The 269,948-nt window shown below is 44.5% G+C and overlaps 2 protein-coding genes and 1 pseudogene across 6 annotated transcripts; 1 reads left to right on the top strand and 2 right to left on the bottom strand.

Annotated features, from left to right (window-relative positions):
- The first annotated feature begins 24,672 nt into the window (after positions 1–24,672).
- TMEM268 (transmembrane protein 268) lies at positions 24,673–131,252 on the top strand. 2 transcript variants are annotated; one of them, XM_077283709.1, is made up of 9 exons: positions 24,673–24,811; positions 42,524–42,657; positions 45,631–45,728; positions 46,346–46,453; positions 47,876–48,025; positions 48,114–48,224; positions 72,097–72,168; positions 123,251–123,436; positions 130,498–130,808. In XM_077283709.1, exons 2-9 carry the CDS (start codon positions 42,588–42,590, stop codon positions 130,663–130,665), a joined length of 963 nt encoding a protein of 320 aa, XP_077139824.1. In that variant the 5' UTR covers positions 24,673–24,811; positions 42,524–42,587; the 3' UTR covers positions 130,666–130,808. The 2 variants fall into 2 exon arrangements, with proteins under 2 accessions (XP_077139824.1, XP_077139823.1); XM_077283708.1 differs by lacking the exon at positions 24,673–24,811 and adding an exon at positions 30,046–30,444 and having other exon boundaries at positions 130,498–131,252.
- On the bottom strand, positions 104,707–105,408 carry LOC143808927 (polymerase delta-interacting protein 3 pseudogene; annotated as a pseudogene).
- A 3,443-nt stretch (positions 131,253–134,695) lies between the features above and the next one.
- FLNA (filamin A) lies at positions 134,696–259,597 on the bottom strand. 4 transcript variants are annotated; one of them, XM_077283703.1, is made up of 48 exons: positions 259,482–259,596; positions 194,211–194,632; positions 166,239–166,487; positions 165,097–165,194; positions 163,955–164,102; positions 163,756–163,874; positions 163,001–163,078; positions 162,741–162,903; positions 162,027–162,227; positions 159,878–160,015; positions 158,548–158,674; positions 158,316–158,452; positions 157,623–157,816; positions 157,393–157,506; positions 157,169–157,312; positions 156,965–157,088; positions 156,434–156,594; positions 155,644–155,734; positions 155,379–155,548; positions 155,169–155,286; positions 154,712–154,974; positions 153,320–153,917; positions 153,068–153,241; positions 152,822–152,984; positions 152,574–152,734; positions 151,717–151,887; positions 151,491–151,614; positions 151,235–151,391; positions 148,710–148,899; positions 148,272–148,295; positions 145,868–146,115; positions 145,054–145,143; positions 143,762–143,864; positions 143,523–143,663; positions 142,608–142,736; positions 142,342–142,515; positions 141,975–142,136; positions 141,682–141,885; positions 141,414–141,566; positions 141,046–141,168; positions 140,033–140,299; positions 139,733–139,870; positions 138,984–139,099; positions 137,640–137,772; positions 137,227–137,403; positions 136,893–137,111; positions 136,507–136,710; positions 134,696–135,874 (listed from the first exon to the last, which is right to left on the bottom strand). In XM_077283703.1, the coding sequence occupies exons 2-48, from the start codon at positions 194,578–194,580 to the stop codon at positions 135,687–135,689; spliced, it is 7,938 nt and encodes a 2,645-aa protein (XP_077139818.1). In that variant the 5' UTR covers positions 194,581–194,632; positions 259,482–259,596; the 3' UTR covers positions 134,696–135,686. The 4 variants fall into 4 exon arrangements, with proteins under 4 accessions (XP_077139818.1, XP_077139820.1, XP_077139821.1 ...); XM_077283705.1 differs by lacking the exon at positions 148,272–148,295 and having other exon boundaries at positions 259,482–259,597; XM_077283706.1 differs by lacking the exon at positions 145,054–145,143.
- Between the last annotated feature and the right edge of the window lie 10,351 nt (positions 259,598–269,948).

Genomic DNA, 269,948 nt, shown 5'->3' with positions numbered 1-269,948 from the left:
TTGTGTGAGAACAAAAAGATTAATTGCATTTTTACACCTACTTGTTCCCATTTTAGCACTGAACACTGAGATTTTATCAGTAATATTGTGCAATTATTTCTCAATTTTTACCTATAAAGGAAAAGAATATGAAGGAGCTGTTGTGGGGTGCTCTGTTGTTTAACAGCATTTCTTTAGATTTCATAATTCCCTCTGATTTTTGTAGCTGGAAATATATGTATACAAGGATGTAATAAGCAGGGTGCGAACCACATGGACAAAAAGTACAGTTGCATGCAAACTTGCCACCATAGACCTGAATATCAGTCATGTGCAACATGCGACCTGTCTGCAATCTTTGCTTTCTGTTTGACAGCCAAATTGCAGTTGTAAAGCGGTCACACCATAGCAGGCTGCACACAGGTACACTCATAACTTTGGTGGTGTGACACATGTTGTCATGCAAATCTAGGCTAAAGAAAGAATGATATTTCTTTATCTTTTTGGTATCCATTTCTGTGCTTGTGGTTACAGGCAGAGGTGGCATACAAATTGCGTATGGTTATTTCATAGACACCCATGGGCGTACAATTAACAGCACATGTACGTGGCCTAAAGCCACATGCTGTCTTAAAACATTTGTCTTATCTGCATATAACTATGCGGAGATATTCTCTGTGCGGCTGTCAGAGACAGACTTCCAATAGAGAAGGCAGTGATGGTAATAAAGCGTTAATGTACGTAGTTTAGGAAGTGGCCATGACGCTAATGGTGGCTGCCCCAGCAATCAGATGATGTCTGGGGCCTCGGCTGTGTCTTAGCAGACCCATGATATCATTGCAGTAAAGGTGAGCAAAGTGATTCACAGGACTGTGATCCATCAGCTAGGTGAATAGTCTCTGGCCGTTGGATGAGAGGCTCACGAATCTATCACCTTCTGGGATATCTGGCGTGACTTTTGATTAAACAGGCTGGCGCGATGCACAGGTGACATTGTATAATGTAGAAAAAAAAGCACCACTGTAATAATGCACACCACGTCATATGTACACAAAATACAAAAGAGGCTTTTATTGATACAACACACATGGGTTAAAACATAACTAAAAATGCAACACAGCAGAGAACCTGCAGAGAACCTGGTCCATTAGAAATGAAATCAACATAACAATTCAAAAATACCTTAACATGGCCTATACAACTACTGGCTCATGGGACTGCTAATCTGAACTTTATATCCCGTCGCACAAGTATGACTGTAAATATAATTTGGCCTGCACTCTAAATTTAGATCGGGGTGCTGGTGAGACAGACCGTAAGGTCTAGTATCAGTATTATTGAAATCCACCGCACATCAAATAGTAGGCAGTATAAGCGACTGAGTGATCACTCAGTCGCTTATACTGCCTACTATTTGATCTGTCACATTTGATTTTCTGTTTTTCACTTGAATAAATTAGCAAATTTCAAAAAATCCTTTTGTTTCTAAGATATTCCACACAGGGAGTGCGGTGGATTTCAATAATACTGCACAAGTATGACTAACAGAGAAATATATATATCCTACAAAAGGAGGAATAGAGCACAAACATTCCCAGGGCTGAAAAGCCCCTGGCCGGGAAACGTCTGTGAATTAACACAAAGGCCCATACAGCAGAAACCCTAGAGATCAGAAAAGAGTATAGATTACCCGTTTGTAGATATTGGCAGGGGCAGGTCACCCCATACACAAAGTGGACGGACCCAGGAACAAGGCCCAGGTGACATTGCTCTAAATCAGCAAATCGAAAGATTCACAAGCCTTGCAGCCAGAGACTACTGACCTGGCCAATTGCCAAACGGTTTGCCCATCTTTAGTCTGCAGTCTTTAAGAAGTGGTATTTCCCCTGTAACTGGGGCTTATGTATGTGCCCCAGTTACAGGGAAAATCAGCATTAGGCTGAGGCTATACTGAAACTTTTTATAGCGCTACTAATTGGTTTTAACAATTGAGCTACTGCTGTAATCCGATGCATTATTGAGCTGTTTGCAAGTGTGTGGATTGCAGCTGCCACTCAATAGTTAAAATTAATCAGTAGCGCTATGCAACAGTCTCAGGGCAGCCTAGGTGTTAAAGGGCGTCTGTCCAGGTAAAAGAACTGTTCAAACCAAGCACTCTGTGCACCCTTGGCTTGGCCTAAACAGTGCAATGCACCTTCCCATTAATTTCCATCTATCCATGCCCTCCTCTTCTTTGATTGACAAGCTCTGGCTTTACAGGGGTCAGAGGAGGGCAAAGATAGATGTAAAAAATGTCATTTAAAAGGATAAATGAACCATGCAAAGTTAGGCTAAAGGTGTCTTATGGGCGGTGACAGTGTGCATAAAGTAAATATCCAAATAAATATAAAACAAACTTAAATTCATACAAAGAAGAAAGAATGCCACTATTACTACAGCTATTGTCCCGACTTGACTACCCATCCCTTATATCACAACCACAGCCAAAGAATGGGGGACAGAACTTAAGGCCAAATTCAGACGTCTATGCATAAAGGTCCGAGTACAGACCATAATGCACGGACTGACTACGGGTCTCCTTTGCCCTAACACGTTGTCTCTCTTTATTTTCTAATAGTAGTTGACTTCCTTTTGAAGGCTGCCTAAAAATAGGTGGGCATGGCCGCTAAATATGTCTGCCTGAGCACACAGTGACTCCATCTGCAACATTACAGTCAATGCCTTCATCAGCGCAAGCATCCAAGTTGAATTTTTCAGGGCTTCAGACATAACCCCTGACTGAGCCACTGACCGTTGTCTAAAACGCAATGTGAACCCGGCCTAACTGAAAGAGAGAAAATCTGCTACAGAAGTATCTAGCCATGCTGGGTTATTAAGAATGCCGACGCTTCAGGACACGTCTTTTTTGCATCTTTTTGATCATTGTTCACTGCCGGCATTTTTATTTATTATTTTTTTTTTTTTTTATACCTGATGTTTTCCAGTCCTTTCTTTTCTCAATTCAACAATGAAGAAACTGGTAGCGATTTTCAAAGCGAAAACACCCAAAGATAACATCCGGAGGACTATTGACTCACATTCACTTGTATTGTAACGTATGAGTGAAAAATACTTGATTAATAGTTTGCTCACTTCTTTTAGATCCTTGTCATTTCTTTAAGAAAGAATCAATTAAAAGCCTGAATATATGAACAGCAGGTCTTTGCTACATGTTCTTTTGAGTTGCGGGTTTTGCAGCGGAATCCCCTTAAAAAGACATTGTGCGCGCATACTCTAAAGGGGTTTAACCAGTTTTGGAAAACTTCTGTCCCCGGCTGCAGTTTGCTTTAATAAAACAAATTTATCTTTACTCGTCCTCATCAGGTCCAGCTCTGAGGTTCCACTGCTGCTCCCTGTGTCGGCTATTGACTTCAGCTCTGACATCACATCCACAGCCAGGGCCGTATTTAGAGTTTCTGCTGCCCTAGGCACTTTTAGTGCTGCCTCCCCCTTTGGTGAGTATGACACTATCGGCAGTGACTTTGGCAAGAATCGCTGATGTGAATGTCGCCTTTTGCAGCAGATCCGGCGGTTTTTCTGCATGTGCCGCGTAACGGATCACTTACGGCAACACTGCGTTCAGCCTCATTCATTCCCTATGGGATTTGCTTCACTTGCCATGATCTGGCAAATGCGGTACCATACCTCCCAACTTTTGAAGAAGGGAAGGAGGTATAAAGTTTGCATAGTGCGCTGCGGCAAATTTTAGGCCACGCCTCTGACCACACCCATTTCACAACTAGTCACACCCATATCCACGTCCCAACCACAGCCATTTAGCGCTGCTGATCACACTGTTATATACAATAATTATAAACAAAAAACAATATGGCCACAGTGCTCCATACTGTATAATGGCCACACATGATGCTCCATACTGTATAACAGCCACACATGATGCTCCATACTGTATAACGGCCACACATGATGCTCCATACTGTATAATGGCCACACATGATGCTCCATACTGTATAACGGCCACACATGATGCTCAATACTGTATAATGGCCACACAGTTCTCCATACTGTACAATGACCCCCCCCCGTATGCATGGCTCATATTCCCCCCCTGTATGCATGGCTCATATTCCCCCCTCCTGTATGCATGGCTCATATTCCCCCTCCTGTATGCATGGCTCATATTTCACCCCCCCTGTATGCATGGCTCATATTCCCCCTCCTGTATACACGGCTCATATTCCCCCCCTGTATGCATGGCTCATATTTCCCCCCCCTGTATGCATGGCTCATATTCCCCTCTTCCCCTCCTGTATGCATGGCTCATATCCCCCCTGTATGCATGGCTCATATTCCCCCCCTGTATGCATGGCTCATATTCCCCCGCCTGTATGCATGGCTCATATTCCCCCCCTGTATGCATGGCTCATATTCCCCCCCCCCCTGTATGCATGGCTCATATTCACCCCCCTCCTGTATGCATGGCTCATCTCTCCGCCCCACCCCCCGCTCCCATCTTGAATTGCGCAGCTTACCGTCCTTCATCCCCCGTCCCCCCGTTCCTCATACTCACCTGTCACTCACCGCGTGGCCGTGCCGACATCCCTCTGGCTCTGTCCCGACTCCCGGCGCAGCACCTCCTTCCTGCGTGAGCGGTCATGTGATACCGCTCATTAAGGTCATGAATTTGCGCATATTCATGACCTTAATGAGCGGTAACACGTGACCCAGCTTTAAAAAAAAAAAAACAACAACAACAAACCTTGCTCAGGTGCCGCCCCCTGCATTGTCCCCGCCCTAGGCACGTGCCCTCACGTGCCTAGTGGCAAATACGGCCCTGTACCACAGCGCCGCAGGCGATCAGTGGCTCTGAGCTCAGTTATCGGCTGCAGCATTTGGGTACAGGTGAAAACAAAATCACTTGAGGGGTCAAAAAATTCCTTTCATATAAATGAAAGCTGAATTTACAATTTTGCCGGCTTCAGAGCTGCAATCTCCTTACATTCTGCATAGGTTTAATGTTCTCTGTATAGATATTCTTTGTGGACTAATTAAACACTAATAGTTGGAGATATGGGTTAATTTTGCACTGGCAATGTTCTAGCTGTCAGTTACTTTTTCTTCCTGACATTTACAAGTCTATATTCAATGATCTCTTACTTATTTTTTTTGCTCTGCTATGTCACAGGTCAGTTATATTTTTCACGCTGACATGATATTTGCAGAATCATTCCTCTTCAGCCTAGCAAGATCTTAAAGGGGTTTTCTCATGAACATATATAAGTAAAAAATTGTAAAGTGCTTGTGAAAACAGAAACTTTTCAGTCCACCTCGTATTTAAAATACATAGTAAACTGCTCGTTGCTCTGGATACCACCATTGATGCAGGCTTAGGCCGGCGTCACACTTGGCGTAAGACAATACGCCACGTATTATACGTCCGTACTACGACCGTAATACGGAGAAATGTTCCCAAAATATTGATCCGTAGTCAGGGTGTGTCAGCGTATTTTGCGCATGGCATCCTCCGTATGTAATCCGTATGGTATCCGTACTGCGAGATTTTCGCGCAGGCTTGCAAAACCGACATCTAATGGATTTATGTGCTCAAATGTTCGGGAAAACATATATACAGTATATACAGTGGGGCAAAAAAGTATTTAGTCGGTCAGCAATAGTGCAAGTTCCACCACTTAAAAAGATGAGAGGCGTCTGTAATTTACATCATAGGTAGACCTCAACTATGGGAGACAAACTGAGAAAAAAAAATCCAGAAAATCACATTGTCTGTTTTTTTATCATTTTATTTGCATATTATGGTGGAAAATAAGTATTTGGTCAGAAACAAACAATCAAGATTTCTGGCTCTCACAGACCTGTAACTTTTTCTTTAAGAGTCTCCTCTTTCCTCCACTCATTACCTGTAGTAATGGCACCTGTTTAAACTTGTTATCAGTATAAAAAGACACCTGTGCACACCCTCAAACAGTCTGACTCCAAACTCCACTATGGTGAAGACCAAAGAGCTGTCAAAGGACACCAGAAACAAAATTGTAGCCCTGCACCAGGCTGGTAAGATTGAATCTGCAATAGCCAACCAGCTTGGAGTGAAGAAATCAACAGTGGGAGCAATAATTAGAAAATGGAAGACATTCAAGACCACTGATAATCTCCCTCGATCTGGGGCTCCACGCAAAATCCCACCCCGTGGGGTCAGAATGATCACAAGAACGGTGAGCAAAAATCCCAGAACCACGCGGGGGGACCTAGTGAATGAACTGCAGAGAGCTGGGACCAATGTAACAAGGCCTACCATAAGTAACACACTACGCCACCATGGACTCAGATCCTGCAGTGCCAGACGTGTCCCACTGCTTAAGCCAGTACATGTCCGGGCCCGTCTGAAGTTTGCTAGAGAGCATTTGGATGATCCAGAGGAGTTTTGGGAGAATGTCCTATGGTCTGATGAAACCAAACTGGAACTGTTTGGTAGAAACACAACTTGTCGTGTTTGGAGGAAAAAGAATACTGAGTTGCATCCATCAAACACCATACCTACTGTAAAGCATGGTGGTGGAAACATCATGCTTTGGGGCTGTTTCTCTGCAAAGGGGCCAGGACGACTGATCCAGGTACATGAAAGAATGAATGGGGCCATGTATCGTGAGATTTTGAGTGCAAACCTCCTTCCATCAGCAAGGGCATTGAAGATGAAACGTGGCTGGGTCTTTCAACATTACAATGATCCAAAGCAGACCGCCAGGGCAACGAAGGAGTGGCTTCGTAAGAAGCATTTCAAGGTCCTGGAGTGGCCTAGCCAGTCTCCTGATCTCAACCCTATAGAAAACCTTTGGAGGGAGTTGAAAGTCCGTGTTGCCAAGCGAAAAGCCAAAAACATCACTGCTCTAGAGGAGATCTGCATGGAGGAATGGGCCAACATACCAACAACAGTGTGTGGCAACCTTGTGAAGACTTACAGAAAAAGTTTGACCTCTGTCATTGCCAACAAAGGATATATTACAAAGTATTGAGATGAAATTTTGTTTCTGACCAAATACTTATTTTCCACCATAATATGCAAATAAAATGATAAAAAAACAGACAATGTGATTTTCTGGATTTTTTTTCTCAGTTTGTCTCCCATAGTTGAGGTCTACCTATGATGTAAATTACAGACGCCTCTCATCTTTTTAAGTGGTGGAACTTGCACTATTGCTGACTGACTAAATACTTTTTTGCCCCACTGTATATATATATATGTCATTGAGACACATATATATATATATTCTGTATTTAGATTTCATTCAGCGCGATATCTGTGAGCAGCCGGTAATTCAATTGCCGGCTTTTCATTTCTCCTGCACAAACCCGACAGGATATGAGACATGGTTTACATACAGTAAACCATCTCATATCCCCTTTTTTTTTGCATATTCCACACTACTAATGTTAGTAGTGTGTATGTGCAAAATTTCAGCGCTGTAGCTGCTAAAATAAAGGGTTAAATGGCGGAAAAAAATGGCGTGGGCTCCCGTGCAATTATCTCCGCCAGAATGGTAAAGCCAGTGACTGAGGGCAGATATTAATAGCCAGGAGAGGGTCCATGGTTATTGGCCCCCCCCCTGGCTACAAACATCTGCCCCCAGCCACCCCAGAAAAGGCACATCTGGAAGATGCGCCTATTCTGGCACTTGGCCACTCTCTTCCCACTCCCGTGTAGCGGTGGGAAATTGGGTAATGAAGGGTTAATGTCACCTTGCTATTGTAAGGTGACATTAAGCCAGATTAATAATGGAGAAGCGTCAATTATGACACCTATCCATTATTAATCCAATTGTTTGAAAGGGTTAAAAAACACACACACACATGATTTAAAAGTATTTTAATGAAATAAACACAGCGGTTGTTTTAATAATTAATTGCTCTCTCAATCCATTTGCAGGCCCTCGCTTGGCAAAATAATAAACGCACAAGATACATACCCTCAGCTGAACCGTCACTTCCCACGAGGTAATCCATCTGAAGGGGTTAAAATATTTTACAGGCAGGAGCCCTGCTAATGCAGCTGTGTGCTCGTGCTTGTAATTCCCCGGCGAATGAATGAAATGTAGGTCATTGACCTACATTTCCTTCAGTCGCGGTGATGCGCCCCCTGGTGGATGTCCTCATATGACCTGGAGCGTGGGAAAAAGTTCCCAGGCTGCAGTTCATGAGAACATCCAGCAGGGGCGCATCACCGCGACTCAATGTAAGTACAGATCACTCTGCTTTCCTTTCAGCACCCGGGGATTACAGGCACGAGCGAGTGGTTTATCGCAGCTCGTGCCTGTAATATTAGTTAACCCCTTCAGATGGATTACCTCGTTGGACGTGATAGGACATCAGAAGGTATGTATCTTGTGCGTTTATTATTTTGCCAAGCGAGGGCCTGCAAATGGATTGAGAGAGCAATAAATTATTAAAACAACCGCTGTGTTTATTTCATTAAAATACTTTTAAATCATGTGTGTGTGTGTGTGTGTGTGTGTTTTAACCCTTTCAAACAATTGAATTAATAATGGATAGGTGTCATAATTGAGGCTTCTCCATTATTAATCTGGCTTAATGTCACCTTACAATAGCAAGGTGGCATTAACCCTTCATTACCCCATATCCCACCGCTACAGGGAGTGGGAAGAGAGTGGCCAAGTGCCAGAATAGGCGCATCTTCCAGATGTGCCTTTTCTGGGGTGGCTGGGGGCAGATGTTTGTAGCCGGGGGGGCCAATAACCATGGACCCTCTCCTGGCTATTAATATCTGCCGTCAGTCACTGGCTTTACCACTCTGGCGGAGAAAATTGCGCGGGAGCCCACGCCAATTTTTTCCGCCATTTAACCCTTTATTTTAGCAGCTACAGCGCTGAAATTTTGCACATACACAATACTAACATTAGTAGTGTGGAATATGCAAAAAAAATGGGGATATGAGATGGTTTACTATATGTAAACCATGTCTCATATCCTGTCGGGTTTGTGCAGGAGAAATGAAAAGCCGGCAATTGAATTACCGACTTTTCACTAACACCGCTGCGTATTTCTCGCAAGTCACACTGCTGGTCCGTGTGGAATCCGTATTTTTCTCGCCCCCATAGACTTTCATTGGCGATTTTTTTGCGCAATATGCTGACAAACGCAGCATGCTGCGATTTTGTACGGCCGTAGAAAGCCGTATATTACGGATCCGTAATATACGGCTGATAGGAGCAGCCCCATTGAGAATAATTGTGCCGTATGTTATGCGAGTTTTACGGACGTAGTTTCTGCGCTCTTACGTCCGTAAAACTCGCATGTGTGACGCCGGCCTTAGAGTAGCGGGACACCTAGGCAAAGAACTCCTGCATGGCCTAAACATGCTGCCATGGTCTTCAGCCTCTCCGGACTTGTCTCCCATCGAGCACATCCGAGACGTCTTTGGTCGGTGATTACACAGGAGCTGCCAGCAGCGGATCTTGATGATTTGCTCAAGTGCCTTCAGCGACAGAACCTTCCTCAGACGACCATTAATAACCTCAGTGATAGCAGCCAGGGCTGTAAGTACTGGGATTTCTGCATGTGGCGATCATAATCCAGACCGAATTAATTAGGAGGGCTTAAATTATGCTTCCATTTTTTCACCATTTGCGGATCATTAACATATAGACCATAATTTCCTTTGTGTTGCAATTTCATTCAAGTGTGTATGTGTGTGCATAGAATTAGTAAATTTCACCCAACATACTGTAACCTGCATATCTCTAAAATCTGCATAGTTGTAGCATGTGTGTTGTACTTTTTTTTTTAAATGCTGTAATTTCCTGTTTTCACCAGCCCAAGCAAATCAATACAAAGCCATAACGTACCCTAAGGCCTCGTAAAGATAGCAAAGATGAATAATGTGCATGGGTAAATAACAAAATAAAATCAGATAAAATAAACGTTAGTTATGTAATGAAAAGTCGCATTTTTTGGGGGGCAAGTGCTGACCGTGAAAAAAACTGGCCCCACACGGACCGATGTTATTCAGTAGGGCTTCGCACACACTTTGGACATTAAGGCTATGTGCACACGTTGCAGAATTGCCGCGAAAATTTCCACGGCAATTCCGCAACTCCTGCCGTGGGTATATCGCATGCGGAATCGGCATGCGTATTCCCACTAAACACTAGCGTTTTTAGCTTGCAGAATGCTAACGTTTTCCAAGTGATCTGTAGCATCGCTTGGAAAACTGATTGACAGGTTGGTCACACTTGTCAAACAGTGTTTGACAAGTGTGACCAACTTTTTACTATTGATGCTGCCTATGCAGCATCAATAGTAAAAAGATAGAACGTTAAAAATAATAAAAAGTCATGATATTCTCACCTTCCGGCGTCCCCAGCAGTCTTCCCGCTCCTCGCGATGCTCCGGTCCTAATATTCATTGTGGCAATGACCTCAGATGACGTAACAGTTATATGGTTCCCAGGGCCTGGAGGAGAGTCTCCTCTCCTCCACCCTGGGTACCAACCGCACATAGCCACATGCGGAAAGTAAGTGGATCAATGCATTCCTATGTGTGCGGAATCCCCGCGATTCCGCACAAAGAATGTTGCGTTTTTTTCCGGATTGTGATTCCGCCATGGAAAAAGATGCAACATGTGCACAAAAATTGCAGATTGCATTCTAATAATAGGATGCTTAATGTATGCGTTTTTTTCGCGGTTTTATTGCGTTTTTATTTCGAAAAACTGCGAAGAATCCTGAACGTGTGCACACAGCCTAATATAGGGCTTCTGCCTTACTGCTGAGTTTTTTTCTTTCTATGTTGAATGTCTGTGTATGGAGCTCATCTCCGTAACTCCAACATCAAGCAGAACACGGAGGAAACTGTGTCGCCTCAATGCAGGCTTTGTGCTCTCCACTCTGCCTTGTACATTTGACTTGTTTTTTCTATAAAACCTTAAAAAAGGATAGTACATGCATTGCATATGGATGGCATCTGTGCGGTTTGTGACTTTTACCAACTCATAGACTTGTATGGGTGACTTTCATCCGTGACTCAGAGCAAAAAAAGAACATCTATCTGGGTCTTGCTTGTGGACTGATCTGTCGGCAAGCAAAAAAAAAAAAAAAGTGGAATTGTGATCATCCTTATAGACTATAATGGGACCTGCACTGAAATTCCCCAAAAGCGAACAGCACAATGTTAGTGAATGGGGTTTGAACAAATCCTATTCCTTCACTGTATAAAAAAGAATGGAACATGAGTATATGAAAAGGCACAAAGACTATTAAGAGTAAATGTGCTATCCAAAAGAAAAAAAAAAACAACCTGTAGATGATACTGATGAGCGAATGTGTACGGATAAGGTATTATCTGAGCATGCTTGTGTGCTAACAGAGTTTCTTCGTCATGTTCGAAAAATGAGTCCCCGCGGATTGCCTGTTTGTTAGGTAATCCCTGCATGTGTGAGCAGTGAGACATGGAGCCACGGGGGACTCAGAACATATTTTTCGAGCACATCGAAGTCTCTCAGCACCCGAGCATGCTCGCTCATCACTAGTAGACGATAATCGGACGTGTGAATAAGGCCTAAGTTCTGCACCAAAATCAATGAATTCTTCATGTTCTGTGCAGGTTTTGGGACTGTTTTCTAGGTCTGTACTCCTGCTTCATTTTTATGCTGCTGTGATCACATGAAGAATGAATCCCCTTTATACAAAGCTCGGCAATGAAATAATAACACATGACACATAACACATGAATAAGAGCTGGTTAGAAGTGTTGTCAGTAAACATTTATTGTATCTCCGTTAAATCATGTTTCCTCCGGGATATGAATTTTTTCTAATTGCAGAGAAGGACGTCAGTCTGCGCACATTTCGGTAAAGAGCACAGAGCTCTGTGGGGTGAGTCACTGGGGAACATTTGCTGGAAGATAAGTTGCTTTCTCTTTGTGTCACAGCCCAGGGGAACATTCTGTGATTTACACGTCACATTTTAGGTGGCGGATAATGATTTTTGCTGGGGAGGTCGTAATAAAATGAAATATATTGCTAAGATAAAATAGACGATTTTTGTAAAAGGATGTACTTACTATTAGGTGAGCTCTGCTGCTGCAAGGATGTGTATGGATATGGTGAGCAGGCACAGTATGACCGGGCCAGAAATACTATGTGCATGAAAGGACTCTCCTGTTGTCATTTTCTTTCTTGCATGTTCATGTTCAATAACAATGTCTTTTAGACACATCATTATTGAAGCAGAAGACACTTCAGGAAAACACTGGCGATATTTTTCTTTTCTGACTATTTTTCTTTTCTGACATCTTTTTTGGACGTTTTTGTTTTTTATCAATTCTATATACAGTTGAAACCGAAGGTTTACATCCACTCTATAAAAAGACTCATCTTTATGTTTTCCTCAATATCTGACATGAAATCAGAATAAACCTTTCCCATTTTAGGTCAATTTGGATTACCATAATTATTAATATTTGTCAAATGCCAGAATAGTGAGAGAGAGAATGTTTTAAGGCATTTTTCTTACTGCAAAGTCAAAAGTTTACATACACTAAGATTACTATGTCTTTAAACCATTCTGGACTGCCCATATGATGTCATGTGTTTGTCAGCTTCTGTTTTTTGGCAACATCTGAGTTAATTAGAGACACACCTGTGGATGTATTTTAATGCACACCGGTAACACACTGCTTCTTTGTGTAGCATCATGGGAAAGTCTCAAGAAATCAACTAAGATATCAGGAAGAGAATTGTGGACTTGCATAAATCTGGGTCATCCTTGGGTACAATTTCAAGATACTTGAAGGTGCCTCGTTCATCTGTACAAACAATTATACGCAAGTACAAACAAGATGGGAATGTCCAGCCATCATACCGCTCAGGAAAGAGACAGGTTCTGTGTCCCAGAGATGAATGTGCTTTGGTCAGACATATGCCTATCAACCCAAGGACAAAAGCATAAGACCTTGTGAAGATGATGGTGGAAGCTGGTAACATTGTATCTATATCCACAGTGAAACGAGTGCTGTATTAACATGGGCTGAGAGGTCACTCTGCCAGGAAGAAGCCATTACTCCAAAAGAAACACAAAACGCTAGATTAATGTTTGCAAATGCACACAGGAAAAAAGACCTTCATTTTTGGAGACATGTCCTGTGGTCTGATGAAACTAAAATTGAACTTTTTGGGCATAATGACCATCGTTACATTTGGAGGAAAAAGGTGGAAGCTTGGAAACCTGAGAACACCATCCCAACTGTGAAACACCGTGTTATGGAACTGCAACACAGATCTAGGATAGAAGGGGGAAAACGGACCCTGCACTGAGATGAGACTAAGCTGATACCCTAAGATGGAGTGGGCAACCCATACCTTGCGAATAGACCCACCGACGATCCTAGGTTAATCTCAGGGAAGACCTATAGATAGGGGGAAGGAGGTCCCTGAAAGATCTAAGTACTGGGTATAAAAACAGGTCACCTCCTAATAGAAAACACAGAGAGAAGGCTGCAGAAACCAACTGAAAAACAGAAACTAAAGATAGCAGAACCAGAGATCCCAGAACGGCACAATATCAAACACAAAGCTATCAAAGCACCTAGCCAGAACTCTAGCGGATTAACACTGTTGTCCAGCAAGGATTGGGAGGCAGGTGCTGGGTAATAAAGGGTGATACAATCACCTGACCTAAGGCAACCCAGCACCAGGGGAAAAAGACCAGCAGACACAATTCTACAACAAGATGGTGGATGGTCATAAACAAAACCAATTCTAACAGTACCTCCCCTTTTACGAGGTTCCTCCGGATCCTCTTGGCCGAGCCTTATTTGGAAATCTCGTGTGAAAAGCCTTAATCAGCCTTGAGGCCGAGACGTCCTCATCTTTCACCCAGGAATTATCCTCGGGACCGAAACCCTTCCAGGACACGAGATACTGCAACCTTCCTCTGCCACCTGGAATCTAAAATGCGTGAAGTCTCAAACTCGCCGTCCTCATCAACTGGGGGAACAGTCGGCATTGCTTCCTTATCTGGTGTGTCAACTTTCTTCAGTAAAGATACATGAAAAACTGAATTATCTAGGACGAGGGGATGTCTAATCTTACCGCTGCCGAGTTGTCAACCTGAACCACTTTGAAGGGTCCTACAAACTTAGGCCTCAGTTTTTTAGAAGGGATCTTCAAACGCAGATTCCTAGAGGACAACCAGACCATGTCTCCATCTGCAAACAACGCCTCCCTTCTTTTCTTGTCAAAATATTTATTGACCTCCTATTTGCCTCCTTCAGTTTATGGCGCACATTGGTCCAAACCCTATCCAAATTTCCAGAAAAACTCTCCTCCTCAGGCACCGCTGCCCCAATCTTTGAAAATGGACTGAAAGATGGATGCCTCCCTATACAGCAAAAAAAAAGGAGAACACCCAGCTGAGGAAGACGTATGATTATTAAGAGCAAACTCAGCTAGTGGTAGATATTCCAACCACATCTCCTGATTGTCTGCTACAAGACATCTCAAAAACTGCTCGACGTCCTGGTTTTTCTTTTCGGTCTGTCCATTGGACTCCGGAAGATAACCTGACGAAAATTATAAATGAACCTATAATCGGTCAAAAAAAGCATGCCTAAAGCGAGCCACAAACTGTGGTCCTCTATCCTAAACAATGTCCGTGGGAACCCCATGGAGCATGACAATCTTTCATAAATGCTTTAGCTAGAGTCTTGGCACAGGGTAATTTATTGAATGGGACCAGATTCAGCAAACAAAGCTCTCCGCAAGGCTCTAGGCACAAATAATTTACCATACGGAGTGTTAGTAGGTGCAGCATTCTGGGCCTACCTACTACCACCCCTCTCTGCAAAATACATTCCTCCAGAAATCCTGAATGGCTTCAGGTAGCTCCTTCTTCACAACAGCAGCAATGTGAAAATTACAACAATTACCATAACACCCCTGACCCCCAGGACTTTATAGTACTAGATGACCAGTCCAGCAAAGGATTGTGCATTTTTAACCAGGGTAAACCCAGGACGACTGGGCAAGGTAATTTAGCAAGGACAAACAAGTCTATACACTCCTGATGTTCCATATTCACAGTAAGTGGGAACCCGGTAACCTTTCGAGAAATACACCCATGTTCCAGACGAGTGTTATCAATAGCCAAAACAGGAATAGGAGATGACAATGGTTCAGAATCAAACTTATATTCGTCTAGGAATTGTTGATCAATCAAATTAAGTGCAGAACCACAATCCACCATTACCTGAAAATCAATGGAATGACCATGATATGTGGTATTACCAGAAAAAAACTCCTGCGAGTCGTAAAAACGAAATACGAACTGAAGTGTTACTCCTACTGACCTTTTTTTTTTTTTCTTTCCTTATGCGAACCTCACATTGCTTAATAAAATGGTCAGCCTTACCACAATACAAGCATAGCCCTTCAGAAAACCTTTTCTCCCTCTCCTGGGAACGAGAGGACATCGCCCCAAGTTGCATCGGTTCCCACTGTCGACGGGGCTATCCTGAGAGACTGGGTTCAGCATTATAAGAGCCTTCTCTTCATTCTGTCTCTCAATCTTCTATCCACACCGATAGCTAACTGCATACCAGTTTCCAAAGTATCAGGTGCAGGATATGCAATGAGCAAATCTTTAACTCTTTCACTCAAACCTGCTAAAAACTGACTTGAGCGCTGGGTCATTTCACCTGACCTCTGCGAACCATCGTCTGAACTGGGTGCAATACCTCTCAGCATCAACAAAACCCTGTTTAAGCCGTCTGAGCTCTGCCTCAGCTGATGTGACCCGATCAGGATCATCATATAACACCCCCATAGCAGAAATAAAATGTTTCTACTGAAGTCAAACAAGGATCATCAGGATGTAATGAAAATGCCCAGATTTGGGGTTCATTTCGCAATAAAGACATAATAATCCCCACACGCTGTAATTCACTCCCTGAGGATGCATTTTTAAATGTAAAAAATTCCTGCCGTTTACCAGAAAAAAACTCAGGTAATCCTACCTTAGGTTCTTCAGAGCGTGCTCCAGAGTAATTACTCACGTGCTGTTGCAGGTTGGCTACTTCCAACGTTAACCCTTGCAAGCGTTGAGCAAGTTCTTGGACGCTGCACATATTGAAGGAATCCGGGAGAGATTTTTTTTTTTTTTGTATGGCTGGACAAACTGTTACGGAACTGCAACACAGAACTAGGATAGAAGGGGGAAAACTGACCCTGCACTGAGACTAGGCTTATACCCTACGATGGAGTGGGCAACCCATACCTTGCAAATAGACCCACCAATGATCCTAGGTTAATCTCAGCAAAGACCTATAGATAGGGGGAAGAAGGTCCCTGAAAGATCTAAGGACTGGGTTAAAAAACAGGTCACCTCCTAATAGAAAACACAGAGAAGGCTGCAGAAACCAACTGAAAAACAGAAACTAAAGATAGCAGAACCAGAGATGCCAGAACTACACAATATCAACCACAGAAAGCTTCAAAGCACCTAGCCAGAACTCTAACGGATTAACACTGTTGTCCAGCAAGGAATGGGAGGCATGTGCTGGGTAATAAAGGGTGATACAATCACCTGACCTAAGGCAACCCAGCACCAGGGGAAAAAGACCAGCAGATACAAATCTACAACAAGATGGCGGATGGTCAAAAACATAACAGATTCTATACCGGAACCTCAGGCAGAGTGTTTAATACTTGGTCTCCTTGGATTGCTTTCAGAGAGACTGAGGAATTGAATGCTTGGCTGCATTGATTGACCCTGTTGGACCACCTGGGGCCCATATCCATCACTTCTATAGTATGCGAACATCAATATAACGTCCATACCTTCGTATAAAGAACCATAGATTCAAATCAGTTGGGACAGAGGACCAGATCCCCCCTCCCCCCCCCTTTTTTTTTTTTTTCTCTCTTCTTCTTCTTTCTCTTTTCTCTTTCCCTACCTCTCTTCTCCACTTAATTCTCTGTTCTTTACATGGTCTAAAGGTACCGTTAGACTAAACAACTTACCAACGATCACGACCAGCGATACGGCCTGGCCGTGATCGTTGGTAAGTCGTTGTGTGGTCGCTGGGGAGCTGTCACACAGACAGCTCTCTCCAGCGACCAACGATCAGGGTAACGACTTCGGCATCGTTGAAACTGTCTTCAACGATGCCGAAGTCCCCCGGTAACCAGGGTAAACATCGGGTTACTAAGTGCAGGGCCGCGCTTAGTAACCCGATATTTACCCTGGTTACCATTGTAAAAGTAAAAAAAAAAAAAAACACTACATACTCACATTCCGATGTCTGTCACGTCCCCCACCGTCAGCTTCCCGCACTGACTGTGTCAGCGCCGGCCGTAAAGCAGAGCACAGCGGTGACATCACCGCTGTGCTCTTCTACAAGTGAACACATCGCTGGATCGGCGTCACACACGCCAATCCAGCGATGACAGCGGGTGATCAGCGACCAAAAAAAGGTCCTGATCATTCCCTACGACCAACGATCTCCCAGCAGGGGTCTGATCGTTGGTCGCTGTCACACATAACGAGATCGTTAGCGGGATCGTTGCTACGTCACAAAAAAGCGTGACGTTGCAACGATATCGTTAACGAAATCGTTATGTGTGAAGGTACCTTAAGCCTTTTCCAGATTCTCCAGCTGACATTAAGAGTTGTGGTGGGTTTGGGCACTCTTGCTTTCGTCTGACAATTTAGTCTTACTTCAGGCTATTTGTCGGTTGAATAGTGGGAACATCTGATACACACTATAAGCGACTATTATCAAAATTAATAGACCTTTAACTTAGTTAGAGGCAATTTGCTCTCAAAACCGCAATTATACCAACTTGTTGATTAATGCAAAAGTGATAAAGTATTTTATTATAAAGTTTTCCATATATTGTATTACTCCTACATTCTTGTATGCGCCTATAATTGCATACGAACATTTGATTTCAACTATGTTTTCATTTGCAACTTAATAAACTTGATTTACACAAAAAAACATAACAGATTCTAACACACGGGGGTGGCAGCATCATGTTGTGGGGTTGATGTGCTGCAGGAGGGACTGGTGCACTTCACAAAATAGATGGCATCATGAGAAAGGAAGATTATTATGTGGCAATACTGAAGCAACATTTCAAGACATCAGCCAGGAATTAACAGTTTAGGCAGAAATGGGTTTCTAAATGGACAATGACCCGAAGCATACTGCCAAAACGGTAACAAAGTGGCTTAAGGATAAGAAAGCCAATGTCTTGGAGTGGCCATCATAAAGCCCCGATCTCAGTCTTATTGAAAATGTTATGGGCAAAGGTGAAAAGGCCGGTGCGAGCAAGGCGACCTACCAAACCTGGATCAGTTACAGCAGTTTTTTCAGGAGGAATGGACCAAAATTCCGACCAACTATTGTGAGAAGTTTGTGGAAGGATATCCCAAATGTTTGACCCAAGTCATTCAGTTTAAGTGCAATGATACCAAGTACTAATGAAATGTATTGTAGCGCTGCGGTATCCACGCTATGCAGTGATGAAGCAGTGACCCAGCAAAGTTCAAAGCAAAAGTCTCTTTAATGTTCAACTGACAGCCCTACACAGTACATGATATCCTCCGGATCGCAGCCGGGAACCAATCCTCCAGTTTGTAACCAATAAGCACGCCAGTCCACCTCCTGAGACCAGTTGCCGTGGGCGACTGTACCGCTGTGTACGCTGTGGGTGTCAGGCCTTCAGCTCCCTTGGCTGTTTGGCTCTGCTTGCCTGTGTTGCTTCACACCAGGTGGAGCTCTGCAGAGCCTCTGGCTCTGCACTCCTGCAAACAGCAGACTGACACTGACACTGAACCTGACTCACCCAAACCCTATACTGCAGGGCAGGGTTTTTAACTGGAATCTGTGGCCTTCAGCCACATGGAAAACCCGGCCTGAATGAAACGGACTGCACCACTACCGTTCCTGTAGTCCGTTTCAAAACACAGAAGCTCAGAGCAGGGTTTTTTTAAATTAGCATGGAACAAATAGTTTGTACAAATAATTTGTCCAAGACTTATACTCACTTGAGGGTCTGGATTAGTGACAGGACCAATATAAAGACAATCTGTGAAGCCTAAAAACCTGTGAAGCAGGTAATCCAGACCGTGGGGAATTGTGTGCACTGACGGGTGTCAGGATACGTTTCTGCAACATGAGCAGATGTATCTATTAAAGAGAATGGACTGTATGTTGGTTATGTGAAGTTTACATGGCCTACCGTGGTTTATGGTTGTGTAATAAACCAGAAATGGACATATTTAAATGAAGAAACTTGCTGTATGTTCAAATATTGCTGCCAAGTGAGTGTACCCCTACCCGCTTAGTGATCGCTACGTCACATGTGGTCGGAGAATGCGGGTACTCTTGTGGCCTTGTTGCTAGGGGCAATGGACTGGTCCTACAAGCTCGGTTGCTGGGGGCAACGGAAGAGGTGCATGTTTCTGGATCCTGCAGCAGTGCAGCCTGGTTGATGGGGGCAACGAGATAACTGCAACAGCACACGCGGAAGCGAGCACCTGGCTGAGGCTTGAAGGAGCCACGAAGCATAAAGCATCTGGCTGTAACTCGGCGGGGTTACGAAGTTTATCAGCACACTCAGCCGAGGTTTGCTCTGGCTCAGGGGAGCGTCTCAATACCAAGAGCGACCGCAGCAGGAGCTGTGCAGAATGCCCAGCGTGAGGTCCAGCGACAGCTGTGGGAAGCGAAGAAGAGAAGTTCTATCACTCCGTGATCCGTGTGCATCTGCAGGAGCTGGTGGGGTGTCCACGGAAGGTATCCCAATAGGGGGTAGTTGCCCAGAAGGGGGTGGTATCCCAAGAGGAGGTAGTTGCCCAAACGGGGGCAGTTGCCCGAAAGGGGCCGAAGTCCCAAAAGGGGGTAGCTATGCAAAATGGGGCAGTATCCCAAAAGTTGGTAGTTGCTCAAAAGGGGATGGTGGCCCTAAAGGGGGAAATGGCCAAAAAAGGGTGCGGAGCAGCCCAGAAAGTGGTAGTTGCCCAAAAGAGGCCGGAGCATCCCGAAGTCAAAGGGGTGGCGCAGACTGACTTTTACCGGGAACAAATGTACTGTGTGTCCAGTCTGCCATATGAATTACCCACCGGAGACGGGGGACATGCAGGGACCGCGTCAGGAGCGCAGGGAGCAGGTGAGTATGTCATATTCACCTTTCCGCGTTCCACCGCTGCTCCGTCTTCCGCGTCCTCTGCAGTGACTGTGCAGGTCAGAGGGCGCCATGACGTATTAGTGTGCGCGCCGCCCTCTGCCTGAACAGTCAGTGCGGAGAAACGGGACGCTGAGGAGCAGCGACGAGAGGTGAGAATGTCATTTTTTTTAGTGCAGTAGCAGCAGCAGCATTACATGTGGCACAATGCTATATGGAGCGTCTATGGGGCCATAAAGAACTGCATGGAGCATTATATGGGGCATCTATGGGGCCATAACTGCATGGAGCATTATATGGGGCATCTATGGGGCCATAAAGAACTGCATGGAGCATTATATGGAACATCTATGGGGCCATAAAGAACTGCTTGGAGCATTATATGGGGCATCTATGGGGCCATAACTGCATGGAGCATTATATGGGGCATCTATGGGGCCATAAAGAACTGCATGGAGCATTATATGGAGCATCTATGGGGCCATAAAGAACTGCATGGAGCGTTATATGGGGCATTTATGGGGCCATAAAGAACTGAATGGAGCATTATATGGGGCATCTTATGGGGCCATAAAGAACTGCATGGAGCATTATATGGGGCATATTTGTATATGGAGCATCTTATAGGGCCATAATGAACTGTATGGAGCATTACAGTCATGGCCAAAAGTATTGACACCCCTGCAATTCTGTCAGATAATACTCATTTTCTTTCTGAAAATGATTGCAAACACAAATTATTTGGTATTATTATCTTCATTTAATTTGTCTTAAATGAAAAAACACAAAAAGAATTGTCCTAAAGCCAAATTGGATATAATTCCACACCAAACATAAAAAAGGGGGTGGACAAAAGTATTGGCACTGGCAAATCATGTGATGCTTCTCTAATTTGTGTATTTAACAGCCCCTGTAACTTACCTGTGGCACCTAACAGGTGTTGGCAATAACTAAATCACACTTGCAGCCAGTTGACATGGATTAAAGTTGACTCAACCTCTGTCCTGTGTCCTTGTGTGTGCCACATTGAGCATGGAGAAAGGAAAGAAGACCAAAGAACTGAGGACTTGAGAAACCAAATTGTGAGGAAGCATGAGCAATCTCAAGGCTACAAGTCCATCTCCAAAGACCTGAATGTTCCTGTGTCTACCGTGCGCAGTGTCATCAAGAAGTTTAAAGCCCATGGCATTGTGGCTAACCTCCCTAGATGTGGACGGAAAAGAAAAATTGACAAGAGATTTCAACGCAAGATTGTGCGGATGTTGGATAAAGAACCTCGACTAACATCCAAACAAGTTCAAGCTGCCCTGCAGTCCGAGGGTACAACAGTGTCAACCCGTACTATCCGTCGGCGTCTGAATGAAAAGGGACTGTATGGTAGAAGACCCAGGAAGACCCCATTTCTTACCCCGAGACATAAAAAAGCCAGGCTGGAGTTTGCCAAAACTTACCTGAAAAAGCCTAAAATGTTTTGGAAGAATGCTCTCTGGTCAGATGAGACAAAAGTAGAGCTTTTTGGGCAAAGGCATCAGCATAGAGTTTACAGGAGAAAAAAAGAGGCATTCAAAGAAAAGAACACGGTCCCTACAGTCAAACATGGCTGAGGTTCCCTGATGTTTTGGGGTTGCTTTTCTGCCTCTGGCACTGGACTGCTTGACCGTGTGCATGGCATTATGAAGTCTGAAGACTACCAACAAATTTTGCAGCATAATGTAGGGCCCAGTGTGAGAAAGTTGGGTCTCCCTCAGAGGTCATGGGTCTTCCAGCAGGACAATGACCCAAAAGACACTTCAAAAAACACTAGCAAATGGTTTGAGAGAAAGCACTGGAGACTTCTAAGGTGGCCAGCAATGAGTCCAGACCTCAATCCCATAGAACACCTGTGGAGAGATCTAAAAATGGCAGTTTGGAGAAGGCACCCTTCAAATATCAGGGACCTGGAGCAGTTTGCCAAAGAAGAATGGTCTAAAAATCCAGCAGAGCATTGTAAGAAGCTCATTGATGGTTACCGGAAGCGGTTGGTCGCAGTTATTTTGGCTAAAGGTTGTGCAACCAAGTATTAGGCTGAGGGTGCCAATACTTTTGTCTGGCCCATTTTTGGAGTTTTGTGTGAAATGATCAATGTTTTGCTTTTTGCTTCATTCTCTTTTGTGTTTTTTTTATTTAAGACAAATTAAATGAAGATAATAATACCAAAGAATTTGTGATTGCAATCATTTTCAGGAAGAAAATGAGTATTATCTGACAGAATTGCAGGGGTGTCAATACTTTTGGCCATGACTGTATATGGGGTCTATTTTGTATGGAGCATCTTATGGGGCCATAATGAACTGTATAGAGCATTATATGGGGCTCCTGATTCAATATGGATATTCAAAAACACTTAACCTACTGATGTCTCAATTAATTTTACTTTTATTGGTATCTACGGTATTTTTATTTTTGACATTTACCGGTAGCTGCTGCATTTTCCACTCTAGGCTTATACTCGAGTCAATAATTTTTCCCAGATTTTTGTTGCAAAATTTTGGGGGTTCGGCTTATACTCGGGTCGGCTTATACTTGAGTATATACGGTAAGTGGTAAAAAAAAATTCCAAACTTTGCTAAAAAGAAAAAAAAATTGCGCAATTTTCCGATATCCGTAGCGTCTCCATTTTTTGTGATCTGGGGTTGGGTGGGGGCTTGTTTTTTGCGTGCCGAGCTGACTTTTTTAATGATACCCTTTTGGTGCGGATACGTCCTTTTTAATTGCATTTTAATGCAATGTCTCAGCCAACAAAAAAAATGTAATTCTGCCGTTTCCAATTTTTTTCTAGCTGCGCCGTTTAGCATGATAGAGGTTCTCTGCTATCCCTGTTTTGTTTTTGTGTTTTGTTTACTTTACATTTCTGTCCTATGCCTCATGGGGTCGGGGAGGGGACAGATTAGGGTTTAACAGAAGCATAATAAGGTTGGAGTCTCAGGCCTCTGTACCTTCAAGAGTACCCCCGAGGCAGGGATAATTAGGGTCTCAGTTCCAGGGATAGTTTGAGACCCCCCCATACTTACCGAAGACAATCACATCGTGACACTGCTCCAGTGATCCTGTAATGTAAGAGATTCGCGATCCTCCCATCCAGCCAGAGACTACTGACTTGGCAAATGGACTGGAGTCATGCAAATTGATCTGCCCATCTCTACTGAAGCAGTCCATAATTAATGGTGGCCCCCATTTCCCAGGATTATCGCTGTGATTCATCAATATTTTTGTTTCTCTTTTTTTGGAGTATAAAAGGTTCCAATATTGACTTTTACATTTGCTTATTATTCATTATTAAATTTGCATCTTTCCAGAATTTTTTACTTTAGTTTTTTTTTTTTTTTTTTTAAATTGCTCGGCATTATGGCCGCTGTGGTTTTTCTTATCCATATGTGTTAACCTAATTGACCATTTGCGACTTTTTGAAAAGGCACAAATTTGGGGTGTAATTATACCCTAATGAAGTCCAAAATGTCATTTTCTTTTGCATACTTGAAGACTAAAATGCAACATTATAAAGGATTCTGCAACTTTTTGCTCTAAAAGGTGCAAAAATAAGTAAAAGGCAAAAGAGCATCTTTTGGTTCTTGCACAAAAATCATCAACCCATGTGCACCTTTTTGAAGAATATGCCTATGGTGTGGCCAATAAAGATGTGGCATCACCATTGTGAACTGGAGTTTCCAAATGCAATGGAGAGTCGCTAGGAATTAAATAGTTGCGTAGTTAGTGGAGTTGTCCGTCCTTGAGACGGGAAGGGAGATTAGGACCCTTTTTACAGAAGCAGCTGAGATTCTGGCTATTCTCTTTATCCAATTGTAGGTTTGCTTTATTTCTCCACCAAGAATTTAAGAATCATAGCCTCAAACTTGCAGTTTTCTTACTACGTGCAAAACAAGTATGGTGTTTCCATTATGCCGCCACCAGAGATTACTGGTTTGCATTGAAAAGGTGCCACGTATACCTAGTAACCCCCAGAGATTAGTGGCCGACATTGTATAGTTACTAGATACGTGTTGGATAGTTTTTAAAGTGGACACCAGGGAAGTGGAATCTGCCAAATAATCCCAAAAATACAATGCTGCCGCAGTAAAATGTTACTGTGTAGCACAATTGGGAAATCCAAGGAGTTTAGTGACTGCACGTCCTGGCAATCGCTTCGTAATGTAATGCACTGTACACTGGAAGAAATTCTCCACCCTTGGATACGTTGAATATTTTTCCGCTGGCAGGATTTTGATGAAATTAATCCTTTCCTAATGGGGATTTCATTGAAAGAGTGATCTTTTAAGGGTCTACAAACATGAAAACAAACTTACCCACCCTTCCAAAACTTGTCGCTGACCTTGGGGCACAATAATCCTTGTTTTTTTTTTCTACATTTTACCAAGTAACTCTGACTCAATTAACACTGAACAGTCAGATAGGAAGGAGGAGACACAGTGCCGTGTGAGAACGCAAAGGAATCTTTATGAGCAGATTAGTCAGGAAGACGACAGAGTAAGCCTGAAGTTTACCGAAAGTCAGCAAAAGGCACACAGGGGATAGCACCCATCTAGAAGAGCCAAGAAGAGAGCGGGCGCAGACGACTTTCAGGTAGGGGCATTATTAAATCGAATATTAGACTGACTACATCAGACCGTCCTTATAGTACAAGGGCCTTCCTCTGCTTACAGGTGGAAGCTCTGCCAGTCTCCAGGCTCTTGCCAAACCCTCATTACCAACCTGCCTTCACTGCTTGAGAATCTAAAAGTTGGCAGAGACTCCTCTTTACACAATAACACTTCTAGATACACATTATAAAGGATTTATCCAAATAATGGGCAGCACGCTGGCTCAGTGGTTAAAGACAATATCTCCAAATTGATAGAAAATTTAGATTGTGAGCCCCAATGGGGACAGCGATGCTGATGCCTGCAAAGCACTGTGGAATTAATGGCGCCATATAAGTAAAATATTGAAGCTACCGCAGCAACAAATGTTCCCAATGTGAAGGCCGAAAATGGAAACTTGGCATTGATTTGGCAGAGAGTGATGCCGTGGACCTTCACCTTCCCAGTGTCCAGCCTATGCCTCTGGTTTATCAAGACTGATGTTTTGCACTCCAGTCGTGATGGGCAATGCACTGGAGTAAGATGCTTCAAAGTTTTTAAGAGGTGTCTCCATTCGTATTACTCCTCACCCCTACTTTCTGCTCTAACACCCAACCCGGTAGATATCTGTAGACGTGACACCACCAACCTTCACCTCCTGATGCGGAAGAGAGCCCCTTTTTAAGACATATGTCTGCACATAAGGAGCCTTTGGGTGGCTTACAGTATATGTCTGACATAGTATGAACAGACCCAAAGATAGAAGGGGTCACTGTATTTAATTCGGGTAACTTTGATTGCATCAGTCCATATGACAAACTGCACTCCTTCCCCTTCAAAGAATCGGGATGAGAAAAGGATTGAAAATCAATATCCGGATCAGCGACATATGGCCAATCCTAGTCGTCGTCTGTTCATCCATGGTCTACTCTGTATTATTCTGTAAGTTGCTTCATTTTTCAAACTATGTTCTGATAATATGACATGCGGTGGAAATGACAGGTTAAGCCTTACAAAGAGGGGGCTTTGTTATAAATCTGGTTATTAATCCGCACGACGAGGACTCGTTTCTATATGCGTGACCAGAACAAATGGCGTTTCTAATGTCATGATACACCGAATACTTTCCGCTTATGTGTGTGACTGGTGATTTTGATCAGCGGGTGTATTCATAGCAGAGAATGCATATTAAATGTAAAATATTCCAAATTCCTAGAAAGTATCGTTCCATCCAGTATGTCCAATCCACATGCATATAGATATATGCCGCCTTGACCTACTTTCATCAATAGGATTTATGGTTGTGACTTTTATGGTAGTAATAGCTCTAGTGACTTATTTGGCCGTGACTTAAAGGGGATGATTTAAATATTTTCTCTTTACATTGGGGCCCTCACAATCTCTTGCCTGCAGTGAGGAATATGAATGAAAGTGGCAGTGGAGCAAGCGGCTCCATTCAAACCTATTGGGATGTACAGAACAACTAGACATGTTACAGTGACAAAGAACTGTTGCTTTTTGAGTTAACTAGCATCCAAGAAAAGATGCAAGGTTTCTGGCTTAGCTTAGACCAGGTCGCATCAGCGAAAATCAGTAGATTCAATGTTAAAACAAAACTTAAAGGGTGGATATTACACGCATAAAGTTCAATTTAATCAATAGATCTTGGAATAATAATAATTTCCACAATTCGGTGTGTGAAAAAAAATGTTCCTGTGCTGAGATAATCTTATAAATGTGCCCCTGCTGTGTAATGGTCGTGTGTGACTGTTCAGGGAGTCAAAAGAGAGCATACAGACACTACAGCATGGGATCGCTGCACCTGGTTCTGTAAGGAATAAACATTTCCCTGCGTGGTTAAAAGCTTGTTTTACATCACAGAAAGGATCATCTGTAATCCCGTGCTGTCCTGTCTGTTTACTCTTTTGCGTCCTCCACTGCCCAGGAGCTGTGGTATGATCAGACCATGTTCCTGTACGGTCAGACACAGCCATTACACAGTACACAGCAGGGGCACATTTATAAGATTATCTCGGGAAAATAATATATTTTTTTAACACATCCAATTGTGGAACTTATTTTATTCTAAGATCTTTCAATTAAAATGTACTTTGTGGAACAAGACCTTTAAGATTGTTTCCATATGAAAAGGTACATTGTTATATTTCATAAGGGAAATTTTCCTCAATTGTAGACATTGTGTTAATATCAAGGCTGGCCTGCAACGTTGTCCGAGTTTTTAATTTTGGCCCTGTGTGTATTTCAGTTTGACATCCCTGGTCTAATGGGAGAGTTTGTAACTTTCATCTGTCTTTTTCTGAGCTCCTCTCAGCTAATTTATGACCACAGACCACATCAAAGTTGAATGTCCCGGAAAAAAAAGGCCTGTAAAACTGTAAAAGCTAAACGGTGCTAACTTGTTCATGAAACCCAACTGCAAAAAAGATTTTTAGACCCAAATACATGCATTTATGAAAGAAAAAAAAAGTCTCCATAGGTGGACATTCCCTTTCGGCGTCCAAGTTCTCTGACGTGTTGACATGGTGAGATGCTCCCCTCACTATACTGATGGACATCAGCAAAGTGTACGTGAAAGGAGAAGGCACAGCTGGTGATGTCACTTACCAGCTAGGCCTCTTTCACACTTCCGTCTTTCTTTTTCTGTCACAATCCGTCGTTTTGCGAAGAAACGGATCCAGCAAATGGTGCTGCTGGGTCCGTTTTTTTTCTCATAGACTTGTATTAGCGACGGATTTTGACAGATGGCCACACGTTTCATCCATCGTGCGCTGGATCTGTCGTAAAATTGCTGTCCATCGGGCGGAGAAAACGTACAGAGGAACGCTTTTTCTGCACGTCGGAAAATCGCTCAGTGACGGGTCCTGCGCTGCCCATCGTTGGCTATAATGGAAGCCGATGGACGCAGGATCCGTCGCTGTGTGTCAAAAGCAGGAATCCAGCGACGGGTTCCGTCTTTTGAAACTGAGCATGCGAGGAAGAATTTCCCGTCAGGGAAATTCTTTTTACTTTTGATGCTGCCTATGCAGCATCAATAGTAAAAAGATATAATGTTAAAAATTACAATAAAAAAATTAAAAATCATGATATTCTTACCTTCGGCGTTGTGTGCGGCCCCCCCGATGCTTGCGATGCTGCCAGCAGCTCCAGTTCCCAGTGATGCATAGCGAAATGACCCGATGACGTAGCTGTCTCGCGAGACTGCTACGTCATCACAGGTCATTGTCTCACTATGCATCACTGGGAATCGGAGCTGCCGGCAGCATTGTGAGCATCGGGAAGGCTGCAGGGGCTGTGCGGGATGCTGGAATGTAAGAATATCACAATTTTTTTTATTTTTTTAAATTATTTTTATCATGGGTTGTGCTGTGTATGCGTTTTCACAGCGAAAAACCGCAGCGAAGACGCATACACAACGTGTGCACATAGCCTTCTAGGATGCACTGGAACCATCAAAAAAAACGGCTCCAGTGCATCCCTTTTTACAATCAGCACGGGATCGGTCTTTTCAACATTTTGACGGATCCTGTGCAGATTGTAAAAATGGAAGTGTGAAAGAGGCCTTACAGGTAGAAAGAACTGCCATAAAGGCACAGAAAAGAGGTCTAGACTGAATGGCAAGTTGAGCAAAAAAGATTTGCACTGCCCTGGTCCAGCGTACAGTTTGGTCCTCCATGTCAGCTGGACCAGGGTAGAGTTCACTTTTGTGTTCGACATCCTGGGAGCCTCTTGCACTTACTAAGTCTCATGCTCCGCCGTGATGTCTTAACAATTCAGGGCATAGTAAATACATAAGGTGCCCAGGACGCCGGCCACAGAAGTGAAGCCTGCCCTGGTCTAGCTGCCACTGGGGACCAGGGCTGGACCTTGGATGAAAGTCTTTTTTGCCTATTTATTTTAATACCCCTTCCATTGCCTAATACATTCCACATACACCCCAGACATCCCCTAAACTCTGCCATAGATTGGAGATTAATGCCCCTATAGAAATTTGAGAAAAGTCTTCAAAACATGCTAATTTGGGTGGAGCCTCCCGAATCCCTTCTCCAACATATGATCAAAAAGGGGTTGGTGAGGAATGATCAGGCTTACCTCCCTTTTGTTTCAAGAGGAGCTAAACCACTACTTTCTTCTCCCCATACTGAAGATATGCACACTCTTCTGAACTGAGCATGCATATAAATGGGGTGAGAAGGACAGAAGAGAAGGCTGTCTAGGCAATCTAATGTATTACTAGAGATGAGCAATTTGATTTGCCCGTAGTTTTGTGTCCAGTCTGGTCCGATGTGGCAACCGGTGTCAATTTCAGCCCCTGACATCCTCTGGCGCCTAGTAGACCCCAAGATTTCATGACGTGGTGGCACGGCGCATGTCATCGCACAAAAGAAGCCAAGGAAGCTGGATGCAGAAGTACAAACCGACTGCCATGGAGGAACAGACTGGATGCTAACGCAGGGTGGCGGGTATTACATTTCCCATCTCTTATGGCTACCTATGCACCATGGGATCTGAAGTGGACCACAGATGCCCAGGGAATGGGCTGTCAGGGGGTTGTTTTAGTCTTATGGGTACATTTAGGAAGTTATTGTATCGGTGTGGTAACCCAAAACGGCAGTAGTCGAAATGAATCTATAGGATCAATGCTATAGACGTATTATAAAACTGCTTTGATCTGTCCTCCTGGAGCTCAATCCATAACTAGGATGCTTGTGACTTCAATTTTTATTTGTTTTAATGGGGGGGGGGTGTTTTCTCCATTTATGAGTTGATGAAGCTGCTGGAGCCGTACAATTTGTGTAAAAAAAAAAAAAAAAATATATATATATATATATATATATATATATTTATATATATATATATATATATATATATATATATATATATATATATATATATATATAGAGAGAGATGAAAAAAGAGGCAGCACTCCATTAGTACAGTGAAAAAAATGTGGAAGGTTTAATCGACCCACATAGCCGGGCGACGTTTCAGCTCAAACTGAGCCTTTATCAAGCCTATATATATATATAATGTGTGTGTTCCAATTCTAAATTTGCATAATTGCAAAATATATTTTGCAGTGCAGAAATCTGCGAGCTGGCGGTGTGACTATTTACGGCATAGTTTATTTTGAAAGTGTCAGACGAACTATTTTAATTTTTTATATAGTCAGGACAGCTGGTGCTGAATTACCAGCATGGACCATAATGAGCCACCTGCAGAATTTACCAAGTCTCAGCACTTTTACTTCTCTCCTGTTGTCTCTCCCAGACTCCTTTGCTGACTGGGTAGTTGCCAAGTCATATGCCACTTCTATGTTTCTGTGTTGGTTGGGTAAGGCTGGTATCTGGAGGATTGCTGTCTGAACAGGGCCACCTCTGATGACAGCAGCGGAGGGGAGGGTGACAGAAGAGGAGGAGACCTGCATGACAGCAATAGAAAGTAAAAGCAGGAAGGCTCCTGCAGAAATGAGGATTTCCACCGACTGTACATACAGAAAGGCAGGACAAGTGCACTTCCTGTCTTGTGACCGCTCACTTGCACAATGCATCCACTAATGGGTCAGGCTGCTCCGTCCCCTCCTAATTACAGGTTGGATGAAGGCGCAGAAGGCAAGATGTAAGTGCACTGTCACACAAGCGCTAAGCAAACTTTCTTGTTTGAAGTTTTCGCTTACTTTTTAGCTGTCGAGCTGATTTGTGAAACTACAACTCCCAGCATGCAGGCCACTGATGTAGAGTTGCATAAATGGCGCTTTACATTTAGCCCTATCTTTCTCCATAGGTTGACTCTGCTTACAGGAGTTGTATAGACTTTTACAACTTTTTTTTTTACCAACCTCAGAGTGGATGTGTATGTATATATTCTATGTATGTGCGTCTGTGTGCATATACAGTGTATATATATATATATATATACACATATCATATATATAGATTTTTGTTAGCAAACACATACGTATGTTAATAACATTGTTTTACTTTCTTTTATACATACACATGCAATTGAAACATTTAATATAGATGTATGTGTAGCTATATATATTTATTTATTGTGTGTGTGCTAATAAAATAAATATGCACATATATATTATGTCTTACTATTTAACCCCTTAGTGACAGAGCCAATTTGGTACTTAATGACCAGGCCAATTTTTACAATTCTGACCACTGTCACTTTATGAGGTTATAAGTCTGGAACGCTTTAACGGATCCCGCTGATTCTGAGATCGTTTTTTCGTGAAATATTGTACTTCATGTTAGGCCGGCGTCACACTGGCGAGTTTTACGGACGTATGAGCGCAGAAAATACATCCGTAAAATACGCATAACACACGGCACAATGATTCCCTATGTCCCAGCTCCTATCAGCCATATTTTACTGATCCGTATTATACGGTCCTCTACGGCCGTACAAAATCGCAGCATGCTGCGTTTGTCACCGTATTGCGCAAATAAATCGCCAATGAAAGTCTATGGGGGGAGAAAAATACGGATTCCACACGGACCAGCAGTGTGACTTGCGAGAAATACGCAGCGCTGTTATTGAAAAGCCGGTGATTCAATTGCCGGCTTTTCATTTCTCCTGCCTAAACCCGACATGATATGAGACATGGTTTACATACAGTAAACCATCTCATATCCCCATTTTTTTTGCATATTCCACACTAATAATGTTAGTAGTGTGTATGTGCAAAATTTGTGCGCTGTAGCTGCTAAAATAAAGGGTTAAATCGCAGAAAAAATTGGCGTGGGCTCCCGCGCAATTTTCTCTGCCAGAGTGGTAAAGCCAGTGACTGAGGGCAGATATTAATAGCCAGGAGAGGGTCCATGGTTATTGGCCCCCCCTGGCTAAAAACATCTGCCCCCAGCCACCCCAGAAAAGGCACATCTGGAAGATGCGCCTATTCTGGCACTTGGCCACTCTCTTCCCACTCCCGTGTAGCGGTGGGATATGGGGTAATGAAGGGTTAATGCCACCTTGCTATTGTAAGGTGACATTAAGCCAGATTAATAATGGCGAGGTGTCAATTATGACACCTATCCATTATTAATCCAATTGTCTGAAAGGGTTAAAAAACACACACACACGTTATTAAAAAGTATTTTAATGAAATAAACAAACAGGTTGTTTTAGTATTTTATTGCTCTCTCAATCCATCCGGAACACCCTCGCTTGGCAAAATAATAAGCCCACAATATACATACCCTCTGATGAACTTTCAGGTCCCACGATGTAATCCATCTGAAGGGGTTAATTATTTTACAGGCAGGAGCTGCGCTAAAGCACTCGCTCGTGTCTGTAATCCCCGGGTGATGAAATGAAAGCTGGGTGATCTGTACTTACATTGAGTTGCGGTGAGGCGCCCTCTGGTGGATGAACTCATATGAACTGGAGCGTGGGAACTTTTCCAAGGCTGCAGTTCATGAGTTTATAATGCAGAGTCGTGAAAATAAAAAATATTTTTTTTTCCACAAAAAAGATTTTTTAGCCCCCAAGTTTTTATTTTCACAAGGGTAACAGGAGAAATTGGATGCCAAAAGTTTTTGTCCAATTTGTCCTGAGTATGCTGGTACCTCATATGTGGGGGTAAACCACTGTTTGGGCGCACGGCAGAGCTCGGAAGGGAAGGAGCGCCGTTTTGGAATGCAGACTTTGATAGAATGGTCTGCGGGCGTTATGTTGCGTTTGCAGAGCCCCTGATGTACCTAAACAGTAGAAACCCCCCACAAGTGACCCCATTTTGCAAACTAGACCCCACAAGGAACTTATCTAGATATGTGGTGAGAACTTTGAATGCCCAAGAGCTTCACAGAAGTTTATAATGCAGAGTCGTGAAAATAAAAACATTTTTTTTTTCTACAAAAAAGATTTTTTAGCCCCCAAGTTTTTATTTTCACAAGGGTAACAGGAGAAATTGGACCCCAAAAGTTTTTGTCCAATTTATCCCGAGTACGCTGATGCCCCATATGTGGGGGTAAACCACTGTTTGGGCGCACGGCAGAGCTCAGAAGGGAGGGAGCACCATTTGACTTTTTGAGCGCAAAATTGGCTGTCGTGTTTGGAGACCCCCTGATGTACCTAAACAGTGGAAACCTCCCAATTCTAACTCCAACCCTAACCCCAACACACCCCTAACCCTAATCCCAACCCGATCCATAATCCTAATCACAACCCTAACGATAATCACAACCATAACCCCAAAACAACTCTAATCTCAACCCTAACCATAACCCTAATCAAAACCCTAAATCCAACACACCCCTAATCCTAATCTCAACCCTAACCTCAAACCTAACCCTAATCCCAATACACCCCTAACCCTAATCCCAACCCTAACCTTAACCCTAATCCCAAAGATGGAATCAGAGAGCGGGCGCACTGCACATGCGCCCGCCATTTTCTTTCCATAGGAAGAAGCCGGCGGGCAGGAGGGGACGCAGGAGGACCCAGGGACACCGGTAAGTATAGCAGGGTCCCCGAATCCCCCTATTTCTCTGTCCTCTGATGTGCGATCACATCAGAGGACAGAGAATGACCGATCGCTTTTTCTTTTTTTTTTGCGACCGCCGGTAAACAGTTAATTACCGGCGATCGCAAAACAGGGGTCGGCAAGAACCGACCCCGATCATGTTCTTTGGGATCTCGGCTACCCCCGGCAGCCGAGACCCCAAAGATCCTCCGGATACCGGCCGGCGGGCGCACTGCGCATGCGCCCGCCATTTTTTTGCCGGAAGAAGATGGCGGCGCCCATCGGGAGCCACGAGGAGCACCGGGGGAGACAGGTGAGTATCAGGGGGCTATCGTGGACCCCATTTCTCTGTCCTCTGATGTGCGATCACATCAGAGGACAGAGAAATTAAAAGGGAGATCGCGTTTTTGGTTTTTTTGCGATCGCCGGTAAACGGTTAATTACCGGCGATCGCAACTCGGGGGTCGGTTAAAAACCCCCGAATCATGTTCTCTGGGGTCTCGGCTACCCCCGGCAACCGAGACCCCCAGAGAAAATCCGACTCTGGGGGGCGCTATTCACTTTTTCCACAGTGCCGTTAATTAACGGCGCTGTGGTTTAAGTACCCTTAACTGCCGCCGTTAAAAGGCGTATCGGCGGTCGTTAAGGGGTTAATTATATATACACGCACGCACACACACACACACACTGGTGTGCATATACATACAGCTCTTTCCAAAATTAAGAGACCACTGCAAAATTTTCAGTTTGTCTGATTTTTCTCTTTATAGGTATATTTTTGCGTAAAATGTAAATTGCTCTTTTATTCTATAAACGTCTGACATGTCTAGAAAACAGGTGGAAATTATTGGCAATTATCAAGACACACTCAATAAAGGAGTGGTTCTGCAGGTGGGGACCACAGACCACATCTCAGTACCAATGCTTTCTGGCTGATGTTTTGGTCACTTTTGAATGTTGGTTGTGCTTTCACACTCTTAACCCACACAAGTCGCTCGGGTAGTGCAGCTCATCCAGGATGGCACAGCAATGCGATCTGTGGCAAGAAGGTTTTCTGTGAGGGCCACACTAAAATATTGAGTTGGAATATGAGAGGCCTTGCGGATGGGACCCGGCGAGCAGCGAGTCTACAGTATGTCCGAGAGCAGAAAGCCTCAATGATATGTCTGCTGGAAACGCATTTGGTGCATGAAAAGGTGGATATATTAAAGAGACGCTGGATACAGAAGGCATACCACTCTACCTTTTCTGCGTATTCTAGGGGGGTGCCGGTATTGGTACCCGTGGGAGTACAATATGAAGAGGTGACTGTCCAGGTAGATGTGGATGGTCAGTATGTGATGGTGCAATGTAAAATAAATGGAGTATTGATGTGTATAGTGGCAATGTACATTCCGCCCCCGTACTCAATTAAGAAAATCAGGGAGGTGTTGGAATGGGTGGAACGCTGGGGCCCGATGCCTTTTCTAATAATAGGAGATCTTAATAACATATTTGATGACTTTTGGGATAAAAATAAAAATTCCCAGAATAGGACAGTGGGACATATTACTACGTTTGGGACTTATATTCGCGAAGTGGGTTTGACTGACCTATGGAGAGTTAGACATACTGGGGAAAAGGGGTATTCATGTTATACACCGGCTCACGGTACTCTATCCAGAATTGATCTGGCACTGGGCAATCGTCTGCTGGACATTATGGTGATGGATGTTCGATATTTACCCAGGGCTCTCTGGGACCATAATCCAATTGAGGTGGAGTTTCGACTGGTGGGGGCACGGGCTGTGGGTCGGAGAGAGTGGAGGTTTCACCCTAACTGGCTGCATAGTATAGATTTAGATAAGATAAAACAGGAGTTGGCAGAATTTTTTGTGTTGAATGATGGGAGTGCAGATGTTCTTACCATATGGGAAACTATGAAGGCGTACTTAAGAGGACTACTATTTAGAGATATTAGTAGATGTAAGCGGCGGTCGGGAGAGGCAGTGAAGGCGGCGGTTGATGGGCTAAGGGTAGCGAGGATGAGATGGTTATGATGGGTACCCCTGAAGCTGAGAACAGACTTAAGGCAGCTCAGAGTCACCTGGAAAAAACTTTGCTGGAAAAGGCAGAAAGGAAGCGGGAGTTTCAGAAACTGACTTATTATCAGGAGGGTGAGACTGTCGGGCACATGCTGTCGCTGGTGGCTTCTGCTCAGAGGAATACCTCGTTTGTTCACTCTCTGACTTCCGAGAATGGTGGGATTGTCCTCGAAAATTCAGAGATTTTGGGGGTCTTTGCGGACTTTTACGCTGACCTATATTCCTCTAGGGTAGATGAGTCAGCAGGAGACACAGTGGCGTTTCTTAAAGGACTGGCGCTTTCGAGGTTGAGTGATGTGGATAGAGAGAGTTTGGAGGCTCCCATCACGGAGGAGGAACTGGGTCGGGCATTACAGTCTATGGCTAATGGGAAGGCACCTGGAGTGGATGGGTTTCCTGCTGAAATCTACAAAAATATGGGGGAGATCCTAATTCCCAGACTAAAGATGGTCCTGGATGAGGCTAAAAGTAGAGGGTGTTTGCCAGCATCCATGAGAGAAGCCATAATAACGGTAATTCCTAAGGAAGGGAAAGACTTGGGGCAGCCTGAATCATACCGGCCGATTTCCTTACTCACTATTGATGTCAAGCTTCTGGCCAAGGTGTTGGCGACTAGGTTGACGAGTGTCATCTCCGGTCTGGAACATCCGGACCAATCTGGCTTTATGCCTGATAGATCCACGGCGGTCAATATACGGAGATTATTTATGAATCTGCAGCTTAGGTCCGACAATTGTGGCCAGAGAGTCATTGCATCCTTAGATGCTCATAAGGCATCGACAGTGTGGAGTGGGGATATCTTTGGCAGGTATTGCAGTGCATGGGGTTTGGCTCGCAGTTTGTGTCCTGGATTCGACTGCTGTACTCGCGGCCAGTGGCTAGAGTCAGGGTGAATGGGGAGTTATCAAGGACTATACATTTAGCGAGAGGAACGAGGCAGGGGTGTCCACTCTTTCCTCTTTTGTTTGCCCTGGCTGTGGAACCTTTGGCCGCTAAGCTTCGACAGTCGGATGAGGTGTCAGGGTTTAAATATGAGATGATTGAAGAAAAGGTGGCGCTGTACGTGGACGACATCCTACTGTTTCTGGCAGACCCAGCCGATTCTTTGAGGGGAGCAATTGGGCTTATTGAAAGATTTGGGGCATTGTCGGGGTTGATGATAAATTGGAGTAAGTCTATTTTGTTCAAGGTAGATGATGTGGAAGATGGGGGGAGTGAGCCGCTGGAGGAGGGGCGATTGAGGGTGGTAAGTCACTTTAAGTACCTTGGGATATGGATCTTCACGCCTGTGGCAGAATACATACATAAGAATCTGACTCCGATCTTAAGTATTCTTAAGGCAAAAGTGGATGCTTGGATTAAGTTGCATTTATCTGTGGTAGGCAGGGTGAATCTTATCAAAATGATTCTGATGCCGAAAATCCTATATGTTCATCATAATGCGCCAGTTTGGATACCACGGGAAAAACAGGCAGATTAACTCCCTGTTTAGAAAATTGATATGGGGGAGGCATCACCCACGGATCAAGTTGGAGACGCTTCAGCGGCCCAAGGATGAGGGGGGCTTGGCGTTGCCTAATCCTGAAGTATATTTTCTGGCATCCCAGAGTCAGCACTTGAAGGGCTGGGCGTATGAGGGATCGTCCAGCGCGGTACAGCAATTGATGGAAAAAGTGACAAACAGAAGACCGATAGTGCAGTGTCTAGAGGATGGGTCACTGGGGGCACTGGGGAAGTGGTATCCCACTTTATTTTTGATATGTAAATTGTGGGGTAGATTGAAACATATACGTGGGGTTGGGGGTCTTACTAGGTTCTCCCCGATATGGCATAATACTAACTTGTCGGAATTTGTGGCACTGGGGGTGTTACCTGAGTGGCAGGCAGTGGGAATTCAATATGTGTATCAGATAATTGAGCAGGGGGAGTTGAAATCTTTTTCTCGATTGCAGGCAGAGTTTGGTCTCGGGCCTAAGGGGGAATATCAGTATTTGCGGATGAGGCACGCATTTGGAGCTCAGAACAGAGACGGAAATACCAGTATTCAAAGGGATATAGTGTTGGAATATATCTGTGGTGAGGGGAGTTATTTCTGCTCTTTATAAAGACTTGTTGCATACATACCTTCTGGGGTATCCGATCACGGCAAGAGCTAGGTGGCAAAGAGATGTGGACCCAATGGAGAATTAAACTTGGGAATCGGTGCTGGAATGGTTACCAAGGCTGTCGCTGAGCGAACCGTATAGGCTTTCACAACTCTATGTGATACACAGAGTCTATAAATCTCCAGAAGTATTGTTCAAGGCAGGTTTGCGTGATGACTCTGAGTGCCCGAGGTGCAAGTCCGCAGGTGCTGACATATTTCATATGATGTGGACCTGTCCAAAACTGGCTGCTTTTTGGTTGGTGGTTTTGAGTCGAATGGGAGGTGCGTACAAATGCACTGTGCCAAGGGACCCGATAGTGTGCTTGTTGGGATGCGTGGATGAGATTGGAGTGGATAACAATCTGAAGACAGCCATTGCCAGACTACTGTATATGGCTCGAAAGGTGATAGCGCAAAATTGGATTAGGGATGAGCTGCCTACGAGAAGGGAATTCCTTCAGTATGTAAAACAGGGCCTGATATTAGAAAAGGTGTCTATAAGAAAAGAGGAAAAATAGCAACCTTCGATAAATTGTGGTCTTCGTGGCTCGCCATGGGATAGGTTCATTTTAAAAGAAGGGTGTATAGTATGAGGCATACAGATCTACATGAGATGATAGTAACTCTATAATCCTGATGGTTAAGTTATTAAAAGAGGTGGGCTGTCTGTTTTGGGAGGGGGTGGATTAAGTTGGGAATGGGGGGGTCTGTTTTGGGGTGAAAACTCTGTATTGAAATATAAGAATGTAACAAGTTAATTGCCATGTGATCCTAAATAAAAAATGTATTTGAGTTAAAAAAAAAAAAAGGTTTTCTGTGTCTGTCAGCGTAGTGTCCATAGGCTGGAGGTGCTATCAGGAGACAGGCCAGTATGCCAGGAGACGTGGAGGGGGCCGTAGGAGGGCAACAACCCCTCAGCAGGACCGCTGCCTCAGCCTTTGTGCAAGGAGGAACACTGCCAGAGCCCTGCAAAATGACATCCAGCAGGCCAAAAATGTGCATGTGTCTGCACAAATGGTTAGAATCCGACTCCATGAGGATGGTCTGAGTGCCCGCCGTTCACAGATGGGGGTTGTGCTCACAGCCCAACACCGTGCAGGACGCTTGGAATTTGCCACAGAACACCAGGATTGGCAAATTCGCCACTGGCGCCCTGTGCTCTTCACAGATGAAAGCAGGTTTATACTGAGCACATGTGACAGACGTGACAAGAGTCTGGAGACGCCGTGGAGAGCGATCTGCTGCCTGCAACATCCTTCAGCATGACAGGTTTGGCAGTGGGTCAGTAATGGTGTGGGATGGCATTTCTTTGGAGGGCCGCACAGCCCTCCATGTGCTCGCCAGAGGTAGCCTGACAGCCATTAGGTACCGAGATGAGATCCTCAGACCCCTTGTGAGACCATATGCTGGTGCGGTTGGCCCTGAGTTCCTCCTAATGCAGGACAATGCCAGACCTCATGTGGCTGAAGTGTCAGCAGTTCCTGCAAGATGAAGGCATTGAAGCTATGGACTGGCCCACCGGTTCCCCAGACCTGAATCCGATTGAACACATCTGGAACATCATGTCTCGCACCATCCACCAACGTCACGTTGTACCACAGACTGTCCAGGAGTTGGCGGATGCTTTAGTCCAGGTCTGGGAGGAGATCCCTTGGGAGACCATCCGCCACTTCATCAGGAGCACGCCCAGGCGTTGTAGGGAGATCATACAGGCACGTGGAGGCCACACACACTACTGCGCATCATTTCCATGTCTTGAGGCATTTCCACTGAAGTTGGATCAGCCTGTAACTTCATTTTCCACTTTGATTTTGAGCATCATTCCAACTCCAGACCTCCGTGGGATATTAGTTGTTATTTACATTGATAATTTTTAGGTTTTATTGTTCTCAACACATTCCACTATGTGATGAATAAAGACTTACAACTGGAATATTTAATTCAGTGATATCTAGTATGTGGGATTTTATTGTTCTCTTTATTATTTTGAGCAGTGTATATGTGTATGTGTGTATATATATATATATATATATATATATATATATATATATATATATATATATTTACACATATAAATATATGAAACACTATCTAAAAAACCTGTGTGTGAACATGACCTTAATGATTTCTCCTTATTTGAAAGACATTGCTACATTGAATTCTATTTTTTTCAGAATTTCTCGGAACATCTTGTAATTTGTCATGTTAGCAGCATAGTGAAATATTTAGCTGAGCTTTTGTGCATGTAGAATACCAGTGCACAATTTAGATAAAAAATGAAATCGAACTCACTAATAGAAAATTCTATCATCAACAGTATCCCAATATTACGATATCTGTGTGGTCCTGGCAGATCCACTTTCAGTGTATTCTCAGCAGAGAGCATTTCCTGTGTGGGCACATCATTGGTACAGAGTGTGCAGGGGCATTTCAGTAGCTAAGCCATCACCCTTCTTTGTCACAGTTGATTTATAGACAGAGAATGGGGCTGGCTTAGCTAATAAAATAAGCAGTTAACCAGCATCTTTACTGAAGATGTGCTGACTAGTCGAACACAAGCCAGAATTGCAGCTTCTGGAAGTGGAACAGCACTAATATTCTGAAGATTAGGACACCTTTAATAATACAACTACGTTCGTAAGTTCTATTTTTTTTATTTTTATTAGGAACACATCAAAAAATCTCCTGCGGATAATCTAAATGCAGCAAAAGACTTCTGTTCATCTTGATAGATTTTGACACATGAATGTTTTTTATAGGACTAAGTTCTGTTCGTTTGTTCGTTGGAGGCTCCATCACAGAATCTGTCATGCTTAATAGGAAAAAATAGGTCCTCACTCTGGACAATTTTTATTTCATTTAAATTTTTCCCACTAAAATGACGGCTACTATGACAGGAAGTCGATGGACACACATGATAGGATTAAATACACAATTGACAATTATTGACAATCGAATCATGATTATACACAAAAACATGAAAAAATGCTTATAAATAAATCATAAAAAACCGCACAATGCATAAGAATTTTATTAGAAATAAATTAAAAACAATTTATGTATATATAAAATTATACATATATGGAAAATCCACATATGTATAAAAATGGGAAAAGATGTGTCACACAGGGGACAGGGAGCAACAGACCCTGTGGCAGTAGATATATAATTTACTATATTTTATCCAAAAAAACATTGCTTAGAAATATATATATATATATATATATATATATATATATATATATATATATATATATATATATATATATATATAAAGTGAAAGGTGAAATTATAATAAGGAAGTGAATAAATATTCAATTTATAAACAATTGGTGAAAAAAACAAACATGCGCCAAAAATAATTTTTATATCAAGTGATCAATACAAGTGCATGATATATGGATAAAAAACTTGCCAAAAATTAAATAATAATAAATAGAGGCTAATAATAATAAAAAATGCCTCAATTGTGATCAAGTGATCACAAAAGCAATGGTCCTGGAAAATAATCAGAAAAAGTCACATAATGCCAAAATGCTGACCAGTCTGGAGCTAATACCGTCCCCTGCACACACCACTCCAACGTACGTTTCGCTGCTGCTTCGTCAGGGAGTGTGCCTGTTCACAGCTTTTAGGACCACAGTATAGGAGATAGGGAAGGACACCCTTGGCATTCTCCTAAGGCATGGAGTTGCTGCATCACTGTGTATAAGGCCAGGGTCACACTTGCGTGTGTAATGCGAGAAACTCGCGCATCAATACCCGGCACTGCCGCTGGCGCTCGGGACCGGAGTGTGCAGCTGCATAGAAATACATGCACACTCTGAGCCCGAGTGCCGGCGGCAGTGCCGGGTATTAATGCACAAGACTCGCGCGAGTTTCTCGCATTTCACACGCAAGTGTGACCCCGGCCTAACTGTTGTGGTCTGACACTTGCACACCAGCAAATAAAAATGACAGCCCCCAGCAGGTCAGTTAAAAAGTAAAAAAAAAAAGCATTACATCATTTAGTTTTATACACTTCTTAATAAGCTTTTTTTAACATAAAGTACAAAATAAAGAAAAAAAGATCGTGTCACTGTCCCTTTGAGCTAAAGGAATCCATTGTACTACATGGCGTCCTATGGTGAAATAGGAGTACAGAATTCAGAAAACGTGAAATTAGCCTAAAATTTTAGAGAAGAGGTTATGTGCTGTACAGGTTAGATAGTAAAGAAGGATGTGGCAAATATTTAACCAAATGTCGACACTTCCATAGCAGGAGCTTGGTCGGTGAGGGAACGTCCATTGATGCCTGTTGGGAAATGCACATAATCTCCAGGTATCGGTGGACTTCACGTATCAGGCTTCGTTCACCTCTTGATATGGTGCTGGAATATCTGTGAAGCAACATGGATTATTTTATTAATAATGCGATGACTTCTACTCCTAATGTCCACCATGGATCTATGATGAGTGGTTGGTTGGTCTTTATCCCCCCAATAAAGGGATTTGTCCTAATGCTAAAATTGATCCTGAGATATCAATGAGGGTAAAATATGATGGGTAGTAGAGTAAAGATCTTGGACCTGCGTGATAGCTTGTCGTTATCATCATAATACCCAAAAATATCTAGGGGACATCTCACCAAGGGAGAGTCCCCGCGCTTGATGTGAGGCTACGGCAATCTGTCATGGAAGCTTGGTCCTAGAATTAGGTTATAACCTGGTGGAAGGGTAGCCATAAGTATAGCACTTGTGGGCCTCGTGCACATGGTAGCTGTGTGCAGGAAGATATAAGGAGGCATACCTTGTCCTTGTATGAAGGAGCAGTAGGCAATATTCTACACTACAAAAAATGTATCTGGAAGGAATAGCGCCATCAAAAACCATTCAATGAACAATAGTGTGATGAAGCCAACAAGCAAAAAAATCTGTATGTTGGTTGACTTGTGAATGACTGCAACATAAATCTATCTCCTGGAAATGCTAAGGTATAACCTCCATGTCCTCACAGATTCCCAAGCAGGAATGACCCTGAAAGCATTTGAGCTCTACTGAGACCAGCAACTAATGGTACAATGACTGGAACTGACGGGGGCGAAGGTCCTAGAATTGACGACCTGGAGCCGGTGGTCACTTTGCATTCAGGTGAGAGATGTGATGTGTGTAGGATGGCAGAATGGGGCCCGCTGTCATTCTTCATAACATAACTAACTGCCGGAGAGCAAGAAAATCAATACTTCCCACAACATAAATTCCCGCTTTTGTCAGTCATTTATGTCACTAGTCGCAGAGAATTAAACTGCTTGGTTGGCAGGAGACCTTGCTAAACCACTATTTACACACATATCGGCCTCGTTATACTTCATTTTCTTGATAATCATTACTCCTTTAGTGGCCAAGTAACCAAGTCATCCAGACGTGTGGAAGATGGTTCAGTAATATTGTTATTGAGTAAAGTGATCAGCAGATCAGATGTGAAGTCATCTAAAAGTAAAGGGACCATGATAGAAAAAACTCCCTTAGGGTATGTTCATGTAGCGCCCCCACTGTCGCAGGGCCGAGGGGTACCCGGTACCGGGCCTCTGAGTCTCTGTTCTGGGGTTGTCACGGTGGCTAGACCCGGTCCGTGACCCTGCTGAGGGGCGTACAATGATAGGAGTGCGTGATGGTGATGATGTTGTGGGGGTGCGGTGCAGGTTGCAGTAAATAACGAGGACACCAGGTTGCAGTCTCTTTACCTCTTTACTGAAGGCTTCAGGATCCTCAATCCGGAATACGATTAACCGGGCTGCGCAAGCCTGGCCGGTCCGATGGCACCTCCAGAGCTCCCTTTGCAGGTGGAAATCTGTGCCTACCTTCTAGCGCTTGTGTGTTGTGGTCCTTCCCTGCTAAGCACCACGGGATAGTCCTCACAACTGTTGTGTCTGTTTCTCGTGTTCCCTCACAACTCAATTCTGATGTTCTTCCACGTCCCCCAGATCTTATGGTTAGGACGCACCCGTATGACGGGGAGGCTCGGAGCTCTTCCGGGACTCTAGCGTCGCCCCACTCCTGTTGTTACCCCCCTGTGTCTTCCTAGGTCAATTGGGTGAGACAGCCCGCCTATAACTGACTGTCCTGCCGTAGGTTTGAAGTTTGGCCTGGAGCTCTATACTTCCTCGGCGTTCCGGCCACCGGTTACGCGCCTCAGTAGGATGTTGCCTCGTCTTACAGCACGACTCCTACTGGTATTCTCCTTGTTGCGTTGATCTCGTTTCTCACTCAGCACAATAAACCTCGCTTCTTGTCCTTTCTTGGGGTACTGCCGCTATATCGTGCAGGCGTGGTCCCGTAACGCTCTCTCTGGTTGCTAGGCCTCTGTCAGGATCCCACCCCTGACAGGGACCCCTCTGAATCTTCCCCTACAACACCCTCTGCCACAAGGTGTTGCCTGGTTCCAACCCAGTCAGCTTTCTGATCTAACTTCCTGCCTAACCCCCAGTTTTACCAGATTGTGAGGAGTGGCCTAATACATAGTACCCTTAGCTCCCCCTGGAGGCCAGACTGTGAAGTGTATTGGTGTCTGTGATACCTGGTCAGATGAGCTCCTTCAGTGCCATCAGACGTACCATAGCCCCCCTTAGCGGCGGAGCACCAGTACTGCAACGACCAGGACTCTGGGGCGCTGCATTCACACAGGGGGTTTTTCAGCATTTTTTGCTGCGTTTTTTTATGCTTATTTTCAGCTGCTTTTTCCATTACCAGCAAAGCCTAGGAGATTTCAGAAATCTCATACACGCATTGGTTTTATTTTGGCATCAGGATTTTGTGCTTTGCAGCGTTTTTTGGACATAGAGCATGTCACTTCTTTCAGCGTTTTTGCAGCGTTTTTCACCCATTGACTTGAATGGATGGTATCTATTCTATTTATCTATCTATCTATCTATCTATCTATCTATCTATCTATCTATCTATCTATCTATCTATCTATCTCTGTGTATATATCTATTCTATATAGCCATTCTATCTATTCATTCTATCTATCTATCTATTATCTATCTATTTATCTATCTGTCTATTATCTATCTATCTCTGTGTATATATCTATTCTATCTAGTCATTCTATCTATTCATTCTATCTATCTATCATCTATCATCTATCTATCTATCTATCTATCTATCTATCTATCTATCTATCTATCTATCTATCTATATCTCTGTGTATTTATCTATTCTATCTATTCTTTTCTAACCTGTCAGTGTGATTTTACTGTAGTGGCACTTGAATTGCCGGCTTTTTAACACTAGAACTACCGATGGAGTCATTTTGACTCCTCGCAATTTTTATTTCTCTTCTGTGACTACATTTTTCCGAATTCCGGCTTGAGACTCAGTGACTTTTACTCATTTAGGATGCAAAAAAATTTTTTGGGACAATAAATAATTTTGGAAAAAAAAGAGTACCTTTTTTTTCAAAATTTACCTTTAATTACCAATAGGAGTCATTTTGACTCCCTACTATATTATGCAAGTCTTTGTCGCTGAATGTTATTATTTCTTTTAGTTTTCATTTACTTGCATGTTAATAATAAATGTTGGCCATGACTTAGAATAATTAGCATTTTTGCAAATATACTTGACATACACAGGACATACACAGGACATACACAGGACATACACAGGACATACACAGGACATACACAGGACATACACAGGACATACACAGGTCATCCGTCAGTGAACCAGTGAACTCTCGAGTGGACTACATCATTTCTGTAGAATACGGCCTGCAGTATTTCTAATTGCTCATATGCCTAGAAGAACTGTGCTAAAGCCTGATGATATTCTTGCTATTTTGCATGCTATACATTCTATATAAATTCTATACATTCTATAAATTAAAGTTACAACAATACCAGGAGCAAGAAACTCTAAAAATAAACAAAAACAAGCCAGGAGTCAAAATAACTCAATTCGGTAGTTCTAGAGGGGTCACCAGTCCTGTAGTCCTAGTGTTAAAGGATAGCCGGTTCTACAGGAAGTTTTTTTTTTCCTCTGGGGACACTCAACTTTATTAGAATTGCAGAATTAGGGATATTTTTTTGTGCGACTCAACTGTAACAATCCATTTCTTTGCAGGTCTTTACAATGGCAGATTATTGACCGTTCTGCCCTATACGTCCCGAGCTGAGCAAGCTGAACAATGTCTCCGGAGGCTGCAGGATTGCGGGGTCCAGGTACTGCGGAGAAGGAGCATTTATTGCATTCTGTGCCGTGGTTACATGCTCACTAGTCCCAGCCCAGGTCTTGCTGTCGCTGTGCAGTTTGCTCCACGTGTCTGCACTGCGCACATCTAGCAGATATGATGGCAACGTACTATGTTTTATCTTTATATTCTATGGTTTTGAGGGTCTTTTTGGTACCACCTTAATTAAATATCTTATGTTTGACAACTTAGGGAATATTGCCCTGTGCATGAAGCCATAATAGAAATGTAAATTGTGCTGCTGCTTAGCTTTTTCCCTTTATGGGAGGCTTAGTTTTCCTCCTTTGGTGGACTTTTTTTTTCTTAAATGCATGTTCTTGACCCCAAAAAATCTTTTTTTTACAGTTATCTTTCATTTCAAATTTTGCAAAGTTTGCCTTCTACCGCCACCATATTGCCGTCTCCAGAATGAGTCAACTGAGAATCCGTCATTGAGCTCGCAACAGGGTTTTTGTAACTCTTTTATCTGTCTTTTCTGAGCTCCTCCTTCAGGCCATACTTGAATCTGGAAAATGCGATGTGAAGTGACGTAATAGAAATTTGCCGATCTCAGTCCGTGTTATCATGTTTCCATATTTTTCACTCCAGGTCCCAGTGGAGCAGTGTAAAGGCTCCTTACAGATCCCCGCTCTCATCCCAGAGGTTCACAGATACATCTTCTTCAACTCTAGAGGCTTTATCATGATCCTGGCAATGGTAAGCGTCTCGTCTCAGGGCCTGCAGCGGAATACAGCAATTTTGTCGTACAGCGAGAAACTAGGAAAAAGATATTCCAGAAAATCAGAATTAATGCGCAAGGGAAATTCTGGACTCAAAGATCAAAACATTTTTTTGTAGCTGAATATTTATTGTCTCATGTTTACATTCATTGTGGATTAAATCTGTATTTTCATTGATTTCCGGCAAAACTGCTGTCACTTTTCGTGATGAAAGGAAGGCGACGGCGTAAAAACCATCAGGCTCCATTTTATCAATTGAGTTTGTTTGTTTTTTTTAAATCAGAAAGACAAGGCAGGAAAAAGGTTTTTTTGCTGGTGGATTTTTCGCTACATTTATTAGATTTGAAGAATTTTATTTAAATTAACATTTCTTTGTGTTTATTTCTTTTTTTTTTTTACACAGTAAACATAAAAGTAAGATTTTGTGCTCTACTAGGTACCATCACACAATAATTTAGGGATATTTTTAAAAGGAGTAAAATATGAATTAGCTGCAAACATCTGGATAATAATAATAAAATACATGTCCACAGTTTTGTATCTTCCCCCAGCCGCCTAAAAAAAATTATGCAAAAACAATGATGAATCTGCACGTTTCTTGCTTTTCAACATTGTGGCCCAAAGTGTTGTAATCCAATGTCCTCACATTTAAGGGGAAGCTGTCAGTTATAAAATGACTGTTCATACCATCAAAGGCTCTCGGTGCCCCCTTGGGATGGCTGCGTGGTTCCCTGCTACTTGCTTGCTTTCTATCTCCGTCCTCCTCCTTCTCATGGGCTTTCAATATAGGGTTAAGGAGGCGGAGATAGAAAACAAGAAGGTGAGAAGGTGCATTGAATTCCTTGGCCTAGGGTGCGCAGAATGGCTGTGCTCGGTTTGGACAGTCACTTTGTGCTCACAGACTCACTTTGAACCGTGTGACCAGATTGATGGATCTTACTACTGGATCAGCTGTATTCAGCTTGGCATTAAAAGATATCGACGCTTTTCGCAATTTAAAAAAAAAAAATATATATATATATATATTTTATACTATAAAAGAGTTCCAAATTCTCTTTCAAAACAAGCTCACTTACGAATTCTCAGTTAACTCATTCTACAGCCAGCAACGTAATAGGGAAATAAAGAGCACATAAAAGCCAAACAATGCAAACTTTTGTTAGGAAACCAAATTGTAAAAAATGTTTTAGCTCCAAAAGCATGCATTGGAGAAAAAGCTTGCCCCTGAAGGTGTCCAGATCCTTTTCAGAGACACAAAGGGATTACTTAAAGAAGTACCTCCTATATATATTTGCCAATTGCCTCCACTTAGCAAATGAAATCTAATAGGTGTGCAGGTTGGTAGCTACAGGACAGAATGAAGACTAGAACCTGTTGCTGACGCCTTGTTGCCTTCTAGGTCCTGTATGCCTCCATTTGGATCAATCTCTACTCCACAGCACAGATGTTTTCTAATGGCCAAAACTGGGTAACCGGTATACCCGTCACCATAACTGCTGTGATTGTCACCGTTGTGGTCATCTTTGCCATCACCAGACATCAAAAAAAGGTAAGGAGACCATCTGGAATAAAGGCAGGGGGCTACTATGATAATTTACACTATCTTTAAACTGAAGGCAATAATCTGTCCGTCATAGATAAACGTCAACACAGACATAAGACTGGCAGCCGCCAATGAGATCTTCATGGAGTACAACGTCCTGCTGGGGATCAGCGATCGATCAAATAATTGTCAGAGTGTTCCCTCAGTATCCTTTTGTCTAAGATAATGATTTACTAAATGTTTCAGGTAAATGTAGATAATGTTCTAGCCGCACTTACAGAACATGAGTTGATGATGAGATATGTTGGCTACTTGATGTCTGTGCATCATTTATGGGGGCTGCTTTCTGAGGTACGGTCAATTTAAGGTTTCTTAAGCTGGAAACTCTGATGAACGTATCCTCTGCAGCATAGGTAATTCTTGGTCTTCTTTTCCTTGAGTGGCCAGTTTAATCATAGCGATTGATGATTTTCACGACTGCACTTGAGGATACCTTCAAGGTTCTAGCAGTTTTCCAGAGTGGTTGACCTTCATGTCTTAAATTAATGATGGACCATTGTTTCTCTTTACTCAGTATTCTAGCTTATAATAGTTGTGGAATAGGGCTCAGCACTGTATGGATCTGTGTACCAAGTACTTGTCTGTGCATGGCTTCCTTTGTAATTTTGCTGCCTTCAGACTGAATCTGCAATGCACAAATTACAATAACAAAAAGAAAAAAATATACACACACAACATTATATATACACACACCAGGTGAAATAAGTATTGAACACGTCACCAATTGTCTAAATAAATCTATTTCTAAAGCTGCTATTGAGATGAAATGAAATTCTCACCGAATGTTGGTAGCAACCCATCCAATCCGCACAGGCAAAGAAATCAAACCATATATGTCTATAAATTAAGATTCAGTGGCATGTAAAAGTCTGGGCACCCCTGGTCAAAATTACTGCTATTGTCAACAGTTAAGCAAGTTGAAGATGAAATGATCTCTGAAAGGCCTAAACTTAAAGATGACACATTTCCTTTGTATTTGTAATTTTTAAAATGTAAAAGATGAAAATATATATTTAACTTTAGGCTTTTTAGAGATGATTTAATTTTCAACTTGCTTAAAGGGAATCTGTCATCTCAAAAATGGCCTATAAACTAAGGCCACCGGCATCAGGGGCTTATCTACAGCATTCTGTAATGTTGAATATAAACCCCCGATGTATCCTGAAAGATGAGAAAAACAGGTTATATTATACTCACCCAGGGGCGGTCTCGCTGCGGTCTGGTCCGATGGGCGTCACGGTCTGATGGGTGTCAAGGTCCGGGTCCGGCGCCTCCCATCTTCATCTGATCACGTCCTCTTCTTGTCTTCTTGCCGCGGCTCCTGGGCAGGCGCCTGAACTCTCTGACCTTTCCCGTCGCCTGCGCACCGCAGTACTTTGCTCTGCCCTCAGCAGGAGCCGCAGCAAGAAGAAAAGAAGAGGACGACATTGTATGAAGATGGGAGGCGCCGGATTCAGACCGCATTGGACCGGACCACAGCGGGACCGCCCCTGGGTGAGTATAATCTAACCTTTATTTCTCATCTTTCAGGATACATCGGGGGCTTATCTTCTGCATTACAGAATGCTGTAGATAAGCCCCTGATGCCGGTGGCCGCAGTTTATAGGACATTTTTGGGGTGACAGATTCCCTTTAAGCACGTTGAAAATTAAATGATCTCTAAAAAGCCTAAAGTTAAAAAGACCTATTTACTTTGTATTTTAGGCAAAAAAATGTATATGTTTTCATCTTTTACATTTTAAAAATTACAAATACAAAGGAAATGTGTCATCTTTAAGTTTAGGCCTTTCAGAGATCATTTCATCTTCAACTTGCTTAACTGTTGACAATAGCAGTAATTTTTACCAGGGGTGCCCAGACTTTTACATGCCACTGAATCTTAATTTATAGACATATATGGTTTGATTTCTTTGCCTGTGTGGATTGGATGGGTTGCTACCAACATCCGGTGAGAATTTCATTTCATGTCAATAGCAGCTTTAGAAAGTATAATATAACCTGTTTTTCTTATCTTTCAGGATACATCAGGGAAGGGGGGGGGGGGGGGATTATCTACAGCATTACAGAATTCTGTAGATAAGCCCCTGATGCCGGTGGCCTTAGTTTATAGGCCATTTTTGGGGTGACAGAGTCCCTTTAACTGTTCACAATAACAGTAATTTTGACCAGGGGTGCCCAAACTTTTTCATGCCACTGTATGTGTAATAATGAGAAATGGCACAGGGAAAAAGTATTGAACACATAAAGAAAGAGAGGTGCAAAATGCCATGGAATATCCCAAGCTGAAATCTATCAGTAATTAGAAAGCAATCCTGCCTCTTAGCGAAAAATAATATCAGCTGGTTCTTCTGATGGCCTAAAAAATGGTGTCTCATTACCAAGATGCCACACAAGAAACATCTAATGATGGGTAAAACCAGTGAGTTGTTTCAAGACCTTCGCAACCTTATTGTTGCAAAATATGCTGATGGCATTGGTTACAGAATAATTTTTGACCTTCTGAAGGCTCCATTGAGCATTGTTGGGGCCATAAACCGGTCACGACCAGAAGATTTTACCTAGAGGAGTGTAAAGAAATATCAGAAGCGTTGTCCAAGAGCCAAGGACCATCTGTGGAGAGCTACAGCTATTTTGCACTTGTGCTGACCCTACCTGTATCATGGGGTCTGCTGCATCCTGCTAGTGCCATGGTAATCTGACCTGTTGTTGGTAAGGATGTTTCTTTTTCTGTGAGGTTTTTTTTCCTGCTAGTGCCATAGTAATCTGACCTGTTGTGTGTAAGGATGATTCGTTTACTGTGAGTTTTTTGTTGTTTTTTTTGTCCTTTTTTAAGCCATTTTTTAATTTAGTGTAGAGCGTAGAGCTACAGAAAGACCTGGAATCAGCAAATACAATTGTTTCAAAGAAAATGCACTCAAGCTCCATGTCATGTATGAACGCTCACCACGCAAGACTCCATTGCTGAGCAAAAAGTATGTTCAAGGGCGTTTTAAGTTTGCTGAACAACATTTCAACAAGCGTGTGAAATACTGGGAGAATATAGTCTGGTCTGATGAGACCAAAATGTAACTCTTTGATCCACAATACACACCATGTTTGGATGCCAAAATGCACTGCATTTCACCCCAAAAGGCCATACCAAGAGTGAAATTTGGAGGTAAGAACAACATAACGTGGGTCTGTTTTCCAGCATACAGCATTGGAAAACTTCATATAATTGAAGGAAAAATGGATAAATGTACCAAAACGTTCTTGATAAAAATCTGCTGCCATCAAGAGGATTATGAAGATGAAACGAGGGTGGACATTTCATCAGGACAATAATCCTAAACACACAGACAAGGAAACTCAATTGATTTCAGAGAAAACATTTTTTTTAAAAGCTTCTAGAATGGCCGAGCCAATCACCGGACCTAAATCCAACTGAAAATGTATGGACGAAAGTAAAGCTCAGATTTCATAGAAGTAGCCCATGGGAGCTTCAGGATGTGAAAGAGTGTTTGTGTGGAAGAATGGGACAAAATCACACCTGAGCAATGCCTTCGACTAGTTTCTCCATACAGGAGGCGTCTTGAGGCTTCATCACCAACAATGGCTTTTGTGTGAAGTATTAATTAAGTTTCACGATAGGACTTGGCGAGTAAACTGGGACCAGGGGCACCTTTCCTGGCACTATCACTAGGGGGCGCCTTAACTCACCCTGTTCCCCGGGATATCTCAGATGGCGAGGATACCGGGGACTCCACCCTTGCCCTGTCTCCTAGCTGGAGCCCTGCGATAAACCCTTTCCCCCACCCGGGGAAGAGAGGTGCTACCGTGTACTGCAGTACACCAACCCAACAAACAGGGGAACAAAGACAAGGGTAAAAGAAAACTCCACTCACACAAAAAATTACTCTCACAAATAACAGAGGTATTCACCAGGGTGTGTAGGAAGGGGGAAGAAAATAAGGCAGGTAAGGATGAGGAATTTCCAAGCGAACAAACCAAGCAACAGTCGGACATTAAACTCCTCCAGCTCTCCAAACACCAGCTTCTCCCTTTCCAGATCTTTGTAGCAAGTGCTAACTCAGACAAGGACCTGCCCAGCAGGCCTAGCTTTTATAGGAGAGATGAGTGGTTCACCGAAGACAGCTGAATGCAGGGATTTCCACATGGCTGATTAAACCCTGTCCTCCTGAAAGAAAACAAACACCTTTAATACACCGGAGAAGTGCTTCTTCTCAGCGACGAATCATTAGCTATCAGATGTTGCGGTCTTCTGGCTCTGCTCTGTCGTGCTAACCCCGTGACAGTACCCCCCTTTTACGAGGGACCTCCGGAACCTCAGGACCTGGTTTGTCCAGGTGTGCCAAATGAGAGGCCCAAACCAGTCTGGCCGCATGGACGTCAGAAGCTGGAACCCACATTCTCTTCTCAGGACTGTACCCCTTCCAATGTACCATGTATTGAAGTGACCGACGAACAAGACGAGAGTCTAAAATCTTTGCTATCTGGAACTCCAGATTACCATTGACAATGACAAGAAGAGGTGGCAGAGGTGAAGGTCCTGCAGATGCAAGGACCTGCCCAGCAGGCCTAGCTTTTATAGGAGAGATGAGTGGTTAACCGAGCATCAACGTTTATGGAGCAGCATGCGGGGCATATTATGCTATGGAGCATCTTATTTGGGCCATCAATGTTTATGGAGCAGCATGTGGGGCATATTATGCTATCTAGCATCTTATGGGGTCATCAACCTTTATGGAGCAGCATATGGGGCATATTATGCTATGGAGCATCTTATGGGGCCATCAACCTTTATGGAGCAGCATATGGGGCATATTATGCTATGGAGCATTTTATGGGGCCATCAACCTTTATGGAGCAGCATATGGGGCTTGTTATGCTATGGAGCATCTTATAGGGCCATCAACCTTTATGGAGCAGCATATGGGGCATATTATGCTATGGAGCATCTTATGGGGCCATCAACCTTTATGGAGCAGCATGTGGGGCATATTATGCTATGGAGCATCTTATAGGGCCATCAGCCTTTATGGAGCAGCATGTGGGGCATCTTATAGGGCCATCAACCTTTATGGAGCAGCATATGGGGCATATTATTCTATGGAGCATCTTATGGGGCCATTATTAACCTTTGTGCAGCATTATATTGGGCAGATTTTTGTATGGAGCATCTTATTGGGCCCATCATGAACTATATGGAGCATTATATGGGGCGTATTTTGTATGGAGCATCTTATGGGGCCCATCATGAACTTTATGGAGCATTATATGGGGCGTATTTTGTATGGAGCAACTTATGCGGCTCCTGATTCAATATGGATATTCAAAACCATTTAACCTACTGATGTCTCAATCAATTTCACTTTTATTGGTATCTATATTATTTTTTAAATTACCAGTATCTGCTGCATTTCCCACCCTAGGCTTATACTCGAGTCAATAAGTTTTCCCAGTTTTTTGTGGCAAAATTAGGGGTCTTGGCTTATACTTGGGTCGGCTTATACTCAAGTATATACGGTACCTATCCGGTATTGCCACAAGGTCTCTTCTTTGGGCCCGAAGGCCGGGACATGAATCCTCTGTTGGAAATGGCGCATGCGTATAGCGCACTTTAGGTGCCATTTTGTAAGTTACGCATCCGAGGAAGAGGATTGTGGCCCAGGAGGGTTGTGGCGCCAAAATCGGCGCGAGCGCAGTCCGCGCTTTCCGCGCCATTTTTATATACTGAATCGATATACAGTACAGACCAAAAGATTTGAGATACCTTCTCATTTAAAGATTTTTTCTGTATTTTCATGACTATGACAATTGTACATTCACACTGAAGGCATCAAAACTATGAATTAACACATGTGGAATTATATACTTAATTTCAGTTGTTATGTCTTATATTCTAGGTTCATCAAAGTAGCCACCTTTTGCTTTGATGACTGCTTTGCACACTCTTGGCATTCTCTTGATGAGCTTCAAGAGGTAGTCACCGGGAATGGTTTTCACTTCACAGGTGTGCCCTGTCAGGTTTAATAAGTGGGATTTCTTGCCTTATAAATGGGGTTGGGACCATCAGTTGTGTTGTGCAGAAGTCTGGTGGATACACAGCTGATAGTCCTACTGAATAGACTGTTAGAATTTGTATTATGGCAAGAAAAAAGCAGCAAAGTTTAGAAAAACGAGTGGACATCATTACTTTAAGAAATGAAGGTCAGTCAGTCCAAATAATTGGGAACACTTTGAAAGTGTCCCCAAGTGCAGTGGCAAAAACCATCAAGCGCTAGAAAGAAACTGGCTCACATGAGGATCACCCCAGGAAAGGTAGACCAAGAGTCACCTCTGCTTCTGAGGATAAGTTTATCCGAGTCACCAGCCTCAGAAATCGCAGGTTAACAGCAGCTCAGATTAGAGACCAGGTCAATGCCACACAGAGTTCTAGCAGCAGACACATCTCTACAACAACTGTTCAGAGGAGACTTTGTGCAGTAGGCGTTCATGGTAAAATAGCTGCTAGGAAACCACTGCTAAGGACAGGCACCAAGCAGAAGAGAATTGTTTGGGCTAAAGAACACAAGGAATGGACATTAGACCAGTGGAAATCTGTGCTTTGGTCTGATGAGTCCAAATTTGAGATCTTTGGTTCCAACCACCGTGTCTTTGTGCGACACAGAAAAGGTGAACGGATGGACTCTTCATGCCAGGTTCCCACTATCAAACATGGAGGAGGAGGTGTGATGGTGTGGGGGTGCTTTATTAAAAATTGAAGGCATACTGATCCAGCATGGCTACCACATCATCTTGCAGCGGCATGCTATTCCATCCGGTTTGCGTTTAGTTGGACCATCACTTATTTTTCAATAGGACAATGACCCCAAACACACCTCCAGGCTGTGTAAGGGCTATTAGACCAAGAATGAGAGTGATGCACCCCATTACTCTCCTTCTTCCAGATGACCTGGCCTCCACAGTCACCAGACCTGAACCCAATTGAGACGGTTTGGGGTGAACTGGACCACAGAGTGAAGGCAAAAGGGCCAACAAGTGCTAAGCATCTCTGGGAACTCCTTCAAGAATGTTGGAAGACCATTCCCGGTGACTACCTCTTGAAGCTCATCAAGAGAATGCCCAGAGTGTGCAAATCAGTCATCAAAGCAAAAGGTGGCTACTTTGAAGAACCTAGAATGTGACATAATTTCAGTTGTTTCACACTTCTTTGTTAAGTATATAATTCCACATGTGTTAATTCATAGTTTTGATACCTTCAGTGTGAATGTAGAATTTTCGTAGTCATGAAAATACAGAGAAATCTTTAAATGAGAAGGTGTGTCCAAACTTTTGGTCTGTACTGTATGTGTGTGTATGTATATATATATATATATATATATATATATATATATATATATATATATATATATATATATTGTGTGTATGTGAATTTATATATATATATATATATATATATATATATATATATATATATATATATATATATATATATATATATATATATAGTTAGGTCCATATATATTTGGACAGAGACAACATTTTTCCAATTTTGGTTATAAACATTACCACAATGAATTTTAAACAAAACAATTCAGATGCAGTTAAAGTTCAGACTTTCAGCTTTCATTTGAGGGTATCCACATTAAAATTGGATGAAGAGTTTAGGAGTTTCAACTCCTTAACATGTGCCACCCTGTTTTTAAAGGGACCAAAAGTAATTGGACAGATTCAATAATTTTAAATAAAATGTTCATTTCTAGTACTTGGTTGAAAACCCTCTGTTGGCAATGACTGCCTGAAGTCTTGAACTCATGGACATCACCAGACGCTGTGTTTCCTCCTTTTTGATGCTCTGTCAGGCCTTCACTGCAGTGGTTTTCAGTTGCTGTTTGTTTGTGGGCCTTTCTGTCTGAAGTTTACTCTTTAACAAGTGAAATGCATGCTCAATTGGGTTGAGGTCAGGTGACTGACTTGGCCATTCAAGAATATTCCACTTCTTTGATTTAATAAACTCCTGGGTTGCTTTGGCTTTATGTTTTGGGTCATTGTCCATCTGTAGTATGAAACGACGACCAATCAGTTTGGCTGCATTTGGCTGGATCTGAGCACACAGTATGTCTCGGAATACCTCAGAATTCATTCGGCTGCTTCTGTCCTGTGTCACATCATCAATAAACACTAGTGACCCAGTGCCACTGGCAGCCATGCATGCCCAAGCCATCACACTGCCTCCGCTGTGTTTTACAGATGATGTGGTATGCTTTGGGTCATGAGCTGTACCACGCCTTTGCCATGCTTTTCTCTTTCCATCATTCTGGTAGAGGTTGATCTTGGTTTCATCTGTCCAAAGAATGTTCTTCCAGAACTGTGCTGGCTTTTTTAGATGTTTTTTAGCAAAGTTCAGTCTAGCCTTTTTATTCTTGATGCTTATGAGTGGCTTGTGTAGCGCCCCCACTGCCGCAGGGCCGAGGGGTACCCGGTACCGGGCCTCTGAGTCTCTGCTCTGGGGTTGTCACGGTGGCTAGGCCCGGTCCGTGACCCTGCTGAGGGGCGTACAGTGATAGATATGATGTGATGGATGTGGATAGTGGTGGTGGTGCGGTGCAGTAAATAACGAGGACACCAGGTTGCAGTCTCTTTACCTCTTTACTGAAGATCTCTGGGTCCTCAATCCGGAATACGGTTAACCAGGCTGCGCAAGTCCGGCCGGTCCAATGGCACCTCCAGAGTTCTCTTTGCAGGTGGAAATCTGTGCCTTCCTGCTAGCGCTATGTGTTGTGGTCCTTCCCTGCTGTGCTTACGGAAAGTCCCCACAACTGTTGTGTCTGTTTCTTAAGTTCCCTCACAACTCGATTAGATGATGTTCTGCTAATCTTCCATCCCTCCCTGATGTTGCGGTTAGGACGGCACCCGTATGACGGGTAGGCTCGGAGCTCTTCCGGGACCCTAGAGTCGCCCCTCTCCACAAGTTGCCCCCTATGTCTTCGTAGGTGATTTAGGTGAGACAGCCCGCCTATGACTGACTGTCCTGCCGTTGGTTTGAAGTATTGCTTGAAGCTAGATGTATGAATACTTCCTCGGCGTTCCGGCCGCCGGTTGTGCGCCTCAGTAGAATGTTGCCTCGGTCTCACAGCACGACTCCTACTGGTATTCTCCTTGTTGCTTTGATCTCGTTTCTCACTCAGCACAATCTATCTCGCTTCTAATCCTTCCTTGGGCACCGCCGCTATGCTGAGCAGGCACGGTCCCGTGACGTTCTCTCAAGTTGCCAGGCCTCTGTCAGCATCCCACCCCCGACAGGGGCCCTACCGAATCTTCCCCCACAACACCCTCTGCCACAAGGTGTTGCCTGGTTCCAACCCAGTCAGCTTTCTCCCTAACTTCCTGCCTGACCCCCAGTTTTACCAGTATGTGAGGAGTGGCCTAATGAATAGAACCCTTAGCTCCCCCTGGAGGCCCGACTGTGAAATGTATTGGTGTCTGTGATACCTGGTCAGATGAACTCCTTCAGTGCCATCAGACGTACCATAGCTCCCCTTAGTGGCGGAGCCATAGTACTGCAACGTCCAGGACTCTGGGGCGCTGCACTCCCCCCCGGTTAAATCCAGTACTCCTGGACTGGGAAGAAAACAACAATACAGGTTAGCAAAAAGACATACAATTTTGAAAATGCAATAACAATAAGTAAGCTTGAACAGAGCTTCCCTTTATGGGAGGTGAGGACACTTGAATGTTACAAACATGGTTAAACATTATAAATTACAGGCTGTAAACAACTACTGTTACCCAACCGGGTATTCTACTCAGTGCAAACTTTGGAATAATAAGTTAACATTGTCCTTAAGGACATACACTTCCTATCCACTAAAGACGTTACTTATAAAACATTATGAAACTGACTTCTTCTTCAAGGGCGTACAGACTAAACCCACTAAAGAATTATTCTGAACTCTTTCTCTTTCATTCTCCTTCATTAAATCTGCAGGACCTCCTGTCCTAACTGCTCCAGGCCTACTGCCTCTCCTTTCTTTACAGGACCGCCCCTTTCAGCCCGGGCCTACTGCCTTTTCAACTACTATACAGAGTATAGAACATAACATTTACTTTCGGTTTGAAATCACTGAGCCATCCTTACATGGCTCCTAAGAGGACTCGCTGACTAACCCCGTACGGGTTCACTTTCTGTCCTCATTCTTCTATCAACATTATCAAACATTTCTCACAATTAACTAGTTAGTTACATTTAACGTTTACATATCAGCATTATTACTTTCTTTCAAGACATCATTATCACTTTACTGTTTTAAGACAGTACTACTCATAAGTGCACAGGTAAACATCCCCTTTAAGAGGGGACCAAGTCTTTATGAGGTAGCGCAGCTTCTTCAGCTACCAGTCCGTACACCGTAAGGACTCCGGTGCGGGTTCCAAGAACCGTATCTTCGCAAAGAGACTCTGCCCTCTCCTAGTGTATCATCACCCATCCCCTGCAGATTGTGAGCCCTCGCGGGCAGGGTCCTCCCTCCTTATGTACCCGTGTGCCTTGTTTTTTTTTTTTTTGCTCATGTCTAATGTATTTGTCTATATTTGCCCCGTATTTCACATGTACAGCGCCATGGAATAAATGGCGCTATAAAAATGAATAATAATAATAATAATAATAATAAAGAGTCCTTCTTGTATGTAAAACCAGTAAGAAGCCCCTTTAAGAAGGTGCAAACTATTTACAAGCAGTTTGTATCATGCACTGTTCATGATTCAGCAGTTCTTTTCAACAATGAGGAAACAGGAAACAAAAGCAAAAGCAGAGGAAGGGATCCCGGGTAAACAAAGGGATCCCTTTAAGAGTTAACCCTAGTCGGGTTTAAAGCAGCAAAAAGCAGGGAAACAAACAGTTAACTATGTACAGTTTCAGGTTTCCGAGGTTTAGTGGGACGGCTTTCAGGGCTGCACCTGGCACTTAACCCTTCTTGGCCTGGGAAGAGTGAGGTCCAGGGTTACACCCAGTGCTGGACAAACGCCGTTAATCCGTCTTGCATGTACTGTTAAATCGGGCGCAGCGATGGAGGTCTGCGCAGCTTGAGTAGGGGCATTTGCTGCAGCAGAGGTAGCGGCTGCTGCAAGATCAGTCACTGGGATGGAGTCAGCAGTTGCGGCACTAGCAGTCACTGGAGTGGTGTCGGTCGTCAGGGCAGGGTCGTCCTTCATACCTGCTTCAGATGCGGTCCCTCCGGTGCCGATCTGCTCCGTCTCCGCTGGGGTCTGGAACGCTGGTTGCGGGGCCTTGTGCTGCGACGTTGTCATCTCTGCTCGCAGCATCTCGCTTTCCGGCAGGGCCTTGCTTTCCAGCTTTGGAGCGCTGGGACTTCTTTCCTGCTCCGGACCAGATGAGGCTGCCGACAGATGTCTGGTGAGGCTCCTGATGATGGCCTTCTTCCACCCGGCCTCAGTGCTCAGCTGCGTCCGCCGGGGTCGGTCGCTGAGCTCGTCCACTCCGGCCTGCAGGAATTCAGCATCAGCGGTGGAGGCCTGGTTGCGGTGCCCCTCCGGGTGGCTGGGGGAGTCCTCTGCTCCGACCCCACGCTCCGGCTCCAGGCGGCTCGCCATGGCGTCCTCCATGTCGCTCACTTCTTCTTCCTGGTCCTTTTTCCGCTCTCTCCTTTGTGGGCGGTTTCGTTTTCTTTGTCTCTGCCCACCATTGAGGATCAGGAGGTGGACCTCGGCTGCTGACGGACACGTCCTCAAGGGGCAGAAATACTTAGACTGGGCGGCCATTGTCTTTCGCGCTCTTCAGCTTGTTTACGCCCACTTCCACGCCCTTCTTCTCCTGCGCTCTCCTTAGCGCTATAATGGCGGCGGTTTTGGCGGGAACTTCTGGCGGCAAGTGGCAACACACAGTCTTTGCAATAAGTCACAGTCCAAGCATAATAAATCACAGTTCCAAGGCACACATGACCCGATTCCTCAGGCTTAAGTAGATCCTGTTCCTGACGCCAAGTTGTAGCGCCCCCACTGCCGCAGGGCCGAGGGGTACCCGGTACCGGGCCTCTGAGTCTCTGCTCTGGGGTTGTCACGGTGGCTAGACCCGGTCCGTGACCCTGCTGAGGGGCGTACAGTGATAGATATGATGGATGTGGATAGTGGTGGTGGTGCGGTGCAGTAAATAACGAGGACACCAGGTTGCAGTCTCTTTACCTCTTTACTGAAGATCTCTGGGTCCTAAATCCGGAATACGGTTAACCAGGCTGCGCAAGTCCGGCCGGTCCAATGGCACCTCCAGAGTTCTCTTTGCAGGTGGAAATCTGTGCCTTCCTGCTAGCGCTATGTGTTGTGGTCCTTCCCTGCTGTGCTTACGGAAAGTCCCCACAACTGTTGTGTCTGTTTCTTAAGTTCCCTCACAACTCGATTAGATGATGTTCTGCTAATCTTCCGTCCCTCCCTGATGTTGCGGTTAGGACGGCACCCGTATGACGGGTAGGCTCGGAGCTCTTCCGGGACCCTAGAGTCGCCCCTCTCCACAAGTTGCCCCCTATGTCTTCGTAGGTGATTTAGGTGAGACAGCCCACCTATGACTGTCTGTCCTGGATACCCTCAAATGAAAGCTGAAAGTCTGAACTTCAACTGCATCTGAATTGTTTTGTTTAAAATTCATTGTGGTAATGTCTGTAACCAAAATTAGAAAAATGTTGTCTCTGTCCAAATATACAGTGGGGCAAAAAAGTATTTAGTCAGTCAGCAATAGTGCAAGTTCCACCACTTAAAAAGATGAGAGGCGTCTGTAATTTACATCATAGGTAGACCTCAACTATGGGAGACAAACTGCGAAAAAAAAATCCAGAAAATCACATTGTCTGTTTTTTTTATCATTTTATTTGCATATTATGGTGGAAAATAAGTATTTGGTCAGAAACAAAATTTCATCTCAATACTTTGTAATATATCCTTTGTTGGCAATGACAGAGGTCAAACGTTTTCTGTAAGTCTTCACAAGGTTGCCACACACTGTTGTTGGTATGTCGGCCCACTCCTCCATGCAGATCTCCTCTAGAGCAGTGATGTTTTTGGCTTTTCGCTTGGCAACACGGACTTTCAACTCCCTCCAAAGGTTTTCTATAGGGTTGAGATCTGGAGACTGGCTAGGCCACTCCAGGACCTTGAAATGCTTCTTACGAAGCCACTCCTTCGTTGCCCTGGCGGTGTGCTTTGGATCATTGTCATGTTGAAAGACCCAGCCACGTTTCATCTTCAATGCCCTTGCTGATGGAAGGAGGTTTGCACTCAAAATCTCACGATACATGGCCCCATTCATTCTTTCATGTACCCGGATCAGTCGTCCTGGCCCCTTTGCAGAGAAACAGCCCCAAAGCATGATGTTTCCACCACCATGCTTTACAGTAGGTATGGTGTTTGATGGATGCAACTCAGTATTCTTTTTCCTCCAAACACGACAAGTTGTGTTTCTACCAAACAGTTCCAGTTTGGTTTCATCAGACCATAGGACATTCTCCCAAAACTCCTCTGGATCATCCAAATGCTCTCTAGCAAACTTCAGACGGGCCCGGACATGTACTAGCTTAAGCAGTGGGACACGTCTGGCACTGCAGGATCTGAGTCCATGGTGGCGTAGTGTGTTACTTATGGTAGGCCTTGTTACATTGGTCCCAGCTCTCTGCAGTTCATTCACTAGGTCCCCCCGCGTGGTTCTGGGATTTTTGCTCACCGTTCTTGTGATCATTCTGACCCCACGGGGTGGGATTTTGCGTGGAGCCCCAGATCGAGGGAGATTATCAGTGGTCTTGAATGTCTTCCATTTTCTAATTATTGCTCCCACTGTTGATTTCTTCACTCTAAGCTGGTTGGCTATTGCAGATTCAGTCTTCCCAGCCTGGTGCAGGGCTACAATTTTGTTTCTGGTGTCCTTTGACAGCTCTTTGGTCTTCACCATAGTGGAGTTTGGAGTCAGACTGTTTGAGGGTGTGCACAGGTGTCTTTTTATACTGATAACAAGTTTAAACAGGTGCCATTACTACAGGTAATGAGTGGAGGAAAGAGGAGCCTCTTAAAGAAGAAGTTACAGGTCTGTGAGAGCCAGAAATCTTGATTGTTTGTTTCTGACCAAATACTTATTTTCCACCATAATATGCAAATAAAATGATAAAAAAACAGACAATGTGATTTTCTGGATTTTTTTTTCTCAGTTTGTCTCCCATAGTTGAGGTCTACCTATGATGTAAATTACAGACGCCTCTCATCTTTTTAAGTGGTGGAACTTGCACTATTGCTGACTGACTAAATACTTTTTTGCCCCACTGTATATGGACCTAACTGTATATATATATATATATATATATATATATATATATATATATATATATATATATATATATATATATATATATATATATATATAAAGTTTAGACACCCCTTGTTATTATTGTGGTCTATTACTGTTGTTGTGAACAGTTAAGCAAGTTGAAGATGAAATGATCTCTGAAAGGACTAAATTTAAAGATGACACATTTACTTTTTATTTCAGGCAAATAGGCAAAACATATATGTAAATATGTATTGTCATTTTTTACATTTTTACATTTACAAAAAAGGAAAAAGTTTGGGCACCCTTGGAGATTTGTGTGCTCAGAAAACTTTGACCAAGGTTTCAGACCTTAATTAGCCTGTTAGGTTTATTGCTTGTTCGCCATCATCATTAGGAAAGGCCAAGTGATGCAAATTTCCCAGCTTTATAAAAACCCAGCCTCCTCTAGCCTTGTGCCAAAAAATAGCAGCCATGGGTTCTTCTAAGCAGCTGCCTAGCACTCTGAAAATGAAAATGATGGAGGCCCAAAAAGCAGAAGAAGCAGAGGCGTAGCTAGGGTTTTGGTTCGGGGGGGAAGGCGAAACTTCTGAGTGGGCCTGTCATGATCTGCTTAGTTTGTGGGATTAGGTAGTTCAGAGGTTAATCTGGACAGCCTCACTATGGGATTCTGGGAGGCTTCTTATAGCCTCACTGTGGGGTCATTCCTCGTCACTAATACTCTGACCCTTGGCCGAGTGTGTGTGACCCTGTTGTGCCTGTGTCTGTGCTTTGTGACTGTGCTATTTTATGCTTGTCTGGTTCTGATCTGGTTCTGTCCCCATTAAGAGTTCTGCCTGTCCCTCCTGTACTGCGCTGCTATCTCCATGTATGACTCCTTGCTTACTTTCTGACTATTCTCTGATCGCCCCTCCAGTACCGCGCCGCCCGCTCGGTGTATGACCCCCGCTTGTCCGACCTGAGTTCCCATCTCCTTTACTTCAGGGTCCCTGTAGAATCCTGCACTCATCTCCAGCAGCAGGACACTAAGCCCCGCCCCCTGTGGTCACATGATCGCATGTCCTTCTGTTTTCTGCCATCCTCAGCACGCTGCTCAGGTCCCGTCTGCCTGAGCTTTCCCTGCGGTATCGGACCACAGGCTCTCCCGCAGTGTGGGTGAGTCGCCCTGCTCAGCCGTGGCAGTGCGCCAGTGCTGACAGGATCCTGATAGGGCCGCTAACCAGGTAACCTTGATTACAACTGGGTGATGCACCCTAATAGTGGAGGAGAACCTCAGCAGATGTCCGCACTGTTACTGAAGATAATCTCTATATAAAGACCAACATGGATATTACCGCCATATGGTCAGTGGTAGATGCCAGTCCTACAGAACATATAAGAGATCACAGCACAGATAATGACTAGTGATGAGTGAGTATACTCGTTGCTCGGGTTTTCCTGAGCACGCTCAGGTGGCCTCCGAGTATTTATAAATGCTCAGAGATTTAGTTTTCATCGAGGCAGCTGAATGATTTACAGCTGTTAGCCAGGCTAAGTACATGTGGGGATTGCCTAGTTGCTATGGAATCCCCACATGTAATCAAGCTGGCTAGTAGCTGTAAATCATTCAGCTGCCGCGATGAAAACTAAATCTCCGATCACTAAAAAATACTCGGAGGTCACTTGAGCGTGCTCGGGAAAACCCAAGCAACGAGTATACTCGCTCATCACTAATAATGACTTACCGCTGACTTCCTTTCTGATGGAATCGTTCACTTTTCCCGACTTTTCCATCTGGCCCAGACCGACATGAAAACTTCTTCCAGCAATGACTCACCTGCAGAGAATACAACAAAGACACATTTCACTTCTCACATTCCAGCCCCATCACCATCTATTCCCAACCTGCACAAACTCCTCATCCTGCTGATATCCTAATGCTGAGCCACTGCTGCCGTATGTGTCCCTATTACTGCCCGTTACCCCAATACTGAGCCGCTGCTGCCGTACGTGTCCCTATTACTGCCCCTGTTACCCCAATACTGAGCCGCTGCTGCCGTATGTGTCCCTATTACTGCCCCTGATACCCCAATACTGAGCCGCTGCTGCCGTATGTGTCCCTATTACTGCCCGTTACCCCAATACTGAGCCTCTGCTGCCGTATGTGTCCCTATTACTGCACCTGATACCCCAATACTGAGCCGCTGCTGCCGTATGTGTCCCTATTACTGCCCGTTACCCCAATACTGAGCCGCTACTGCCGTATGTGTCCCTATTACTGCACCTGATACCCCAATACTGAGCCACTGCTGCCGTATGTGTTTCTATTACTGCACTTGATACCCCGATACTGAGCCGCTGCTGCCGTATGTGTCCCTATTACTGCCCCTGATACCCCAATACTGAGCCGCTGCTGCCGTATCTGTCCCTATTACTGCACTTGATACCCCAATACTGAGCCTCTGCTGCCATATGTGTCCCTATTACTGCACCTGATACCCCAATACTGAGCCGCTGCCGCCATGTGTGACCCTATTACTCCACCTGCTACCCCAATACTGAGCCACTGCTGCCGTATGTGACCCTATTACTGCACCTGATACCCCAATACTGAGCCGCTGCTGCCATATGTGTCCCTATTACTGCACCTGATACCCCAATACTGAGCTGCTGCTGCCGTATGTGTCCCTATTACTGCCCGTTACCCCAATACTGAGCCGCTGCTGCCGTATGTGTTTCTATTACTGCACCTGATACCCCGATACTGAGCCGCTGCTGCCGTATGTGTCCCTATTACTGCCCCTGATACCCCAATACTGAGCCGCTGCTGCCGTATCTGTCCCTATTACTGCACTTGATACCCCAATACTGAGCCTCTGCTGCCATATGTGTCCCTATTACTGCACCTGATACCCCAATACTGAGCCGCTGCCGCCGTGTGTGACCCTATTACTCCACCTGCTACCCCAATACTGAGCCACTGCTGCCGTATGTGACCCTATTACTGCACCTGATACCCCAATACTGAGCCGCTGCTGCCATATGTGTCCCTATTACTGCACCTGCTGTGTGATTCTCTGTGCCTTCTAAATTCTAAAGCACCCCTCTATAATATAGTAATGCCGCGTGCAAGTGCCCTAGAAATCAGTTCTCATATTTTGCCCCCTAGAAAGTAATATTGCCCTGTGTGCCCCTTTGATAGTCACAGTAACCTAAGTTCCCCTATAACAATAAGTGCCCACTTTACATTTAATAATGTCCCGAGTCTCCCCCCCTGTACAGCTCCCCAATACACAGTATGATGCTCTCTCATACACAGTATAATGCCCCCTCACTGTATAGTACCACCCACACACTATACTGACTCCTTAGTAGCCCCCAAACTGTTTGAAGGCTCCAACAATGTATAATGACCCCCACACTGTAATCTCCATACAGTATGATGGCCCCCTAGATAGCCTCCATATACAGTAGCATAATGCACCGAATAGTCCACAATATAGTATAATGTACTCCCCATAGGCAGACTCTATAGCATAAGGCAGCCCCCATAGGCAGACTCTATTGCATAAGGCAGCCCCCATAGGCAGACTCTATAGCATAAGGCAGCCCCCATTGGCAGACACTGTAATAAGGCAGCACCCCTATAGGCATACCCTGTAATAAGGCAGCCCCCATAGTCAGACCCTGTAATAAGGTAGCCCCCATAGTCAGACCCTGTAATAAGGAAGCCCCCATAGTCAGACTCTGTAATAAGGCGGCAGACCCTGTAATAAGGCGGCACCCCCATAGGTAGACCCTGTAATAAGACAGCACCCATAAAAAAATAGATAAATACTCACTTCTCTTCTTCCTGGTTCCTGCGCTGCAGTGCTCCCGCTGATCTCCGGACCGCGGGCGCCGGGCAGTGACGTCATCGCGCCCGCTGTCAGTGTCGGCGACGTATATATATATATATATATGTGTGTGTGTATATACACAGGTGCTACTCACAAAATTAGAATATCATCAAAAACCTAATTTATTTCAGTTCTTCAATACAAAAAGTAAAACTCATATTATATAGAGTCAATACAAACAGAGTGATCTATTTCAAGTGTTTATTTCTGTTAATGTTGATGATTATGGCGTACAGCCATTTCACTTTTTGTACTGAAGAACTGAAATAAATTAACTTTTTGATGATATTCTAATTTTGTGAGAAGCACCTGTGTATACACACACACACACACACACACACACACACACACACACACACACACACACACACACACACACACACACACACATATATATATATACTAGATGGTAGTCCGATTCTAACGCATCGGGTATTCTAGAATATGTATGTAGTTTATTTATGAAGATTTTAGAATAATACATTGAATACACAGGATTCGGCCGGCCACGTAGTATATAGCACAGCCACGTAGTATATAACAGCCCACGTAGTAAATAGCATAGCCACGTAGTATATTGCACAGCCACGTAGTATATAGCACAGCCACGTAGTATATAGCACAGCCCACGGAGTATATAGCACAGCCCACGGAGTATATAGCACAGCCCACGGAGTATATAGCACAGCCACGTAGTATATAACACAGCCCACGGAGTATATAGCACAGCCACTTAGTATATAGCACAGCCCACATAGCATATAACACAGCCACGTAGTTTATAACAGCCCATATAGCATATAACACTGCTCACGTGGTATATAACAGCCCACACACGCAGTATATAACAGCCCACGTAGTGTATAACACAGCCCATGTAGTGTATAACACAGGCCACGTAGTGTATAACACAGGCCACGTAGTGTATAACACAGGCCACGTAGTGTATAACACAGCCCACGTTGTGTATTACACAGGCCACGTAGTGTATAACACAGGCCACGTAGTGTATAACACAGCCCACGTAGTATATTGCACAGCCCACGTAGTATATTGCACAGCCCACGCAGTATATTGCACAGCCCACGTAGTACATTGCACAGCCCACGTAGTACATTGCACAGCCGACGTAGTATATTGCACAGCCCACGCAGTATATAGCGCAGCCCACATAGTATATTGCACAGCCCATGCAGTACATTGCACAGCCCACGTAGTACATTGCACAGCCCACGTAGTATATTGCACAGCCCACGTAGTATATTGCACAGCCGACGTAGTATATTGCACAGCCCACGCAGTATATAGCAATGTGGGCATCATATCCCTGTTAAAAAAAAGAATTAAAATAAAAAATAGTTTTTTTTTAACTCAAATAAATTTTTATTAAGAATAACATTACAATTGACATGTTACATTCTTGTTTTCAGTACAAAGATTTCCCCCCAAACGAACCCCGCAATCCCAACTTATCCCGCCCCCCCAATAAGACAGCCCACCTTGTTTAATAGCTCCACACTCAAATCTATAGGATGACTATCCCCTCAGTTAGGACCATAGGCCACGTGTTATGTTTTCACCAATTCAAGGTCTTGATTCACCCGTTCTCTATAATGAACCTATCCCATGGCAAGCCACGGAGACCACAGCTTATCGAACATTTAAATTTTCCATCTTTTCTGATAAAACCCCTTTTCCAGTGTCAGGCCCTGCTTCACATATTGGAGGAATTCTCTTCTTGAAGGCGGCTCGTCCTTAATCCAATTTTGCGCTATTACCTTCCGGGCCATATACAGCAATCTGGCAATAGCTGTCTTCAGGTTGTTATCCACTCCAATCTCATCCACGCACCCCAACAAGCACACCATCGGGTCCCTTGGCACCATGCATCTGTATGCTCCTTCCACACGACTCAAAACTACCAACCAAAAAGCAGCCAGTCTCGGACACGTCCACATCATATGATATATATCAGCATCTGTAGATTTACACCTCGGGCAACTCAGAATCATCACGCAAGCCTGCCTTATATAACACCTTCGGAGATTTGTAAACTCTGTGTATTACATAAAGCTGTGACAGCCTATACGGTTCGCTCAGAGACAGCCGTGGAACCCACTCCAGCACCCACTCCCAAGTTTCATTCTCCATTGGGCCCAGGTCCCTCTCCCACTTAGCTCTCGCCAGTATTGGAAACCTTAGCAGGAAAGTGTGCAGCAAGTCTTTATAAAGAGTGGAAATAACCCCCCCAGTAGTCCCTTCACCACACACATACTCTAACACTATATCCCTTTGAATTCTGATGCCTCCGTCCCTATTCTGAGCTCCAAATGCATGTCTCATCCGCAAATATTGATTTTCCCCCGCAGGCCCGAGATCAAATTCCACCTGCAATTGGGAAAAGGATTTCAACTCCCTCTGCTCAATTATCTGATAGACATATTGAATCCCCTTGGCCTGCCATTCTGGTATTACCCCCATTGCCACAAACTCCTTTAAATTATTATTATGCCATAACGGGGAGAATCTGGTCAGACCCGTAATCCCACGAATATGTTTTATTCTACCCCACAGCTTACATATCAATAACATAGTCGGATACAATTTCCCCAAAGCCCCCAGGGATCCATCCTCCAGACATTGTATTGCTGGCCTTCTTTTTGTCACCTTTTCCATTAATTGCTGTACCGCCCCGGACTACCCTTCATGCGCCCAGCCCTTTAAGTGCTGACTCTGGGCTGCAAGAAAATATACTTCAGGGTTAGGCAATGCCAAGCCCCCATCTTCTTTGGGTCGCTGAAGTGTCGCCAGTCTGATACGTGGATGTTGTCTCCCCCATACCAGATTCCTGAACAGGGAGTTAATCTGCCGAAATTTCCCGCGCGGTATCCAAACTGGCGCATTATGAAGAACATACAGAATCTTCGGCATCAAAATCATTTTGATAAGATTCACCCTGCCCACCACAGATAAATGCGGCTTAATCCAAGCATCCACTTTTGCCTTAAGAACACCTAAGATCGGAGTCAGATTCCTATGTGTGTAATCCGTAAACGGCATAGAAACCCATATCCCAACATATTTAAATTGACTTACCACCTTCAGTCGCCCATCCTTCAGCAGCTCACTCCCCTCCTCCCCTACGTCATCCACTTTAAACAAAATAGACTTACTCCAGTTTATCGTCAAAATAAAAAATAGTTATATACTCACCTTCCATTGGCCCCGGATCCAGGCGAAGCGGTTACCGACGCTCCTCGCGCGCTCCAGTCCCAAGAGTGCATTGCGGTCTCGCGAGATGATGACGTAGCGGTCTCGCGAGACCGCTACGTCATCATCTCGCGAGACCGCAATGCATGGAGCGGTCACTGGAGCGTCGCGAGGAGCGGGAAAGGCCGGTTCTGGATCCGAGGGGCCAACGGACGGTGAGTATATAACGATTTTTTATTTTTTTTATTATTTTTAACATTAGATCTTTTAACTATTGATGCCGCATAGGCAGCATCAATAGTAAAAAGTTGGTCACACAGGGTTAATAGCGGTAACGGAGTGCGTTACCCGCGGCATAACGCGGTCCGTTACCGCTGCCATTAACCCTGTGTGAGCGCTGACTGGAGGGGATTATGGAGCGGGCACTGACTGCGGGGAGGAAGGAGCGGCCATTTTGCCGCCGGACTGTGCCCGTCGCTGATTGGTCGTGGCCGTTTTGCCGCGACCAATCAGCGACTTGAATTTCCATGACAGACAGGCTGCGACCAATGAATATCCGTGACAGACAGACAGACAGACGGAAGGACAGACAGAAAGACGGAAGTGACCCTTAAACAATTATATAGTAGATATATATATATATATATATATCTCCAATAATTACTTCCTTCGCTGTATATATATCTATTCCTCTGGCAAACAAGGCTTAATACTCGGTGGCAAAACCCTTGTTGGCAAGCACAGCAGTCAGTGTTTTGTAGTTGATGATGAGGTTTGCGCACATGTCAGGAGGAATTTTGGCCACTCCTCTTTGCAGATCATCTCTAAATCATTAAGATTTTGATTCTCAATAAGTTTTCTATGGGATTAAGGTCTGGAGGCTGGCTAGGCCACTCCATGACCTTAATGTGCTTCTTTTTGAGCCACTCCTTTGTTGCCTTGGCTGCATGTTTTGGGTCATTGTCTTGCTGGAAGATCCAGGAACGACCCATTTTTAATGTCCTAGCGGAGGGAAGGAGGTTGTCATTCAGGATTTTGTGGTACCCATCCATTCTCCCATTGATGCGGTGAAGTAGTCCTGTGTCCTTAGCAGAAAAACACTTCCGAAACATAATGCTTCCACCTCCATGCTTGACAGTGGGGACAGTGTTTTTTGGGTCATAGGCAGCATTTCTCTTCCTCCAAACACAGCGAGGTGAGTTAATGCCAAAGATTTCAATTTTTTTTTTTCACCTGACCACAGCACCTTCTCCCAATCACTCACAGAATCATCCAGGTGTTCATTGGCAAACTTCAGACAGGCCTGCACATGTGCCTTCTTCAGCAGGGGGACCTTGCGGGCACTGCAGGATTTTAAACCTTTACGTTGTAATGTGTTACCAATGATTTTCTTGGTGACTGTGGTCCCAGCTGCCTTGAGATCATTAACAAGTTCCCCCTGTGTAGTTTTAGGCTGATCTCTCACCTTCCTCATGATCAAGGATACCCCACGAGGTGAGATTTTGCATGGTGCACCAGATTGATGTTGATTGACAGTCATTTTGTATTTCTTCCATTTACTTACTATTGTACCAACAGTTGTATCCTCACCCAGCGTCTTACTTATGGTTTTGTAGCCCATCCCAGCTTTGTGCAAGTCTATGATCTTGTCCCTGACATCCTTATAAAACTTTTTGGTCTTGCCCATGTTGTAGAGGTTAGAGTCTGACTAATTAATTGAGTCTTTAATGCAGGTAACGAGTTGATTAGGAGCGTCTGACTGGTCTGTAGGAGCCAGAACTCTTAATGGTTGGTAGGGGATCAAATACTTATTTCTCACTGCAAAATGCAAATAAATATATATAATTTATACAGTGTGATTTTCTGGATTTTATTTTATATATTCTATCTCTCAATGTTAACATTATCCTACCATTAAAATTATAGACTGTTCATGTCTTTGTCAGTGGGCAAACTTACAAAATCAGCAAGGGATCAAATACTTATTTCCTTCACTGTATATATACAGTACATATCTATATAGACATAGATAAATGTATATAAATATATACACACACAGAAACAATACGTACATATATATATATTTATATATATATATATATCTATATATATAATTGTCTAAGGGTTTTTCCGTCTGTCTGTCTGTCTGTCTGTCTTTCTGTCTGTCTGTCTGTCTGTCTGTCTGTCTGTCCTGGAAATCCCGCGTCTCTGATTGGTCGAGGCCGCCAGACCGAATTCTGGAAACATCATTGTTCATATACTACGGGGACATGAATATTCTAGAATACCCGATGCGTTAGAATCGGGCCACAGTCTAGTATATATATAATGTATATACACAAATTAATTCAGTTCGATTAGAATAAAGAATGCAAGATGTGCAGTATATACATATTTATTAATGATATGCACTAGTCTGGAGGATATGTTTGCTTTTCACAATCGCTAAACAACACTTGGCAAAATAAATTACTTTTGTAGGATTTGTAGCCTGCTCATATCATAAAGTAAATGGCATGAGCTGAGATCCTGGTTTTCAATTCATGCATGAATTATTCCATTCATTTAACTGACATGAAATAAAATATTTCCTTTACGTTGCTGCCCAGCTCTGCTTCATATACTTCCATCTGTGGGGCTGTCACCGGAAACTCTCCCAGCACTTGGCCAACATGAGTGGGGTAAGAAGGGGAATGAATCATCCTAAAATGACCAATTATTTATTTATTTATTGTGGTTTATGGTAAATTGAAGTTTTATTCAGTTTTTACAAAGTAAAACCAATCCAGCAACATAGTAAAACTGAAATACACTGCTCAAAAAAATAAAGGGAACACTAAAATACCACATCCTAGATATCACTGAATAAAATATTCCTGTTGTAAATCTTTATTCATTACATAGTGGAAAGGGTTGAGAACAATAAAACATAAAAATTATCAATGTATATCAAAATTAATATCTCGCGGAGGCCTGGATTTGGAACGATACTTAAAATCAAAGTGGAAAATCAAATTACAGGCTGATCCAACTTCAGTGGAAATGCCTCAAAACAAGGAAATTATACTCAGTAGTGTGAATGAACCTGCTTTCATCTGTGAAGAGCAAAGGGCGCCAGTGGCGAATTTGCCAATCCTGGTGTTCTGTGGCAAATTCCAAGCGTCCTGCACGGTGTTGTGCTGTGAGCACAACCCCCATCTGTGAACGTCGGGCACTCAGACCATCCTCATGGAGTCGGATTCTAACCATTTGTGCAGACACATGCACATTTTTGGCCTGCTGGACGTCATTTTGCAGGGCTCTGGCAGTGTTCCTCCTTGCACAAAGTCTGAGGCAGCGGTCCTGCTGCTGGGTTGTTGCCCTCCTAGGGCTCCCTCCACGTCTCCTGGCGTACTGGCCTGTCTCCTGATAGCGCCACCAGCCTCTGGACACTACGCTGACAGACACAGCAAACCTTCTTGCCACAGCTCGTATTGATGTGCCATCCTAGATGAGCTGCACTACCTGAGCCACTTGTGTGGGTTGTAGAGTCCGTCTCATGCTACCATGAGTGTGAAAGCACAACCAACATTCAAAAGTGACCAAAACATCATCCAGAAAGCATTGGTACTGAGATGTGGTCTGTGGTCCCCACCTGCAGAACCACTCCTTTATTCAGTGTGTCTTGATAATTGCCAATAATTTCCACCTCTTGTCTATTCCATTTGCAGAGCAGCATGTGAAATTGATTGTCAATCAGTGTTACTTCCTAAGTGGACAGTTTGATTTACTTGGATTTATATTCTGTTGTTTAAGTGTTCCCTTTATTTTTTTGAGCAGTGTACATTATACATGAAACAGTCATGCAGGTATTCGGTATCACAGTTGTATGCATTCAGTAACGTGAAGGTTTTTTTGTGGTGTATTGTATTATGTAAAAAGTTATAATTTTTTTATATCACAATCTGTATTTAAATGATAAATGTGCACATATTATTATAAGAAATAGATATATATACACAATATTATATTCATCAATCCTGCACTGTCCACCATTTTGGACTCTCAATGTTTTTTACAGGATAATTAGAAGTCTCATTATCATCAAAGACGGGGTTACAATGGCAGGTCACAATGTGACAGTTGACCCTGCCCCTCCTCTCTTCATGATGGTCTTAGCGCACACTCATTAGATGCGTCAATACAAAAGATCGGGTCTGACTCCTCTGTTGCTCCTAATGTACATGTGTCATGTCGGACGCTGTTCAGACTAGGTCATCCGACAGACAGCGGTATATTACCTCTTCACTGGGTGGAGAGCGAAGGTATCAGCCTAGGGTTATTACAGGAGTTAGGGTGAGGTTCGAGGCCTGGACATGCACACAATCAGTGTAAACTCCAGGTAGAGGGTCAGTCAGGATTTCCCTAGTCTGAGGGAAACTGCAGGGGCCCGGGTATTTAGCTTTCGCTCACCTAGTTTCCCCGTAACATTATAATCGGCCCAAAAAAAAAAAAAAGGGGTTTCTTTTTTTTTGTCTTGTCATGGATCCCATGACTTCCATAACCCGCCAGTTGGAGGCGCTGTCCCTACAGGTCACTGAGTTGAGGGGGGCAGTGCAGCAACAGGGACTAGCAGTAGCTAATGTGCAGGCTGGAGCGACAGGAAGAGTTGCTGAGCCTAAATTTCCTTTGCCTGAAAGATTTACTGGGGAACGCAGTAAATTTGTTTCTTTTCGTGAAGCTTGCAAACTATATTTCCGCATGCGCCCGATCTCCTCGGGTAATGAGGCTCAGCAGGTGGGTCTGGTGTTGTCTTTGTTAAGCGGGGATCCCCAAGCGTGGGCGTTTTCTTTGCCATCTGATTCTGTTGCATTTGACTCTGTGGAGAGTTTTTTTTCTTCTCTTGGGACAGTCTACAATGAACCTGACAGAATGGCTCTAGCAGAATCTAAGATACGCACTATTCGCCAGGGGGAGCGAGTTGCAGAGGATTACTGTTCTGAATTTCGTCGCTGGGCGATCGATACACAGTGGAATGATCCAGCATTGCGGAGTCAGTTTATACAGGGGATTTCTGGAAGGGTTAAAAAAGCCCTTCTGATGTACGAGACTCGTGCGTCTCTAGATTCCGCCATGAGTCTGGTTGTCCGCATAGATCGTCGTTTGCGTCAGGGGGAGCATGAGACGCCGCCTGTGGGAGAAGGTTTAGGTTCACGTGAGGTTGCTGCAGGTGAGCCCACGGAACCTATGCAAATCACAGGGGTGTCACATGTCAAGCGTCAAGCCCCTGAGCTCAGGAAGCAGGGAGCCTGTTTTTACTGTGGTAAAACTGGTCATTTTATTAACATCTGTCCTCTGCTGTCTAAGAAAAACGCAACGGCGGAAAACTGCTAGGCTCAGAGGGTGTGGAGGAGTCCAATCTGAGCTTATGTATATCCTCCATGGTGGTTTCTCAATGCATGCTCCCTGCTAAGGTTTTTATCGCTGGCAGTGAGCTGCCAATTACTGTTTTTGTGGATAGTGGTTCAGCCACAAATCTGATTGATGAGGAGTTTGCGCGCACAGCAGGTTTTAGGATTGAAAAACTGTCTCATCCTATCCACGTGGTCACCATCAATGCTGCTCCTCTCTCTCAACTGAATTTGTGGCTGAGGTGAAACTCCACATAGGAGTTCTACATTCCGAGCGGGTTACATGTAAGGTGCTCAGGAATCTTCCTGCTCAGGTGGTTTTGGGTTTTCCTTGGTTGTCTATGCACAACCCGGTAATTAACTGGAAAACTCAGGACATAATTCAGGGGAGCGAGTTCTGCCAGGAGAATTGCCTGGCCACATGTGTGGCTGCGGTGACTTCAAGCGTTCCGGAGTCACTTCTGGATTTTGTGGATGTGTTCTCTAAGAAGGGTTGTTCAGAGTTGCCGCCACATCGTTCTTATGACTGTTCTATCAGGTTTAAACCAGGGGCCAAATTGCCTAAAGCAAGGATGTTTAACATCTCCGGTCCGGAGAGACAAGCGTTAAAAAATTACATTGCTGAAAGCTTGAGCAAAGGGCACATGAGGCCGTCATCCTCGCCGGTGGCAGCAGGGTTCTTCTTCGTGAAGAAGAAAGATGGCGGATTACGCCCGTGTTTGGATTTCAGGGAGTTGAACCAGATTACGGTTCGTGATCCATACCCTATGCCTCTGATACCAGATTTGTTCAACCAGGTGGCAGGTGCTAAGTGGTTTACCAAGCTTGACCTCAGAGGGGCGTACAACCTCATAAGAGTCCGTCAGGGTGATGAGTGGAAGACAGCTTTTAATACCCCTGAGGGTCATTTTGAAAATTTGGTGATGCCGTTTGGGTTGACTAACGCACCTGCAGTGTTCCAACATTTCATCAATGATGCGTTCTCGCATGTTTTGGGGAAATTCGTTATCGTGTATCTAGATGACATTCTCATATATTCTTGCGACCGTGATGCTCATTTAGATCATGTCAGGCAGGTGTTACAGCTTCTCAGAGAGAATAAGCTGTATGCTAAACTTGAGAAATGTGTATTTTCTGTTCAAGAGTTGCCTTTCTTGGGTTATATTGTGTCTGCTTCTGGGTTTAAAATGGACGCCGCTAAGGTGCGGGCGGTGCTGCATTGGGAACGTCCTGATAACCTGAAAGCACTTCAGCGGTTCCTTGGGTTTTCTAATTACTATAGAAAATTTATCAAGGATTTTTCCATCATTGCTAAACCGCTAACTGACATGACTAAAAAGGGTACCAATTTCTCCGTTTGGCCTGAGGCTGCTGTGCGCGCATTTGAATTTCTTAAGAACAGTTTTGTTTCAGCCCCCATTCTTGTGCAGCCAGACGTATCTAAACCCTTTGTTGTGGAAGTCGATGCGTCTGAGGTTGGTGTGGGGGCAGTACTATCTCAAGGCTCATCTTTGAGTGGTTTACGTCCGTGCGCCTATTTCTCCAAGAAACTGTCGTCCGCCGAACGTACCTACGATATCGGCAACAGGGAGTTGTTGGCAATTAAGTTGGCCTTTGAGGAATGGCGACACTTCTTGGAGGGTCGGTACATCAGGTTACTGTTATTACCGATCATAAGAATTTGCTGTATTTGGAGTCAGCCAAGCGTCTGTCCCCCAGGCAGGCTCGCTGGGCATTGTTTTTCACGCGGTTCAATTTTGTGGTCACCTACAGACCGGGGTCTAAAAACACTAAGACTTATGCTCTGTCCAGGTGTTTTCCGGGGGGAGAACCTCGGGAGGATCCAGTACCCATCCTCGAAAAGGGTGTTGGGGTTTCGGCTCTCACTACCGAGGTTGAGGCTGAGATTGCCGAGGCTCAGGAGGAGGTACCATCTGAGCTTCCCGTCAACAAATCTTTTGTACCGCTTCATCTCCGCCTGAAGGTTTTGGCGGAGCATCATGATGCTGTCCTGGCTGGCCACCCAGGGGTTAGAGGTACCTTGGAGTTGGTGTCACGTCGGTTTTGGTGGCCCAAGATCCGACAGGACGTGGTCTCATACGTGTCAGCTTGTACCACGTGCGCTAGGGCTAAGACGCCTCGCTCCCATCCTGTTGGCACACTACTTCCTCTTGAGGTACCTAGTAAGCCTTGGACGGAAATCTCCATGGATTTCATCACTGATTTGCCCTCATCAGCTGGGAACACGGTCATCTTGGTGATTGTTGATCGTTTTTCTAAAATGTCACACTTTGTGTCTTTGCCTTCGTTGCCTAACGCTAAGACTCTGGCTCAGGTATTTGTGCAGGAGGTGGTCAGACTTCATGGGGTTCCATCTGACATCGTGTCTGATAGGGGGTCTCAGTTTGTGGCAAAATTTTGGAGAGCATTTTGCGCACGTCTGGGGATCAAGGTATCTCATTCTTCGGCGTTTCATCCTCAGTCAAATGGTCAGACTGAACGTATGAACCAAAATTTGGAACAGTACTTAACGCTGTTTTGTCTCTGATAACCAGGAGGAGTGGTCTACCTTTCTTCCTTTGGCTGACTTTGCCATCAATAATCACCGCCAGGAGTCGTCTGGGGAGTCTCCGTTTTTTTGTGTTTACGGGCTACATCCTCAATTTTGTACCTTGAGTCAGAGGGGCTCTTCCGGCGTTCTGGAGGAGGACCAGTTGGGGACACAATTGTCATCAGTCTGGAGGAGAGTTAAGCAGCGCCTGTTGAGTGTGGGTGCTAGGTACAAGCGTGTGGCTGACAGTAGGCGTGTGCCAGGTCCGGACCTGAGTGTGGATGACTGGGTGTGGTTATCCACAAAAAACATAAGACTCAAAATACTGTCCCTTAAATTGGGTCCACGGTTTATTGGTCTATTTAGGGTCACTGCCGTCATTAACCCAGTAGCGTACCGATTGGAGCTCCCTACGGTGTATAAGATACACAACGTGTTCCACAGGTCTCTTCTAAAGAAGGTGGTGGGTTCTGTGGACGCGGCGCCTATGCCACCTCCAGTCTTGGTGGATGGTAATTTGGAGTTTGAAGTCTCCAAGGTGGTTGACTCTCATGTAGTGCGTCGCACTTTACACTACTTGGTACACTGGCGTGGTTATGGGCCTGAGGAGACCTCGGACATTCATGCGGATCGGCGGTTCAGGTTTTTTCATCGTCGGCATCCAGACAAGCCGGGTCTTATAAGCCGTGAGGGCCCTGGGGTCCCTCGTAGAAGGCGGGGTACTGTCATGTCGGACGCTGTTCAGACTAGGTCGTCCGACAGACAGCGGTAATTCCGCTGTTGACCACTATTTGCTCATTGGCGTCTGCTAGATTTTGTCTAGCTGTTCCGGGGTTAATTTACCTGATCCTCGGATTGGAAGCTGGGCCATTCCCATGGCCTTTAAATAGTTCTCCTGTTCATTGGGCGTCGCCGATTATAGCTTCTGTCTTGTGCGTTGTTATCTCGGTCTGGAGTGGAGAGCTGGTTTGGAGATTCGTTGCTGGTGGTGTATTTTCCTCTGTCTTATTTACTCCTTCCTATATTTGTATTTATTTTGCCCTGCACATTTATAGTGTATTCCTGAGTGACTGCGGCGTGGTGTATATTTTCCTTTATCCTTGTCTGTTCTATCTGTGGGTATTGGAATATTACCTCTTCACTGGGTGGAGGGCGGAGGTATCAGCCTAGGGTTATTACAGGAGTTAGGGTGAGGTTCGAGGCCTGGACATGCACACCATCAGTGTAAACTCCAGGTAGAGGGTCAGTCAGGATTTCCCTAGTCTGAGGGAAACTGCAGGGGCCCGGGTATTTAGCTCTCGCTCATCTAGTTTCCCCGTGACAACATGTTGGTTTCTTGGATAAAATAACAGTGACCAGTGTGAAAAGTGTGAGATTACAATTTTTTTTTTCTTTTAAATACATATTCCAATATGAAAAACATTTTTTTAACATAACTATTTAATTAATAAGTCATTTCTCCATCTCTTCATTGGGGACACATGTAACATGGGTGTGTACTGCTGTCTCTAGGAGACTGACACTAGGCAAAAAAGTTAGCTCCTCCTCAGCAGGATGCACCCACCGACTGGCATGGAGCTAATCAGTTTTAGCTTAGTATTAGTAGGAGGCAGACACAGGTCTTTTCCCAGACCTGTTTTTTCCTAAGGGCCTTGTTGTGTTTTATTACTTTTTTCCTTTATTTCAGGCTGAGATTGTGACTACAAGCAGCAGAGTGTAACAGCTCACTCTGATTTCCCACCTAGAGACCGAGAGAACAGTGTGGTCTGATCCACATCGTACTTTCTTGTCTCTACGCAGTAGGACCATACCATCAGGAGTGTCTTGGGGAGGCCAGGAGGAGAAGGTCCCTGCCACCCAACCCAGTCATCCACCATAGCGATATGGTGCCAGGGGGAAACGGAACGATTCCAGTGACCCTTCGTACCTGGGCTCCTGGAGACCGTCTTCCACTCTGTGAAGAAGTCCGGACCACATCTGGACAGCGACCCTCTCCCCTTCCTCTTCCATGCCACTGTTGATATGGCACCTATGCATAGGGTACAATTCTCTGCAAGCTCCCTATGGACTTTTCTCAAAGGAATCCTCCTTCCTTCCCCTCCTATCTCACTTTGGGCTCTCTGCCTTTCATCCAATTGGACAGTTTCTGGGCTGAGGACAGGATGAGGACTCACCAGCCCGACTTTACAATCTCCCCGCCAGCCGGACACTCAAATCTAGGCCCCAGCTTTTTCCTGAAGCTTACTCTGTATTTTCCAGGCCCCCCGTCTTCCTCCTTGATCGCGTGAGCTTCTCCGCGCTCTTTTTCCTGTGGCTCTGCCCTGCAGCCAATCCTCTTCTTTCTCCTTGGATGGTCCCGTCCTTGGCACGCAAGCCCCGCCCGTTTTTCCGTACTCCGCCCGCTTACTCGGCAGCCATGACGCTCCTACTGCTTTCTCACTCACTAGCTTTGTGCCACTCGGTCGGGTGTATACTGCTGGGGAGGAGCTGACTTTTTTGCTTTTTGTCAGCCTCCTAGTGGCAGCAGCATACACCCATGGTCTTCTGTGTCCTCCAGTGAAGGCTCTGAGAAATAGATTTTACGGTGAGCACCCAAAATCCTCTTTCTGATTGATGACACATTCCCTTCAAGTGGTTTTTCTGAGGTTCTAAAATATGTGATATATCTTACCAGTATTGGATCTGTGGGTGGGGACCGATTCCCAGCACCTCCAAGATCAGCTCATTAAAGACAATGTGTCAGTAAGTTTTTGCTATGTACGGTAATCTGACAACTGGTATCAGGGTCTCTGCACCTATAACTTGCTGCTGTGCATGGTCATATATGCCACTACGCCAGGGGCGGCGCCGCCATGAAGGAAAAAAAGTTTGTTTTTTTATATTTCAATTTCTTCTTACATCCGCTGGACTAAGTATGAAAACTGCCATCTTTAGTTTTAAAACATCTTTTTATTGAATTTTTTGATGCAAACAAGCAAATTAACAATATGGAATGTATGAACTATTACATTTAAGTGTTAGAAAATGATTCTTCTGTTATTCATAACTCAGTTAAATGACACAGGTGTTTATCACATCATAATTCGTTACAAACTTCTCCGTGTTAAAAATCACAAATTCAGACTTTGAAAAACGTATGTCTCTGCCCTCCACGAAACCATTGTCTGAAAGGCTTACATTTCTGTACATATGTAGCGCCCCCACTGCCGCAGGGCCGAGGGGTACCCGGTACCGGGCCTCTGAGTCTCTGTTCTGGGGTTGTCACGGTGGCTAGACCCGGTCCGTGACCCTGCTGAGGGGCGTACAATGATAGGGTGTGGATGGTGGTGTCGTTATGGTGTGGTGAAGTGCCGGTCACGGTAAATAACGAGGACACCAGGTTGCAGTCTCTTTACCTCTTTACTGAAGGCTTCAGGGTCCTCAATCCAGAATACGGTTAACCGGGCTGCGCAAGTCCGGCCGGTCTGATGGCACCTCCAGAGTTCCCTTTGCAGGTGGAAATCTGTGCCTACCTTCTAGCGCTTGTGTGTTGTAGTCCTTCCCTGCTAAGCACCACAGGATAGTCCTCACAACTGTTGTGTCTGTTTCTCGTGTTCCCTCACAACTCGATTCTGATGTTCTTCCACGTCCCCCATATCTTATGGTTAGGACGCACCCGTATGACGGGGAGGCTCGGAGCTCTTCCGGGACTCTAGCGTCGCCCCACTCCTGTTGTTACCCCCCTTGTGTCTTCCTAGGTCAATTGGGTGAGACAGCCCGCCTATAACTGACTGTCCTGCCGTAGGTTTGAAGTTTGGCCTGGAGCTCTATACTTCCTCGGCGTTCCGGCCACCGGTTATGCGCCTCAGTAGGATGTTGCCTCGTCTTACAGCACGACTCCTACTGGTATTCTCCTTGTTGCGTTGATCTCGTTTCTCACTCAGCACAATAAACCTCGCTTCTTGTCCTTTCTTGGGGTACCGCCGCTATATCGTGCAGGCGCGGTCCCGTAACGTTCTCTCTGGTTGCTAGGCCTCTGTCAGGATCCCACCCCTGACAGGGACCCCTCTGAATCTTCCCCTACAACACCCTCTGCCACAAGGTGTTGCCTGGTTCCAACCCAGTCAGCTTTCTTCCTAACTTCCTGCCTAACCCCCAGTTTTACCAGATTGTGAGGAGTGGCCTAATAAATAGAACCCTGAGCTCTCCCTGGAGGCCAGACTGTGAAATGTATTGGTGTCTGTGATACCTGGTCAGATGAACTCCTTCAGTGCCATCAGACGTACCATAGCCCCCCTTAGCGGCGGAGCAACAGTACTGCAACGACCAGGACTCTGGGGTGCTGCACTCCCCCCCGGTTAAATCCAGTACTCCTGGACTGGGAAGAAAACAACAATACATGTCAGCAAAAAGACATACAATTTTGAAAATGCAAGTACAAGTAAACTTTTTAACAGAGCTTCCCTTTATGGGAGGTGAGGACACTTGAACGTTTCAAACATAGTTAAATACTTTAAATAACTTTCCTTACCCAACCGGGTATTCTACTAAGTGCAAAATCTTTGAACAATAATTTAACATTGCCTTTAAGGATGTACTCGCTGGATCCACTAAAGACCTTCTTATAAAACATTGTAAGGCTAATCAACTTTTATGCATTCTCCTTCTTTAGATCGGCAGGACCGCCTGTCCTAACTGCTCCAGACCTACTGCCTCTCCTTTCTGTTACAGGACCGCCCCTTTCTGCCCAGGCCTACTGTCTTTCTACTACTATACACAGTATAGAACATATCATCCATCTTTCAGTTCGGATTACTGAGCCATCTCTGTATGGCTCCTAAGAGGACTCACCACTAACCCCTACGGGTTCACTTCCTGTCCTCATTTTGTAGCACATTATTAAACATTTTCTATTAAATAAAACAATAAACTTCCTTCATTACTTTCTTACTGACATGTATGCAGGACGCTATGTGTACCCCTACGGGTCTGCTGCATCTTTCTTCTAGCTTTCACCTTTACAGGACTTTATTTCAGAGCACATTACCAACATTTCTTACAATCAACTAGTTAGTTACATTTAACTTCTTCTTTCAAGACATTATTGCCATTTAACCATCTTAAGGCAACACTGTTCATAAGTGCAATATGTGAACATTCCCTTTAAGAGGGAACCAAGTCTCTATGAGGTAGTGCAACTTCTCAAGCTGCAAGTCTGTTCGCAGTAAGGACTCCGATGCTGGTTCCTAGACCAGTGTCTTCGCAAAGAGTCCTTTCCTTGTGTAAAACCAGTAGAGAGCACCTTTTAGAAGGTGCAAACTATTTACAAGAAGTTTGTAATCATGCATTGTTCATGATTCAGCAGTTCTTTCAATGATGAATAAACAGGAAACAAAAACAAAAAGCAGAAGAAGGGATCCCGGGTAAACAAAGGGATCCCTTTAAGAGTTAACCCAAGTCGGGTTGTAGCAGCAGAAACAAGCAAGAAGACAAACAGTTAAATGAACTATATACATATCCATGGCATCGAGGTTTACTCTCGCTCTGGCGGCCGTAGCTCCGCATAGACCTCGCTCGGCAAGGTGATCGGCAAGATCGGGGCCTTTAAGAAGTGCTCCATACCCGTGGCCCGATCCCAGGGTGTAAGGCGCCGGAGTCTATAGGTGCCAGGGAGAGGGGGTACCGCGACGGGGCCTATCAGCAAGTCCTCTGCTGGCGAGGCAGGGTCGTTCTTCATACCTGCTTCAGATGCGGTCCGTCCGGTGCCGATCTGCTCCGTCTCCGCTGGGGTCTGGAACGCTAGTTGCAGGGCCTTGCGCTGCGGCGTTGTCATCTCCGTTTGCAGCATCTCGCTTTCCGGCAGGGCCTTGCTTTCTGGCTTCGGAGCGCTGGAACTTCTTTCTTGCTCCGGACCAGACGAGGCTGCCGACAGACGTCTGATGAGGCTCCCGATGAAGGTCTTCTTCCACCCGGCCTCAGTGCTCAGCTGCGTCCGCCGGAGTTGGTCGCCGAGCTCATCCGCTCCGGCCTGCAGGAAGTCAATATCAGCGGTGGAGGCCTGGTTGTGGTGCCCCTCCGGGTAGCTGGGGGAGTCCTCTGCTCCTACCCCACGCTCCGGCTCCGGGTGGCTCGCCATGGCGTCCTCCATGTCGCTCACTTCTTCTTCCTGGTCCTTTTCCCGCTCTCTCCTTCGTGGGCAGTTTCGCTTTCGTTGTCTCCGCCCCCCATTGAGGATCAGTAGGCGGATCTCGGCTGCTGACGGACACGTCCTCAAGGGGCAGAAATATTTAGACTGGGCGGCCATTGTCTTTCGCGCTCTCCAGCTTGTCTACGCCCACTCCACGCCCTTCTTCTCCTGCGCTCTCCTTAGCGCTGTAATGGCGGCGGTTTTGGCGGGAACTTCTGGCGGCAAGTGGCAATACACAGTCTTTGCAATAAGTCACAGTCCAAGCACAATAAATCACAGTTCCAAGGCACACATGACCTGATTCTTCAGGCTTAAGTAGATCCTGTTCGTGACGCCAAGTTGTAGCGCCCCCACTGCCGCAGGGCCGAGGGGTACCCGATACCGGGCCTCTGAGTCTCTGTTCTGGGGTTGTCACGGTGGCTAGACCCGGTCCGTGACCCTGCTGAGGGGCGTACAATGATAAGGTGTGGATGGTGGTGTCGTTATGGTGTGGTGAAGTGCCGGTCACGGTAAATAACGAGGACACCAGGTTGCAGTCTCTTTACCTCTTTACTGAAGGCTTCAGGGTCCTCAATCCGGAATACGGTTAACCGGGCTGCGCAAGTCCGGCCGGTCCGATGGCACCTCCAGAGTTCCCTTTGCAGGTGGAAATCTGTGCCTACCTTCTAGCGCTTGTGTTTTGTAGTCCTTCCCTGCTAAGCACCACGGGATAGTCCTCACAACTGTTGTGTCTGTTTCTCGTGTTCCCTCACAACTCCATTCTGATGTTCTTCCACGTCCCCCAGATCTTATGGTTAGGACGCACCCGTATGACGGGGAGGCTCGGAGCTCTTCCGGGACTCTAGCGTCGCCCCACTCCTGTTGTTACCCCCATTGTGTCTTCCTAGGTCAATTGGGTGAGACAGCCCGCCTATAACTGACTGTCCTGCCGTAGGTTTGAAGTTTGGCCTGGAGCTCTATACTTCCTCGGCGTTCCGGCCACCGGTTATGCGCCTCAGTAGGATGTTGCCTCGTCTTACAGCACGACTCCTACTGGTATTCTCCTTGTTGCGTTGATCTCGTTTCTCACTCAGCACAATAAACCTCGCTTCTTGTCCTTTCTTGGGGTACCGCCGCTATATCGTGCAGGCGCGGTCCCGTAACATTCTCTCTGGTTGCTAGGCCTCTGTCAGGATCCCACCCCTGACAGGGACCCCTCTGAATCTTCCCCTACAACACCCTCTGCCACAAGGTGTTGCCTGGTTCCAACCCAGTCAGCTTTCTTCCTAACTTCCTGCCTAACCCCCAGTTTTACCAGATTGTGAGGAGTGGCCTAATAAATAGAACCCTTAGCTCCCCCTGGAGGCCAGACTGTGAAATGTATTGGTGTCTGTGATACCTGGTCAGATGAACTCCTTCAGTGCCATCAGACGTACTATAGCCCCCCTTAGCGGCAGAGGAACAGTACTGCAACGACCAGGACTCTGGGGCGCTGCACATACATTTCTATATATTTTACAATAATAACAGGCAAGTAGAGAGGTTTAGGAAGAGAGAAAGCGCTGAGGTGATAGAAGAGTCCTCTAACTACAGGAAGGAAAGTAGAGTTGGCGACTTATTTCTAACGGCATCAAGAGATCGTCAGGAAAAGTGTTAGTTATTATTACATTGTAGTATGACTTATTCTTTATACAAATTACTAGACCATTTTCTAGAACACAATAATAACACATCTATGTGGAAGTCTGGTGTCCCATTAACTTCAAATATTCTTCGGTTTCCCTATATAACAACCATGGAGCCCGGGTTTCCCTAAATTTATCATGAGAGAGAGGTGTGTACGCCACTATCTCTCTATATAATAAAGCTGGTCAACTTTATGCATTCAGTCTGAAATGCTCGGGCAGCTCTTTGAGCGCCATTTTGGGTGAATTAGTAACTTGGCCGCTGCTATTAAAAATAACAGAAGGGATTTGTGCCGGGTCTGTGAAATATCGCTAGACCAATTCAGGAAGATAATGTTTGGTTGCAGGGGTCTCGGAAGCCTGCACATCTTAGCAATAACTTTTCAGGGTGTTCCTCCAAAACGGTTTGATCTTTTCACAAGACCACCATATGTGTAAGAACTTCACTTTGTCTATATCACATCTCCAACAGGTTGGGGGGATATTGGGGTACCATAAATGTGTTGCAACTGGGGTAGTGTACCATCTATATATATAATTGTCTAAGGTCCATTTCCGTCTGTTTGTCTGTAACGGAAATCCCGTGTCGCTGATTGGTCACGCCCGGCCTGATGCCTATGCAGCATCAATAGTAAAAAGATATAATAAATAATAATAAAAATTAAAAAAATCGTGCTATTCTCACCTTCCAGCGGCCCCCGAAGCCTTCCTCATCGCCATGCTCTCGGCAGCTCCGTTCCCATTAATGCTTTGCGAAATCACCCCAGATGACGTAGGATCACACGAGACCGCTACGTCATCACTGGTTATTGCTGCAAAGGATCACTGGGAACGGACCTGGTGAGAGCATTGCTAACTCATGGGCTGGATCCGGGGGCTGCCGGAAGGTGAGTATAAACAATTTTTTATTTTAATCATTTTTTTTAACAGGAATATGGTGCCCACACTGCTATATACTACGTGGGCTGTGTTATATACGCCGTGGCTGTGCTATATACTATGTGGCTGCTATATGCTACGTGGGCTGTGTTATATACTACGTGGCTGCGTTATGTACTACGTGGCTGTGCTATATACTACGTGGGCTGTTATATGCTACATGGCTGGGCTATACGCTATGTGGTTGTGTTATATGCTATGTGGCTGTGCTATATACTACGTGGCTGTGTTATATACTACTTGGCTGTGCTATATGCTATGTGGGCTGTGCTATATACTACGTGGCTTTGCTATATACTACGTGGCTGTTCTATATGCTACATGGCTGTGCTATATGCTACGTGGGCTGTTATATACTACGTGCCTGTGCTATATGCTACGTGGCTGTGCTATATACTACGTGGCTGTGCTATATACTACGTGGCTGTGTCATATACTACATGGCTGTGTTATATACTACGTGGGCTGTTTTATGCTATGTGGCTGGTCTATATGCTATGTGGTTGTGTTATATGCTACGTGGCTGTGTTATATACTACGTGGCTGTGCTATATGCTACGTGGCTGTTTTATATACTACGTGGCTGTGCTATATGCTACGTCATCACGGGTTATTGCCGCAAAGCATCACTGGGAGTGGACCTGGTGAGAACATCGCTAACTCCTGGGTTGGATCCAGAGGCCGCCGGAAGGTGAGTATATTAACTATTTTTTATTTTAATAATTTTTTTTAACAGGGATATGGTGCCCCCACTGCTATATACTACGTGGGCTGTGCTATATACTACGTGGGCTGTGTTATATACTCTGTGGCTGTGCTATATACTACGTGGCTGCTATATGCTATGTGGGCTGTGTTATATACTACGTGGCTGTGCTATATACTACGTGGGCTGTTATGTGCTACGTGGCTGTGCTATATACTACGTGGCTGTGCTATATGCTATGTGGGCTGTTTTATATGCTATGTGGCTGTGCTATATACTACGTGGGCTGTTATATGCTATGTGGCTGGGCTATATGCTATGTTGTGTTATATGCTACATGGCTGTGCTATATGCTATATGGGCTGTGTTATATGCTAAGTGGCTGTGCTATATACTACGTGGGCTGTTATGTGCTACGTGGCTGTGCTATATACTACGTGGCTGTGCTATATGCTATGTGGGCTGTGTTATATGCTACGTGGCTGTGCTATATACTACGTGGGCTATTATATGCTACGTGGCTGGGCTATATGCTATGTGGTTGTGTTAAATGCTACGTGGCTGTGCTATATACTACGTGGCTGTGCTATATACTACGTGGGCTGTTATATGCTATGTGGCTGTGCTGTATGCTACATGGGCTGTGCTATATGCTACGTGGGCTGTTATATGCTACGTTTACTGAACAAGTTCTGTCATACATATTCTAGAATACCCGATGCGTTAAAATCGGGCCACCATCTAGTCTTGTAATAATCTTGTATGAGTTTTCTTGGACTCTCACGCATTTGGATGGGCCAAATGAGTTTTGATATATACGTTCGACCTCCCAATCCTTCAGCTTAATATCCAATTCTTTCTCCCATGCTAATATATAAGCCCGCCTTCCAGGGATTGAGTCAGTCAGAAGTAGCTGATATAATTTTGCCAGGATTCCCCTCGGTTGTTTAATCTGGGTTAGTAATGATTCAAAGACCGTCAGTTGTCTGACTGGGAATCCAGTCTGCAAATACGCCCCCATAGCTTTTTTGAGCCTGGTATAGTGGAGGAAAATAATGTGACAATCAGGGAATTTGTTTTGTAAATCTGGTAGCGAGAGCAGTGTACCATCTATAAGAAGAGTTTCTATTTCAGCTCTAAACGAATGTAAAGAGTCTACGGACTTAGTTTTGGTCTGATTTAAATAGAGTCCTGGTAGGTCCATAACTCTGGCTAAAGGCGATGGGAGTGGCATTAATGTGATGGCTGCCATCTTTATTTGCGGGAGGAGGTGTGTGCATGGTGTAAGATTGTAGTAGCATCGTACTTAGTGAAGCGGCAGTGACCCATAAAGTTCAAACACAAAAGTCTCTTTTAATGTGTTTCTTCACAGCATTAAAGTCCAATTCACATAAATGCATATACTTCAGTGTATATTATCAGTGTACAGTTCACACCAGTTCATAGCAATACAAATCATATGGCTTTAGATTTGCGGTCCCTAAACTGGCCAGACTTCCCTTGTCCAGTTTCCCTGGGCGACTGCACGCCATATTGCTGTCTCCATACACACAGCCTCATATGTTGCAAACACTACACACGCCAGCCCTCCTCTGACTAGTTCTCGTGGGTGTCCTGCTTCGCTGTATCACAGTCTCTTTACTCACACAGTCGTAGTTTTTGCAGTCGTTACACATGCTAGTCCTCTTTCGGGCACAGGACATCCACCTCCGGGCACAGGACTGTCCACATCCGAGACCAGTACCATGGACGACTTGCATCACTGTATATGCTGCGAGTGCCAGGCTATTCAGCAGCCCTGGGTGCTGGCTCTGCTGGCCTGTGCCTCCATGCACTCAGCCAGCGCTCTGCAGGCCTCTGCTCTGCACACCAGCACACGCTAGACTGACACTGACGTGCACCTCACACACCTGACACACCCATACCCCTTACTGCAGGGCTTTTAAACACACACAAACCTGTTGCCTTCAGCCACATGGAAAACTCGGACCGGAAATCTGTGACTCTCATGCACACCTATGGACTTCATCCGTCTGCATGCACATTCTGGGGAGCACAAACAGCGCCCCCTAGCTGTAACAGAAGCCACAGCCTCACATATCCTCCCCCCGTTCATACCGTTGGGGTTGAACAGTTGTTACCCCGTATGGGCGTGAGATAGGGCATCCGTATGATCCTGTGACATCCCCACCCAAAACAACATTTTCAGTTTCTCCTGCCAATACATCTAGGGGGAGCCTATCGGGATTACACTCTGACCCTAACTTGGCAACCCCTATGGCAGGTAGCTCAACATTTTCGGGTTCTGCGCCCAACACAGTACATAAACACATTCTCTGCTGCAACTGCAGCGCCTCTTGCTGCTGCTGCCAGAACTGCAGCTCCTGCTGCGCAGACTTCGTGGACCCGCCGATCCACAGCAAATCTTCGTAACCCCACCGAGTTACCGCCAGAAGCCTTCAATCTTCATTGCCCCTCCGAGCCACAGCAAGCTGTGTTGAACAAACAATTTCCAGCAGATTTTGCACAATGCTATGCAGCACGCTTTGGGGTATGCCTCGGTTCACACTGCCCGCATTCTTTCCACCATATGTAAGATTGTAGTAGCATTGTACATAGTGAAGAGGCAGTGACCCACAAAGTTCAAACACAAACGTCTCTTTTAATGTGTTTCTTCACAGCATTAAAGTCCAATTCACATAAATGCATATAACTTCAGTGTATATTATAAGTATTCAGTTTACACCAGTTCATAGCAATACAAATCATATGTCTTTAGATTTGCAGTCCCTAAACAGGCCAGCCTTCCCTTGTCCAGTTTCCCTGGGCGACCGCACGCCATATTACTGTCTCCATACACACAGCCTCATATGTTGCAGACACTACACACGCCAGCCCTCCTCTGACTAGTTCTCGTGGGTGTCCTGCATCGCTGTATCACAGTCTCTTTACTCACACAGCCGTACACAGTCCAGGATATCCTCCGGATAGAAGCCGGGCACCATATCCACCTGTTTGCAATCGTTACACATGCAAGTCCTCTTTCGCGCACAGGACATCCACATCCGGTCAGAGGACTGTCCACATCCAAGACCAGTACCATGGACGACTTGCATCACTGTATACGCTGCGGGTGCCAGGCTATTCAGCTGCCCTAGGTGCTGGCTCTGCTGGCCTATGCCTCCATGCACTCTGCAGGCCTCTGCTCTGCACACCAGACTGACACTGACGTGCATCTCACACACCTGACACACCCATACCCCTTACTGCAGGGCTTTTAAACACACTCAAACCTGTGGCCTTCAGCCATATGGAAAACCCGGCCCAGAAATCCGTGACGCTCATGCACACCTATGAACTTCATCCGTCTACTTGCACATTCTGGGGAGCACAAACAGCGCCACTAGCTGTAACAGAAGCCACAGCCTCACAATGGACAGAAGAGCACCACTTCACATTGCAAGTGAGATGTTTTCCCAGGCAGGAAACAGCAGAAGAGACACTGGTGGCAGGTGATTAGGGAACAGGGTACATGTGGGGGTGCAAGCTATATGTGGGGATACATGTGGGGGTGCAGGCTACATGTGGGAATACAATTGGACGTGCAAGCTACATGTGGAGATACAAATGGGGGTGTAAGCTAAATGTGGTGAGATGCAGTGACCCATGTAACAGCCTGGGGGCGCTGTGTGTGCGCTTCAGGATGGTCTTGGAGGCATAATTATGATGGTGAATAAGGGACTGGCATTATTGTAAATGGCCGGTTTGTGTCGCAGAGGTTCTCTGCACTGTAAGCCAAAAAGGATATGGTTATGCTGGGACTTATAGTTCCACAAGTGTTTGTTGTGTTTACTTATAAGGGGGCTTATAGGGTTAGTCAAAGAGCTGGGAGGGAATTGGCTAACCACACATGCACCGCTCATCCATGGGGGGTGGTTACAACCATATAATGTGATTGAGGTCTGGTCATATGATGAGTGTTTGGACCTGAATGGTCTGTGTTGTAGGTCCTGAAAGAGGATGGTCGGTGTTGGAAGCTCCTGTGAGTGGAGACTTCCTGGAAGCACCTGTGAGACCATGTACCTGCAGAGCCTGGGATGGCTTCTGTGTTGGCGAAGCCAGGACTGACAAGGAGTCAGCCTATGGAGCAGGAGCTCCTGAGAGGTAACCCCGGGTATGTGTGGGGGTTACATATGGGGGATGCAGGCTACATGTGGGGGTACAGATGGGTGCAGACTGTGTGGGGGTTCAAGCTAGGGGGTGCAGACTACATGTGGGGGTACATATGGGGGTGTAGGCTACATGTGTGGGTACAGATAGGTGCAGGTTGTGTGTGGGGGTGCAAGCTATGTGTGGGCATACAGGCTACGTGTGAGGGTATATAAGGTGGGTGCAGGCTACATATAGGGGTGCAGGCTCTGTATGGGAGTGGAGGCTTTGTGTGGGGGTGCAGGCTACATGTGGGGGTACATACGGGGGTGCAGGCTATGTGTGGGGTTTGCAGGCTATGTGTTAGGGTACATATGGGTGTGAAGGCTAAATGTGGGGGTGCAGGTTACTTGTGGGGGAGCATATGGGGGTTCAAGCTCCATGTGGGGGCGGAGGCTTTGTGTGGGGGTACATATGGGGGTGCATGCTACATGTGGGAATCCAGATGGGGGGTGCAGGCTACATGTCGGGGTACTGATGGGGCATGCAGGCTGTGTGTGGTGGTGCAGGCTATGTGTGGGGTTACATATGGGGGTGTAGGCTTCGTGTGGGGGTGGAGGCTATGTGTTGGGATACATATGGGGGTGCTGGCTACGTGTGTGGGTACCTATGGGGGGTGCAGGCTACATGTGGATGTAAAGATGGGGGGTGCAGGCTTCTTGTGGGGTTGCAGGCTACATGTGATGTACAGATGGGGGTGCAGGCTGTGTGTGGGGGTGCAGACTACTTGTGAGGGTACATATGGGGATGCAGGCTACATGTGGGGGTACCCATGAGGCATACAGTCTTCATGTGGAGGTACAGATGGAGGGTGCAGGCTTTTTGTGAGGGTACAGGCTGTGTGTGGGTGCAGACTACTTGTGAGGGTGCATATGGGGATTCAGGCTACATGTGGGGGTACGGGGGTGCTGGCTCCGTGTGGGGGTGCAGGCTCTGTGTTGGGATACATATGGGGGTGTAGGCTACATGTGGGGGTACATATGGAGGGTGCAGGCTACATGTGGTGGTACAGATGGGTGCAGGCTGTGGTATTACAGGTTATGTGTGGGGTACAAATGGGGATGCAGGTTACGTGTGGGGGTGCAGGCTACTTGTGAGGGTGCAGGCTATGTGTGGGGGGTGCAGGATATGTGTGTGGGGGGTGCAGGATACGTGTGGGGTACATGGGTGTGCAGTCTACTTGTGAGGGTGCATGTGGGAATGCAGGTTACGTGTGGGGTGCAGGCTACTTGTGGGGGTACAGGCTCTGTGTGGGGGTGGAGGCTCTGTGTTGGGGTACATATGGTGGTTCCCCCCCTCCTTCCCTTTCTTGTTCCCTCCTTCCCTTTCTTGTTCCCACCTTCTCTTTCTTGTTCCCTCCCTCTTTCCTGTTCCCCCCTCCTTCCCTTTCTTGTTCCCCCCTCCTTCCCTTTCTTGTTCCCCCTCCTTCCCTTTCTTGTTCCCCCCTTCTTCCCTTTCTTGTTCCCTCCCTCTTCTCTTTCTTGTTACCCCCTCTGTCATGGTTCCCAATGGCAAGGGAACGTAAAAAACACATAAGTAACGAACGAGCTCTCGGGTGATGGAAACTCGAGTTGACCGTGAGCTAAATCTACCACACAACTAACAGTAGCCAGGGAGCATACCTACGGCTTCCTATATGCCACGCGCCAGCCGGAGGACTAACTACGCCTGGTAGAGGAAGAAACAGACCTGGCTTACCTCTAGGGAAATACCCCAAAAGATGATAGCAGCCCCCCACATGTAATAACGGTGAATTAAGAGGAAAAGACATACACAGTATGAAAGTAGATTTAGCAAAGAGAGGTCCACTTACTAGATAGCAGAAGGATACAAAAGAGGACTTCACGGTCAACTGAAAACCCTTTCAAAAACCATCCTGAAATTACTTTAAGACTCCTGTGTCAACTCATGACACAGGAGTGGCAATTTCAGCCCGCAAGAGCTTCCAGCTACAGAGAATTACAAAAACTGCAAACTGGACAAAAGGTACAAAACAAAAGGACAAAGTCCACTTAGCTGATCAGCAGACTAGTAGCAGGAACATGCAACCGAAGGCTCTGGTTACAATGATGACCGGCAAGGAAATGACTGGAGAGCAAGGCTAAATAGGAAACTCCCAAACACTGATGGAAGCAGGTGAACAGAAGAAGCAAAGTGCAAACAAGTCACCAGTACCACCAGCAACCACCAGGGGAGCCCAAAAAGCGGATACACAACAGTACCCTCCCCTTAAGGAGGGGGCACCGAACCCTCACAAGAACCGCCAGGGCGATCTGGATGAGCCCTATGAAAGGCACGAACCAAATCCGAGGCATGAACATCAGAGGCAGTTACCCAAGAATTATCTTCCTGACCATAGCCTTTCCATTTAACCAGATATTGAAGTCTCCGTCTGGAAATACGGGAGTCCAAGATCTTCTCCACGACGTACTCCAATTCACCCTCCACCAGCACAGGAGCAGGAGGTTCAGTAGAAGGAACCACCGGTACCTCATATCTCCGCAACAACGACCGATGGATCACATTATGGATAGCGAAAGATGCCGGGAGGTCCAAACGAAAGGAAACAGGGTTAAGAATCTCCAAAATCCTATAAGGACCGATGAACCGAGGCTTAAATTTGGGAGAAGAAACTCTCAAAGGGACAAAACGGGAAGACAACCACACCAAGTCCCCAACGCGAAGGTGGGGACCAACACGACGACGACGGTTAGCAAACTGCTGAGTCCTCTCCTGGGACAATTCCAAATTATCCACCACTTGTCCCCAAATCCGATGCAACCGATCCACCACCGCATCCACTCCAGGACAATCCGAAGATTCAACCTGACCAGATGAAAAACGCGGATGAAACCCTGAATTGCAAAAGAAAGGAGAAACCAAAGTGGCAGAACTAGCCCGATTATTAAGAGCAAACTCCGCCAACGGCAGAAAGGCAACCCAATCATCCTGATCCGCAGACACAAAACACCTCAAATAAGTCTCCAAAGTTTGATTAGTTCGCTCCGTCTGGCCATTGGTCTGAGGATGGAATGCAGACGAAAAGGACAATTCAATGCCCAACCTGGCACAGACTGCCCGCCAAAATCTAGACACGAACTGGGTACCCCTGTCAGAAACGATGTTTTCCGGAATACCATGCAAGCGAACCACATTTTGAAAAAACAGAGGGACCAACTCAGATGAGGAAGGCAACTTAGGCAATGGCACCAAATGAACCATTTTAGAAAAACGGTCACACACCACCCAGATGACAGACATCTTCTGAGAAACAGGGAGATCCGAGATAAAGTCCATAGAGATGTGCGTCCAAGGCCTCTTCGGAATAGGCAAGGGCAACAACAACCCACTAGCCCTAGAACAACAAGGCTTGGCCCGAGCACACACATCGCAAGACTGCACAAAAACACGCACATCTCGAGACAGGGAAGGCCACCAGAAGGATGTAGCCACCAAATCTCTGGTGCCAAAAATTCCCGGATGACCTGCCAGAGTAGAAGAATGAACTTCCGAGATGACTCTAGTGGTCCACTCGTCAGGAACAAACAGTCTACCAGACGGACAACGATCAGGTCTATCCGCCTGAAATTCTTGCAAAGCACGTCGCAAATCTGGAGAGACAGCAGACAAAACCACTCCATCCTTAAGGACACCAGCAGGTTCAGAATTCCCAGGAGAGTCAGGCTCAAAACTCCTAGAAAGAGCATCTGCTTTCACATTCCTAGAACCCGGTAAGTACGAGACCACAAAATTAAACCGGGAAAAGAACAACGACCAACGTGCCTGTCTAGGATTCAGGCGCCTGGCAGACTCCAAATAAATTAAATTCTTGTGATCAGTCAAAACTACCACCTGATGTCTGGCACCCTCAAGCCAATGACGCCACTCCTCAAATGCCCACTTCATGGCCAAAAGCTCCCGATTACCAACATCATAGTTTCGCTCGGCGGCCGAAAATTTTCGCGAAAAGAACGCACAAGGTCTCATCACTGAGCAGTCGGAACTTTTCTGCGACAAAACCGCCCCCGCTCCGATCTCGGAAGCATCGACCTCAACCTGAAAGGGAAGAGAAACATCAGGCTGGCGCAACACAGGGGCAGACAAAAAGCGGCACTTAAGCTCCCGAAAGGCCTCCACGGCAGCAGGGGACCAATTGGCAACATCAGCACCCTTTTTAGTCAAATCCGTCAGAGGTTTAGCAACGCCAGAAAAACCAGCTATAAATCGACGATAAAAATTAGCAAAGCCCAAGAATTTCTGGAGACTCTTCAGAGAAGTAGGCTGCGTCCAGTCGTAAATAGCCCGAACCTTGACAGGGTCCATCTCAATAGAAGAAGGGGAAAAAATATACCCCAAAAATGAAATTTTTTGAACCCCAAAAACACACTTTGAACCCTTTACACACAAAGAATTCTCCCGCAAAACCTGAAAAACCCTCCTGACCTGCTGAACATGAGACTCCCAGTCATCAGAAAAAATCAAAATATCATCCAAGTACACAATCATAAATTTATCCAAATATTCCCGGAAAATATCATGCATTAAGGACTGAAAGACAGAAGGTGCATTAGAAAGGCCGAAAGGCATTACTAAATACTCAAAATGGCCCTCAGGCGTATTAAATGCGGTCTTCCACTCATCCCCCTGCTTAATTCGCACCAAATTATACGCCCCACAAAGATCAATCTTAGAGAACCACTTAGCCCCCCTTATGCGAGCGAACAAATCAGTCAGCAAAGGCAACGGATACTGATATTTGACTGTAATTTTATTCAGGAGACGATAATCAATACAAGGCCTCAAAGAGCCATCCTTTTTAGAGACAAAGAAAAAAACGGCTCCTAAAGGTGATGAAGAAGGACGAATATGTCCCTTTTCCAGGGACTCCTTAATATACTCGCGCATAGCAGCATGTTCAGGTACAGATAGGTTAAACAAACGACCCTTTGGAAATTTACTGCCAGGAATCAGATCTATGGCGCAATCACAATCCCTGTGAGGAGGGAGTGAACCAATCTTAGGCTCTTCAAAAATATCACGATAATCAGACAAAAATGCCGGAATCTCAGATGGAATAGATGACGAAATGGACACCATAGGAGTGTCCCCATGAGCCCCCCGACATCCCCAGCTTAACACAGACATAGCCTTCCAGTCAAGGACTGGGTTATGAGACTGTAACCATGGTAATCCAAGCACCAAAACATCATGTAAATTGTACAACACAAGGAAGCGAATCACCTCCTGATGGTCTGGAGTCATACGCATAGTCACTTGCGTCCAGAACTGTGGTTTATTACAAGCCAAAGGTGTAGAATCAATACCCTTCAGAGGTATAGGGACTTCCAGAGGCTCTAAATCAAACCCACAGCGCCTGGCAAAGGACCAGTCCATAAGACTCAGAGCGGCGCCCGAGTCCACATAGGCATCCACGGTAATAACTGATAATGAACAAATCAAGGTTACAGACAAAATAAATTTGGACTGTAAAGTGCCAATTGAAATGGACTTGTCAACCTTCCTAGTACGCTTAGAGCATGCCGATATAACATGAGCAGAATCACCACAATAGAAGCATAACCCATTTTTACGCCTATAATTCTGCCGCTCGCTTCTGGACATAACTCTGTCACATTGCATTTTCTCTGGCGTCTCTTCAGAAGATACCGCCAAATGGTGCACGGGTTTGCGCTCCCGCAAACGCCGATCAATCTGAATTGCCATTGTCATGGACTCATTCAGACCTGTAGGCGCAGGGAACCCGACCATAACATCTTTAACGGCATCAGAAAGGCCCTCTCTGAAATTTGCCGCTAAGGCGCACTCATTCCACTGAGTAAGCACAGACCACCTACGAAATTTTTGGCAGTATATCTCCGCTTCATCTTGCCCTTGAGATAGGGCTATCAAAGCTTTTTCAGCTTGAATCTCCAAATTAGGTTCCTCATAAAGCAACCCTAAAGCCAGGAAAAATGCATCCACATTGAGCAACGCAGGATCCCCTGGTGCCAATGAAAATGCCCAATTTTGAGGGTCACCTCGCAGCAAAGAGATTACAATCTTAACCTGCTGGACAGGATCTCCTGAGGAGTGAGGTCTGAGAGAAAGGAATAATTTACAATTATATTTGAAATTCAAAAACCGAGATCTATCTCCGGAAAACACCTCTGGTGTAGGGATTTTAGGTTCAGAAATAGGAGCATGTATAACAAAATCTTGTAAATTTTGAACCTTCGTAGCAAGATTATTTAAACCTGCAGCCAAACTCTGGACATCCATGTTAAACAGCTAAGGTCAGAGCCATTCAAAGGTTAAGAGGAGGTAAGAAGCAGCTAGACAGCAATTAAGGGCTAGGCAGCAAAACTCTGAGGGAAAGAAAAAAAAAAAATTTCCCTTCAACCCTTCTTTTTCTCCTGCTTCAGCCCAAACAATTAACACTTTGTTGGCCGGTCATACTGTCATGGTTCCCAATGGCAAGGGAACGTAAAAAACACATAAGTAACGAACGAGCTCTCGGGTGATGGAAACTCGAGTTGACCGTGAGCTAAATCTACCACACAACTAACAGTAGCCAGGGAGCATACCTACGGCTTCCTATATGCCACGCGCCAGCCGGAGGACTAACTACGCCTGGTAGAGGAAGAAACAGACCTGGCTTACCTCTAGGGAAATACCCCAAAAGATGATAGCAGCCCCCCACATGTAATAACGGTGAATTAAGAGGAAAAGACATACACAGTATGAAAGTAGATTTAGCAAAGAGAGGTCCACTTACTAGATAGCAGAAGGATACAAAAGAGGACTTCACGGTCAACTGAAAACCCTTTCAAAAACCATCCTGAAATTACTTTAAGACTCCTGTGTCAACTCATGACACAGGAGTGGCAATTTCAGCCCGCAAGAGCTTCCAGCTACAGAGAATTACAAAAACTGCAAACTGGACAAAAGGTACAAAACAAAAGGACAAAGTCCACTTAGCTGATCAGCAGACTAGTAGCAGGAACATGCAACCAAAGGCTCTGGTTACAATGATGACCGGCAAGGAAATGACTGGAGAGCAAGGCTAAATAGGAAACTCCCAAACACTGATGGAAGCAGGTGAACAGAAGAAGCAAAGTGCAAACAAGTCACCAGTACCACCAGCAACCACCAGGGGAGCCCAAAAAGCGGATACACAACACCCCTCCTTCCCTTTCTTGTTCCCTCCCTCTTCTCTTTCTTTTTCCCCCCTCCTTCCCTTTCTTGTTCCCTCCCTCTTATTTTTCTTGTCCCCCCCTCCTTCCCTTTCTTGTCCCCCCCTTCCCTTTCTTGTTTCCTCCCTCTTCTCTTTCTTGTCCCCCCTCCTTCTCTTTCTTGTTCCCCCTCCTTCTCTTTCTTGTTCCCCCCCTCCTTCCCTTTCTTGTCCCCCCTTCCCTTTCTTGTTCCCTCCCTCTTCTCTTTCTTGTTCCCAATTCCTTCTCTTTCTTGTTCCCCCCCTTCCCTTTCTTGTTCCCCCCTCCTTCCCTTTTTTGTTCCCCCAATCCCTTTCCCGTTTCCCTCCCTCCTTCCCTTTCTTGTTCCCCATCGTGGACGGGTACCAGGCAGCCTCTCATTGCTACATTCTACATGCAGGGTTCACTTCAGTAGGTCCGGCCAACGCCGTTGTCGTGTTTCTATGAGGGTTTCTGTCTTGCTTTGACTGCTGCTGTTCAGGACTGCGGAGACCCGTGTGTCGTAAACAGTGCCATTCCCCCCTCCCACCAATCCCGTAAAGACAACACAAACAGGCTGAGATGGGTTAAACAGGTCGGTCACAGTTTATTAATTTAGCAAGCAGAGAGGGACAATTACATTTTGCAACGGGCTCACAGCCGAAGGCCCAGTCTGCGACCGACAGGCCGGCAGCCAATGAGCGGTTACGAGCCTTTGCCCCTCTCTACACTTCCGCTGTGACTTATAAAATTAATGATAATAATCCTGTTTTTATTATTTCAAATATTATAAATTTCACCTTTATACTAACAGCACAAAGCATCAATGAATATGTAAGGGAGGGAGGGTGGGACCACAGCTTCCAGGGGTCACCCGGGGAGAAAGAGGAAGGTACTGACTCGGGCACTGCACAGTGTTTCCTACTAGCTTCCCCATAGGGGCTCCGCAGTCAGAGGCATGTTCCTTGATCAGTACAGTATCTGCCATTCTACAGCTACATAGATTCTTCTATTTATAAGATCGCTGAATTTACGGTATCTAGTCTAGGTTGCCTCTAATTGTTCCCTCTGTCACTACTTTTTCTTATTCTCTGCATGGGCATTCAGGTCATCAGTGGGACTGGGTTGTTCCTCATATCTTTTCATGAGATATTGTTTTGCCCAACATTTGAGTGTGTTGCCAAGATAATTACATGATTTTGCTATGTACATTTAAAAGGGATTTGTACTGTATTTGCCTATTTACCTGGTATTTTGACCACTATATTGATTGGATTTTGTTGTTGTGTTCGCCTATGATTTTTGATCTACTAGGGGATTGTGTCCTTGTGGCATTATATATTTCATGGGGGGATCGAGATGGTTTTATTCATCTTTTTAACTTACTCATGTGTGTTAATAAAGTTTTCCTTTTTATTATTATATTGGTAGTGTACATATCATACAGTGGTTCTTTTTCTTATGAACATATGGGGGTGCAGGCTACGTGTGGGGGTACATATGGGGGTGCAGGCTACGTGTGGGGGTACATATGGGGTTGCAGGCTACGTGTGAGGATACATATGAGGGGTGCAGGGTACATGTAGGGGTACAGATGGGGGATGCAGGCTATTTTCTGTGGTGGTACATATAGGGGGCAGGGTACGTGTGGGGGTGTAGGCCATGTGTGTGGGTACATATGGAGGCTGGAGGCTACGTGTTGGGATACATATAGGGGTGCAGGCTATGCGTTGGGGTACATATGGGGTGCAGGCTACTTGTGGGGGTATATATTGGGGTGAAGGCTACGTGTGGGGGTGCAGGCTGTGTGGGGGTTCATATGGTGGGGTGCAGGCTTCAGGCTATGTGTGGGGTACATTTAGAGGTGCAGGCTATGTATGGGGGTACATGTGAGGGTGCAGTCTACGTGTGAGGGTACATATGGGGAGTGCACATTTAGAGGTGCAGGCTACATATGGGGGTACATAGGGAGGGTGCAGGATACATGTGGGGGTACAGATGGGTGCAGTCTATCTGTGGTGGTACATATAAGGGGTGCAGGCCATGTGTGGGGGTATAGATGGGGGATGCAGGCTATGTGTTGGGGTACATACGGGTGCAGGCTACTTGTGGGGGTCTAGGCTACTTGTGGGGGTACATATGGGGTGAAGGCTACATGTGGGGATACAACTGGGGATGCAGGTTAAGTGGGGGTGCTGGCTACTTGAGGGGGTCCATAAGGGGGTGCAGGCTCTGTGTTGGGGTACCTATGGGGGTGCAGGATACATGTGGGGGTACAGATGGCTGCAGTCTACGTGTGGGGGTACATATGTGGGGTGCAGGATAAATGTGGGCTACAGATGGGGGTGCAGGCTATGTGTTCGGGTATATATGGGGGTGCAGGCTACATGTGGGTGTACATATGGGGGGTGCAGGTTATGTGTGAGGATACATATGGGTTGCAGGCTACGTGTGGGGGTACATATGTGGGGAAAGGCTATACGTGCGGGTACATATAGGGGTGCAGGCTATAGGTATGCCCTTCTATGAGTACAGGCATCAAGTGCCTTTTATGCAGCTTTCTTCACCCACATCATTGCTCCTTTGAAGCCGGGTGTATGTTTCCTGGCACACTGCGCATATCCGGAAGTGTGGAAGACATCTTTTTCACTTTCTGACATGCGCAGTGCACCTCTGAAGCCGGGAGCAGACACCCGGCTTCAAAGGAGCAATAATGTGGGTGAAGAAAGCCGCATGTGTGGGGGAGTTTTGCAGAGTGCTGGCGATGATGCCAGCTCTTGCAAATTATTATTATTATTTAATATTATAGCACTATTTATTCCATGGCACTTTACATGTGAAAAGGGGTGTACATAGGAAAAAACAAGTACAATAATCTTGAATGGGGATGGATGAACCTGAATTGTAAAATTTTGGCCCCCCATACCTATGTGTTCGGTCACAAGGTCCCGAACACGGGTTTCCATGGGAAACCCGTGTTGCAGCTCGGGTCCAGTTGCGGTCCAGGGCCTGTAAAAGGATAAAATTAAAAGTAAACATTATTATTATACTTACCTGTCCAGCGACATGTCCTCCCGTCCCTCGGATACTCATTAACTTCCTGCGGTATTCACTGCACTCGGCAGTCTTCGGCTTTTTCCGGCAGTGTTCGTGCCGGAAAAAGCCGAAGACTGCCGAGTGCAGTGAATACCGCCGGAAGTTATTGAGCGGTAAGTCTCTGGCCACGAACTTGAACTTTACAAAAAAAAAACTCTGGCGAACCTCCCGATCATCGGGGGGTTCGCCCATCACTAATATTGAACAATACAAGTCACCAAATGGTACAGGAAGAGAGAAGACCCTGCTCAGGAAGGCTGGCAATCTACAAGATTATGTTATCACACCCACGGGGGCGTGATAACATGCTGAGGGACCACTAGTTTGGGGAAACAAGCACCACATCCATTAGTCAACGGGCTAATTAGCATTTAAAATGCAAAGTTTATGGAGACTTTTTTCCCCATAGTTTTTATAGAATTTTTAATAATATAACAAATAATATTTCAAGGGAAAAAGATAAAGACAAAGGAAGGGTGGGAAATATGCAGACTTTTTTTAAACATGTACTTAGGTGTTAGGTCGGCGTCACACTACCGTAGAATACGGCCGAGCACTATGCAAGAAAATATTGGATAACACTCAGCTCAGTGTTAATCTATGGGGCAGCTTACATCACCATTTATTTTCTAAGCCATATTCGGCGTTCTTGTAAAATCGCAACATGCTGCGTTTGGCACCGAACCTCAACCGAGACTCGCCAATGCAAGCCTATGGTTGCGAGAAAACAAATTGCACTCGGACCATGCTAGTGCTGTCTGGTTTTTACACACTGCTGTCCTTTGAAAAGCTGGCAATTCATCTGCCACATACAGTAAAATCACAGAGTGACAGGTTAGAATAGATATATATATACATGCAATACATATATAGATGTCAGTGACACAAACATGCATATATGTATATATTACATATATAGATAGAAGAAAAAACGGCAATTCAACGCCATTTCTTTCAGAAAAATAATTTTTTATTAACCCCTTTCTGACCTCGGATGGGATAGTACGTCCGAGGTCAAATCCCCCTCTTTGATGCAGGGCTCCGGCGCTGAGCCCGCATCAAAGGCGGTAAATGTCAGCTGTTTTGAACAGCTGACATGTGCCCGCAATAGCGGTGGGTGAAATCGCGATTCACCCGCCACTATTAACTAGTTAAATGCCGCTGTCAAACGCAGACAGCGGCATTTAACCAGCGCTTCCGGCCAGGTGGCCGGAAATGAGCGCATCGCCGACCCCCGTCACATGATCGGGGATCAGCGATGCTTCTCTATAGTAACCATAGAGGTCCTTGAGACCTCTATAGTTACTGATCCCCGGTAGCTATGAGCGCCACCCTGTGGTCGGCGCTCATAGCACACCTGCATTTCTGCTGCATAGCAGTGATCTGATGATCGCTGCTATGTAGCAGAGGCGATCGAGTTGTGCCAGCTTCTAGCCTCCTATGGAGGCTATTGAAGCATGGCAAAAGTAAAAAAAAATGTGAAAAAAATAAAAAAAAATAAAAAAGTTTAAATCACCCCCCTTTTGCCCCATTCAAAATAAATCAATAAAAAAAATCAAACCTACACATATTTGGTATTGCCGCGTTCAGAATCGCCCAATCTATCAAAGAAAAAAAGCATTAACCTGATTGCTAAACAGCGTAGCGAGAAACAAATTCGAAACACCAGAATTATGTTTTTTTGGTCGCCGCGACATTGCATTAAAATGCAATAACGGGCGATCAAAAGAACGTATCTGCACCAAAATGGTATCATTAAAAACGCCAGCTTGGCACACAAAAAATAAGCCCTCAACCGACCCCAGATCATGAAAAATGGAGACGCTACGGGTTTCGGAAAATGGTGCAATTTTTTTTAGCAAAGTTTTGAATTTTTTTTCACCACTTAGATAAAAAATAACCTAGACATGTTTGGTGTCTATGAACTCATAATGACCTGGAGAATCATAATGGCAGGTCAGTTTTAGCATTTAGTGAACCTAGCAAAAAAGCCAAGCAAAAAACAAGTGTGGGACTGCATTTTTTTTGCAATTTCGCCACACTTGGAATTTTTTTCCCGTTTTCTAGTACACGACATGCTAAAACCAATGATGTCGTTCAAAAGTACAACTTGTTTCGCAAAAAATAAGCCCTCACATGGCCATATTGACGGAAAAATAAAAAAGTTATGGCTCTGTGAAGGAGGGGAGCGAAAAACGAACATGGAAAAACGGAAAATCCCAAGGTCATGAAGGGGTTAAATACATGTACAGTAAGCTGCACACCCACTGAACTACTTGTATTTGTCACAGACATCTGTATATCTATCTATTCTATTTTAATATGTAATCCATCTCTTCTATCCTGTTGGCTCCTGCTGTGATTTTACAGTACACGGCTGTTGATCATCAGCGCTAAACAAAAACCAAATAGAAAACTGAAGGTTTTTTTATATAAAGTTGTCTCTGGACCCAAATGTCAATTGGGAATCTCTCTTATTACAGTCTCCAAGTTGTGTTGGTGTCATCAGAGCTTAATCTGAAATGCAGGTGGTTGGATGACTGATGATTACCCTGAGGATTTAAAGAGTGCTTTTAAGATAGTATCAAGATCAACCTCAGCTGTAGGATTTTAAGTAAAGGTACCATCACACTAGGCGATATCGCCAGCGATCCGTGACGTTGCAGCGACCTGGATAGCGATATCGCTGTATTTGACACGCAGCAGCGATCTGGATCCCGCTGTGAAATTGCTGGTCGCTGCTAGAAGGTCTGCACTTTATTTGGTCGCTAGGTCGCCGTGTATCGCCGTGTTTGACAGCAAAAGCAAGGATACCAGCGATATTTTACACTGGTAACCAGGGTAAACATCGGGTTACTAAGCGCAGGGCCGCGCTTAGTAACCCGATGTTTACCCTGGTTACCAGCGTAAACGTTAAAAAAACAAACAGTACATACTCACCAGCGCGTCCCCCCAGCCTCTGCTTCCTGACGCTGACTGAGCGCCGGCCCTAAACTGAAAGTGAAAGCACAGCGGTGACGTCACCGCTGTGCTGTTAGGGCCGGAGCTCAGTCAGTGTCAGGAAGCAGAGGCTGGGGGACGCGCTGGTGAGTATGTGCTGTTTGTTTTTTTAACTTTTACGCTGGTAACCAGGGTAAACATCGGGTTACTAAGCGCGGCCCTGCGCTTAGCAACCCGATGCTTACCCTGGTTACCCGGGGACCTCGGCATCGTTGGTCGCTGGAGAGCGGTCTGTGTGACAGCTCTCCAGCGACCAAACAGCGACGCTGCAGCGATCGGCATCGCTGTCGCTATCGCTGCAGCGTCGCTTAATGTGACGGTACCTTAACACTGAAGGAGGAGGAGGTTGTGTTTCTTCTAGATTCACCTTCCTTCTTTGATGGGGTGTCACTTAATATTACAAGTATGGGCTGTTCTGATGTTATCACACTACCATTTACAGGAAGATTGCATTTCATTGGTTGTCTATATAGGTATCGGTTGTTGTATTTTTTGTAGACACCAACTGCATCTTCCTTTCTTACAAACACAACCTCTGCAACTCAGGAACTCAACAACAAGGCACCACATACACAGAAAATCTCCATGCTATCTTCCTCTGTGACTCTTTGATGCAAATTAGAAATGGTAATTTTTTGGCCTTCTAAAGGGCTAAAGACAGACTCTTTTGGAGTGGGCCCTACTGATGAACTGGCCTCCTTTGTGACAAGTGTCCGTGGCACATTGGTTAGAGCCTTTGTGTGCAATAAAGGTGTCTCGTGCTGAGTAGACATGGGATCTGTGTATGCATCATTCTGTACCACTTTAGTAAGAGGTAAAGTTTGCACAAGAGAAAAAGATTTTCAAGACATTCACAGCCTTTTTTGCACATTGTTTGAAGCTGTGATCTTTATCTTCTTGGTGAGGACGTTGGAAAGTTCAAAGTTGTCATCAATACCACCATCATCCCTATCTTGTCAATAGTAAATCTGTTGTTTCCCAGGGTCGTGGTTAACTATGTTTATTGCCATTCTTTTAACAGTGTTTGCAAATTGTCTCTTCAGAGAGGAAGAGGACTAGAACTCTATTGTCAGCTATAGGAAGTAGCAATCCTAACAGTCAATGTCGACCCTTTAACGAGCCTTGTCACATGACTTGGGAGATTCTGGTTTGGCTATTATCCTAAGTCATGTGACAAGGCTCGTTAAAGGGTCGACATTGACTGTTAGGATTGCTACTTCCTATAGCTGACAATAGAGTTCTAGTCCTCTTCCTCTCTGAAGAAACAATTTGCATATTTCCCAGAGGAGCATTGCGGCTTTTAGGCTACTTTCACACTAGCGTCGTTTGGCCTCCGTCGCAATGCGTCGTTTTGGAGAAAAAACGCATCCTGCAAAAGTGCTTGCAGGATGCGTTTTTTCTCCATTGACTTGCATTAGCGACGCATTGCGACACGTCGCATCCGTCGTGCGGCGGTTGCGTCGGACCGTCGGCACAAAAAAACGTTGCATGTAACATTTTTTTGTGCGTCGATAGCGTCTTTTCCAACCGCACATGCGCGGCCGGAACTCCGCCCCCGCCTCCCCGCACATCACAATGGGGCAGCGGATGCGATGTAAAACAGCATCCGCTGCCCCCGTTGTGCGGCGCTTCCACACTATGCGTCGGTGCGCTGCAACGTCGCATAGCGAAGTGCAGTGCACGACGCTAGTGTGAAAGTAGCATAAGTCTCCTCACCTCGACATGCTTATCATGTCACTCTCCGCAAGGAGAAACGATACTTCTTGGATCCCTTTAATAGTGTTTGTAACACTGGAAACATTCTTTTTAGGATGTCACATTTGGATATTCTTGGTAAGATGTATGGGTGAAGATGAAGAAGCTTGTGCCATGGGTGTGATGATAAAAAACGGCCGATGCACTCCGCTTGAAAATTAGTTTTAAACGAGCATCCATCACTTTGTTTAGTTTTCCTCCAAAACTGATCTGCTGCTTCCTAGAATTAAGCATCTCACCAGCATCTTGAACTTTTACCCTTTTTTAGACACCTGCGTCTTTGGCAACCTATTTATCACAGGCATCTTTTATGCCAAGCTTCCGACGCGCATCTGTTACACTGATCTTCTGACGGGCATCAAACACATTCTGTTAATTGTGGGTGGGTAAACGACTAATCATTGTAGGCGGGATCCTGAATCTCATACCTCCCATAGCCCCAGCTGTTATTAATCCTGTACGTTCCCAATCCTGCCGTCACCATGCCCTTTTCCTGATCACTTCATCCAATGACTCGTCCGCCATATTTCTGCAAAATATAACTTCTAAAATTTCTGCTCGTTTAAACTGGGAAAACATTTTTCGGAGGCCATCCTCCACATTTCTTCCTTGGGTGATTGGAGTGCGTGCAAATTTGGGGCAGGCCTTGTATTCACTTCATGGGCAATTTTTATGTGACTTCAAAAAATTATAATAATGGAAACTTTGCTTTTATGTGGCCATCCAGGGTGTCTGGGGTTCATGTAACTTTGCGGCAGGGCAGTCCTTGCATTCAATGCATAGGCAAACAGTATGGCAGTACCATATTAATAATGTGAACTTGGTTTTCCTGTGGCCATCCACTACGTCGTTTCAAAGGGTTATTAGGGTGCCTGTCACTTTGGGGCAGGGCAGGCCTTGCATTCAATGCATAAGCAAACAGTATGGGAGTAGCAAATGAATAATGTGAACTTAATTCTCCTGTGGCCATCCACTACATTGTTTCAAAGGGTTATTGGGGTGCCTGTCACTTTGGGGCAGGGCAGGCCTTGCATTCAATGCTTAGGCAAACACTGGAAGACCCACTTTCTTATAATGGGAACATTTTTTCAGGAGGCCCTACTGTACATGTCTTGAAAAGGGTATTATGGTGTGTCCTTATTTTCGGAAGCCCAGCTACTCACTGCATAGGGAATAACAGTATAGGAGACCCACTGCTTAATAATGGCCCTTTAAGAATATTAATGCCTCTTGATGCCCCTCCAAAAATAGGCTCTGTGACTTTAACCCCTTTCTGACATCTGACGTACTATCCCGTCGAGGTGGGGTGGGCCCGTATGACCACCGACGGGATAGTACGTCATACGCGATCGGCCGCGCTCACGGGGGGAGCACGGCCGAGTGTCAGCTGCATATCGCAGCTGACATCCGGCACTATGTGCCAGGAGCGGTCACGGACCGCCCCCGGCACATTAACCCCCGGCACACCGCGATCAAACATGATCGCGGTGTACCGGCGGTATAGGGAAGCATCGCACAGGGAGTGGGCTTCCCTGAGACCCCCGCAGCAACTCGATGTGATCGCGTTGCTCCGAGGGTCTCCTACCTCCCTCCTCGCCGCAGGTCCCGGATCCAAGATGGCCTCGGCATCCGGGTCCTGCAGGGAGGGAGGTGGCTTACCGAGTGCCTGCTCAGAGCAGGCGCTGGTAAGCCTGCAGCCCTGCACAGCAGATCGACGATCTGATAGAGTGCTGTGCACACTGTCAGATCACCGATCTGTAATGTCCCCCCCTGGGACAAAGTAAAAAAGTAAAAAAAATAATTTTCCACATGTGTAAAAAAATAAATAAAAAATAAATTCCTAAATAAAGAAAAAAAAAAAAATATTATTCCCATAAATACATTTCTTTATCTAAATAAAAAAACAAACAATAAAAGTACACATATTTAGTATCGCCGCGTCCGTAACGACCCAACCTATAAAACTGTCCCACTAGTTAACCCCTTCAGTAAACACCGTAAGAAAAAAAAAAAAAAAACGAGGCAAAAAACAACGCTTTATTATCATACCGCCGAACAAAAAGTGGAATAACACGCGATCAAAAAGACGCATATAAATAACCATGGTACCGCTGAAAACGTCATCTTGTCCCGCAAAAAATGAGCTGCAATACAGCATCATCAGCAAAAAAATAAAAAAGTTATAGTCCTGAGAATAAAGCGATACCAAAATAATTATTTTTTCTATAAAATAGCTTTTATCGTATAAAAGCGCCAAAACATAAAAAAATGATATAAATGAGGTATCGCTGTAATCGTACTGACCCGAAGAATAAAACTGCTTTATCAATTTTACCAAACGCGGAACGGTGTAAACGCCTCCCCCAAAAGAAATTCATGAATAGCTGGTTTTTGATCATTCTGCCTCACAAAAATCGGAATAAAAAGCGATCAAAAAATGTCATGTGCCCGAAAATGTTACCAATAAAAACGTCAACTCGTCCCGCAAAAAACAAGACCTCACATGACTCTGTGGATTCAAATATGGAAAAATTATAGCTTTCAAAATGTGGTAACGCAAAAAATATTTTTTGCAATAAAAAGCGTCTTTCAGTGTGTGACGGCTGCCAATCATAAAAATCCGCTAAATAACCCGCTATAAAAGTAAATCAAACCCCCCTTCATCACCCCCTTAGTTAAGGAAAAATAAAAAAAATTTATTTATTTCCATTTTCCCATTAGGGTTAGGGCTAGGGTTAGGGCTAGGGTTATTGCTAGGGTTAGGGTTAGGGCTAGGGTTATTGCTAGGGTTAGGGCTTGGGCTAGGGTTAGGGCTAGGGTTATTGCTAGGGTTAGGGCTAGGGTTACGGTTAGGGCTAGGGTTATTGCTAGGGTTAGGGCTACAGTTAGGGTTGGGGCTAAAGTTAGGGTTAGGGTTTGGATTACATTTACGGTTGGGAATAGGGTTGGGATTAGGGTTAGGGGTGTGTCAGGGTTAGGGGTGTGGTTAGGGTTACCGTTTGGATTAGGGTAAGGGGTGTGTTTGGATTAGGGTTTCAGTTATAATAGGGGGGTTTCCACTGTTTAGGCACATCAGGGGCTCTCCAAACGGGACATGGCATCCGATCTAAATTCCAGACAATTCTGCGTTGAAAAAGTAAAACAGTGCTCCTTCCCTGCAGAGCTCTCCCGTGTACCCAACAGGGGTTTACCCCAACATATGGGGTATCGTCGTACTCAGGACAAATTGGACAACATCTTTTGGGGTCCAATTTCTCCTGTTACCCTTGGGAAAATACAAAACTGGGGGCTAAAAAATAAGTTTTGTGGGAAAAAAAAGATTTTTTATTTTCACGGTTCTGTGTTGTAAACTGTAGTGAAACACTTGGGGGTTCAAAGTTTTCACAACACATCTACATAAGTTCCTTGGGGGGTCTAATTTCCAATATGGGGTCACTTGTGGGGGGTTTCTACTGTTTAGGTACATCAGGGGCTCTGCAAATGCAACGTGACACCTGCAGACCAATCCATTTAAGTCTGCATTCCAAATGGCACTCCTTCCCTTCTGAGCTCTGTCATGCGCCCAAACAGTGGATCCCCCCCACATATGGGGTATCGGCGTACTCAGGACAAATTGGACAACAACTCTTGGGGTCCAATTTATTATGTTACTCTTGTAAAAATACAAAGCTGGGGGCTAAAAAATCATTTCTGTGAAACAAAAGAATTTTTATTTTCACGGCTCTGCGTTATAAACTGTAGTGAAACACTTGGGGGTTCAAAGCTCTCAAAACACATCTAGATAAGTTCCTTAGGGGGTCTACTTTCCGAAATGGTGTCACTTGTGGGGGGTTTTTAATGTTTAGGCACATCAGGGGCTCTCCAAACGCAACATGGCGTCCCATCTTTATTCCAGTCAATTTTGCATTGAAAAGTATAATAGCGCTCCTTCCCTTCCGAGCTCTGCCCTGCGCCCAAACAATGGTTCCCCCCCACATATGGGGTATCAGCGTACTCAGGACAAATTGGACAACAACTCTTGGGGTCCAATTTATTATGTTACCCTTGTAAAAATACAAAGCTGGGGGCTAAAAAATCATTTCTGTGAAAAAAAAGAGGAATTTTTATTTTCACGGCTCTGCGTTATAAACTGTAGTGAAACACTTGGGGGTTTAAAGTTCTCACAACACATCTAGATAAGTTCCTTGGGAGGTCTAGTTTCCAATTTGGGGTCACTTGTGGGGGGTTTCTACTGTTTGGGTACATCAGGGGCTCTGCAAATGCAACGTGACGCCTGCAGACCAATCCATTTAAGTCTGCATTCCAAATGGCGCTCCTTCCCTTCTGAGCTCTGTCATGCGCCCAAACAGTGGTTCCCCCCCACATATGGGGTATCAGCGTACTCAGGACAAATTGGACAACAACTTTTGGGGTCCAATTTATTATGTTACCCTTGTAAAAATCCAAAGCTGGGGGCTAAAAAATCATTTCTGTGAAACAAAAGAGGAATTTTTATTTTCACGGCTCTGCATTATAAACTGTAGTGAAACACTTGGGGGTTCAAAGCTCTCAAAACACATCTAGATAAGTTCCTTAGGGGGTCTACTTTCCAAAATGGTGTCACTTGTGGGGGGTTTTAATGTTTAGGCACATCAGGGGCTCTCCAAACGCAACATGGCGTCCCATCTTAATTCCAGTCAATTTTGCATTGAAAAGTAAAATAGCGCTCCTTCCCTTCCGAGCTCTGCTATGCGCCCAAACGGTGGTTTACCCCCACATATGGGGTATCGTCGTACTCAGGACAAATTGCACAACAACTTTTGTGGTCTAATTTCTTTTCTTACCCTTGGGAAAATAAAAAATGGGGGCGAAAAGATCATTTTTGTGAACAAATATGATTTTTTATTTTTACGGCTCTGCATTATAAACTTCTGTGAAGCATTTGTTGGGTCAAAGTGCTCAACACACATCTAGATAAGTTCCTTAAGGGGTCTACTTTCCAAAATGGTGTCACTTGTGGGGGGTTTCAATGTTTCGGCACATCAGGGGCTCTCCAAACGCAACATGGCGTCCCATCTCAATTCCAGTCAATTTTGCATTGAAAAGTCAAGTGGCGCTCCTTCCCTTCCGAGCTCTGCCCTGCGCCCAAACAATGGTTTACACCCACATATGGGGTATCGTTGTACTCAGGACAAATTGCACAACAACTTTTGGGGTCCATTTTCTCCTGTTACCCTTGGTAAAATAAAACAAATTGGAGCTGAAATAAATTTTGTGTAAATAAAAATGAACATTTAACTTTTTTTCAAACATTCCAAAAATTCCTGTGAAACACCTGAAGGGTTAATAAATTTATTGAATGTGGTTTTGAGCACCTTGAGGGGTGCAGTTTTTAGAATGGTGTCACACTTGGGTATTTTCTGTCATATAGACCCCTCAAAATGACTTCAAATGAGATGTGGTCCCTGAAAAAAAATGGTGTTGTAAAAATGAGAAATTGCTGGTCAATTTTTAACCCTTATAACTCAATAACAAAAAAAAAATTTGGTTCCAAAATTGTGCTGATGTAAAGTAGACATGTGGGAAATGTTACTTATTAAGTATTTTGCGTGACATATGTCTGTGATTTAAGGGCATAAAAATTCAAAGTTTGAAAATTGCGAAATTTTCAAAATTTTCGCCAAATATCCGTTTTTTTTAACAAATAAACGCAAGTTATATCGAATAAATTTTACCACTATCATGAAGTACAATATGTCACGAGAAAACAATGTCAGAATCGCCAAGATCCGTTGAAGCGTTCCAGAGTTATAACCTCATAAAGGGACAGTGGTCAGAATTGTAAAAATTGGCCTGGTCATTAACGTGCAAACCACCCTTGGGGGTGAAGGGGTTAAGAGTCCCTCCTTTGTACATGAAACAAGATGGGTCTGCTTATGTGTCACACACCACATGGCCAGCTAGGGGTGTTAAATGACTACAATGACATTTCCCAGTGAACGCATTTGTAGTGGTTGAAAACAATGTTAAAGTTGAAAAACGCATCAAAAACGCTATGTGTGAACATAGCCCAAGTGGTGGAGGTACATTTTTTGAGGGGGAGGTTCTTTATTTTGCCTTATATAACAATTATTACTCTGGAAAGGATGTTCCTTAACATATTTCCTTTTTGTATGTTTTAGTGTGTGCCTGTAAAAGTAGCATCACACTCTGACAACATTGGTCGCATTGTCAGAATGTGGTCTTCCCCATGATCTTCCCGTATCATTTCAGCACTGGTCCCATCAATTTCTGATGTTTTTAGACCCTAAAAGGAACCCTGGGGGGTAGGGGTTTGGGGGGAAATCACAGCAAAACTGCTCGGGTTTCCCATAGCGCTCGCCCATCACTAGACTTTATAAATGAAGTCTTCGCAAAACTAAGTAACAGGAAGCTCCAAAACAAAGTACCGGTAGTTTTCTTTTTTAACATGACATACTAAAAGGATACAAAAACCGCTGCTGAAAAAAACGCTTTGCTGTAGTGAGATCCCTGATATTTGTTTCCATTTTGCATCACAGACTTGTTTCTTAGTGATAATCTTGAGTAGAAACGTGTTGTTTTTTTTTTGTTTTTTTTATTGGCTTGGAAGCAAGTGCCACACACACAAAAGCAAATAGGACACAACTAGGATGACATCAGAGAAAAAAAATGGTCTGTTCATCTTTGATTTTAACACTCGTATGGTTGTGTGAATGTAGCATTAAAGGGGGTTAATCATTAGATCTTGGAATAATAATAATTTCCACAATTGGATGTGTTAAGAAAAAATGTCCCTGTGCTGAGATAATCTTATAAATGTGCCCCTGCTGTGTACTGTGTTATGGCTGTGTCTGACTGTGCAGACATCACTAAGGGGCAGGGGAGGAAGCAAAAGAGTATACAGACTGCCTATTTTGAAGCAATGTTTTACCTCAAAGAAAGCACAGGATCACAAATGATTCTATCTGTACGCTCTTTAGCTTCCTCCCCCGCTCAGGAGATGTGGTATGATCAGATCATGTTCCAGCACGGTCAGACACAGCCATTGCACAGTACACAGCAGGGGCATATTTATAAGATTATCTCAGCACAGGAACATTTTATTTAAAACACATCCAATTATGGAAGTTATTATTCAAAGATCTATTGATTAAAATGTTGATTACAATTAACTTTGTTCTTGGGAAAATCCCTTTAAGGCTTATGCAGATGAGCGTTTAAATCGTCCATGTGCTGTCTGATTTTTTTATCAGATTGTACACTGACAGCACACTGATCAATGTCATTCAATAGGGCAGTTCCTATGAAAAAAAATGTTCTCAGTTCGACTGTCAATGAGAAAAAAATGGCAACATGCGCTACCGAGTCTTGGATGAGACTCACACATTCAAGTCTATGGGTGCGAAAAAAAACTGATCCTGCACGGAATATCTATGTGGCATCCAATTTTTCCAGATAGATTTCTATTAAAGACAGAGGAAACTGTATGTGATCATGTACATGTTTTAAAATAGTTGTGTGAAACGGATCGTACACGGACGTCACACGGATGTAAGAAATGTATACATAGATGAAAATCTGATGAAAATTAGAAAACAATCGTCCAAGTTTTCTGGATGAAACAGTCGATTTCTCATACACCTGCAGGCACCCTTAGACTGTCATCTGAAATTGGTCATATGGGCGAGTTTGGCCGACCTTAGTCTGTTGTGTATGGGGAAGTTAACTACTATCTAAAGGGTATCGGCACTTTTAGGGTATGTGTCCACGTTCAGGATTGCATCAGGATTTGGTCAGGATTTTATGCAGGTAAAATCCTGACCAAATCTGCACCTGAGGTCACTGGCAGGTCACCTGCGTTGTCCTTGCGTTTTTTCTGCAATGTAAGGACATGCTGCGTTCTTAAAAGACGCGCCGCATGTCCGTTTCCGCGGGTGTGCCGCATGCGTCTTTTACAGCATAGTGGAGACAGGATTTCATGAAATCCCCTCCACTATGCTGTAACATCTGGACGCTGCGTTTTTGATGCTGCGGCTCAATGCTGCGTCAAAAACGCAGCGTTTCCTGAACGTGGAAACATACCCTTAGGGTTCGCTTGCACTGGTGAGTAGCCAGCATGTAACTTGGCACTCGCTGCAATGTTATACTATGGGGCAGTGCCAACTAGCGTTTTTTTTCTCATGCGGAGTTGGCATGAGAACAAAAAACTGCTGCATGATGCAATTGGCAGCATAGATCAGATGGCAGGCACCCATACAAGAGCATGCCAAACCTCGGACTCTACTCGGATATCATTGGAGTGCAGTCTTGTATACGCCGACTGAAACAATAGAAAATGTGGAGAGATTAAGTTCATATAGCATCCGATTCTCTCACATGGATCAGTGGATGCTACTCGCCAGTGTGAGCGGACCCTCCGTCTGACTTACCAGTATGGGGCATCACCACTTAGAGTGCCTAGGGCAGCATGAACACCAAATATGGCCCTGCTACCATGTGTCAATTGCTGGTCTGCATGCTGCCATTTTGATAGAATCACAGTTTTCCCATAATTCTGAGCCCTTTGTAACCTCGCCCACACCACTGATTGGCAGCTCGTTGTGTACCAGTTTTTGTAACTATAACATGTAATCAGTGGTGAGGACGGGGTTAGACCAGGAGGCACGAGACAACTATTCCTCTAGTGATAATCTCCTGATAATAAAACATTGACTGCATTGAAACAAAACACGGTCTAGTAAGTGCCACATCGCTGAAATCAGGGTCTCTGCACCCACAGTTTACATAGCAAAAACTTAATGATACTCTTTAAAGGTGCTGCAGAGTACCAGCAGCGACACAGCTCTGAACATTGCGCATAGGACTTGCATGGGGCTGCAGCTTTTCCTTTTGGAAAGTAAATATGTAAGAGGGTGGTGCTGTTATGCATAATAAGAAACACGCTGTCACTTTAAGAGGCTGCACCCCCTTGTCTATGTGATGGTATGCTCTGCTGTTCTCCCCTGCTCTTGTTTTGCTATGGACTGCTCAGGGCTGAGTGAAGGGGTGGAGCTGAAGCAGCGTAGAGAGAGAAGTTTCCAGAGAGAGAAGTTTCCAGAGGGAACTGAGAGAACTTTGGGTGCTTTGCTATCTGCAAGGAAGAGACTTTTGCTGCAGGAAAGATTACACAGCTTAAGACGAACTTCGTTTGCTAAATAGACTTTCCCGGTTACAGCAAAGAGTGGCTGTGCTGCGCTGGTCTGTGAAGCCACGAAGATACTTGAAAGGGGACTTACAGTTTCCAGGGGCAAGGAGAAGACCATGCTTTACAGAGCCGATAGGAATCCGTGCGCACCACCGTTTTGGACATTCTGGGGCCCCCCGGGACTGGACCTGTGTCCCCAACATCACCGTGAGTCTGTTCCTGCTTGGTGCACCAGTTAGGGCCTAGTGCAGGTTCCAGTAGGTAGAGCACGGTAGCCGTGTGGCCTGAGTAGTAAAGGCCAGGGAGGCTATGTGCAGAGTAGCATCGATATATGTTTCATTGTGTACAGTTGCTTGTGAGATAGATTTTGAGTTTGTAATTGTTGAAGTACCATGCTGTTATACAGACAAGTTGACTCATGTGCATTATCTTTTGCTATTGTAAATTCCTGTTTGCACCTTCCTTATCCCTTTCATCCCCTGTCTCCCAATAAATCTATCCTTTGTTGTTTGCACCTCGTCTTGTGTACAGTAGTCTTCCTGCACTGTGGTGGTCCCCGGGCCATCGCTTCAAGTGGCGCTGCGAGCAGGGTACTGTCACCAAGATGGAGGCAGCAGACAGCAATGGCGGGAATGCTAATGTTAATGGAGATGCTGTGGGCATTGGTGGAACCCCTGCAAGGACACTCCCTATGGGCACCATATTTAGTGTGCTCCCAAAATTTGACGGCAAGAATATGCCACTGTCCGACTGGGTGTCCCGGCTGCAATGCACCCTGAAGATTTATAACATAAGCCCAGTCCTTGAAGTGGACATTGCTTTAACTGCCCTAGAGGGGGAAGCCCGCAGAAACGTCTGCCTACAACCAGAACTCACCCGCAGTACCCTGAAGGAGCTAGTGAAGTTCCTGGAAGAGATCTACGGTGAGACCGCTAGCGCGGGACATCTTCGCGCCAAATTTTTCTCTAGGCTGCAGCGGGAAGAGGAAGGAATTTCTCAGTATGCAACAGTACTGCAGGAAGTGTTTGAAGAGGTGCAGAGAAAGGAGGCAGATGGACTTGGCGGCATGGGCTCTAAAGACTGGATACTCCGGGAGCAATTCATTCTGGGACTACACAGCACATCCTTGAGGCAGGCACTGTCAGAACGGGTCCGGGCAGATCCAGCCCTTACGTTTCGTCAAGTCCTGGCAGAAACAGTGGCCCGAAGTAAAGAAGAAAGCTACGCGTCTGGAGTGATGCGTGTCCAGGACGCCAATTCCAGAGGGGAAACAGTGGCCCGAAGTAAAGAAAAAAGCTACGCGTCTGGAGTGATGCATGTCCAGGACGCCAATTCCAGGGGGGACCCAAACCATCAAGAAGTGCTGGTCCAGGTAGTGCAAGATTTGCAGCGGTCCCTTGTTAACGTGCAAGAGAAACTGACCCAGATGGAGCGGAGAGTGGGGGAACTACAAGAAACTGTCCCACCATACTCCTACAACCATTCTTCGGCCCGATCGACAAGGGAGCAGTGGGAACAAGCCCCCTCCCGTCAGGCATCGGTGGCACGAGGACAGGCTCGAAGTACCCCTCGGCGAGGAGGAGGTGTTCAATGCTGGGAGTGTAGAGGACGGGGGCACCTTGCCAGAGACTGTCGGAACTATACGCAAGGCCAGTGGAAGCCGTCGTTAAACTACCAACCCCCGCAGTAGTGCGGCACTCTGCGGGGGAGGCGAGAAGAGAGGCCGCTCCATATCATAACGAACACTTGATCGCTGGGAGCCCCATCCTATGTGCTGAATTTGAAGGAGTTCTGGTGGATTGCCTGGTAGATACCGGGTCACAAGTGACAACGATGTCCGAAGCGTTCTTCAAGCAGCATTTCCAGAACCTGGCCAAGCCAGAGAAAGAGACATTGATTCGCTTGTTTGCTGCCAACCAACAACCGATTCCGGTCACAGGGGTCGTGTGGATGAATATTCGAATCTGTGGACAAGTAGTTGGAAGAAAAGGGATCCTGCTAGTCCCTGAGCCTGTCAAGAAAGATGTGCCTGTAGTACTGGGAATGAATATCCTACGAGAACTCGATCAGATTATGTTTACCAAACGGGGACCTGGATATTGGAAGAAGGCTACTCCACATAAGCCTACTCAGGAGGCCCTTCAACGACTGATCCGCGTCTGTGGGACGCAGAAGAGTGTGCCATCTTATCAGACGGTGGGGGTCATCCGGGCTCCTGGGAAAGAACCTGTAATCCTACCTCCCGAGCGAGAAACTTTAGTGTACCTTCCAGTGGGGACTCACCGCAACCTTGATGGGTTGGAAGTGGTTGTTCAGCCGGTGGTAGGCGGCGGAGGGGATCAAGAAGTCATGATAGCTCGCACGATAGCTGTGGTCCAGCGAGGACATGTCCCCATAAGAGCTTTGAATGTGAGCCCCAGGGAGGTCGCCTTGCCACGAGGGACAGATCTAGCCCTGGTGTACCTACATAAGGGTGAAGTGGTGAGTCAGAAGGAGATGCCTTTATCACCGAAAGAAGGCGTGGGGTGGACCCTAGCAGTTGCCGTGGGAGGCGAAGAGACACCATCCCCGGAGTGGAGTGGACGGGTCATCCTTGAACAAATGGAAGTGGATGTGAAGGCTATGGGCCCTGAGCACGTGCAAGCAATAGAAACTATGCTGTGGGAAAATCAGGCCGCATTCGCCCGTCACGCCGAAGATTTCGGCTGTACTGATGCCATCACGCATGAGATCCCAACAGGGGAAGCTCGTCCAATTCGAGAACGATACCGGCAGATCCCACCCAAGATGTACCAAGAGGTGAAAACATTACTGCGGCAGATGCTGGATTCAGGAGTGGTGCAGAGTAGTCAGAGCCCTTGGGCAGCCCCGGTGGTGCTCGTCAAGAAAAAGGATGGGACCATCCGGTTCTGTGTAGACTACAGGAAACTCAATGCCTGCACTGTTCGAGACTCGTATCCGTTGCCCCGCATCGAGGAATCCTTGACAGCGTTGGGGAAAGCCAAGTACTTCTCCACCCTGGACCTAGCAAGCGGGTATTGGCAAGTAGCCGTGGCAGAGAAAGACAGAGAGAAAACCGCCTTCATCCTCCCTATGGGACTGTACGAGTTTAACCGGATGCCCTTTGGGCTCTCCAATGCCCCAGGCACCTTTCAACGGCTGATGGAGAAGTGTTTGGGAGATCTAAATTTTGAGGCTACCCTGATCTATCTGGATGACATCATTGTGTTTTCATCCTCTTTCGAAGATCACCTTGCCCGGCTTGGACAGGTACTCGGAAGATTGCGTGCTCATAACCTGAAGTTGAAGCCAAAGAAATGCCACCTCTTCAAGAGGGAGATCGAGTACCTAGGTCACATAGTGTCACAAGATGGAGTCCTACCCTCGCCAGAAAAAGTGGCTGCTATCCAGAAGTGGCCAGTCCCTCAAACAGTGAGAGAACTCCAGGCCTTCCTGGGACTAGCGGGGTACTACCGCCGGTTTGTTAAAGACTTCGCGAAGTTGGCCGGTCCCCTCAACGAGTTGCTGAGGGGGACCGCTGGAGTGCCGAAGACCCAGCGCATCCCCTGGGCACAGGGACAACACGAGGCCTTCCAGGCTATAAAGGATGCCCTTACTTCGGCCCCGATTTTGGCCTACGCAGACTTCAATCAACCGTTCCTGTTGTACACCGATGGTAGCCTACATGGACTCGGTGCAGTACTTTCTCAGATACAGGATGGACATGAGAGAGTCATCGGGTATGCTAGCAGGTCCCTGCGAGGCAGCGAAAGAAACCCTCACAATTACAGCTCCTTCCGGTTAGAGCTCCTGGCTCTGGTATGGGCCATGACAGAAAAGTTTGCAGGCTTCCTGACAGGTACAAAAATCCAAGTTCGAACAGACAATAATCCCCTGGCCCACCTTGAGAATGCTAAACTGGGGGCCTTAGAACCACAGTGGATGGCTCGCTTGGCCAAGTTCGACTTTACTATTCGCTATCGCTCTGCTACCGAAAACGCAAATGCGGATGGGCTGTCCAGAGTGCCTGTGGAGACTCCAGTGGGGGATCTTGATGAACAACTTGAAGAGGAGGAAACCCCAGACTTTAATAAGTTCAAGCCCCCGATGGTTGTGGCCCAGTCAAGAAGGGAGGCCTGCGCATTACCTCGGTCCCTGGGAAGAACCAATGAAGAATGGGGACACGTTCAGGATGAAGACGAAGGGCTGAGACAGATGAAATGGTGGGTAACGCAAAAGCGGAAGCCTGGCAAACAAGAAAGAAAGAGATGATCTGGACTCTGAAATGAGGAGTGTGTTGCACCAGTGGGATAGACTGGAAGTGAGAGAGTCAGTACTATATCGTAAGAAGCAACAGCCGAAAGATGTGGAAGTAAGGTGGCAAGTGGTCATCCCAGGAAGAATGGCTCAAGAAATAGCTAAAGAAGCCCATGAATTCGGAGCGCACTTTGGCTCCACAAAGACCTACCAATGGTTGCAGCGGCATGTCTATTGTCCTCGGTTGGAGCTTGTGGTGGAAGAGGTTTGCCGGCAGTGTCGAGTATGTGACCTCATTAAGAGTACTGAACAGAGGGCACCCATCCAGACCATACAAACTAAGGAGCCATTGGAAGTCTTGATGATCGACTATCTCCTCGTGGGACACTCGGCCCGGGGGCTGCAATATTGTTTGGTGATGACCGATCATTTTTCTAAGTTCGCAGTAGTAACCCCGACTAGAGACCAGACTGCGGAATCGGCGGCGCGAGCCATCTGCCAAGACTTCATCCGGGTGTATGGGTGCCCAAAGCGCATCCACTCCGACCAAGGCGCGTGTTTCCAAGGCAAGGTGATGGAAGAATTGTATCGCATGTATGGCATCGAGCGGTCCCGGACCACCCCTTATCATCCTCAAGGCAATGGAGCTTGCGAACGCTTTAACAGAACCTTGCTTCAGATGCTGAGAACATTGGAAGAGGATAAGAAGGTGTGTTGGCCAGACTATCTGCCGGAATTGGTCTGGACCTACAACAATCGGGTCCACTCCACCACGGGTTACACCCCCTATCTACTGTTGTTTGGAAGAGCTGGACGAGAGATCATTGAGCTGAATCTGGAACAGCCAGAGGAGCTGATGGAGCGAAATGTCACCTCATGAGTGAAAGAGCATCGACAACGTTTGCAAACGATACGGCGGTTGGCGGGTCAGCAACTGCAAGAAAAAGAACATACGGCCTGCAAACCGACTCAAGAGTTACCGCTCCAACCTGGAGACCGAGTGTTGGTCAGAGAGAAACGCCCCAAGGGAAAACTAAGTGAGAGATGGGAAGTACAGCCGTACAAGGTTATCGAGAGAGTGTATGCTAACGGCCCTGTCTACAAGGTACAGATTGAGAATGGGGCATCCGCCCCTAGAGTACTTCACAGAAATATGCTGCGGCCTTGCCGGTCTGAGGTCTGTTCTACGCCATTGTCGCCTGAAGGCGCCACTCCACCTCCTGAATCTGTCATGCCTGATGGCCAAATCGATGGGGAGTGGTGGACTGACCGTCCCTGACACAGTAGGGGGTCCTCAGCCGCCCAGAAACGGTAATCCCATGGATGTACCAGTACCGCCATGTGAGGATGAGACCAGACAAGAGCTCACAGTGTCCCCTGCAACAAGTGTTCCTCTGGAAGATAGTCAAGCCTTGCCTGACAGCCAAGAGCTTCGGAGATCCCAGAGGTCTAATGCAGGGGTTCCACCAGTCCGATATGTAGAACAGTGTGCTCTGTCTGTTTGTATACCTTTGTTGTCTCCTCCATTATACTTTTACCCTGAAGCTGTGATGGCCGAGGACGACCATCATTAATAAGGGAGGCATGTAAGAGGGTGGTGCTGTTATGCATAATAAGAAACACGCTGTCACTTTAAGAGGCTGCACCCCCTTGTCTATGTGATGGTATGTTCTGCTGTTCTCCCCTGCTCTTGTTTTGCTATGGACTGCTCAGGGCTGAGTGAAGGGGTGGAGCTGAAGCAGCGTAGAGAGAGAAGTTTCCAGAGGGAACAGAGAGAACTTTGGGTGCTTTGCTATCTGCAAGGAAGAGACTTTTGCTGCAGGAAAGATTACACAGCTTAAGACGAACTTCGTTTGCTAAATAGACTTTCCCGGTTACAGCAAAGAGTGGCTGTGCTGCGCTGGTTTGTGAAGCCACGAAGATACTTGAAAGGGGACTTACAGTTTCCAGGGGCAAGGAGAAGACCACGCTTTACAGAGCCGATAGGAATCCGTGCGCACCACCGTTTTGGACATTCTGGGGCCCCCCGGGACTGGACCTGTGTCCCCAACATCACCGTGAGTCTGTTCCTGCTTGGTGCACCAGTTAGGGCCTAGTGCAGGTTCCAGTAGGTAGAGCACGGTAGCCGTGTGGCCTGAGTAGTAAAGGCCAGGGAGGCTATGTGCAGAGTAGCATCGATATGTTTCATTGTGTACAGTTGCTTGTGAGATAGATTTTGAGTTTGTAATTGTTGAAGTACCGTGCTGTTATACAGACAAGTTGACTCATGTGCATTATCTTTTGCTATTGTAAATTCCTGTTTGCACCTTCCTTATCCCTTTCATCCCCTGTCTCCCAATAAATCTATCCTTTGTTGTTTGCACCTCGTCTTGTGTACAGTAGTCTTCCTGCACTGTGGTGGTCCCCGGGCCATCGCTTCAAATAGAGGAGGCAATCTGCAGCACCATTCAGGGCAACTACACAATCTATAGAAACTTGTGTCAGTCCTGACTCTTCAAGGCCCCTTTAGGCCGGTTTCACACGTCAGTGGCTCCGGTACGTGAGGTGACAGTTTCCTCACGTACCGGAGACACTGACACACGTAGACCCATAAAAATCAATGCATCTGTTCAGATGTCATTGATTTTTTTGCGGACCGTGTCTCCGTGTGCCAAACACGGAGACATGTCAGTGTTCGTGGGAGCGCACGTATTACACGGACCCAATAGAGTCAATGGGTCCGCGTAAAACACGGACCTCACACGGACATTCTCCGTCTGGGGTCCGTGTGCGTGCAGGAGACAGCGCTACAGTAAGCGCTGTCCCCCCACATGGTGCTGAAGCCGGTATTCATATCTTCCATGTAGCAGCGTTTGCTATAGAGAAAATATGAAGAATAGTGTTAAAAATAAAGATCCATGTGTCCGCCGCCCCCCCACCCCCTGTGCGGCCCCCCGCTGGTCAGAAAATACTTACCCGCTCCCTCGCTCCTTCCTGGTCTGGCCGCGCCTCCTACTGTATGCGGTCACGTGGGGCCGATCATTTACAATCATGAATAGTCGGCTCCGCCCCTATGGGAGGTGGAGCCACATATTCATGACTGTAAATGATCGGCCCCACGTGACCGCATGCAGGAGAAGCCGCGGCCAGACCAGGAAGGAGCGACAGCCGACGGGGGACCCGGGTAAGTATTTTCTGACCAGCGGGGGGGCGCACAGGGGGTGGGGGGGCGGCGGACACCTAAATCTTTATTTTTAACACTATTCTTCATATTTTCTCTGCAGCAAACGCTACTGCAGAGAGGATATGAATCGCAGCTTCAGCACCATGCAGAGTGGGTACCACACGCTCCGTGTGGTACCCACTCGCCATACGGGCGGCACACGTGTGCCGCACGTATGGCCTCCGTGAGTTCCCAGGCACACGGACACGGATAACTCCGGTACCGATTTATTCCGGTACCGGAATTATCTGGACGTGTGGGACAGCCCTTAGTCAGCTAATAGATGCGGGTGTGGAGTGTCAGACCCTCACAGGTTTGATATTGATGACCTATCCAAGGTATGAACGTCCATGAAAATCCCTTTAACCATAGGTGGTGATAACAAGGCTCTACATACTACTCGCTATTGCAATGGATGGTGAAAACTCATGTATTATGTCATTGATATATGCAGGGCGACCTGAGAAAGCTCCTGGACCAGCTGTTTATCTTCATAGAAACTCCTGCTGATCCTGCACTGGCAGAGGCTGGTCCTGAGGACAATACAACAGAAGAGAGCCCCCTGCTGGCCAGTGGTTCCAGGCACAAACCTGTTCTGTGTAACAAAAAGATTCCACTCATTCTACAGAGTCACCCAGAAGTAAGTAACAGGCTAAACTAATCCAGTGTTGCTTTTTTTTTTTTTTTTAAGGGGTTAACTGTTTAAGTTCTCCACATAAATTATAAAAAGCAAACAAACAAGACAAAACTTGCTTAACTCCAGGACTGGCATCTCTACAACGATGTTGGTGATGTGTCTCCTAGAAGTCACGCATGACCCAACAATCAGTGGCTGTAGCCTTCACTAGTCTGTCAAAGCGGATGTCTGCTTTGATGGAATACTGATAGTCTGAAGCGGTCACGTGTGAAAAAAAAAAAAACATTGTCACATGATCACTTGGAGGGCAAGCTAAGCATATATTGTTGTTTTATTATTATTTTATGTGGGGATTTTAGCAGTTACGGGCTTGTTGTAGACAACCCTTTCAAAGACGATGATTGATGTAAAGCTATTTAGGCAGATCTGTTACTGTACTGTGCGGCCCAGTTTAATTTTAGTCCATAGTGCTATAGAAAACAACAACATAGTGGACTGGTGGTTAGGAGTCCTCAGCATTCATAATTGGGGCTAGTCCCATGAGCAATGTGTAATTACATACATACACTTCTACAATTAGTCATCGTCTAGGCACGACTTAAATATGGCAGTCTCAGAACAACCTGCTGTTTTGGGGCCAGAATGCCAACTTCTGTAATATATTGCACCATATGGTGACATCTGCTGTGCCACTTCAGGCAAAACTAATTTGTAATTATATATGTATATATATATGTTCTGACTTTTGTAAAGACCACAGAGGGGGATCATCATTTTGGTGCTCACTGAATTCATTCCCCAGACTCACACCCCACCCTTCTCACAGCACAATGTATACTTTGGAGTGTTCCTTTTAATTAGGGATGTGTTACCTCTGCTAAAGGCAGCATGGGCGTGAAGTCACAAACATAATTTCCTTGCAGCTTCATGGTCCGGAGGTCAAATCTGAGGCTCATTAGCGAATGGTGACTGCAGTGTGCTGCTGCATATGTTGGCACTGAGTATGTGTATATGCATACATGCAGTAGTGTGCAAAAGTTTTAGACAGATGCAGGGCCAGACTGGGACTAAAATTCAGCCCTGGCATTTGAAGGTACACAGGCCCACTTGTCACATGGTGACTGTATAATATCTTTGTACACTTGTAGGTTACAAGGAGTGAGGGGAGTGTAACACGACTATATAACATATAATCACAGCTGTATCCAGCATTACAGCTCAGTCCTATTTATTGCTTTTAGTTGCAGTACCAAGAAAAGCCGCTACTTTACCTACATAACTGGATCTCGTAGGTAGTGAAGGGATGAGACGACCAAAGGCTATGGAACCTCATTCTGATGCTCTACTGTATATACTTTGCCTACAGCCACTTTTGGTTCCGCTGCGCAGCACGAGACCCGGTGACTCTGAAGAGCGGTGACATCAGTAACGTCACCGCTCTAAAGATATTCCGGGTCTTGCGCTGAGCTCGGCGACTGTGAAGAGCAGTATTGTTACTACCGTCACCACTCTTCAGAGTCACTGGGTCTCGCCAGGTCTGGGCTAGTAGTGGGGGTGTCTGATGACACCTCTCCATTATTTACACCAGGGATTGATAGCAGCTGACATTACGCAGCTGACATCAACACTAACAATCATTACACATACCAGAATTAAATGCTTTGGTGGCTGGGAAAAGCAGTAGAGTTAGCACCCGACCGCAAGGGAATAGTGCTAACTACAACTGTCATCATCCTTGCCTGGTCTCCCTGCGAAGCATTTCTTCTGTATTTACATGCACTGATCTCAGACCACTAAAGGAGTGTGATCGGCAATACTGAAGTCGTTCGCTTGTTTCCTGGCCTCTTTACACCAACTGAGAAAGAATGAAGGGAACAGAACAATCAGAATTAGATCAATCTGTCCCCATACAGTATCATGTTATCAGCAGAACAACTATAGTTTACACCGGCGATGTGCTGCTGAGAACAGAAGGATTTCTGTTCCCTCATAAACAATCCAATTACTCGATGAATAGGCAGCATTTTGCTTGTTTAGTATAATACACCCCAATAGTCCTCCATATATTATAATGTGCACCTCAGTCCTCCATATAGTATAATACACTCCTCATAGTCCTCCATATAGTATAATACACTCCTCAGTCATCCATATAGTATAATACACTCCTCATAGTCCTCTATATATTAAAATACACTGCTCAGTCCTCCATATAGTATAATACACTCCTCATAGTGCTCCATATAGTATAATGCACCACCATTGTCATCCATGTAGTATAATTCACTTCCCATAGTATAATGCACCCCATAGTTCTTCATATAGTATAATGTATTCACCATAGTCCTCGATACAGTATAATGCAGCCCCCATATAGTATAATGATGCCACCCTAGAGTATAATGCAGCCACCCCACAGAATATATTGTAGCCCCCTGAGAATAATGCAGCCCCCTCATATAGTATAATGCTGCCCCTGCATATATAATGTATGGTAGCCCCTCCATAGAATACAATGCAGCCCTCCTCATATGGTATAATAGAGTATGATGAAATCACCCCTCATAGAATATAATAAATTTAATACATAGAATACATTTAATATAGAAAATAATACAGCCTACCTCCCCATAGAATATAATGTAGCCCCATAAAAGAGTATGATGCCATCCTCCCTCATAGAATGTAATACAGCCCCCCATAGAATATAATACAACCCCCCCTAGAATGTAATACAGCCTCCCATAGAATGTAATACAGCCTCCAGAGTATAATACAACCCCTCATAGAATGTAATACAGCCTCCATAGAATACAATGCAGTCCTCCTTATATAGTATAATGTAGCCCCCTCATAGAGTATGATGAAATCACCCCTCATAGAATATAATAAATTCAATGCACAGAATACATTTAATATAGAATATAATACAGCCTACCTCCCCATAGAATTTAATGTAGCCCCATAAGAGTATGATACAATCCTCCCTCGTAGAATGTAATATAGCCCCCCATAAAATGTAATACAGCCCCCCCATAGAATGTAATACAGCCCCCCCATAGAATGTAATACAGCTCCCCATAGAATATAATACAACCCCTCATAGAATGTAATACAGCCCCCCATAGAATGTAATACAGCTCCCCATAGAATATAATACAACCTCTCATAGAATATAATACAGCCCCCCATAGAATGTAATACAGCTCCCCATAGAATATAATACAACCTCTCATAGACTGTAATACAGCCCCCCATAGAATGTAATACAGCTCCCCATAGAATATAATACAACCCCTCATAGAATGTAATACAGCCCCCCCCTAGAGTGTAATACAGCCCCCATAGAATGTAATACAGCTCCCCCATAGAATGTAATACAACCTCCCTAGAATGTAATACAGCCCCCCAAAGAATGTAATACAGCCTCCCATAGAATGTAATACAACCCCTCATAGAATGTAATACAGCCCCCATAGAATGTAATACAGCTCCCCATAGAATATAATACAACCCCTCATAGACTGTAATACAGCCCCCCATAGAATGTAATACAGCCCCCCATAGAATGTAATACAGCTCCCCATAGAATATAATACAACCCCTCATAGAATATAATACAGCCCCCCCTAGAGTGTAATACAGCCCCCATAGAATAATACAGCTCCCCATAGAATATAATACAGCCCCCCATGGAATGTAATACAGCTCCCCATAGAATATAATACAACCCCTCATAGAATGTAATACAGCCCCCCTAGAATGTAATACAGCCCCCCATAGAATGTAATACAGCTCCCCATAGAATGTAATACAGCTCCCCATAGAATGTAATACAGCTCCCCATAGAATATAATACAACCCCTCATAGAATATAATACAGCACCCCATAGAATGTAATACAGCTCCCTATAGAATATAATACACCCCCCACAGACTGTAATACAGCCCCCCTAGAGTGTAATACAGCCCCCATAGAATGTAATACAGCCCCCATAGAATGTAATACAGCCCCCCATAGAATGTAATACAGCTCCCCATAAAATATAATACAACCCCTCATAGAATGTAATACAGCCCCCCAGAATGTAATACTGCCCCCCATAGAATGTAATACAACCCCTCATAGAATGTAATACAGCCCCCCCTAGAATGTAATACAGCCCCCATAGAATGTAATACAGCTCCCCATAGAATATAATACAACCCCTCATAGAATGTAATACAGCCCCCCCTAGAGTGTAATACAGCCCCCATAGAATGTAATACAACCCCTCATAGAATGTAATACAGCCCCCCATAGAATGTAATACAGCTCCCCATAAAATGTAATACAACCCCTCATAGAATGTAATACAGCCCCCCATAGAATGTAATACAGCTCCCCATAGAATATAATACAACCCCTCATAGAATGTAATACAGCCCCCCATAGAATGTAATACAGCTCCCCATAAAATGTAATACAGCCCCCCCAGAATGTAATACTGCCCCCCATAGAATGTAATACAGCTCCCAAAGAATGTAATACAGCCTCCATAGAATACAATGCAGCCCTCCTTATATAGTATAATGCAGCTCCCCATAGAATATAATGTAGCCCCCTCATAGAGTATGATGAAATCACCCCTCATAGAATATAATAAATTCAATGCACAGAATACATTTAATATAGACTATAATACAGCCTACCTCCCCATAGAATTTAATGTAGCCCCATAAGAGTATGATACAATCCTCCCTCATAGAATGTAATACAGCCCCCCATAGAATAAAATATAGCCCCCCATAGAATGTAATACAGCCCCCCATAGAATGTAATGTAGCGCCCCACAATCCAGTTATCACTCATTGATATATTTAAAAAAAAACAAAAAAACCCCACATACAATCCTCACTTCATGCCCCGTGCTGCTCCTGGCTCCGGTCTCAGCGGCCGCAGTCTGCCCGACACACAGCAGGTACTCGATGATATGACGTCATCACGCACCCGCCGTGTCAGAGGCAGAGCGGGGAATGATGGGAGAGGGAGCGTCAGGAGACGCTCTCTCCTCCATCATTGCATTCATCTGTAAAGGCGTCATAGAAGCCGGTATAGTTGAATGCGGCGGCGCTGGAGGGGGGGTGAATCTGCACTCGCGCCGCTGACAGAGGCACAGCGTGCACGGATCGAGCGGCCCACTACTGGCACTGGCCCTTCTGGCATTTGCCAGAAGTGCCCAATGGCCAGTCCGGCCCTGGACAGGTGTGGGAAAGAATGCTGCACTGGAAGAAGCTTTCATATTATAGACGTTTTTGCATTTTGTTAAATTTATAAAAATAAAGTGAATGAACAAAAAAGAAAGGTTAATCAAATCCATTATTGAACACTATTTCTTCAAAAACAGCATCACTTCTTCTAGGTACGGTACTTTTACTTTCTCACAGTTTTTTAAGGAACTCGGCAGCAGGTTGTTCCTAACATCTTGGGGCACTGATCACAGATCTTCTGTGGATGTCGCTTATGCAAATCCTCTCTCTCTCCATGGCCCTTCCATGGAAGTCTTCAAACAGAGGCTGTACAGACATCGGTCTGGGATGATTTAGTGAATCCTGCTTTTTGAGCAAGGGGGTTGGATCAGATGACCCAGGAGGTCCCTTCCAATGCTACCATGCTATGATTCCATGTGATCCCAGACAGGCTGGATGATGTGAAATCAAAGCTCTGTGGGAGCCGGATAATCACTTCCAGGACTCCTTGTTCTTCTCTACGCTTAACATAGTTCTTGGCTGGATGTTTGGGGTCTGTGCTGCTGCACAATAAATTTGGAGCCAATCAGATGCCTCCCTGCCGATACTGCATGTATTTCTGCCTGTATTCTCAGCATAGAGACATACATGAATACACGCTTGTATGTAGATGACTACAGTATGTAATTATATATACGGTACTCTTCAAACTCACATGTACATTATACACAGATACATATTGATCATACATTCACTCAGACACGCATAGATTGTGAGCACGTTTTTGTGAATATATGTAATGTATTCACACAAACCCAAACAGATGTATATGTTACATATTCACACATCTGTATGTATGATAGATATATAAAAAGATTACTTTTTTTGTCACAGTCTATTTCTGATCAGTAAGGAAACCCACACACACACAGGGAGAACCTCCTTGCAGATGTTGTTCGTGGTGGGATTTAAACCAAGCACTCCAGCGCTGCAAAGCAACAATGCTAACGACTGAGCTACCTTATTGCGCACAGTGTTCATTAATTTCTCTTTAAATATAGTTTGGGAAAGCACAAGGATGGGTGGAGGAACTATGACTGCAATAACAACCAGGCACAAAGTGTCTTTCACAATACAAATTCCATATATCTCAGGCCTGTTCAGACTGGTGTGCTTACTTTGAAAATCTATGCAAAAATGGCTAGTCATATAACCTACTCAGGAAATAGTTTAAAATTGCATTTTCAGAATGCATAAATCCTTGTGGAAATAATAAGTACATCAGCAGCGTTAAGACCCATTTTACAATGCATGGTTACTGTGAAATAGTGAAGCAAGCCAAGAATAAAACTATAGCAAAGCATTGCAAAACTGGAGAGTGACATAGTAGCGCTGAAATTATTCTTTACAAGTTTGGGCTGTGCGTAATAGATGCCAGCAGCAGCCTCATGTAAAACCCAGACATGTCATTAGTACTGTGCTTGGCTTTACCTGGCCCATATTAGCCACTGCTCTGTAAATAACGACATGTGGCTAGAAATGCGAGGAACTGATGTTATTTTGCAGGATCTCTACCGGTGCTTAATGGCAGCACTATAACCAGGGTTTGTTGCGCCCAGGAATGCTGCTGTACGGAGGGTAAAATTGAGCTCAGGGTCCAGTGACCGTTACGTAAACTTGCTATAGTATAGACCGCGCTAAATCCATATTCCGGTAGTTTGTTTCTCATTGTAATTGGAGTTAGAAACCAGCCCCAGTTGGGGCAGCACAGCTGGAGGCGTATCTTGTGGCACCATGCATTTTCCTTTGTACTTATAGATTTTTCTCTGTCTCAGGTGATGGCTCGTCAGCTACTGATTCTAACAAGCGCCTGCTATGTGCGTCTCCTCACCTCCGGCCAGCTGCCACGGGCCCGTGCTGCAGGTCATACTGGTGTCCTGGATGTACCGTGTCCTTGTCAGTTCATCGAGAGCAACATATTCACACCTGTCCATTGTATGTAAGAGTGTGGTAATACAGGTACAGTCAGGCACCTCCCAGGGAGCACAGTACAGCCATAGTGGCGGTCATATTCAGCCCATTAGGGCTCAGCATACAATCATTTGCTCTCCCTGCAGGGAACAGTTACTGACTTATGTAAAAAGAAATATATCTATGAGTTGAGTGACAGCTACTTCTACACCATGCTCCCTCCTAAGTTTCCAAATGAGCAGCTAACGGATCAAAATCTGAACAGTCACGTTTGCTGGACAAATACTTTATCCTGTGGATGATGAATATATCAGAAGAGGATACCCCCTTTAGAAATCCCGGCCTGAGGTTGAGCTTACTTGATTGCTGGATTGCACAGAAGCACAGCACCTTCCACTGGAGGGTGGAAACAGATATGGATATTGTAACCACACATTTACCCATCCCCCTACCCTAACCAGGCTACAACTCCTGATTCTGGGACTGCTTGATAAATACTGTACTTAATCACTATGAATATGGTCAGTGTAAGGAGATTTATATTGTATTACACTTCTGATTTACATAAAGTACCTCATTGTGCCACACAGGGAGCAAGTGGAGAAAACCACTTGTAGCAGACTGGTGATAAGGTATATTGATGAAACCTCACCAACGGTCCTATTCCTCGGTAAGGCGTATTCAGAAATCCACACACCCGCTGTGCAAAAGCAATGATCAGATTTTCAGAAACAAGTTTGCCACATCAGCCTTGTTGTCTTAAATTTTTGCCCTCATTCATTTCTGTAACTTATGAGTCTTTGCCCAGCTGGTTTTCAGGGCTCAATGTTGGGTAACTTCCCACTATTGTTAGGTTATGTGTCCTGTGTATAGTGACGTCCTCATTGGAGGCACAGCTGGAACTCTGTTCACTATATAGATAGTTGTTAGCAAACTTGAACCATCCCCAGGAGATACAGACACAGCCGGGAACAGAGTGGTGATTGGCCACAGAACAGGTGAAATGCAGCAGACGCAGGAGAAGAAGTCCTCTGCATTTATTAATCATAGGGCAACTCAGTGAGCTCATTAGTGACGAAGAATGGTACCAGTCATAAGGAGCTGTAGGATCAGCCTTGCCTAGAAAAGGAAAGTTTGGCCAAATACATAGATGCAAGTCTCATTCCATGCATGCTCCTTTTTGGAATCAGTTTACTTTGAGACTATTACAGCTTCATATAGAGCAGTATCAGTGTAAACAGAGCTTATAACTAGTGATGAGCGAGTGTACTCGTTGCTCGGGTGACTTCGAGTATTTGTTAGTGTTCAGAGATTAAGTTTTCATCCCGGCAGCTGAATGATTTACAGCTATTAGACAGCTTGATTTCATGTGAGGATTCCCTAGCAACCCCCACATGTACTCAGCCTGGCTAATAGCTGTAAATCATGCTGCTGAGAACTAAATCTCCAAGCACTAACAAATATTCAGAAAAACCCAAGCAACGAGTACACTCCCTCATCACTACTTATAACTAGCCAAATAAGAAATCCTTGGTCAGTGCATGTCATGTACAGAAAAGCCAAGAATAGTACTGAGCATCAACAGAAAATCCATGGAAGAGGGCTACTGTATCTGGGGAAGGGTCATACAGTAGTGTTCAAAATAGCAGTCCAATATGACTAACCAGATCACTGTTTGGTAAAAACTGTTTGACATGTGGTAACTTAATTTATACCAATTAGTGCAGTAGAGTCTAGAAAGCCACCAGACTCAGCATTCATGATCTGCATGTTTGAGTCATTGTGCATTAGAATTAATTGAAGGGGGGGGGGTTTCAAAATAATAGCAGTGTGGAGTTTAATTAGTGAGGTCAATCGTTCTGTGAATCAGGTGGCCCTTATTAAAATGGTGGTCAGGACTTGCTGTACATGCATTTCTCCTTGAAAGCCTGAGAAATACGAGTCATTCGAGACACTGATCAGAACAGCGTACTTTAATTAAAAAGTTGAGGGTAAAATTTATAAAGCAGTGCAGACAATCATAGGCTGTTCAGCTTGGATGATCTCCAATACTTTGGTTTGGCTTTCCATTTTAGAGAGATGTGGAAGAAAAGGGAAGACAACCATTTGAATGGATGGAAGAACAGCCAGAATGGCAAAGGTGCAGCCAATGATCAGCTCCAGGATAATCAAAGATAGTCTCAAGTAACCTGTGAGGACTGCGACAGTTACAGTACAAGAGGCCTGTGTAAAGCTAAGCTCTTAGAAAAGCGGGACTTCTTGCTAAGGAAAAAGAAAAAACTCCCCCCACAACCACAAGACATGTATGAAGTGGATACATTTTGCCAAAAAACACAAAATGGCCTAAAGAGAAATGGAGAAACATTTTATAGACTGATGACAGTAAAGTTGCTTTTTTTGGGTCCAAGGGCCGCAGACAGTCAGTTGACCCCCAAACTGCATTCAAGCCACATTACATGCTGAAAACAGTCAAGCATGCTGGTGCAAGCTTCTTGATTATGGGCAGGTTTCTCTTACTAAGGTGCCAAACCTATTTACCGCATACCAGGGATCATGGACCAGTTTGCATATATTAAATACTCAAAGAGATCATGCTGCCAAATGTTGACGAGGATATGACCTTGAAATGGGAATGGGTGTCTCAACAGGACAATGATCCTAAACACACCAGTAAACAAGCAAGATCTGGATTCCAGCCCAACAAAACTGAAGTTATGGCGTTGCCAGCGACAATCCCCAGAGCTTAGTCTTATTGAACACCTGGGGAGGGGGGAGCGAGGTGACATTAAAAATGCCATTTGAGGCAAAAGCCAACGAATGGCAAAAAAAATTTGGCATGTAGTCCAAGCATCCTGGGCTGTAATAAGTTGACAGAAGTCGGTTGACTATGCTAGAGATGAAGCAGTTCTAAAAAAAAACAAAAAAAAACAAAACTGGGTATACAACTAAATATTAGGTTAATGATTCACAGAAATGCTAAATAGTCAAAAAAATAGTACATATTTTGAGTTTGTAAAGACAAATGCAGACATGCTGGAAATAAAAAAAACTAGTATAAAGATTTGATTAACTCTTTTTTTTACATTGTTACTGATAGGTTGTTTAATTTCCACAAAAGTGTGCAAACAGGAACACCTATCCCCCCTACGTTTAGGTCAGACCTATTTTTGTTAAAAATTACTACTATTTAGGAACAGATATACAAATGCCATTTTTACAGCACTATATAGTATTGCATCTGGTTAAGGCCACACAGCTGGCTGTATATGTATATGTATGTATATAGAGTTTGTAAGTGAATTCAAATTGTAAAGGGGTTGTCCAGTATTTTAATTTTTTTAATTTTATTTATTTTTTTTAAACTATGGTCCTAATAGATTACAGGCAGGTAGTTATTTTTTCTGTTAGCAACTACCTGCCTGTTCTACTTAGCACTGGGTCAGACTGCTCCGGATGGAGAATCAGCCATTCCTCTGCACTGCTGGGTCTATATGGTGTGAATGCCCAAGTCAAGCCGACTAACAGCCGGCTCTCCAGTTAGGCAGCTGGCTATCAATCATGAGGTCAGCAGTCACTCCATAAAGCAGAGCAAGTGTATGTCCTTGATAAACCCTTTAATAAGGTAAATCTGAAATTTTTAAAGGGACTCTGAAAATTGTTCCCTCCAAATTCAGGTGACAGTCATATGGGCGGGGTTTTCGGGTGTTTGATTCACCCTTTCCTTACCCGCTGGCTGCAATATTGGATTGAAGTTCATTCTCTGTCCTCCGTAGTACATGCCTGCACAAGGCAATCTTGCCTTACGCAGGCGTGTACTATGGAGGACAGAGAATGAACTTCAATATTGCAGCCAGCATGCAGCCAGCGGGTAAGGAAAGGGTGAATCAAACACCCGAAAACCCCGCCTCTATGGCTGGAAATTGTTCCCTCCAAATTCAGGTGACAGAGTCCCTTTAAGTATTTCTACCCCATCACTGACAGTGACCCAAGTAGAGCACATCATCAAATGCACAAGGCTTTGTGTAAACCAAAGCTCGAAACAAAACCCATAGAAGTCCAAAAGAGGATTAAAAAGCAGAATTTTATTGTTATCGGTAAGAGCAAAGTACTGTAGTCGTGCACAAAAACCCCACATAACTATTTAGAAAAAAAAATAAAAATTTAGACAGATTTGGTTAACTTAAAACAATCCAATTGGAACGGCCTTTGGAACCCAATGGAATATCTAAGTAGTAACCTAATCTCAGGACGACATGAAAGACAAACACATAATATAACACTAAGGGGAGGAAGAGCAAGTAATGACCCCACCTAAAGGGACCTAAATACTCTACGGTAACAGGGTGGATTATTGGGGCCAGCACAAATTTGTATGTGGATTCTTAAAGGTAGTGGTTGCTTTAAAAGTTTATGGTGTCAATTGTATTGTGTTTAATCACTTTTGGCGCTTGTTTCATCATAGAGTCACTCCACAGGTAGAGAAAATACAGAATATCCAAGTGATCGATCTTTAAGGGATGGACAAGGTGATTATTATATCTGGCTGTTCCATTAGGTCTCCTGCCCTCCCACAAACACTTACTGCCCTCTCAGATTCCTTATGCTTTACAACAAATTAAGGATTAACAGACAAATGTAAACAAATACAGGGGGCAAGACAGTATACGGGAGCATGTGGCATATAAAAGCGGTCCTCGGAGGGAGAGGGATGGACCTAGACCAACTTTATTTTTTAGCAGCCATCTCGAATTATAGGATAAAAAGTGTCAAGTTCACTAAAGGGCTGCACTCATGTCTGATCATCCCTCCTCTATAGAGTATAACCAAATGCACCCGTCAACACTTTGCCCCTTCAGTGCCACAGGAGTTAATATGGCCATTGCATAAACTTGAACCAGCTAAGCAAAAAAAAAAAACTACCCCAAACCCAAGTCAACCTCTCACCCCCCAAGTCACATGGGGGTTTGTTGGGAATAGGGCAACTGTACATTAGACACGCACACAGAGGGTAAGGAGGTCTGGAAACCTGGACAAGGGGATAAAGGGTGGCAGTTTAAGGCACAGACACATGGTAAGGGCTGCCTGGAATGTGCTCGTCGCCCCACTTGACGACCAAGATGTAATCCCCCTTGTCCTTCAAGAGGTAAGTAACATTGTACAACCGGTTTCCAAGATGCTTCACTACAATTTCTTCACATGGGGTTTTTGGTCCATGAACCCCAACAAGCAGCATATTGTTACCTATTGAAAACAAAGAACAATTGCTTTATTATTAGGAGTAAAGTTTATTTGGTGCATTTAGATTCATGGAAATGAACAGACATCTCACAGCTGAGGGGTTGTTACAATTTGCAGACTAGGAAATGCTCTGAAATGAACAACCTGAACTCTAGCAAAGCAAACCTGGCAACTCCTCAACCACTAGAATGGGGGCCAGATACGCCAAATCTTTCAGCAATGAATGGAGCGACTGTTTTGCATGCATGTTACTCCATCTATTGGTGTAAGAACGGGGGAAGGGGTGGGCAGCACAGACTCAAGCTTTTAGGTGAAGTTCTCATGTTGCTAATCTTTTTGCTGACGTTTCAGATGTTTGACCTGTGGTGCAGATTCTATTTTGGTGCAGAACTCTTCAGTAACTTGTAGACGAAATTCCCAAGAAATCTCATCAGCTTAGCTGTAATTATGCTGTGGATTTTCTACATGCAAGTGTGGAAAATCCACACCACTTGTGAACCTATACTTGGATGGTTAATCCCAAAAAGGGGTGTGTATTTTCACACTTTGAAAATGCATAAAAAACTACCCGTAGAGGAAAAAAAAAAAAATATAATAAATGCGTCGTCCAGGTCACTGGACTGTAAGGAACTCACCAGCTTTGCTGCAATCTACTGTGAATGAATTCTTCTGGCCGACAAAGGCTTTGTTCAAACCAAGACCTTTGGCGACTACTTTGCTTGCATCTGATGACACCCTTGGAAGGGCTCCTTGCTGTGTAAAGGCCTCACTTTTTGTTAAAGAATCTACAAAGACTGAAGACGACTCATGGAGACTGTGGCTTGTCACCAAGCGCTGCCCTAGAAAAATAAGTACAGACGTTGAGCCAAAAAACGTAATCCATATCTTATGGCTGCGGCAACATCCAAGTCACCATTCATACACGTGCTTCACACCAAATATAGCCAGTCTACACATGCCCAAATCCTTAGGTCTAAAGGAATTATATCCATTTAGGGAGGAAGAGAAGGAGCAGACATACCAGTAACTTTGGCTTTGAAGGGACTTCCAACAATATGATAAGGACCACCGTATTTTATAGAGATCAGATAGCTACCAGGAGCCATTGGTGTGTAGGTGACTTTGTAACCCTCTGCACACTCCTGGCAATCCATTTTGACCTTGGATGGTCCATCGATTGTCACAGTCAGCGCTCCAGCACCTGCATTTGTGGTGTTCACAATGAACTCTGCAGCATTTCCTGGAAAAGTAAAAAAATAAAATCAAGCTGAACTGTTGTACTGCATTGCTGAAGTATGGGTAAAGTACAATATCTACTCCATATTGGTAATGAAACTAACAAGCCTTGGCCTTACCAGTGGTGCCACCTTCTAATCCAGGGCCATAGGCTGACACCATCCCCGGGTCTCCTGCTTGCCCTGGGTCTCCCACCCGAATTTTAAATGGACTGCCAGGAATATGGGAACCATTGAACTTAACGTCAACAAGGTACAAGCCGTTCTCACGTGGAATGAAGCGTACAGCGTATTTATCTGCAAGAAAACTGAGTATTATACATCTCTTATGTAAAATATACGTGTGAACACATGCTAGTGGCAGAATTTCTCAAATAGAAAAAAAAAAAAAGTGTTGAAATACAGAATTGATAACTGCATGAAGATGTTTATGCTTCAACACCCCCACTCCTTACAGCAATGGGTTAGACACCAACACCCCACTTCCCAGATTCTTGAGTACTTAAAGAACCCTACCATTTCATCTTGCTCACCTTCATCAATCTCCGTCACATAGCACTCCTCCAGTGCCCCTGAAGGACTGTGCACTTTGGCATCTAAAACTCCTTTGGCACCATTAAGACTTACTGCAAAAGATGCTGGCTGGTTGACCTTTAACCCTGACTCCTAAAAGCACATCAAATGGTTTAGAAACATTGCAAGCAGACTTCATCCCAAATGTCAATCTCCACACTGATCAGTCACAGGCTTTTAATACCTACCTGTCCTGCTCCGGTTTAATGAGGGAGAGGAGGCTCATGAAGGAGAACCTGGCAGTGGTATACTGTTGTGTAAAGGAAGCACACAGGACTAGGAAACATGATTGATTGATTGAATCAGGTCACACAGACATCAGTGCCTTCTTTATGGCTGGTGGAAAGCCGCAATAAAGAGGAGGTTTCTGACAGCAGGTACTTAAGTGTGACAAATTTCCTTCTACCATGAATGGGTCAACCATGCGGATACACTCCAGGTAACCGATTGAATGGATTGGAGAAACAAGGTGCAAAGAAGTGGAAAAGGGGAGAGGGGAAAAAAAAACAAAACAGCAAACTGAAGAGAATCAGGACCCTAAATGGAGCCTCCAGGCATGACACAGTAAACCAGAGCCATAATTCAGCTTCACTTTCCTCTCCCTCTTTTAACACTGGCAGGTTTGGGTTATGATTCGCATCCTGTTAGAAGCCTTTAAGAAAGACACGAGAAAAACACATGAGAGCCTCCTGAGTCAGCTGGGAACCTGTGCAGGAAGGGGTGTACTGGGAGAGTTAGAATTAGAACCGATTGGGGGGGGGGAATGCAAAACCTTGCCATGTCCATGCAACACTTGTGCAATTAAGTGACTGGAGTACAGTGTGATCTGTAGACTGGGCAGAAATGGAGCAGGAACAGTTAAGGCCATGTGTGCACGTTGAGTAAATGGATGCAGAAATCTCTGCATCTCTTGGCAGGAAATACGAAGCTGCAAAAAGGCTTGTTTTTGCCCTGCAGCTTGGTTTTATTGCCCTGCATTTTTTGACTAATTTGAGTGAGGTCAATGGTGAAAATGCAAAGAATTGACACGCTGCAGATTTTCAGCACCAAATCTGAAAGTCAAAACACTCAGCGTGTGCATGACAAGTCAGGTTTCTCATTCACTTTGCTGGCATCAGGATGGCTTCAGCTTTTGCTAGCAAATGTGAATAAGCCCTTATAAGTAACCAAGTCAGTGTCGGAGCCAACGTCTGTGTTCTCTTCAGCACTCAGCTGGTCAGGGAATATGAGGGATCTTGGCAGCTGCTCAGGAGACAGATTCTCTGCCCAACCAGTACGGGCTCAGGTTTTTCCCAGTGCCTCACCTGAAGACTAGAAACAGTGAGTCTGCGAGCATCGTCAGATGGAGAACCCACTGGGACAACGAACGGACTGTCCGGGATGTGCTCGTCGTTGAACTTGACAGAGACTTCATAATCGCCTACAACAAAGACAAAAAAAATAAATAAATAGCTATTTAGTAGGACATTAAATTAACCAATTCCAATAAAAAAACAACTTGAACTTTTTTTGGACTTAAAGTGAAATGTGTATAATGGAATTATATATTATAGTTTGTAGAGCTGACAAATGGGAAGGTTTATGTACAGCCCTGCCAGGACCTACAGGCCTCACCCTAGAATAGCAGCTTTATAGTGAACCCTCATCCTTGTGAATAGCCAGCGACTGGCTTTGGAGGAAAACCATCTGAGCTTTGAAGCAGTGGTGTGGGTGACTAACACCCAAAGGCAGTGATGTATTTTGTGCCCCTTAACCAGTGGACAGTTCACACTCCCAAGTCCTTTCCAGTATAAGACCGTTCTTCCCTTAAGACTGATGTAATTATAGCCTGGCCTTTGGCCTCTAGTTTTATCTGCTGAAATCATGCTGATCATTTTAAAAATAAAGCATTTTTTTCCACTTAGTACTAGGGTTGGTTATAGGATCATTTAAAAATTACACTAAGGGATAGATTTTGCGGCCACCTGTGGCTCTCCCAACACTACGCCTTGGCTTTGAAGAGTCTGCACACTTACAGCATTCAGAACACACTGATCTCTACGATCTAACCTACCTGGCTCCTGGGCAATGTAGGAAACGCCACAAGATCCATCTTTTCTATCTTCAAAAGCTATTTCTGCTTTGCTTGGCCCCTCTACTGCAATAGACAGACCCCCAGCACCAGCTTCTCTTGTCCAAATACTAAACTCAGCTGAAATAAACATTACAAAATGTTAGTTAAATCCGTTCATTTAGAAAAATCAATTCTAAAGAACATTGATACAATAAATATACAGATGAAGAAAAAGCCAGTTGCCAAGAACAGACAATCTTTCTGCAGATGCCTACACCTGAAGTTGTCAGCGCTCCGTACCTGGAGTTCCAACCTCTGCCTTCTCCAAGCCTGGTCCACCAGCCCGAACTTTATGTGCACCACCTTCACCCAAGGGGCCCACAGTAAACTGGAATGGACTTCCAGGAACATGCTGCCCCTTGTACTTGACGCTGACTGTGTGAACACCCATTTCAGTAGGGACAAATCTGATGCAATAAGTGTTGTCATCTCCTTCCATTATTTCTGCATCGTGAATCTTGCCAGATGGACTTGTGACCTGAGCAGTCATGTCGAGAATGCTGATTTCTGTAAATTAGACAGCATACTGTAACAATTATAGTGAAAGATCATAAACTCCACATCTTAGACCTGCACCCAACTCCAGAATGAAGATAAGTGAAGGTAGAGACTGTAGCACATGGTCAGCCATCTCATCTCCTCTATACAGAACAGCAGAGCCTGACCCAAAAGGTAGGACCAACATCTAGACCTTTATGGCATATCCTGTGGATAAACTATAAATACTTATGCTGCAAATACCCCTTTACGTAGGAGATTTCACTTTTACAATATTTCAACATCTTAAAACATGGATCATTTTACGGGAATCAGTCATGTTGAAAATGGTATTGATATTCAGGCGGCAAGAGGAGATGATCAGGCCCATTTTGTGGGGAAACTTTCAGTAAAACTTACACATTTTATTCATTGATATCCCTGATATTTATATGCACGAGTCCACTTGCCGAGGCTATTCAGTGATTGACACTCTGCTGTATGACTGTCTGCAAATTAGGACCACCCACTGGACGTTAAGGCATACAAACAGCAGGGATACGAGTCCAGTGGGTGGTCCAACTCCGTGACTGCTGCCATCTCTGCAAGCCGTCACAGAACATTGTCAATTAGTGAAAAGCCCCGCCTACTGGACTCATGCATAAAAATACAAGGGATGGCAATGAATAAATTACAAGCTATACTAAACCTTTTCCAACAAACAGATATCATGCTGCTCAGCTTTTCAGATCAGAGAGGATGCAAGATGGACTTACCAGGTATTTTCAGGGTAAGATCACACTGGCTTCCAATATTTGCCACAGATGGCGCTGTTCTTCTACGTGTGATACTCTCCTTTAACCTTCCTTCACCTGTGACTTTGACAGAGAATGGACTGCCTAAAGAAAATAGAAAAAAAAACATTACACCAAGCCTCAGTTGAACCGGTCTGCTTCATTAGGGGGTTGAGCAGAAAGTGAAGAGAATTCAATAGTTTAAAGTCCCAGGGGACTGTTGGATATAATCACAGGGTATATCAGTGTAACACGTCAAATAATTCAAGCAGATTGCAGCATCAGGAAGTGACAGGAGGTCACTCCTGGTGAGGGCAAAAAGTTTTATACTTTTCTATTGCTGGAGATACCTGGCACATGCTGGTCAGAAAACTTTATGTTGATGATATAATTTCCAGGCTCTGTTGGACAGTACGTCACTTTGCACGTTCCATCTTCTAAGTCTTCTGTGTTGATATCTACTTTACTGGGACCTTCAATGGAGAGGCTAAGACCTCCGTAACCTTAAGTCAGCAAGAAAACACATTTTGACCGATTTAAAGCAGTTTTTACATTTTAAGGTTTAGATAAAGTGGGTACCCCACCTATTTAGCATCTAGGTATAAAGACCTGTCTTACCCGCTTCTCTAGTGTCAATAATGAACTCTGCAGGCTCAAATGTTCTTCCTTCAGTCAGGCCTTGGCCAGAGACAATCACACGACTTGCATCACCAATCTCTGACTGGCTGATCATTACAGTGATTGGACTGTTAGGAATGTGTTGGCCATTTTTTTTTATGCTAACAATATGTTCTCCAGTCTCTTTTGGCACGAAAGATATACCTTTAAATAAAGGAAAGCTGCGATTACAAACCATAACCATCAAATTAATCCTAAAGTTAAAAAAATATATACACAAGTCAAAAACTTGCCTATATGTCCATTGCGGAGCCTCTTGAGAAGACATGGTTCTTCCCTTCCAGAAGGAGAGGTCACTGTGGCTGTCAACTGGGTTAGATCAGTCTCTGTGATATTGAGTGGGATATCCGCAGAAGAACCAACTTTAAGTTGGGACATGCGCATAGTGTCGTCACCTATAGGATAAATTACAAGGTTTATTGAAGAACCAAGATTTTACAATGGTTAAACTGCAAATTGTAAACACAGCCTGGCAAGATGATTTATATATATATATATATATATATATATATATATATATATATATATATATATATATATATATATATATATATATATATATATATATATATATTTTTTTTTATAAAAATAAATACCAACCTGTGATTTTGGCAACAAAAGGACTGCCAGGGATGTGTTTGTTGTTGTACTTAACCAGGATGTTATAGTCTCCAGGAAGGACGGGAAGGTAAGATACTGAGCATGTGCCATCCTGGTTGTCAGTGCAGGTAATCTCTGCTTTGGACGGACCTTCAATGGCCAGCGACAAACCACCTATGTGCAAATTCAAAGTTTTAATTTTGTCTTCATATCAAGCCTTCAGTAAAAAAAAATAATATTTTACATAATTGCCCCTTGGTACTTGCCTTCACCAGCATCTTTGGTGTTCACGGTGAACGCTGCAGGCTTATTTACTGTGCCATGAATCAATCCTGGACCATAGGCTGTAACATGGCCACTGTTCACATAATCCACATAGAACTGCAGGGGGCTTCCTGAAAATTTAAGGATTTAAAGAAGATAAAGACGAAGATATAAATTATGAAATGCTACAATTAAACACTAATCAGATTTTATCGTTTCCTCCCACACTCCAAAGATATACAGATGGGGAATTTAGATTGTGAGCCTCAATGGAGACTGAGTGTAAAGCCAAATATGACAGTGATATACAAGTTTAAAATCTTTAAACAGTTCACAGGCAATGTACAGCTTTGAAACATGGCTGCCTCTTCCATGAACACCACACTTGTCTACAGGTTATGCCGGATATTGCAGCACAGCGAGATAGAAGGGAATAGAGCAAAACTGCAATATCACATACAGCATGTAGACAAGCATCTAATGCTGAGTCTTTGGAAGGCAGTATTTTCAATCCTGGATGAACCCTTCCAGGGAAAAAAAAAAAAAAAAAAGTCAGTTTAGTAACTGAAATCAGATATTCAATTGTAAGCAAACTCTGATCAATGGTCCAGAGGTTTAAGTGATTTGGAGAGCAGCAAGTGGAAACGGATTACCTAAAACCCTAAATATTGCATGCAATTTCTTTAAAAAAACAAAACAAAAAAAACACACCCAACAAACCTTGTTTACAAAAGCGAACACATCTAAGAAGAAGCTTATAAAGAACTTATGGGATATGGTAGACTGACAATTTTCCTTTAAGATCACACTATGCAATGTTGTAGTAGGTAGACAAAGTGCATTGTGCATATGGCGATTAGCTCTGGAGACCTTCCATCATCAAGTTTGGGTTGTTGTGTCCAGCAATGATCACCTACCAGGAATGTGGATGCCATCATATTTGATGTCCATCTCATGAAGTCCGGCTTCTGTAGGAGCGTATCTGACAGTGACGGTTCCATCTTTGTTATCAGTGATGTCGGGTTTGGCCACTTTCCCAGAAGGCATACGCACCTCTCCTATATTAGGAAGGAACAGGATTAAAAAGGACAAACTCATAGGAGACAAAAAAAAAAAAAAAAAAAAAAGGAGAAACAAAACAATAACAAGTGTTTACCTGTGATCTCTCCCTTCTTGATAGTGAAGGGAATAACCAAATCAAACGGTCTCAAGCCTGCAACATCCAGTCCATTCACTCCCATCACAGGGCGATCTGTAGCCTAAACAGAAGGATACATACTTGAGAGAATATTTAAAGAAATAAGAGCATGAAAAACAGGAAGAAAAAAAAAAAAAAAAAAAAAAGATTGAGGACATTTTTCAATAAGATGAAAACAAGCAAAAAACCCAAAACTCCAATGCAAGTTCATCAAGGCAGGGAGAAAAAAAAATAAATAAATAAGAACTCCAAGTTGAAAATTGTCAATTTATCATCGCGGTCTTTATTGTTGTTACCACTCATAAGTAGTCAATCCCCAATTACAAGATGTAGGACCCATCACATCACCCATGGCAGATTAAGCCTCTGTCTACCCCTTAGGGGTAGAATATAGCACTTTGGAATTTTTCTGGAACAGGAAAAAAAAAAATTTGATGAACGAACAATGGAATTTAGGATTAGAAATAAATGTAACATGGATGAAACAAAAATCCACAATTTGCATGATGAAGTCTTTGCAGTAAGTTTATCCAAAAACTTGGCAAACCTGGAAACATGAATTCTGCAAGAGACCATTACATATTTCTGAACACAAAATAAAAAAAAGATGGATGAGACGGACGGATGGATATAAAGTGTTAGCGCCCTCCTACCACCCAACGTTTGGTGGCTGGTTGGAAATCTGACAGACTAAGACTTAATGAGATGTTGGTAGTAAGAAGAATGGGAAGAGGTGGCAGACAACTGCAATTTATAAAGCGGAGAGGTATGAGCCCAGCCATACGACCCCCACAACCCCCGTCCCTCCCAAAATTTTGTTCCAGATGAGACTGAGGAAAAGACCATATCTGGAACAATATACACAGGGAAGGAACTTTCCTTGGAATTCGTTTTGTGTTGTCACAGCAGAAGCAGAGACGGTATTCACACTAGTGACCCTATACCAGAGCACTGCAGAAGCCAATGTGAGTACTGATGGCACATGCAAAAACCCTCGCATGCAAGCAAAGCGCCAAATCTACAAGGACATACAAGTTAGGTCTATGCAACCCCATTTAACCCACTATTCGCAAATAAACGTCAGCCTCCAAAAAAACAGAATTGTGTTACATTTAAAAGACTGGGTGCTTTAGCTACGAGCAAGATTTGGAGAGAGGTTTGAATTCCAAAATTTCTTCCCTGTCCCATAGCGTTTCAGGATGTTTTTTCCCCTCCCTGAATAATACAGTTACTGTTAAAAGGCAGGGTACCCAGGGTTGCTGCATGCCCGGGTACGCGTAAGGTGGGGCTAACTGCTGCTGAGCCATCTGCTGAGGCATCATTTGCTCGCCGTCCAGAGCCTGCGTTGGAGGTGTAAGAACACATTAGTCACATACTACAACTAAATACATCAAGACATGTGGAGGAAACAAAAAAAAATATAAAAAAATAAACACACTGTGGGACAATTTAGAATAATGATTGAGGACTATTTTGTGTATTAATTTTACAATCTGCATTATATTCTAATGCTTTAAAGTCTGATCCATTATGCTTGAAATTCAGATACCAACTCCAATATGCCCCAATAAGGCGTTTAGATATCAGACGGCGTGCTTCTGATCTGTAGCTCACGTAATAGAAAGTATTGTGTTATAGACTTACCGTAAAGAGCTATTCTCATCTTAATGGCAACAAATGCAAAATTAAAAAAAAAACAAACAAAACAAAGCAGCTTGGCAATTTATCCCTTTAAATATTGGATAGTTTAAGCTATGTTTTGTTCATTGCCTAGGTAACTGGCCACCTCGGCAGTTTATCAGCTGTGACCTCGCTTACAAGCTTTTTGCTACACAGCTTGTAAGTGCTGCTCTGAAGCTGCAGAGGTAGCGATGTCCCCGCTTGGAGAATCAGATAACGTAGGGGCCAACTGTTAATCAGCAGCGGATCTCTCCACAGGAAGACTGAAGACTGGAGATTGGAATGCTACTGAATTATGAAAAACTATTTCAGTTTTACATAATATACATTTCCAAAAAAAATGTATAGCTAAAAATTCAAGAATTGCGTCTACTCCATACTTACTGTAACTTGGAAGGGGCTGTTCGGGATGTGCTCCCCACCAAAGCGCACACAAATAACATATTTGCCAGGCTGGGGGGCAGTGTAGAAGATATCAAAAGTACCATCTTCATTTTCGACAACATCTACATCCACTTCTGTGCCATCTGGTGTGCACACTGTACACGTCACTTTACCCTTGCCGGCTGCCTTGGCATCAACTGTTATTACAGTCTCTTCACCAATCTGGATAGTGGGTCCGATGCCAGCACCTGTGCAGAACCAGGATGTGGGAAGGTACAGCGAGCATGAGAAACTAGTTTTACAGATTTTTTTCTCCAGCTACTTCCATGCGCCACCACTAAATTGTGGATATAAAAAAATACTAAACACTAACATTCACAGCCAGATACCCTTGTGTTCTACAAGAAGCTCAGTTCTCAGGAAATTTTAAAGCACAAGATTAAAATTGTGAAGTATTCAAGCTTTTCACAAAATGCATGATCTTATGCTAAACATATATCATGTCCAGCACTTATCAGGGAAAGTTTATCAAGTTTGGATTTTTTTTTTTAATTCATACTAGTTACCTTTACCACTAAGTGGACACCTTTAAGGTGGACACATCTGTTAGAAGAGGCCCTACTAACATGAACACAAACCAAATGGTTTGTGATCTCAAAATTAAAAACTTTTACACCAGGTCAGCAATGAAAATATTAGTGGAGCAAAAACCTTTGCAGGACCTGATCAAGTAGTCCATGGCCACTGACCCAAAGCCATGCGGACCTCCTACCTGCAGCATCCCCGGGACCTCCAATTAGTGTTTAGCACAAGTGTTTGCTGCAATGGCAACTTTGTGCCAGGCCAAAGAGTTAGAAGGTGTCAGATCCTGCAGTTCGGAAGGTGGTCATATGCTCTGGTGGCCATGGACTACACGCATGGCTGCTGGAACCGGGGTCCGGTGAAGCTTTGTTCATCTCTGGTTGGAAGGCTGTGTCCTCATGGGTTTGTTACACTAAAATTTGCCCATGAAAAAAAACTTGCTATGCATAAAGTTACCGGCAATGTAAAGGAGATTTTAAGAAAGGCCTTTAGACAGGCTGCAGATGTAAAGTCCGCAGTACGTATATTGATACCACTTTGCTTTTTTTGCCCCGAATCAGTCCCATGTGGCTGTTCTTCATGTACATGGGACACCAAACTGGCCAAAATGAGATTTCGTTTCCCCAGTGTAAAAATAACACTTTTTAAAAGCAGAGTTTTGTGCAACTTTAATATACAGTTCATTGTGAGTTTCTATGGGAAAGTGACAGGATCTTCATTCCCTGCAGAATTGATGATCTGTGGATTTGTGCACTTGAACAGTTAAAATTTCCTGAGTGAACGATTTCCAGAAGAACATCCTGAAGAGAAGACCAGGAGAGGGTGAAAGAGGGTGTAGAGCAAAGTGAGATTAGAGCTACGGTTATACAGTTAAGGATTGAGGAGCCACACAAAGCGGGCATGCAAGTAGCAAATCAGAAGCATGCAGTAAGGAACTCCAGGCCAAAATAAAGTCCTATCCTTCAGTGTTAGGGAGTGTGGTCTGTGCCGAGTGGCTTTTTAGGGTACATAACCCCCATTCATTGGCCTTTACAGAATCAGGGCTGTTATTTCCATCCTAAAACCATGGCCTCCACTCATTTATGGCGAAGGTTTTAGTTCTGTAGTAATTAAAGGCACAGGCTTGAGGCCAATATGGAAACTTGCCAGAATATTAAAAATTGTTAAGGTCTTACTTGAGCAAATTGTTTAAAAATCTATTGTCAGGCTGCATTTGTCTAATTCTTCATGCCACACTCCACAACCCTGCAAATCCAAAACGACAAAGACCAAGGTCCAGACATCCCACCACTGAAAAGCAGTTATACCAGGGGTTTATTTAGGACATTACTAAAAACGATGTCAGAAGGACAAACCAACAGTCTAAATTAGGGCACGTTGGTAGGCAATGGCCATTGCAGTTACCGCATACATCATGCCTACAAGAAAAGCCAACTGCTAACACAACCCATGTGGCCAGTCGTATGGATGTTTGGGCTATTCACAGCTGTTACACTTAAAGCCAAGAGAAGACAACCTTCATAGACAATCTACAAGATTTAGGTTGGTGCATTGTATATGGAAATTAACAGAAAATGCTGCACGACCACCCACTGGACTATCTGGTGAGCTGCTCGTGACCATGTTGCCACAGAAAGGCAAGATTACAAAGTGATCAATCCAAGAGATCCATAGAAACAAGAGCCATAAGATTTGGCATGCTGAGCTATACCCAGAATAACCCCTTTATAACAGCTGTGAATGTCCAGACTGCCATAAGGATCAGCAAGTTAATTTCATCTCGACGGAGTAAAATTTTAGTCAAGACAAGCAAGCGGCTTACCTAGCCCGTGACCTCCGATTGACACTGAGGTGAAAGGGCAAAGAGCAAGGAAAGGTAACGTGAGACAAGGTGACAATGTGAGGGTAAAGTGCATAACAAAAATACACATCAGCAGGGATACATTACACATCTTGACATGTTACGCCATAAACCGTGCGCAGCGCTGAGAAATGTGTACGTAAGAAGCAGTGAGGAGAGCAACGGGACAAGTCCTAGGCATTCCACGCTCTACACTGCACTACGCCGAGATCTGTACACAAGTCTGTCCTACATCGATAGCACCGCCACGTCCTGTGACAACTGCATTATTTAATTTGGTGCAATGTAATCTATACATGTGGCTTTATTCCGGGCTGAAATGGTTTACAAGGATGGAAACAAAGTAAAGGAATGCGCCTGTGGAATACCGCCTCCAACCGAGCAACCCACGAGTCTCACCTGTCACACTGCATTTACTGGCATCGCCTGTAGGTACAGCACGGATGCGGTAAGGTGAATATGGGATCTCATCACCGCCATATTTGATGAGAATAGTGTAGCGCCCAGTCATATCAGGCACGTAGGACACAGTATAGGTTCCATCTTGGTTGTCACGGATAGTGGCTTTCTTGGGTTTGCCTTCAGGATCCTGGAATTAGGGATTTAGCATGCTTTAATGATAAACAGTTACATTATATTCGCTACCAGAGACCCAGATTTGAGTGATTTGTCATTTTTTGGACCGCTTGGTGCAGTTTTGCTAGAACCCCGTTTTCTCTGCTGGAAATGTAGCAGTGGTCAGAATGCTGAGCTTTGTATAACCCTGCCCACGCCCCTGGTGTCCTGAACACACAAGTGGAAACATTTCACACCTTCTGACTTTTGAACAGATATGCTAATCGCAGCATGACACTATTTACTATGAGAAAGGTCACAAATAGGTTCAAAGAGAAATAATGTATTCATTGGTAAAATAGCCAGGATCCAGTCACAAACCAAGGATTAGAATATTAACCCGAGGCGCTGGTCTAGAAATCTGACCTCCAAGTTAACTCTATAAATTAGGCCTTTACACTTAGATCCAAGAAGTATCGTTTCTCCTTGTGGAGAGTGATATGTTAAGCATGTCGAGGAGACTTAAAGCTGCAATGCTTCTCTGGGAAATATGTAAATTGTCTCTTCAGAGAGGAAGAGGACTAGAACTCAAGTGCCACCTATTGGAAGTAGCAATCCTAAGGGTACTGTCACACAGTACCATTTTGATCGCTACGACGGTACGATTCGTGACGTTCTAGCGATATCGTTACGATATCGCAGTGTCTGACACGCAGCAGCGATCAGGGATCCTGCTGAGAATCGTACGTCGTAGCAGATCGTGTGGAACTTTCTTTCGTCGCTTGATCACCCGCTGACATCGCTGGATCGTTGTGTGTGACAGCGATCCAGCGATGTGTTCGCTTGTAACCAGGGTAAACATCGGGTAACTAAGCGCAGGGCCGCGCTTAGTAACCCGATGTTTACCGTGGTTACCAGCGTAAACGTAAAAAAACAAACAGTACATACTTACATTCCGGTGTCTGTCCTCCAGCGTCTCAGCTTCTCTCCACTGTGTGAGCGTCTGCCAGCCGGAAAGCGAGCACAGCGGTGACGTCTGACGTCACCGCTGTGCTTGCCGGCTATGGCGCTTACACAGTGGAGAGAAGCAGAACGCCAGGGGACAGACACCGGAATGTAAGTATGTACTGTTTGTTTTTTTATTACTTTTACGCTGGTAACCACTGTAAACATCGGGTTACTAAGCACGGCCCTGCGCTTAGTTACCCGATGTTTACCCTGGTTACCGGGGACTTCGGCATCGCTCCAGCGCCGTGATTGCAACGTGTGACCGCAGTCTACGACGCTGGAGCGATATTCATACGATCGCTGCGACGTCACGGATCGTGCCGTCGTAGCGATCAAAATGGTACTGTGTGACAGTACCCTAACAGTCAAGGTCGACCCTTTAATGAGCCTTGTAACACGACTTAGGATAAAAAGCAAACCAGAATCTCAATTTGCAGACACTGTTTCGGGGTACTGCCCCTCGTCAGTAGTAGAAGTAGAGATCTGGTTTGGCTGAGTGAGAGGCGTCTGACCAGGATCCAAGAAGTATCGTTTCTCCTAGCAGAGAGTGACATGTTAAGCATGTCGAGATGAGGATACTTAAAGCCACAATGCTCCTCTGGGAAATATGCAAATTGTCTCTTAAGAGGAAAATGACTGACTTTGCACTTACGAGGGGCAGTACCCCAAAACACTGTCTGAAAATTGAGATTCTGGCTTGGTTTTTATCCTAAATCATGTGACAAGGCTCGTTAAAGAGTCGACATTGACTGTTCGGATTGCTACCAGCAATAGGTGGCACTAGAGTACTAGTCCTCTTCCTCTGAAGAGACAATTTGCCTTTACACTTAACCTGTTCACAGATTGAGGGGCAGCCAAGCTGAGGTGAGCCATTCCATATTCATGCCCCCCTCAGGGAGCAGAATGACAGACTACAAAGTTTAGATATTTCTGTAAGTTATTTCTGTAAGATCTACCCTTTTTTTTATTACCGTTTTCCATATTTGTATGTCACTTTATTTCCATATTTTTATATCTTTTATTGTAAGCTCTGTACCTTTTCTATTAAAGCTTAGAACGTTACTAAGTTTGAACCTTGTATGCTCTAAAGAATCCATAGCCTTAGAGTGTGTGACCCTGCTGATTGGCAGACCGAGTAGTATTTCCGGGACTCATCGCCCGTGTGTTCGGTGAGTGGTGGCAGCGTGTATGAGTGAGGTGCATTGTCTGTGTCAGGGTGCGAGTTCTGCTCTTCTGACACCGATATGTAATCCATAGACTTCCTGCTTTAGGTGCATATGATGTGGCACATACGCACCAATGCGAGGACATGCTTGTTATTTTACCATGTAGTGAATGTCTCTACAAGTTATGACACTTACTGTTATCTGAACAGCAAGAAGACCCTCTCCAGCATCCTTGGCATCAATCGTGAACTCCACAGGTAGGCTGGCAGGGACGCCTGTTGTGTTCAATCCTGGGCCACTAGCTTTTACCTTACTGGCATCATGAGTGGGCAGAACCTTTACTTTGAATGGACTGCAGAGAAATATAGGGATATTAAATATTCTTCCAGCATAAACTGACTAAAACACATAGTATACCAATCTGTAATAAGGAGTCACCGCGATAACCAACCTGCGTGGCACTTCTTCATCTCCATACAGAACTGCAATGTTGTATGGTCCTTCACGGCTAGGAACATATTTAACGGTCTGAACTCCATCTCCATTGTCAACAATCTCCACTGGTTCGATAACTCCTAATAACAAAAACATACAAAAATTAAAATTCCAAACTGAAAGAATGAAGCAGATTATTTAACACATAGCAGCGTTTACATGTACATTATCCAGCGCTTCACCTTTTGGGCCTTGGACCTTCACTTGCAGTGGGGCAACACCAGCTTTGCTTGTGTCTACACTGAAGGATTGGGGAACATTTGCCCTTACAAGTCCTGGGCTCAGTCCTGGACCCGAACACTTCACCTTACTGCTGTCAATGACATCAGTAACAGGAACCTTGAAGGGACTGCCTGCAGTGTCAGAAGGAATTGGGTTAGTGTTTTAGTCTCACCGGTCTTTTTTCAATTTTAAACTTCAAGACTTTAAAAAATTTCTGCAAGACAATCTTAGACAAACAGGACTGAAAATGGTTAACCTGTCATATGCAATCCATTTTACCTAATAGAGCAATTAAAAGGGGTATTCCAGGCACTGTAACAGCAAAGATATGCCATTTTTTGTATCTCCCCTCCCACACTGACTGCTAGGAGATAACAGCTGGAGGTGTTTGTAACCACAGTCTGCTCTGCTGTACTATACACAGCTGCAAAGAGCAGGGCTTATAACAACTCCAGAAAAGGCAGGGATTTGTTTTTGTTACCTGCCCTTTTACTGCATGTCCTTTTATTCCCCTTACAGGACACCTTCTGCTTAAGATTGGGCAACATAATGAAGGGGAAAGTTACACCCCCAGAGACAAGTCTCCAGTAGCCCTGTTGGGCTTATAAATTATAATTAAATTTTTACAAACCATTATCTATGCAACAGATGACAAACCATGTTGGGTTCATCACTGCAGCACTTCATGAAGTGACAAGTTTGATATGCTATTACTGGTTTGTAAAAAAATAAAAAAATAGATAAAGTATATGGTAACAATATACCAAGTTAATAATGCCTTACACAAAGGTCTTACACAATAACAGTAAAATCTCACCTGGAACCTGGTGTCCACCATATGTGACATTAAGGCTGTAAGTGCCAGGCTCATATGGGATATATTCCACAGAGCAGCTGCCATCTTTATTATCTGTGCAAGACATCTTTGCCTCTGATGGGCCTTCAACAGCCAATCCCAGACCCCCTGTACCAGCACCCCTACAGAAGATAAAATTTTAAGTCTTCACTCGAGTACAAAACTAAGCCTAGTCTGACCATATAGTGAACATGTGATGCAGAAATTACCTTGTTTCCACTGTAAACTTATTGGGCATGTTTGTTGTTCCGCTCTGGATACCAGGACCATGGACTCGGACTCTGCTTGGGTCACAGCCTTCTGTCACGGGAACCCTAAATGGACTCTTGGGTACAGGACTTCCATTGTAGGACACATCTACAGAGTGAACACCTGTGAAGACATAACACCATAATAAATAAGACCATTTATATTAAGCAATTGCCATACATTATAGTCTCAAAATGATGCCTCACCTTGCTCATATGGAGTATACTCCACTTTGTATGTGCCATCTCCATTATCCTGTACAAAGGCTTCAGTGAAGTTGCCAGAAGGATTGGACACCCTGGTCTTAACATATGGTCCTCCACTTTTGGACAGAGCCCTGGCATCCACATTGAAGTCTGTTGTTGCTTCTCTAAAAACTCCTGCAAGCAAAATATTAAGGCATTTGTAAAATTCACATACTAATCAGATTTTAAACTAAATAATGCTCACTACTGCACCTTTTCCTTCCACTCCAGGTCCAAACACCTTCACACCAGATGTATCAACTGCTGGAGTCACTTGCAGTTTGCTGGGGAAGTTGGGCACCATTTGGCCGCCATATTTGATAGTTATGGTATAGATTCCAGGGTAAAGTGGAATGTATGTAATTGTATAGGTTCCATCCCCATTGTCTTGGATATGTACCTCAGCCTGCATGCCAGTGTCCGATATAATTTCGATAGTCAACTCTGCATTGCCAGCGTTCGAACAGTCTACATTGAACTTGCCAGCTTCTCCAACCTGGGCATGTTCCAAGCCAGGGCCGGAACAAGTCACCTTGGTTGGGTCAAAGGAAGGCTCAATCTTCGACTTGAATGGAGAACCAGGTATATGGGTGTCAGCAAAAAGAATATTGATGTTGTAGTCACCAGGTTCTGTGGGCAAGTAGGATACAGAGCAGGTTCCATCGCCATTGTCCAGACACTCGATCTTTGCTTCACATGGACCTTCAACAGTCAAGCCAAGGCCTCCCTGGCCAGCACCTTTAGTATCAATGGTGAAAGGGGCAGAAGAACCGACACTGCCTCCTTTAAGTCCAGGCCCATAAGCCTTAACCTACAGAACAAATCATGATTAGTTAAGCCAAGTAGAACAATTCCTTTTAAAGAGAAGCTTTCCACTTTCAGCAAGTTTGACCCCAAACACTCTTACACCATGTATAAATTAACAGTCATGCTTAAGGGGTAGAACAAAATATGTTTCATACCAACATTAGTATAGATTTCCCTTTGTTGAGTGACAAACTATATTCCAAAAAAAAAAAAAATCAGATTGCCGCACCAGCTGCTAGTGGATACTTCCACACATCTGTGGGTCAGATAGCCAGCGTATATGTCATATGCAGAGATCGGGTGCCACCACAGAAAATAAAGTCCAAGTAATTGCAAAATAGTAGAATAAGAGTGGGCACTCACCATCTGCTAATATTCAGTCTTTATTACGACCACATGTCAATTGCAGGAACAGCAGGGAGAAACGTGATAACACAAGACGGCCGTTTTGCGCTGCCGTGCTTCCATGGGTCAAAACCCATGGAAGCACGGCAGCGCGAAACAGCAGTCTTGTGTTATCACGGTTCACCCTGCTGTTCCTGCAATTGACATGTGGTCGTAATAAAGACTGAATATTAGCAGATGGTGAGTGCCCACTCTTTCTACGATTTTGCAAACAAACTATATAGTTAGTCACCAGGCATTGTGTCAGCACAAATGGCAGGATGCAAATTGGCAGTAATCATGCACACCTGTTTTTATTAAGGTAGGACATTCGTACACATCACGACAAGTATATGCTGCTGCACTAATCAGTGACGCGCAATGATACAGAAGACAACTGCTTCAGGTACTCACCTTTGAAGGATTAGTTGGTGGAACAGCTTCAACAGGGAAAGGACTACCAGGAACTGGGACTCCATCATACGTAACCTCCACTTCATAAGGTCCTTCTTCCCGAGGTATGAACTTAACAGTACTATTATCTGGACTCAAACCTGGTTCTACTTTGCAAGGAACAGATTTGTTGGACGGGCCTGTAATTTTTGAAGCCACTTTGCCTTGTCCTCCAGCACCTTTAGATTTCACCGTGAATTCCTGGTCTTTTCCAACTTCCACCTCTGAAGACACAAACCACGTAAAAAATAAAATGCCCAGTACATGCAATGCATAAACCAGCTAAACAAATTATGTAAAAATAAATTGGCTTTCTGTAACGCAAGAAATAAGATACCTGTGACCTCACTTTTTGGATAAATTAAATGAGTACATTTAGAACAGTAATTGACATATGGGCAACGTCTACAATACATACTGTCACCAAGTCCAGCAACTTTAATCTTGCTGAGGTCCAGAGTTTGACCAATATTAACAGGGAACGGACTCTTGGGAATATGGTCTCCTCCATAGGTCACATTTACACCAATGTTACCCTGAGAAAGCAAAAAAAAAAAATGTATATAATTATAATTACCTAGCAATAAAATGGTCAACCTATACCTCCATAATGTCCTGATGTTTTTACCTGCTGCACTGGAGTATATTTGACAGTATAGGAGTTGTCAGAGTTATCAATTACTTCAAAGTCCTTCACAGCATCTCCTTTGGCCGGACCTGTAAAATTTACATCTAGTTTTGCCTTTCCAGCTGCTTTGGTGTTTACTGTGAAATGGGTGGGTTTGCCAATTTCTACACCTAAAAAAAATTAAATTTAAAAATAAAAGTTAATTAAAAAAACTTTGCAAAAGCCTCTCTAGGACCGACTACACAAGCTTACTACTAGGCCTTACCACTCTTGTTCAGTCCTGGCCCTTCAGCCTTCACTTTACTGGCATCGTGAGACGGATCAACCTTGATACGGACGGGGCTCATTGGTGTGGCCTTAAAGAATGAAAAAGGTAAGGCATGAAAAGTAATTCTGGTGTTAAAATAATCTTGGCTATGGTAGACAGAGGGAGGTTAGCAAATGCAGATATTTTACAAGTGATTGCCCGTGTTCTATAGGTATACTAGATTACCCACCTCTGGCACAATCCTGGGAGAAGTCATGATGATTGTTTACCAAGTGTGTTTTCTGGGCATATATTATTGATGAACTATCCATAAGATGAATCCCCATTGTCAGTGGGCATCGGACACCCCTGCTCATGTGCTAAAGCTTTGGCCAGATGTAAACATTAAGATGAGCTGAACTGTACAGCTACGCTCAATGTGTAGTAGCCGCTGCTGACAACTACAGTGTCTTCTCTCTAATTAATGGTACACAATAAATAGAGCACTGCCGATTGGTAGGGTTGTCATCCCTACCCTCACCAGTTACTACTAGACAAGCCCTTTAACAGCTTAAATGTACTGGGACTCAGTTTCTTGACCTGTATCAGCTCATCATTATCTTTTTTGGAGATTTAAAAAAAAAAATTAAAAAAAATTGTTACACAGACCTAATGCAGTATCTTTCAAGAAACAAGTCTGGCTTGTGTCTGAAAACTCCATTTTTATCAATACGTTAAAAAAGCATGATTCAGTCCAGAATCTGATGCCTGACAGTAATGTACAGTTGACAGCATGTCTGACATGTACCTGGCCAGCAAACAGAACCATGATTGTGTAGCTTCCAGCCCCCGGTGGGGTGTATTTCACTGTGAATGTGTCGTTATCATTGCGGATTATGTCAAAGTCGATGTCTGCTTCAGCTGGACCCACAACTCCAGGAGCACATTTGATTCCAATGCTCACATCCCCTAAGGAAAGATTAGTACAGGACAGTCAATCACTAGCTCCATTCTTGGCAGAACATTGTAGATGACATAGCTGGAGAAGGAAACAGTCAAAGACTGACATTTTTTAACTGAGTGAATTTTCACCACTTGTCATAAGACCCCCTTATCAGTATCACTGAGGCTGCGTAGAAGCATTACATGGCAGGCCACCAAATATACTGGGCACAATGTAGGACATTGTCCCTGCGGGGCAAATAAGGACAAGGCAGATTCCATTTTCTAGATCTTTTGGTACTAAATGTACAGCCTGAATTGCATTTTTACCTATGTAAATACAGTTGTGTTTAATGAGGGAAAACTAGAAAAAAAAAAAAAAAAGTTAATTACTCACCTTGCCCAGCTTCTGTACAGTCTACAGTAAAATATGTAGGTTCATGAGCTTTCAAGCCGGTTTTGGCAACACCGGGTCCATATACTTTAACCTTGTTGGGGTGGCTGCCAGCTCCAATGGTCATCTAAAGAAAGAATTCATTTTGTCATCTGAAATGCTACATCACTTCAGTTTCCCATTAGATGGGATGGATACTACACTTACCCTGAAAGGACTATTAGGAATGTTCACGCCACCCCAGGATATCATGGCTGTGTGCTTCAATGGCTTCTTTGGTAAATAGCTGCAGCTGTAGGTGCCATTGCCATTATCCTTAGTGGTAACATCCACAGGGTTTCCTTCTGAATCCTAAAACAGAAGAAAAAAAAAAAAATGATAAAAAGATTTGCAGGTGGGTGAAAGCTTTCAAATTCAGGAAAACTTCTTACCTGCACAAACACTTTAAGGGGAGCCTTCCCTCCTTGCTTGGCATCCACTGTGAACTCTGCCGGTTTATTTATGGACAGTCCAGACTTCTCCAGACCAGGGCCATACGCCTTCACCTTCAGGGGGAAAAAAAAACAAAAAAATAATGACATTTACACTACGACGTCACAGCCATTCCTTCAAATGGGATGGACTTTGTAACCAGTTTTAATTGACATGGCAATGTTCTTACCTTCTCTGGATAGAAATCTTTGGGGGCCGCTTTGATCTCTGCCATGAATGGACTCAGCTTTATATCTTCATTGTTACATAACACATGTACAGCGTATGCTCCAGCTTCCAGGGGCCAGTATCGCACATCACAAGACCCATCGCCTTTATCATCACACTCAATCTTGGCTTGTGAGGGCCCTTCTACAGAAAACCCTGCAGAAAAGAGTTTAGACATAAGAGCATTTGGGAGGTAATAAATGCGATGTATTGAGAGTCATTGCTGGAAGCTTGTGTTTGAAAGGATTGTTTATATGGGAGAAAAAAAAAGAAAAAAAGTGATAAACTACCGGTCTGTAGTAGGTCAACACTATGGGCAGGGACCACCAGGGAGACTGAGCAGCGAGGCATTCAGGAGTGTCAGTTAAATAGTGGCAAATATTTGATTTTTTATTTAATAAATGTTGTAATACATCATATCAGAGAAGTCTGCTTCTTTCTCCTCCTGAACTGTCACAAATAAAATATTTACTGATGACAGATTTTCCCATTACGGACAGTGTATTAAGAATAAATGATCAGGCCAGGTAGAGAATGCAGATTTCTCTGATTTTACAAAGTTTATTCGCACGTCTATATTGATTTTTTTAATGGAAAAAATTACAGTAAACCTTTTCATGCAAGTGTATAGATTCCTCAAATTAAATAAACTTACCTAGAGTGCCCACATCATCCCCAATCGCTTCCACTACAAAGTCAGCTGACTTTCCAACAACGCCTCCTTCTAAGCCGGGTCCCCATGCTCGTACTTTCTGCTGGCCACATTCGGTGCCGACCTTAACCTCAAATGGACTAAGGATAAAGAAAATTATTTAAATCCAAATAAAAATTTGCTCCAAGTAGTACAGATCTGCAGAAGAGACATGTGAACCACCTCCATTACTAACCTCCTTGGGATGTTCTGTCCTCCCCATGTAATGGTGACTATGTAGTTTCCAGGTGTGGTTGGACAGTATTCAAAATAATAGACGCCATCTCCCAAGTCCTTCTGCTTAACACGTTCCTCAGCTCCCTCTGTAAATAACATTAAGACATTTGCAAAGTTAGTTGGTGCTAAATAGTTGTAAACCATAAAAAAGGAGGATTGGAAAGCAGAAGACTCAGTAATTCATGAAATTAACTGCAAGGGTCAATTAGGATAGTCCGAATTTATAGAGTGCCCATGCTATGACTGGCACAAGCACCAAGCGCTCACATGTGGGCAGCTTATAGTAATAAGTGTAGAATAACCAATATTGTGCCACATAATGGCAGTGTGCCCCTGTGAAGCCTCTTGAAAATGCTTTTGACATGAAACCTGGAAGTGCACTTTAGTTCGAAAGCTTAAGAAAGATTGTGCCAGCTTTCAACTTTCACAGCACACCATAAAGTAGGGGCAGATTCCAGCAGTGTCACCTATTTTTCTCTTTCCTGTAGTTTTGATAATTTGCTGTAGCTCTGCTAGTACTCTCAATGACCATTCTTTTAAACCCCACCCCCGATTGGATACTTTCTTCCTATACAGTGTAGCAAGAGTTGTCGGTGGGAATATAAAGCGGAGCAGTCATCAAAACTACAGCTAGGAGCCTAGTAAGAGCAAGTACTAGAGCCAAGATATCTGTCATTGTATGGTGCTCACTGATAAGAAAACAAACCTGGTGACAGATTCATGTTGAATAAATAAAAAAAAAAAAAAAAAAAATTGGTTTTAAGGTTAACCTATTTTGTGGAAATCTGTAGCATCAAATGTCATTGCAGTCAGTAAACCCTCCTACCATAAGCCGTCAGACAGGTCAAGTCATGGAAATGTCACTAAGGGGCATTTCCATTTAATAGAGGTGGCTCACAATAAAAATGTTCCCATCAGAAGCCCTAAGAAAGAGGCCAGTAAAGGAATGGGAAGGGTTCCTCTCATGGGAGCCCTTAGGCAGCAGCCAACAAAACAAAAAACCTTAGCATTTAGCTGTGACCCTTCATAAATTCCATGGGCTGTTAAGACCAAGGAATTCTTGACATGACAACTACTAGAAGCTCACGTGGAGTTGCCTCCCATAAAAGACTGTAGAACCAAGCGATTAAAGGACTGCATGTTATTACAGCATCAAGCCAGGAGAGGACATCTTACCAGATGTGAACCTCATTTCTACACAGTCCCCAGAGACATTGTTTTACACGTGCAGATCAGGAACTTCAACATAGGAGGAAACCGGCAGGCATGTGTCCCAACATCTTACTCACTTGGTCCCTTGATTACAACTTTGAGTTCTCCACTTCCGGCTCCTTTAGTGTAGACCTTGAAGTCTGCAGTCTCCTTCACACGCACCCCCTTTGGCTGCAAGCCGCGGCCCACAGCGTGGCAGGCGCTAGGATTTGAAGCTAGAACATCAGAAGGGACATTTAAATTTTAGAAAAAAACACATTACAATTAAAAAAAAAAAAAAAAAAGTACACACACTGAACATACGTTCCTACTTGCATGAAATCTGTACGCCACAATAAATAAGGGTTACAATTGTACAGGATGTGGCTACAACTTATTAAAAAGTGTAAATCCGTAAAGAAAATCTAAGATCCATATACCACACAACCCCAGCACACTGCATGCAGATATACCGTAAATCTTTCATGTCCCCCAAACTAGCAGAGGACGATGTAGCAAGAGACAGGAGAGATCCAGCAGTCTGACCACCTTCCCCAGATGAAGGCATGAGGGAAAGAGAAGGAAAGAAAATGAAGTGTGAAGTCAGAAGTAACCAGGCTCAGGGTAAAGGAGGCGCCGAACCAGGACCAAGAAAAGGTTTGCAACAGCTTTAAATGCAAGGTGCTTGCCGGTGAATGGACTACAACTTGGGGCGCATTCAGATGTCAGTTTTTCATACAGGTTCTATTTTTATGGATAGAATGTGTATTTGTTGTAGTCAATGGGGCTGCTCACATGGATATTGTCGCTGACAAAGTGGTACGCATAAAATTACCAGTCTCAGCTCAAACTCGCCAATACAAGTCTATGGGTCCATAAAAAAATGGAAATAAAAAAGGAACTTCATTGCCATTTGTGTGCGGCGATTTTCACAAACTGTTTGGAAGTTTCTCAAGCTTCTATCAGTTAATTTTTATTGTCACCCAAGAAAAAACAGGCCATGACCAAACTGATAATAGGATCACAAACACCAATGAAACGCAAACAGGTTTCGGTGTTTGAGAAAAATCACTTAACGTCTGAATGAGGCCCAAGATGCAGGAGGACACGATAGAGACAGTTTTACACCATCGATTATGTTCGATCTGTTAAGTACAAGGTCACAATACTGAATGCACATTTGTTTTACACTTCTAGAAAGAAATGTGGAAGATACCAGCACAAAACTGTAGCAGGAAGACCATAAGAGAAACCATAAATGTATTTTTAGGCCAGTTTAATAAGCCACAATCCAATCACAGAATCAAGCTGGGACTCGCCCTGGATCTTCTGACCTGAACGTTGCCTCGTTTGCCCACGCAGATATTGATTTCAGGTCAGGAGACCAGCAGCCAGGCATCACGGTGGGTATTAGGACTGGCATATGTCAGACGCATGAATTTGGCCTTACAAAACAGAATTACCTCTTAATAGGAGAAAATGGTCTTATCTGGCAGATTTCATTCAGAGATTTGTGCAACGAAAAGGTTAATGTATCGGATTGCAGAAACTGCAGGCTGCAGAAACAAATATCAAGTTTTGCAGTGGATGCACTTTCTGCTCATGAAGATGTACCACGAATGAGAAGACACATTAAGTGGCCATTGTACATCGTTGAAAATACGCCTTAGGACTGGATTCACATACAGTTTATGGTTTTTCATAGTTATATGAATAATCCTAGAAGGGACATTAAGTATGATATCTGGAGAATATAAAGGACTTCTACAATCCAGCTGGTCCCATTTCTGGTCCAGGCTCAAACATCTGGATGTGAGATTCCAGTAGTCGGGCTGTCCGAGATTAGATGAGCAGCAATTTCTGCATGTGTGACATAACCAGGCAGACCCTGGACTCTTCACGCCTAAAGCTCATTTACACAATAGAGTTTCTGGATCTTTATGTAGATTACATTGGTCTACTAGGGCCTATGATTTTCAGGAGTGTTCCCCGATTTCAGATTACCAGCCTTTGCCTACTCTAAAAGCTTTTTTTGCCTAGGGTACCAGGAGCACAACCCAGGGGAATAAGCTGATCACCTTAATCCTAAAATAGTTGTAATGGTGGATTCTCCTGAAAAGAAACTAAACCAAAATGCTTGACTTCAGGGTTTAATATAGGAAGTCAGTACAAAGGAGCCACCAGGCTTGTGTGTAGAGGGCATGAAATGGCTAGCTGCAGAGTTCTGACCTGCAGAAAGTTTCTCACCTTCACCAATTGTGACTGTGTAGGGGCTTTTTGGAATCTGCACTCCCCCAAATGTGATATAAATTGTATAGATTCCTTCCAAGGTGGGTTTATAGGTGCAACGGTACGTGCTGCTGCCCTTATCCTCTAGCTGCACCTCTGCGGTATCTGCCTTTCCATTTGGGTCCTGAATGATCACTTCTACCTCTCCAAGACCAGCACCTAGAATAAAGCAACCGAGAGTTAATGCGACTAACACTTACCATGGTTGGGGTGGGTGTGTGCATGTAAATATATATATCTATATATCTATATATCTATATATCTATATATCTATATACACACACATACATATACACACACATATACATATATACACACACACACAAATAAAATACATATAAAAAAAATATTACATGCAAATGCCATCGAGTCCTAACTGTTCTACTTCATGCTGCAGAATAAACAGTCCACTTATTCCATGTCCAGACTTCTTGAAAATGCAGGCCTTAATCAAGAAGCGATTGTGGAGGGCTCAGATGGATTATTAGAGCAGACAGGTGGTTTAAATAAGATGCCCTAGATTAGGCCGCATAATAGATTGGCTGCAATAGACTTCAGAATTAACAGCTCAGTCATATGCAGCAGGTCAGAGCGAAGGCTACAGCTGCTTCAATGGACACAAGTTGCAGGAAAATAAATACCGGTAAATAAAAGATTAACTAGGCTTTTTACCTGCAGTGAAGATCTCAAAGTAGGTGGATTTGTTTGCAATGTTTCCGCTGGCCTCCAGACCAGGTCCTTGTGCAGTGACTTTACTTGGATCCCCATGAGACTTGTCCACAGTCACCTCAAACGGGCTCTTCGCAATATGCTGGCCAGCAAAAAGGACAGTAACCTGAAAAAGGAGACCGGCATTAAAACCATTCACTATAGTGGACTAATATATCTATCAATATCAGAGCTGAGGATGCAGAGTCCCCGCAACATCTCACCTTGTGTAAACCAGTCACTTTAGGAATATAGTAGACTGAGAAGGTTCTGTTCTTGTCATTGTTGGCAGTCACTTTAGCCTAAAAAAAAAAAAAATTAATTATCTTCATGACTGGACGTGAAGGTTTCCCGATTGTCAGCAGAATCTATTTTGATAGATTCACAGGACTGATTCATTGACCAGGTCAGTAGTCACAGGAGGCTCATTTATCTTAGCTTCCGGGATCCCCAGTGCAGTTTGTGGCTCGCTGAGCTGGTGCGACGCCATGTTTGCAGCATGGTGCTCAGATGACATCGCGCCAGCCCAAACGCACATGTCAGGGTAGAGACTCACGAGCTTCCTGATCAGTAGCTGGTAACCAATTATCTAGCCAGTGGACTAGAGTCCCATGAATTGATCAGCCCATCTCTAGTTGTAGGTGATTGATTGTTCACATCACTTTAGAGAAAAAGGGAATCCTGTCTACACATTCATGGCGCTTACACCATGAACAGCAAGAAATAAAGGCCGCTTCCTGCATTACAGACAACAGCTTTGCTCTAAAACGCTGCAGCAGCACTTTACAGAAAACGGTTTGGAGAACCAGGTAGTGGGAGAAGAGTAATGAGGCCTCCTCTGGCTTCTCACCACCCAACAGTTAAGTTGTGCTAGGTAGGAAGACAAGAGGGAGACACTGAGCACTTTCCTCAGTGAACCACTAAACACAGATCTGGGCAGACCGTATACATCTGCTGACCGGCTCCTTTAGTTTCTTACCTCTTCTCTGTGACCTGCAGGATCCTCCACGTAAACAATGACCTCTCCAAGTCCAGCACTGATGGTCTCTACAGTGAACTCCGCACGCTTTTTCACCATGTTGCCAGTTGGCTCAATACCTGCATGAAGTTATGGATTTTACACCAAATGTGCTATTCAGATATTGATTGTTTTTATTTTTATTGTAAAAAGGACATACCTGGCCCGTAGGCTCTGGCTTTCTTGGGGTTCAGCTTGGGTCTGAGTGGAGCTCCAGGCTTCAGCTTGGCTTTTGGGAACTGAGACAGGTAGGTCATGACTGAGTGCTCGTCTACATTTGGATCTACTATTTCCTCAGGGGTGATGACCTGTAGAAGAAACAGTCATTTATAAGTCAGTCTAGAGGACTCGGAGAAAAAGGTGACAGGTTAGACTTTAGTGACAATTCAATTTACATTTTCATCTTACACTATACATATAGGTTGTGGCTTTACGGCTTTTTTTTTAGAGTAGTATAGAAAAGTCAGTCAAGTGACTAGAGGATTCTAGAACATGGGATACTTGACCATTATGCATTTTAGGACTTAAAACTGAAGCAGAGAAGATCTACTTTAGGCATGTGTCAGAGCAGCAGAGTTAATGAAGTCTGTCAGCAGGTGGTTTTTGCCATTTAATTTAAGCAGAATAGAGTAAGAGCCCCCGATTCGAGGGATGTGTCACTTATTAGGTTATGTGCTGTAGTTTCAATATGATTAGTGTTTTTCAGCAGATTATCACTGCTGGACTAGTCATCATGTGCAGGCCAGTCAGGCTAATCTGCATAACCCACCCCTACCACTGATTGGCAGCTTGCTGATAATATACACAGGAAGCAGACAATCAGGGTGTAGGTTATATAAATGTCAGTACTCTGACCACTGCTACATCTACAGCATAGAAAACTGGGATTTTATCAGAACTACAAGCAGCCCAGTAAGTGACACATTGATGGAATCAGGGTCTCCGCCCCTACATCAAGCTGCACCCAGATTACATTGAAAAAACTGCTGACCATTCCTCTTAAACATGGCGTTTGGAGTAGTTGGCATATATTGTTAAAGTGTTCAACTGGACTACTGTAACCTATATGCCATTGTCAAAAATAAAGAGACAAAACTTCGCATACATCTTATTTATGGCATCCCCTTTACTGTATGAGCTTCAGACACTTTTCTATGGACAAATGTAGTGCCGACATTATGCACCGGCCCAACCAAAGAACACATTTGGTGCTTCTGCTGGGTGATTTCCTGGCTTATATGCCAAAAAAATGGTTAAGATTTTATCAGAGCCCAGTGTGTCATATAAACAATTCCCATTTACCTGAGGAATTCCTAACCAGTCATCGGCCTGCTGCATGGCTTCACGTGCGTTGTCCACAGGCTTGCTGGTGTCCCAAGAGTCCCAATCAGGGCACAGACCTGGAAGGCAGAGGGAGCATAAGGAAATGGGGCAAAAAAAAATGTTCAAGATGTCAGTTCCAAGAATTATACTTTTTGCTTGAAGTGGTATTCCCATCTCAGATTCTACTCCAATATGTAGTAGATCATCAAATATTTTCAATTAGAAATATAGTATAGTTCTTTTGATTTGTTATGTCACTTACCCCCATGTGCAGGGCATTGTAATAGCTTAGGCATCTGCATGGTTACTACCACCAACAGCTGACTTACTGTCACTATATGAGTGGTCTTATCCATGGATACCCAAGCTACTGTAACGCCCTGCACATGGGATGGTCTTATCCATGGATACCCCAAGCTGCTGTAATGCCCTGCACATGGGATGGTCTTATTCATGGATACCCCAAGCTGCTGTAATGCCCTGCACATGGGATGGTCTTATCCATGGATACCACAAGCTACTGTAATGCCCTGCACATGGGATGGTCTTATCCATGGATACCCCAAGCTACTGTAATGCCCTGCACATGGGATGGTCTTATCCATGGATACCCCAAGCTACTGTAATGCCCTGCACATGGGATGGTCTTATCCATGGATACCCCAAGCTACTGTAATGCCCTGCACATGGGATGGTCTTATCCATGGATACCCCAAGCTACTGTAATGCCCTGCACATGGGATGGTCTTATCCATGGATACCCAAGCTGCTGTAATGCCCTGCACATGGGATGGTCTTATTCATGGATACCCCAAGCTGCTGTAATGCCCTGCACATGGGATGGTCTTATCCATGGATACCCCAAGCTGCTGTAATGCCCTGCACATGGGGTAAGCAACATGGCAAGTGAGAAGAGCTACACTAAACTGAAGGTATTGGATGATATTTACTACTACACCTACTACATAGTGATCGGATTTTGAGATGGGAATACCCCTTTTAAAAGGCTAGAACTGGGTGTACACATTGCCACGATATGTCAGACTTCTTGTAGACTGCGCACAATCGGGCAATACCCCATGGAAGGAGAGTTCATCCTATAAGCAATCCATGGCACCTACCAGGAGCGCAGCTGTCAACAAGGGCACCCAGAGCTTTCCCGCTTTGCCAATCCCTGCTGAAGTTTGTGACCGGCAGCTGGGGCAGTTTGTTCTGGATCCATCCCAAGAGCCTCTGTTTTGGTGTCTGTTTCTTGGTTTCTTCATCCTCTTCTTCATCCCACATTGGCATAGAGATGGAATAATGTAGAATAAGGGTCCAGATAAGACCCAGGATGAGCTTGAGGTTTCCATCAACAATGGCTTTGCTGTCTAAGAAAAAACAAAAGCAGCGTCATTTATATATTTTTTTTAATATTTATTTTTTCATTTAAATAAAGCCATAGTCCAATATGTAATTTTCTCTGTAGCCACGAGATAAAACTCCCAGACCTAGTATTCAGTCTGCAAATGCATGTGCTGAAACTGCAAATATTTCTATAGTTGTGAATGGCAATCTGTCTCCTCAAGGCTGTATGCCTGGATCAGACAATGTTTAGTCTCCATCAGTTTCCTTAAAGTGATCAATCACAGGATTTAGACCAGTGAGAACACAACATGTAGGAGTCTCTAACACAGTGTAAACCATGCTTGACCTTCACTGTAGGCTCATCGCAATTAACCACTTAAATCGTCAGGCCGGAAAGTGTCAGTGGAATGACTTTTTGGAAGACTCAACAAAATGACAAGGAGAGAAAAATAAATTAAAATGGTGGAAGACATTCTAATATTCAGCCACCAAGTTCACAACCTATAGGAGTCATTAATCAAATATGGGACACTCCACAAAATATTGCTGACCGATTACAAAAAGCATTTAAGGGAATCAGATGCATGGTGTAGGGGCAGAGAGCCCAATTCCTGCATTGTGCAAGTCACTGGGCTGCTTAGTGCAGTTTTTCTGTAGCTCTAGCAGAGCTCAGAATGCTGATCTGTGTATAAAACTCCATTCACACCAGTATTGGGCAGCAAGCAGCCAGTCAGTGGGGGGGCAGAGCTGCAGAGATTATATGGATGGCCTTGCACAGGACACCTAGTCCTGCAGTGATAATATCCTGCTGATAAAACACTGATTGTATTGAAACCACAGCAAAGTGCTGAGCAAGTGACACATGACTGGAGTCAGGCTCTGCTCCAAGTACCAAGAGTCTGACAGATTCCCTTAAAAGAGGTTGTCTCATACACACGCTTTAATATAAGCCGTGGCAGAGGACTGCACCATTCAAGCTCATGATACCCTGAAACCAAGTAATTTTGCAGCAGGCCATTTCCCAGGCCAGAGGCCACTAGAGAGGCAATATGACTATTTAAACAAATGGTCAATAGGTGAAAGAGGGACCAAGAACTGACACCCACTGGTTTATAATGGGGGCTCATTGATAGGGATTGTGAACATGAAAAAGAAAGAGCCCCTTACACATGTAGAGGGATACTATTAAAAGAAAAAACAAACAAACAAAAAAAAAAAAAAAAAACACCCTCATCCTGTCGGACAGACTAGTTAAACACGAGCTTACATGTACAACCCCAGAAAACCATGTGCTCCCACTGAGCTTTCAATACCCAGCCAGGCACAGCGTAGGAGGAGGAGAGGATGCAGTTGTCCAACATCCACATTTAGGCCTACTAATTGTTTCCAGCTCTGCTAGGAAGGGGCTTTCCTCTGCAGCCAGCCTGCAACATCGAAAGACAGATCATCGCTATAACAAAGGATGGCTAATGCATCCAGCACATGCATCTCTCCCAGCCAGTAATATATGTCTGAGTTTACAATAAGAAAGGGGAAAAGGAGGTTGAGAAGAGGCGTCATGTCTTCTAGAAGTTCGCTGCTTACAGTCACAACTGGGATCCTTACCAAGTTCTCCAAAACACACCTGGTTATAGAGAATAGGCTGGAAAGAGCCAAAATATGGATCCACGCAACTATGTACAAGATTTCACCGTGGCCCTAGAGCACACAACATCCAGAATACAAGAGGATGAGGTTATAGCAGGCAAAACCCAAAAAGTTCAATTTCCTGCTAGGACCTATGCAACATTTCAGTTAAAAGCACATACCCATTTTTTATTTTTACAGTGAATCTGCCATTTAGTGAGAAGCATAATGAGGGGCGTAGTGCCCGATTCTGGAGAGGTCACTTATTAAATTGTATGTTTTAGTTTGATGCAATCAGTGTTTTATCAGCAGGAGATTATCACTAAGAATAGTTCTCATTTGCAGGCAAGTGGAGCCAATGTGTAACCCCATCCCCGGTTGGCAGCAAGCATACGTATACATACATATATATGTGCTGGCTGTAGAACTGTAGCATTCAGATTCTTCACTTTACATTGCTCAATGCAAGGGCCAGACCTTAGCAGATTCTTGTTTTCTTACATTCTATCAGGACAAAGCTAAACTGACTGGGGCGATACAGAGGGAATGGGGAGCACACCAAGATGCCCAATGGCTTAGTGAGAGTGGCTAGATGGGGAGAGGAAACCACGGTCTAAGGCTATGCGCACACATCCGGATTTCTTGCAGAAATTTCCTGAACAAAACCAGACATTTTCTGCAAGAAATCCGCATGCGGATTTTTCGTGCTTTTTTTTGCGGATTTTTCTGGAGGTTCTGGGATGCAATAATATAGTGGGAAATCTGCAAAATAATGAACATGCTGCGTTTTTTTCGTGGAAAAAAAAACAACATATGCACAAAAATTGCAGAATGCATTCTAAATGATAGGATGCATATGTATGCGGATTTTAAGCATTTTTATAGCAAAAAAACACATGCATACCCTTAGGGTTCATACCCACTTGCTAGAAAAAAAACAAACAAAAAAAGTCCGTAAACTGGACCGAAAAAATTGGATGCAAAGTACACGATTGTCATGAGAGTTCAATGCGATTTTTAATTGCACCATCCGTTTTACATCCGTATGCATTACGTTTTTTTTCTCTGCAACTATTTTTTACAATCATTTGTATTATGTGTGTTTTTTTCTCGCACCCATTGACGAGACTCGCAGCATGCTGCGTTTCTCAGTCCGATTTGGCGGAGAAAAAATAAAAAAAATTTGCAAATGAGATGTCAGATGTCACTTATCGAATAAGATTGGTCCGAGTGCAATCAGATTGCACTCGTCCGTTTTGCTCGCTAGTATGAGCCCTTACTGTCCTAATACCAACTGAAGACTGCTACATGACTGAACTGCAACTCAGCCAGCGGTGTTTAGAAACCTTCCACTGCCCCTTAATGCAATAAACTGCAGAATGACATTTCATCCCACATTGCACAAAAGGAATCCCCCCCAGCCGAACTCCCACTGCCCCAAAGCAGTTCGCAAATGTTATAGAAATGACTGAAGACAGAGGAAGCGTCTGAGATGTCTGACTAGTGAGTTCACATTAGAGGGATTTTTCCCGTATAAGGCCTGTGCTACTGAATTTCATGTTTTCCGGCCGCTCCTTGTTCAGATTGGAACGTTCTCTCGACACTAAACTCCGAAGTTTCCCAGGCTTGGAGACCAGGTCAGTGTGCTACGCATCCATCAAAACCAGCTACATTGGATCTTAGCCAGAGTGCCTACAAAGACCCCCAGCCTGCCTACAGAGACCCCCAGCCTTTAAGGTGGGTTTCCATGGCGGATTAATTTTAGGCCACAAAGTTAAATAAGGCACCTTCCATTTAGGCCGGGGTCACACATACGAGTTTTACAGACGTAAGAGCGCAGAAACTACGTCCGTAAAACTCGCATTAAATACGGCACAATTATTCTCAATGGGGCTGCTCCTATTAGCCGTATATTACGGTTCAGTATTATACGGCTTTCTACGGCCGTACAAAATCGTAGCATGCTGCGTTTGTCAGCGTATTGCGCAAAAAAAACAAAAAAAAAAAACGCCAATGAAAGTCTATGGGGGCGAGAAAAATACGGATTCCACACGGACCAGCAGTGTGACCTGCGAGAAATACGCAGCGGTGTTAGTGAAAAGTCGGTAATTCAATTGCCGGCTTTTCATTTCTCCTGCATAAACCCGACAGGATATGAGACATGGTTTACATACAGTAAACCATCTCATATCCCCATTTTTTTTGCATATTCCACACTACTAATGTTAGTAGTGTGTATGTGCAAAATTTCAGCGCTGTAGCTGCTGAAATAAAGGGTTAAATGGCGGAAAAAAATTGGCGTGGGCTCCCGCGCAATTTTCTCCGCCAGAATGGTAAAGCCAGTGACTGAGGGCAGATATTAATAGCCAGGAGAGGGTCCATGGTTATTGCCCCCCCCTGGCTACAAATATCTGCCCCCAGCCACCCCAGAAAAGGCACATCTGGAAGATGCGCCTATTCTGGCACTTGGCCACTCTTCCCACTCCCTGTAGCGGTGGGATATGGGGTAATGAAGGGTTAATGCCACCTTGCTATTGTAAGGTGACATTAAGCCAGATTAATAATGGAGAGGCGTCAATTATGACACCTATCCATTATTAATCCAATTGTTTGAAAGGGTTAAAAAACACACACACACGATTTAAAAGTATTTTAATGAAATAAACAGCGGTTGTTGTAATAATTTATTGCTCTCTCATTCCATTTCCAGGCCCTCGCTTGGCAAAACAATAAACCCACAATATACATACCTTCTGATGTCCGATCACGTCCCACGAGGTAATCCATCTGAAGGGGTTAACTAATATTACAGGCACGAGCTGCGATAAACCACTCGCTCGTGTCTGTAATCCCCCGGGTGCTGAAAGGAAAGCTGGATCTGTACTTACATTGAGTCGCAGTGATGTGCCCCTGCTGGATGTTCTCATGAACTGCAGCCTGGGAACTTTTTCCCACGCTCCAGGTCATATGAGGACATCCACCAGGGGGCGCATCACCGCGACTGAAGGAAATGTAGGTCAATGACCTACATTTCATTCATTCGCCGGGGAATTACAGGCACGAGCGAGTGCATTAGCAGGGCTGGTGCCTGTAAAATTATTAACCCCTTCAGATGGATTACATCGTGGGAAGTGATCGGACATCAGAAGGTATGTATCTTGTGCGTTTATTATTTTGCCAAGCGAGGGCCTGGAAATGGATTGAGAGAACAATAAATTATTACAACAACCGCTGTGTTTATTTCATTAAAATACTTTTTAATCGTGTGTGTTTAACCCTTTCAAACAATTGGATTAATAATGGATAGGTGTCATAATTGACGCCTCTCCATTATTAATCTGGCTTAATGTCACCTTACAATAGCAAAGTGACATTAACCCTTCATTACCCCATATCCCACCGCTACAGGGAGTGGGAGGAGTGGCCAAGTGCCAGAATAGGCGCATCTTCCAGATGTGCCTTTTCTGGGGTGGCTGGGGGCAGATGTTTGTAGCCAGGGGGGGGCAAATAACCATGGACCCTCTCCTGGCTATTAATATCTGCCGTCAATCACTGGCTTTACTACTCTGGCGGAGAAAATTGCGCGGGAGCCCACACCAATTATTTCCGCCATTTAACCCTTTATTTCAGCAGCTACAGCGCTGAAATTTTGCACATACACACTACTAACATTAGTAGTGTGGAATATGCAAAAAAAAAAAAATATATATATATACACACACACACTGTATATACATTTTCCCTAACATTTGAGCACATAAATCCATTAGATGTCGGTTTTGCAAGCCTGCGCGAAAATCTCACAGTACGGATGCCGTACGGATTACATACGGAGGATGCCATGCGTGAAATACGCTTAAACACCCTGACTACGGATCAATATTTTGGGAACATTTCTCCGTATTACGGCCGTAGTACGGACGTATAATACGTGGCGTATTGTCTTACGCCAAGTGTGACTCCAGCCTTACTGATACAATTGTCGTCACTAGCTTTATCAGACCCCCAAATGACAAACTTGCCAGGTATACTATCCAATTGAGAGCCAGGACCCACTTAATCCCAAGAAGGAAGAGGCTGCAGAACTCAATCCCCCTGCAACACCGGCCACCTGCACAAGGACCCGCAGCACAGCCCTGTTCTGGAGTCACTGCGGGGGCGCCACTGCACAGGAAGGGTCAGGAGACCATCTTATGTGCAAGCGCATTGTACTCAAATAACCCTTTAAAAATTGAAAACGCCATCAGAAAAATGACATGTTCATTTTAAGAAATGTTGTACCATGTCTCCCCACCCCTCTCAATATCATGATCTGTATTAATAAAGATCTTGCAGTTTTCCCATTGCTACTGGAAGTCAAATGGTCAGCAAAGCATTGCAAAAAAAACTCAAACAAAACAAAAAAAGCGCAAATTCAATGATGAATCAGACCCCGAATTCCTGATTCAGTAAATGCACATGTACATTAGCAGCAATACATAGATCGACCCCATCTTTTGAATTTCTGTAGGGTGGTGCATTGATGGACCCCTAGAAGTGCTAAGCAAGCGTGAAGCAGCCATAGTCCGTCAGGCTCTCCTCTGCAGAGCTCCCCTGAACGCCGCACTTTAATATGGTTTGATGTCACGTTTTACCATGGAATAAAGTTGCACATCAAGAAGGATCCGGGCGAGTGCTCCAATGCTTCAGCTTCTTAGGATATACATTTTCTGAAGAGGGCTTCTCTATAAGAACATGGAATACACTTCTGCTGAGACTTGTAGCTCCACAGCTACAAAAGTTTAAAGACTGGAATTTTTCAGCAGATTTCCGCACCATAAATAAAAGCCTGACCATACGATCGCAGCCAGGTAAAACTATGAAACACTGGGGTTTTCATAGGCAATGAAGTCTGAAGATCCAGCTGGGGCAGGTGTGGGACGCATGACATCAGCTCACAGGTGCCCTTAAAATGGGTTCTCAGTCCTATTAGTACAGATAATTTGCCAATCTGCAGTAAACTAAGACTGAACACGTTCAGGATTTTTCGAGTTTTTTTGGCTATAAAAACACATACATATGCATCCCATCATTTATAATGCATTCTGCAATTTTTATGCATATGATGCGTTTTTTTCCCGCGAAAAAACGCATCGTGGTAAAAACGCAGCATGTTAATTAATTTTGCGGATTTCCCACTATATTGAAATGGGAGCCTCCGGAGGAAAAATAAAAAAAAAAGGCGCAGATTTTTTGCAGAAAATGTCCAGTTTTGTTCAGGAAATTTCTGCAAGAAATCCTGACGTGTGCACATAGCCTAAATATACCCTGGGATGACAGGCTAGTCATAGTCCAGAATTTGTTGCATCCAATCCCTACACCCCATAGTCAGGAGCGACCATTATAAACTGGGCTATTGGAAGAAGGAAGAGAAAGAAAAAAAAAAAAGAAAGTGACAAACGAGTCCTGAAAGAATTTGGTGACCATGCCCCCCCCCCCCCACAAACTTTTTTCATTAAATATAATGCAAATGCATGTTAATACTTTGCACAATTCAATGATTGGCTCTTTGCATTTAAGAAAAACTGAAAATTAAAATCACAAGCACTGAATGCCAATAATGCCAGCTGACAGATCAGCATATGGGGGAATGTCAAGTGGGTGGAAATTCAGCAGCAGAATAATAAAAACAGATGGGGGTGTTACTTGTGAGTGTGCACATTGCTGCCAGCATGCCAAGTGTTAAACGTTACCAACAAGTCTTTTAGGAATGAGGACATGATCAGCAGCCCAGTCAGAGGGTCTGAGGCTCAGCCCCAGGATCCCACCCCTTGTGCAGCCACCTCCATGGCTAGCAGGCTTCTCCACTAATCGCTGCAGTTTCCAACATTTTTTGGCCATATATGGCAAACCCCAGCAAGAAGCGGCGGCCAGGAATCTCCTCTCCTCCCTCCTGTACAGTTAGGGGGATGGAGCAGGGAAGGGATGGGGGGCAGATCAGTGCCTTGGTCACAGCCCCACTTCCTTGCACAACAAGGGCCTCCAAAACAAACCTAGTGAACAGAGTGAAATCATAGGTTCCTCCAGAAAAAGAAAAAAAAGTCTGTTCTGCGACATGGCCGCCACATTAGCATCACCGCCGCAGGGCTGTGCCAAGCCATAACATGCATGCGGTCTCCAGGATGCAGAGTGTTATTACTGGGCAGTGCCCACCCATGCCCGGGTCAGGAAGGAGAAGCTGGAGAAATCACAGATCATGGCAGACTTTCCTAGCCTGAACTGCAACAACATGAGTGCTCATGGATTCCCCCATCCACCCCATGCCAGGGCATCACTGGCTACAACAGAACATGGCATTCTGCTTTCTGGGCACGTCTCACAGCATATTTGGATGTAGGAAAAGTATTTGTGAAATTCTACTGAACAATTCCCCAAAGAAGCACAATAAAAGCTTGCTGCAGTCAGACCCCGGCTACAGGAGGGTAAAGCCAATCAGCCCGACATGGCACCTCCGCTGGTCACCACCTGGTCACTGACAACTCACAGGGCTGCTTTAAGGTTCAACAGAGCACCCCTGATGCAGCTGGAAAACACAATGACCCTTTAATTGCACGTTAAAAATGTCACTTGATTTTGCAGGAGAAGAAAAGTGCCTGGAGCTCACTCATCAGAACGTATAAAATGCCTCAGGCAGCTGCTTCTCATTGGAACCAAGGATCGGGCATGTTGAAATCAACAGGCCTGATCATTTTCCCAGCGTCAAAGACTGTTACAGCAGATCCAATCTAGATGACAGCAGCTTTAATTTAAGGTTTGCAGGCACATTAAAATTAAAGGGAACATGCCAGTACGTTTACACATCTGGCAGTAGTGATGGCCGTAGACGCGCTTGTCCCCCCTATAAGAATGACCCCTTCAGTAGAGATCCGATGTGCCAGTCATGAGAAATCTAGACTAGAAGATATATGCAAATCAGGGTGGCAGTGAGGGGGCGTGTCAAAGCTTGGACTGCTGCTTCCAACTACAATGACACACCCCCAGTGCACTTCCAGCCTCATTTGAATATGGCTTCTAGGTCTCATTTCTCATGACTGGAGCATTGGATGTCTATAAGGAAGGTACCATTTTTATTGTTAGGGGACAAGCACCAGTACAGCCAGACCAAGAATTTCATAAGTCACAACGAGCGGACAGATTTCACTTTAAAATGTGTTCTATGAGATTAGATGGAAACCTCGGATCCCCAGGGTTTGTTTCTCATACTTCAGCTTGGATCCACAGAAATTTATGAAGGGGGAGGGAATGACAAATCCGACAGGTGCGATGCCCTTGCCATGTACCCTTTCACCCCACCATCCTGTACTAGCCCTTTAACAGTCTCACCTTTCCATAGGAGCCACTGTACATCTCCAACTTCCGACATCTTATTGTTGCACATTGATGCAGTGCAGTGATTTGCACAAGATCCTATTTGATAAAACCTTTGGTGCTGATAACATGGTTATCAGTCTCAAAAGCAATGGCATAGATCTACCATGACCACGATTGGTGGGAATCCAACCTCTGAGCCCATTCAACTATTATGGAAAATGGGGAAATGGTTAAGGGGAAGCAGTGCTGAGCCTCAGTCATGCCAGGGGAAGCATGCCACTATCCAAGCCAGTGGGTCTGGCTGCAGTGCCACAATCTATATAATTGTCTAAGGGGTACTTCCGTCTGTCACGGAAATCCCGCGTTGCTGATTGGTCGTGGCCGGCCACGACCAATCAGCGACGGGCATAATCCGGCTGCGAATTCGCCCTTCCCTACTCGCCTCCAGTCAGTGCCAGTGTGTCGCCCCATCCCAGACCAACTTTTTACTATTGATGCTGCCTATAATAGTAAAAAGAGATAATGTTAAAAATAAAAAAAATCATGCTTTTCTCACTTTCCGGGGTCCACCGAAGCTGTCCTGCTCTTCACAATGCGGCTGGCAGCTTCCGTTACCAGTGATGCATTGCGAAATTACCCAGATGATTTGGCACGAGGAGCAGGACAGCTTTGGTGGACGCCGGAAGGTGAGTATATAACTTTTTTTTACAGGGTTATGGTGCCCACACTGATATACTATGTGCCTGTGCTATATGCTACATGGGCTGTGCTATATGCTACGTGGGCTGTGCTATATGCTGCGCCCGAACCCCTGACATCCAGCGACCAATCAGTGACAGATGCAGCCCAGCCACGAATTGTCGAGGGATTTGAACCACGCTTCGCTGATCGGCCAGCCGGGCGCGACCAATCAGCGATATCCGTGCGGAATTTAACCCACACTCACAGCGCGACGTACAAACATACATACATATTGTACATATTCTAGAATACCAGATGCGTTAGAATCGGGCCACCATCTAGTGTGTGTATAATATACAGGGTTGTCCAAAAGTAGGTGGACAGAAAACATTTATTTTGATGATTATTTTGAATTTTTGTTCTGTTAAACCAGAGAGTTATGTGACACAAAATAGTTAATAAACAACATTTCCCACATGTCTACTTTACATCAGCTCAATTTTGGAAACATTTTTTTTGTTAGGACGTTAAGGGTTAAAAGTTGACCAGCGATCTAATTTTTACAACGCCATTTTTTTTAGGGACCACCTCACATTTGAAGTCAGTTTGAGGGGTCTATATGGCTGAAAATACCCAATAGTGACACCATTCTAAAAACTGCACCCCTCAAGGTGCTCAAAACTACATTCATGAAGTTAACTCTTCAGGTGTTTCTTCCATGTTGCTTCTGCTGCTGTGAAAAAAAAAAATGAACATTAACTTTTTAGTCACAAAAATGATCTTTTAGCAACAATTTTTTTTGTTTTCCCAAGGGTAAAAGGAGAAAGTGGGCAGCAAAAGTTGTTGTCCAGTTTGTCCTGAGTACGCCGATACCCCATATGTGGGGGTAAACCACTGTTTGGGCGCATGGCAGGGCCCGGAAGAGAAGTAGTGACGTTTTGGAATGCAGACTTTGATGGAATGGTCTGCGGGCGTCATGTTGCATTTGTAGAGCCCCTGATGTGCCTAAACAGTAGGAACTCCCAACAAGTGACCCCATATTGGAAACTAGACACCCCCCCCCCCCCCCAAGGAACTTATCTAGATGTGTGGTGAGAACTTTGAACCCTAAAACCATGTTTGATAAATCACCCCCTTCCACATACTGTCCACCTACTTTCGGACCACCCTGTATATATAATATGTAAGTACATACACAGCACTGGCTTTACGCACCCCCTTTATCAGATGCAGATCTGATCTCTACACCTATGGGACCATTAGTCCTTACTAAACACTAGACGACATTAGTGGCCATATTGTCAGTTCTACGTTCCCAGAAGTAGTCCATTTCCGTTGTTCCCAGTTGTGCAATGGCCAGCATTCCCTACTGACATACCGACTGCACGGCAAGAGACCAGGAATATTCCTGCAGGACTGGACGGGTTATGAAAGCCTCTTCCAGGAATCCATTTACTGGTTGGCACATGACAACTATTATTTTTAGTGCTTTTTTACGATAATGGCGACAATGGACTCTGATGCAACAGTCAATAGATTAACTACAAGCACATGGTCGAAGCAAATGTGGATCTAGTGACCGGACCTACAAGCGGTATATGACTATGGACTCAGTTTTATGAATGTCAGCCGACCATGACCGCTGGATGGAACAGCTGCGAGGAGAAGGCTTATAAAGAGGAAATAACTGCATTCCTCGCTGGGATACACGAACGCTCCGTATGTATACATTGTCACTACTGGAACCATCCAGACTTCAACTACAAGTTCTTACAAGATTAGGGAGTGGCATTAAAGAAACAGAATAAAAAGATCCTGCAAACAGCCAGGATGAAAGGTTATGTGCGCGTATGGCTTCCTGGCACAAGGCTTCTAACTAGGGATATTCAGCCGGGCCCGAGACGTGCAAAGCAAATGTCACCCATATCAGATGAGACCCGAGGGACTGCTCTTACTTTAGAAACAGTGCCACCTTGTCTACAGGCAGGGTCTGGTATTGCAGCTCCACTCTAAGCATTGTGAGGCAGTCCAGAAGCAGACCCACTTTTTATTCTCTTCTCACTAATATTAAGAGTTCTGATTAATAAGAATTCAGAGGTCATAGGGGTTTTTTTTGTTTGTTTTAAACACCGCATTTATGAAAGTTATGTACCCTTTAATAGTCCTTTATAAAGTGAATCGGTCACCAGGTTTTTACCATTTAATTTGAGCAGAATAAATTTAGAGATTCCAGTGATGTGTCACTTACTGGGCTGCTTGCTGTAGGTTTGATAAAATCAGTTTTATCAGCAGGAGATAATCACCGCAGAACTAGTAAAACTGCTGGCTGGTAGTCCTCCATATTCATGAGCTGTGTGTAACCCCTACCGCACCACTGATTTACCGCTTTATGTACACTGTGCATAGGCAAAAAGCTGCCAGTCAGGGATGTCGACAGGATTATACAGCGCTCAGCATTCAGAGAAATGAAGCAGCGAAAACAAATCAACCGAGTTAAGATACACGAATGGAGTTCGGGTCTCTGCCCCTACATCATGCTGTTAGTATTTTATGTTTTAGAGGGGACTTGTACAGAAAAGCAATTAAAGAACAATAATCACAAACAGATACCAAGAGGAATGAGGGCCCTGCTTGCAAGCTTACAATCTATGAATAGGATTAAAGGGAACCCGTCACCAGATTTGCTACCCTCTCTTGGTTACAACAATGCAGTAGGATCGCTTTACATACCTCATATATGAACACATACCTACATCACATAGCACATTCCCAACTAAAAAATAATAATTATTGGGTTGTACAGAGGAGGCAATTGTTGCTCATTACTACCAGCCTTTCCATCCCCATGTTCTACCATAGCTTTTAACCACATTTCTTGCTTTATCACCTTAAGCGTGTTATGACTACTATGTAGCAGAGGTTGTCGTATGGTTGTCTCAACTTCAGCTCCCAGCTGATGTGAACTTTACACAATACAATAATCCATTTTTCCTAATGAGCTGTACACCTTGGACAGACCATAAGCGTCATGTGATGCCAGCCTGAAGGTGGCCATACATCTGGACGTCAGTCTTTATGGAAAGCCGGCAGTAAGTGACTAAGACATTGGTTAGCGGCTCATTTATCACCACTTTTTCTCCTTCCCAATCTTGCAATGAGAGGGTCAGGACACCAATACACTTTAGACATCAACCAGTCCCACCAAAACTGGACAGACAAGATGAATGTCGGCCAAACAGTTAGAAAACATGAGGGTTATCACTGGATTGTGGGGAAGGGCCATTCACACAATCCATAGAGATTGGAGGGGTTGGTAACCGTTGTATTACCCTCTACCCTGCTCATACAGTAGCTGCAGAATAAGGAAATGGGAGCGACCCTCCTGGGATTCATTTCTTTTCTCTGAAAATTACCTTTGTTTGCAATCCTCATCCTGTCTAGAGGGCGGCACGGGCACTGGGACTTCTACCTTTCCTGCATGCTTCCCGTTAACCGCTTCAGTCTGAAAATTAATTTTCTATAGCTGGTAAGTGTGGGAAGCTGATGCACGTCATTACAGGAGTGTCTAAAACACAAGCGCTCCATATATCAGGTCCAACGATTATGTGCACATTCATTTTTGAAAGGGAGCAATCCAGCCACCCCAAAAATATCCTTAAAAAAAAAAAAAAAACTATAGGTTTACTGCAAATACAAAGAAACGTTTTATCCAATGAGGTTTTTTTACTTTCCCAAAAAGACTCCACTTCTGTGCTGTATAACAAGCTTTTGCACCTATTTTGGTTGGTCTTAAAAAAATAAATAAACAAAATATGGTTTAGTGTCAGGTTTCTCACCCAGAGAAGAGGGATATTAAAGAAAAAAAAAAAAAAAAAGTAACACCACACAAAACCCAATGTGCACAAAGGTTTTATTCAGGATGCATCAACTGTACAGGCCTGAGGGCTCCAGAACAAGTTTGGCATTTTTACTGAGTCCAGGCTGAGCGCAGAGCTTATCCAGATGCCGGAATGACAGTAGAACAGCCAAAGGAGGGCCAGGAACAACTGCTCTATAGCCAGCGGAGGTGAAGACAAAGGACACCGCCCCAATGTTTAGCAAGGCACACTATAGATTCTGTACATGGCTGCAACCAGTCTGCTATAGAGTCACAATCAAAGTCTATTAAATGGTGTGGAAATAACCTGGTGACTGTCAAATCCTACTAGTTAACCATGTAGTGTTATTGCACAATTAGGGTATGTGCACAGGTTGCGGACAGTTCAATTTGTTGCTTCGCATTGGTTGGATATATTATACTAAAGCTGACCATACTCAGATAGAGCGCTCCTGTGTTCTATAGGAGAAAGCTGCCGTCTGACGGTGGCCAGCAGCCTATCTCCAGGAGAAGATGATGATAGCAGTTTGAAGTCAGACATGTGTAACCGACCTCTCCCGACCAGGAGTCGGCCAGTGCCCCAATACACTTTAGACAGTAGAATAGTCTAATGTGTTTTGGGGCCTTAATTTTGCTGGCCTCTAAAAACCCTGCATGGCAGTAGCAAGAAAGCCCACATCTACACTTTTGCATTGGAGGTAAGAGGTTCAGATTTATTTGACCGGTGGCTGCCACATCTGACAGTCGGTATATATCATGCATCCATCAAATTCTCCATTGTGGAAAACCCCATTGGTGCCAGAGGGCACCTCAATGTAAGCCCTTCAAGTAGAGATTTACTGGCTAGTCACCCATCTTTGATCTAGATGGCCCAGCATTGTGACTTGAGTCATGGGTCTAAGTCAGTGGCAATATGGACACCATTTTCTTCCGCAGACTGGGTAGAGCCCAATTTTTCCATAGATCTTCACATTGTGGCTAATTGGTGTGAGGAGGATGTGCCCCCATCATCATGCAGCAGTAACAATAGCGCCCTAATCTACAACTAACATTTGCCAGGAAGAGACCTTTTCCTTCTCGTCTTATCTCCTCTGCCCCAAATATCCTGTATGACCAAGAACAGACAGAAGGAAAGATGCAGACTGCAGGAGCTTCACACCATTATCAAAGAACGCAATGGAGAGTCTACAAGAGTTATACAGGAAAGCTTGGCATACACACAAGTATGTACTTGCCGATGATGAGATTATTATGGGTAGCATGAGAAACCAAGAACAGTTAAAAACTACAAAAAAGGAAAAAAAAGCCAAGTTTTATAAGAAAATCTGCAGAGAATAGCATGCTTACGTATTGGTGCTCAAGAGCTTGCACCCAGCGAAACAAGCATTCGACGGATCTCAGGTTATGTGCACTCAAGACCCCTGTACACAGACTGCATCTAGTCTACGAGTATGGGACAATCGATTACTGATAGTTTGTTAAGATGTCGATTGACATGTCCAATTTCAGACTGCCATGCGCCTTGTTCTCTAGGAGATAAGCCACCAGCAAAGAAGCCCGTGAGCAGCTCAGTACACAGGAGTGCTCGGCTGCAGTAGGGCTCTGGGAGCTGGCCAAGATGGCTGGTGGCTGAACGACTGAGAGCCAACTAATGTGCACAGCCAGCTTTACCCTGCTCCCTAGAGGCTCGTTTCAATATATTATGGAGGTCCAAGAATCCCCCCTCACTATGTCAGAGTGCAGAATCTTGTAGAACCAGTAAAAATGGGCCTTACAGACATTACTTGTAGTGTACACACGCGCGCCGATCACTAAAGATATTTTGCAATGCTCGCAGAGAAGTTTCATACTAAACAAAGCCCTGTTTTCACTATTGTTCGCCACAGCATCAATGACAAGAACTTAAAAAGCCTCCGCCACCAGCCACACCCTGTGTAGTGAGCGAAGCCAAGTATCTCACTGTACACAGGAGGCAACTGACAGCAGACCTGGAGCCATCTACAGAGCAGGGAGCCGTCAGCGAGGCACACGTGAAGTCTTCATACTGGCCATGATCTGGCCCAAAGCCGGCCATGCACAACAGCAGTTGGCTGAAAAGGATCGGATCAGCCCTCACTGTCCTAATGCTCCTCAGAGAAGATTAGTTCTTTTGGAAGATAAGCCGCTGCCAGAGGTGTTCAGAGGGGCCTTATTCATGCCTCCATACTGGGACACATGCATGCTCTGTTCACATTATACATTCATGATGGGTTTGGAAGAAATAGCAGTCAGACATTAATGCTATATACATTTTGTGAGCAGATGCCATTTAAAAGTCCTTAACTGTTAGAAAACTATTTCTATAGGAAATCCACTTTGCTGTTTATGAGAATTTGAAAACAAATTTCTGCAGAGGTTTTGAAAAAAAAATAAAATAAAAACATGTGAATGGGGTTTCTAAAGTGTCATCTATTGATGATGCTGTAAAAAGCAACTTTTAATTGGCATTAAAAACCCTGCCTGTGACCATAGTCTTAGGCTATGCACTTTTTAATGCAAAATTAAAAAGCAGCTTTACAGCATCGGCAAAAGCTTCAGTTTCAGAAAACTACTTGCTTGAAATCAGCAGCATGTCAATTCTTCAGCGTCTGCATGTTTGTTTGTTTTTTTTATCACCCATGCAAAGTGCTACAAAAACAGCAACTTAGGTGAATAAAACTAACTTTACCAAACATGTACGTAGTCAAAAAAAAAAAAAAAAACAATCCACACAGATGAATACTACAAAAACTCTGATAATCAGGAGTTTTGAACTCGGTTTTTCCTGTCAAGAAAGTTTTGGCTGCAAAAGAGAAAAAACAAAAAGTGAAGAGCACTGCATGTGAACATAGCCTTACTCCAAAGCTTTAGTTTTGGACTCCTGAATCAGGAGGCAGAGGAGGATGATGAGCTCCATTGGGGAAGCAGAGGGGCGCTGCAGAGCACAGACTGTCGGAGGACACCAGAGTTTTCTTGCTGTTGCCTTTAATAATGTTCTTTATAAATATTAAAGCTACGTGTAAGCCATCTGTAAAGACCTGGGAAAGCTGCATTGTTTTGCTTGGGATAAGCCAAGGCAATCTGTAGTAGAGCGGCCATGTCATTACCATTATATCACAAGGTGACAGCCTATACGCCTAAGCCCACCTGCAGCTTACAACAAGTCAGACTTCGACCCCTTCCCGGTCTATGCCAAAAAGAAGGCAGTTTGCCAAATTATTCAGCGACCATGTTTCTACAAGCCAAACTACACTGACCTTTCCAGCACTGTGGGTGAGTGCAGTAGTCTATCACTCTACTACTTCTGTGAGGGTCTTCCAGGAAGAAAGGGGGGGGGGGGGGGTCCTGCTTTCTAATCAGACTGCCCCTGGGTCCAGACTGAAGGGGACGCCAGAGGCTGCTGTTGCCATGACACTGGGATAAAAACGACCCACTCAGCAGATTATTCAGCAGCTGCTGCACTTGAAAGAATGCCAAGAGTCTGGTGTGTATGAAAGCCTAGACGGGCACCGGAGCAGAAAGTGAGGGAGGGTTGTACAACCTCTGGTATATCAGTTTTGGCGCTGGATCATTTACAGTATGTTTGTGCCTTTAAATGCCAGTTAGAGGCCCTTTAATTAAGCAAAAGTCCTCCGCCAAGTCATTCGAGACTAATGAAAGGATTGCCCCTCAAAACTGAAGTTTGCCATCTACAATCCTCTTAAAATAAGGCAGATTTAAAAACTTACTACAATGTCGTGGTGCAGCCCGAGCCCAAAATCCTGCCCATTTTGGAGGCTAATGACCGATTCTGCAGGCAGCGCCCAAACATTTGGACAAGTTTACTGGATATAGAATGTTATATCTGAAAGCCAAATTGCAGGAGTGAGCCGTAGAAAACCCCCAAAACATCCTTCCCAGAGTGGGATATTCCCCCATTTCTACAGCATTAATATAAAAGTACGACAAGTAATAAAGCATTTATGTTCCCAAGAGCCCTCACCCAAAAAAAAAAAAAAAAAAAAAAAAAAAAACACACATGGAAGTAAAGTTAGCAAACGTCGTCGTCCCTGCTTCATATAGGAGTTTGCCCCAGATTCTTCAAGTTGCCATTTTTGTCCCTTACACACAAGTCCCGGCCGCTCCGCCGGGTGGGAGTGCTGAAGCCCGCTAAACAAACTTAGTTTAGGGCATGAACGTTGCAGAAGAGATGCCATCCTGACAGCAGCTCATTCAGAGGCACAGGTCTGGTGAATCATTTGGCGCTCCCTTACTCCAATTTTAATATCTTTAAGAAAAAAGAAATGTAGTTGTTTGCAAGGGGCAGCATAAAGAAACATGTGTTCGGGAAGGTCCCCTCCGCTCCAGCCCTCATACAAAGGATATTGCAGCCATTCCTACAACTTGGAATCACAAACATTTCCCACATTTCAAACACTAAGAACAAAAAGGAGTTTCCGGATATGAAGAGTTTTCCACTGACAACTTCAGCTACAGAACAGTCATTGCCAGGAGTTCGGTTTTTCTTTCCCCTGGACCCGAGCAGATTTACTTGGCACACAGGTTCTGTACCCGACATGCTCCTTGTCCTAGGGATCACTTGTGAAGTTTGTGTACCTGAATGGATGTGTCCATCACTTAGCCAATATTTTACGCATTATGTTCAGCCCATCTACTACAGAGATAGATTTTTCTCTAATTATATTGAATATATCTATATATATGGTTTTGCTATGTAATCTGAGAGCAGCATGATGTAGTGGCAGAGACAGATTCCAGGGATGTGTCACTGACTGGACAAGTTGTTACAATCACTATTTTCTCTACTGTAGATCTAGCAGTACATAGTTGTGTATAACCCCGCCCACACCATTGATTGGCAGGCTCTGAACATAGTAAGAAAACTGCCAATCAGAGGTGGGGGCGGAGTTACAGATTAGCCTGACTGGCCTTTACGTGAGACCTGGTCCTGTAGTGATCATCTCCTGCTGATAAAACACTGATTGTATTGAAACTTCACAGCCCAGTAAGTGACATCCTTGGAATCAGGGTCTCTTGTCCTACATCAAGCTGCTCAAATTTAATAGCAGATAACACCTTTAAGCATGTTCGGATTACCTCTGCTTTATTTCAGTGGAAGAACAGCCAGCACCTTGTGTCTAACACTGCTCTCCATTGAACACACACACGCATACTCAGTCAAACAGACCATTCATGTGTATTGATAGGTTTGGAAACTTTAGTCCACAAACCAGTATTAAAGGGATATGGTCACTTAAGTTCTCTTTGAAGTTGTCAGTTGACTACCAGGAGGAATAATTTTATTTATTTATTTTTTAATATATAGCGCTAACATATTCCGCAGTGCTTTACAGATATCATCGCTGTCCCCAATGGGGCTCACAATCTAAACTCTATCAGTATTTCTTTGAATTGTGGGAGAAAACCGGAGAACCCGGAGGAAACCCACGCAGACAAGGGGAGAACATACAAACTAAATGCAACACTAAATTGACAACTAGATATAACCCCCCCCCCCATTAATTAGGCCTGTCTACACACTGCCCCAATGTAACCCTAAATCAGGAATTATAACAGTTTGAATAAAAAAAAATAAAATAATAATCAATAATTAAGCAGGTTTCTCTATGGAAATAGTTTACAATGCAATTGCCCACGTGTGAAGTTGCCACCTTAAACTACAAGCATAAGCCTGGAGGAAGACATTCTTGGCTGCTAAGGCTTCTTTCACACATCAGGTTTTTGCAACAGACAATCCGGTGAATTAAAAAAAAACCAAAAAAAGTGATCTGTTTTTTTCCCCACCGGACCAGTTTTTTCTCATAGAGTTGTATTAGCGCCGGATTGCACCTGACATCCCAACGTTTCATCAGTTTTTTGCCGGATCCGTCAAAAATTAGTTTTCCAGTGGACGGAGAAAACGTCCAGAGCAACTTTTTTTCTGTCCGGCGGCCAAAAAAAAATATATATATATAAATTCTGGAATCTCCCTCTCCTGTATTCCCAGGTGAAAAACAAAACGGATCCGTTGCATCAGTTTTTCACTATTTGCGACGGATCAGTTTTTTTTTGTTTGTTTTTTTTAAATAAAATTAGCCGGATTGTGCCTGAAACAAAAACCTGATGTGTGAAAGTAGCTAACCTGGGAAAAAAAAAAAAAAAGAAAAGGCAACTGACTGTTAAAGGCTTTAACAGTCCCTTTCGGCTAAAAGGGGCAACTACTAACATTGAGGGCATGTGCACACGTTTAGGTTTTTTCGCGTTTTTTTCCACGATAAAAACGCTTTAAAAATGCATGCATTATGCATCCTATCATTTAGAATGCATTCTGCAATTTTTGTGCACATGATGCGTTTATTTCCGCGAAAAAAAAAAACAAAAAACATTGTGGTAAAAAAAGCAGCATGTTCATTAATTTTACGGTTTTTTTCACGTTTTCCCCACTATTCTATGCATTGGGAAAAAACGCAAACGGTAAAAACGCATGCGGATTTCTGGCAGAAATGTCCGGTTTTTGTCAGGAAAATTTCTGCCAGAAATCCTGATGTGTGCACACGTTGCAGATTTGTGTTTTTTTGCTATAAAAACACACAAAAAAACGCATATATTATGCATCCCATCATTCTGCAATTTTTGTGCACATGATGCGTTTTTTCCGCGAAAAAAATGCATCGCGGTAAACAATGCAGTATGTTCATTAATTTTGCGGATTTCCCACTAGATTATTGCATTGGGAACCTCCGGAAAAATCCACACCAAAAACGTGAGAAAAACTCAAAAATGCATGCAGATTTCTTTCAGAAAATGTCCTGTTTTGCTCAGGAAATTTCTGCAAGAAATCCTGAACGTGTGCACATAGCCTTAAGGAGCTTTCTGCAAAGTGACATTCGAGAACAAAGAGCAGCTGCAAAGATAATATTCTGTGGTTTTTAGCATCCTTGCGTAACTCTGTGCCTCAGGTTTGTTCAGCACCTTCCTTTAAAGGAGTTGCTTGCCTTATGATTATCTAATATGCCATCTCTCCTGCCACATTTAACTACAACTCTGCCAATATCTTGGCCTGGTGAGAATTGAAGTCTAAAGGCCCCGTCTCACATAGCGATTTACCAACGATCACGACCAGCGATACGACCTGGCCGTGATCGTTGGTAAGTCGCTGTGTGGTCGCTGGGGAGCTGTCACACAGACCGCTCTCTCCAGCGACCATCGATCAGGGGAACGACTTCGGCATCGTTGAAACTGTCTTCAACGATGCCGAAGTCCCCCTGCAGCACCCGGGTAACCAGGGTAAACATCGGGTTACTAAGCGCAGGGCCGCGCTTAGTAACCCGATGTTTACCCTGGTTACCAGCGTAAATGTAAAAAATAACAAACAGTACATACTCGCCTTCTGATGTCTGTCAGGTCCCTTGCCGTCTGCTTCCTGCTCTGACTGAGCCGCCGTACAGTGAGAGCAGAGCACAGCAGTGACGTCACTGCTGTGCTCTGCTCTCACTGTACGGCGGCTCAGTCAGAGCAGGAAGCAGACGGCAAGGGACCTGACGGACATCAGAAGGCGAGTATGTACTGTTTTTTATTTTTTACATTTACGCTGGTAACCAGGGTAAACATCGGGTTACTAAGCGCGGCCCTGCGCTTAGTAACCCGATGTTTACCCTGGTTACCAGTGAAGACATCGCTGGATCGGTGTCACACACACCGATTCAGCGATGTCAGCGGGACCTCAACGACCAAAAAAAGGTCCAGGCCATTCTGACACGACCAGCGATCTCACAGCAGGGGCCTGATCGCTGGTACGTATCACACATAGCGAGATCGCTACTGAGGTCGCTGTTGCGTCACAAAACTTGTGACTCAGCAGCGATCTCGCTATGTGAGACGGGGCCTTTAGGAGTCATTGCTAAACTGCCAAATTTGTGGGGTGACGAAGGTTTAAAAAAAAAAAAAAACACCACATGGAAAATACAGCATCAACTTGTCTATTATGCCTAGAAAAGCAGTCCAACGCAAGTCTGCTAGGCACTGAAGGGTTAACCACATTTGCAAGTCACAGCACTTAGTGGTAAGGACTATACAGCACAAGAATGCAGAGCGGTGGTTGCTCAAGTAGTGGTTTAGAGAATTGGAGAACGGGTGTGGTGCTGCCACTCTCAGCCCGGACAGCGGACGTGTACAGAACTGACTGCAGCCCACCGAGATGACACTGCAAGGATACACCGGAAGACTGCATGTGTAAGAAAGGATAAAGACAAGGTAGTGAAGGACAGATGTGGGTGAGAAGAGCAGATGTATAGTATGAGTATGAAGGAGAGCTAGTGCTCACTGCTCCAGCCACCATAGAGAACAAACATTGTAAAGGGGGGCTGCACCTTACCTACTCATGGGATAAGTCGTTGCAAGATATTGGGCTCCATTTTTCAAATTTACATGATTTTGGCACAACTAGAGGCTGCACTTGAACAGGAGCATGGCAACCACTACTCAGATTCTCGACAAGCAGTGGTATTTGCTATGCCGCAAACCTTACTCCAGCAGAGACAGGAGTAGGATTTGTGACAATGTGCACGACACTCAGATTCACAATGAAGCCTCTGACTCCATCTCATCTCCTCATCAAGACCTACCTGAACACCAGTCTTGATAAAGTTTGGGCCGTTGCGTTAGACTCAATGGGTGTTTAACACCATGACCATAAGGAAAGTATTATTCCCTCTGATTTTAGAAGAGAGCACTTGTTGACAATAAGGGATACACGTGTTGCACAAACCCAAAATATAAGGGTCTCACTGAAGCCTATTGCAATAGTCCAACACATTTGGAAATGGTTTTATCCGTCCCTGGTCAGAAGCAACTCCTCTGCGATATGGTCACTTTTCCAGCAAACTCACAGCACTAAAATAGTTGTTACAAGACAAGTCGCACATGTGGTTTCTGTTACACCACTATCCGAGAACTGCTGTCACTGTAGTGCCAGCCTAAAAATGGCAGCCAAGTTGGGTATCTGTGCAGCAAGAACAAGGTGCAATCAAAGCCCCCAAACCCACCACCAGTCTGAATAGATAACTCAGTTACTCATAATTGTGATTAATCATGAACCAGGAAAGTCTGATGAAGAAAGTGACATCTACAATCACCACATGCCGTAGCATGTCAGGCCATTTAAAAACTTTAATGTAACATTTAGTAAACTTGAAGGGGAAAATAAGGAAGAAAATAAATAAATAAATATCAAGCTGACCACCAGGGCAAAGAAAGTGTCAACTACTAGACATACTGTTGTGGAATGGAACTATATGTCTAGGAACTCTCTGCAGAGGCCAAAATCTGCATATATGCAGGGGGACCTGAGCAACAGTACACAGAACCTGTGACCATGGACTGACCCAGAACAGAGGGCTCGGGCCTTGTCCGACCACAAAACCATGGACAAGAGGCAGAATAGGGCATCTGGCCGCATGTGTACTCTGATGAAGAATTAAGACTAATCTGTCAACAGGTTTTGCTGTGTAATCCAACAGCAGAATGATGTAGGGAGAGACCCTGATTGCAGTGATGTGTGTCACCACCCATACCCCTGATCCACAGCATTCACTGTACAGTGTACACAGGAAGCTGACAATCAGGGGTGGGGTTGGACCATGAAGCACGAGACACCTAGTCCTGCAATGTTAGTCTCCTGTTGATTAAAAAACAAGCAAAAAAAAAAAATAGTATTGAAACAGCAACACAGCGTAGAAAGTGATATCACTGGAATCAGGGTCTCTGCCCCTACATTGTGCTCTCAGATTGCATATCAAAAACCTGGCAACATAACCCCAAAAAAACAAACAAAAACCAAACCATCTACAGACTGAGCATACACGAACTCAGCCACTGCACGTGACATCTCCTGGCTGAAGTCCCTTGTTCTAGCAATCACTGGGGGTCTCAGCAATATGACCTGCAACAAACTAACAACTCACTATTCAGTGGATAGCTGATAATTTATGCAGAACAGCATAACCCCTCAGGTCAAAATAAAATTTTAGAAAATTCCTTGATTTGAGTCTGCTCATAAATTTCGTCTTCACACCCATGCCCAGAGGGGATCATATTTGAGTGGCACCGCTCGCGGACTCCAGATGAAACGTCAAGATGCTTCTCAGAATCTTGTCTCATCATGCTTTACAGATTTCTGAGCTTTAACACTTGACACTCCCCAAAATCCTCCAGCCTCTAATGGATTTGTATGATTAATCCTATCCATTATGAGAATATCGTGAAAAAAAAAAATAAAGTACACCCTTAAGGCACAAATACTGTACAGGCTGTGAAATAATGAATGAACGCTGTAGATTTGCTCAAGTACATGGGAAGACCGACGGGGCACTGAAGTGTAGGATGACCTGCAAGAAGGAAGCGCTTATTCTGCCAACATCAAAGGTTAGGAGTGTTTATGATATAGATCTCTAGATATTTCCTGAGCAGAAATGCCTGGTCTGGGGATCCTAAAGGAACAGCCATAGCAACCACATTCCATAGGTCTGCTGGGATCACCCAGGGCACGACCCCCCCACCCAGCTGCCCAGACTGGGGCAATTTGCAGGAATTCCCGGAATGATGGACATTCTTCTGTATTTGAAGACCAGAACATCCTCTTAGACACGGCAAGCTCTGAAGCCATGCAATGCCATGCACCGTCACCACCTCGCCAGTCACTAGGGCAGGATCTGGTACAGATGGCATCAGAGTTTGCACTGAACAGAAATAATTTTTACATGACACCAATAATAAAGAAACTGCGCAGCACCGAGTGATTAGGGGTCCTGATAGCAGCCACAAATGAGGGAAACATCCCCAAATCCTTAGGAAAGAGTTAATGAGCCAGGACTACACCCAGCATTAAAGGGGTGAGGTGTCCCACCAATAAGGGCACCTAGTGCCAATTTCAAAATAATTATACTCAAGCAATTTGCCATCGATGCCAGTCTGAACATTGGCAGCTGCGTGTTAAACCGCCCATGCTGAGAGGCTATAGCTCTCATAGTCAGCCTGGTTGTCAGGTGTTGTCAGACATGCTGGGCCTTAGCTGTACTGAGAGTCATTGTACTAGAGGGAAACATATGGGAGACATCTGTACGTCAGACTGCAAGAGTCTCAAACCCCAGTTCTAGAGCAGTTTTACCAGTGGGAAACTGAAGATTCCTGCAACAAGATGTTCATGTGTCTCCTTGTCATGTATGGGGGGCACACACCACCCATGACACTGCAGCGCCCTCTTTCTTATTCTGGCCATATGTATTAGTGCAGCCACTCCTACGCATGTACCCCTTCCTATTCTGTAACATCTGGTGCACCCCCTCACCTCGCCATACACAGTACATGTCTCCTCCCAACTCTGCCATGTATTTCCAGTAAGCCCCGTCATCTCTCCTTATATACAGTCCGTGCCTCCACCCCCACCATGTCCTCACCCTATATACAGTCCTGTATATGCATGGGACCCTTTCACTATATAGGGCACCCCCAGTCCTACATAGAGGTGCCAGGGGTGCACTGTCTGTATAAAATGCACCTGTGACCTCTATACAATGCATCATGCACCCATCACCTCTATACCACATACCCCCTTACCCTTCCTTATATACAGTGCACCCATCACCTCCTAATAGACAGAGCACCTTCTTTCCTCCCCACTAGCTACAGTGCACCTCATAGCCTCTATATAGAGCACCACCTTTCCTCCCCCTTACTCCTCCCTTTACATACAATGCCCCCCATCACTTCATTCCCTATACAGAACTCCCCACCACTTGTATACAGTGCCCACCCTACCCCCTTGTAGATAATGCATACCCTATTGACAGTGCACCCCTATACCTTCTTACATACAGTGCACATCCTTTCCTCCCTTTATACAGTGCCCCCCATCACACAATGCACCGACCTCCTTATACACAGTGCACATCCCTTACACCCACCCTATAGACAGGGCATCCCCCCCTCCATATACACAGCACATCCCTTACACCCACCCTATAGACAGGGCATCCCCCCCCTCCATATACACAGCACATCCCTTACACCCACCCTACAGACAGGGCATCCCACCCTCCATATACACAGCACATCCCTTACACCCACCCTATAGACAGTGCCCCCCCATCATATACAATGCACCTACCTCCTTATACACAGTACACATCCCTTACCCCCACCCTACAGACAGGGCATCCCCCCTCCATATACACAGCACATCCCTTACATCCCCCCCTCCATATACACAGCACATCCCTTACACCCCCCTCCATATACACAGCACATCCCTTACACCCCCCCTCCATACACAGCACATCCCTTACACCCCCCCTCCATATACACAGCACATCCCTTACACCCCCCCTCCATATACACAGCACATCCCTTACCCCCACCCTACAGACAGGGCATCCCCCCTCCATATACACAGCACATCCCTTACCCCCACCCTACAGACAGGGCACCCCCCCTCCATATACACAGCACATCCCTTACACCCCCCCTCCATATACACAGCACATCCCTTACACCCACCCTACAGACAGGGCACCCCCCCCTCCATATACACAGCACATCCCTTACACCCCCCCTCCATATACACAGCACATCCCTTACACCCACCCTACAGACAGGGCACCCCCCCCCTCCATATACACAGCACATCCCTTACACCCCCCCTCCATATACACAGCACATCCCTTACACCCACCCTACAGACAGGGCACCCCCCCTCCATATACACAGCACATCCCTTACATCCCCCCTCCATATACACAGCACATCCCTTACACCCACCCTACAGACAGGGCATCCCCCCTCCATATACACAGCACATCCCTTACACCCCCCCCCCTCCATATACACAGCACATCCCTTACACCCCCCCTCCATATACACAGCACATCCCTTACACCCCCCCTCCATATACACAGCACATCCCTTACACCCCCCCTCCATATACACAGCACATCCCTTACACCCCCCCTCCATATACACAGCACATCCCTTACACCCCCCTCCATATACACAGCACATCCCTTACCCCCACCCTACAGACAGGGCACCCCCCCTCCATATACACAGTACATCCCTTACACCCCCCCTCCATATACACAGCACATCCCTTACACCCCCCCTCCTCCATATACACAGCACATCCCTTACACCCCCCCTCCATATACACAGCACATCCCTTACACCCCCCCTCCATATACACAGCACATCCCTTACACCCCCCTCCATATACACAGCACATCCCTTACCCCCACCCTACAGACAGGGCACCCCCCCTCCATATACACAGTACATCCCTTACACCCCCCCTCCATATACACAGCACATCCCTTACACCCACCCTACAGACAGGGCACCCCCCCCCTCCATATACACAGCACATCCCTTACACCCCCCCTCCATATACACAGCACATCCCTTACACCCACCCTACAGACAGGGCACCCCCCCCCCTCCATATACACAGCACATCCCTTACACCCCCCCTCCATATACACAGCACATCCCTTACACCCACCCTACAGACAGGGCACCCCCCCTCCATATACACAGTACATCCCTTACACCCCCCCTCCATATACACAGCACATCCCTTACACCCACCCTACAGACAGGGCACCCCCCCTCCATATACACAGCACATCCCTTACACCCACCCTACAGACAGGGCACCCCCCCCCTCCATATACACAGCACATCCCTTACACCCCCCCTCCATATACACAGCACATCCCTTACACCCACCCTACAGACAGGGCACCCCCCCTCCATATACACAGCACATCCCTTACATCCCCCCCCCTCCATATACACAGCACATCCCTTACCCCCACCCTACAGACAGGGCATCCCCCCTCCATATACACAGCACATCCCTTACACCCACCCCTCCATATACACAGCACATCCCTTACACCCCCCCTCCATATACACAGCACATCCCTTACACCCCCCCCTCCATATACACAGCACATCCCTTACCCCCACCCTACAGACAGGGCATCCCCCCTCCATATACACAGCACATCCCTTACATCCCCCCTCCATATACACAGCACATCCCTTACATCCCCCCTCCATATACACAGCACATCCCTTACATCCCCCCTCCATATACACAGCACATCCCTCAGCCCGCCTCCCCCGATGTGCCGCTTCTCACCTATGGACACCAGCTTGATGTTCTCCCGGTCCAGGAACTCCAGGGCCACGGACACGTTCTCCAGCTGCATCTGGCGGAAGGTGGGCCTCTGGTTGTACTTGCGGTACATCTTCTTCTGGCTCAGCACCTCCAGCAGGGCGATGAGCCGCAGCCCGTCGCTCAGGTCCGCCTGCAGGTTGGCGATGCGCTTGTTCACGCACTTCAGGTGCTCGTTACACCAGCGGGTGAACGTGTTCTGCTGGATCTTCTTCCATGGCGCGTCCTCCGCCAGGTCCTTCTCGGTGGCCGGCATCTCCGCTGGGTCCGCCCCGGGCACTGCTGCTGCCGCCGCGGCTCCGCTCTGGGTGAGCCTCTGGTGGGCGCTGCTCATTTTGAAGCTTCGGCCGGAGGGGGCGGAGAATGAGGCGGCTGAGGGGCGGGGCCTAAACACAGAAGGAGAGGAGTCAGCAGAGCGGAGGCTGCGGAGCACTCGCAGGCTCACACACAAGATACCACAAGAAACGTTTACAACTTTTCCCCAAACTTTGCATTGTTATCTTTTGTTGACAGTTCTATACAGCAGCCTTTTATATATGATTCTGATGACGCTACCCAGCTTTCCTGGAGCACTGATAGTATTTTAATAATACTGGAGCCCCAGGATACAGCAGTACATTCAGGAGTGACAACCAAAGACCTGTCCTGACTGCACTACAAGTTGTCGGATCTCGCAGACATCATTTAGTCCTGCAGTGCTCTAATGGAGATGTGATGAGCGCTGGGATCTGATTGGTTGCTGTGCACAACTGCTCCCCTGCTCCATTCATCATCTATAGGACTGCCATTCTCTCCAGCTGTCCCATAGACAATGAATAGACAGCTGATGCCCACAATCAGCAAGTTACCTGTCCATAACTTCTCATGTTGGGAATGACCCTTTACAGGCAGTGTGTTCCAACTGCAACTTATTACCTCCCCACAGGACAGATGATAAAGTCATGGTGTGACTACTGGACCACAGCTCCTTTCTCATGGGAGGGTCTAGTAGTCAGTTCTGGGGATCGGTGGGGTTCCGGAGGCTCTACCCCCGGCTATAAGCCATTCTTCACCTACCTGTGGGCTTATAAGGGTGGACAAACCCCTTTAGGCTGGGTTCACACATTGCAGACATGGAGCAGATTTTTCTAGAGCATTTCTGCAGCCGGAGCTGTGTGCTAAAGTGGCCATATACATTAGATGGCTGTCGAATATTCGGTGAAAAAACCGCCATTTCAGCCGCCTCCCCCATACACAGGATCTGTGTCCTCGTCTCCAGAGAATCGGGCACGCATGATCGATACCTCTCCAGACCGTCACTCGCTCACCGTCCCCCATACACACTGCCTTTGCTTGCAGATATCGCGCGTGTTTTTGTTGCAGATTTGGCACAGGTTTCACTCTTTCCATAGCAAATAAAAAATCCACACTGATTCCACACAAACAAAATCCGCAACCAAATTCTGCACCAAATGTATGATAGGTGAATCTATCCTTAAAGGGAATCTGTCAGCAGGTTTTTGCTATGTAATCTGAGGGCAGTATGAGGTAGGGGCTGAGACCCTGATTTCAGCAATGTGTCACTTACTAGGCTGTGTGCTGTTGTGTCAATACAGTGGGTGTTTTATCACCAGGACATTATCACTGCCAGGACTAGTTAAAGCGTGAGCCCTGGTCCAACCACGCCCCTTACTAGGATAAGCAGCTGTCAATAGAAAATATACAAAGAAAGCTGGGCTGTGGGCGGCAATAGCTTTCTGAGTTCTGCTACATCTAGAAACTCTGATTTTGTCATAACTGCTGCACCCATTAAACTAAGGCTACTTTCACACTTCCGTCGGTACGGGGCCATCGCAAACCCTCGGCCCGACGTACCGACGGACATTGTGCTAAATTTAGCACAACGTGGGCAGCGGATGCAGTTCTACAACGCATCCGCTGCCCACTGTGATGAGCGGGGAGGAGGGGGCGGAGTCTCGGCCGCGCATGCACGGTCAAAAATGGCGGACATGTCGCACCAAAAAAGATACATTGAACATTTTTTTGTGCGTCGCATCTGCCAAAACACAACGGAGCCGTCGCACGACTGATGTGACGTGTGCCCATCCGTGGCGATCCGTCGCTAATACAAGTCTATGGGCAAAAAACGCATCCTGCGAGCACATTTGCAGGATCCGTTTTTTGCCCATAACGACGGATTGCGACGGAGGCAAATAGACGGAAGTGTGAAAGTAGCCTAAGTGATACGTTGCTGAAATCATTCCTGTAGGACCTCTTTCACCAGATGGAGGACAAGTGTTGTTTTTCAGCCCCCATCTGGCGGGTATAAGGCTACGTTCACATTTGCGTTGTGCGCCACAGCGTCTGCGCCGCAGCGCACAACGCAAACAAAAACGCGGCAAAACGCACGCTAAAACGCTGCGTTTTGCGCCGCATGCGTCGTTTTTGGCCGAAAGTTGGACGCAAAAAAAATGCAACTTGATGCGTTTCTTGCGTCCAACGCTTGCGGCCATGCGGCGCAAAACGCAGCACAACGCATGTCCATGCGCCCCCATGTTAAATATAGGGGCGCATGACGCATGCGGTGCCGCTGCGGCGCTGACCGCAAATGTGAACGTAGCCTAAGTCTGCATGCCTTTGGTTTTACTGTGTAGGAAAGTGCCGCAGACTGCAGTTTCCTACACAGGGAGACTGTATACCATGCACTTTATGGAAGAAGGGGTAAAAGCAGCTTAAGTTCAAATAAAAGTGAGTCCGCACCTCCTCGAGCCAAGCTGGTCACGGTACACAATTCCAAAACAGCCTTTGTTTAGCTCATAGATACGGCGATGTTTTGGGTTTTACAATGCACAATTTTGGAATTGTATGCCATGCAGTATATGTTTTTTTATTTGTTGTTTTTTTTAATTGGGTCCCTATGGCGGACAAATGCCTAGGCATCCCTGACAGTGAGGACTATCAAGCGTACGCCTCCTGAGTATATGTGCCAGTCATTAATCCCTGTATATACATAGTGTTTGTCCTAAACACTGGATACAGTGTGTACTTCTATACACTAGATACACTGTGAACTCCTACACGCTAAAGTATGAACTCCTGTACGCCTGATAGTGTGCACTCCTACACGTTTAATACAGTGTGTACTATTATACACTAGATACAGTGTGTACTCCTATATGCTGCGTACAGTGTACTCTTATACGCTGCATAGTGTGTACTCCTATACACTGGATACTGTGTACTCCTATACACTAGATAAAGTGTGAACTTCTATACGCTAAAGTGTGTACTCCTATATTTTTTATACCATGTGCACTCCTATACACTAAATACAGTGTGTACTATTATACACTAGTGTACTCCTATATGCTAGATACAGTGTGCATTCCTATATGCTAGATACAATGTGTACTCCTATACACTACAATGTGTACTCCTATACATTACAGTGTGAACTGCTATACGCTTCATACAGTGTGTACTCGTATATGCTAGATGCAGTGTGAACTGCTATACGCTTGATACAGTGTGTGTACTCCTTTACACTTGATACAGTGCGTTCTCATACACTTGATACAGTGTGTAGTCCTATACGCTAAAGTGTGAACTGCTATACGTTTGATACAGTGTGAATTCCTATACACTTGATACAAAAGTTCCTTTCACTCTCCACTTTACCTAAAGGATTAGAGGTCAAGGGACTCCAATTCTCTACACTGGGAAGGTGTCCCAGAGGTGAGTCCCCTAACTACCAGACATTTATCCACAGGATATATCAAGCAAGTATCACCTGCACTGTAAACTAAACGATGGTCCAGGACTATAATAAGTGATTCCCAGATTGGATCTTTGCAGAATGGCAGCATATATTAAAGGGAACCTACCACCCCGTTTTTTAAAAATTAGATAAAAATAGTGTGAAATAGGGGCAGAGCTGGGCTTTACATTAGGGCCTTTTTGGGGCCTTTACACCCCCGTTAGGCTGCCCAAATACCTTTGTGAAGTGGCCGTTTTCTGCTGTCACTCAAGTGGGTTAGGTCGGATGGGCGTGGTCACAGCGCTGTTTGTCCCCCAGGATCCTGCTCATCATTACGTTGGTGGCGTAGTGGTGTGCGCATGTCCAGCAGGCGAATCCACTGCCCAGGAGATGAATAACGGCGCGGTCTTCGCTATTCAGCCGTTTACCGGTGGGCGCGGCCATCTTTCCTGTGGCCGCGCCTGCGCAGATGGAGCGCTCTGCTGCCCGGGACGTCAGGAAAATGGCCGCGGGATTCCGCGCGTGCGCAGATGGAGATCGCGGCGGCCATTTTCCTGAAGTCCCGGGCAGCAGAGCGCTCCATCTGCGCAGGCGCGGCCACAGGAAAGATGGCCGCGCCCACCGATAAACGGCTGAATAGCGAAGACCGCGCCGTTATTCATCTCCTGGGCAGTGGATTCGCCTGCTGGACATGCGCACACCACTACGCCACCAACGTAATGATGAGCAGGATCCTGGGGGACAAACAGCGCTGTGACCACGCCCATCCGACCTGACCCACTTGAGTGACAGCAGAAAACGGCCACTTCACAAAGGTATTTGGGCAGCCTAACGGGGGTGTAAAGGCCCAAAAAGGCCCTAATGTAAAGCCCAGCTCTGCCCCTATTTCACACTATTTTTATCTAATTTTTAAAAAACGGGGTGGTAGGTTCCCTTTAACTCTTCCCACAGAAACAAAGCAGTGATTGATTCCTGTGACCCTACACCCTGATGTCACACTGCATGAGCTGGCTCTGTAATTAATATATAAAAAAAATGCAAATTAATTAATATTAAAAAAATGCAAATGAGTGGTTATATAAACAGGATTATATGCTGTATATTATATAGACAGCCAATTCTGTCCAATAGAACAGATTACTAAAGTCAACTTCAAAGCATCAGGGTTGGGTCAGGTCAAGAGTAGTACAAGGGGATAGAAATGGATTGAATTTTTTTCCTGTCTCACCCTATATATTCCCCAGAGACAGTGACGAACTGGGGTGACAAGGGCCCACTAATAACATTGACTTTGGGGGGGCCCACTTTTCACCTGCATGCAAATATTACACTACCTTCGTTCACAAATTTACCTATCTATATATATAAGAGGCATCGTGATTACTCGCTAATCCCGCCCCCTGCACAGTAGCTCCGCCCCCACACATTACCACACACAATCCCGCCCCCCCACCCCATTACAACACACAATCCCGCCACCCACCACATTACCACACACAATCCCGCCTCCCCACGACATTACCACACACAATCCCGCCCCCACACCACAGTACCACACATAATCCAGCCCCCACAACACAATACCACACACAATCCCGCCCCCTGCACAGTAGCTCCGCCCCCACCACATTACCACACATAATCCCGCCCCCACCACATTACCACATATAATCCCGCCCCCACCACATTACCACATATAATCCCGCCACCCACATTACCACACACAATCCCGCCCCCCACCACATTACCACACACAATCCCGCCCCCACACCACATTACCACACATAATCCCGCCCCCCACCACATTACCACATATAATCCCGCCACCCACCACATTACCACACACAATCCCGCCCCCACACCACATTACCACACATAATCCCGCCCCCACAACACAATACCACACACAATCCCGCCCCCTGCACAGTAGCTCCGCCCCCACCACATTACCACACATAATCCCGCCCCCACCACATAACCACACATAAACCCGCCCCCCCACCACATTACCACACACAATCCCGCCCCCCACCACATTACCACACACAATCCCGCCCACCACATCACCACACATAATCCCGCCCCCACCACATTATCACACATAATCCCGCCCCCCACCCCATTACCACACATAATCCCACCCCACCACATCACCACACATAATCCCACCCCCCCAACACATCACTACACATAATCCCACCCCATTACCACACATAATCCCACCCCCCCCCACATCACCACACTTAATCCCACCCCTCCACCACATTACTACACAAGATCCCGCCCCCCACCAATTTATGTTTCGTTATGAAATTTGTTTAGATGCTGGAATGAATAAAAAACGCACATCTTACTGAATCCAGTTTGTTTTTGATTTTACACTGTGAATAAAATGTATTATTAGTGTTATTCAGATTTTTAATGATTATTATTGTTATGAACTTCATTTTAAGTTAAATTACCACCTGCGTAAGCGCTATTGAATGTTGTCATTATTTACTTTAGGTTAATCACCAGCAGCGTTAATTAGATAGCAATGAGCGTGCAAGGCGTTAGCTGGCTGGAAACAGCTAGTATCTCTATATAATAATAAACTTGGTAGCGTGGTTAATGAATGATGGGATGCTGCTTTTTTCTGTACAGAGTGAATCAAGTGAATTATGCCAAGTACTGCCCATACAGTGGGGTTGGGGCCCAGATCTACACAGGGGCCCACCGGGGAATTCCCCTGTTGCCCTGTGGGCCAGTCCGAGCCTGCCCAGAGATCAGTGGTGTGAGGCAGCCACAAATCTCCCCTTCCTCCAAACAAGTTAACACAGTTGGCTGAGATCTGTTAAAGGTTGAGTCAGATTTTTTTTACAGGTGAAACTTGCAAAGTAAATGTGTTTTACCTGCAAAAACAAAAACGCAGAGCAAAACTGGCTATTTTTGATAAAAACAGTTTTTATTTACTACTGCGTGTAAAATAGATTTGTGTGAATTATCCCTGAAAATAGAACCTGGGGTATGTTTGCACTACGTTTTACAAAATCTTATCTATGCACGGAGTTGACAATTTCAGTGGAATCGGACCAACTGTCAATTTATACTGTGGATTTTCACGGCACATTTGAAAATCCACAGGAAAGTCTACAAGAAATTTGCATGACATTCATGCTACTTTTCCAGTGGCATTTCTATTTCTCAGCTCATGTCACTTCTACCCGTGTTGTTAGGATATGTTCACACTCAATTTTTAACATGGCTTTTGAAGCGTATCCAAGTCAACATCCACATTAAGGGTATGTGCACACGCTGCGGATTTTATGCGTTTCCGCAGCGGTTTCCCATGCATTTACAGTACCATGTAATGCTATGGGAAATGAAATCCGCAGTGCACATGCTGCGGAAAAAAACGCGCGGAAACGCAGCGGTTAATTTTCCGCAGCATGTCAATTCTTTGTGTGGAATCCGCAGCGGTTTTTCACCTGCTCCAATAGGAAACTGCAGGTGAAAAACCGCAGCGGAAACCGCAATAAAAACCATGATAAATCCGCAGTAAAAACCAAAGTGGTTTTGCACTGAGGATTTATCAAAAACGCTGCGGAAAATTCCGCAATGGAATCCGCAGTGTGTGCACATGGCCTAAGACGATTTGAAGTGGCTTTTGATCTGGATTTTGAAGCAGATCCGCTTTAAAATCATCATTCAGATCAAACTCAACCATGCAAGTCAATGAGTCTGTGGCAACCACCGGACTGCACGAGGATCACATCTGAGTACAATCAGATTTCCACAGACTGAAACAATGGAGAAGATGGAGACAATTTTTTCTCAATCTTCTCCTCATCCGCGAGAATCGGATAACACTGTGATCACACTCACTCAATTGGCCCAATTTTATCAGATGAGAGAATATACGCTTTAATGACCCTAGCCTAAGGCACATGATTTTTTTCTAATACTGACCGACATTATAGAAATCCCACATCACTGGCATGTTGCGTTGCATTTCTATTATTCCTTATGCAGATAGTGATTTTAACAGTAGGCATGCAGAGGGAGATGTTCCATGTCTGGCATTAGTAAAGGAGACGTCTCATACTGTGCATGCGTACTACCACTCATCTACTCTTATTACATCAGTTTATAACGCTTGGTTTAATGTCCCTTTAAGGTTGACTTTTAGTAATCTATCTGCAATTTGCAGATTTACTGAGCTAATAAGGGATTTAAAGGCCAATTACAGCTTACGGATAAATCGTATGTATAATCACAGCATCCTGACTGGAGTCTAATTCGGATTTAATTATTTCATTGTGGGAAGGGTAGATGCTATGGGATCCAGGAGAAGGCAGCTACTACCTGAAATCTCAGGATGTGACTAAACAATGAGACAGCAAAGGCTCAAATGTCTGTGTACACAGATCACTGAGTCACTGGAGAGACAGGTCTGATGGGAGGAGGATGTACTTATCCAGTGTGCTATAATTGGTACTGCAAAGATCATTTCTCATCAGAATCGTTGGATCTGATCTTATGTGTATGGTCCACTCAACGTCTCCCATTGGGTATTGAGTCCTTTGTCCACTAGTTGCCAACTGGTTCTGTGTGCCGTGTGTGGGGGGATCACAGTCGGTAAACCCTCAAGCTCCCTTTAGCTGGTCCACATAAGGTCTCATCCAATTCAATTAGATTGTTATATGGGCACTTTACTCCTCAGTTTCCGGGGGGTTTATTTAGGCAGCTGCTGAGATTCCAGGCAGTGAGTATATAAGAAGTATTTAGCAATCTATAAGGCCTATTTAGCAATACTTGGCATGACTTCCTTTATTCTTGGGGCGGTATTGCCTCATACTTCGTTCACTTCAAGGCACCGTTTAGATGTTCTTACAAATCTCTAAATGGTGACTGAATGAAGTAACTCCACCTGTAGCTCCTTCCATTGTGCACACAAGAGGTCCTCATCTCTCCCTTCTGTTGCTACAGAGGCTCTTTCTCAGCTTTGCTTCACACCCTCTGTTTACCCCTGCAGTGATGTTTATCATTTGCCTTATTGTATCCCAACCATTAATTCCTATGGTTACATTATTGTCTACAGGGGATGTTTTTGTAGATCAGGCTGGTGTGTGACAACTATTCTCTGGAGGGTTGTGTGCTCACTGATGAGTCTGCTAACGAGGGATAGTCTATGGCGAGTTACAACGGAACCTGTTTCTTTGATTACTAAATATGTATAATAATTGTAAAACTACAGTGGATTTTTCACATTATATTGCAACAAGTGAAATCTTCACAGAAAATGCACAGCGTAAGTTAACAGGCATTAAATCCCCATCACCGGTGAAATTATGCTGCAGATTTTCTCCATAGAATGTGAATGAAAGTTTGTAAAACCTCATCTGCAAAGTTAGTACTGCAAAATGGATGGATAAATAAATAACAAAGCTTGTCCTCTCCTTTGCAATGTGCTGTCTGTGTTTTTCACCCACCCAAAGACTTGTATTGGCCCTTGTTATCCCTACCGCTGGACTTCTCCGGTAGCCGTTTTTCAGGAAGAGCAAGAGGTTCTACATTGGACTTACCAGATCCCTAACTGCTCCAACATCACCTATCTGGGGAGCGTTGACTGCCAGCTGAACCTGTTGATATCGTCAGGTTTGGACAACATCAGTCTAAGGCCGGTTTCACACGTCAGTGGCTCCGGTACCTGAGGTGACAGTTTCCTCACGTACCGGAGACACTGACACACGTAGACCCATAAAAATCAATGCATCTGTGCAGATGTCATTGATTTTTTGCGGACCGTGTCTCCGTGTGCCAAACACGAAGACATGTCAGTGTTCGTGGGAGCGCACGGATTACACGGACCCAATAGAGTCAATGGGTCCGTGTAAAACACGGACCTCACACGGACATTCTCCGTCTGGGGTCCGTGTGCGTGCAGGAGACAGCGCTACATTAAGCGCTGTCCCCCCCACATGGTGCTGAAGCCGCCATTCATATGTTCCCTGTAGCAGCGTTTGCTGCAGAGAAAATATGAATAATAGTGTTTAAAATAAAGATTTATGTGTCCGCCGCCCTCCCACCCCCTGTGCTCCCCCCCGCTGTTCTGAAAATACTCACCCGCTCCCACGTTGGCTGTCACTCCTTCCTCTCTGCCCCGCGCCTCCTACTGTATGCGGTCACGTGGGGCCGATCATTTACAATCATGAATAGTCGGCTCCGCCCCTATGGGAGGTGGAGCCACATATTCATGACTGTAAATGATCGGCCCCACGTGACCGCATACACTAGAAGCCGCGGCCAGACCAGGAAGCAGCGAGTGAGGCGGGTAAGTATTTTCTGAACAGCGGGGGGGGCGCACAGGGGGTGGGGGGCCTGCGGACAGATAGATCTTTATTTTAAACACTATTCTTCATATTTTCTCTGCAGCAAACGCTGCTGCAGGGAACATATGAATCGCGGCTTCAGCACGATGCAGGGTACCACACGCGTGGGTACCACACGCTCCGTGTGGTACCCACTCGCCATACGGGCGGCACACGTGTGCCGCACGTATGGCCTACGTGAGTTCCCAGGCACACGGACATGGATAACTCCGGTACCGATTTATTCCGGTACCGGAATTATCTGGACGTGTGGGACAGCCCTAATATGTATGGGGATGTTAAAGGTACGATCAATTATAATTTAGTTTTGCAGCTTTTCCATCCAGATTTTCAGATGTAAAATAGACAACAGACTGAGGTTAATGGTTCAATGAAGAAATATCTGCAGGTTTGGAGTCCTTGGATTTTGTATATGGGCTCTCAAGATTTTCAATCCCTCTTTTCTAAGCCATAAGGAAGATAGATTGAACAATACGGGTTAGACGGACGTCATTATAGGGGTGCAAGTTGCCCCCTTTTATATCAGACTTCATGGATCCTCCCCCCTCTCCCTCCTTTTTTCTTTCTCTCCCCCCCCCCATGTATCGCCAAAGGTCATACTGTCTCCCTGGATATGGGATACCTACATCCGTCATGGATTTATTTTTCATTTCAGATTTTGTTGGACTTGATTGAAAATTACTTTTGACCTTGAAGTTCTATTATTTCGGGACTTGTTGGCTACAGATCTTGATATACCTCGTACAGTTATAAATGAGATTTATTTTTGTACTCAGCAATCACTATGCTGCTGAATCCTTTGTAACTTGATTGTTCTGAATTTCCTTTCAATAAAAACCAGATTAAACATAAAATAGGCTAAAATAGGCAACAGATTCCAGACCTAGGTTGCCTTTTTTCTAATCTTATCCACAAGTTGCTTTTGTTTTCATTCATCTTGGAAATGGATCTACTTTTCTTTTTTCTTTCTTTTTTTTTTTTTTTTTTTAAATCCGTGCCATGGAAATTTTGTCTGCATATATGTTGCATGTTTTACCAGTAGACCATAACGGACATAAAAAAGATACATATAAAAAGTACATCTGCTGCAGATTTTTCCGTTAACAAGATTTCTATGCCATTTTTGGTCCATCCCGGCCTCCTGTTCTCACCTTCCTGACGGCTACAGCCACAGTCGCAGGATGTCATTGTCACAAGGTGCAGCACTGTGACGCAAGAACCCAGGATTCGTTGAAACTAGAGAATTAACAACGCAGGTTTTTATTTTTTGTAATCCGTTGCAATTTTGTGCAGATTTGCCGCCGCTGACTTCCTTGCTGAGACTTGCAAAATTGGTTACGGAACCTGTCTGCAGAGAGTCCACAATATGTGAATTTACACTTCGGGAGATAATAAAGGTGATCAGAGTGGATAATTTCAGCCAAAACCATCTCCCACAACGATTCCCATTGAGCATGCATGGCTGGTTTGGCCAATTTCAGCCAAAATGTCTATGGCTGCTTTGGCGTAAAGAACAGATGAACGTTAGATCAGCCATTGATCTACTTCTATCAACTATGTCTGGTCACCTTCATTTATTGCTCTACTGATTATATTATTAATACTATAGAGTAGTTGTGGTTTAAGCAATTCTCTGAAGTATTTTGTAGGAAGGTGAAAGGCTATGAGTACAAGCCCCGTATTGCCTGCGGCGGCCTCTCCAACCCCGATCCCTTGTATGATCACAGTAGTCTAAGCTATTTTGTCCTGAGGAAGCCCCTGTTCTCAGTGATGGGGGGATGAGTCATGTGACTGGGAATGCTGTATGCAGCCGGCTGACCACAGGGCTTACTAATGTCTTACAGGAGGTCGGAATTTGTTTCAGTACAGAAATTTCCTTAAAATGGAAGTAGAAGAGGGATTGGGTTACACATGCCTGTGCTTTGTTCTGATGCTAGTGTGTCAGCGGGTACATACTATTCCCTAACTCTGCCAGCGCACATAGTAAGCATTTCTGCAAGAATTATGATTGACCCTCAGGCAGTGAAGAAAAATAAAAAGGGACACAGAGGGATAGTCTGAACCATGTGTTTTAGCTGTAGAACTGGAGTAAAAGGTGAAAAAAAGCAACAACCTCCTGCATGTTACTTGTATAATGCGATCTGGGAAGTAGAAGTCCTTTTTTTCCTTCTAAATGGGCTGTTTCTACAGCTGCAAAAGAGAAATTTTCCAGACCGATCCCACCCATAACAATCAAGTTTGCCAACCATTTAACTAGTCAGTGGGGCTTCAGCAGATCCCATCAGACTCTGTCGCTGCTAATCAGTATGTCTACTCCACAAGCGGTCCTGCACATTTTCACTGTCCAGTCGTGGAGCACCGCAATCCGGGCTGGTCTGTGTCTCGTTCTCAGTGGGTTCTCTGCATCCAGATTTTTTTTTTTAAACTACATCACATCATTACACTGGGGTTGGCACACAGGACAAAACCAAGGCCCTGATTCTTCAAACCTTTTATGTCTAAATAGCGGCGTAAAAGCTTTGAAAAGTCGCAAAATGTTATTGCAACTTTTGGTTGCACTTAGATTTTCCGACTTTTGCTGTTTTAATGCCAAAATGCGAGGAGGGGCGGCAGCTGGTCTAATTTACGAAAAGCTGCGATGTTCCATATGCAAGAAACCTCACTCCAGTCCCTCACTGGAGTAAGATTTGTGGCATGGCGCACAGAGGCACACGCCACTGGTCAGGCGCTCCAGATTCATGAAAAGGTGTGCAACTCTTTATGAATCAGGAACGTTTGACTCCACCATACCCCCTCTTTCAGGACAATCGCCAGTCTTGATGAATCTGTGCCAAAGTTTCTTATACATCAGTACAAAGTGACTGATTCATTAGTGCATTTGTGCCTGTTTTCTGTTTAGTTTTTGATATTTTTCAGCTGTCTTTCATTTGCTTCTAATTCTTCTTGTAGTTTGCCCCTTTTTTAAAGTCTATTTTATATGCGTTCGCCTATTTTGTTCCTTTTTTTCCTATGGTAGACATTGTGGCCGGAGTGTAGGATTTCCAAATTTGCTGCAAACACCTTAATAAATTGCAACTCAGAAGTTGGTCCTCAAAAATTATCAACTTTTGGCATTTACACGGTAGTCACTGCCAGCTACTCTAATATGGATGGAGCATGGTTACGTCCGTCCATCATAATTGGCTTAACTTATTCCAGAAATGTATGCCAGTCCCCGAGTGGCGCTCATTTCTGGCGGCAGCACACGCTGGGTACCAGACATACCTAATTCATTAAGCAGTGAATGCTGCTTAATGAATCGGGTCAGTGTACTCCTGCGGGCATTAAACGGGTTATTCACTACTAGGACAACCCCTTTTTAAACTAAATGTTCGGCCCCGATAAAATAATAAAGCCTATATTCTCCTCCCGTGCCCGCTCCGCCCCGTTCCAGCGGTGTCAGCACTTGTGTTCCAGGGGCTGTGATGCGGTGGAATGACACGTGATGCCCGATGCCCAGTCAGTGCTGTCGTCACTGTCTCCGCCTTCGGACTTTGGAGTGGAGCGTGCAGCTCCATGTGTTGCTATGCGGCCGCACGCTCCGCTCTGGAGTGCCGGCGCCAGAGCTTGGTTTCCACATGCGAGATACGGACGTGTTTCTCGCAAGTGGAAACAAGCCCTTAAAGGGAAGGTACCGCGTTTGTAGATCATTAATAAAAAACTGTAATGTAGCATAACATGCTGCTATAACCAAGTTTTAAATGCATGTGAAACAGATTTCGTGTGTTATATGTGTTTAAGGCCGGTTTCACACGTCAGTGGCTCCGGTACGTGAGGTGACAGTTTCCTCACGTACCGGAGACACTGACACACGTAGACCCATAAAAATCAATGCATCTGTTCAGATGTCATTGATTTTTTGCGGACCGTGTCTCCGTGTGCCAAACACGGAGACATGTCAGTGTTCGTGGGAGCGCACGTATTACACGGACCCATTAAAGTCAATGGGTCCGTGTAAAACACGGACCTCACACGGACGTTCTCCGTCTGGGGTCCGTGTGCGTGCAGGAGACAGCGCTACAGTAAGCGCTGTGCCCCCCACATGGTGCTGAAGCCGCGATTCATATGTTCCCTGCAGCAGCGTTTGCTGCAGAGAAAATATGAATAATAGTGTTTAAAATAAAGATCTATGTGTCTGCCGCCCTCCCACCCCCTGTGCGCCCCCCCGCTGTTCAGAAAATACTCACCCACTCCCACGTTGGCTGTCACTCCTTCCTCTCTGCCCCGTGCCTCCTACTGTATGCGGTCACGTGGGGCCGCTCATTTACAATCATGAATAGTCGGCTCCGCCCCTATGGGAGGTGGAGCCACATATTCACGACTGTAAATGATCGGCCCCACGTGACCGCATACAGGAGAAGATGGGGCCAGACCAGGAAGGAGTGACAGCCAACGAGGGAGCGGGTTAGTATTTTCTGAACAGCGGGGGGGCGCACAGGGGGTGGGGGGCGGCGGACACATAGATCTTTATTTTAAACACTATTATTCATATTTTCTCTGCAGCAAACGTTGCTGCAGGGAACATATGAATCGCGGCTTCAGCACCATGTGGGGGGGACAGCGCTTACTGACAGGGCATTTGGACCCAGATCTTCTGGATGCCCGGTTTTTCATTTTTTCATTCTTTCATTATTTCAAGTGATATCACGTGGTACCTTATCTGTTCAACACAGCCGGCTTTACATAGCATGGAAATATATATACTTAAGAGCTATATGGGCCTGAAGGGGGGAGTTGTGTTATATTGTTTTTAAATGCTTTTATCTTGTTGTGTTACCCAATAAAGTTGTTCCTTTTTGATACGCATCAGGTGGTGTGCGAACATTTGTTCAGTGGCTTCTTTTTTTCTTTGTTTTGGGTTACACAATTCAGCCACTAGTTCTGCACCCCCACCCATGTAGCATTGACATGTATTTGGGAGTGCGCCAGCTGTTGTGTTACTTTACATCATATTTTCTCTGCAGCAAACGCTGCTGCAGGGAATATATGAATCGCGGCTTCAGCACGATGCAGGGTACCACACGCGTGGGTACCACACGCTCCATGTGGTACCCACTCGCCATACGGGTGGCACACGTGTGCTGCACGTATGGCCTACGTGAGTTCCCAGGCACACGGACACGGATAACTCCGGTACCGATTTATTCCGGTACCGGAATTATCTGGACGTGTGGGACAGCCCTAAAGAAGGAACTGGGGGCTGACATCTTGGTTTCACAGCAGTTCACGACACTAACAGTGTCATTTTACAGCACCTCATGGACATAGGAGATAATAGACCGGCGCTGACCCTATCTTTAACATTGGAGAGGTGTTAGCAGTGAGCTGGGCTCGCCTCTGTGGGCTGCACAACTCACTGCTGTAGGTGTGACTAGCAGCCATTTTATTATAGCCCAGTGCTCTCTGCCCAGCTCCACTTACTCTCTATCACAGGAGCTCCATTCACTCCATTAAGCTGCATTCCCAGCCTGCAGAGAGAGGTGACACCTGACACCTCTCTCAGCCATACAATGTATCTCTCCCCTCCCTCCACATTGCCTGGCCATTCACTGCAGACCTGGAGCTCCTTCTTATCTTACTGAGGGATGAGTCACAGACAGCTCTGCACAGACAATGCTGCTCCATAAACACCACATAAACTAACTGTGCTTCTGATGCAGTAACTGCTGGTGATAGCAGATCACAGGGCAGTCACACACAAAATGGCTCTGCCCTGTGATGCTGCTCTTCATTCTGCCCCAGGGATATTAGACCACCCAAAAGGGGAGGGAAATGCTGATGTCAGCAGTTACTGCCCAGATTTTCCAGCTAACAGTAAAGCTGGTAAGTCTTACTATAGCTGCTTGAGGTCTAAAATGGAAAATGCTCCCCCTAGTGGTCAATATATATATTTGTAAGAAAATATATAATATTTTTCATATAAAAATGTTTGCAAGCAGTGCAAACATTGCATTAATACATTTTATTTACTATTTTAAGCTTAATTTCACAAAAAAACAAACTACAAGAAAACTGGTGGCACCTTCCCTTTAAGAGTGAAATCTGCAGCTAAAACTCTAAAAGAATTGTCACGCTGCAGATCTAAATCTGCACCATATCTGCAAGTAAAAAATAAGCAATGTGTGCATGAGACTTCAAGATTCTCATTCACTTTGATAGCATTAGAAAACCTTTCAGGTTTTGTGACAAAACGGTGCAGAAAAAAAACATGACAAATCTGCAATGTGTGCACAGGCCCTAAGAAAACAACAAAAAAATGTAGAAACCGCTTACAAAATGTCCCCAAAACACACAGAAAATACAAGTTTGAGAACCTTGTTGGTTTCGCCCCCGGGGAAAAACGTCATGTGAACATACCCTAAAGGTTATGGCCAAGTGATGGTGTGGTGGCAGCGTGGCTGAATTATAGGGCAACTGGCCATCACAGTGGGGGGAGTTTTGGCCGCACTGTCTGCCCATCACTCTAAGATAGAAAAGTGACATAAAGGCTTTGAATAATTCTCTCCTGTTTTTTTTTTTCCTTGCTTGAATGGAAAAAGTATTTTCAATGGCATTTTTTTGTTTTTCATTCAGCGTATTTCTATAAATGCATTTTCCTGGCTTTTTAAGATAGAGAAATTTATAGGAAAAAATATCATATCCAGAACATGTGGTGTTTTATGTGAAAAACCACTGTTACTACATAAATTCCTAGGATCCTGAAATGTAACGCCAGCGCTAAACTCGTAACAGAATTTACTTGTGAATCTGCAATATACGAATCCGTCCAGGACAGTGGCCCTAAAACGTAGGAGGAAATTGTCCTAGATATCACATAGAATGCTATCGGATGACCCTAGATTACCTACCAGTATTGTGTACAGTTATCTACTGTGCGCCAGCAGTGTATATTCTGCTTTGCAAAGGTCACAATAGAGGAATTAAAATGAGCAGAGTGCAGGATATTGAAAAGCATTAGACAAGAGGATCCAGTGATAACATGACATGACGGATTTTGCATGGACAGATACAGCCTCACAATAGACAATGAGGGATTCCTTTTACACACTTAATTCATAAACGGCCTGCAGGAAAGTGGAGTTTCCCTTTTACTTCTGGAGCCGGAGAGTTGTTTGCCAAAGACTTGTTTAGGTGACCGCTTTTTCTCTTGGCTCCCCTATACAGATCCATGTTTGGTACATGGTAGATGTGCCCTGTGTGGGAGAAGTAGAGTAAGCCACTATGGGACACCTCTAATGGTGGCGTATCTCCAGGGGGAACTGCTGAGGATCTGTTGTTTACATTTGCAATACCGACCTTCATCTCTCTCATCCCTTATCTGTTAGGTGGGGAACAGGGTAAAAGTCATTAAAAGGGACCTTTCACTGGATTTTTTTTTATTTAAACTGAGTACTTCCTCCAGTTGGCACTGCTCCACTGATTCTGGAACAGTTTTGTTTTTCCTTCTGTGCCTCTCCATTGCAAAGTTATGCCCCCTAGTAATAAAGATGCTAATGTTCCCTGCATCTAACTGGGCGTGTACAACGGAATTTCTCTGTGGGCGTGGTCACGTTTTGATTGGTCAGCATCCGAGCAGAAAAAGCAAACTCCCCCAGAGAAGTTCTGATTGATCAATCCAATTGATTGAAGGGGAAATTTGCATCTTTATTTTCAAAGGGCATGACTTTGCAACGGAGGGGCACAGAAGAAAAAGAAAAACTGTTCTAGAATCGGTGAAACAGTGATAATTTGAGGAGCTATTCATTTTAAATGTAAAAAGTAATTGAAAGGACCTCTTTAAGCCCCCATATACATTGAATGCTGACAAAATTAGGTTGGATAACTTTCCTCTTTTGTGTATGAAGGTCTTTAATTTATTTAACCATTCAGTAGTTAAGACTGATTATGGGAATGCAGGGTGAAAACGACTCATTGTAGCACCCTTGGGCTTTGTCGTAACTCTATATGGCAAAACTGCTTGGCAATTCAATGCGTCATCACCACAATGTGTATTTAGATGGATTTCTGGTGTAAAATGAGAGCAGACTAGAAGTATGTTCACACATGTAAGATTTGTTTCAGAAATTGCTGTGCCCATTCCATTCTTTTGCATGGGGTTTATGGGAAATTCATGCAGGCGCTGCAGAAACAATCTGTTTGGTGTATGTACCGCAAGTGAATGGTAACATTAAGGTATTCCTTAACTGAATAAAATAGTTACAGATCTAATATTATTCACAGGGTTTACTACAAAAGTTTGCTCTCGTCCGATGCATTTTCCTACACTAATACATTATAACCTGGAGAGGAGAAAAGGCTGTAACTGGAGCCCTGACCTAACTGCCAGTGATACTGTGTATGATGTTATAAACAATAAAATAAAAATAATGTAGAAAAAAAAAAGACTATAGACCGGCTCAGACTGGCCCACAGGGGAACAGGTAAATTTCCCGGTAGGCCCAGTGCAGAAGTAAGATACTGTACTGACGTCACATCGACAGAGAAGCTGCTTCTCTTCCACTCTACTGCCTGACTGTGGGGAGTCAGCTGTCACTCAGCATGATGTTAGCTTTCACGCCTTGTCTACAGAGCAGCCCATAAGAAGAAACTGATTTCTTGATGTGAAGCAGCTGAATTACTGGCAGGAGCGGTTGGACTGATTTGATGTGAAGCAGCTGAATTACTGGCAGGAGCGGTTGGACTGATTTGTTGATGTGAAGCAGCTGAATTACTGGCAGGAGCGGTTGGACTGATTTGTTGATGTGAAGCAGCTGAATTACTGGCAGGAGCAGTTGGACTGATTTGTTGATGTGAAGCAGCTGAATTACTGGCAGGAGCGGTTGGTGACCTCCCTGCGCCTGGTAGAACAGGCAGGTAGTTGGCAATTACCTGTCTATTAGTTTTAGGCCCATTGTTATTGTTAAGTTGAAGATGAAATGATCTCTAAAAGGCCTAAAGTTAAAGGGGTTATCCACTACTAGGACAACCCCTTGTTAAATTAAATATTTGTCCTGATAAAATAACAAAGCCTATACTTCCCTACCGTGTCGCCTCCGATCCAGAGGTGTCACCACTCGTAGTCCCGGGGCTTTCCTAATGATGTTAGTGAACAATCCATAACCCTAAAAGGCCAATTAAGGTTTGAAATATTGATCAAAGTTATCTGAGCATACAGATCTATAAGGGTGCAAAACTTTTGCATTGGACAATTTTCTTTTTTTGTAATTTTTTAAAATGAAAAAAAAAAAAAAAAGCCTAAAATGCAAAGAAAATGTGTAATCTTAAACTTTAGGCTTTTTAGAGATCATTTCATCTTCATCTTTCATGTTTAACTGTTCACAAGAACATTAATTGTGACCAGGGGTGCCTAACTTTTACATGCCACTGTAAGATGTATGAAAATTCAGAAATGATAGGTGTTGCTATCAGTGAAACTTCTGCAACTTACTGTGTGCAGTTATCTCTGCTGTGGTTTTTTAAGTAAGCGATGCTGGGTAAAGTGTTATGGCTCATACCGTACTGGCACACCCGTCCTTGATTCTTCCGTTACACCCACCACTTGAGTTCCTTCCACTCACACACGCCTGTACCATATGCTTCCCCATGTTCTGCTATGTATGCAACTGAGAAGTGTGCAGCTCCCCCTCCCTATTTTCACTGTCATATTGAGAAATGATTGGCATTTAACGTTTTCAGTAAAGACTCACAAACAAAACAAGCAAAGACATGGCGATTGGCATCAGTCACCAGAGAGTCTTAATGCAAATACAGCTGCTTTATTCTGTCCTTTTATGAAGGAACACATGAGAGAATCGCATATTCTTCGTTCATCACAGCCTAATAATATCGTTCATATTTCATAAACTGTTAACACCACCAAGACCTGATGTTTATTGTACTGGAGCCTGAAGAGAAGAGAGGTGAGAGTGCCCATACACAAAAAGACTAAAGTCAATCCTAACACCTATAGGTCAGATGGAATAGAATAACGAACGATAATTTTACCCAACTCATGACACACCGCCATTTGGAATGATAACGGACAAATGTTCATTCAATGGTTGTTCAACCATCAATTATGTTTTTTATGTAAGTATATGTAAATTAAATGTATACCTTTTCATCAATTTTCAGTACTCCAATTTTTTCTGTTCAATGTAGAAGGCAGGTTGTAGTCCGGAAACCACAGCAAAGGTAGTGCAGCATTTGTCACAGAACAACAACCCCACTACAAATGTACCTTTCCATATGATGAGGTACGAAGCAACGTTTTTTTACAATGTGGGTGTGTTGGGGTTTATTTTCGCCAGACTGCAGAACTAAGGACCCAAACTGAAGGCTTAACAGTCCTTAGACTTGTGGTTGGGTGGGGATTTGATTATGTACAATGGGATCACACATGCGCCTATAATATGCTCATCTAAAACTGGACTCACAGAGACCATAAGGCTATGTGCACACGTTGCGGAATTGCCGTTGAAATTTCCCTCGGCAATTCCGCAACTCCCTGCCCGTGGGTAAAACGTATGGGGAATTGGCATGCGTATTCCCTCTAAACACTAGCGTTTTGTTAGTGTAATTAGCTTGCAGAATGCTAACGTTTTCCAAGTGATCTGTGGCATCGCTTGGAAAAATGATTGACAGGTTGGTCACACTTGTCAAACATAGTGTTTGACAAGTGTGACCAACTTTTTACTATTGATGCTGCCTATGCAGCATCAATAGTAAAAGATAGAATGCTAAAAATAATTTAAAAAAATTAAAAATCGTGATATTCTCACCTTCCTGCAGCCCCCAGCAGCCTTCCCGATCCTCGCGATGCTCCCAGCAACTCCCATTCCCAGTGATGCCTTGCGACAATGATCCCAGATGACATAGCATCACAAGAGACCGCTACATCATCACAGGTCATTGTCGCAAGGCATCACTGGGAACGGGATATGCCGGGAGCATCACCAAGTCCTGGGCTGGATCCGGGGGCCACCAGAAGGTGAGTATATAACTATTTTTTATTTTAATTCTTTTTTAAGGGCCTAGAGGAGAATCTCCTCTCCTCCACCCTGGGTACCATCCGCACATGATCCGATTACTTTGCGCATGGTGGGCAAAGACCCATGCGGAAAGAAAGCGGATCAATGCATTCCTATGTGTGCGGAATCGCTGCGATTGTGCATGCGTTTTCGCGGCGAAAAAAACACAGCAAAAATGCATACAATCCGCAACGTGTGCACATAGCCTAAAGGTTGTTAAAATATATGTTGACGTCACAGAAAGTGACACCGGATGTGACTTGAAAACCACTCATTTTTCTCCTCTAATTATATGAGAATAGGGTAAAACCTCAAACTGTTTTCATTTTTAGACTATAAATTCATTGCAGATTTTGCTCTTGATATGAATCATTCATATAATGAAAATTAGACCAGACGTTCGGTGTAACTGAGCATTTGCAGAAGCTACAACTTTGAAATTAGGCCGGGTTCTCATGCCGCAGAGATGTGACTATTACTAACAGTATTGACTCGTTAAAGGGTTGAATGTGACTTGTAGGATCGCTACTTCCAACAGGTGGCGCTATAGAGTTTAAGTCCTCTTTTTCTCAGAAGAGGCAATTTGCATATTTAACAGTATTGAGGCTTTTTCATTGACTTCTATGGTGAGAAGAAATGTTTAATCTTGGAACTGCACCACATCTACATCTCTGAGCCTGGATTTGTCTTGGTACTTCAGCGCCATTCATTAGCTTTCTACTTACAGCCTAGAATCAAATCAGATCATATTCTACGTGAAAAGTGGCCCCCTATTGGCAAAGCATTGCACTGCACCCGTGAAAATATGAACTCATGCACATGTTCGTAATTAGGAAAAGTTTCCTTCTGATCCAAAATAGACCTCAGAAAATTTGCACCTCTTTTGACCTCACATAGAGGAAGGGGGGCCCTGATTCATCATTTGCAATTTATTAAAGTCTTTTTTTTTTTCCATCTCGTGGTATTTGCAGACTTTTTAGTGCCAAATTCATCAAAATTGTGCTTGTGGTTCATGAATTTGGTGAAAAATAAGGGCTCTATTAGTGACTTTTCTTTAGCTCAAAGTCACAAACCCTTTTTTAGGGTATGTGCACACGCTGCGGATTCTGCTGCGGATACGCAGCGGATTTGACACTGCGGATCCGCAGCAGTTTTCCCAAAGTTTACAGTACCATGTAAACCTATGGGAAAAAAAAAACTGCTGTGCACATGCTGCAGAAAATTCAGCGCGGAAACGCAGCGGATTATTTTCCGCAGCATGTCAATTCTTTCTGTGGATTCCGCAGCGGTTTTCAGCCAGCACCAATAGGAAAGTGCTGTTGAAAACCCGCAGAGGAATGCGCAGAAGAAACCGCGAGAAAATCCGCAGTGAAAACCGCAGTGGTTTTGCACTGCGGATTTTCCAAATCCGCTGCGGAAAAATCCGCAGCAGAATCTGCCACGTGTGAACATACCCTTAAAAGTCGTACGGTGGTCTAAGAATTCATTATCTTGAAACCTTACTCCAAGTAGGGATTGGAGTGTGCAGTGCCCCAAAAAATGGGACATTTGGTAAACGTTGCATTTGATGAATCTGTCTAAACATCTGGATAAGCAAAGCTGTTGAAGAAAAAATAAAAAGCCATAAAGGGAATCTGTCAAGCAGGTAATTGCTATGTAATCTGAAAGCAGCCTGATTCATGGGCTGAGACCATTTGTCACTTTATAGGATGTGTTTTGGGGATTTACTAAAATCAGTGTTTTATCAGCAGAAGATTATCACTACAGGACTGGGTATCGCATGCTTCCAGCCCCACCCCCATTATTGGTTGGCAGCTTTATGCCTATGCACAGTATATACAGAAATCTGCCAATGAGTGGTGTGGACGGGGTTATACAAAGCTCAGCATTCAGAACTCTGCTAGATCTGCAGGAGAGAAAACTGTGATTGTATCAAAATGACAGCAAGCAGCCCAACAACTGACACATAGCTGGAATCAGGGTCTTGGCCCCTACATCATGCTGATTTTCTATTACATAGCAAAAACCTGTTGACAGATTACTTTTGAAAAAGAAAGACCACTTAAAAAGTGGCACAAAACGTATACAGAATAATGTACAAATACTAAAAATGAGCAAATTACTTCAGAAAATAGGAGAAGATAATGATTCATTGGGACCATATTTTTGTGTGTTTCTCATCAAATCCATTTAGAAAAAAAAATAACACATAATTCATACAAATATATGCTTCCATTGATGCATTATCCTCATGGGTGATGGAGACACGCAAAAGTCACAGTGAGTCCATTGTGAAGAAATCCAGTCTTTGATTATGCTTATGTCCATCACTATGATGTGACTGGACTATAATGAGCTTTCTGCATTGTAAATTCTTTAAAATCAATAAAAACTATATTTTTCCTGTAAATGTTTATAGAATTTTTACTATTTCCATAGGAAACAATTAACAATATGCAAAAAAAAACCATACTAGAAACAAATTGTATTTCGTTTTCTATACGTTTTGGCTACAAGAATTCTGGCTTCATATGTTATTCATTATCAATAATGTTTGTAAAGCGCTGTGGAATTAATGGCGCTATATAAATGAGTAAAATAAATAAATAAAAAACAAATTATCAGGCACTTTTACAGATGAGACACAATAGATCAGCTTTCTGACTAATGTTCCTCCAGTTATCCACAACGGGGCAGCAGAGCAGCGCAAGGAAGCAAATAGGAACAGGAGGAATATCAACTCTTCCTGACTGGTGATATTCCTGAAAAAAAGCATTCCTTTCCCAGCCAGGGCAATGAAAGTCGAAAGTCAAATGGCTCCACTAATGAAAAGCCACTCCGCGCAATGTTAATTATATATGTGGAAAAAGACAATGGCCAAGCAACATGATATCACGTTGTGAAGGAAGGGAAGACAGATGAAGTAGGAGACACTGTTACTATGTAGATAGGTTGTAAAATGATTTATTTAGATACATCTTCCATCATCTTAGGACATCTCAGGCTATGGGAAATGCACATTTTGTTGCTTCTTGTTTTTCTCTTATTCTGTATGTGATTGAGCTTTGATTATTCCTAGGATATGTGCACACCAAGTGGATCCGCTCCAAAAAAAGGGAAACATTTGAAAGACTCTTCCTATTCGTTTCTATGGTAAGACCACTTTGCTGTTCATATGTTCACACTTTAGAGTGGTTTGGGTTTTTTTTCCTGTTCGAGTTTTGAAAAATGCCTGAAAGGGAAAAAAAAGGGCATATTTCTTTGGAGCCGATTCTGATGGCATCTGCTCCAAACCAGACACTATTCAGTCAAAAGGCTGTAAAAAATATATATTATTTTCAGGAGAAAAACTCTTCAAAACCACTTTAGGAAATTAAAAACTCCTACCAAAGATGAGAAAGTTTCCTGAAATTTTTGACCGTCTTAAAAAAAAAAAAAAAAAAAAATGTTGTTTGTATATAGCAGTACAATTCATTATATTACGAGGAATGATAACAAACACAACTTCACAAGGATTATAAATCATACGTTTTTATTTAGTTCTTAAAGGGGATTGATTGTCTCTGGTAATTCCATTATTGTTTTTTCAACTGCTTTTAATAACTTTATCAGAGCACCCAGGATTCTTGGGGCGAAAAAAGATCCATACTCCTGAAATGAACGGGAATTTTGTAAAGCCAGACAGAATGTAAACGCTGCAGCCGAATGACGACTGTTGATCAGCTGCAGCAGTTACATGACACACACACACACTGGGAGAGGAAATAAGGAGCACAGTGACGGATGGAGGAGCAGCCCCACTCCGGTATGAATGGTTTTTGTTGTTTTTTTTACTTTTGAAGTACCCTGGGTCTAGTGATAAAGTTTTGAAAAGTAGTGGAAAACCTTTTGAAGGGGTATTATGGTTTCTACAAATTATCACCTTGTAACTGGTCAGGTGATAAATGTTAAATTGGTAAGGGTCTCGCCCCCACGATTCCCACTGATTGTCAAAAGCTATAGACCTAGAATGGAGCATGGATAGATATACGCCTGACTGGTCACACCATATCTTTCATGTTGGAAAAGTGCAGCATGATTACAGCATGTAAGGCCGGACCCCCTCTGTGCAGAGGCCTATCTAGGGGAGGGCAGACGGCAGGGGGGCACCGTTGTCCCGCCCAGTGCAGTGGTCCAAAGTGTCTCCTATGGCAGCTGCTTTTTGCGGCCCCCCCCTGGACTAGGAGTCAGCCATTCTTTGAGCCGGTTGATGTTGGTAGTAAGTGCTCCACTGGAGCAGAAGTCACAGAAAATTCAGTGTAATGTGGGGGTATTTAGTGTGTGGGGGAGAGTTAGGATGTCGGTATTTAGTGTGCGAGAGAGAATAAGAATTGGAGTATTTAGTGTGTGGGGGAGGTTTGAGGACAGTTTGGGAGCAAGTAAGGGACAGGTGCAGACAATATGAGGAGTGGAAGAAATTTGAAGACACTGTATGAAGAGCAAGGGGGACATGTATGAGGAAACAGTATGGGGGATGAGTGAGGACACAATATAGCGAGTAGGGGATGAGTTCGGACACAGTACGGTGATTGGGAGGATGGTGTGGAAACAGTATGAGGAGCAGGGGGGAAGCATCAGAGAGGGGATTCGTGCAGACACAGTATGGTGAGTGGGGTGATGGTGCGGACACAGTATGAGTAGCGAGGGGAAAAAAGTGCCGACACAGTATGGGGAGTCAGAGGGATGTGTGTGGAGGCAGTATGGAGAGCAAGTGGAAAAATATATGATGAGACAGTATGGTTAGCAGGGGATGTGAGAGAAAACAGTATGAGAAGGGAGGGGGAAATGTGTTAGGAAACAGTATGGGGGAAGAAAAGTATGAGTGGGCACAGAAGAGTCTGAATAGTATGGGTGGGTAGCATAGGGGACAGTGTAAGGGCACAGCCAGTGGGGGTCAGTATGCCAAGGAGGTAGAGTGTGATGAGAGGGCACTGTATAGAGACTGGGCCCTGTAGAGGGAACAGTTTGAGAGGACAGAGGGGGCCCAGTATGGAAAGGAGAAGGCAGGGTGGAGGACATATGTACCATAAGAGGAGCAGTGTGTGGGTCATATTTTGTGCAGGGAATATAGTGATGAGCAATTATTTATTAAGGGGCTCAGCGTAGGACAAATATTTTTATTCAGGAGATTTATAATGACACTGTTATTTTGAGGACATCATATGGGGATGTGCTGCAACACACCAGAGAAAATGAAAGTTTGCAGTGATGGGCTGTGGATAGAGTGACTCCAAATTTGTACCGAGGATGGACAACACCTTTAATACAAGCATAGGTGGTCAAACAACTATCCTAGAAAAATATATAAATCGATTTTAAAGGGAAATTTCACTTTGGAAATCATGCAGAATTTTTTTATAGAAAAAAAATCACAACTGCACAGGCTCATCAATGATACAATCAAGGAAAAGGGGCACTAGAAAAATATGCTTAGTAACGACAAAACAGGAAGCAAATATTGTGAAAAACATAGAATTCTATTTTCTTTATGTTGCTGTTGCCTGGCAGGCTTTCTGCTGAGTGTGCCTTTGGGACTGACAAGGGTTGGTTTGTGTTCTGCCTTCCCTTCCTCCCTCCTCCTACAATGTACTGTATTATGGGTTGAGGATGACATTCGGATTTATTTTCTTGTATGCAAACACGACTAAAATGTGCAGCAGCAAAGAGATAGTAAAGCACCCCATGATCAGCTGAGATTTACCAATAAATTAAAGTGATTTTTCAGAATTAGAGATAGCATGACTACATTTTTACAGAAAAACATTCCACCCCTGCCTCCGGAGCTTATTTGAAACTAGATGGTGGCCCGATTCTAACGCATTGGGTATTCTAGAATATGCATGTCCATGTAGTATATTGCACAGCCCACGTAGTATATTGCCCAGCCACGTAGTATATTGCCCAACCACGTAGTATATTGCCCAGCCACGTAGTAAATTGCCCAGCCACGTAGTATATTGCCCAGTTACGTAGTATATTGCCCAGTGACGTAGTATATTGCCCAGTGACGTAGTATATTGCCCAGCCACGTAGTATATTGCCCAGTGACGTAGTATATTGCCCAGTGTAGTATACAGCACAGAGCCACGTAGTATATTGCACAGCGACGTAGTATACAGCAGAGCCACGTTGTATATTGCACAGCGACGTAGTATACAGCACAGAGCCACGTAGTATATTGCCCAGCCACGTAGTATATTGCCCAGCCACGTAGTATATTGCCCAGTGACGTAGTATACAGCACAGAGCCACATAGTATATTGCACAGTGACGTAGTATACAGCACAGAGCCACGTAGTATATTGCACAGCGACGTAGTATACAGCACAGAGCCACGTAGTATATTGCCCAGCCACGTAGTATATTGGCCAGTCAAGTAGTATATTGCCCAGCTACGTAGTATATTGCCCAGCCACGTATGTCACAGGTTAAAAAATAAAAAAATAAACATATACTCACCTTCCGAGGGGCCCCTTGTAGTTCTGTCGCCTATGTGCGGTGCAGGCGGCAGCTTCTGGTCCCAGGGTGTGATGACGTCGTCACATGACCGTGATGTCATGGCAGGTCCTTCTCGCGCAGGCGTGCAGGGCCTGTGATGACGTCGCGGTCACATAACCGTGACGTCATGGAAGGTCCTTCTCACATACCATCCTTGCCACCGGAACGTGCCGCTTGCATGGAGGGGTCACCGGAGCATCGCGAGGAGCGGGAAAGGCGGCGGAAGGTGAGTATATAATTTTAATTATTATTTTTAACCTTAGATGTTTTACTATTGACGCTGCATAGGCAGCATCAATAGTAAAAACTTGGTGACACAGGGTTAATAGCGGCGGTAACGGAGTGAGTTACCGCGGCATAACGCAGTCCGTTACCGCTGGCATTAACCCTGTGTGAGCGGTGACTGCGGGGAGTATGGAGCGGGCGCCGGGCACTGACTGCAGGGGAGTAGGGAGGGACTAATCGGACTGTGGCCGTCGCTGATTGGTCGCGGCAGCCATGACAGGCAGCTGGCGAGACCAATCAGCGACTTGGATTCCATGATAGACAGAGGCCGCGACCAATGAATATCCGTGACAGACAGACAGACAGACGGAAGTACCCCTTAGACAATTATATAGTAGATGAAAGGAGGCATTACCAGTTTGAGACATGTAGATCAGGAGAGCAAACTGTCAGTCATTACATGTTTACACTGGTATCACCCCCTTTCATTAAAGATAAGCTCTGGAGGCAGATCTATGTCTGGCCCATAGATCTTAACAGTTCATTTACATATTAAGAAAAACGTGGATTTCTCTGGAACAAGACGTATGATCACAGATATCAAGGTATCATTTTATTCAACTTTCTATGACCTACATGCCCAAATAGTCGGCTTATGAGGGTTGATCCTACTGACACATTCCCTCTAATATCAGCTGGGTTTGGGAGGAGAAAAATCGGGGCAGCCATTTATAAATTACATTTTTGGTGATTGGGAGACGGAACAAAAATGACTTGGAATATTCTCTTAACTTTTCTGGTCTGCCTTTTCCTGTGCCTCAGACATAAGCATGAAAAGATATCCAGTGATGAATATCCTGGTTCACCAGTTTAAAAAACAACTATAATATTGAAGTAACAATGAATAGGTAATATACATTTCCACAATGTGAAATCGCATCAGATCTTCCATTGTGTATTCGCTTACGATAAAACCACTGCGTTTTTTGGTGACAGCATAGTGGATGAGAATTTTAGAAATCTGCTGCACATGTGAAAAATATCTACAACACAAATTGACAGGAGATGCAGGGTTGAGATCTACAGTGTATGTAGGTAATAATAATAATAATAATAATTTTATTTATATAGCGCCAACATATTCCGCAGCGCTTTACAACTTATAGAGGGGACTTATACAGACAACAGACATTACAGCATAACAGAAATCACAGTTCAAAACAGATACCAGGAGGAATGAGGGCCCTGCTGCTCGCAAGCTTACAATCTATGAGGAAAAGGGGAGACCCGAGAGGTGGATGGTAACAATAACAAATGTCATCTACATTGTCAAGGGTGAAATGTGCTGCTCCTTCTCTGCTATGAACTTCTATTAGGTACACAGGCACTGAATAGTGGAAATCTTCCCCAAAGACCTCTAGTATTTAATAATGTAAAATTAACGTTTTATTAAAGACGGACATGCACTTTCCATGCTTTGAACATCTGCTCTTAAAGCTTTACAATTAAAAATATAGAAAATATAGAGACGGACTACCCTATTTAGCAGAGGGACAACTTAAAAGAGGGATGGGACTATGTTAGTGATATACAAGTATCAGGAAATATATGCTGTATGGAGAAAAGTATTGGGACAAATACACATTACAGCAACAAGAGCTTTTTTGACCACACATTCTCCTGGCAATCAGCAAACCCAGACTCCTCCGTCAGATGCCAGATAGAGAAGTATGATCCGTCACTACACAGAAAACGTTTCCTCCATACTCCAGTGGTAGATGCTTTACACCACTCCATCCGACGCTCAGCATTGTGCTTGGTGATGTTCGGCTACAAGCAGCTGCTCGGTCATGAAGCTCCTGGAGGGGGCCCAGTGTTTGTGTTGATGTTATACCAGAGGACGTCTGGACTCAGCACTCTGTTCCTGTTCTGTAACATTATGGGGTCTCTATTTCATGACTGAGTTGCTGCGGTTCCTTCCACTTCTCAATAATATTACTCACAGGTTATGGGGCAATATTTAGGAGCAATGAAATGTCATGAACGGACTTGTTATCCCGGAGGCTCCTATTACAGGACCTCACTGGTATCAGTGAGCTCTGCACAACCAGCTGTTCTGTCAGTTACCAAAGCAGAAGGGGGTTAGATGTTATACATCGGGGGTTGAGGGGCTGAGATTTTATACACCAGGGGCAATAGGCTAAATGTTATACACTAGGAACGAGTGCTGGGATGTTATACTCCAGGGGAAAAGGCTAAATGTTATACACTGGGGGCAACGAGCTGGAATAAAAAATCAGAGCCCAAGGATTAAGGTCTCTGTCCCAATACTTTTGTCCATATGGTCTATTCATAAAGTGTCACGGGTGTGTCAGATGCAACAGACAGTATTCCTGCATCTGGCTGCAGAAGGTCTCTGCGTTTTGCATTATAGACGCCTCCTTAATCCTTCTGGCTCTTGGACCCAGCGGCAACCTTCATCTGGCTCTAGTTGACACACCTGGACCTGGGTGTTTATAAACCCCCAGTCTGCTGGAGAGTGTTGCCAGTAATATTCACATTTTTCCCTTGTGACGACTTGGAGCTATAGCAGTTGGCTAAATTCCTCTCTGGAGCTATTTGAGGATGTTTGGTGTTACCTACGTCTGCTCAAGCTAAGTTCATTCCCCTTGTCTGTCTACCTTTTTGTCTTTAGTCTACAGTGGGGATTGACCAGTGCTAATCCCTTCCCCCCCATCCAGGGCTTAGCTCTAGGGAGATACAGGGCTTAGGTTTCCTGTTCGGCGATTGGTGAGGAACCAATTTAGGGACAGTAGGGTAAAGGTACCTTCACACGAAACGACTTTGTAACGATATCGCTAGCGATCCGTGACGTTGCAGCGTCCTGGCTAGCGATATCGTTTAGTTTGACACGCAGCAGCGATCAGGATCCTGCTGTGATATCGCTGGTCGCTGAATAAAGTTCAGAACTTTATTTGGTCGTCCGATCGCCGTGTATCGTTGTGTTTGACAGCAAAAGCAACGATACCAGCGATATTTTACACTGGTAACCAGGGTAAACATCGGGTTACTAAGCGCAGGGCCGCGCTTAGTAACCCGATGTTTACCCTGGTTACCAGTGTAAAATGTAAAAAAAACAAACAGTACATACTCACCTGCGCGTCCCCTGCCGTCCGCTTCCCACACTGACTGAGCGCCGCAAAGTGAAAGTGAAAGCACAGCACAGCGGTGACGTCACCGCTGTGCCCTGCTACTGCCGGCGCTCAGTCAGTCAGTCAGTGCAGGAAGTGGACGCCAGGGGACGCGAATGTAAGTATGTAGTGTTTGTTTTTTTTACATTTTACGCTGGTAACCAGGGTAAACATCGGGTTACTAAGCGCGGCCCTGCGCTTAGTAACCCGATGTTTACCCTGGTTACCCGGGGACCTCGGCATCGTTGGTCGCTGGAGAGCGGTCTGTGTGACAGCTCTCCAGCGACCACACAGCGACGCTGCAGCGATCGGCATCGTTGTCGCTATCGCTGCAGCGTCGTTTCGTGTGAAGGTACCTTAAGTAGGGTGTTATCAGATCTGTCTAGTGTTGTCCACTCATCCTTTCCCTAGTGTTTGGGCTTCCTTCACCTCATTCCTTTGTGTTGCACTTAGTCTTCCCTCACTGTGCGTGACAAAGTATACAAGCAACTTTATTTTTCAGTACAAGTTACTGTAGACCAGAATTAAATAGTATTTTATGAAGGAAAACAAAGGCCAATAGGATATGGACCAACTTTGGTTGATGATGGCCGTGTGTCCCATCGTCAGCGCTAGTCTAGTATGTCATTAGTAGGCTTCTTACTGTTTTTGTACATGGATCCCCTCCATACATAATATATTAGTGTTATACTTGGCTTCAGTGCAGAGCTTAGTGCAGTTTTGTCCCGGACAGGGAAATAATATGAGTCAGAGGATTGTTTAGCGAGCGTCTGCTTGTTCTTCTCTCTGCAAGCAAGACACTGGGCACAGTGACAGAATAGTGAAACTCTTCATTGTACAACAAGACAATGATCTTCATTTGTGCTCTGCAGCCTTTATTTTTTTTTTAGGAGCTTGGAATGAAATGTGGCTGTTATCTATTACAGCTTAGGTAGAGATGGAAGACATTTATTCAAACCACATGGGAGTGGGTTAATAGGGAACAGACACGGGAATGACATGTATCACCGCACGAAACTGTGCACAGTCACACTGGAAAAGTGAAGAGAATTCCGTGTGTAAGATAACTGGATGGAGATGCAGAAACCAGAACCCACAAAAAAGAATTACTTCATGGTGAAAGCAATTAAAACTATACAAACTGCAAAGTAACGCCATAAATCTCTGCATGGACTCTTTTCAGCATGACCAATTATTTTAACAGCTAATGGTCCATAACCCCCTCCACAAATATGTGAACCCACTAATCACAAAAGGAGAGATTTATCAAAACTGCTGCAAAGGAAAAGCTGAAACAGTGCTCAAGTTCAAAATAAAAGCTGGAAGCTGATTGTTTGTAATGGGCAACTACTCCCATTTTCCTTTGCACAAGTTTTGATAAATCTTCCCTATTGAACATCACAGTAATGTTGTAGAAGACATATGGAGCTCTAATGCATACATTACAGGGGTATTCCTATGTCACTGATTCCGTATTGCTAGGATATGCTGTCACTCAATCATTGCAGGGGTCTGACCTCTGTAACCCCGTATGATCCTAAATATGAAGGGGCTGCATACCCTAATTCTGGGATATATCCCTGTCACGATAATGTAAAAATGTCATAATGTGAGATTAGTTCTAGAAAGTTCCATGTCACAGACACACAGTCTGCAGCTTTTCCCCTTTCCCTCCCCTGGCTGTAATTTTTTTTAACCCCTTCAGATGGATTTACAGTGTGGGACGTGACTGAGCGCCGGAAAGGTATGGGATATTGTGATATTTCCTTTTACAGAACGAGGGTCGTCATTTGGATTAAGAGTATAATAAACTATTACAACACCCTGTGTCTTTATTTCAATAAAATACTTTTTTCCTAATGTGTGTGTGTTTTATTAACCATTTACTACTATTGGATTAATAATGGATAGGTGTCTTATTGACACCTCTCCATTATTAACCAGGCTTAATGTCACCTTACAATAGCAAGGTGGCAATAACCCTTTATTACCTCATATCCCACCGCTACAGGGGAGTGGGAAGAGAGAGGCTAAGTGCCAGAATAGGTGCATCTTAGGCTACGTTCACATTAGCGTTAAGCTAATGTGCGTCGGGTTTGCGTCGGCGACGCAGCGGCGACGCATGCGTCATGCGCCCCCTATACTTAACATGGGGGACGCATGCGTTTTTTTTTGTTGCGTTGTGCCACACATGCGTCTTTTTTGCCGCAAGCGTCGGACCAAGAAAACGCAACAAGTTGCATTTTTCTTGCGTCCGATTTTCGGCAAAAACCGACGCATGCGTCGCAAAACGCAGCGTTTTTGCGGGCGTTTTGCCGCGTTTTTGCGTGCGTTGTGCGTTGCGTCGCCGACGCAGCGGCGCACAACGCTAGTGTGAACGTAGCCTTACAGATGTGCCTTTTCTGGGGTGACTGGGGGCAGATGTTTTTAGCCAGGGGTGGGGCAATAACCATGGTACCTCCCTAGGCTATTAATATCTGCCCTCAGTCACTGGCTTTCCGACTCTGGCGGAGAAAATTGCGCGGAAGCCCACGCCAGTTTTTCCGTGAATCAACCCCTTATTTTAACAGCTAGAGCCCCCAAATTTTGCACACACACTACTAACAGTAGTGAGGAATATGCAAAAAAAAGGGATATGAAATGGTTTACTGTATGTAAACCATATCTAATATCCTGTCGGGTTTGATAAGGAGATAGCAAAAGCCGGTAATTGAATTACCAGCTTTTATGCTATCTAGCGCTGTATTAAATATAAATATATGTCTCACTGTGTCTCACTGACATATATATATATACCTATACTATGTGTAGACATTTATTCTATCTATTCTATTCTAACCTGTCAGTGTGATTTTACTGTACACCGCACTGAATTACCGGCTTTTCTATAGAACACTGGTGCGTATTTCTCGCAAGTCACACTGATGTTCCGTGTGTAATCTGGATTTTTCTCGCCCCCATAGACTTTCATTGGCGGATTTTTTGCACAATACGCTGACAAACGCAGCATGCTGCCATTTTCTCAGCCCGTAAAATACGGCTGAGAAATATACGGCAGATAGGAGCTGCCCCATAGAGAATCATTGGTCCGTGTGCAATGCGTAGTTTTTTCTTCTCTCATACATCCGTAAAACTCTCTAGTGTGACGCCGGCCTAAGTGTTCGCTTTTCAATGTTAATCCGATTTTATTTGTAATTTGTAATGTCCATGAGACACATATATTTCATACAGCGCTAGATAGCATAAAAGCCGGCTTTTGCTATCTCCTTATCAAAACCAACAGGATATGAGACATGGTTTACATACAGTAAACCATTTCATATCCCTTTTTTGCATATTCCTCACTAATAATGTTAGTAGAGTGTGTGTGCAAAATTTTGGGGCTCTAGTTGTTAAAATAAAGGGTTAAATCGTGGAAAAAACTGGCGTGGGCTCCTGCACAATTTTCTCCGCCAGAGTGGGAAAGCCAGTGACTGAGGGCAGATATTAACAGCCTAGAGAGGGACCATGGTTATTGCCCCCCCGGCTAAAAACATCTGCCCCCAGCCACCCCAGAAAATGCACATCTGTAAGATGCGCCTATTCTGGCACTTAGCCTCTCTCTTCCCACTCCCGAGTAGCGGTGGGATATGGGGTAATAAAGGGTTAATGTCACCTTGCTATTGTAAGGTGACATTAAGCCTGGTTGTTAATGGTGAGGTGTCAATGAGACATCTATCCATTATTAATCCAATAATATTAAAGGGTTAATAATACACACACATTGAGAATAAAGTATTTTATTGCAATAAATACACACATGGGGATGTAAAATCTTTATTGTACACTTAATCCACCTGAAGACCCATACCTTTCCGGCGCCCAGTCACGTCCCACGCTGTAAATCCATCTGAAGGGGTTAAATAATTTTACAACTAGGAGCCTGCTAATGCAGCTGTTGCTCCTGGCTGTAAAATCTGGGGAATGAATTGAAAGCAGGGGAACGTAGCATCTTAGACTTGCGGTGCTGTGCTCCCTGCTGGCATAAACTCATATGAACTCTAGCGTGGGAATTTTTATGAATATTTTCTCACGCTAGACTTCATATGAGGTCATGCCAGCAGGGGGCGCATCACCGCAAGTCTAGGTAGCTACGTTCCACTGCTTTCAATTCATTCCCCAGATCTTACAGCCAGTTGCAACAACTGCATTAGCAGGCTCCTAGTTGTAAAATTATTTAACCCCTTCATATGGATTTACAGCGTGGGACGTGACTGAGTGCCGGAAAGGTATGGGATATTGTTGTTTTTTGTTTTTTTTCTTTTACAGAATGAGGGTCTTCAGGTGGATGAAGTGTACAATAAAGATTTAACAACCCCATGTGTGTATTTATTTCAATAAAATACTTTATTCTTAATGTGTGTGTGTATTATTAACCCTTTAATATTATTTGATAAATAATGGATAGGTGTCTCATTGACACCTCTCCATTATTAAATTATTAACCAGGCTTAATGTCACCTTACAATAGCAAGGTGACATTGACCCTTTATTACCCCATATCCCATCACTACTCGGGAGTGGGAAGAGAGAGGCTAAGTGCCAGAATAGGCGCATCTTACAGATGGCTGGGGGCAGATGTTTTTAGCCAGGGGGGGGCAATAACCATGGTCCCTCTCTAGGCTATGAATATCTGCCCTCAGTCACTGGCTTTCCCACTCTGGCTGAGAAAATAGCGTGGGAGCCACGCCAGTTTTTTCTGCGATTTAACCCTTTATTTTAACAGCTAGAGCTCCCAAATTTTGCACACACGCTATACTAAAATTATTAGTGAGGAATATGCAAAAAAAAAAGGGATATGAAATGGTTTACTGTATGTAAACCATGTCTCATATCCTGTCGGGTTTAATAAGGAGATAGCAAAAGCCAGCAATTGAATTACCAGCTTTTATGCTATCTAGCTCTGTACAGTATATATGTCTCACTGACATATATACTGTGTATATATATATATTTATATATACCTATACATATATATACCTATACTATGTGTAGACATTTATTTGATCTATATTCTATTCTAACATGTCAGTGTGATTTTACTGTACACCGCACGGAATTGCCGGCTTTTCTATAGAACACCGCTGCGTATTTCTCGCAAGTCACACTGATGGTCCGTGTGTAATCCGTATTTTTATCGCCCCCCCCTAGACTTTCATTGGCGGGTTTTTTTGCGCAATACACTGACAAACGCAGCATGCTGCGATTTTCTATGCATGTAAAATACAGCTGCGAAATATACGGCAGATAGGAGCTGCCACAGAGAATCATTGGTCCGTGTGCAATGCATTGTTTTTGCGCCTCTCATACGTCCGTAAAACTCTCTAGTGTGACGCCGGCCTTAGGAGGGTAAATCCTACCGTACTAGATTCCCTTTTAAAGATTGTTACAGCAAGGCAAATATTTAGAATTGAGAGTCCTCAGTGGTTGATACCTTTTAATGGCTAACTGAAAAGATGGTAACAAATTGCAAGCTTTCGAGACTACACAGGTCTCTTCACCAGGCAAAGACTAAAAGAAATTCTGAAGAATCACATATTTATGCACAACATAGCACAGAAAAAAAACAAACAAAAAACCATGGATAAGACAGGTGACATGAAGCAGAATTACCATGAGTGATAAACAGTTATGTCCATAAATATTGGGCCAGTTCTTAGATAAGGAATGTTTTATTGTTCTCTGATTAGGGTCTGGTTCTGTTGTGATGACCCCACATAGTCTAAGGGGCAAGTTCCTTAGTTGATGTAAAAAGACATAAGGGTTATGTGCACACGTTGCGGATTCTCTGCGGATCTGCAGCGTTTTCTGCAGTGCTGAAACGCTGCAGATCCACAATTGATTTACAGTACAATGTAAATCAATGAGAAAAAAAAATGCTGTGCACACTTTGCGGAAAATCCGCTGCGGAAACGCTGCGGTTTAAAAGAAGTAGCATGTCACTTCTTTTTTGTGAATCTGCAGCATTTTTGTACCCATTCCATTATAGAAAACCGCAGGGGTAAAAAACACATCAAATCCGCAAGAAAACCGCAGCAAAAACGCACAAAAAAACGCTGCGGAACCGCACAAAAAACTGCAGGTGCGTTTTCTGCCAGGAGAGACAGAATCCGCACCAGAAATTCCTAAGCCTAATCCGCAACGTGTGCACATAGCCTAAATCCATGCAACACATTCATTCCTGCACTAAAGCTGTCAAAGGTCGTCATTAGTTTATATTCCCAGACTCTTCTGTCTCTCTGAGTTTTGAAGTTACCTTTTAATACAAGTAATTTCATGTCCATAATGTTACGATTTTGGAGACAAAAATGTATTGCCACAGGTAGATCCATTCTTTTTTCTCTTATTGTGTGGCGGTGAGAATTCATTCTTGTTCTAAGCTTTTGCCCTGTCTCCCCCGCATACAGACTCCCAGTTAGACATTTAGTATAAATAATTAGGTACACCACATTAGATGTGATGCAGCTGGTATCTTGTAGTCCTGATGCGAGTTGGGAATCTTTATCTTGTCCGTGGTCATTATAAATGGACAGGTTTTACATTTTTTCTGATTGCAAGGAGAGGTTCCTGCAGCTGTTGGAGAGGACAGGGAGCTTCTGACAATGATACTTCTTAGATTTGGGGGCTGCCTAAAACACAGTAGTGGGGGGTCTGGAAAAATGGATTGTAAGCGGGCATCTTTTTGTAGTAAGGCCGGCGTCACACTTGGCGTAAGACAATACGCCACGTATTATACGTCCGTACTACGGCCGTAATACGGAGAAATGTTCCCAAAATAGTGATCCGTAGTCAGGGTGTTTCAGCGTATTTTGCGCATGGCATCCTCCGTATGTAATCCGTATGGCATCCGTACTGCGAGATTTTCGCGCAGGCTTGCAAAACCGACATCTAATGGATTTATGTGCTCAAATGTTCGGGAAAACATATATACAGTATATATATATATATATATATATATGTCATTGTGACACATATATATATATTCTGTATTTAGATTTCAATCAGCGCGATATCTGTGAACAGCCGGTAATTCAATTGCCGGCTTTTCATTTCTCCTGCACAAACCCGACAGGATATGAGACATGGTTTACATACAGTAAACCATCTCATATCCCCCTTTTTTTTGCATATTCCACACTACTAATGTTAGTAGTGTGTATGTGCAAAATTTCAGCGCTGTAGCTGCTAAAATAAAGGGTTAAATGGCGGAAAAAATTGGCGTGGGCTCCCGCGCAGTTTTCTCCGCCAGAGCGGTAAAGCCAGTGACTGAGGGCAGATATTAATAGCCAGGAGAGGGTCCATGGATATTGGCCCCCCCGTGGCTAAAAACATCTGCCCCCAGCCACCCCAGAAAAGGCACATCTGGAAGATGCGCCTATTCTGGCACTTGGCCACTCTCTTCCCACTCCCTGTAGCGGTGGGATATGGGGTAATGAAGGGTTAATGCCACCTTGCTATTGGAAGGTGACATTAAGCCAGATTAATGATGGAGAGGCGTCAATTATGACACCTATCCATTATTAATCCAATTGTAGGAAAGGGTTAAAAAACACACACACATGATTGAAAAGTATTTTAATGAAATAAACACAGCTGTTGTTGTAATAATTTATTGTTCTCTCAAATCCATTTGCAGTCCCTCGCTTGGCAACATAATAAACGCACAAGCTACATACCTTCTGATGTACTGTCAGGTCCAACGATGTAATCCATCTGAAGGGGTTAACTAATATTACAGGCAGGAGCCCTGCTATAATGCAGCTGTGCTCCGTGCTTGTAATTCCCCTGCGAATGAATGAAATGTAGGTCATTGACCTACATTTCATTCATTCGCGGTGAGGCGCCCTCTGGTGGATGTTCCCATGAACTGCAGCCTGGGAACTTTTTCCCACGCTCCAGGTCATATGAGGACATCCACCAGAGGGCGCATCACCGCGAATGAATGAAATGTAGGTCAGTGACCTACATTTCATTCATTCGCAGGGGAATTACAAGCACGGAGCACAGCTGCATTATAGCAGGGCTCCTGCCTGTAATATTAGTTAACCCCTTCAGATGGATTACATCGTTGGACCTGACAGTACATCAGAAGGTATGTATCTTGTGCGTTTATTATGTTGCCAAGCGAGGGACTGCAAATGGATTTGAGAGAACAATAAATTATTACAACAACCGCTGTGTTTATTTAATTAAAATACTTTTCAATCATGTGTGTGTGTTTTTTAACCCTTTCCTACAATTGGATTAATAATGGATAGGTGTCATAATTGACGCCTCTCCATCATTAATCTGGCTTAATGTCACCTTCCAATAGCAAGGTGGCATTAACCCTTCATTACCCCATATCCCACCGCTACAGGGAGTGGGAAGAGAGTGGCCAAGTGCCAGAATAGGCGCATCTTCCAGATGTGCCTTTTCTGGGGTGGCTGGGGGCAGATGTTTTTAGCCACGGGGGGGCCAATAACCATGGACCCTCTCCTGGCTATTAATATCTGCCCTCAGTCACTGGCTTTACCGCTCTGGCGGAGAAAATTGCGCGGGAGCCCACGCCAATTTTTTCCGCCATTTAACCCTTTATTTTAGCAGCTACAGCGCTGAAATTTTGCACATACACACTACTAACATTAGTAGTGTGGAATATGCAAAAAAAAGGGGGATATGAGATGGTTTACTGTATGTAAACCATGTCTCATATCCTGTCGGGTTTGTGCAGGAGAAATGAAAAGCCGGCAATTGAATTACCGACTTTTCACTAACACCGCTGCGTATTTCTCGCAAGTCACACTGCTGGTCCGTGTGGAATCCGTATTTTTCTCGCCCCCATAGACTTTCATTGGCGATTTTTTTTGCGCAGTACGCTGACAAACGCAGCATGCTGCGATTTTGTACGGCCGTAGAAAGCCGTATAATACTGAACCGTAATATACGGCTAATAGGAGCAGCCTCATTGAGAATAATTGTGCCGTATGTTATGCGAGTTTTACGGACGTAGTTTCTGCGCTCTTACGTCCGTAAAACTCGCCAGTGTGACGCCGGCCTAAAGGTTGTAATTTCCGTGCAGCTCCCCTTAGCACCTCCAGATTTGGATTGTAGGTTACTAGAGGCACCCGTTAGTTTCTTCTTTAGCTTTGTAATGTAGTAGGTGATTCCTTGTTATTCTGGTGGCTCTGGTGATCTAGTTTTGAATTGTTCTTGGATGGTAGCCCTTATTCAAAAACGTCTTTCTGAGGCGACCAAGGTGTTCATCCCTATCCATTGGGTTGGAACTAGTGTTGAGCATTCCGATACCGCAAGTATCGGGTATCGGCCGATATTTGCTGTATCGGAATTCCGATACCGAGATCCGATACTTTTGTGTGTCATGATTCTCAATGGCGAGAGAACATAGCCCAGCATATATGAGAACTAGCTCTTGGAAGATGGAAACTATACTGACCATGAACTAAACCTGCCGCACAACTAGAAGTGGCCGGGTAGCATGCCTACATTTTTTAACCCTAGATGCCCAGCGCCAGCCGGAGAACTACCTAATCCTAGCAGAGGAAAAGACAGTCCTGGCTCACCTCTAGAGAAATTTTCCCAAAAGGCAGACAGAGGCCCCCACATATATTGGCGGTGATTTTAGAAGAAATGACAAACGTAGTATGAAAACAGGTTTAGCAAAATCGAGGTCCGCTTTCTAGATAGCAGGAAGACAGAAAGGACACTTTCATGGTCAGCAGAAAACCCTATCAAAACACCATCCAGAAATTCCTTTAAGACTCTAGCATTAACTCATAACACCAGAGTGGCAATTTCCGATCACAAGAGCTTTCCAGACACAGTAACGAAACAGCAGCTGTGAACAGGAACAAAATGCAAAAACACACAAGGACAAAAGTCCAACTTAGCTGGGAGTTGTCTAGTAGCAGGAACAAGCACAGAAGGCTTCTGATTACATTGTTGACCGGCAAGAAACTGACAGAGGAGCAAGGTTATATAGCGACTCCCACATCCTGATAGGAGCAGGTGAACAGAGGGGATGATGCACACAAGTTCAATTCCACAAGTGGCCACCGGGGGAGCCCAGAATCCAATTTCACAACAGTACCCCCCCCTCAAGGAGGGGGCACCGAACCCTCACCAGAACCACCAGGGCGATCAGGATGAGCCCTATGAAAGGCACGGACAAGATCGGAGGCATGAACATCAGAGGCAGTGACCCAAGAATTATCCTCCTGACCGTATCCCTTCCATTTGACCAGATACTGGAGTCTCCGTCTGGAAACACGAGAGTCTAAGATCTTTTCCACAACGTACTCCAACTCACCCTCAACCAACACCGGAGCAGGAGGCTCAACGGAAGGCACAACCGGTACCTCATACCTGCGCAACAATGACCGATGAAAAACATTATGAATCGAAAAGGATGCAGGGAGGTCCAAACGGAAGGACACAGGGTTAAGAATCTCCAATATCTTGTACGGGCCGATGAACCGAGGCTTAAACTTAGGAGAAGAAACCCTCATAGGGACAAAACGAGAAGACAACCACACCAAGTCCCCAACACAAAGCCGAGGACCAACACGACGACGGCGGTTGGCAAAAAGCTGAGTCTTCTCCTGGGACAACTTCAAATTGTCCACCACCTGCCCCCAAATCTGATGCAACCTCTCCACCACAGCATCCACTCCAGGACAATCCGAAGATTCCACTTGACCGGAGGAAAATCGAGGATGAAACCCCAAATTACAGAAAAACGGGGACACCAAGGTGGCAGAGCTGGCCCGATTATTGAGGGCGAACTCCGCCAAAGGCAAAAAAGCAACCCAATCATCCTGATCCGCAGACACAAAACACCTCAAATATGTCTCCAAGGTCTGATTAGTCCGCTCGGTCTGGCCATTAGTCTGAGGATGGAAAGCAGACGAAAAAGACAAATCTATGCCCATCCTAGCACAGAATGCCCGCCAAAATCTAGACACGAATTGGGTCCCTCTGTCAGAAACGATATTCTCAGGAATACCATGCAAACGAACAACATTTTGAAAAAACAGAGGAACCAACTCGGAAGAAGAAGGCAACTTAGGCAAGGGAACCAGATGGACCATCTTAGAGAAACGGTCACACACCACCCAGATGACAGACATCCTCTGAGAAACAGGCAGATCCGAAATAAAATCCATCGAGATGTGCGTCCAAGGCCTCTTCGGGATAGGCAAGGGCAACAACAATCCACTAGCCCGAGAACAACAAGGCTTGGCCCGAGCACAAACGTCACAAGACTGCACAAAGCCTCGCACATCTCGTGACAGGGAAGGCCACCAGAAGGACCTTGCCACCAAATCCCTGGTACCAAAGATTCCAGGATGACCTGCCAACGCAGAAGAATGAACCTCAGAGATGACTCTACTGGTCCAATCATCAGGAACAAACAGTCTACCAGGTGGGCAACGATCAGGTCTATCCGCCTGAAACTCCTGCAAGGCCCGCCGCAGGTCTGGAGAAACGGCAGACAATATCACTCCATCTTTAAGGATACCTGTGGGCTCAGAATTACCAGGGGAGTCAGGCTCAAAACTCCTAGAAAGGGCATCCGCCTTAACATTCTTAGAACCCGGTAGGTACGACACCACAAAATTAAACCGAGAGAAAAACAACGACCAGCGCGCCTGTCTAGGATTCAGGCGCCTGGCAGACTCAAGGTAAATTAAATTTTTGTGGTCAGTCAATACCACCACCTGATGTCTGGCCCCCTCAAGCCAGTGACGCCACTCCTCAAAAGCCCACTTCATGGCCAAAAGCTCCCGATTCCCAATATCATAATTCTGCTCGGCGGGCGAAAATTTACGGGAAAAAAAAGCACAAGGTCTCATCACGGAGCAGTCGGAACTTCTCTGCGACAACACCGCCCCAGCTCCGATTTCAGAAGCGTCGACCTCAACCTGAAAAGGAAGAGCAACATCAGGCTGACGCAACACTGGGGCGGAAGAAAAGCGGCGCTTGAGCTCCCGAAAGGCCTCCACAGCATCAGGGGACCAATCAGCAACATCAGCACCCTTCTTAGTCAAATCAGTCAATGGTTTTACAACATCAGAAAAACCAGCAATAAATCGACGATAAAAGTTAGCAAAGCCCAAAAATTTCTGAAGACTCTTAAGAGAAGAGGGTTGCGTCCAATCACCAATAGCCTGAACCTTGACAGGATCCATCTCGATGGAAGAGGGGGAAAAAATGTATCCCAAGAAAGAAATCTTTTGAACCCCAAAAACACACTTAGAACCCTTCACACACAAGGAATTAGACCGCAAAACCTGAAAAACCCTCCTGACCTGCTGGACATGAGAGTCCCAGTCATCCGAAAAAATCAGAATATCATCCAGATACACAATCATAAATTTATCCAAATAATCGCGGAAAATGTCATGCATAAAGGACTGGAAGACTGAAGGGGCATTTGAAAGACCAAAAGGCATCACCAAATACTCAAAATGGCCCTCGGGCGTATTAAATGCGGTTTTCCACTCATCCCCCTGCTTGATTCGCACCAAATTATACGCCCCACGGAGATCAATCTTAGAGAACCACTTGGCCCCCTTTATACGAGCAAACAAATCAGTAAGCAGTGGTAACGGATATTGATATTTAACCGTGATTTTATTCAAAAGTCGATAATCAATACACGGCCTCAAAGAGCCGTCTTTCTTAGACACAAAGAAAAAACCGGCTCCTAAGGGAGATGACGAAGGACGAATATGTCCCTTTTCCAAGGACTCCTTTATATATTCTCGCATAGCAGCGTGTTCAGGCACAGACAGATTAAATAAACGACCCTTAGGGTATTTACTACCCGGAATCAAGTCTATGGCACAATCGCACTCCCGGTGCGGAGGTAGTGAACCAACCTTGGGTTCTTCAAAAACGTCACGAAAGTCAGACAAGAATTCAGGAATCTCAGAGGGAATAGATGATGAAATGGAAACCAAAGGTACGTCCCCATGAGTTCCTTTACATCCCCAGCTTAACACAGACATAGCTCTCCAGTCGAGGACTGGGTTATGAGATTGCAGCCATGGCAATCCCAGCACCAAAACATCTAGATTATACAGCACCAGAAAGCGAATAACCTCCTGGTGATCCGGATTAACACGCATAGTCACTTGTGTCCAGTATTGTGGTTTATTACTAGCCAATGGGGTGGAGTCAATCCCTTTCAGAGGTATCGGAGCCTCCAGTGGCTCCAAATCATACCCACAGCATTTGGCAAAGGACCAATCCATAAGACTCAAAGCAGCGCCAGAGTCGACATAGGCGTCCGCGGTAATAGATGACAAAGAACAAATCAGGGTCACAGATAGAATAAACTTAGACTGTAAAGTGCTAATTGAAACAGACTTGTCAGGCTTCTTAGTACGCTTAAAGCATGCTGATATAACATGAGTTGAATCACCACAATAGAAGCACAACCCATTTTTTCGTCTAAAATTCTGCCGCTCGCTTCTGGACAGAATTCTATCACATTGCATATTTTCTGGCGTTTTCTCAGTAGACACCGCCAAATGGTGCACAGGTTTGCGCTCCCGCAGACGCCTATCGATCTGAATAGCCATCGTCATGCCTAGAAGGGAATTTAGGACCTGAGGGATGACGTCGCGGCTTGTGATTGGTCGCGTGGCGGTCACATGAGCGGCACACGACCAATCAGAAGCCGTGACGTCATGGAAGGTACTGAACGCGCTCATTTTAAGCAAAGAAGGCTGACGTCATGGAAGGTACTGAACGCGCTCATTTTAAGCAAAGAAGGCTGCCGGTAAGGTCCAGGCTGCGTCGGAAAGGTGAGTATATCAATATTTTTTATTTTAATTCTTTATTTTACACATTAATATGGATCCCAGGGCCTGAAGGAGAGTTTCCTCTCCTTGAGACCCTGGGAACCACCAGGGATACCTTCCGATACTTGAGTCCCATTCACTTGTATTGGTATCGGGTATCGGTATCGGATCAGATCCGATACTTTGCCGGTATCGGCCGATACTTACCGATACTTTCAAGTATCGGACGGTATCGCTCAACACTAGTTGGAACATATACGATTGTATCTGATGGCTTGGCTGTAGACAATAGAGTTTTTTATGTGTTTTGGATGGAAACTGTCTCAATTAAGGTATGTTGGACTGTCGATTGGCTTCTGATACAGGGATGTCTCTATTTTATTGTTCTGCAGCTTAATGATGGTGTCCAAAAAGTTAATTTCAGTACAGGAGTAGTTGAGTGTCAAGTTGATGGTGGGATGAAATTGATTAAACTGTTCATGGAACGTCTTTAGCTGTGGCTCAGACTCCGTCCAGATGATTAAAATGTCATCAATGTAGAGGTAGTAGGCCAGAGGCCTGATGGGACATGAGGACAAAAAGTCGCTTTCAAGCTTGGCCATGAAAAGATTTGCATACTGTGGGGCCATTTTACTTCCCATTGCTGTGCACGGTACCAAGATATATATCTTTCCTGTACAACAAGGCATTCAGTTTACTTGAAGATTGTCATATTGGAAGAGGAATTCAGCGACAAAATCGGCATCAGATCCTGAATAACTGAGCAGAAATTGTGTTGAGAAATAAGACTACACTGACTTGTTTTGTAGCAAAGCTGCAGCACCTCAGGCACTGGCATGTCATGTATTACCTCTGTGTGTGAAGACAGTACGGGATTAGCTGTGGCATGCAGCGCGCTTAGCAAACTGTACATTATGAATACTGCAGCTGAATTACATCATCGATCAAAAATGCTAAACTTTAGCCATGATCTGAGGACTAAAGCCGGCAAGATCAGGAATGTGAAAAAAACAACTGCTGATATGTTTTATATCCCTATTGTGCGCTGTTCACCAGGTACCTGGCCTATGACTGTGTTCTCCTGTAGCAACATGATGTGGAATATAGATTGAAAGTTTTGTGCCTCCAGCAAACTGTGCACACGACGCTCACTTACAAGACAAATTTACAGAATGCTCCAATGATAAGGGGATATGCGACAAAGCTTCCTCGCAGATATATCATTCTATAGCTACAGTCACACGAGCATCCGAGAGAATCGGGTCAATTATTTTGATGACACTCCAGTCAAACTGTGATCCAAGTTTGATCCAAGTGTGAGTATCGTGTGATCTGATTCTCTCGAATGAGAGAACTGTAGCAAAGGTGAGGAGAAGATGGAAAACAAAATATTATGATCCTTTTCCCAGAGACTCCAATGTTTAAAAAAAAAAATCCAGTTGCTATCTTTTTTTTCCCAATGGCAAAAAACGTTGTGACTGCTTTTTGTTCCAGCTAAAAACCATATTGCAGCTAAACTTCAAGTCAAATGGTTTAAAATATTGTAGAAAATTTCTGTCGCCATTAAAATGAATGAATCCAGTACTAGATCATTTTATTTTTATTTTTTTTCATCCCGAAACTGATCCAAATATTGAAAAGACCACTGGACATGTGAACAGAGCCTAAGCTTAAGTCAGACTCTTTGGACAATAGTTTATATGGGAGAACAAAAGGATCAAGAACTTGAATATAAACTGCCCCATCCTAATCTTTCTAAAAAAATCTGTTGGGGCAGTGTCAGGAGGTCCCCATATGCTCAACCATGCTTATGTTCTGCAATATTTAGTTAGAGATCTGCAGAGCTCATTCTTGGATCCAGGCAGAGCAGTCGGACCTCCAGGAATAAGGAAGTTACGTACCACCTATCACATGGGATAACTTCCATACTTGACTCTGGCGAAGAAACATTCTGCACCAGGAATCTACATCTCATTCTTCCACACGACACATTGATTCACACTGACCAGACTTAGTGCCGCTAACTAAATCCAGGCTCCCCAGTTTGGAGGGACAATCGGTGGTATAATTAGTTGACACTAAAGTTACTAAGTAAAGAGAATCTGTCAGCATTGTTTTGCTATTGAGGACTCATACTGTACCTATGCCCGTTAAAAAAAATAAAAAATTATTGTTCCTGAAAAGTTGGACAAGTGTCAAGCAAGTGGCGTGCGACTTTCATGCCAGTACAATCCGATTTTTATCACCTAGCATCCGACTGACATCACAATCACATACAAATGCAATCTGTATGCAATGCGATTTTAACACAAGCTTTTATATAGAAGAATTCTGACATTTAACCCCTTCATGACCTTGGGATTTTCCGTTTTTCCGTGTTCGTTTTTCGCTCCCCTCTTTCCCAGAGCCATAACTTTTTTATTTTTCCGTCAATTTGGCCATGTGAGGGCTTATTTTTTGTGGGACGAGTTGTACTTTTGAACGACATCATTGGTTTTACCATGTCATGTACTAGAAAACGGGAAAAAAATTCCAAGTGCGGTGAAATTGCAAAAAAGTGCAATCCCACACTGGTTTTTTGTTTGGCTTTTTTGCTAGGTTCACTAAATGCTAAAACTGACCTTCCATTATGATTCTCCAGGTCAGTGCGAGTTCATAGACACTTAACATGACTATGTTATTTTTTATCTACCGTAAGTGGTAAAAAAAAATCCAAACTTTGCTAAAAAAACAAACAAAAAAATAAAATAAATCGCGCCATTTTCCGATACTCGTAGCGTCCCCATTTTTCATGATCTAGGGTCGGTTGAGGGCTTATTTTTTGCGTGCCGAGTTGGCGTTTTTAATGATACCATTTCGGTGCAGATACGTTCTTTTGATCGCCCGTTATTGTATTTTAATGCAATGTCGCGGCGACCAAAAAAACGTAATTCTGGCTTTTCGAATTTTTTTCTCGCTATGCCGTTTAGCGATCAGGTTAATGCTTTTTTTTATTGATAGGGCGATTCTGAACACGGCGATACCAAATATGTGTAGGTTTGATTTTTTTTTTTTATTGATTTATTTTGATTGAGGCGAAAGGGGGGTGATTTAAACTTTTATATTTTTTTTTAATTTTTTTCACATTCTTTTTTACTTTTTTTTTAAACTTTTGCCATGCTTCAATAGCCTCCATAGGAGGCTAGAACCTGGCACAACCTGATCGGCTCTGCTACATAGCAGCGATCATCAGATCGCTGCTATGAAGCAGAATTGCAGGTGTGCTATGAGCGCCGACCACAGGGTGGCATTCACAGCTACCGGCGATCAGTAACCATAGAGGTCTCAAGGACCTCTATGGTTACTATTCTGACGCATCGCCGACCTCCGATCATGTGACGGGGGTCGGCGGTGAACTCATCTCCGGTCGCCCGGCCGGAAGCGCCGGTTAAATGCCGCTGTCTGCGTTTGACAGCACCATTTAACTAGTTAATAGCGGCGGGTGAATCGCGATTTCACCCGCCGCTATTGCGGGCACATGTCAGCTGTTCAAAACAGCTGACATGTCATGGCTTTGATGCAGGCTCACCGCCGGAGCCCTGCATCAAAGAGGGGGATCTGACCTTGGACTTACTATCCCGTCCGAGGTCAGAAAGGGGTTAAAGATAGTTTTCCAAGGAAATATTCTTCAAAATATATATTTTAAAATATATTTAAATATAATATAATAAATATATATATATATATATATATATATATATATATATATATATATATATATACACACTCACCGGCCACTTTATTAGGTACACCTGTCCAACTTCTTGTTAACACTTAATTTCTAATCAGCCAATCACATGGCGGCAACTCAGTGCATTTAGGCATGTAGACATGGTCAAGACAATCTCCTGCAGTTCAAACCGAGCATCAGTATGGGGAAGAAAGGTGATTTGAGTGCCTTTGAACGTGGCATGGTTGTTGGTGCCAGAAGGGCTGGTCTGAGTATTTCAGAAACTGCTGATCTACTGGGATTTTCACGCACAACCATCTCTAGGGTTTACAGAGAATGGTCCGAAAAAGAAAAAACATCCAGTGAGCGGCAGTTCTGTGGGCGGAAATGCCTTGTTGATGCCAGAGGTCAGAGGAGAATGGGCAGACTGGTTCGAGCTGATAGAAAGGCAACAGTGACTCAAATCGCCACCCGTTACAACCAAGGTAGGCCTAAGAGCATCTCTGAACGCACAGTGCGTCGAACTTTGAGGCAGATGGGCTACAGCAGCAGAAGACCACACCGGGTACCACTCCTTTCAGCTAAGAACAGGAAACTGAGGCTACAATTTGTACAAGCTCATCGAAATTGGACAGTAGAAGATTGGAAAAACGTTGCTTGGTCTGATGAGTCTCGATTTCTGCTGCGACATTCGGATGGTAGGGTCAGAATTTGGCGTAAACAACATGAAAGCATGGATCCATCCTGCCTTGTATGGAGCATCTTTGGGATGTGCAGCTGACAAATCTGCGGCAACTGTGTGATGCCATCATGTCAATATGGACCAAAATCTCTGAGGAATGCTTCCAGCACCTTGTTGAATCTATGCCACGAAGAATTGAGGCAGTTCTGAAGGTAAAAGGGGGTCCAACCCGTTACTAGCATGGTGTACCTAATAAAGTGGCCGGTGAGTGTATATATGTGCTGTGAAATATGTTGGCGCTATAGAAATAAAATTATTATTATATATCAGTGCTTTGCGCATGTAGCTTACTGTACATGTAATTTAGTAATAAATACTGACCGTACATTTCTGAAAACAAATGGCATGGGATCTGACATTTTATTGACCAGCAGAGGGAAATCGGACAAGTTGGGGGCAGATGTTTATAGCCTGGGAAGGGAGCAATACCCATGTAGCTTCCCAGGCTATTAGTTAGCTCACAGCTGTATACCTAGCCTTTACTGGTTATTAAAATGGGTGACCCCCGAAAAAAAAGAAGTGGGGTCCTCCCTATAATAACCAACAAAGGTTAGGCAGACAGCTGTGGGCTGATATTAATAGGCTAGGAAGGGGCCATGGATATTGGGCCCCCTGCCAGACTAAAAACATCACCTCTCAGCAGCCCTAGAAATGGCGCATCCATAAGATGCTCAAAATCTGTCAATTAGCAAAGCTCTTGACACTTGCCCTGGTGTAGAGGCAATAAGGGTAATAGCGTTGGGGTTGATGTCAGCTTTGTATTGGTAGCTGACATCAAGCGCAGGGTTTAGTCATGGGGAGGCATCTATAAGACACCCCCATCACTAACCCCATAGTTAAATTGTAAAAAGAAAAAAAAAACGGAATAAAGTCCTTTATTTGAAATAATGACAGATTCCTTTATTGAATTAAAAATTTAAAAAAACACTTATGTTCACCTTTATGCCCAATCCATTGAAGCCCATGTCCCCTGTAAAAAAAATAAAATAATAAAAGGAACATACTATAATCCACAATTGTCCCCAATGTGAAGATAATTTTCTGATGACCATGCCCCCTGTAAAGGAGTTGAAACAAAAAAAAACCAACCATATTCCTCATTTCTCCGATGAGAAAATAATCCATTTGTCCATAGACAGCTCTAACTCTGCTACATCTATTTGGCACGCTGAACGCTGGCATGATGTGAGCAGGCAGGCAGCAGAGACACTGAATTGCATGATTGCGCAACTCTGCCTCACAGTGACGAGAAAAAGTGAGAGGCGTTCATATCCAATGAACTCCTTTCACCTCATTGACGTCACTGCGAGCGTGAGCAAGTTCTCATGCTTGCGGTGCTATCACAAAGGTCATAGGAGTTCAGAGCCAATGAACTTCTTTCAGCTCAATAATGTCAGAGCGAGTGCTGTGAGAACTTTCCCATGGTGCTCGCTCTGACATCATTGTGGTGAGCAGAGTTCATTGGATATGAACTCAGCTCACCTTTTTCCCGTCTCCGCACAGCTCAATGTCTCTGCTGCCTGACAGACTGAATGCTTGCATCCTGCCAGCATTCAGTGTGCAAAGTAGATATAGCAGATCTAGAGTCGTCTATGCACAAATTATCTTCTCATCGGAAAGGTGAGGAATATGGTTGTTTTTTGGTTGTTTTTTTTTAACTCTAACAGGGGACATGTGCATCAGTGGATTATGTTCATGTCGGGGACAGGTAAGGATTATGCTGCTTTATAATTTTATTTTTTTACAGGGGACATGGGCTTCAATGGATTGAATGTAAAGGTGAGTATAAATGTTTTTTTTAATTTAAAAAAGGAGTCTGTGTCATTATTTCAAATAAAGGACTTCATTCAGGGTGTTTTTGATCTACATTATAACTATGGGGTTAGTGATGGGGGTGTCTTATATACGCCACTCCATTACTAACCCCTTGGCTTGATGTCCGCTACCAATACAAAGCTGACATCAACCCCAACGCTATTATCCCACTTGCCACCGCACCAGGGCAAATGGGAAAAGCGAGGTTAAGTGCCAGATTTGGCACATCTTATGTATGCATCTTTTCTGTAGCGGCTGATAGCTGATGTTTTTAGTCTGTGAAGTGGGGGGGGAGAATATCCATGGCCCCTTCCTAGCCTATGAATATCAGTCCGCAGCTATCTGCTTAGCCTTTGCTAGTTATTAATTTTAGACGGGACCCCACATAATTTTTTTTTTTTCTGGGGTCCCCCATATTAGTTACCAGTAAAAGCTAAGTATACAGCTGTGAGCTGATATTAATAGCCTGGGAATCTTCATGGGTATTACCCCCCTTCCCAAGTTATAAACATTTGCCCCCAGCTGTCCTCTTTCCCTCTGCTGATTAATAACATTTTGGGGGATCCCACCCCATTTTTTTTTATTTTTTTTTGTCAGAAAATTATTCAATTAAAAACATGTACAGTAAACTACATGCACTGTAATAATTATATGTCACCAACATCTTTATATCTATCTATTCTATTTTGTTGGGTCACGCTGCGATTTTAATGTAAGTGGCAGATGAAATATTGGGTTTTCATGGACATGGGTGGGTAAAAATTGGATGGCACTCGCATGGTCATGAGATTGTTTTATCACACCCATTGACTTGCATTGTCCTGTCCGAGATATGAGGACAATTGCAGCATGCTGCGATTTTGTTCCCAGTCCGATCTGAATTGAGAAAGAAAATGACAAATGAGCAACGACTCAGAAAATAAATTTTTTTAAATCAGATTGCACTTGTCTGTTTTTCACGCAAATGAGTGAGCGCTGAATCTGACAACAGCATGGTGAGAACAGAGACCCTGATTCATTTAGTTTACTGGGTGCAGCAGTTATGATAAAATCACAGTTTTCTCGTCTGCAGATGTAGTAGAGTTCAGTTGTTGAGATATGCATCACCCCGCTCACACCACAGTTTTCTGTGTACACTGTATAGTGATACAAAGCTACTAATCGGTGCTGATGGCCTGGTTGGACTAGAAGGCTCAAGACACCTAGTCGTGTAGTGATAATCTCCTGCTGAGAAAACACTGATTGTATTGAAACAGCAAAACACAGCCTAGTAAGTGATATATCACTGGAATCAGGGTCTCTGCTCTTAGATTATGGTGCTCTCAGATAACATAGAAAAACCTTGTGACAGATTACCTATAAGAACATTTTGTAGAATTATTCTCTGTCTGGACTGTTCCTGGACTAGCCCATTCAGCTGCAATACTGGACATAACCCATAGACAAGAGTGGCACTATCTCTGGAGAAAACGATCATGTTTTTCTACTCCCATATAAGCCATTTAACAGGCAGTAACACCTACCATATGTCAGTTCCTTAAGCAGAACAATACGATTTTAGCATACAGAACAGTTTGCCACTGATTGCCAATGTGAATCAACAGTAACATTTGCAGAACCACAACCTATGTATTTCTGTACAGTTCTGCTTGTGCAATGTGTATGATGACTTCTCTGAGTTTGGAAAAGTCTTGGAAATGCTGAAGGTCAACAGGAAATAATAAAAATGTGTATGGTAGAAACAGAAGAAATAAAACATACCAGAAGTCTTTCTCATACTAAAAACTGTTTTGAAAAGGGTTACTCAAGGTTGCACCCATTTCTCAGATATTATTTGCTTGGTGTCCACAGTTTTAGACAACATTTTTTTCCTGCTACTTTCAATGTTACTTTCATTATTATTCAATTATGTGTCAAAAGAGCGCTTCTGAACAAAGAAATCTGCAGACAATTTCCATAGATATTATACATAATAGCTATGTATAAATGTCATTACCCCATAGGATAGAAATGCTGCATTAGTAGACGAAGCTATCCTGATGATCTTTGCAACATAACTAGAGACATTACCAGGCTAGATGCCCATCTACAGACAGCTGTTCCACTGTCTGGCTGGATGAGATGCCCTTGATGCAGTTTCATAGCCTGTCCACTTCCAAAACTAAAGGTACCTTCACACGAAACGACATCGCTAGCGATCCGTGACGTTGCAGCGTCCTCGCTAGCGATATCGTTTCGTTTGACACGCAGCAGCGATCAGGATCCTGCTGTGATGTCGCTGGTCGCTGAATAAAGTCCAGAACTTTATTTGGTCGTCCGATCGCTGTGTATCGTTGTGTTTGAAAGCAAAAGCAACGATACCAGCGATGTTTTACACCGGTAACCAGGGTAAACATCGGGTTACCAAGCGCAGGGCCGCGCTTAGTAACCCGATGTTTACCCTGGTTACCAGCGTAAAAGTAAAAAAAACAAACAGTACATGCTCACCTGCGCGTCCCCCAGCGTCTGCTTCCTGACACTTACTGAGCGCCGGCCCTAAAGTGAAAGTGAAAGCACAGCGGTGACGTCACCGCTCTGCTGTTAGGGCCGGAGCTCAGTCAGTGTCAGGAAGTGGACGCTGGGGGACGCGCAGGTGAGCATGTACTGTTTGTTTTTTTTACTTTTACGCTGGTAACCAGGGTAAACATCGGGTTACTAAGCGCGGCCCTGCGCTTTGCAACCCGATGTTTACCCTGGTTACCCGGGGGCCTCGGCATCGTTGGTCGCTGGAGAGCTGACTGTGTGACAGCTCCCCAGCGATCAAACAGCGACGCTGCAGCGATCGGCATCGTTGTCGCTATCGCTGCAGCGTCGCTTCGTGTGAAGGTACCTTAAGTCAAGGCCATCTCACTCAGCTAGCTAAACCCTTCTCCGAGGGGTACTCCTCTTGCTTACCCAAAATCCCTAGTGCACATGAGTGTGTCTGTCATTAGGACGTTTGTCCAGTGGCCATGTCAGTAGTCCATCGCTGCCAGATAAAAGCCTCCCACTTGCCTCGTCTGATTTGTAGGCCCCGCACAACACCATGCGTACATCATGCCACAACAATGACATTGCACCAGGCTTCAAATCAGAATAGGAGCCAAAGAATCCAGTAGGTAGGAGGCAGTTTACAGACTACTGATGTGGCAGCAGGGCCACGGTCCTATGAATTTATCAGCTTCTCTCTAATCTAATCTAAGTCAAGTTCCTTGTAAAATTCACAATCTATCCTCCCTCTGATAACACATTCTAGGGATCATTTATTAGAAAATCTTGCAATATGCTTATTGCGTATGAAAGTCATAGTATTTTCTGCCTGGCCTTGTGTGGGTTTCCTCCGAGTATAACCAGTTTCCTCCCATATACTGATGGGTTAAAGACTTCCTCTGAAACGTGCCCTGGTATGGTTTGTGTCTGCACGAAATATGAAAAATTAGATTCTGAGCCATACTTAGTAGAGGCAAAAACATCAGTGGATATGCTCTTTGCACCCCTTTAAATTAATATATACCGTAATGAAAACCGCTCCTCTCCATTCCATGCATCATTTCACCTGGACCCGTTGAAGAGTGGTAACACGAAACGGCCGTTGTCCTCTCTCCCCGCGCCCCTCTGTACCTTACCATCTAAGATGAAAGTCATTAAAGGACTTTTCATTCCAGCTGCTGCATACTTTTTTTCTGAATTATTTACATTCCATGCATCTATCTATGGTCAGCCAATCATTTTATATGACTGCATGGCTGGCTGCAGCTGGCCCCGTGGTATAAACAACCCCTTCACATTTCTGAATCTATGGCAGAGGTCCCCAACCTTCTGCACTTTTTAATCAGAACTGCAACTGGGGGTTGTGAGCCTAATGAGACTCTTAGGCCACTGGTTGTGGACCATCTATGAGATTACTGGTGTGGGGTGACCACCTGGGTGGTTGCTTCATATTCTAGGGGGGGAGGGGGGGGTTCCATCAATATGATCCAGGATGGCATGACCAGTCCTAAGGAATCTTCTCTGAGTGACTGGCAACTTCTACTAGTAACACAAGGTGTGCGCCTGGTGTCCAACAAGCGCTCTGTCAGAGACCAAGATGACAAACCACTCATCATAATGATTATTCTAAGGCTTCTTTTACACATACCGTTGTTTTGCGGCCCCAATAGATTTCTATGGCGCCACAAAAACGGGCCGCAATAATTTCACGGTGCGCCGTATGGTCGTGAGGGCCGTATTTACGGCCGTGAAAAAAGATCGAGCCTGCTCGATCTTTTTCAAGGCTTACGGACACGGCCTCCATTGAAAATCTCTGTTGTTTTTGCGGTGCACCGTGACTTCCGGTTTTGCGGAACGCATTTTTTTCCCCAGTACTTTTGCTATAGTATTGGGAACCCGAAAAACAGCAATCCGCAAGTTTTTTGCGGTCCGCTATTGCGACAGACCGTGAAAATTGCGGCGATACGGCCGCAAAAAAGGCCCACAATAATGTACTGCGTTTATCGTCGAGCGAGCAACAGATCTACTATATGACAGCCTATATTCACTTAGAGCTATACAGCCTAAGAGCCCAAGGCACGTTTTGACCATTAGTCTTAAAGGGAACCTATCACCCCGTTTTTTAAAGATTAGATAAAAATAGTGTGAAATAGGGGCAGAGCTGGGCTTTACATTACTGCCTTTTTGGTGCCTTTACACCCCCGTTAGGCTGCCGAAATACCTTTGTGAAGTGGCCGTTTTCTGCTGTCACTCAAGTTGGTCAGGTCGGATGGGCGTGGTCACAGCGCTGTTTGTCCCCCAGGATCCTGCTCATCATTACGTTGGTGGCGTAGTGGTGTGCGCATGTCCAGCAGGCGAATCCACTGCCCAGGAGATGAATAACGGCGCGGTCTTCGCTATTCAGCCGTTTACCGGTGGGCGCGGCCATCTTTCCTGTGGCCGCGCCTGCGCAGATGGAGCGCTCTGCTGCCCGGGGCTTCAGGAAAATGGCCGCCGCGATCTCCATCTGCGCACGCGCGGAATACCGCGGCCATTTTCCTGAAGCCCCGGGCAGCAGAGCGCTCCATCTGCGTAGGCGCGGCCACAGGAAAGATGGCCGCGCCCACCGGTAAACGGCTGAATAGCGAAGACCGCGCCGTTATTCATCTCCTGGGCAGTGGATTCGCCTGCTGGACATGCGCACACCACTACGCCACCAACGTAATGATGAGCAGGATCCTGGGGGACAAACAGCGCTGTGACCACGCCCATCCGACCTGACCAACTTGAGTGACAGCAGAAAACGGCCACTTCACAAAGGTATTTCGGCAGCCTAACGGGGGTGTAAAGGCCCCAAAAAGGCACTAATGTAAAGCCCAGCTCTGCCCCTATTTCACACTATTTTTATCTAATCTTTAAAAAACAGGGTGATAGGTTCCCTTTAATGAAGGAAGCTCTGGAGTTCAAAGCACCAAATTCATTAAGAGGCACCTCATTATATTAATTGGAAGCAACCAAAGTCCATAGCCTTTCACCTAGCCAAATCAGATCTCATACCTTGCACTGATGAGGGGCGATACCCTAAAACAAAGTGTCTGCAAATTGAGATTCTGATATGGCTTTTATCCTGTCAATAGTGACTTGTAGCATTGTTGCTTCCAATAGGTGGTTTTAGCATAGCTCCCAACCGTCCCTCATTGTGCGGGACTGTCCCGGTTTTGTTGCTTCGCCCCGCTGTTCAGCACGGGACGCTCTGATCCCACCCCCCGCCCGCCCTCCCTGCTTGAAGACGATACTCACCTCACCTTGCTCCAGCGATGCCTGGTCTCGGCGTACACAGCTCGTCCTGAATGAGCGGTCACGTGGTACTGCTCATTAAGGTCATGAATATGTGCATATTCATGACCTTAATGAGCGGTATCACGTGACCGCTCACGCAGGAAGAAGGTGCTGCACCGGGAGTCGGGACAGAGCGAGGGGGATGTCGGCGCGGTCACGCGATGTGAGACAGGTGAGTATGAGGGACAGGGGATGGGGGGATGAAGGAGGACATAAGCCGGCCTGCCATGCAAGATGGGAGCAGGAGCGGGGGCGGAGAGATAAGCCATGCATTCAGGGGGGAATATGAGCCATGCATACAGGGGGGGGAATATGAGCCATGCATTCAGGGGGGGAATATGAGCCATGCATACAGGGGCGGGGAATATGAGCCATGCATACAGGGGGGGGGGAATATGAGCCATGCATACAGGGGGGGGGAATATGAGCCATGCATACAGGGGGGGGGAATATGAGCCATGCATACGGGGGGGGGGGGAATATGAGCCATGCATATGGGGGGGGGGGGAATATGAGCCATGCATTCAGGGGGGGGAATATGAGCCATGCATTCGCGGGGGAATATGAGCCATGCATACAGGGGGGGGGGAATATGAGCCATGCATACAGGGGGGGGGGAATATGAGCCATGCATACAGGGGGGGGAATATGAGCCATGCATACAGGGGGGGGAATATGAGCCATGCATACAGGGGGGAATATGAGCCATGCATACGGGGGGGGGGGGGAATATGAGCCATGCATACAGGAGGGGGAATATGAGCCATGCATACAGGAGTGAGGGGGATCATGTGGGATCATTATACAGTATGGAGAACTGTGTGGCCATTATACAGTATTGAGCATCATGTGTGGCCATTATACACTATGGAGCACTGTGTGGCCATTATACAGTATGGAGCATCATGTGTGGCCATTATACAGTATGGAGCACTGTGTGTGGCCATTATACAGTATTGAGCATCATGTGTGGCCATTATACAGTATGGAGCATCATGTGGGGTCATTATACCGTATGGAGCACTGTGTGGCCATATATTTTTTTGTTTATAATTATTGTATATAAAAGAGTGTGATCAGCAGTGCTAAATGGGTGTGGTTGGGACGTGGATATGGGTGTGTAATTATGAATGGGTGTGGTCAGAGGCGTGGCCAATGTGCCGCAAACTTTGTCCCTCTTTCCCATCTTCAAAAGTTGGGAGGTATGTTTTAGTCCTCTTCCTCTCTGAAGAAGCAATTTACATATTTAATTTCCCAAAGGAGCATTGCACTGGGGGAATAAGCCTCATAGATTGGCATGTCAGGGCCAGTATGTCACTCTCCACAAGGAGAAACCATACCCCTTAGAGCTCTGGAATCTATGCAGGCAGTCTGCAGGGCTGGAACACAGAGATGATTACAAATGTGGGTAGAGAGCTGTTGGGCTGGAGGAGGGGCAAATATTATTTTTTTCCCAGTTTAAAGGAGCAGACAAATGGAATTTATGTGCAAAAAGGATCCGTTATATTAATAATGTAAAGGAAATTGGGGGGAAGCCACTGATTAATATGGAGTGCATTTCGTTCCATTGTGTGTCCATTATTAAAAATTAAAAATTAAAAAAAGTCCTGCATGCAGAACCTTTTCTACTGTTCTGAAAACTGGCACAAAGCGGAACCCGAACGAATGCCATAATAACCAACGGGGCCTTATTTGCTTACAATTGCATAACTGAGTCTGTGAAGCCGGGTGTGCGCTTCCCGGCTTCAGAGACTGCACATGTCCAGAAGATGGATTTTGGTCAGGGGTCGTGGGTGCCCCTGCAGCCGGGAAGCATACACCTGGCTTCAGAGACACAGTGACGCTGACTGAATGAGCGGCGTGCATTCATAGATTTGTACGAGTTGACGATGATGCCACTTGTGCAAATTATGTTATCAACCCCACAGGGGCATGATAGCATGGAAAGGGGGCTCACTGGTCTGGGGCAACAAAAGCCGAATCGACTAGTCAAAGCCCTGATTAGCATAGGAAAAGCGGAGGTTATAAATGCTTTATTAAAGCATTTATTTAACTGAATTATGTTATATAGGGCTGGTTAGGGACGTAGCTGAATCACACATATCTGAAAAGATGTCATGCCGGTTGGCGCTTTTAACCCCTTTTAGATGCAAAAATGAAAGACGTTGCATCAGTTTGTGTACGAGTCACTGCTTATTAACTGCTTACTAGGGTGACATTCTTGCTTTCAGTCTCAATTTTGCTTCTTTCATATAACGTTGTGACAACATTATAATTGAAGACTTTTTTCTTCACCCTGATAAAACAGATTTCCCTTCTAAACAACAAAGAAAATGGAATGAAAGCTTAGTAAGACACAGCCTCATGTGGTGTGCCCGATACAGAGACCTCAACTTAATTGTCGAATATTATTAGAGCACCACAACATTTCCTCCAGGAAAACGCTGACCTCATCACACTGACAGAACCCAGAAGAGGTCAGGGCAGGGTGCAGCTCGAACATGGAATTCAGGGGAGGAAACTCAAAGGGAACAAGACCGCCGAAATGTTCTCATTGCATCCAGAGATCCAGCTATTTAAAGCTTGGACGCTTATACTTTTTCAATATAGGGGGCTTTATAGGCAGGAAACATGGTGGATCAGTGGTTTGCACTGTTTTACAGCAGCATCGGAGACCTGGGTTCGATTTGACCAAGAGAAACATCACCACGGAACTTGCAGTTTCCATGATTTTTGTGTGTGTAGGTTAGAGAACACCACATTAGTACAAGTTTTGCAAAACACAATGACGATGTAAATCATCACCTTATCGTCACTTATTTTCTACAATCAGCTACAGAAAGTTAAAGTCCATTAAAGAGAATCTATCACCAGATTTTAGGGGTGGAGACCTTGATTCCAAAGAGGAATAACTTACTGGGGTGCTCTGTGCAGTTTTGACAAAATCCATGTTTTCTCTGCTGTACATCTAACAGTGCTGAGAATGCTGAGCTGTGTATAACCCCGCCCACACCACTGATTGGCAGCTTCCTGTGTATGATGTCAGCAAGTTACCAATCAGTGGAGGGGGAGGGGCTATACAGAGCAGGAGGACTACATGGCATGAGACACCTAGTCCTCCAGTGATAATATCCTGCTAATAAAACACTGATTTTATTTAAACTACGAATAGCAGCCCAGTAAGTGACACATCGCTGGAATCAGGGTCTTAGCCTCTAAATCATGCGGCTCTCAAATAAGATAGCAAAAAACTGCTGACGGATTCCATTTAAATGAAGAATGATTAGATGAGACTTTTTAGCAATATATATTAAGTGGTATCGTAACCGAAAAAAAACAAGATATCGGTTTCAGGTCAAGTTATTTTAGTTAGAGTAAAAGTTACACAATTACATTCACAGTAGATTCCCTTATGCTTTTGTGTTGGTGGGATTAGGGCTGGGTTATGGTTTAATGATTTGCTTGTGTCTTATCCTTTACATACATCAGGCACCCCAACACTGAAATCATGATCTCTAATGTACAGAACAAATGACTAGCATAAGTAATGCATCAGCCATGTCATATACTCTCTATTGGAAAGAATGCATGAAATGCTGACTGTGGTATGTGATATTACAAGAAACAATATTAGAAGCAAGTGATGGCAAACGTTCACCCATATGTAAAGCACATGGGGTGTAACCGATACAAGAAGCGCAGAACTTTTACCAAACAATTGTTTTAAAACGTCCTTAGATAAAAAAAAAAGCCTGTAGTATACTTTTTTAAATCTCCTCAATCACAAAAAAACAGTTGAGCAAAACAGTAGCTAGAAATTAAAAATGAAGGGGGACACAGCTACCGATTCCCAGTGATGAAGTATCAGTGGCGATGTGGAGTAGCAGGGAAAGGCACATATTTCTTACACCAATAGGGAGATTGTACCCACTCAACCGACATGAACATAAAAAGTTGTATTTCCCCAAAAATTGGGGAAGAGAGGGAATAATCTTAAAATATGCAGGTTATGTAAAAGATTTATTGTTGCACAAAATATATCAAGAGCTGCTTATAGAGAGATTTTTAAGTTGGTCAAACACATAAGATGGTTATAACCAGGGCTGTGGAGTTGGAGTCGGAGCCCATTTTGGTGGAGTCGGTGTCATGGAAATTGAGGAGTTGGAGGTTTGGCCTACCAACTCCACAGCCCTGGCTATAACCATTATTTAGCCAGCTATCTCTTCTGCCAACTTTCCCATGTACAGGAATGCTCGGCTCAACCAGAATCATCGGTTAGTGACTTATTTCCCTGCTGAACTAAAGGATTGGGAGCCTAAATTCCAGCCACCGATCCTCATGAGTCACGGCATTATCTGTTGGGGACAGTCAGGAGGTACTCTTACACATTACATGATCAGCTGATCATGTTAACATTGGCTGACTTTTAATGTGTATGGGGGTCTTTATTCTTGTTGTTGGGTCGTCCTTGAGGAGGACGGTCACTTTGGATATGACATCAGAACTGAATAGTGATATGATACCTATAATATAGTCATAGTTATCAAGGGGGACATCATTTAAAAAAGACAAAAGTTGCCTAAGACTAAAATTCCTGAAAGATTTTAATGCATCAAACTGAGACGAGATTGATTGTCCAAGAATAAATACAGTATATATTAATTCAAGTATATAAATTATTACGTTATTGTGTTAAATATCTTATTCATCATGTGCGAAGAAAACAAGAGACAAAATGTATCTTCAAATTGTTTTCTCATCTTCTATCTTCAGGAGCGTATGGCTAACCTGTTTGCTTGCACGCATGGGGTGGTGTGCTCCTGATTGATGGTTTGTTCACCTGAGCCACTGGTTCAAACTGTGCAGCTGAGGAGCCTCAGCTTTGCCTCTGGAGCATCGGAGGAGCCTGCGCTTTGCCTCTGCAGTATCGGAGGAGCCTGCGCTTTGCCTCTGCAGTATCAGAGGAGCCTGCGCTTTGCCTCTGCAGTATCAGAGGAGCCTGCGTTTTGCCTCTGCAGCATGGGAGGAGCCTGCGCTTTATCTCTGCGGAATCAGAGGAGCCTGCGCTTTGCCTCTGCAGCATGGGAGGAGCCTGCGCTTTGCCTCTGCGGAATCAGAGGAGCCTGCACTTTATCTCTGCGGAATCAGAGGAGCCTGCGCTTTGCCTCTGCAGCATGGGAGGAGCCTGCGCTTTGCCTCTGCTGCGTCGGAGGAGCCTGCGCTTTGTCTCTGCAGAATCGGAGGAGCCTGCGCTTTACCTCTGCGTCATCGGAGGAGCCTGCGCTTTGGCTCTGCGTCATCAGAGGAGTCTGCCCTTTGGCTCTGCGGCATCGGAGGAGCCTGCGCTTTGGCTCTGCGGCATCGGGGGAGCCTGCGCTTAGGCTCTGCGGCATCGGGGGAGCCTGCGCTTTGGCTCTGCGGCATCGGAGGACCCGGCGCTTTGGCTCTGCGGCATCGGAGGAGCCTGCGCTTTGCCTCTGCGGCATCGGGGGAGCCTCAGCTTTGCCTCGGCGCCATCGGAAGAGCCTCAGCTTTGCCTTGGCGCCATCGGAAGAGCCTCAGCTTTGCCTCGGCGCCATCAGAAGAGCATCAGCTTTACCTCGGCGCCATCGGAAGAGCCTCAGCTTTGCCTCGGCGCCATCGGAAGAGCCTCAGCTTTGCCTCGGTGCCATCGGAAGAGCCTCAGCTTTGCCTCGGCAGCATCGTAAGAACCTCCGCTTTTCCTGTGCAGCACACCAGCCATTTTCAGAGTAGCCATTTCACACTTTATTGTAAAGCATAGCGCTTGTAAGTGCTGCACTCCTTACCTATGAGACAGGTCACTTCTGATATGTTACCTTGCACCTGTGCAGTCTATGTGGACTGCATAGGTGGAAGATAAACTGCAACATTAAAAAGCCCCATCACTTTTGAGAACAGAGAGGATTTTTAATAAGATACATTTTTTACAAGCACTTTTAACCATACAAGATGAGAGGAGGACCAGCAGCTAAACCCTTCTGCAGCTTGTAAGTCTTTTCCTCATGATGTCATGACAAAGTTATACTGAACACTAGGATTACACAATAACCCAGTAAAATAAACATTGCCTTTTACATGCGCTTCCTTTTCTGATAAAAGAATGTGGCTTCATTCCTCCCTTCCTGCAACAATACCCTTCAACATTAGCTGGTTGTGCAAAGAAGACCTTCAGTACATACGGTAGATGCCCTGGCATTGAGTGGTTTGCTCCTTTGCCATACAAAAAAATTGGAATGAGATTTATGGGAAGAGTCCGACATGAACACCTGTGAGTATATGAAGTTTTTTAAGTGTTTGATTTAAAGGTCACAGAAGACAAGTCAGGATTAACATGTTTTCTTTGTCTTGCAGTATAAAGACCTGCTTGTCTGTTCATCTACTCCATGTACTGTAACGTGTGGACTTCTTTCTGATTCAGTGGATGATGACATTGGAATGTTAATAGAAACATATAGTTGTCATCTTCAATGCCTGCCAGTCATCCCTGGTGTCTTGCAGCTCTGGAGTCCTGGGCTTATAACCAATCAAGACAACATCTGCCTGGAGTTTGTATGCTCCCTTGTATTTGTGTTGATTTCATCCCACAATACAAACTATTTTCCTATGACACTAGCCCTAGATTGTATATAAACTATTGAATATGTTGGCGCCATGTAATTCAAGGAAAATAAATAAATGCTTATCTAGGATTTAAAAACAGATGCAAACAAACCTTTTTTTTTCCCTTTTCTGAAACTGTGGCAGCACATTTGCCACTCCCTGTTCTCTTTTCTCACTGGAATAACTTAACATGATAGTTTTAATCTCAAAATGAACAAAAAGTTTAAGCGTCAGCCATTTGGTAACGACCACTAGCCACTCCGACACTTTTCACGGAGGACCCTTTTTGTGTAATGTTAATAAAGTTCTCACCTCTACAATCCATTTATGTATTCTATAGTAAAATACACGGCATTACATCACAAAGCCTGTGATCAAACATGTAACTCCACACCCTAAATCAGAGGCATCTTCCATACATGTCTATGGCGAATGGGGAACTACAAATTCATGCATGCCTCCTTTTTATGGGATATACACCAGCTACATGTGATTTCTTCTAAGACTATAAAGGCTTTGAAAGAAAGGCAGTTCCAGATTTCTGTGGGTACCTTTTAGGTTTTCACCTATCTGTGAGACTCACAAGTAGCCTTTCATTGCTTAGGACTAGGAGTAGTCTCCAGTATATTATGAGCTAAGGGAGTAGGCACAAGAAACTGGTCTGTTATAATCTATCTATCTATCTATCTATCTATGCATACTAGTCTCTTTTTTATAGGGCTGTGGGTGTGCTCACTATTGGGAAACCCACCGATCTTTTCTTCCAGAACTGGAGTACTATTACCGACACCATTAAATCTGTTAACTTTCCAAACTTGTCAAAGAGAAGAAATCCAGCCAAGCAGTGAAGTGTTAGGTCTCCCTGGATTACCTATTATGGATGTCATAGGTGCATAAGGGTCTCCACTGCTAAACGTAATGAAGAGCTTGCCCCTGCCAATAGAAGGTGGGCTTACAAATGACAAGGTGACCCAACAAACTGCCAAATTCATCATCTGGACATTTGTAGGTTCTCTGCATTCACAATACATATTTCAAGAGTACCAAATATACCTATAGGTCATTATGGGGGTCTTCAGGGCACAAATGGTGGGATCACCGTGGAAGATTCTACAAATCTGTTGTTAGAAACACTCATTTAGCTCATTGACACACAGCGATTATCCATACAATTAGACATTTTTTATTGTACTTTATCTGAGTAGTAGCTTATTCTTATTACCTTACTGAGGGTCATAAAAATGACTATGTTGTTCTGTAATGACACTCTGTGACCCAAATCAGTCATTAGTTGTCACACTCAACAGATCATTTCTGCCAGGGATCAGGTTCTGGGTTTGTATGTAGCTTCCAATGCAGTGTGACAGCTGGGACCCCTCCGTGCGCACAGAAGGCGCTGCGTCAAAACGCACCTTCATAAGGATTGCTGGGCAAAAGCGCATCTCACAGCCCACACCTGTCACTGAAGGCTAAGGCTGGGTATAAGAAATGCCAAGCAAGGAGTCTGCTGTTGGCTGAAGTGATGGCACCAGGCATGATACAGGGTCCTGGACAATTCTCTTACCTTTCTGCAACTTCCAAACTAGATGAAGCGGTGGGGTCGGGCTGCTCCGTCTGCGCTTCCCTGTGTGCTCCTCTCAGTACTCCTCTCAGTACTCCTCTCAGTACAGGGGATAATGCCTCTCACAGCTCCCCTGACAATTGAATTACACCCCCTTGATGTCTCCTCTCTCTCTCTCCCTCCGAGATTGAGAAAGCCTTAATTGGTAAAATAGCAAAGTGAAGAAGAGGGGGGAGTTTATGGCAGCCTGCAGTTTAGTAGAGAACCCCGCCTCCCCGAGCTTTGGGATGAGGTCAGCCTTCATTTTCTCAGAAGCCTGAATTTCTGCACAGCCTCAAGGCAAAAAAATGGGATGCCTGCTCCTAAGGAATTTAACCCCTTGAAGAGGAGTGGGCATATAGTATTGGGCAAGTGGGGTGCAAAGTGGCTTCTCCAAAATGCAGCTGTGTACCCAGTGTCAGTGCCAGGGCAGCAGGTCCGTGTCCTGACTGATCTCCTGGGACAGTAACCATGTTCAGGAGATACTCCTACTAGCAGTTTGTGCCCACAGCAGACCACTCAGTGCTTGCTGATAACTTTTTAGTTGTTTTTTTTTCTACCTGGAGTACATTTTTAATTACTATTCCTTTTTATTACACAAACTACTGTTTGTGTTGGGAAACAAAAACTTGGGGGGGATATGTAGCGTATCTCTTTAACAAAGTGCCATAAATGTATCAATGGTAATAATATAGGATGTGTTATCCTGAAGCATGCCTTTCTAATTACTAACTATAACCCTCTTCAAACTTTCCAGCATTCACACATTCAGGTCTCGCATATCACAGATCTATATTAATTCTTAAAAAGGTCTAATTCAGTTTTCAATTTTTAAATTAATAAACATTTTATATATTATATGTAAGGGCTCGTTCAGACATCAGTATTTTCCACGTACGAGAAAAACAGATTATGCTGATCAGACTGTGGTCCGATTGTCATCAGTTTTTCTCCTAAGTGGAGAGAGAAAAAAATGTTTCACCGGCTTCTTCATTCTGTCAGTCCGTGAAAATTGGACCACCCTAAGGTGTCATCCGGCTGCGGTCTGAATTGTTTTCATAGACTGGCATTGTCTATTTTGATCCAGCACTCTGGTCAAAAATCCGACATGTCTCCAAAATGTTCCACCTGTTTGAGGAAAAAAATTGGACATGTGAACAGCCCCATAGAATATCATAGGAACGAGTGCTATATATGCTACGAGTGCGCGGATAATACTCGTACAAGAAAATCGGACGTGTGAACGACCCTTATACTGACTAGAATTCCCTTTTAAGCTCTGGCGCTACCTTGTAGCGGAAATCCCAAACTATTTACAGATCAATCTCAGAAAATATCTTTATAGCACCATTTTTATGGTAAAGGGCACCAAATGCACCTGCATATGTATAGCATCGAATGAGGATTTTATAGGGAGCTTGTGAGAATAATTTCGCATATGGAAGTAGTGATATGTCCCCCAATAAAAATTACACTTTTTTTTTTTTGTTTTATCTCATGTATCAGTCCTGCGAAATTTAGCACAGCAGACATATGCAAATCCTGCTGGAAGTGCACTGGTTTGTGGGATGAACAAAGAGCTAGCACTCGACTGTAGATGGAGTATGATGGTGCAAATGAACGGAATCCGAAGACCCACAAGTAATCCAAGAAAGTTAAATCACTGCACTGGTTTGTGTTAGTGCAATTGGACTGCTTCTTCCAAGTTTGACACGCCTCCATTTCATATCCAGTCTCATTTACATATGACTTATATGGTAGATTTCTCATGACTAGCATATTGGATTTCTAAAAAATATATATCTTTATTAGGGTGACAAGTGTCTATATAGCCATGTTTGTACGTCCATATGTAAAACCGTAGTTGAGGTTTCCTTTAAGCATGGTAAAACAAAGCATATGACAATGCTCCTATCAAAGGGCTATAAGGCTTGTCAGATCTCTCCAAATCTCTATGAACATCAATGCACACTCCTTATATGACCTGAATATTGGTTAACATAAGGATAATCCTAATAATGCAACCCATCCCTTCCCTGCCGCAAGGGTAGCACTGCAAAATACAACTACAACACAAAGCCTGGGTATACAGGTGCTTCTTACAAAATTAGAATATCATCAAAAAGTTAATTTATTTCAGTTATTCAATACAAAAAGTGAAACTCATATATTATATGACGTAATTACAAACAGTCATCTATTTCAAGTGTTTATTTCTGTTAATGTAGATGATTATGGCTTACAGCCAATGAAAACCCAAAAGTCATTATCTCAGTAAACTAGATGAACAAAAAAACACCTGCAAAGGCTTCCTAAGCGTTTAAAAAAGGTCCCTCAGTCTGTTTCAGTAGGCTCTACAATCATGGGGAAGACTGCTGACCTGACAGATGTCCAGAAGGCAGTCATTGACACACTCCACAAGGAGAGTGTGAGATATAGGAAAATGGTATCTAATTAATATCATTTTGATATCTGATGGAATTCCCAACAATCAGTGATGGTTTGGGGAGCCATGTCATCTGCTGGTGTAGGTCCACTGTGTTTTATCAAGACCAAAGTCAGCGCAGTCGTCTACCAGGAAAGTTTAGAGCAGTTCATGCTTCCCTCTGCCGACAAGCTTTTTGGAGATGAAAATGGCATTCACCAGCAGGACTTGGCACCTGTCCACACTGCCAAAAGTACCAATACCTGGTTTACAAACAACAGTATCACTGTGCTTGATTGGCAGAAAACTCGCCTGACCTTAATCCCATAGAGAATCTATGGGGTATTGTCAAGAGGAAGATGAGAGACACCAGACCCAACAATGCAGACGAGCTGAAGGCTGCTATCAAAGCAACCTGGGCTTCCATAGCACCTCAGCAGTGCCACAGACTGATCGCTCCATGCCACGCAGAATTGATGCAGTAATTGATGCAAAAGGAGTCCCGACCAAGTATTGAGTGCATTTACTGAACATACATTTCAGTAGGCCAATATTTCGGATTTTAAAATGATTTTTCAAGCTGGTGTTATAAAGTATTCTAATTTTATAATTTACTGAGATAAAGACTTTTATGTTTTCATTAGCTGTAAGCCATAATCATCAACATTAACCCCTTTCTGACATTAGACGTACCATCCCGTCAAGGTGGGGTGGGCCCGTATGATAGTACGTCATGCCCTTTAATGCGACACCGTGACAAGTCGCGGTGATCGCACTAAAATTCCGACGCCATCTTACCTTACGGAAGATGGCCTCGGCATCTTGGGGTATGGCGCCGCCCTCCCGGCCTCCCGATCGCTGTGATTGGCTGTTCAATTCTGAACAGCCAATCAGAGCCTTTCTCATTGTTTCAGCCAATCAGATTGGCTGAAACAGTGAGGTCCCAGGCTAAGATCGAGTACCGATCACCAGGGCCTCCTCTGATTGGTGGGATCGAGGTGATCATTCGATTCCACCAATGACAGGCCACAGCAGCGGTATGACCGCTCTGTGACCTGTCTCACCTGTCCCTGACCTGTCTGACTGCTCTGTAGGAATCCTTACACTTGGTGAGGATTCCTGCAGAGCGATCACGCTGACAGATCCCCTCCTGTGCTGAGACTTGTGGTACCACAGTAGCCTGTGACACCACAATTCTTGCTAAAGAAAAAAGAAAGAAGACAGAAGAAAGAAGACAGAAGAAAGAAGAGATACTACAAACGTAAGTGTTCATCCCCGATCCCAGACCAATCTTTCTTCACCCCCCCCATCCCCCCTTCCCCCCCTTCCCCTTCCCCCTCCACCCCCACTCTGTGCCGCGTCCGTCCGTGCCCAAATTTAGCAGCCGCCGAGCGTTGATTGGTGACGCAGTTCACCGATCAACACTCGTGCTCGCTTTTCTTTTTCACCCCCCTTAGCGCCGCTGAGAGTTGATTGGTGACGCAGTTCACCGATCAACACTCGCGCTCACTTTTCTTTTCCACATCCCCTTGCGCGCACCCAGCCGCCGCATCTAAACCCGTGCCTTTTGTTTCTTTTTTTTTCCACATCCCCTTGAGCGCACCCAGCCGCCGCGTCTAAACCCGTGCCTTTCGTTTTTCTTTTTTCCTTCACATCCCCGTGCGCACACCCAGCCGCCACCGCCGACCTTTGATAAGTGACGCGGTTCACTTATCATAGCCCTCGCGCCTGCCGTTTTTTTTTTCACACACCCAGCAGCCGCCGAACTTTGATAAGTGACGCAGTTCACTTATCAGAGCTAGGGCCTGCTGTTTTAGACTTTTCCTTTCACAGGTATTTTTTTTCTCCCTATTTGCTTTTTTTCCTTTAGCTTTTTCTTTTCAGAATAGTTTGCACCAAACACTATCCCCCAACACATATACAGTTACCAATAAAGTACACCCAAGCACCATACTAAAAAAAAAAAATGTCCCGTTTGTCCCAGCAGCACTATTCAGCGGAGGAGGCATATTCTTTCCTTGCCTCCGACACTGATATCGAGGGAGAGGATCCCACATTTCTTTACTCTTCAGATTCTTCATCCTCTTCCTCCTCCTCTTCCTCATCTTCCTCCTCGGGTCCTGTGGAACCGCCACGCAGACGCCCCAGGACAGAAGATGAGGCAGCTCAGCGCCCACTCCTGAAGATGAACCAGCGCGCCCCTCTTCGGACCCCATATGGACCTCGCCCCCCAAAAATTACGAGCCACTGATTCATGATTTTGTGGCAGAATCAGGAATCAAGTTTGATACCGCCGGCCTCACAGAAATAGACTTTTTCAAAGTCTTTTTCTCTGAGGATTTTGTTAACCTCATGGTGGAGCAAACTAATTTGTATGCTCGGCAATTTTTGGAGCAAAACCCCGGTTCATCAATATTGGAGTGTTGATATTTTATATAACACTCCAGTGTTCTGAATGGTCATGGTTCGGACGCGTTTTGAGGCCATCCATAAGTTCCTGCATTACAACGATAATGCACGGTGTCCCGAACGAGATGACCCGAATTTTGACTGTCTGTTCAAAGTTCGGCCGGTCATCGAACACTTCAGCAAAAAGTTTGCTGAAGTGTACGTGCCCCAAAGGGACATCTGCGTGGATGAGTCCTTGGTTCATTTTAAGGGGCGGTTCAGATTCCGTCAACAAGAGGGCCACGTACGGAATCAAACTCTACAAGCTGTGTGAGAGTACCTCAGGGTACACCTACAGCTTTAGAGTGTATGAAAGGAAGGACAGCAGGATTGTACCGCCTGAGTGTCCTTCTATCCTGGGAGTGAGTGGGAAAATTGTGTGGGATTTGGTGCACCCACTGCTGGATAAAGGTTATCTCTACACCGATAACTTTTATTCCAGCATCCCACTCTACAAATCCCTCTCTGCGCGAGGTACCGCAGCCTGTGGTACTGTCTGCAAAAATCAGAGAGGCCTCCCGAAGACGCTACTTGGGCAGATGCTCAGAAAAGGTCATAGCAAAGCCCAATGTAGCGACCACCTGCTGGTGGTCAAGTACAAGGACAAGAGGGATGACCTTCTCTTGACCACCATACACGGTGATGGCAGTGCCCTCAGCAGTGTACGGGGGTACCTTTACACAGGTCAGCAAACCGGACTGTATACTGGGGTACAACAAAAACATGGAGGGCGTTGATCTCTCCGATCAACTCCTCCAACCGTACAGTGCTTTGAGAAAGGCCAAGGTGTGGTACAAAAAGCTGTCCGTGTACATCGTACAAATGGCAATGCTCAATGCTTTCCTGCTGTCACGATGTGTACGACACACTGATACGTCGTACCTTCAGTTCCAGGAGGTAGTGGTTAAGGCCCTGATGTTTGGCATGAGGGAAGGAGCGGGCCCCAGTACTTCCGGAACTGAGGGTGCTCGTATCGTACCAGGTCAGCATTTTCCGGGGGTGGTCCCGCCAACTGATAGAAAAGGTAAGCCGCAAAAAAGGTGCCGAGTTTGCTACAAAAGAGGAATACGCAAGGACATCATCTATCAATGCGACACTTGCCCCGACAAACCTGGCCTGTGTATGAAGGATTGCTTCAAATTGTACCACACCTCCATGCACTACTAATTTACTTAACAGGAACCAGTAGATTAGTTCCAAAGAGGGGGCACATCTAAGTAAGTTCCTTGGGGGTCTAGGTTCCAAAATGATGTCACTTGTGTTTTTTTTTTACTGTTTAGGCACATCAGGGGCTCTGCAAACGGAACTTGACGCCCTCAGACCAGTCCATCAAAGTCTGCATTCCAAATCGTCACTGCTTCCCTTCTGAATCCCGAAGTGCCCAAACGTTTTTTTTCCCACATATGGGGTACCAGCGTACTCAGAACAAATTGGACAGCAACTTTTGGGGTCCAATTTCTCTTGTTACCCTTGGGAAAATAAAAAATTGGGGACTGAAAGATCATTTTTGTGGGAAAAAATATAATTTTCTATTTTCAAGCCGGGCGTCATAAACTTTAGTGAAGCACTTGGGGGTTCAAAATTCTCCCCACACACCTAGATAAGTTCCATAGGGGGTCAAGTTTCCAAAATGGGGTCACTTGTGGGGAGTTTCTACTGTTTAGGCACATCAGGGGCTCACCAAATGGAACATGATTCCCGCAGACCATTCCATCAAAGTCTGCATTCCAAAATGTCACTACTTCCCTTCCGAGCCCCGAAGTGTGCCCAAACAGTAGTTTTCTCCCACATATGGGGTACCAGCGTACCCAGGACAAATTGGACAACAACTTTTGGGGTCCATTTTCTCCTGTTACCCTTGGGAAAATAAAAAATTGGAGACTGAAAGATGATTTTTGTGGGAAAAAAATATAATTTTTTATTTTCACGCCCGGGCGTTATAAACTTCTGTGAAGCACTTGGGGGTTCAAAGTGCTCAACACACACCTAGATAAGCTCCTTAGGGTATGTGTCCACGTTCAGGTTTGCATTCAGGCTTTGGTCAGGATTTTATGCAGGTAAAATCCTGACCAAAAATGCACCTGAGGTCACTGGCAGGTCACCTGCGGTGTTCCTGTGTGTTTTGCTCATTGTAGCAACATGCTGCGTTCTGAAAAAATGCAACGCACGTGCGTTTTTGCGGGAAAAACGCATGCGTTTTTTAATGCACAGTGGAGATGGGATTTCATTAAATCCCCTCCACTATGCTGTAACATCTGGTCACTGCGTTTTTGACGCTGCGGCACAACGCTGCGTCAAAAACGCAGCGTGTCCTGAACGTGGACACATACTCTTAGGGGGTCTACTTTCCAAAATGGGGTCACTTATGGGGGGTTTCCACTGTTTAGGCACATCAGAGGCTCGCCAAATGCGACATGGCGTCCGATCTCAATTCCAGCCAATTTTAGCTTGAAAATGTCAAACGGCGCTCCTTTCCTTCTGAGCCCTGCCATGCGCCCAAACAGTGGTTCCCCTCCACATATCGGGTATCAGCGTACTCAAGACAAATTGCACAACAACTTTTGAGGTCCAATTTCTCCTGTTACCCTTGGGAAAATAAAAAATTGGGGACTAAACGATCATGTTTGTGGAAAAAATAGGATTTTTTATTTTCACGCCCGGGCGTTATAAACTTCTGTGAAGCACTTGGGGGTTCAAAGTGCTCAACGCACACCTAGATAAGTTCCTTAGGGGGTCTAGTTTCCAAAATGGGGTCACTTGTGGGGGGTTTCCACTGTTTAGGCACATCAGGGGCTCGTCAAACGTGACATGGCGTCCGATCTCAATTCCAGCCAATTTTAGCTTGAAAATGTCAAACGGTGCTCCTTTCCTTCTGAGCCCTGCCATGCACCCAAACAGTGGTTCCCCCCCACATATGGAGTATCAGCGTACTCAGAACAAATTGGACAACACCTTTTGGGGTCCAATTTCTCCTGTTACCCTTGGGAAAATAAAAAATTGGGGACTAAACGATCATGTTTGTGGAAAAAATAGGATTGTTTATTTTCACGCCCGGGCGTCATAAACTTATGTGAAGCACTTGGGGGTTCAAAGCGCTCAACACACACCTAGATAAGTTCCTTAGGGGGTCTAGTTTACAAAATGGGGTCACTTGTGGGGGGTTTCCACTGTTTAGGCACATCAGGGGCTCGCCAAACGCGACATGGCGTCCGATCTCAATTCCAGCCAATTTTAGCTTGAAAATGTCAAACGGCGCTCCTTTCCTTCTGAGCCCTGCCGTGCGCTCAAAAAGTGGTTCCCCCTCACATGTGGGGTATCAGCGTACTCAGGACAAATTGGACAACAACTTTTGAGGTCCATTTTCTCTTTTTACCCTTGGGAAAATAAAAAAATTATTGCTTAAAAATCATTTGTGTGACGAAACAGTAAAATTTTAATTTTTTCCTTCCATGTTGCTTCTGCTGCTGTGAAACACCTGAAGGGTTAATAAACTTCTTGAATGTGGTTTTGAGCACCTTGAGGGGTGCAGTTTTCAGAATGGTGTCACTTTTGGGTATTTTCTGCCATATAGACCCCTCAAAGTGACTTCAAATGTGAGGTGGTCCCTAAAAAAATGGTTTTGTAAATTTTGTTGTAAAAATTAGAAATTGCTGGTCAAATTTTAACCCTTATAACTCCCTACCCAAAAAAAAATTTGGTTCCAAAATTGTGCTGATGTAAAGTAGACATGTGGGCAATGTTATTTATTAACTATTTTGTGTCACATAACTCTCTGGTTTAAGAGAATAAAAATTCAAAATTTGAAAATTGTGAAATTTTCACAATTTTCGCCAAATTTCCGTTTTTTTCACAAATAAACGCAAGTTATATCGAAGAAATTTTACCACTGTCATGAAGTACAATATGTCACAAGAAAACAATCTCAGAATTGCCAAGATCCGTTGAAGCGTTTCGGAGTCATAATCTCATAAATAGACAGTGGTCAGAATTGTGGTCATTAACGTGCAAACCACCCTTGGGGGTAAAGGGGATAACAAAAATAAACACTTGAAATAGATCACTCTGTAATGACTCTATATAATATGAGTTTCACTTTTTGTATTGAAGAACTGAAATTAACTTTTTGATATTATAATTTTGTGAGAAACACCTGTATGTAGTGCCCCGTACAAAAAAAAAGAAGTGACTCAAAGAATAATACTTCATTTTCATTTAAATAATAAAATCCTAAAATACAGAAGGTACCTCACTAACTAGGGACGCAGGACAGTCTTAGAAAAATATTGATAAATGCAATAAAATAGACTATACTAAATGTAATCGGATGAGAGTCTATAGACAAAAAGCTGAGATGCCCATTCCGATGTTTAGTCAGTCTTATGCAGTCTCTTTCCTTTCTATCCAGCTACAGTTGTGCTCAAAAGTTTACATACCCCGGCAGAATTTTTGCTTTCTTGACCTTTTTTCAGAGAATATGAATGATAACACCAAAACTTTTTCTCCACTCATGGTTAGTGGTTGGGTAAAGCCATTTATTGTCAAACTACTGTGTTTTCTCTTTTTTAATCACAGCCCCTCTGCCTTTGGATCGGAGACTGTGCGGCGTGACATGGGGTCACGATCGTTGCTATTGTGATCCAATGTCATCATGATCACAACATCCGGGTCACCAGAGCTAGGAAAGTTGCTGATCGAGTAGAGTTCATGATCAGCAGCTTTCTCTGTCAGTGCAGAGCTGACAGTTTGTACAGCATAGGGATTCAGCTGCACCCTCATACTATGACAATAAAACATTTTTTTTTTAATAATTGTAAAAATATTTTTTTTAAAAAACAACAAAAATAATCATAAAAAAATATATTTTAACCATAAAAAAATATTTGTATGAAAAAAATCAAACAAAAGTACACATATTTGGTATTGCCGCGTCTGCAACGACCTGACCTATAAAACTGTCCCACTAGTTAACCCCATAAGTGAACACCATAAAAAACAAGGTAAAAAACAATGCTTTATCATCATACTGCCGAACAAAAAGTGGAATAAAATGCGATCAAAAAGACGGATATACCGTATATACTTGTGTATAAGCCGAGATTTTCAGCACATTTTTTTGTGCTGAAAACACCCCCTTCAGCTTATACATGAGTCATTGTCCAGAACATGGAGGGGGAAGGGGCAGCGGTAGGAACTGGCTAACAGAAGATAACATACTCACCCTCCATGCGCTGTCGCTGCATCTCCGTACCGGTGCCGGCAGCTCTTCCTGTGCTGAGAGGTCACATAGTACCACTCATTAAGGTACTGAATATGCACGAGTCTCCACTCCCATATGCATTGAGCGCATATTCATTACCTTAATGACCGTTTAGCACAGGAGAGCTGCGGCACCGGTACAGAGATGCAGCGTCGGCGCGAGGAGGGTGAGGACGGGGGTTTGTGTGAGCCATGCATACAACGAATGGAAAGGAGGGGGTGAACCACGCGGGACCGGGGGAGCCATGTATACAACAGGGGGATCCACACATGCCAGGACACGACAGGGGGAGCCATACATA

Source organism: Ranitomeya variabilis, chromosome 2 (genome assembly GCF_051348905.1).
Source record: "Ranitomeya variabilis isolate aRanVar5 chromosome 2, aRanVar5.hap1, whole genome shotgun sequence".
Classification (NCBI taxonomy): Eukaryota; Metazoa; Chordata; class Amphibia; order Anura; family Dendrobatidae; genus Ranitomeya; species Ranitomeya variabilis.
Note: the sequence above shows the minus strand (reverse complement) of the source record. Positions and strands in the feature narration are given on the sequence as shown.

Excerpts from the sequence above, each read along its gene's own strand:
- TMEM268 (XM_077283708.1), top strand. The coding sequence starts at position 42,588 with ATGACTGGAACTGACGGGGGCGAAGGTCCTAGAATTGACGACCTGGAG. Across the intron at positions 42,658-45,630 it reads GGTGGTCACTTTGCATTCAG|GTCTTTACAATGGCAGATTA; the intron begins GTGAGAGATGTG and ends ATTTCTTTGCAG. Across the intron at positions 45,729-46,345 it reads TGCAGGATTGCGGGGTCCAG|GTCCCAGTGGAGCAGTGTAA; the intron begins GTACTGCGGAGA and ends TTTTCACTCCAG.
- FLNA (XM_077283703.1), bottom strand. The coding sequence starts at position 194,580 with ATGAGCAGCGCCCACCAGAGGCTCACCCAGAGCGGAGCCGCGGCGGCA. Across the intron at positions 164,103-165,096 it reads ACTGGTTAGGAATTCCTCAG|GTCATCACCCCTGAGGAAAT; the intron begins GTAAATGGGAAT and ends TTTCTTCTACAG. Across the intron at positions 158,675-159,877 it reads AGTTGTAATCAAGGGACCAA|AGGGAGCTGAGGAACGTGTT; the intron begins GTGAGTAAGATG and ends TGTTATTTACAG.